General features: G+C 48.0%; 2 protein-coding genes across 5 annotated transcripts; both read right to left on the reverse strand.

Moving 5' to 3' along the window:
* Nucleotides 1-85819: 85819 nt before the first annotated feature.
* syne3 (spectrin repeat containing, nuclear envelope family member 3) lies at nt 85820-216592 on the reverse strand. 4 transcript variants are annotated; one of them, XM_038821528.1, is made up of 13 exons: nt 216514-216592; nt 211308-211460; nt 208057-208229; nt 203274-203583; nt 197729-197893; nt 192080-192406; nt 182473-182609; nt 168069-168243; nt 165326-165508; nt 159461-159610; nt 136619-136774; nt 115637-115672; nt 85820-87902 (listed from the first exon to the last, which is right to left on the reverse strand). In XM_038821528.1, the coding sequence occupies exons 2-13, from the start codon at nt 211443-211445 to the stop codon at nt 87705-87707; spliced, it is 2148 nt and encodes a 715-aa protein (XP_038677456.1). In that variant the 5' UTR covers nt 211446-211460; nt 216514-216592; the 3' UTR covers nt 85820-87704. The 4 variants fall into 4 exon arrangements, with proteins under 4 accessions (XP_038677456.1, XP_038677464.1, XP_038677473.1 ...); XM_038821536.1 differs by lacking the exon at nt 216514-216592 and adding an exon at nt 215176-215197; XM_038821545.1 differs by lacking the exon at nt 192080-192406.
* A 291-nt stretch (nt 216593-216883) lies between these two features.
* LOC119962481 (alpha carbonic anhydrase 8-like) lies at nt 216884-218012 on the reverse strand (the record flags this gene model as incomplete). Its single annotated transcript, XM_038790425.1, has 2 exons — nt 216884-216952; nt 217962-218012. Coding segments are annotated over 2 exons (120 nt in total), but the record flags the coding sequence as incomplete, so codon positions are not given.
* Nucleotides 218013-288358: the final 70346 nt, after the last annotated feature.

The raw sequence follows: 288358 nt of genomic DNA on the forward strand, positions 1-288358 counted from the left end.
GAATCCGACCACGTATTTTAGAAATAAGACAAATAGAAAGTAGGAAAAATAGACAGTGAGGAGCAAAGATTAGACTGTAGTTGTATTAAGAAGAAAATTGGTAATACCCAGGTTAGGGTCAGGGACTGGGTGCGAGTTACCCTTCCTTTCCGTACCCAAACAGGGACACAGCTAGTTTAGGGTAAGGGTTAGTATTTTTAGGAACCAGGAAGGGATTACCCTTCTTTTCCGTACCCAAACAGGGACACAGCTAGTTTAGGGTAAGAGTTAGGGTTAGGGACAAGGGGGGAATTACCCTTCCTTTCCGTACCCAAACAGGGACACAGCTAGTTTAGGGTAAGAGTTAGTATTAAGACCGGGTAGGGATTACCCTTCCTTTCCGTACCCAAACAGGGTCACAGCCAGTATAGGGTAAGAATAAGGGTTAGGGACCGGGTGGGAATAACCCTGCTTTTCCGTACCCAAACAGGGACACAGCTAGTTTAGGGTTAAGCTAGAGGACAGGGTGGGGATTACCAAAGCAAGAAATAAGACAAATAGAAAGTAGGAAAAATAGACAGTGAGGAGCAAAGATTAGTCTATAGTTGTATTAAGAAGAAAATTGGTAATACCCAGGATAGGGTTATGGACTGGGTGCGAGTTACCCTTCCTTTCTGTACCCAAACAGGGACACAGCTAGTTTAGGGTAAGGGTTAGTATTTTTAGGAACTGGGAAGGGATTACCCTTCTTTTCCGTACCCAAACAGGGACACAGCTAGTTTAGGGTAAGAGTTAGGGTTAGGGACAAGGGGGGGTTACCCTTCCTTTCCGTACCCAAACAGGGACACAGCTAGTTTAGGGTAAGAGTTAGTATTAAGGACCGGGTAGGGATTACCCTTCCTTTCTGTGACCCTGTTTGGGTACGGAAAGGAAGGGTAACCCCCCCCTTGTCCCTAACCCTAACTCTTACCCTAAACTAGCTGTGTCCCTGTTTGGGTACGGAAAAGAAGGGTAATCCCTTCCCAGTTCCTAAAAATACTAACCCTTATCCTAAACTAGCTGTGTCCCTGTTTGGGTACGGAAAGGAAGGGTAACTCGCACCCAGTCCCTAACCCTATCCTGGGTATTACCAATTTTCTTCTTAATACAGCTACAGTCTAATCTTTGCTCCTCACTGTCTATTTTTCCTACTTTCTATTTGTCTTATTTCTTGCTTTGGTAATCCCCACCCTGTCCTCTACCTTAACCCTAAACTAGCTGTGTCCCTGTTTGGGTACGGAAAAGCAGGGTTATTCCCACCCGGTCCCTAACCCTTACTCTTACACTATACTGGCTGTGACCCTGTTTGGGTACGGAAAGGAAGGGTAATCCCTACCCGGTCCTTAATACTAACTCTTACCCTAAACTAGCTGTGTCCCTGTTTGGGAACGGAAAGGAAGGGTAATTCCCCCCTTGTCCCTAACCCTAACTCTTACCCTAAACTAGCTGTGTCCCTGTTTGGGTACGGAAAAGCAGGGTTATTCCCACCCGGTCCCTAACCCTTACTCTTACCCTATACTGGCTGTGACCCTGTTTGGGTACGGAAAGGAAGGGTAATCCCTACCCGGTCCTTAATACTAACTCTTACCCTAAACTAGCTGTGTCCCTGTTTGGGTACGGAAAGGAAGGGTAATTCCCCCCTTGTCCCTAACCCTAACTCTTACCCTAAACTAGCTGTGTCCCTGTTTGGGTACGGAAAAGAAGGGTAATCCCTTCCCGGTTCCTAAAAATACTAACCCTTACCCTAAACTAGCTGTGTCCCTGTTTGGGTACGGAAAGGAAGGGTAACTCGCACCCAGTCCCTGACCCTATCCTGGGTATTACCAATTTTCTTCTTAATACAACTATAGTCTAATCTTTGCTCCTCACTGTCTATTTTTCCTACTTTCTATTTGTCTTATTTCTAAAATACGTGGTTGGATTCGAGAGAAAGAGAGATGACGCAAAATCTATGCGGAAAAGAATGTTGAACGTGCGCCAGCAAAGAGGCAGATGCTTCGGCGCTGTATCCCTTATTGGGTGCAGAAATACGGGTAACCCCCATCTGTCCACAACCTAACAACCTAACAACCTAACAACCTAACAACCTAACAACCTAACAACCTAACAACCTAACAACCTAACAACCTAACCCTAACCCTATTTTTCCTACTTGTCTTATTTCGAAAATACGTGGTCGGATTCGAGAGACAGAGAGATGACGCAAAGTCTATGCGGAAAAGAATGTTGAACGTGCGCCAGCAAAGAGGCAGACGCTTCGGCGCTGTATCCATTATTGGGTGCAGAAATACGGGTAACCCCCATCTGTCCAGAACCTAACAACCTAGCCCTAACTCTAACCCTAACCCTAACCCTAAAACAAACCCTAACCCTAACCCTAACCCTAAAACAAACCTTAACCCTAAAACAAACCCTAACAATTTGATGGAATGATGCAATTTTAAGCAATAATTGGCTCCTACAATGTGCAAATATTTTGCGGCACGCACGTCATGCGCAGATGTTGTGAGCCTACAGGCACGCAGCCTAGCAGCAGCAAGTCTTCTCTCTTTGGTGCAACGCCGCGACAATTTATTGACACTTTTTACCTAACCCTGACCCTAACCCTAACCCTAAACCCTAAAACCTAAACTTAAACCAAACCCTAACAATTTGATGGAATGATGCAATTTTAAGCAAATAATTGGCTCCAAAAATGTGCAAATATTTTGCAGCACGCACTTCATGCGCAGATGTTGCGAGCCTACAGGCTCGCCGCCTGGCGGCGGCAAGTCTTCTCAATTGCTGAATCTGCGTGACAACTTATTAACACTTTTTACATAACCTTAACCCTAAACCTAACCCTAACCATAAACCTTAAACCCTAAACCTAAACTAAACCCTAATAGTTTGATGGAACAATGCAATTTTAAGCAAACAATTGGCTCCTAAAATGTGCAAATATTTTGCGTTGCGCACTCCTTGCGCAGATGTTGCGAGCCTTCAGGCTCACAGCAGAAAGTCTTCTCCCTTTGCTGACACAGCGTGACAATTTATTGACACTTTTTACATAACCCTAATCCTAACTCTAATCCCTAAACCCTAAACCTAAACCAAACCCTAACAATTTGATGGAACGATGCAATTTTAAGCAAATAATTGGCTCCTAAAATGTGCAAATATTTTGCGGCACGCACTTCATGCACAAATGTTGCGAGCCTTCAGGCTCGCCGCCTAGCGGCAGCAAGAATTCTCTCTTTGCTGAAACGGCGCGACAATTTATTGACACTTTTTACATAACCCTAACCCTAACCCTAACCCTAACCCTAACCCTAACCCTAACCCTAATACAACTATATTCTAATCTTTGTTTCTTGCTTTGGTAATCCCCACCCTGTCCTCTACCCTAACCCTAAACTAGCTGTGTCCCTGTTTGGGTACAGAAAAGCAGGGCTACTCCCACCCGGTCCCTAACCCTTACTCTTACCCTAAACTGGCTGTGTCCCTGTTTGGGTACGGAAAGGAAGGGTAATCCCTACCCGGTCCTTAATACTAACTCTTACCCTAAACTAGCTGTGTCCCTGTTTGGGTACGGAAAGGAAGGGTAACCCCCCCTTGTCCCTAACCCTAACACTTACCCTAAACTAGCTGTGTCCCTGTTTGGGTCCGGAAAAGAAGGGTAATCCCTTCCTGGTTCCTAAAAATACTAACCCTTACCCTAAACTAGCTGTGTCCCTGTTTGGGTACGGAAAGGAAGGGTAACTCGCACCCAGTCCCTGACCCTAACCTGGGTATTACCAATTTTCTTCTTAATACAACTACAGTCTAATCTTTGCTCCTCACTGTCAATTTTTCCTACTTTCTATTTGTCTTATTTCTAAAATACGTGGTCGGATTCGCGAGACAGAGAGATGACGCAAAGTCTATGCGGAAAAGAATGTTGAACGTGCGCCAGCAAAGAGGCAGACGCTTCGGCGCTGTATCCCTTATTGGGTGCAGAAATACGGGTAACCCCCATCTGTCCAGAACCTAACAACCTAACAACCTAACCCTAACCCTAACCCTAACCCTAACCCTAACCCTAACCCTAAACCCTAACCCTAACCCTAACCCTAACCCTAACCCTAACCCTAACCCTAACCCTAACCCTACCCTAACCCTAACCCTAACCGTAACCCTAACCCTAACCCTAACCCTAATAAGCCTAATAACCCTAACCCTAACCCTAATAACCCTAACCCTAACCCTAACCCTAACCCTAAACCCTAACCCTAAACCCTAACCCTAACCCTAACTCTAACCCTAACCCTAACCCTAACCCTAACCCTAACCCTAACCCTAAACCCTAAACCCTAAACCTAACCCAAATCTAACCCTAACCCTAACTCTTACTCTAAACTAGCTGTGTCCCTGTTTGGGTACAGAAAAGAAGGGTAATACCATCCTTGTTCCTAAAAATACTAACCCTTACCCTAAACTAGCTGTGTCCCTGTTTGGGTACGGAAAGGAAGGGTAACTCGCACCCAGTCCCTGACCCTAACCTGGGTATTACCAATTTTCTTCTTAATACAACTACAGTCTAATCTTTGCTCCTCACTGCCTATTTTTCCTACTTTCTATTTGTCTTATTTCTAAAATACGTGGTCGGATTCGAGAGACAGAGAGATGACGCAAAGTCTATGCGGAAAAGAATGTTGAACATGCGCCAGCAAAGAGGCAGACGCTTCGGCGCTGTATCCCTTATTGGGTGCAGAAATACGGGTAACCCCCATCTGTCCACAACCTAACAACCTAACCCTAACCCTAACCCTAACCCTAACCCTAAACCCTAACCCTATCCCTAAACCCTAACCCCTAAACCCTAACCCTAACCCTAACCCTTATTGGGTGCAGAAATACGGGTAACCCCCATCTGTCCAGAACCTAACAACCTAGCCCTAACCCTAACCCTAACCCTAACCCGAACCCGAACCCGAACCCTAACCCTAACCCTAACCCTAACCCTAACCCGAACCCGAACCTGAACCCTAACCCTAACCCTAACCCTAACCCTAACCCTAACCGTAACCCTAACCCTAACCCTAATACTAACCCTTACCCTAAACTAGCTGTGTCCCTGTTTGGGTACGGAAAGGAAGGGTAACTCGCACCCAGTCCCTAACCCTATCCTGGGCATTACCAATTTTCTTCTTAATACAACTATAGTCTAAACTTTGCTCCTCACTGTCTATTTTTCCTACTTTCTATTTGTCTTATTTCTAAAATACGTGGTTGGATTCGAGAGAAAGAGAGATGACACAAAATCTATGCGGAAAAGAATGTTGAACGTGCGCCAGCAAAGAGGCAGACGCTTCGGCGCTGTATCCCTTATTGGGTGCAGAAATACGGGTAACCCCCATCTGTCCACAACCTAACAACCTAACCTTGACGAGTGCCACGTACAACATTAACTTGGTCCAAGTAGTGTCATAATACACGTATCTATGTTTCAAATCTTATACTTATTATACAGTTTCTCATATTTCCTTTTATTCATAATGTCCCTCTACATTATTCTTGTAGTATTTCTCTTTTACTTATTGAGGACTTGGTTCCTAGACTTATTTCATTCTTATATATATACTCTTGTCCCTTACCCTAAGCCCCTTGCCATAAGCCCGACCCTAACTACTAACCTAACCCTCACCCTCACCCATAACTCTTACTCTAAGCCTGACCCTAAGCCTGACCCTAAGCCTGACCCTAAGCCTGACCCTAAGCCTGACCCTAAGCCTGACCCTAAGCCTGACCCTAACCCTAACTCCCTCCCCCTAACCCCTTAACCCTAATTTAATTTTGTTTCTTCCCTTTCCTCTTTAAATATTTACATCATGGTAATATTTTCATTTACCCTATATTCTAATTAATATTTTAAAAATCCATATATAAAAGTTTTTTAAAAATACGATGTACAAGTATTAATTCACTGATTATCCTCTCAAATTTTGCTAAGGTCTGTAATTTAAATTTATAGCTTCATACTAGCCGTTCATGTTCGGCTGTTTTGTATGAATTAAAAGTTTTTGGCAGCCGGCCACATTCGGCCATTTTGTGGGATTCAAAATGACACAGTCGGCCATTTTGTAGTTTTTAAAAAATGAAATGGCAGCCGGCAGTTTAGACTTCCGTTAAGCACGGTTGGACAGTTTAAATTATACGTAAATCAATATTAATTTAAGCGATTTACACCCAAATTTAAATAATAGTCATCAGAATACACTAGACATGATAAGGTAAAAAAATAATTCCTTCTAAACGTTCCTAAATTTATAGCTCCTGATTGGAAGATACTAATTGTTGACGCCATAGATTGGGTTTAAAAAGTAACGGTTTTTTGCACCTGCTGCTGACTAGAGGTTTGTCAGAAGTTTCCAGACACTCTCTGGAGTCAGTCGCTGAACCAGATCCTCCACAATTTTCAAGTATTTCGTAGGACAACGATTATTCTGAGGTAAAACCATTTTTATGACTGAATTTTTTATATAAATGGAAGATTTTTTCACTACTTTGGATGTTGAATTTGGAAATTTGTGCTATACACTTAGTGAGAGGAAGATTCTTAGTGGACGAAAGACAGTCCCCTGATGAGCAGTAAGGACTGCGAAACATGTACATGTAGGGACCATTTTTTTACCACAAATTGGGTTTAGTAGCCCACAGAAAGGTCTGTTCTCCCTACTTTGATTAGCACAAAAATAATTTTTTTTCAAAAAGTTATATAATTTAATGGATATTTTAATTTATGGAATTTTTAAATTAGGATATTAGTTTAATCGTAATTTAAAACCCTTGTTAAATGATGTTTATAATTTTCAGAATACTATTACCAATTTTCTTCTTAATACAACTATATTCTAATCTTTGTTTCTTGCTTTGGTAATCCCCACCCTGTCCTCTACCCTAACCCTAAACTAGCTGTGTCCCTGTTTGGGTACAGAAAAGCAGGGCTACTCCCACCCGGTCCCTAACCCTTACTCTTACCCTAAACTGGCTGTGTCCCTGTTTGGGTACGGAAAGGAAGGGTAATCCCAACCCGGTCCTTAATACTAACTCTTACCCTAAACTAGCTGTGTCCCTGTTTGGGTACGGAAAGGAAGGGTAACCCCCCCCCTTGTCCCTAAACCTAACTCTTACCCTAAACTAGCTGTGTCCCTGTTTGGGTACGGAAAAGAAGGGTAATCCCTTCCCAGTTCCTAAAAATACTAACCCTTATCCTAAACTAGCTGTGTCCCTGTTTGGGTACGGAAAGGAAGGGTAACTCGCACCCAGTCCCTAACCCTATCCTGGGTATTACCAATTTTCTTCTTAATACAGCTACAGTCTAATCTTTGCTCCTCACTGTCTATTTTTCCTACTTTCTATTTGTCTTATTTCTTGCTTTGGTAATCCCCACCCTGTCCTCTACCCTAACCCTAAACTAGCTGTGTCCCTGTTTGGGTACGGAAAAGCAGGGTTATTCCCACCCGGTCCCTAACCCTTACTCTTACACTATACTGGCTGTGACCCTGTTTGGGTACGGAAAGGAAGGGTAATCCCTACCCGGTCCTTAATACTAACTCTTACCCTAAACTAGCTGTGTCCCTGTTTGGGAACGGAAAGGAAGGGTAATTCCCCCCTTGTCCCTAACCCTAACTCTTACCCTAAACTAGCTGTGTCCCTGTTTGGGTACGGAAAAGAAGGGTAATCCCTTCCCGGTTCCTAAAAATACTAACCCTTACCCTAAACTAGCTGTGTCCCTGTTTGGGTACGGAAAGGAAGGGTAACTCGCACCCAGTCCCTAACCCTATCCTGGGTATTACCAATTTTCTTCTTAATACAACTATAGTCTAATCTTTGCTCCTCACTGTCTATTTTTCCTACTTTCTATTTGTCTTATTTCTAAAATACGTGGTTGGATTCGAGAGAAAGAGAGATGACGCAAAATCTATGCGGAAAAGAATGTTGAACGTGCGCCAGCAAAGAGGCAGACGCTTCGGCGCTGTATCCCTTATTGGGTGCAGAAATACGGTAACCCCCATCTGTCCACAACCTAACAACCTAACAACCTAACAACCTAACAACCTAACAACCTAACAACCTAACAACCTAACCCTAACCCTATTTTTCCTACTTGTCTTATTTCTAAAATATGTGGTCGGATTCGAGAGACAGAGAGATGACGCAAAGTCTATGCGGAAAAGAATGTTGAACGTGCGCCAGCAAAGAGGCAGACGCTTCGGCGCTGTATCCATTATTGGGTGCAGAAATACGGGTAACCCCCATCTGTCCAGAACCTAACAACCTAGCCCTAATTCTAACCCTAACCCTAACCCTAAAACTAACCCTAGCCCTAACCCTAAAACAAACCCTAACCCTAAAACAAACCCTAACAATTTGATGGAATGATGCAATTTTAAGCAATAATTGGCTCCTACAATGTGCAAATATTTTGCGGCACGCACGTCATGCGCAGATGTTGTGAGCCTACAGGCACTCAGCCTAGCAGCAGCAAGTCTTCTCTCTTTGGTGCAACGCCGTGACAATTTATTGACACTTTGCTGAATCTGCGTGACAACTTATTAACACTTTTTACATAACCTTAACCCTAAACCTAACCCTAACCATAAACCTTAAACCCTAAACCTAAACTAAACCCTAATAGTTTGATGGAACAATGCAATTTTAAGCAAACAATTGGCTCCTAAAATGTGCAAATATTTTGCGTTGCGCACTCCTTGCGCAGATGTTGCGAGTCTTCAGGCTCACAGCAGAAAGTCTTCTCCCTTTGCTGACACAGCGTGACAATTTATTGACACTTTTTACATAACCCTAATCCTAACTCTAATCCCTAAACCCTAAACCTAAACCAAACCCTAACAATTTGATGGAACGATGCAATTTTAAGCAAATAATTGGCTCCTAAAATGTGCAAATATTTTGCGGCACGCACTTCATGCGCAAATGTTGCGAGCCTTCAGGCTCGCCGCCTAGCGGCAGCAAGAGTTCTCTCTTTGCTGAAACGGCGCGACAATTTATTGACACTTTTTACATAACCCTAACCCTAACCCTAAACCTAACCCTACCCCTAACCCTACCCCTAAACCAAACCCAAACCCTAACCCTAAAACCTAAACCCTAAACCTAAATCAAACCCTAACAATTTGATGGAACGATGCAATGTAAAGCAAATAATTGGCTCCTAAAATGTGCAAAAATTGTGCGGCACACACTTCATGTGCAGATGTTGCGGGCATTCAGGCTTGCCGCCTAGAGGCAGCAAGATTTCTCTCTTTGCTGAAACGGCGTGACAATTTATTGACACTTTTTACATAACCCTAACCCTAACCCTAACCCTAACCCTAACCCTAACCCTAACCCTAACCCTAACCCTAACCCTAACCCTAACCCTAACCCTAACCCTAACCCTAAACCCTAACCCTAAACCCTAAATCCTAAACCCTAAACATAAACCAAACCCTAACAATTTGATGGAACAATGCAATTTTAAGCACATAATTGGCTCCTAAAATGTGCAAATATTTTGCGGTGCACATTTCGTGCGCAGATGTTGCGAGCCTGCAGGCTAGCAGCCTCACGGCGGCAGCAACTCTTCTCTCTTTGCTGAAATGCCACGACAATTTATTGACACTTTTTACGTAACCCTAACCGTAACCCAATTTATTGACACTTTCTTTAAAATTTAGATTACCCAATTATTTTTTCCAATTAAGGGGCAATTTAGCGTGGCCAATCCACCTACTCTGCACATTTTTTTTGGGTTGTTGGGGCGAAATCCACGCAGATACGGGGAGAATGTGCAAACTCCACACGGACAGTGACCCAGAGCCGGGATCGAACCTGGGACCTCAGCGCCGTGAGGCGGTTGTGCTAACCACTAGGCCACCGTGCTGCCCTATTGACACTTTTTACATAACCCTAACCCTAAACTTAACCCAAACCCTAACCCTAAACCTAACCTAACCCTAAACCAAACCCTAACCTTAACCCTATACCCTAAACCCTAAACCTAAACCAAACCCTAACAATTTGATGGAACGATGCAATTTTAAGCAAATAATTGACTCCTCAAATGTGCAAATATTTTGCGGCATGCACTTCATGTGCAGATGTTGCGAGCCTTCAGGCTCGCCGCCTAGCGGCAGCAAGAATTCTCTCTTTGCTGCAACTCCGCGACAATTTATTGACACTTTTTACATAACCCTAACCCTAACCCAATTTATTGACACTTTTTACATAACCCTAACCCTAATTTCCAATCCGCCGGGACCACCCTAGAGTCTAGTGATTTTTGGTAAATTATCACTAGTGCATTTGCAATTCCCCTAGCCATCTCTTTTAGGACTCTGGGAAGCATTCCATCGGGGCCAGGAGACTTGTCTATCTTTAGCCCCATTAGCTTTCCCATCACTATTTCCTTAGTGATAACAATCCTCTCAAGGACCTCGCCTGTCATAGCCTCATTTCCATCAGTCACTGGCAGGTTATTTGTGTCTTCCACTGTGAAGACCGACCCAAAAAACATGTTCAGTTCCTCAGCCATTTCCTCATCTTCCATTATTAAATCTTCCTTCTCATCCTCTAAAGGACCAATATTTACCTTAGCCACTCTTTTTTGTTTCATATATTTGTAGAAACCTTTACGATCTGTTTTTATATTCTGAGCAAGTTTACTCTCAGAATGTATCTTACTCTTCTTTATAGCTTTTTTAGTAGCTTTCTGTTGCCCCCTAAAGATTTCCCAGTCCTCTGGTCTCCGACTAGTCTTTTTCCAGTTAAGGGGAACTTAGCGTAGCCAATCCACCCACCCTGCACATCTTTGGGTTGTGGGGGCAAAATCCATGGAAACAACGGGAGAATGTGCAAACTCCACACAGACAGTGACCCAGAGCCAGGATCTAACCTGGGTCCTCAGCGCCGTGAGGCATCAGTGCTAACTACTGCACCACCATGCTGCCCTCTCTTAAAACAGTGTCAAAGAACATCTCTGAAGCATGTATGCCTGCGAGTGCTAACTGTATTTAAAAGTGGATTGTGCCTTGAGATGGGTGGGTTTAGCTCAGTGGGCTAGACAGCTGGTTTGTGATGCAGAACAAGGCCAGCAGCGCAGGTTCAATTCCTGTACCAGCTGAGAACTCTGAATTCTCCCTCTGTGTACTCGAACAGGCATCAGATTGTGGCGACTTGGCGCTTTTCAATAACTTAATTGCAGTGTTAATGTAAGCCTACTTGTGATAATAAAAGATTATTTATTTATTTATTTATGTTAGTAAAGATAGCAGTTAAGGGTTATTGTGTCACTATTGTTTAAGGGGTAATCATAAGCTATTTTCTTGTGCGATGTTAAATATATTTTAATACTGTGCTCGCAATTAAGTTTGTTTTAATAAATCAGATCCCTATATTGTGTGAAATCACTCGTGCAGCGTGGAATCCTTTCCTCACAGTCGTGCAAAACTAAAATAAAGTATTGGGGTTTCTGTCCTGTATCCCAACCACTGTTGGGGTCTGGTCTGGGATTGTAATAAGAGAAAGGCCTGTTGGTTATTTTTCTTGGAAATAAAATATTCATCAAACAATGTCTTCAAACGTTGAGAAGGAGTCTTTGAGTTTGATATTGGTGTTACAACATTTGCCATTTATGTTGGGAATAATTCATCAGAAATAATTGTACATGCAAACCTGATCATTAAAGTTTTTGGAAATAGAACATAGAGCATAGAACAGTACAGCACAGAACAGGCACTTCGGCCCTCAATGTTGTGCCGAGCAATGATCACCCCACTCAAGCCAACGTATCCACCCTATACCAGTAAACCCCCCCCCCTATTTTTAGGACACTAAGGGCACTTTACCATGGCCAATCCACCTAACCCGCACATCTTTGGACTGGGGGAGGAAACCGGAGCACCCGGAGGAAACCCACGCACACACGGGGAAGACATGCAGACTCCGCACAGACAGTGACCCAGCCGGGAATCGAACTTGGGACCCTGGAGCTGTGAAGCATTTATGCTAACTACCGTGCTGCCAAATGTATAAGGATGAAATGCAAAACTGTTTAGATGGAGTTTTTTGCTACAAGCATTTTACTTAAAAAATATGAATTTAGCAGGAAGAGAAAATATGATTGCAGATGTTTATCACAACTTTGAGATGTAAGAAGACTGGAACATTTAAAGACAGAAACGAAAAACTGAACTGGGCTATCGTCATGTTTAAATTTGCATGCTTAAATGTAATGTGATATTTATCTTATGGAGTATGTACTAATGAGAAATGTTTAGAGTCGAACGGCTTTAGAATCTGAAACCATCATTTTGGTTTCATTCTTTTAAGGGAGGAGGTGTGATGAAGGTGGGAATTTCAGAGATATTGGGCGGGATTCTCCTTCCAGTGATGACGGTATCGCAAAGTGCGATTGGGAAGAGAATGGTGGCTGAAAATCGGGGCTGGTGCCAGGGACCCAGCGGAATCCCATTCTCCGGTGCCTCGACAGTGGAGTGAATGCATTCCACGTCGCACGTTGACGTTGGCATGCAAATTATACAGTAAACTCCGTTGCCATATCATTAATATCCAGTTGTTGTGGTCCACGTTGGGACAAACAACATAGGCAAGACTGGGAAAGCGGACTTGTTTGGAGATTATAAGGAACTAGAAACAAAATAAAATAACAGGTCCTCAAGGATTATAATCTCTGGATTGCTACCCGAGCCACGTGCAAATTGGCATATGTTATGGGAGCGGCGTTTTCAGAAACCCAAAATGTATCATGGAGTTCAACCAACATCCCCCTTTAATGTATTGTTGCTTTTGAAGCACACGGCTTGGTCTCCAGCTGTGTATTACAATTATGGACACGTGGGTTTTTAAACACAAAACAATGTTTATTCCATTATTTCAACTTAACCTTTTTAAATAAACATTGGATCGCTTAACACCCCTTACTTCAAAGATAACCCCGAAAATAATACAATACTAAACAATCCCTCAAAATGTTCCTTCAAACCTCCAAAAGACTTAACACCTTTAAACAGAAACACATCAGGTTAAAGACATTCGTATTATGAGTTTAAATCACCCAAATGATTCAGAGATAGTCTTTCCTGGCAGAGATCACAGCAGATCCAGCTCACTGCAAATACAGACACACCCAAGCTCTTTTTCTTCATGCAGCTCTCAGCAAACCAGCCAGGCACTTTTCAGCTGCTCTCTCAAACTGAAACTAAAAGCAGAAGTGAGCTCAACTCAGCTACCCCCACCCTCTGACAGCACTTCAGTAAAATTAGTTGCTCCATTTCTTAAAAGTACATTGCTTAAACATTAATTTCTTAAAGGTACTCTCACATGACACATAGGGATGAGAAAATTAGGGACGCCAACACGTGGGTAAAGGACTGACTAAAGGAGTGTTGCAGGAAACAGGGGTTTCACTTCCTGGTCCATTGGCATCATGGTTGGAACAGGGGGGATCTGTCCCGTTGGGACGGTCTCCATCTGAACCGATGTGGGACCAGTGTTCTCGCGAAAGGGATAAATCGAGTGGTCACAAGGATTTTAAACTAGCAAAAGGGCGGGAAGGGTAAAACTACAAGAAGTATATTGGTTAATATACTGTTTTAATTAATTCCAGGGATGTAGGCATCGCTGGTTAGTCCAGCATTTATTGACCATCCCTAGTCACCCTTCAGAAGGTGGTGGTCAGCCGCCTTCTTGAACCGCTGTAGTCCTTGAGGTGTAGGTACACCCACTGTGCTGTTCGGGGGTATTTTAGGATGTTGCCCCAGCGAAAGCGAAGGAACGGCCGATATATTTCCAAGTCAGGGTGGTGTGACTTGGAGGGGAACCTCCAGGTGGTGGGGTTCCCAGGTATCTGCTGCTCTTGTACATCTAGATGGTAGAGGTTATGTGTTTGGAAGGTGTCTAAGGAACTTTGGTGAGTTACTGCAGTGCATTTTGTAGATGGTACCCACAGTAGCCTTTGTTCGTCAGTGGTGGAGGGTTTGAATGTTTGTGGAAGGAGGAGCAATCAAGCGGGGCTGCTTTGTCCTGGATGGTGTCGAGCTTCTTGAGTGTTGTTGGAGCTGCACTCATCCAGGCAAGTGGAAAGTATTCCATTTCACTCCTGACTTGTGGCCTGCAGATGGTGGACAGGCTTTTTGGGGGGGGGGGGGGGGGTCAGGAGGTGAGTTACTCACCATAAGATTCCTAGCCTTTGACCTGTCCTGGGAGCCACAGTATTAATATGGCTGGGTCCAGTTCAGTTTCTGATCAATGGTAACCGCAGGATGTTGACTGTGGGGGATTCAGCGATGGTAATGCCATTGATTGTCATGGAATGATGGTTAGATCCTGTCTTGTAGGATGGTCATTGCCTGACACTTGTGTGGTGTGAATGTAACTTTCCAATTCTCAGCCCAAGCCTGGATATTGTCCAGGTCTTGCTGCATTTGGACATGGACTGCTTCATTATCTGAAGAGTCGCGAATGGTGCTGAACATTGTGCAGTCATCCGTAAACATCCCCACTTCTGACCTTATGATGGGAGGGAGGTCATTGCTGAAGCAGCTGAAGATGGTTGGGCTGAGGACACTATCCAGAGGAACTCCTGCAGTGATGTCCTGGAGCTCAGATGATTGACCTCCAACCATCACAACCAATGGTGCCAGGTATGACACCAACCAGCGGAAAGTTTTCCCCCTGATTTCCGTTGACTCCAATTTAGCTCGGGCCCCTTGATGCCATACTAGGTCAAATGCTGCCTTGATGTAAAGGGCAGTCACTGTCACCTCACCTCTGGCATTCAGCTCTTTTGTCCATGTTTGAACCAAGGCTGTAATGAAGTCAGGAGCTGAGTGGCCCTGGCAGAACCCAAACTGAGTGTCTCTGAGCAGGTTATTGCTGAGTAAGTGCCGCTCGATAGCACTGTTGATGACTCCTTCCATCACTTTGCTGATGATGGAGAGCAGACTGATAGGGCGGTAATTGGCTGGATTGGATTTGTCCTGTTTCTGTGTACAGGACACACCTGAGCAATTTCCACATTGCCGGGTAGATGCCAATGTTGTAGCTGTACTGGAACAGCTTGGCTAGGGGTGCAGCAAGTTCTGGAGCACAAATCTTCAGTACTATTGACAGGATATTGTCAGGGCCCATAGCATTGGCAGTATCCACTGTCTACAGCTGTTTCTTGATATCAATAGGAACCAAAGCAGCAGAAACTGCAGGTCAGCATGTGAGGAGAAGGTAGAGAGGGGATCTGATCGAGGTATATAAAATACTAAAAGGGATTAATAAAGTAAACATAGACCAAATGTTCCCCCTATATGCGCCAGGCTCTCCAGTGTCGATCCCGAAACCGAATCCAGAACGACAGGTCACAGGTTGAGAGGCGGTAGATTTTGAACTGAGATGAGGAGGAACTACTTCTCGCAGAGGGTGGTGAATTTGTGGAATTTGCTGCCCCATTGTGCGGTGGAATCTGAGTCATTAAATGGTTTCAAGAGGGAGATAGATATATTTCTGGTTTTAAAAAGGGGTTAAAGGGATGTGGGGAACAGGTGGGGAGGTGGGTTTGAGACCAGGAAGTGATCATCCATGATCTGATTGAATGGAGGAGCAGGCTCGAGGGGCTGAATTTCCTTCTTCTGTTCCTAATTCCTATGTTGAACAGGCACAACTAGCAATTTTGGGTGCCCCCCCCCCCCCCCCCCCCCGGTGATGCTCCGCCTTTGCTAGGAGGAATTACTGATATTTAAATTTGGGAAACAGGTCCCATGGCTGCTGAGGGAGAGGGAAGGGGGAGGAAAAGTGTCCCAAATCGCTATAGCGTGCTGACAGTTGTGCTGCTTGTACGGGGGGTGGGGGGGGGGTGCTTTTGCCTGGGCCGGCCGTGGGGTTGGGGTGGACAAGCACTGACCACCATTTCCACAGTATGTGAGGCAGCCATGCGGTTGGACAAGTCCCTGACTGCCCACTGTGAACTTAGCACCACTGATTGTAAGGGTGTCTCCGCAGGCCAGCCCTCGTGTTCCCTCTGGCGCCAGTCGACCCATCATAACCATCTCTTGGCTGGGATGAGGGTATTTGGGGATAGAGTGCCGATATGTAGCTCCTGCTTGTCAAGTTCTCCAGTGTCGATCCCAAACCCGGTGAATCGCAGCATTCGTTGGAATTGCACTAATTGTGGTGGTGCTGGCCCATTAGGACATCCTGAATCGCTGCAGGACTGCCGCCACTTTCAGGGCCATAAAATCCACATGATTCAATCCCGGCGTCAGTCTCTGGCCCATAATACCGTCAATATTCAGGTCCCAATCTCTGTCATCTGCAGCCATGTCCCTGGGTGGCCATCAGATTGTATATATTTATTTCTATTTGCACTATCAGCTCATCTGTTTTGATTTAAAAGAGAGACTTATTATTATTAAATTGTGTCCCCTAGTTCTAGACTGCCCCACAAGTAGAAACATCTTCCCTATATGGTCTGCACACGATCTTATATGTTTCGGCAAGATAATATTTCATTCTTCTAAACTCCAATGGGTATAGCCCCAGCCCACAAAATCTTTCTTCACAGTTTAAGCCCTTAATCCTGGGAATGAGCAGAGTGAACCTTCCATGAATGTCTTCTAATGCAATTATATCCTGTTTCAAATAAGGATCAGTTGACATTGATGGAAGGTGACGATCCGATGGCTGGTCAGGAATGAACTATAGGATTGAGCTTTCAGATGACACAGTTGTAGCTTTACTGAAGCCATTAACTAATGTAGAATATGATCAGGATTCACCCGAAGAAGGAGTTGTGCTCTGAAAGCTAGTGATTCGAAACAAACCTGTTGGACTTTAACCTGGTGTTGTCAGACTTCTAAATGTAGAATGAACAGGCAAACATCTGCAGTAAAATGGAGATGAAGGGAATGGCAATGGGACATGAATAATGTCCACCTCAAATCCCGCCTACATTGATTTCTAGGCTGGAATCCAGAAGATGATCTTTAACTGTCTCCATGTCAGACACTCAAACTTCACTGAACACTGCAGAAAAGAGTGAAATGAATGTACCTGTATCCCCGGGTTCAGCACGCGTTGCAAATAAATCAGAAACCTTCATTATTGAATCAACAGAAGTGAATATAGTCAATATAATTATGTGAAATCTATAAATGAAGTTGCTCATAATTATCTGTAAAAACACAGCTGCTGATATAATGTGTTTGTTCAAGTGAGTGTAACTAATAGCAATAATCTAGGGCATAACTGTGTCAGTGGGGATTTGTAATCTGTATATATGAAGGCCTATTGCAATGGATATGTTCAGAGTGCCTGCTGGAGCTCTGCGATTCAGATCAGCAAACGTCACGACGTTTCTCACAGAAATGGAATATCCAGTAATCCGCCGGATAGAACGTGTTTACTACCCTGTTCTTGCTGCTGTTGGGGTTCCTGGTAAGTTGCTTTCTCAGCTGCCAATGTTGTAATTCTGGGTGAAGTATGCTATTGCTCTGTGTATTCTTTTCTGTATTATTTTCTGCATTTAATGTATTGAAATTCAGTGCCTGGGATAAGAGCAAGAATCATGGGCTGGATTCTCCAGCTGGGCTGGGGAATCACCCACCCCGCCACCCTGACGCCGGCTGCCGGATTCTCTGGCGGGCCAGGAATCGCGTCGTGCCGGTCGGGGGCCATTGGCAGTGCCCCCCCCCCCCCCCCCGGCGATTCCCCGCTCAGTGATGAGCCGAGTGGCCTCCCATTTTCGGCCGGCCCTGCCAGCGTAAATCAAACCAGGTCCGTATCGGCGGTACCTGGCTCTGTGGGTGGCCTGCGGGGCTGGGGGGGAGTTGCGGGGGGGGGGGGGATCTGACCCCCACGGTGGCCTGGCCCACGATCGGGGCCCACCGATCCGCGGACGGGCCTGTGCCATGGGGGCACCCTTTCCCTCCCCGCTGGCTGCTGTCAACCTCCGCCATGACCGATGTGGAGAACCCCCCTGCGCATGCCCTGGGATGACGCCAGTACACGCTGGTGTAGATTTCCCACAACGTAATCCTTTCCAGTCTACCTTGGCAAGGTCCTGCCTTATTTTATTAAAACCCGCTCCTCCCAATCCTCAATGTTTTTTGCAATTTGTCCATTTATTTGTCCATTAGAAACTTAAACATTATCAGTTAACCACAGCACGAGAAATCGGGCTGGGTTCTCTGTCCCTGACTCTAAGTGCCGATGCCAAAGGAGGTGGAGCATCGTGGGTGGGCCAGCTGATGACTGGCTAATGGCATTGTGACTGGGTGTAGCGCGGGTCCTGATGACACCAATTTGGAGGGGTTGGAGCATCACGAACCGGCGCCTGCTCCAATTCTGGCATCGGGAGCCATTCTCCCCACGATTGCAGTTCCTGATTTCGGCATCAGGCTATGGTGAATCCCATGGCAGCACGGTGCACAATGGTTTAGCCCTGCTGCCTCACTGTGCCGAGGTCCCAGGTTCGATCCCGACTCTGGATCACTGTCCGTGTGGAGTTTGCACATTCTCCCCGTGTTTGCATGGGTTTCACCCCCACAGTCCAAAGATGTGCAGGGTAGGTGTATTGGCCACGCTAAATTGCCCCTTCATTGGAAACAAGCGAATGAATTGGGTACTCTAAATTTATTTTATAAAAGAGAATCCCGCCCATAGTCTCCCAAAAGGAAAATTTTTCCCTATATATTTTCTTAAATAAGGGGAACAAACTGCTTCCAGTTCTCCAGATGTGGCCTCACCAGCAGCTTGTACAGCTGCAGCGAGACTTCCCGACTCTTATACTCCAACCCCTTGAAATAAGGGCCAACGTTCCATTAGCTTCCTGATTACCTGCTGCTCCTGTGTGCTAGCTTCCTGCGTTTCATGCAGAGTATTCCCAAGTCCCTTTGTGTTGCAGGTTTCTGCAGTTTTTTTTCCATTTAAATATTACTATGTCCTTTTGTTCTCCCTTTCAAAATGCACAACTCCACATTTTTCCACATTATTCTTCATTTGCCAACTTTTTTCCCATATACGTAACCTATCAATATCTCCTGGCAAACCATTTGGCTCCCTCTGACAACTTGCCTTCCCCCTTATTTTTGAGTCATCTGCAAACTTGGCTCTAGTACATTTGCTTCTTTCCTCAAAGTCATCAGTATATATTGTAAACAGTGTCGGTTCCAGCACTCATCCCTGTAAAACCCACTGGTTACAGGTCACCAACCTGAAAAAGAACCCCTTATCCCCACTCGCTGTTTCCTGCCCATTAGCCCATTTTCTATCCAACCTCCACACCATGGGCTCTTATTTTATCATTGGATTGGATTTGTTTATTATCATGTGTACCGAGGTACAGTGAAAAGTGTTGTTCTGCGTACAGCTCAGACAGATCATTTAGCACATGAAGAGAAAATACATAATAGAGAAACATAAGGTACACAATGTAAATACACCAGCATCAGGTGAAGCATACAAGACTGTAGTATTAATCAGGTCAGTCCACAAGAGGACAGCATGGTGGCACAGTGGTTAGCACTGCTGCCACATGGCACCGAGGTCCCAGGTTCGATCCCGGCTCTGGGCCACTGTCCGTGTGGAGTTTGCACATTCTCCCCGTGTTTGCGTGGGTTTTGCCCCCACAACCCAAAGATGTGCAGGGTAGGTGGATTGGCCACGCTAAATTGCCCCTTAATTGGAAAAAATGAATTGGGTACTCTAAATTTTTTTTAAAGGTCAGTCCATAAGAGGGTCATTTACGAATCTGGTAACAGCGGAGAAGAGACTGTTTTTGATTCTGTTAGTGCATGCTCTCAGACTATTGTATCTCCGGCCTGATGGAAGAAATTGGAAGAGTGAGTAAGCCAGGTGGAGGGGTCTTTGATTATGCTGCCCGCTTTCCCAAGGCAGTGGGAGCTGTAGATAGAGTCACTGGATGGAAGTTGGGTTTGTGTGATGGACTGAGTGATGATCACGACTCTATAGTTTCTTGTGGTCTTGGGCCGAGCAGTTGCCTTACCAGGCTGTGATGCAGCCAGATAGGATGCTGTCGATGACTTAACCTTTTGTGAGGTACCTTGTTTAATGCGTTCTGGAAGTCCTTATCGACCAATAGTTAGCGCTTTTTTCTTCCCTTCTTTTTTGAAGGAGGGTGTCACATTGTCAGTTTTCCAATCCTCTGGTACATCCCCAGAATCTAAGGACTTTTACAACCAATGCATCCACACTCTCTACAGCTACTGGGATGTAAGTCATCAGGGCCAGGGGGAACTTGCCTGCCTTCGGCCCCATTAGTTTGTCTAATACTGCTTCTCCAGTGGTGGTGATATTTAATTACTCACCCGTATTCTTTAGTATTAATGGGATGTTTGAAGTATCTTCCATCATAAAGACTGGTGTAAAATATCTGTTTAACTCCTCTGCTATTTCCTTGTTCCCCAAAACAATCTCCCCAGATTCATTCTCTGAGGGACATATGTTCATTTTGACCTCTCTTTTCCTTTTTATATATTTAAAGGAGTCCTTATTGACAGTTTTTAATATTCTTCGCTAGTCTGCCCTCGTAGCGTACTTTCTCTCTATTATCTTCTTATTTCTCCTTTGTTGGATTCTGAATTTATCCCAGACTTTGAGGCTTTCACTGACTTTTGCCTCCTTATCTGCTGTTTCTTTCAACTTAATACGTTCCTTAACTTCCTTGATTAGCCATAGTTGGTTTATTCTTCTCTAGAATATTTCCTCCTTCGTGAGATATATTTTTTCTGAGCGTCATGAATTACCTCCTTAAATATCTGCCACTGCTGGTTTACTGTCTTTCCTGCTAATCTATCCGCCCAATACATTTTAGCTAACTTTGTCCTCATTTAATTGTAATTCCCTTTATTTAAGTTCAACACAGTTGTTTCTGACCCAAGTTTCTCACTCTCAAACTGAATATTGAATGCTATTATGTTATCATCACTACTTCTCAGCATATCTTTTACTCTAAGGTCCTTTATCAAGCCTGTCTTATTATTGATTACCAGACCCAAGTTAGCCTGTTCCCTGCTTATATCCTGTTGGCATCGTTCTGCATCACAAATCAGCCATGCAGCCAACTGAGCTACCAACCCCCTAACTTCAACAATGCCAAGTGCTATGACCAGTTTTAGCTGAGCACCTCAGAGGTAAACCTATATCTGATATATTTAGGATTATGGGTACCGGCACATGGTATATATTATCATAAGACTTTGTTTCCTCCTACTAATAACTAATCAGACCTGGTTCCTGTCTAAGGCAAGGTAGCAAAGTGCCGCATGGGTGTTGCTCGGAGTATGATGGATAGCACATCAACCCATACTTTCCTACTTTCAGCTATTGCTTTACTTTTCAATGTCCTGTTCATTATCTTTACCATTCCAGAACTCTGGGGATGATAGGGAATGTGGAACTTCTGTTTGACTCCGAACAACCAGCCTATCTCTTTCATTGCTTCGTTGGTAAAGTATGTTCCCCGATCACTGCCTATTTGCAAAGGCGTTCCTTATCTGGGTATCATGACTTCTGCCAGAATCCTGGCAATGGTGTTGGCATTACAGTCTCATTACAGTCTCTTGCTTGTTCGTTTTTTTAAACGCACTTTATTCAAACTTGTATCAATTAGGTTACAGCAAATAAACACCCCGGGAAACATTAGAACATAGAACATAGAACATAGAACGATACAGCGCAGTACAGGCCCTTCGGCCCACGATGTTGCACCGACATGGGAAGTCAAAAACTAAAGGCCATCTAACCTACACTATGCAGTTATCATCCATATGCTTATCCAATAAACTTTTCAATGCCCTCAATGTTAGCGAGTTCACTACTGTTGCAGGTAGGGCATTCCACGGCCTCACCACTCTTTGTGTAAAAAACCTACCTCTGACCTCTGTCCTATACCTATTACCCCTCAATTTAAGGCTATGTCCCCTCGTGCTAGCCACCTCCATCTGCGGGAGAAGGCTCTCACTGTCCACCCTATCTAACCCTCTGATAATTTTGTATGCCTCTATTAAGTCACCTCTTAACCTTCTTCTCTCTAACGAAAACAACCTCAAGTCCATCAGCCTTTCCTCATAAGATTTTCCCTCCATACCAGGCAACATCCTGGTAAATCTCCTCTGCACCCGTTCCAAAGCTTCCACGTCCTTCCTATAATGAGGCGACCAGAACTGTACACAATACTCCAAATGCGGCCGTACCAGAGTTTTGTACAGCTGCAACATGACCTCATGGCTCCGGAACTCAATCCCTCTACCAATAAAGGCCAACACACCATAGCCCTTCTTCACAACCCTATCAACCTGGGTGGCAACTTTCAGGGATCTATGTACATGGACACCGAGATCCCTCTGCTCATCCACACTGCCAAGAATTTTACCATTAGCCAAATATTCCGCATTCCTGTTATTCTTTCCAAAGTGAATCACCTCACACTTCTCTACATTAAACTCCATTTGCCACCTCTCAGCCCAGCTCTGCAGCTTATCTATGTCCCTCTGTAACCTGCAACATCCTTCCACACCGTCTACAACTCCACCGACTTTAGTGTCGTCTGCAAATTTACTCACCCAACCTTCTGCGCCCTCCTCTAGGTCATTTATAAAAATGACAAACAGCAACGGACCCAGAACAGATCCTTGTGGTACGCCACTCGTAACTGAACTCCATTCTGAACATTTGCCATCAACCACCGCCCTCTGTCTTCTTTCAACTAGCCAATTTCTGATCCACATCTCTAAATCACCCTCAATCCCCAGCCTCCGTATTTTCTGCAATAGCCGACCGTGGGGGACCTTATCAAACGCTTTAGTGAAATCCATATACACAACATCAGCTGCTCTACCCTTGTCTACCTGTTCAGTCACCTTCTCAAAGAACTCGATAAGGTTTGTGAGGCATGGCCTACCCTTCACAAAACCATGCTGACTATCCCTAATCATGTTATTCCTATCTAGATGATTATAAATCGTATCTCTTATAATCCTCTCCAAGACTTTACCCACAACAGACGTGAGGCTCACCGGCCTATAGTTACCGAGGTTATCTCTACTTCCCTTCGTGAACAAAGGGACCACATTTGCTATCCTCCAGTCCTCTGGCACTATTCCTGTAGCCAATGATGACATAAAAATCAAAGCCAAAGGCTCAGAAATCTCTTCCCTGGCTTCCCAGAGAATCCTAGGATAAATCCCATCAGGCCCCGGGGACTTATCTATTTTCACCTTGTCCAGAATTGCCAACACTTCTTCCCTACGCACCTCCATGCCATCTATTCTAATAGCCTGGGTCTCAGCATTCTCCTCCACAACATTATCTTTTTCCTGAGTGAATACTGACGAAAAGTATTCATTTAGTATCTCGCTTATCTCCTCAGCCTCCACACACAACTTCCCACCACTGTCCTTGACTGGCCCTACTCTTACCCTAGTCATTCTTTTATTCCTGACATACCTATAGAAAGCTTTTGGGTTTTCCTTGATCCTACCTGCCATTTTTCCCAACCATACATTCTCTTGTTGGGAACGCCTCTACCCACCATGTCAGTTGATTTCTTACCACAAGGCAGTGTACCTTTCCCTGATTATTTGATAAGTGTCCCATGAAATCTATCTCACCCCACTTAAGCCCATTCCTCCGCCCCATACCCGTAACCCAGTAACCCCACCCCAACACCATTAGTACTAAGAGCAATTGTGCATGGCCCATCCACCTAACATGCACATTTTCGGGACTTGTGGGAGGAAACTAGAGCACCCAGAGGACACCCACGCAGATACAGGGAGAACGTGCAGACTCCGCATAGAGTGTGACCGAAGCCGGGTATTGAACCCAGGACCCTGGAGCTGTGAAGCAACAGTCCTAACCACTATGCTTCGGTGCTGCCCCTGTTGGTTGCACTTTTGCATCAAAGGCTTCTCTGCCCACAGGTTTCCCTATTGTACTGGGGCAGTGATTTTATGCGAGCCTTGATGCTCATTACAGTTAACTCTGGTGCATTTACAAAGTTCCTAACTAACTCTTCATGCTGGATATGCAGTGAGCAGTAGTTGGTTATTAATGGAGAGCGAATTCCTTGGAACTACCAACATTCTGCACCAATGGTCCCCTACCAATGCAATGGCAAATATGAGTGGATTTTCAGTTCCCTCATATAAGGAGACGCTGCTATTTCTTGGAGGCAAGTTCAATTCTTTCCAGGATTTGCTCTGGGGTAGGGATGATTGCCAGGTCCTTAGGGCCAGAATCCTGTTTCCTGTGTTTTCTGAGTTCGGAACTTTTCCTTGCCCTTCTCTTCCTTCTTTTAAACACCTCAACCATGTCACAAACGTCTGTGTGGTTGTGACACAGGATGACTATTCACTTCATCGTGTCTTTTTTCTGCTGCGACCACTGGTCCGTGTGAGATTCCATCCATCATTCCTCATCTTACTTTCTGCTTACTTATGTTTATCTAGCAGCTATAGAATCAGTGACTTCAATAGACAATAAACATTACAGCGCAGTACAGGCCCTTCGGCCCTCGATGTTGTGCCGACCTGTGAAACCAATCTAAAGTCCATCTACACTATTCCATCATCATCTATATGTTTATCCAATGACCATTTAAATGCCTTTAATGCTGGCGTGTCCACTACTGTTGTAGGCAGGGCATTCCACTCCCAAACAACTCTCTGATTAAAGAACCTAAGATCTTCCTGGCAACACCCTGGTAAATCGCCTCTGCACCCTTCCTATAATGCGGCAATCAGAACTGCACGCAATATTTCAAATGCAGCCGCACCAGAGTTTTGTACAGCTGCAAAATGACCTCATGGCTCCGATACTCAATCCCACTACCAATAAAAGCTAACACACCGTACGCCTTCTTAACAACCCTATCAACCTGGGTGGCAACTTTCAAGGATCTATGTACATGGACACCGAGATCTCTCTGCTCATCCACACTACCAAGAATCTTACCATTAGCCCAGTACTCTGTATTCATGATACTCCTTCCTAAATGAACCACCTCACACTTTTCTGCATTGAATTCCATTTGCCACTGTCAGCCCAGCTCTGCAGCAGATGTATGTCCCTCTGTAACCTGCAACATCCTTCTGCACTGTCCACAGCTCCACCGACTATAATGCCATCCGCAAATTTACTGACTTCCTGACCCATTGGTCAGGGGTTCACTCACCTTGTCAGAAAACATTGTGCCATCAACCTCACTATTATTTCCATGGCAGAGCAGTGCTTTCTCTTGGAGGGAAGTATGACCTAACTATTCTCCCCATGCCTGTACGGTTTCCCCTCGGTGCTCCGGTTTCCTCCCACAGTCCAAATATGTGCAGGTTAGGTGGATTGGCCATGATAAATTGCTCCTTATGTCCAGGCACGTGCAGGATGAGTTATGGGGATAGGGCGGGGATGATGGGGGAGTGGACCTGGGTTCAGTGTTCTTTTGGAGAGTTGGTGCAGAATCGATGGGCGGAATGGTCACCTTCTATAGGGATTCTATGATAAACCAGTTCTGCAGTTGAGTTCCTAACCATGAGGTTTCCAGACTCCTAGTGACAGACATTCGCCAGTAAGTTCAGATACCTCACGGGACACAGGGTCTCTACCAGAAATAAGTAAATTAGTACTTATTTACCCTGATTGGTTCCTCCAGTGCCTGGGTATCATAGAACATAGAACGATACAGCGCAGTACAGGCCCTTCGGCCCACGATGTTGCACCGACATGGGAAGTCAAAAACTAAAGGCCATCTAACCTACACTATGCCATTATCATCCATATGCTTATCCAATAAACTTTTCAATGCCCTCAATGTTGGCGAGTGCACTACTGTTGCAGGTAGGGCATTCCACGGCCTCACCACTCTTTGCGTAAAAAACCTACCTCTGACCTCTGTCCTCTGTCCTATATCTATTACCCCTCAATTTAAGGCTATGTCCCCTCGTGCTAGTCACCTCCATCCGCGGGAGAAGGCTCTCACTGTCCACCCTATCTAACCCTCTGATAATTTTGTATGCCTCTATTAAGTCACCTCTTAACCTTCTTCTCTCTAACGAAAACAACCTCAAGTCCATCAGCCTTTCCTCATAAGATTTTCCCTCCATACCAGGCAACATCCTGGTAAATCTCCTCTGCACCCGTTCCAAAGCTTCCACGTCCTTCCTATAATGAGGCGACCAGAACTATACACAGTACTCCAAATGTGGCCGTACCAGAGTTTTGTACAGCTGCAACATGACCTCATGGCTCCGGAACTCAATCCCTCTACCAATAAAGGCCAACACACCATAGGCCTTCTTCACAACCCTATCAACCTGGGTGGCAACTTTCAGGGATCTATGTACATGGACACCGAGATCCCTCTGCTCATCCACACTACCAAGAATTTTACCATTAGCCAAATATTCCGCATTCCTGTTATTCTTTCCAAAGTGAATCACCTCACACTTCTCTACATTAAACTCTATTTGCCACCTCTCAGCCCAGATCTGCAGCTTATCTATGTCCCTCTGTAACCTGCAACATCCTTCCACACTGTCTACAACTCCACCGACTTTAGTGTCGTCTGCAAATTTACTCACCCAACCTTCTGTGCCCTCCTCTAGGTCATTTATAAAAATGACAAACAGCAACGGCCCCAGAACAGATCCTTGTGGTACGCCACTCGTAACTGAACTCCATTCTGAACATTTGCCATCAACTACCACCCTCTGTCTTCTTTCAACTAGCCAATTTCTGATCCACATCTCTAAATCACCCTCAATCCCCAGCCTCTGTATTTTCTGCAATAGCCGACCGTGGGGGACCTTATCAAACGCTTTACTGAAATCCATATACACCACATCAACTGCTCTACCCTCATCTACCTGTTCAGTCACCTTCTCAAAGAACTCAATAAGGTTTGTGAGGCATGACCTACCCTTCACAAAACCATGCTGACTATCCCTAATCATATTATTCCTATCTAGATGATTATAAATCGTATCTCTTATAATCCTCTCCAAGACTTTACCCACAACAGACGTGAGGCTCACCAGCCTATAGTTACCGGGGTTATCTCTACTCCCCTTCTTGAACAAAGGGACCACATTTGCTATTCTCCAGTCCTCTGGCACTATTCCTGTAGCCAATGATGACATAAAAATCAAAGCCAAAGGCTCAGCAATCTCTTCCCTGGCTTCCCAGAGAATCCCAGGATAAATCCCATCAGGCCCTGGGGACTTATCTATTTTCACCTTGTCCAGAATTGCCAACACTTCTTCCCTACGCACCTCAATGCCATCTATTCTAATAGCCTGGGTCTCAGCATTCTCCTCCACAACATTATCTTTTTCCTGAATGAATACTGACGAAAAGTATTCATTTAGTATCTCGCTTATCTCCTCAGCCTCCACACACAACTTCCCACCACTGTCCTTGACTGGCCCTACTCTTACCCTAGTCATTCTTTTATTCCTGACATACCTATAGAAAGCGTTTGGGTTTTCCTTGATCCTACCTGCCAAAGACTTCTCATGTCCCCTCCTTGCTCGTCTTAGCTTTCTCTTTAGATCCTTCCTCGCTTCCTTGTAACTATCAAGCGCCCCAACTGAGACTTCACTCCTCATCTTCACATAGGCCTCCTTCTTCCTCTTAACAAGATATTCCACTTCTTTGGTAAACCACGGTTCCCTCGCTCGACCCCTTCCTCCCTGCCTGACTGGTACGTACTTATCAAGAACACGCAATAGCTGTTCCTTGAACAAGCTCCACATATCCAGTGTGCCCAACCCTTGCAGCCGACTTCTCCAACCTACACATCCTAAGTCATGTCTAATGGCATCATAATTGCCCTTCCCCCAGCTATAACTCTTGCCCTGCGGGGTATACTTATCTCTTTCCAAGTATCCTGCCGACTACGTCAATTGTTGTGACCCTCCCTCCCTAACTGCAGTGGTTCAAAAAGGCAACTCACCATCGACTTCTCAAAGACAATTAGGCATGGCAATAAATGCTGGTCTAGCCAGCGATACCCACACCCCATAAATTTATTTTTAAAAAGTATATAATTCATCACAGTTCTATCTCTTTTCTGTTCTGTAGAAGGGTCAATGGACTCGAAACAGTAACTGTGTTTCTCTCTCCACAGATGCTGACAGACCTGCTGAGTTAATCCAGAATTTTCGGTTTTTATTTCATATTTCCAGCATCCGCAGTATGTTACTGTTATTTTTAAAATGCTACGTCTTTTAAAACCCCAGGATGTAGGCCATCAGGTCCTGTTTGAAAAGTTTAATTGGAGGAAACAGTGTACAGGTATGGTGACCACCTCAAAAAATTAAAATCCCTTTAGCAATTCTACTTTAATGAAACTCTTCTGTACAACCATAGTTGAGAGTGTTATCCTTTTTGAGTGTCTCACCTGGTACTGTTGTCTTATAAAATCAGACTCTTTATTGAACCAGGAGGAAGGGTATTTGATCAGCATATCTTTCTTGACAAAATCAGCTTTTGAAGAATTTTGACAAGATTATATGATGATACTTGCATTACCATTGTTGATTGATCTTCAGAGTTTAATACAATGCAACCATTCAAGGTTATTGAAAACATGAAAAACGTTGATGTTCATCCTACTTGGATCAGTGATTTCCTTCACAACAGGACCCAATCATCTCCTGTCTCAGTACTATTGTTGGGTGCATTCAGGGAAAAGGCTACAATTGATCAAATCCAGGAGAAATTGGTTCTGAACTGGTTTGTTCTTTTTTCAATAAGAAAGTGTAGAGCAGTTTGATGTATGGAGGATAATACGCACTCAGGGTGGGACACACTGAATTATTTTAATGTATTGTACAATTTTTAATACATATTTTAATTAAAGTTATTTCACTGTGAAAGGCTAACTTTGTTTCTTTCATTGTTGCTATTCATTGAGGTGTATTGTTCCCGAAATGAATGTCCAGAGATAATACAATCAAATTGAATTGTATTGAATATTTGGTCTATGAATCTGCCCTTTCTCATTCCCACGACAATCTATCTTGTCTCCTCTTCTCAGGGCAAAATGTTTGCTTTAGCTGCTCTTCTCCTTTTTATATGCAGGTAAAAACTCTACAGCGTGTATTATATTCAGGACAAGTTTATTCTCACATTCTATTTTTTAATGTAGCAACAGAGCTAAAAATATTACATCAGATCCTGAAAAACTGCTGCTTTGGCTTCACGTCTCATCAGTAATTTCTGTTTCCTTTTCTCTCTCTTACAGTTAACTTGGTGGCAATTATAATTCTGTCTCAAGGAAAGTGTGGTCTCTCCAAATGTATCACTTGGTACCTGGTGGCAATGGCAGTGGCCGATCTCCTGGTTGTTATTACTGATCCAATTTTGAAATGGACTGTTACAATGTATTTTCCAGATTCATTCATGGAAGTTACTCCTGTGTGTAGTCTCATTATCTTCCTGAGGTTTGCAACCACTGTAGTTTCCGTCTGGCTCACAGTTGCTTTCACCTTTGATCGATTTGTGGCCATTTGTTGTGAGAAATTGAAAACAAAATATTGCACAGAAAAAATGGCAGCTGTGGTTCTAGGAACAGTGAGTATTTTGGGCTGTTTAGTGCCTGTCCCCTGGTACTTTACATATGAACCACAATACATAATTGATAAGGTTCCCTGGGGTTGCATCTATAAACAGAGCTTTCTTACATCCCCTGCATGGGCTGCATATGAATTGTTTCACCTCATTCTAACCCCTTGTATCCCAGTAGTTTTAATGTTGTTGCTCAATTTTCTGACGGTCAGGCGCATTTTAGTTACCAGTAGAATCCGCAGGGGATTCCGGGTTCACAACAATGGAGAGAATCACCATGACCCAGAAATAGAGAATCGTAGGAAATCCATAATTTTACTCTTCAGTATATCAGGTAGTTTTATGCTGTTGTGGGTGACAAAAGTTTTGTATCGAATTTATGTGCGAATTACAGGTGTTCGGTATTATGACACTCGTACTGATCCTCGTTTCATCACACAACAGACTGCAGCAATGCTGCAACTCCTCAGTACCTGCACCAACACGGGTATCTATGCTGTGACTCAAACTAAATTCAGAGAGGAGTTGAAGAACATGGTGAAATACCCATTTAATCTCATTGTTAAATTAGTTAAATCATAGAAAGAGCTGAATGATTCTAAACACTGACACTAAATCTCATTTTATTCTTCATTTCACAGGACAGATTATACATTTGGGGAGGTGTTTGTGGTAATCATTGTCATGGGTGTGATTTTTGGTAGTTTTGCAGAATGTGTTTTACAGTTAACAAGAACAAAGAACATTTTTCAGGCGGTGGCAACCATTCCTAGACTTTCTAGCGGAGCGGTAGGTGATGGTTAGCAACAGCAGCAACCCGGGTGGGGATGGGGGGAGTTCGGGGTGGGTGGGGGGTTCATGAGGGTTTGTTTGTTTTTCTTGATTGGGTGTGTATATTTGCTTTCATACCGTTTATCTTTGTTAATTTATTCTTCGTGTATATGGGGGGGGGGTTCTTATTTCTTTGTGTTATTTTTTATTGTTGACAATTTGTGAAAACTTGAAGAAAATTTATTTGAGAACAAAGAACAAATAACAAAGAAAAGTACTAAACAGGAACAGGCCCTTATGCCCTCCAAGCCTGTGCTGAACATGATGCCCTATCTATAAAAAAAACCTTCTGCCCTTACTCAGTCCGCATCCCTCTATTTCCTCTCTATTTATGAACCCATCCACATGCCTCTTAAATGTTGCTAATGTGCTGCTTCCACCACATCCTCTGCCGCTTTCCAGGCCCCCAGCACTCTCTGTGTGAAAGGTTTAACCTGCACATCTCCCTTAAACTTTCCCCCTCTCACCTTAAACCTGTGCCCCTTGTAATTGACACCTCCATGCTTCGAAAAAGCCTCTGACTATCCATCCTGTCTATGCCTCTCATAATTCTGTAGACCTCTATCAGGTCTCCCCTCAGCCTCTGTGTTTCCAGTGAAAACAATCCTAGTTTATTCACCCTCTCCTCATAGCCAACACCCTCGAGACCAGGCAACATCCTGGTCACCCTTCCTTGCACTCTCTCCAAAGCTTCCACGTCCTTCTGATAATGTGGTGACTAGAACTGCAACACAATACTCCAAATGTATCCTAACCAAGGTTTTATATAGCTGCAACATGATTTCCCAACTCCTGTACCCAATGCCCCGGCTGATGAAGGCAAGCATGCCATATGCCTTCTTAATCACCTTGGCCACCTGCGTTGCCACTTTTAGAAAACTGAGGACCTGCACGCCCATATCCCTCTGTATGTTAATGTTCCTAAGGGTTCTGCCATTTACAGTATAATTCATACCTAGATTTGATCCTCCAAAATGCATTCCCTCTCATTTGTCCGGGTTGAACTCCATCTGTCAATTCTGTGCCCAAGTCTCCAATCTATCGATATCCTGTTGTATCCTCTGACAATCCTTGGCACTATCAGCAACTCCGCCAATCTTTGTGTCATCCGCAAACTTACTAATCAGACCACCCACATTTTCCTCCAGATCATTTATACACACTACAAACAACAGATATCCCAGCACTGATCCCTGCGGAACACCACTAGCTACAGATCTCCATTCTGAAAAACACCCTTCCACCGCTGCTCTCTGTCTTCTGTAACAAAGCCAGTTATGTATCCATCTAGCCAGCCCACCCTGAATCCCATGTGATTTTAGGTTTTGTACCAGTCTGCCACGTGGGACCTTGTCAAACGCCTTATTAAAGTCCATATAAATTACATCCACTGCCATTCCCTCATCAATTTGCTTTGTCACCTCTTCAAAAAAAACTCAATCAAGGCATGACCTTCCCCGTACACAACCATGCTGCCTGTCACTAACTAGTTCATTTCCCCCCAAATGTGCATATATCGTGTCCCTCAGTTTCTTTTCCAAGAGCTTCGCCACTATGTCAGGCTCACCGGCCTATAATTTGCTGGATTATCCCTGCTTCCTTTCTTAAACAAATGAATAACATTGGCTATGCTCCAGTCCTCTGGATCCTTGCCTGTGGTCAAAGAGGATGTGAAGATATCTATTAAGGCCCCAGCTATTTCTCCCCTTGCCTCCCCTTCCATGGTTGGATTGTCAACATATTGGATCAAAAAGCTCTCCTGGAAACACCTAACAAATTGCTCTCCATCCGAGCCCCTGGATGTAAGGGTTCCCAGTCAATATGGGGGAAGTTAAAGTCACCCATCACAACGGCCCTGCTTTTTTCACACCTTTTCAGTATCTGACTACCCAAATGCTCCTCTGTCTCCTGCAGGCTGTTGGGAAGTGTATAGTACACTCCCAACATTGTGATTTCACCCTTCTTATTCCTGAGCTCCACCCATAATGCGTCACTACAAGATCCCTCCAATGTGTCCTCCCTCAACACAGCTGTAATCTGCTCCCTAATCAGCAACCTAACTCCTCCACCTCTTTTGTTTCCCCTTCTGTCCCGTCTAAAACAACGATATCCCGGAATGTTAAGCTGCCAGTCCTGTCCCTCCTTTAACCATGGCTCTGTAATTGCAATTACATCATAGTTCCCTGCAGCAATCCGGGCTCTCAGTTCATCTGTCTTACCTGTTATACTTCTTGCATTGAAGCAAACCCACTCTGCCTGCTCTTACAGGGGTAACAGAAACAGCAATATCAGTACGTGCGATATGGAACTTTACAGAAAATAAATTTAATAGGGTGATTCTATTTTCCAAATCAGGATATCTATGCCAAAGCAATAGCAATAACAGAAGCCATGATTTTCCAGAAACAGTAACCTTTCAAAGGTTAAAAGTGTGGGCGCAGTTCATGAATTACAGAAATATTATGAATATGGTACTGATTTAACTTAAAGGGCGCTGGCTACTGAGACAGAATCATATAATTTATAGTGCAGAAGAAGGCCACTCGGCCCATTGAGTCTGCACCAGCCCCTGGAAAGAGTGTCCCACTTAAGCCCACCCTAACCCTGTAACCCAACCCAACCTATTTGGACACTAAAGGCAATTTATCATCGCCAACCCACCTACCCTGCACATCTTTAGACTGTGGGAGGTAACCGGAGCACCCGGAGGAAACCCACACGCACACAGGGAGAATGTGCAGACTCCTCACAGACAATGACCGAAACCTGGAATCGAACCTGGGACCCTGGAGCTGTGAAGCAACAGTGCTAACCACTGTGCTACCATGCTTTTGTAATAATCGATGGTAAACAGCATTTGTAAGTACTTAGCAGGGCACTGATATTTGTATGTTTAGAAATGTCACAATAAACTATTAAAACCAAGTGTTGTGGACATTGGCTATTTTCCCAACTCGGTTGGGTTCATAAAATCATAAGAAAAAACGTATCAGAAGCAAGAATAAGCCGTAAAGGAGCAGCAGACAGTCATTCTCCCCTTGACGAACCAGGAGAGGGAGAAGTCCTTGGTAGGAGTAATCTATAGGTCCCCAAATAGTAGTTCTGCTTTGGGGCATAGTATAAAGCAGGAAATAATGGGGGCTTGTAAGAAAGGTACAGCAATAGGTGATTTTAATATGCACATAGACTGGAGGAATCAAATTGCCAAGGGGGGCCTGGAGGCAGAGTTCATTGAATGTATTAGAGATTTTTCCTAGAGCAGTAAGTTGGGGAGCCAACCAGAGAGCAGCTACTCTGGATTTGGTATTGTGTAATGAGGAGGGATTAATTAATGACCTTTGTTGCTCGTTCTGGGTGAGTGTGCTTTACACTCAATTTGGCTCTGTTCCGTTCCTTAGCTCTAGAGTCGCCAGGTATCGTTAAGATACCGCCACAAGTTTCAAGTTCAGACCAATAACTCCATACACCAGTTAGTAAGTTCAAACAGACACGTTTATTATAATACAGTTATCTACTAATTACGCATATAAAACTACAAGACTAGGCTAATCCTACCACTACAGGCCAATACTTATCTGGAATAATGGAACTGCCGGATCAGGGAACAACGGCCTCTAGCTTTGTCCTGGATCCGCAGGCTTCCAGTTGGTGTGGACTAAAGGGATAAGGAGCGTCTACGCTCGTAGCGTGCGTTGTATGACACTTACTTGATGGTGGCTGCTGACCAAGCCTCATCTTCTCAAGGTCTTCTGCTGCAACGGTGGTCAAGGAGAGCGCTGGCTAAGAGGAGCTGATCAAGAGAGCGAGCTGGGGTCGGGGTCTCTGTCTTATACCTCTCCCAAGGTCTCGCGCCCACCTGGGCAGACCCTCTATACACTCACAATCGATTGGGTCTCTTCCCAATCGATTGATTTGAATTTCCCCAATAACGGGGCAGTCCCTCGATCACTGGGCGGTTCTTGGGGCTTATTGTTCTGGACTTCTCTTGGCGCCGAGAAGTCTGGCCTTCTATTCAATGTAGCGATTTGAGTTAACTTGTTTCCATTGTACCTGGGAATCACCGGGTATCGCCTCATTAGTATGCTAACTTGTTTTCTTTCACAGTGCTGTCTGGTTTCTGCAGCAGTCAGAATACACAAGCGCTTTTGCAAGCTGCTTGCTTTTGCAACATGTCAATTTTCCCTGCATTCTTTATAATCTTCCGTTTTGTGTTGGGCAGTGGCCACCCCAGGTGGCTACACTCCCTCCTTGTGATCCTCATGAGAAATCATGAAGGATCACCCAAGTTCTGTGTCATTGTGTTCCATGATCTCAGCGAGTCCCATGGCCTCTACACTTTCCTCAATTATGGCACAAACTTTTTATCTAACAGTCTCTGGTTGGCGCTATGTCAAAGGGGACATGCATTACTAGGGAACCTCTAACTATCCTTTGTAAACTACACTCCCTTACACATTTAAACATTCTAACTTCCTATCCTTAAAACACTATCATCATTACATTCCATTTCTGGCTCGGCAGTCGAGCTCAGAACATCATAATATGTCAGAAAAGGTCTTTATTTACAACAGCAACTCCAAAAATTAAATCATTCATTACATATCAAGGGGTTGGGGGGACTGGTAGAAGCCGAAAATAGGGGATTGTACTCTGTATATGATCGAGGCACGAGAGCGGGAGGCTCTCCTTCTCCATTTCCTTAACCTAAGTGTCTGTACTACGATGCAGAGAACTGCTATCGCCAAAAGTGATTCTACAACATATGATAGGGAGTACCAATTCATAATTTTTGTGCACCAGGTCGGGTCATCGCTGTTCGTTACTGGGCTTTGAGTAGTCGGTGTCTGGGAAACATTAACGGCCGGGGTCATAGGGGAAAAAGGGTTCGCGTTCACGCGCAAGAATACGATGGTAGCGAAGAAAAATACAGGCGTGGCGGTCATCTTTCTTCTCTCTTCTTTCTTGTTCTCTTCTGGCTTTTGTTCTTGCGGTGATCTCCTTGGCTTGTCCGAAGCTAGGGGATCAAGCATAGTATCTGTCAATAATCCGTTTAATACCTTTAATGCTAGTGTATCTGTCCTCTTATTCCAATTGTCCCTTAAATGAATGGCCAAGTCATTCCCTGTGACTCCCCTCATTTTTTTTCAAAAGCGAATTTAGGACCAGACATACACTTAACAACTGTGCTACTGCGAGCTGTCTCGCAGGTTTTGAGATTTACCATCCCAATGTTCCTGGATGTAAATAGCATAAGGAGTGGCAGCCGAAAGGCTACCTCAAACAAAACAAATGAAACCAAACTTTAGAAATAAGATATCCGAATGAGTTGTGTATGGGCCGCGACGGGTAAGATTTGGATGGAATCCCCGGGTAGGGCGTGCTGTGCTGTACCCGAGCTTAGCTGACCACAGGGGGGTCCTCAGACAGGGCGGGTCCTCAATGCCGTTTCTCCACTGCATGGGCGACCTGGAACGAACGGGCATGAATGTGGTCATCGTGGATTTGCAGCCTCTATTCCCAGAATAGAGGGGCATCAAAAAAGGGGGAGCCAAGATGCCCCTAGTGGGGTGAGTGGTGAAGCCTTAAGCTGGGCTCGACATTGCATCTGAGTCAAGTTCTCAGAGATATCGATGGACAAACTAACGTGCATGTGAGGTGGTCACACGCTTTTCAGCTGAAAGTCGTGTGGCCAATCTCCAAAAACAGACATTAACAAACAAACAAACATCGCCAAACATTCTTGCAGGTTCCATCAGAAAATACACCGTTTATCTCTCAAGCGGTTCCTCTTTTTACATCATCTGTACACATCAATTTGCTTCATTCTCTGCAAACAGGGTCGCAAAGCGGTTGCCGTGTCGGGAGTCAGACTCAAAGTCATCCTCTTCTCCCGGATCCCATACCCTTGTATGGATCAGGCATGCAATCATAGCGTTATGTGACCGGGGGTCACATTCGTAATTTCAGATAAGTCTACACGAATTGTCCCTGTGCCAAAGCATGGGGTCTAAATTTGTATGAACGTTGTCGGGGTCGTCATAGTTGGGCGGTGGGGCTGGGTGTGGGTCTGGTGTTTTAATATAAGTGATCTCCAAATCACTGTAGTCGGGGTCATAGTTGGTGTGTGTGGGGTCTGTTGTTTCAGCTGGCAAACGGCCTAGCAAAATTTTCCCGACCCGAATGTCTGGTATAATATGTGGACGACCTATTACTGCAGACAGACACAAAGGCAGAGCACATTACGCTTCTGGCCGAGCTCCTGGAACTTTTAACCTCAATTGGATGTAAAGTTAACCCCAGAAAGGCCCAGATATTGGAAAATAAAGTGATGTATTTGGGTACAGTCATCACGCATGGCAAACACGAGATCGAATTCAAAAGGATCGATTCGATTGTCAAATTGCCCCTTCCCCAGAATGTTTCAGCCCTCCGGTCGTTCTTAGGACTGGTTGGGTACTGTCGGAACCACATCGATGGATTCGCGACAAAGGCAGCCCCACTCTCAGACGTCCTTAAGAAAGGAGCCCCTTGGGAATGGCTTCCGCAGCATACAGAGGCTGTGGAAGAGTTAAAGAAAGCCGTTAGCGCAGCACCCGTGCTACAAGTCCCAGACCAACTCTCCCCCTATGCAATAGATCACAGATAGAGCACAGATCTGACCCTCTCAGCCGTGTTACTTCAGGAACGGCACGAGCAGCTAATACCAGTGGCTTATGCCTCCCGACTTTTAGACCCCGTAGAACAAGGATTCTCAGCCTGCGAGAGGCACCTCCTAGCAGTTTTCTGGGCAGTTCAATACTTTTCCTACATTACCGGACTCAACCCCATCACTATTTTGACCGAGCACACCCCCACACAGTTACTCCTAGACGGTCGACTGAAGGACGGTTCAGTTGGCCAGATTAGGGCAGCTAGGTGGACACTACTTTTACAAGGACGCGACATTACGGTCAAACGGACCCGGACACACACATTTTTAGCCGACAACCTCCAATATCCAGGACAGCCCCATGAATGTGAAATTGTAGCACCCCTACACAACACAGGACCCTTCATAGCGAAGACACCCCCCCCCAGGAAGATAGGGAACCCAAGACAAAGCCCCCAACACACAGACACGTGTGGCCCACTAAAGATATACGTGGACGGTTCATCCACGGTTTTAGATGGTGAGCGTATCACAGGATGCGGCATCTATGTCGAGGACGCACAGGGTCGCGCACTCGAAGAAATAGCACTAAAATTGGCAGGTCACTTAGGTGCGCAGGCAGCAGAGCTCGCGGCCATAGCTTACATAGTGGACCACCCCGATTCTTTATATGTCTGCAACAGTTTGACGGATTTTCTACCCCTGTGGAGGACACGAGGTTTTGTCTCCGCAGACGGGAAACCCCTTCCATCAGCCCCTTTACTCCGCCACATCCTAGACAAAGCGAAGGATAGGACCTTTGGCATTATAAAAGTTAGAAGCCACCATAGGTCATCCCCTCCTGGAAATGTAAAAGCCGACGCACTGGCTAAAGCAGGTTCCAGGCGAGGACACTTTTGGACACCCCCTGCTAGCGCACCAGCTAGCGCCCCTGTGAGTGCAGTTCAAGTCTCACAGACAGACATTAAGGATTTAGCAGAGGCACAGAAGCAAGATGAGGATCTCAGGAAGATTTTTAAAGGAAATTTTGTGCCTCAGTATGATAAGTTCCGACACGCTCTGACCACACATGAGGGTGTGATCATCAAGTACCAGCTTTATGTGGTCCCGCAGCAGGACAGAAACCAAATGATTGCCTTGTTCCATGACGGACACGGACATCAAGGGATCGACACGACCACGAGGCATCTCAGGCAACTCTGTTAGTGGCCTAACCTAAGGACCGATGTAACCCATTAAATTGAGAATTGCCTTATTTGCGCCCAGAATAACCCGGAGAGGTATTCCAAAAAGGCACAGCTTCGGCATACTCGACCAGTTAATGGCCCCTGGACAAACCTCCAGATCGACTTTATAGGACCATTGCCCCCTTGTAGGAATGGCTATAAATACGTACTGGTTGTAATTGATACCTTTACCAAATGGGTAGAGGCATTCCCCTCACGAACGAATACAGCTAAAACAGCTGCAAAGATCCTGACCCACCACATCTTCACGAGATGGGGTTTACCCAGAAGTATAGATTCGGACCAGGGATCTCACTTCACAGGACGTGTCATGAAGAACGTCCTGACCATATTCGGCATTAAACAAAATTTTCACATTGCGTATCACCCACAGTCCAGCGGGATTGTAGAGCGCATGAATCGGACCCTAAAATCGACCCTTAGAAAAATGGTTCAAAAAAACAATTCTACATGGGATTCAGTACTCCCATTTGCACTAATGTTTATCCAAATCACGGTTTCAACATCAACAGGATTCACCCCACACACACTCATGACCGGACGCCCTATGAAAGGTACATAATTCCTTTTAGGACTGGACATGACTAGCCCCGAAGTGATGGCCCTCACCCATGAGAAAGCTGTTAAAGACCGAGTTGAGACTGTGAGGTCTGCACAGATCGCAGCCGCAGTTCAACTAGGAAAACACCGCAGACAAAGCACAGCCTGCTTTAATAAGAACGTACACCCCACAGAATTCCAGGTTGGGCAACAGGTAATGCTATCTGTGTATAACCCCAGCAGTTTTTTTGCACCAAAATTTTCAGGCCCGTATTCAATTTCGGACAAAATTACCCCCTCAGTTTACGTGGTTCCATATTAACCAACTGAAGGCATATGGAACACAGTCTAACCATGCACACCATGTCCTGCTAGACGCAGCAGAACACCTCGCCCCGCCCACTAGAGACACGTTTCCACCATCCCCCTCACAGACCAGATCATCATCGGACTCGCCCATGACTCCGCCCACTGACCACAACAGACCACGCCCCGAAATGCCCACAAGCTGCCACAGCAGAGACAGTGATACTGACACTGACTTTGAGGACAGCCACAGCACACAACCCTACAGCCCACACTGCAGCGACTATGACCCCGACTCCAGTGACCCCATGGAAGTCACCTATATCAAATATCCAGACCCACCACCCGACCCCGACTACCCCGACAATGCCCATTTAAGTTTGGACCCAACACTATGGCACAGGGACAATTCATACAGACTTGTCTGTAACGACGAAAGTGACCCCCGGTCACATAATTCCAAAATTGCATGCCTGATCCACACAAGGGTGTGGGATCCGGGAGAGCAGGACGACACGGTGTCTGAATCCCGATACGGCAACCCCTTTGTGACCCTGTTCACAGAGGCAAGGGAAAAGTGAGGTGTCCAGATGATGTAAAATAGGAACCGCTTGAGGGAAGCGATATCCTTTCTGATGGAACCTGCACGTATGTTTTGTTTGTAAGTTATGTTTGTTTGTTTAAATGTTAATGGTTCAGTTGGAGGTTGGCCACCTTCTTTTCAGCTGAAAAGATTGTGACCACCTCGCACGCACTTTAAGTTTCTCCGCTGAAACCTTTGAGAACTTCAGTTCCCAATCCAATGGTTTGATTGTGACCACCTCACATGCACACTAGTTTATCTGCAGATACCTTTGAGAACTTCAGTTGTATCCTCTGGTGAACCGACACGGTTCACGACTTGTTCCCTGTTTTTAGATGGTGGAGCATCTTGGCTCCTCCCTTGTTTTTAGGTGCCCCTCTATTCGGTGAATAGAGGCTGCAAACCCACGGTAAACACATTCTTGCCCGTTCATTCCAGGTTACTCAGGCAGTGGACAAACGGCACTGAGGACCCGCCCTGTCTGAGAACCCACTTTGGTCAGCCAAGCTCGGGTACGGCACAGCGCGCCTTACCCGGGGATCCCATCCAACTCGTACCCGTAGCGGCCCATACGCAACCCATTCGACCTTTTGTTTCAAAATTTGTTTTCATTTTTCGTTAGGCAGCCCTTAGGCCGCCATCCCACATGCTATTTACATCCAGGAACATTCGGATGGTAAATTTGCAAGACCTGCGAGACGGCTCGCAGGAGGAAAGTTGTTAGGTGTATTCTGTTCCTAAAATTCGCTTTTGAAAAAAAAATGAGGGGAGTCACAGGGTGTGACTTGGCCAGTCATTTAATGGGTCAATTGGAATGAGAGGACAGATACACTAGCAAGTACGGATATTAAACTGTGTATTGACAGATACTGTGCTTGATCCCATAGCTTTCGAAGGACGAAAGAAGGTTCACGGCAAGGATCGGCCATACAGAGAACAAAGAGAATGAAGAGAAGACCATGGTGGAAGCCTACCTATTACTGTTAAATGTTGTATTTGTATATGAGGAAGCAAGTCACGTTTCCCCCACAACCCCCGCCGTCAATGTTTCCCTCACACCAACTCCCCCGTGCTCAGCTCTGATCAGCGAAGTTCAGACCTGGTGCACAAAATTTATGACATGGTATTCAATGTCGTACGTGATTGAATCACTGTTGGTGATTGCAATCCTCTGCGTAATTGTACAAACCCTCAGGTTGAGGAAGTGGAAAAGGAGAGCCTCCCGTTCCTGCCCCTCAACCGTGCACGGAGTTCGATCCCCTATTTTTCGGTTTCATCAATCCCCCTTGCCCCTTGATGAATAAAGCAATATGTTAATAAAGGATACCAATGTATTATATTGTTCTGAACTCGACTGCCGAGTCAGAAAGTGATATGTAATGTGGTGTGAATGGATAAGGTTTTTAGACTGTAATAAAATGTTTAAAGTAAGATAAGGATAGTACTTGTGATAGGTAGAGGTTCCCGGTTATTGGTAATGCATGTCCCCTTTGACATAGCGCCAAGTAGAAATGTCAGATAAAATTTTTCTTCCCATAGTTAAAGACAGAGTAGACGCCCAGGAACTTGCTAAGGTCAGGGAACCCAAAGAGGCACCCAAAGGCACTCGAAGAAACGTGCATAGGTGATCCTTCACAATTTCTTGTGAGGATCACAAGCAGGGAATGTAGCCACCTAAGATGGACACTGGGCTACAAAATGGAGAACTGCTAAGGCTGCAGGGAAAAACAGTCTTAGCAAGGACAAGCAGTTTGCAGAAGACTAATTAGCATTCTGCACTCACAGAAACCAGTTTGTGGCCAGGTGCAGAGTCCCAGCCAAAGGTGTAAATGGCAACAAGATCTACATAGTAATGAGGTAATCAGATCCAGACCCCACACAATAGAAACATTTAAGTATGAATGGATACTTTTGAGTAGACGCCCAGACAGAACGGCACCACTGTATCCAACACAAAGAACCATAGGGACAGCCCACCCATCGAGAAACGACCCTCAGATTGGGGGGTTTGGAAGATATCGATTGGGAAAGGCCCAATCGATACATGGCAGGTAAAAGACCCGCTCCGAAGGGGCACGGACTTCTAGGGACTATAAGAATAGACCCCGCACATGGTTCGGTCTGTTTTGCTCCGGCTCTGACTGCTGCTTTGCTCTGGCTCAAGTCTGTTGCTTCCAGACTCCGGCCCAGACTTGTTACATCGCATCCTGACTCCAGTTTCAGCACCGGCCGTTGAGCATCAGCCATCGAACTGTAAGTGTCACTACAATGATCGCTACGTGATCCAGACTTTGCTAGACCCTGACAACTTTAAGTACCTTAGAGTTGCAGACCAAGAACGGGACGAAGGCCTTGCTCCCTGACCTTGACTGTTCCTGTCTAGATAAGTATTTTAGTTGTTTAGTATTAGAAGTAAGTTAGTCTCTTTAGCGTATGCATGTGTATTTATTATATTTGTCATAATAAATATCAATCGTTTGGACTTACTAATCGGTGTACAGATTTATTACTTTAAACCTGACCTTGATATACTTGTGAGGTGTCTAAATACGGCACGTGGTGACTCCTGAGCAAAATTACATACACAGAGCCATAGCAGTGTTAAGCACACGGCCTTTAAATGGAGGCGTGTTAATGCACTCCAGTAAAACGAGCAACAGAACATGAAACCATAACCCACATCGTCCGAAAATGAGAGAAAAAACAAAAACAAACAGAATAACCCGCTACAGCATAAACAATGATACATGAATAGAATAGAAAAACTCCCACAGCCCCCAATCACTAGTTCAAGTCCAGCTTTTCAGCCTGCACAAAGGCCCAGGCTTCCTCCGGGGACTCAAAGTAGTGATGCCGATCCTTGTAGGTGACCCACAGGCGCCCAGGCGGCAACATGCCGAACTTCACCTGCTTTCCATGGAGCACCACCTTCGTCCGGTTAAACCCAGCTCTCCGCATGGCCACCTCCGCACTCCAGTCCTGGTAGATACGCACTACCGAATTCTCCCACTTACTGTTCCTCACCTTCTTGGCCCATCGGAGAACACACTCCCGGTCACTGAACCGATGGAACCGCACCAGCACCGCCCTCGGGGGTTCATTCGCCTTAGGCCGCCTGGCCAGCACTCTATGGGGCCCCTCCAGCTCCAGGGGCAGATGGAAGGATCCCTGCCCCCACCAGCGAGTTCAACATCACGGCCACATAGGCCAGCAGGTCCGACCCCTCCAGCCCCTCCTCGAGGCCCAGGATCCGCAGGTTCTTCCTCCGTGACCGAAGCTACATCTCCTCAAACCGCTCTTGCCACTTTTTATGAAGTGCCTCGTGTATCTCCACCTTCCCCACGAGGGCTGAAACCTCATCCTCGCGCTCAGAGGCCTGCTGCTGCAACTCGAGTATCGCTGCACCCTGGGTTGTCTGGGTCTCCAGCAGCTTACTCGTCGTCACCTTCAGGGATTACAACAACTCCCCTTTCAGCTCCGTGAAATAGCGCAGAAGGGCCGTCTGCTGCTCCTCAGCCCACTGCCTCCACTCCTCAGGGGGCTCCACCGGCCGCCATTTTGTCCACCTTCCCCCGCTTTTCCAGGGAAGCTGCTCTATTTTTCTCTTTTTTCTCTTCGCCCCACTTCGAGTCCGAACCATAAATCCCGGGGGGTTTTGCTCCAGACCCCTTCATCCACCGGGAATCGTCGAATCAGCGCCGTTTGGGGCCCTTAAAAGAGCCCACAAGTCCTTTTAAAGCGGGAGCTGCCGAACGTGCGGCTTAGCTCCACATAGCCGCAACCGGAAGTCCTCCTGTATTCCCATCCAAATCATGTATTTGTCAAGATGCCCATTAAATGTCACTATTGTCCCTGCATCCACCACCTCCTCCGGCAGCGAGTTCCAGGCACACACTACCCTTTGTGTAAAAAAACTTGCCTCGTACATCTCCTCTAAAACTTGACACTCGCACCTTAAACCTATGCCCCCTAGTAATTGGCCCCTCTACCCTGGGAAAAAAGCCTCTGCCTATCCAATGTAAGGATTCAGAACAGGGGAATCAAGAACAAGAGAAAAAGACAGCAAGGGGAATAAGAAAAGTGATAGGCAGAGAAATCAAGGGCCAGAATCAGATAATGACACTGTAAAAAACATTGTAGGGTTGGGACAAGGAACGTTAAAAGGACTAGCCTTAAGTTTTGTACCTGAACGTGTGGACATTCAAAATAAAATGGATGAATTGGTTGCGCAGATATATGTATTACGGGGACATGGCTCCAAGGTGACCACGGATGGGAATTAAACATTGAGGCTATTCAGCTTTTAGGAAGGACAGACAGAAAGGAAAAGGTGGTGGAGTTGCATTGTTGAGTAATGAAGATATTGATACAATATTGAGGAAAGATATTAGCACAGACGAAGTGGAATCAGCCTGGGTGGAGTTAAGAAGCACCAACGGGGAAAATCATTCATTGGGGTAACCACCAAACTGTAGTGGCAATGTTGGGAATCGCTTTTATCAGGAAATCAGAGATGCATGTGATAAAGGACTCAGTGACGATGGGCGACTTTAATCTGCATATAGATGACTAAACCAGGGCTGGTTAAGCACAGGGCTAAATCGCTGGCTTTGAAAGCAGACCAAGGCAGGCCAGCAGCACGATTCATTTCCCGTACCAGCCTCCTCGAACAGGCGCCGGAATGTGGCGATGAGGGGCTTTTCACAGTAACTTCATTTGAAGCCTACTTGTGACAATAAGCAATTTCCATTTCATTTCATTTCCAGTGAGAAAAGCCCTAGCTCCCTCAACCTTTCTTCATAAGACCTGCCCTCCAGGTCGCTGTTCTGAAGACTGGGTAGTTTGCTGTGACCACGACACCACACGACCCTGCCATGCCAATCTCTGCAAGGCGTGCCAGATCATCGACTTGGATACCACCATTACACGTGAGAACACCACCCACCAGGTACATACTCATGCGACTCGGACAACGTTGTCTACCTCATATGCTGCAGGAAAGGATGTCCTGCATGAATATGGTGGAATTTAAAATACAGATGGAGGGTGAGAAGGTAAAATCAAATACTAGTGTTTTGTGTTTAAACAAACGAGATTACAATGGGATGAGAGAAGAACTAAGGGAGATCTAATAGAAACTTACAAGATAATGAATGGCTTGGATAGGATGGACGTAGGGAAGTTGTTTCCATTAGCAGGGGAGACTAGGACGCGGGGGCACAGCCTTAGAATAAAAGGGAGTCACTTTAGAACAGAGATGAGGAGAAATTTCTTCAGCCAGAGAGTGGTAGGTCTTTGGAATTCATTGCCACAGGGGGCAGTGGAGGCCGGGACGTTGAGTGTCTTTAAGACAGAAATTGATAAATTCTTGATTTCTTGAGGAATTAAGGGCTATGGGGAGAGAGCGGGTAAATGGAGTTGAAATCATCCATGATTGAATGGTGGAGTGGACTCGATGGGCCGAATGGCCTTACTTCCGCTCCTATGTCTTATGGTCTCTTATGGTCTTAACTAGCTAAGATAGACTGGGAGCAAAGACTTTATGGTGGAACAGTTGAGGAACAGTGGAGAACCTTCCAAGCGATTTTTCACAGTGCTCTGCAAAGGTTTATACCCATAAAAAGGAAGGACGGAAGAAAGAGGGAAAATCGACCGTGGATATCTAAGGAAATAAGAGAGAGTGTCAAATTGAAGGAAAGAGCATACAAAGTGGCAAAGATTGCTGGGAGACTAGAGGACTGGGAAATATTTAAGGGGCAACAGAAAGCTACTAAAAAAGCTATAAAGAAGAGCAAGATAAAGCATGAGAGTAACTTTGCTCAGAATATAAAAGCAGACAGCAAAAGTTTTTACAAATATATAAAGCTAAAAAGAGCGGCTAAGGTAAATATTGGTCCTTTACAGGATGAGAAGGGAGTTTTAATAATGGGAGATAAGGAAATGGCTGAGGAACTGAACAGGTTTTTTGGGTCGGTCTTCACAGTGGAAGACACAAATAACATGCCAGTGACTGATAGAAATGAGGTTATGACAGGTGATGACCTTGAGAGGATTGTTACCACTAAGGAGGTAGTGATGGGCAAGCTAATGGGGATAAAGGTCGACAAGTCTCCTGGCCCTGATGGAATGCATCCCAGAGTGCTAAAAGAGATGGCTAGGGAAATAGCAGATGCACTAGTGATGATTTACCAAAATGCACTAGACTCTGGGGTGGTCCCGGTGGATTGGAAATTAGCAAACGTGACACGACTGTTTAAAAAAGGAGATAGGCAGAGAGCAGGAAATTATAGGCCAGTGAGCTTAACATCGGTAGTAGGGAAGATGCTGGAATCTATCATCAAGGATGAAATAGCAAGGCATCAGGATAGAAATTGTCCCATTGGGCAGATGCAGCATGGGTTCATAAAGGGCAGGTCGTGCCTAACTAATTTAGTGGAATTTTTTGAGGACATTACCAGTGCAGTGGATAACTGGGAGCCAATGGATGTGGTATATCTGGATTTCCAGAAAGCTTTTGACAAGGTGCCACACAAAAGGCTGCTGCATAAGATAAAGATGCATGGCATTAAGGGTAAAGTAGTAGCATGGATAGAGGATTGGTTAATTAATAGAAAGCAAAGAGTGGGGATTAATGGGTGTTTCTCTGGTTGGCAATCAGTAGCAAGTGGTGTCCCTCAGGGATCCGTGTTGGGCCCACAATTATTCACAATCTACATAGATGATTTGGAGTTGGGGACCAAGGGCAATGTGTCCAAGTTTGCAGATGACACTAAGATGAGTGGTAAAGCGAAAAGTGCAGAGGATACTGGAAGTCTGCAGAGGGATTTGGATAGGTTAAGTGAATGGGCTAGGGTCTGGCAAATGGAATACAATGTTGACAAATGTAAGGTTATCCATTTTGGTAGGAATAACAGCAAACGGGATTATTAGTTAAACAATAAAATATTAAAGCATGCTGCTGTGCTAGTGGATGAATCACAAAACGTTGGTTTCCAGATGCAACAGGTGATTAAGAAGGCAAATGGAATTTTGTCCTTCATTGCTAGAGGGATGGAGTTTAAGACTAGGGAGGTTATGCTGCAATTGTATAAGGTGTGAGTGAGGCCACACCTGGAGTATTGTACTCAGTTTTGGCCTCCTTACTTGAGAAAGGACGTACTGGCACTGGAGGGTGTGCAGAGGAGATTCACGAGGTTAATCCCAGAGCTGAAGGGGTTGGATTACGAGGAGAGGTTGAGTAGACTGGGACTGTACTCGTTGGAATTTGGAAGGATGAGGGGGGATCTTATCGAAACATTTAAAATTATGAAGGGAATAGATAGGATAGATGCGGGCAGGTTGTTTCTACTGGCGGGTGAAAGCATAACGAGGGGGCATAGCCTCAAAATAAGGGGAAGTAGATTTAGGACTGAGTTTAGGAGGAACTTCTTCACCCAAAGGGTTGAGAATATATGGAATTCCTTGCCCAGTGAAGCAGTTGAGGCTCCTTCATTAAATGTTTTCAAGATAATGATAGTTTTTTGAAGAATAAAGGGATTAAGGGTTATGGTGTTCGGGCCGGAAAGTGGAGCTGAGTCCACAAAAGTTCAGCCATGATCTAATTGAATGGCGGAGCAGGCTCGAGGGGCCAGATGGCCTACTCCTGCTCCTAGTTCTTATGTTCTTATGTTCTTATGTCCCGAAGCGTGTTACATAGGCGAGACCATGCAGAAACTGCGACAACGAATGAACGGACATCGCGCGACAATCACCAGGCAGGAATGTTCCCTTTCAGTCGGGGAACACTTCAGCAGTCAGGGGCATTCAGCCTCTGATCTCCGGGTAAGCATTCTCCAAGGCGACCTTCAGGACGAGTGACAACGCAGAATCGCTGAGCAGAAACTTATAGCCAAGTTCCACACACGTCCTCAACCGGGACCTGGGATTCATGTCGCTTTACATTCACCCCCCACCATCTGACCTGGGCTTGCGAAATCCTACCAACTGTCCTGTCTGGAGACAATTCACACCTCTTTAACCTGGGGTTACCCCTGTCTCTGGATCTGTAAAGACTTAATTACCTGCAAATTCTCGCATTCTAAGCATTGTCTGGCATCTTTGAATCTGTCTGTATATATGTTTCTGGAACAAACCTCTTCATTCACCTGAGGAAGGAGCAGTGCTCCGAAAGCTCGTGTTTGAAACAAACCTGTTAGACTTTAACCTGGTGTTGTAAGACTTCTTACTGTGCTCACCCCAGTCCAACGCCGGCATCTCCACGTCATATTTATCAAGGTTGAACTCCATCTACCACTTCTCAGCCCAGCTCTGCATCCTATCAATATCATGTTGTAACCTGCAACAACCCTCAACACTATCTACAACTCCACCAACCTCTGTGTCATCAGCAAACTTACTAACGCACCCTTCCACTTCCTCATCCAAGTCATTTATAGAAACCACAAAGAGCAGAGGTCCCAGAACAGGTCCTTGCGGGACACCACTGGTCACCGACCTCCAGGTGGAATATTTTCCATCCACTACCACTCGCTGTCTTCTTTTGGCCAGCCAATTCTGTATCCAGACAGCCAAATTTCCTTGCCTCCCATGCCCCCTAACTTTCTGAATGCGCCTACCATGGGGAACCTTATCAAATACCTTACTGAAATCCATACACAACACATCCACTGCCCGACCTTCATCAATGTGTCTCGTCACATCCTCAAAGAATTCAATGAGGCTTGTGAGGCATGACTTGCCCCTCACAAAGCCATGCTGACTATATTTAATCAAACTATATTTTTCTAAATAATCATAAATCCTATCTCTCAGAATCCTTTCCAATATTTTGCTCACCACAGACGTAAGACTGATGGGTCTGTAATTCCCAGGGATTTCCCTATTCCCTTTCTTGAACAGGGGAACAACATTCGCCTCCCTCCAATCATCCAGTACTACTCCAGTGGACATGATGTGGAGATGCCGGCATTGGACTGGGGTGAGCACAGTAAGAAGTCTTACAACACCAGGTTAAAGTCCAACAGGTTTGTTTCAAACACGAGCTTTCGGAGTGCAGCTCCTTCCTCACCTGCGCTCCGAAAGCTCGTGTTTGAAACAAACCTGTTGGACTTTAACCTGGTGTTGTAAGACTTCTTACTGTACTCCAGTGGAGAGTGAGGACGCAAAGATCATCGCCAACGTCGCAGCAATCTCCTCCCTCGCTTCCCGTAGTAACCTTGGGTATATCCCGTCAGGCCCAGGGGACTTATCTATCCTGATGCTTTTCAAAATGTCCAGCACATCCTCCTTCTTAATATCAACCTGTTCCAATCTATTAACCTGGTTCACACTGTGATGAACAACAAGGTCCCTCTCTCTAGTGAATACTGAAGCAAAGTATTCATTTAGTGCCTCCCCCATCTCCTCAGACTCTAGGCACAAGTTCCCTCCACTATCCCTGATCGGCCCTACTCTCACTCTGATCATCCTCTTATTTCTCACATAAGTGTAGAACCCCTTGGCGTTTTCCCTGATCCATCCCGCCAGGGCTTTTTCATGCCTCCTTCTAGCTCTCCTCAGTCCATTTTTGAGTTCCTTCCTGGCTACCTTATAACCCTCTAGAGCCGAGTCAGATCCTTGTTTCCTCAACCTTGCATGAGCTTCCTTCTTGCTCTTGACTAGAAGCTCTACTTCATTTGTCATCCAAGAGTCATTCACCTTACCATTCCTTCCTCGTCTCAGTGGGTCAAACTATCCAGCACTCGCAGAAAGTACTCCTTAAACAATCCCCACATTACTGTTGTGCTCCCCCCCCCCCCCCCCGCCCAAGAACAATTATTCCCACTTTATGCTCCTCAGCTCCTGTCTAATTGCAGTATAATTTCACCTCCCCCAATTAATTGGGGCTGGTTTAGCTCACTGGGCTAAATCGCTGGCTTTTAAAGCAGACCAAGCAGGCCAGCAGCACGGTTCGATTCACGTACCAGCCTCCCTGGACAGGCGCCGGAATGTGGCGACTAGGGGCTTTTCACAGTAACTTCATTGAAGCCTACTCGTGACAATAAGCAATTTTCATTTTCATTTCATAATTACCTTCCCATACTGTCTGTTCCTATCCCTCTCCATGACTATGGTAAAGGTCAAGGAGTTATGGTCACTGTCACCGAAATGATCTCCCACCGAGACATCTGACATCTGGCCTAGTTCGTTGCCGAGCACCAAGTCCAATATGGCCTCCCCCCTAGTCAGCCTATCTACATATTGAGTCAGGAATCTTTCCTGTACACATCTGGCAAAATCTTCTCCATCCAAACCATTTACACTAAGGAGGTTCCAGTCAATATTAGGGAAGTTGAAGTCACCCATTACTTCTGCATTTTTCCAAGATCTGATGCCCAATCTGTTCCTCTATCACTCTGCTGCTATTGGGGGGTTTATATAAAACTCCCAAGAAAGTGACTGCCCCTTTCTTGTTTCTGATTTCCACCCATACTGACTCAGCAGACAAACCTTCCTCAACTACCTCCTTTTCTGCAGCTGTGGTTCACTCCCTAATTAACAGTGCCACTCCCCCTCCTCTTTTACCTCCCTCCCTATTCTTCTTAAAACATCTAAACCTCGGAACATGTAACAACCATTCCTGCCCCTGTGAAATCCATGTCTCCGTAATGGCCACAACATCGTAGTTCCAAGTACTGATCCATGCTCTACGTTCGTCTCCCTTATTCCTGACACTCCTTGCATTGAAACAGACACACTTTAAACCATTCCACTGAGTGCAGCTTTGTCCTACCAACTGTCTATCCTTCCTCACAGACTTGCTGCAAACTATTTCTGCCTGTTCAACAGCTACCCTATCCTCTGATCCATAGCTCTGGTTCTCAGCCCCCTGCCAAACTAGTTTAAACCCTCCCGAAGAGCACTAACAAACCTCCCACCCAGGATATTGGTGCCCCTCCAGTTTAGGTGCAATCCGTCCTTCAGGTACAGGTTCCACCTTCCCCAGAATATATCCCAATGATCCACATATCTGAAGCCTTCCCTCCTGCACCAGCCCTGTAGCCACGTGTTCAGCTGTACACACTCTCTGTGCCTTGCCTCACTTGGACGAGGCTCTGGTAGCAATTCTGAGATCACTACTCTGTGTGTCCTGCTCTTTAGCTTCCAACCTAACTCCCTAAAATCACTTTTTAGATCCTCATCCCTTTTCTTAGCTATGTCGTTGGTGCCTATGTGCACCACGACTTCTGGTTGCTCCCCCTCCCCCTTAAGAAACCTGCAGACTCGATCCGAGACATCCCTGACCCTGACCCTCGATCTGAGACATCGCTGGCCCTGGCACCCGGGAGGCAACATACCTTCCGGGAGCCTCGCTCATGACCACAGAATCTCCAATCTATTCCCTTAACCATTGAGTCTCCTATTATTATTACCTTTCTATTCTCCCCCCTTCACTTCTGAGCCACAGAGCCAGACTCAGTGCCAGAGACCTGGCCGCTGGGGCCTTCCCCCGGTAGGTCATCCCACCCAACAGCATCCAAAACTGAATACTTGCTTTGAAGGAGAACGGCCATGAGGGATCCCTTCACTGTCTGCCTGTTCGTTTTCCTTCCCCCGACTGTAACCCAGCTACTCTTGTCCTATACCTAGGGTGTGGCTACCTCCCTGTAACTCTTCTCTATTACCCCCTCTACCTCCTGGATGATCCGAAGTTCATCCAGCTCCAGTTCCCTAATACGGTCTCTGAGGAGCTGGAGTTGGGTGCACTTCCCGCAGGTATAGTCAGCAGGGACACCGGTGGTATCCCTCACCACCCATATCCTACAAGAGGAGTATGCAACTGCCCTAGCCTCCATGCCCTCTTACCTTACAGAATATAGCTGCCCTGTGGACCAGCTGGACTTCCGCCCTCCGACTCTGCTCCCAATCAGCTGCACTCTCTGTAAATTCCCAGCTCCCTTCGCGGTCTTTGAGGAAATGTAGGAAATGAAATGAAAGGAGCACTTTACTCCCTCCTCACCTAACTCCCTCAGTCACCAAACTCTCACTATAGCACTCAAATGCACCCAAATTCAGCACTCCCTCAGTCACCAAACTCTCACTATAACACTCAAATGCACCCAAATTCAGCACTCAGTGCAAATAAAGTCTGCACTGTAACTAGCTCACCTATATACTGTGACTCTCGCCTCTGAAAACTGGCCTAATCCAATTAACTAATTAACAAGCTCCAGCTGCAAGTAGCTACAAGTAGAACCTTTGTTTAAAGCTGATTGAAAATTCACCTCCTTCGAAACTAAGCAGCAACTTTTAAGTTAATTAACTAAATAAAAGAAAGACTAGACTTTAGATAAAAAGAAAAAATGATGTAGTTTATTTAGACTTTTAGAAGCTTTTTGACAAGGCCTCAAATAGCAAATTCCTATGTAAAGTTAAAGTGCATGGGATTGCGGGTAGTGTCTTGAGATGGAGAAAAAAGCTGGTTAGTAGACAGGAAGCAAAAAGTTGGAATAAATGGGTCTTTTTTGATTGGCTGGTAGTGACTAGTGGGGTACCGCAGGGTCTGTGCTGGAAACCCAACTGTTCGAATCATATATTAATCATTTTAATGAGGGAACTAAATGAAGTATTTCCAAGTTTGCAGATGAAACAAAGTTGGGTGGGATGGTGAACTATGAGGAGGATGGAGAGATTCTTCAGTGGGCGGCACAGTTATACAATGGTTAGCACTGTTGCTTCACATCGGCAGTGTCCCAGGTTTGATTCCCGGCTTGGGTCATTATCTGTGTGGCGTCTGCACGTTCTCCCCGTGTCTGCGTGGGTTTCCTCCGGATGCTCCGGTTTCCTCCCACAGTCCAAAGATTTGCAGGTTAGGTGGATTGGCCATGATCAACTGTCCTTTGTGTCCAAAAAGGTTAGGTGGGGTTACTAGGTTACGGGGATAGGGTGGAGGCGTGGGTTTAAGTGGGTTGTTCTTTCCAAGGGCCGGTGCAGACCCGATGGGCCGAATTGCCTCCTTCTGCACTGTAAATTCTATGATTCTATGATTTGGACAGGCTGAGTGGGCAAATGCATGGCTGATGCAATGTAACGTGGATAAATGTGAGGTCATCCACTTTGGTAGCAAAAATAGGAAGGCAGATTATTATTTGAATGGCTGTACATTGAGAGAGGTGGATACTCAGCGAGACCTTGGTGTCCTCGTACATCAGTCGCTGAAAGTAAGCGCGCAGGTACAACAGGCCGTAAAGAAGGTAAATGGTATGTTGGCCTTCATAGCGAGAGGATTTGTGTACACAAAGAGATATTTTACTGCAATTGTATAGGGCATTGGTGAGGCCACACCTGGAGCATTGTGTGCAGTTTTGGTGTCTTTATCTGAGGAAGGATGTTGTTGCTATGGAGGGAGTGCAGGGAAGGTTTACTAGGCTGATTCCTGAGATGGTGGGGCTGTCATATGAGGAGAGACTAAGTCAGTTAGGACTATATTGATTGGAGTTTAGCAGAGTAAGAGGGGATCTCATATAAATTTATAAAATTTGAACAGGATTAGACAGGGTAGATTCAGAAAGAAAGTTCCCGATGGTGGGGGGAATCCAGAACTAGGGGTCATAGTTTGAGGATAAGGGGTAAACCTTTTAGGACTGAGGTGAGGAGAAATTTCTTCACCCAGAGAGTGGTGAATCTGTGAAATTCACTACCACAGAAAGTAGTTGAGGCCAAAATGTTGTGTAATTTCAATATGGAATTAGATATTTCTCTCGGCCTTAGCATGTGCTCATTATTAGTATTGCCTCTCCTTGTCCTTCCCACCAAAACATACCATTCCACACTTTTCAGCATTAAAATTAATCTGCCCTGTGCCTGCTGTCACAAACTATGTTGATGTTATCTCCAAGGGTATCCCAACTTGGAACACCGGTTCCTGGGGGGTGTAACTTTGTTTTTGGAATGATGTGAGGAGTCAAGTGAAACCCCAGTGAGAATAAGCAGGTCAGTCATTGTGTAACAATTATTAAAGACTATTTCTACATTAAAGACAGATACACATGATCAGGACTATACTATGTCAAGAAAATTAAGTATATGAATTACTACACACACACACAGTTTATGTAAAATGTACCCTTGTTCCAAAATATATCTACCATCCTTGAACTCCGTAAGACTTCCCAATTTCCCCAAACAAATCTAGATTAAATAAATCCATAAATTAAAACCAATTTATAGTGACCAAGATATTTAAACTGCCATAATGAAGGTTTTCTGCACTACCTTGGCTCTAAGGCTGGGTGATGCAAACTTGGGCCCCAGGCCACTAGTTGGAAACTGGCTTGTCTGCTTCTGAGGCTGGGAGAACTTTCTTCTGGGGGGCCTGGCAATTATACCTTTGTTGCCCTTTGATTGCGCCTTCTGTGTATTTGGCTGTCTGCCCCACTTAAATTCCTTGACTCTAGATATTACCTTGTGTATAGATCATTTATAGAGTCATTGAGTCCAACCGCACAGAAAAGGCCCATTATCTCTGCGCTGGCCAAAAACAATCACCTAACTATTCTAATCCCATTTTCCAGCACATCTAAATACTTTTTAAATGTTATGAGAGCCTCTGCCTCCACCACGCTTTCAGGCAACAATTTCCAAACTCACACACCCTCTGGGTGAAAATGTTTGATGTACCGTCAATTACCAGGAGATGAGAATGGTGAAACAATCGAGGCTTTATTGCACAAGATGTTGTGCCTCTTGCAGCTGGAACCAGAATGGGAGTAGCGCAGGAGAGCATACACTTTTATACATCGCCTGCTGGGAGGAGCCAGCAGGCTGGGATTTACAGTAATACAGTGGCAGTACCATAATACATGCAATGTGTTACTAGTGGTGTTTACCACATTCACCCCCTGTTTAAAAAAAGAGTGCGGCGTGGGTGAAGAAAACATTACAGATTGAGTATGTCGGGGACTCTGACATAAGAACTAGGAGCAGGAGTAGGCCATCTGGCCCCTCGAGCCTGCTCCGCCATTCAATGAGATCATGGCTGATCTTTTGTGGACCCTCGGCTGTGATCGCCTCAGTCCTGGTGGTGCTGTGGGCACCAACGTGGTCACCTGCAACTCCGGGAGCATGTTGTCATCTACTTCGTCACCCTTAGTGGATCCAGTAGGGGATGGATCCTGCTGGGGTGGAGGCTGCGGTGAGGTTCGCTGGTGGGTGGGTGGTGGGTGAATGAAGCAACCGGGGGGGGGGGGGGGAGAGTGGTATCAGGTCGGGGATTGAGGGTGGGGACCCAGCGGATGCCAGGTTGCAGAGTGAGACTGTGTCCTGTCGCTGTCGGGGTTTGCCACATAGGCATACTGCGGGTTTGAACGGAGGAGCCAGACTTTCTCAACCAAGGGATCCGATTTATGGCTCCGCACATGCTTCTGCAGGAGGACGGGTCCAGGAACTGTCAGCCATGTTGGGAGTGAGATCCCGGAGGTGGACTTCCTGGGGAAGGCAAACACACGTTCGTGGGGGGTCTCATTAGTCGCGGTGCATAGGAGCGCGTCGGGGAGGACCTCATGCCAGCGGGAGACCGGGAGATTTCTAGACCGAAGGGCCAGCAGGACAGCCTTCCAGATCGTCCCATTCTCCCTCTCCACCTGCCCGTTTCCCCGGCGGTTGTAGCTGGTCTTCCTGCTCGAGGCGATGCCTTTGCTGAGCAGGAACTGACGCAGCTCATCACTCATGAAGGAGGATCCCCTATTGCTGTGGATGTAGGTGGGGAAACCGAACAGAGTGAAGATGTTGTGCAGGCCTTTGATGACCGTGGCAGAAGTCATGTCGCGGCAGGGGATGATGAAAGGGAACTGGGAGTACTCATCAATTACGTTGAGGAAGTACAAGTTGCGGTCGGTGGAGGGGAGGGGCCCTTTGAAGTCCATGCTGAGGCGCTCAAAGGGGCAGGAGGCCTTCACAGGTGTGCATTATCTGGCCGGGAAAAGGACGGCTTGCACTCTGTTACGGTCCTGACCTCCTCAATGGAGTAGGGCAGGTTGCGGGCCTTGGCAGAATGAAAGAACCAGGTGTCCCCTGGGTGGCAGAGGTCATAGTGGAGTGCCCGGAGTTGGCCCACTTGTGCGCTGACACATGTACCGCGGGATAGGGCATCAGGGGGCTCATTGAGCTTCCCCGGGCGATACAAGATCTCATAGTTATAGGGGGAGAGCTCGATCCTCCACCTCAATATGTTGTCATTTTTGATCTTGCCCCGCTGCATATTGTTAAGCATGAAGGCAACCGACCATTGGCCAGTAAGGAGAGTGAATCTCCTGTCGGCCAGGTAATGTCAGTGTAGCCACCGAAGTTGGCCATTCCCTAAATACAAAATGGAGGAACGCAAAGCTTACAGGTTAAAATGGACAATGTTTGCAGCACCAGCAGGCTGCACCGAGCAAATGTGGATTCTGTCTGCTAAGAGAGCAGGCACCGAAACAAACATTCCGCATACTAATGAGGCAATCTCCAGGATACTTAACATAGCAATGGAACGATCCCAGGGACAATGGACACAAATGGGGAAGTGATCGCAACAGTGTATGAGAAACCAGACACCCCGGCACCAGCGGGGTCCGAAAACAAAGCACCTGAAAGCTCCCCCAGTAGCCAAGGAACAGCCTCAGTATTGGGGGGATTCAAACATATCGATTGGGAAGAGACCCAATCGATTCAGAGCAGGTAAAGGGTCTGCCCAAAGGGGCGCAGATCCCTGGGACCTATAAAAGACAGGTCCCACGCTTAGTTCGTTCTTCTGAACCAGCCCTCCTCTCCTTAACCAGCCCTCCTCTCTGGACCAGCATTTCGACCAGCTTTGCCAAGAACGAGAGAGAGGAGAGGTTTGGGACAGTAGCCGCCAGCAAGTAAGTCTCACAACGATCGCTACCAGAGATAGACACTCCTGACCCCTTTTTAACCCGTACCAACCTGAAGTCTGAAAAACCAGAGCAGAGCAAGAGGCCTTGTCCCCTGATCCGGCAGTTCCCTTTGAGATAAGTATTGGTTTATTTAGCGGTAGGAATAGTTCAATCCTCTTAGCGTGTGCATGGGTAGTATTATAATTGTATTATAATAAACTCAGTTGTTTGAACTTACTAATTGGTGTATGGTTGTATTGCTCTGAACTTAACCTTGAAACTTGCGGCGGTATCTTAACGATACCTGGCAACTGCAGAGCTAAGTAACGAAACAGAGCCAAATTGAGTGTTAAGCACACTCACCCAGAATGAACAACGTTTAGTGGCGACTCCGCCGGGACTCGATTAGAAGTGCCCCCCACCCCCACTACGAGAGAACCCAGAAATTTGAATCAGAAATCAAATTGGGAAAAGGAAAAACCCCAAGTAGTCAAGGAGTTCAAATCAGTAGTCATAATTCGGAAGTGTGTTTTTGCATGCGTAACTAACAGGGTTGAAAGGTTAAACCGAGAGATTTTTGTTGCGACAAACTGTCGGGAGTTTTATAAGTCGGAACATAGCGAAAGCCGTACCCGTATTTTAAAAGCATTACCTTATTATCCCCGTTCCAAATTAAAGAGAGCATAAGAGAAAATGCCATGCAGGCAATGGAACGCCTCATGAACCCAGAGCAGTTCGTGGTCGCAGCGACCAGCAGTAGCAGAGCAGGCCAGTGTTCCGTATGGGAGCTGGAACTCAGGAAATACCTCAAAGGGAAAGGATGGCCCCTTTTGAGTGAGTTTTGTTTGAATGAGGGGACAGGTTCTGGGAGTATAGGACATACTTGGTGGGAGAACCTGTCTGAAATTCATAAGAAAAGTTTAAGTAAAGCACGTAAGCCGATGGCAATTGTGTCCTGCTTGGCACAATTGCAAGGCACAGAGGAGGTCGTTTGGACGCTCCGCAAAGAATTAGAAGAGAGGAATAGGATGAGTAAAGTGGATGTCAGGGACATCGAAAAGGAAAACCTAGGTTTGAGACAACGACTGGCAGAGAAGGATAGAGAGGTGGATGATGCCAAGAGGGCATATCAGTCTTGTCTAGCCCATCTGAGCAGTTCCCAAACCCAGTATGAGAAAGCCTATCAGGATGTGCAGCACGCAGTTCTGATCAGGGAAAATTCAGAGAAGCAGGTAGAGGCACAGCAAATGCAATGCTCTAACCTAAAGGCAGCTTTAAGAGCACTCCAGGCTGCCACCACTGAGCAAAGGCAAAGCACAGTGGATCATGCAAAATGTAGGAAGCAGATTGCGCAGCTGCAATCTCTGCTTTCTGTACAGAATGGATTCCAAGAGACATTTGGAACCCAATTAGATGAGGAAAATGCCCCAGATTGGCAGGAATTAAGCGAAACCGCGCAGCGCTATGTTCAGGGAACATGTGCGCCAGCAGCGCAACAGAAAAGGAAAGCGCCCCAACCCCCCACAGATCAGATAGCACCCACACCTATGAACCCAGTCACAACCCAAAGAATGGCAACCACAGAAGGCGCACCCGAGGTCACCTACACTACCCCCTTAACTGTAACACAACTAAGGGACACATGTGAGAAAATCAACCCGTTCCTCCCCACTGCAGACCCCCACCAATTTTTCGCAAGAGTGAAACAGCAGGCGACCATGTACGCCTGGATGAGCGAGAGCAGGTAAAGCTCACAGTGTTGAGTTTAGACTCATTGGTTGTAGCAGCCCTCCCCGACCCACAGACGTTGGAGGAGGCACCCTAAAAGAGATGCTATTTTAATCTATTTTAGACGCGATAGGGTACAACAGAGGAGACATAGAACATAGAACGATACAGCGCAGTACAGGCCCTTCGGCCCTCGATGTTGCACCGACATGGAAAAAAACTAAAGGCCATCTAACCTACACTATGCCCTTATCATCCATATGCTTATCCAATAAATTTTTTAATGCCCTCAATGTTGGCGAGTTCACTACTGTTGCAGGTAGGGCATTCCACGGCCTCACCACTCTTTGCATAAAAAACCCACCTCTGACCTCTGTCCTATATCTATTACCCCTCAATTTAAGGCTATGTCCCCTCGTGCTAGCCACCTCCATCCGCGGGAGAAGGCTCTCGCTGTCCACCCTATCTAACCCTCTGATCACTTTGTATGCCTCTATTAAGTCACCTCTTAACCTTCTTCTCTCTAATGAAAACAACCTCAAGTCCATCAGCCTTTCCTCATAAGATTTTCCCTCCATACCAGGCAACATCCTGGTAAATCTCCTCTGCACCCGTTCCAAAGCTTCCACGTCCTTCCTATAATGAGGCGACCAGAACTGTACGCAATACTCCAAATGCGGCCGTACTAGAGTTTTGTACAACTGCAACATGACCTCATGGCTCCGGAACTCAATCCCTCTACCAATAAATCCCTCTACCTCTACCAACTTTCAGGGATCTATGTACATGGACACCGAGATCCCTCTGCTCATCCACACTACCAAGAATTTTACCATTAGCCAAATATTCCGCATTCCTGTTATTCTTTCCAAAGTGAATCACCTCACACTTCTCCACATTAAACTCCATTTGCCACCTCTCAGCCCAGCTCTGCAGCTTATCTATGTCCCTCTGTAACCTGCAACATCCTTCCGCACTGTCTACAACTCCACCGACTTTAGTGTCGTCTGCAAATTTAATCACCCATCCTTCTGCGCCCTCCTCTAGGTCATTTATAAAAATGACAAACAGCAACGGCCCCAGAACAGATCCTTGTGGTACGCCACTCGTAACTGAACTCCATTCTGAACATTTCCCATCAACTACCACTCTCTGTCTTCTTTCAACTAGCCAATTTCTGATCCACATCTCTAAATCACCCTCAATCCCCAGCCTCCGTATTTTCTGCAATAGCCGACCATGGGGAACCTTATCAAACGCTTTACTGAAATCCATATACACATCAACTGCTCTACCCTCGTCTACCTGTTCAGTCACCTTCTCAAAGAACTCGATAAGGTTTGTGAGGCATGACCTACCCTTCACAAAACCATGCTGACTATCCCTAATCATATTATTCCTATCTAGATGATTATAAATCGTATCTTTTACAATCCTCTCCAAGACTTTACCCACCACAGACATTAGGCTCACCGGCCTATAGTAACCGGGGTTATCTCTACTCCCCTTCTTGAACAAAGGGACCACATTTGCTATCCTCCAGTCCTCTGGCACTATTCCTGTAGCCAATGATGACCTAAAAATCAAAGCCAAAGGCTCAGCAATCTCTTCCCTGGCTTCCCAGAGAATCCCAGGATAAATCCCACCCGGCCCCAGGGACTTATCTATTTTCACCTTGTCCAGAATTGCCAACACTTCTTCCCTACGCACCTCAATGCCATCTATTCTAATAGCCTGGGTCTCAGCATTCTCCTCCACAATATTATCTTTTTCTTGAGTGAATACTGACGAAAAGTATTCATTTAGTATCTCGCTTATCTCCTCAGCCTCCACACATAACTTCCCACCACTGTCCTTGACTGGCCCTACTCTTACCCTAGTCATTCTTTTATTCCTGACATACCTCTAGAAAGCTTTTGGGTTTTCCTTGATCCTACCTGCCAAAGACTTCTCATGTCCCCTCCTTGCTCGTCTCAGCTCTCTCTTTAGATCCTTCCTCGCTTCTTTGTAACTATCAAGCGCCCCAACTGAAACTTCACGCCTCATCTTCACATAGGCCTCCTTCTTCCTCCTTACAAGAGATTCCACTTCTTTGGTAAACCACGGTTCCCTCGCTCAACCCCTTCCTCCCTGTCTGACTGGTACGTACTTATCAAGAACATGCAATAGCTGTTCCTTGAACAAGCTCCACATATCCAGTGTGCCCAACCCTTGCAGCCTACTTCTCCAACCAACACATCCTAAGTCATGTCTAATGGCATCATAATTGCCCTTCCCCCAGCTATAACTCTTGCCCTGCGGGGTATACTTATCCCTTTCCATCACTAATGTAAAGGTCACCGAATTGTGGTCACTGTTTCCAAAGTGCTCACCTACCTCCAGATCTAACACCTGGCCTGGTTCATAACCCAAAACCAAATCCAATGTGGCCTCGCCTCTTGTTGGCCTGTCAACATATTGTGTCAGGAAACCCTCCTGCACACATTGTACAAAGAATGACCCATCTAATGTACTCGAACTATATCTTTTCCAGTCATATTTGGAAAGTTAAAGTCTCCCATAACAACTACCCTGTTACTTTCGCTCTTTTCCAGAATCATCTTCGCCATCTTTTCCTCTACATCCCTAGAACTATTAGGTGGCCTATAGAAAACTCCCAACAGGGTGACCTCTCCTTTCCTGTTTCTAACCTCAGCCCATACTACCTCAGAAGAAGAGTCCCCATCTAGCATCCTTTCCGCCACCGTAATACTGTCCTTGACTAGCAGCGCCACACCTCCCCCTCTTTTGCCCCCTTCTCTGAGCTTACTAAAACACCTAAACCCCGGAACCTGCAACAACCATTCCTGTCCCTGCTCTATCCATGTCTCTGAAATGGCCACAACATCGAAGTCCCAGGTACCAACCCATGCTGCCAGTTCCCCTACCTTATTTCGTATACTCCTGGCATTGAAGTAGACACACTTCAAACCACCTAACTGAACACTGGCACCCTCCTGCGAAGTCAAATCTGTGCTCCTGAATTCTATACTCTCAATCTCCCGTACCCCAAAACTACAATCCAGGTTCCCATGCCCCTGCTGAATTACAGTAAGAAGTCTTACAACACCAGGTTAAAGTCCAACAGGTTTGTTTCAAACACGAGCTTTCGGAGCACGGCTCCTTCTTCAGGTGAATGGAAAGGCTTGTTCCAGAAATGTTTATATAGACACAGTCAGAGATGCCCCGGAATGCGAGCACCTGCAGGCAATCAAATCATCAAAGATGCAGAGAGAGAGGTAACTCCAGGTTAAAGAGGTGTGAATTGTCCCAAGCCAGTTCAGTCGGTAGGCCTCTGCAAGTCCAGGCTTCTTGGTGGGGGCCGAATGTAATTAGTTTAAACCCCCCCAAAGAGCACTAACAAATCTCCCCCCCCCCCAGGATATTGGTGCCCCTCAGGTTCAGATGTAGACCATCCTGTCTATAGAGGTCCCACCTTCCCCAGAAAGAGCCCCAGTTATCCAGAAATCTGAATCCCTCCCGCCTGCACCATCCCTGTAGCCACGTGTTTAATTGCTCTCTCTCCCTATTCCTCATCTCACTATCACGTGGCACGGGCAACAACCCAGAGATAACAACTCTGTTTGTTCTCGCTCTGAGTTTCCATCCTAGCTCCCTAAAGGCCTGCCTGACATCCTTGTCCCCTTTCCTACCTATGTCGTTAGTGCCAATGTGGACTACGACTTGGGGCTGCTCCCCCTCCCCCTTAAGGACCCGGAAAACACGATCCGAGACATCACATACCCTTGCACCTGGGAGGCAACATACCAAACGTGAGTCTCTCTCGCTCCCACAAAATCTCCTATCTGTGCCCCTGACTATTGAGTCCCCAATTACTAATGTTCTACTCCTTTCCCCCCTTCCCTTCTGAGCAACAGGGACACACTCCGTGCCAGAGGCCCGTACCCCATGGCTTACCCCTGGTAAGTCGTCCCCCCCCACAAGTATCCAAAACGGTATACTTGTTACTCAGGGGAACGACCGCAGGGGGTCCCTGTACTGACTGCTTCTTCCCAGTCCCTCTTACAGTTACCCATCTATCTCCAGTCTTTGGTGTAACTACTTCCCTGAAGCTCCTATCTATGACCCCCTCTGCCTCCTGAATGATCCGAAGTTCATCCAGCTCAAGCTCCAGGTCCCTAACACGGTTTTTGAGGAGCTGGAGTTGGGTGCACTTCCCACAGATGAAATCAGCAGGGACACTGACGGCGTCCCTCACCTCAAACATTCTGCAGGAGGAGCATTGTACTGCCTTCCCTGACATCACCTCTAGATTTAAAAAAAAAACAAGAAAAAGAAAAAGAAAGGAAGAGCTTACCTGATATTACCTCAAACCCTGCTCCCGCTGAAAGGTAAGCAAATTTAAAGGCACTCACTCACCTTCACGACAGGCCCCTGCTCCCGCTTCCCAACCACCGTGGGGTGGGGGGGTTGGTTAGAGGAGGAGGTAGGGTGGGAAACACTCACGAAGTGAGACCCAGTCGAAGGCCTAAATAAGTGTAGGCAGAAGAGGACAGAGCACCCCACAGCTTTCGCAGGAAGGCTGTGGATTCATTTCGCTGCCGTTTTTGGCGATTTAGACCGAGCACATTTAACCCGTGATAATATGGTTAAATGGACCCGCACAATAATCTCCCACGCCACAGATGCAGGACAGAATGTCTGCAGCAGTTATGACCCCTCAGAAGAGGCCCATAATGAAAAAGTGGGTTTTGAAAAGATTGTCCCGTGCTTGGGAACAATCCGTCCAAGGCAAGGTTAAAGTAAAGAACCCAGAAGAAGCTCAGGCTGCAGCAGATATACAGGCAGTAAGAGCGCACCAAAACCCCGCATGGGTAAATGAGGGAAAGAACAGCCCCCCACAGAAATCGCAGGAATGTTACAACTGCGGACGGTTAGGGCATTTTGCTAGGGAATGCAACGGCCCACAGAGATCTCAGAGAGGCCAGCAGACAGGCACTCTGACCAGGAACAAAGCAAAGCCAATCCACAGTATAGGGACGCAGTCAGGACAGACCAATGTGGACGGAACGGACTGACGGTGTTCGGGCTCCCCCACTTGGGTCTGTGACACCCTCTGGGACGAATCCAGAAGACCGGTGGTCACAGCAATAATTAGAGGGAAGCCCATAGAATTACTTTGGGACACAGGAGGGTCCCGCACTACCATTAATTCCTCCACTACACCACAGGCAGACACGTGGCCCACTACAGCTTCAATTACACTCAGCGGATTTACAGGTCACTCACAGCAGGGACACATTACAGCCCCTGTATCAATCCAGCTAGGGAACATCTCCACCAGACACCCCGTTGTTTTAGTTAATCTGCCCCGCACAGCAGAACACAGACTGGGCATTGACTTTATGAATGCCCACAGCCTGTCGTTCGATCCAGTAAATCAGTGTGTCTGGCGAATGGCGAAATCAGACAGAGCACCCGCAACGCTCACAGTAGGAGAGTATGCAAACAGGATTAGCGCAGTAGGCGACTATTGTTTTGACCCAACCACGCTTAGCATGGACAAACAGGTTAGGGCAGTTTTGAACAGACACAGGACAGCATTTGCCAGTCACTGGCACGACTGCGGCAGAATGACTGGACAAGTTCAAGTTACTGGACCTGACCCGAGACCACAGAGACAGTACCGATTTCCCCTAGAAGCAGAGGGAGAAATTGGAAAGGTTATAGAGAGCTTATTAGAGCAGGGTGTACTTAGGACAGTAGCCTCAACTAATAATGCACCAATTTGGCCAGTGAAGCAGCCCGACGGATCATGGCGTCTGACCATAGATTATTGGGAACTCAACAAAGTAAACCCAGCAGTAGCCCCCATGGTAGCAACAAGTCCCGAGACCATGCTAAAACAGCGACTCCACTCCAAATATTTCACGGTATTGGACATTAGCAACGGCTTCTGGTCAATCCCAGTGGCAAAGGCGTGCCAGTACAAATTTGCCTTCACATTTAAAGGACAGCAGCATACGTGGACATGCCTCCCACAAGGATTCCACAATCCCTCCTCCATTTTCCACTGACAGCTGGCAAATGGACTAGCAAAATTTTCCCGACCCGAATGTCTGGTACAGTATGTGGACGACCTATTACTGCAGACAGACACCAAGGCAGAGCACATCACGCTTCTGTCCGAACTCCTGGAACTATTACAAAACATTGGATGTAAAGTTAACCCCAGAAAGGCCCAAATATTGGAGAATCAAGTGATGTATTTGGGTACAGTCATCACGCACGGCAAACGCGAGATCGAGTTCAAAAGAATTGAATCAATCGTCAAATTGCCCCTTCCCCAGAATGTTTCTGCCCTCCGGTCGTTTTTAGGACTGGTTGGGTATTGTCGGAACCATATCGATGGTTTTGCGACCAAGGCAGCCCCACTTTCAGACCTCCTTAAGAAAGGAGCCCCTTGGGAATGGCTTCCGCAGCATACAGAGGCTGTGGAAGAGTTAAAGAAAGCCCTTAGCGCAGCACCCGCGCTACAAGTCCCAGACCAGCTCTCCCCCTATGCAATAGAGGTAGCTAGCACCGATCTAACCCTCTCGGCCGTGCTCCTTCAGGAACAGCACGAGCAGCTACGACCAGTGGCTTATGCCTCCAGACTTTTAGACCCCGTAGAACAAGGATTTTCAGCCTGCGAGAGGCACCTACTAGCAGTATTTTGGGCAGTTCAGTACTTTTCGTACATTACCGGACTCAATCCCATCACCATTTTGACCGAGCACACCCCCACACAGTTACTTTTAGACGAACGACTGAAGGACGGTTCAGTGAGCCAGATAAGAGCAGCTAGGTGGACACTTCTGTTACAGGGACGGGACATAACTGTTAAACGGACCAAGACACACATTTTTAGCGGACAACCTACAGTATCCAGGACAACCCCATGATTGCAAGATAGTAGTACCCCTACACAACACAGGACCATTCATTGCCAAGACGTCCCTCAGGAGGATAGGGAATTCAAGCCAGAGCCCCCAGCACACAGACACGTGTGCCCCATTGAAGATATATGTGGACGGTTCATCCACAGTTTTAGATGGAGAACGCATCACTGGGTGCGGGATTTATGTGGAAGATGCGCAGGGATGCGCTTTAGAGGTGATATCTCTAAAATTATCAGGCGCGCAGGCAGCAGAGCTCGCGGCCATTGCATATATAGTGGACTACCCAGATTCGTTCCCCAGCCCAGCCCAGCGGACAGTTTATATGTCTGTAACAGCCTCACAGACTTTCTACCCCTGTGGAGGACAAGAGGTTTTGTCTCCGCTGACGGGAAGCCCCTTCCATCAGCCCCATTACTCCGCCATATCCTAGAGAAGGCAAAGGATAGGACGTATGGCATCAATAAAGTTAGAAGCCACCATAGGTCATCCCCCCTGGAAATGTGAAAACCGATGCATTGGCAAAAGCAGGTTCCAGGCGAGGTCACTTTTGGACACCCCCAGCTAGCGCACCAGCTAGCGCCCCTGTGAGTGCAGTTCAGGTCTCACAGATAGAAATAGAAGATTTAGTACAGGTGCAGAAGCAGGACGAAAATCTCCGGGAGATTTTAAAAGGACACTTTGTGGCCCAGTACGACAGATTCAAACATGCTTTGACCACACATGAGGGTATGATCATAAAAGACAAATTGTATGTGGTTCCTGAACAGGACAGGAATCAAATGATTGCCTTATTCCATGAGTCATGGTCACCAAGGGATCGACCCTACCACAACATACCTTAGACAACTCTGTTGGTGGCCCAACTTAAGACAAGATGTTATCCACTATATAGAGAACTGTTTCATTTGTGCACAGAATAACCCGGAGAGGTATTTAAAGAAGGCACAACTCAGCCACACTAGCCCCGTTAATGGCCCCTGGACAAACCTCCAGATCGATTTTATAGGTCCATTGCCCCCTTGCAGGAATGGCTATAAATATGTTCTGGTGGTCATAGATACCTTTACCAAATGGGTAGAGGCATTCCCTTCACGCACCAACACAGCAAAGACAACTGCAAAGATCCTGACCCACCACATCTTTCCGAGCTGGGGATTCCCCAGAAGTACAGAATCAGATCAGGAATCTCATTTTACAGGACGGGTCATGAAGAACGTCCTGACCATATTTGGAATCAAACAGAATTTTCACATTGCGTATCACCCACCAGTCAAGCGGGATAGTGCAACGCATGAATTGGACTCTAAAATCGACCCTCAGAAAGATGGTACAGGAGAACAATTGGACTTGGGATTCAGTGCTCCCATTCGTTCCTATGTTCATAAGAAATTCTGTTTCATCATCTACAGGTTTCACCCCACACACACTCATGACCGGACGCCCTATGAAAGGAACAGAATTCTTTTTAGGACTCGACATGACCAGCCCAGAAGTGATGGCCCTCACACACGAGAAAGCAGTTAAACAATTAGTTGAGACTGTAAGGTCTGCACAGTTAGCAGCCGCAGTAAAATTGGGTAAAAGGAGAAAACAGAGCAAGGCCTGTTTCAACAAAAATGTCCACCCCACAGAGTTTCAGGTTGGGCAACAGGTTATGCTATCTGTTTATAACCCCAGCACGTTTTTGGCACAAAACTTTTCCAGCCCGTACTCAATTTCAGACAAAATCAGCACCTCGGTATATAGGATAAAGTACCCCAATGGTAAGACTGCGTGGTTCCACATTAGCTAGATAAAGGCTTATGGAACACAGTCAAATCACTCGCACCATGTCCTGCTAGACGCAGCAGAACACCTCGCTCCGCCCAGAAGAGACACATTTCCACCCTCCCCCTCACAGACCAGTTCCTCATCGGACTCGACCTCAACTCTGCCCACCGACTTTAGGACACGCCCTGGAACGCCCACAAGCTGCCACAGCAGAGACAGTGACAGTGACTGTGAGACTGAGGACAGCCACAGCACTCCACCCTACAGCCCCCACTTCAGCGACTTCGACCCCGACTCCAGTGACCCCATGGAGATCACTTATATTAAAAATCCAGACCCACACCCAAACCCACCATCCAACACTGACGACCCCGACAACGCTCCTTCAATTTTAGACCCCACGATTTGGCACAGGGACTTGTCCGCAACGATGAGAGTCACACAATGCGAAAATTGCATGCCTGATCCATACAAGGGTATGGGATCCGGGAGAAGAGGATCACTTGATGTCTGACACCCGACACGGCAACCCCTTTGCGACCCTGTTCGCAGACAACGATGAGAAGTGAGGTTTGCAGATGATGTAAAAAGAGGAACCGCTTGAGGGAAGCGCTGTCCTTTCTGATGGAACCTGCACGTATGTTTGTTTGTATGTTTGTTAAATGTTTGATATCGAGGTTGGCCACTCGGTTTTCAGCCGAAAAGCTTGTGACCACCTCACATGCACGTTAGTTTATCCGCCGATATTTCTGAGAACTTGACTCAGCTGAAATGTCTGGAGCCCAGCTCAACTTTTCACCAGGAGCATCTTGGCTCCTCCCCTTTTTTTAGGTGCCCCTCTATTCTGGGAATAGAGGCTGCAATTCCACAATGATTACATTCTTGCCCGTTCATTTCAGTTTGCTCAGGCAGTGGAGAAACGGCATTGAGGACCCACCCTGTCTGAGGATCCCCCTTTGGTCAGCTAAGCTCGGGTACAGCACAGCACGCCCTACCCGGGGATCCCATTCAACTCTTCCCCGTCACGACCCATACGCAACTCATTCGACCTTTTTCATTTCTAAAGCTTGGTTTCATTTTTGTTTAAGGTAGCCATTCGGCCGCCACTCCATATGCTATTTACATCCAGGAACATTTTGGGATGGTAAATTGCAATACTCTGCGAGACAGCTCGCACTGGTTTAGTAGATAAGTATATGTCTGCTCCTAAATCCGTTTTTGAAAAAAAAAATGGAGGAGTCACATGGAGGTGACCATCATAAAGGGAAAATTGGAACAAGAGGACAGATATACTTAAAGTCAAGAAATTAAGCTGAACACTAACAGATAATATGCTTGATCCCTTAGCTTTCGGACGTTCGCAAGAGGAACCGAAGCAACAGCACAGCAAGACCCCACAAAGGAAGAGAAGAGAAGAGAAGAGACAGAGAAGATGAAGAGCACTCCGATTGCTCTGTTTTTAGCTATTGTGGCACCTGTGTGGTTGCGCGTGGACACGGACTCCTTTTCCCACAGTACAACGTTTGCTAACTTCTCCCAAACCCAGACCACCCCCAGCCCAGTCAATGGTAACAGTACCCCGACCTGGTGTACCAGATTTCTGACATGGTACTCCTTGTCGTATATAATAGAATCACTTTTGGTGACTGCAGTTCTATGTATTATAGTCCAAACCCTCAGGATGAGGAAATGGAAAAGGAGAGCCCACCACTTTCGTGCCTCAATAGTGTACAGAGTACAATCCCCCATTTTCGGATTCCACCAATCCCCCCAATCCCTTGATGTGTAATAAAGGATTTAATTTTGATACGATCTGTGAATAAAGACTATTGCAGATGTATTATAATGTTCTGTGCTTGACTGCCGAGTCAGAAAATGAAATGTAAAGATGTTGTTGGATGAATGAGTAAGGGTTTAGAATGTTGTAGAATGTTTAAATATGAGATGAGAGTAGTTTATTGAGATAGTTAGAGGTTCCCGATTGCAATTGGTAATGCATGTCCCCTTTGACATAGCGCCAATCAGAAATTGTTAGTTAAAATGTTTTTGCCATAGTTGAGGAAAGGATAGAAGCCATGGAACTCGCTGAGGTCAGGGGACCCAAAGACACTGTAATCCTTCATGATTTCTCATGAGGATCACAAGGAGGGAGTGTAGCCACCGAAGTTGGCCATTCCCTAAATACAAAATGGAGGAACGCAAAGCTTACAGGTTAAAATGGACAATGTTTGCAGCACCAGCAGGCTGCACCAAACAAATGTGGATTCTGTCTGCTAAGAGAGCAGACAGCACCGAAACAAACATTCTGCATACTAATAAGGTAATCTCCGGGATATTTAACATAGCAATGGAATGATCCCAGGGACAATGGACACAAATGGGGAAGTGATCGCAACAGTGTATGAGAAACCAGACACCCCGGCACCAGCGGGGTCCGAAAACAAAGCACCTGAAAGCTCCCCCAGTAGCCAAGGAACAGCCTCAGTATTGGGGGGATTCAAACATATCGATTGGGAAGAGACCCAATCGATTCCGAGCAGGTAAAGGAGTCCACCCAAAGGGGCGCGGATCCCTGGGACCTATAAAAGACAGGTCCCACACTTAGTTCGTTCTTCTGAACCAGTCCTCCTCTCCTTAACCAGCCCTCCTCTCTGGACCAGCATTTCGACCAGCTTTGCCAAGAAGACCTTGAACGAGAAAGAGGAGAGGTTTGGGACATCAGCCGCCAGCAAGTAAGTCTCACAATGATCGCTACCAGAGATAGACACAACTGACCCCTTTTTAACCCGTACCAACCTGAAGTCTGCAGACCAGAGCAGAGCAAGAGGCCTTGTCCCCTGATCCGGCAGTTCCCTTTGAGATAAGTATTGGTTTATTTAGCGGTAGGAATAGTTCAATCCTCTTAGCGTGTGCACGGGTAGTATTATAATTATATTATAATAAACTCAGTTGTTTGGACTTACTAATTGGTGTATGGTTTTATTGCTTTGAACTTGACCTTGAAACTTGTGGCGGTATCTTAACGATACCTGGCGACTCCAGAGCTAAGTAACGAAATGGAGCCAAATTGAGTGTTAAGCACACTCACCCAGAACGAGCAACATCACCAATGTCGCACAGCTTCCACAATGGCTTGGGTCTCCTTTTCGACAGAGGAGTGCCGAATTTCGGAGGTATGGAGGGTGCAGGAAAAGAAAGCCATGGGTCTGCCCGCCTGGTTGAGGGTGGCGGCCAGAGCTATGCCTGAAGCATCACACTCCACCTGAAAGGAGAGGGTCTTGTCGACTGTGTGCAGGGTGGCCTTGGCAATGTCTGCCTTGATGTGGTTGAAGGCCTGGTGGGCCTCAGACGTCAGGGGAAAAACTGTGGACGTGATGAGTGGGCGGGCCTTGTCCGCACAATTAGGGACCCACTGGGCGTAATAGGAGAAAAACCCCCAGGCATCGTTTCAGGGCCTTGGGGCAGTGGGGTAGAGGGAGTTCCAGGAGGGGGCACATGCGGTCGGGGTCGGGCCCTAGAACTCCATTTTCCACTACGTAGACAAGGATGGCTAAGCGGTTGGTGTGGAACACACATTTCTCCTTATTGTAGGTGAGGTTAAGGAGTTTGGCGGTATGGAGGAATTTTTGAAGGTTTGCGTCGTGGTCCTGCTGATCATGGCTGCAGATGGTGACATTATCCAAGTACGGGAAGGTGGCCCGCAGCCCATAGTGGTCAAGCATTCGGTCCATCTCTCGCTGGAAGACCGAGACACCATTGGTAAGGCCGATGGGAACTCTTAAGGAAATGATGGAGGCGGCCAGTTGCTTCGAAGGTAGTTTATTGGCTGTCCTCCAGGCGGATGGGAAGCTGGTGGTAGGCGTACTTCAAGTCTACTGTGGAAAAGACTCGATACTGCGTAATCTGATTGACCATGTCAGATATGCGTGGGAGGGGGTACGCGTGAGCTGCGTGTACCGGTTGATGGTCTGACTGTAGTCAATGACCATCCTGTGCTTCTCCCCAGTCTTCACTACCACTACCAGGCTTGCGGTGAGCTTGAGTCGGCAGCTGGTGGGGCCAACGATACCCATGAGGGTGCCGCGCGGTCGAGGTGTAGGCCTCCAGATTACGGGAGGCCACTTCTAGTGAATTAGCAAGATGCCTAGTCTCTGCAAGATCGAGCGTACCCCCTTCCAATAGTCTCTGGCGAATGTACGTAGACTTCATGCCCATGACATAAGCATCTCTGATTAATAGTTTGATGTGTTGGACTGCCTAAACTGCCTGGCAGCCACAGTTCCTACCGAGAATCTGTAGAGCCTGCAAGAAATCGTCCAGAGTCTCCCGCGGGAGTTGCCATCTCGTGGCCAGGAGGTGCCTGGCATACACTTCATTCACCGACTTAACATAACGTCCCTTTAGTAGCATCATTGCTTCTGAGTAGGTGGGCGCATCCCGAATGAGGGGGAAAATTTCAGGGCTCACCCGTGAGTAGAGGACTTGGAGCTTCTGTGGGTCTGACAGTTCTTCAGTGGCTGCTCTGAAGTAGCCTTCGAAGCAGGCTAGCCAGTGGTCAAACGTGGACGTGGCATTGGCTGAGTGAGGTGCTCCAGGCGATCATTCTTGATTAGGAAGTCCATCTTTTAAAACCTTGTGCAATAAATTGATGTACCGTCAATTACCACGAGACGAGAATGGTGAAACAATCGAGGCTTTATTGCACAAGATGTTGTGCCTCCTGCAGCTGGAACCAGAATGGGAGCAATGCAGGAGAGCATACACTTTTATACACCGCCTGCTGGGAGGAGGCAGCAGGCTGGGATTTACCATGGTACCTCTAATACATGGTACCATAATACATGCAATGTGTTACTAGTGGTGTTTACAACAATGTTTTTTCCTCACATCCCCTCTAAACCTCCTGTCCCTTACCTTAAATCTCTTCCCCCTGGTCATTAATCCCTCCACCAAGGGGAAAAGTTTCTTCCTGTCTACTCTATCTATGCCCCTCATAATTTCATACAACTCAATCACGTCCCTCATCAGTCTCCTCTGCTCCAAGGAAAACAACCAGTCCAAAGATGTGCGGGTTAGGTGGATTGGCCATGCTAAATTGCCCATAGTGTCCTAAAAAGTAAGGTTAGGGGGGGGGGGGGGTTGTTGGGTTACGGGTATAGGGTGGATACGTGGGTTTGAGTCGGGTGATCATTGCTCGGCACAACATCGAGGGCCGAAGGGCCTGTTCTGTTCTATGTTCTAACCCCAGTCTATCCAATCTCTCTTCATAGCTAAAACTCTCCAGCCCAGGCAACATCATGGTAAATCTCCTCTGCACCCTTTCCAGTGCTATCACATACCTCCGTTAATGTGGATTCCAGAACTGCACACAATACACTCGCTGTGTCCTAACCATCGTTTTTTACAGTTCCAGCATAACTTCCCTGCTCTTAAACTTTATACTTTGGCTAATAAAGACAAATATACCATATTCCTTCCTAACTACTGTATCTACCATCTCTGCTACCTTAAGGGACGGGTGTACATGTACACCAAGGTCCCTCTGATCCTCGGTTCTTCCAGGATCCTGCCCTTTATCATGTATTCCTTTGCCTTGTTTGTCCTGCCCAAGTGCATCACCTCACACTTATCCAGATTGAATTCCATTTGCCACTGATCAGCCCATCTGACCAGCCCGTCTATATCCTCCTGTAATCGAAGGCTATCCTCCTCACTATTTACCACCCCACCAATTTCTGTATCATCCACAAACTTACTGATCACCCCTCCTACATTCATGTATCATTCATATAAACCACAAACAGCAAGGGCCCCAGCACTGAACCCTGTGGGACCCCACTGGACACAGGCTAACAGTCAGAAAAACACCCCTCGACCATCACCCTCTGCTTCCTGCCACTCAGCCTATTTTAGATCCAATTTGCCAATTTTCCTTTTATCCCATGGGTTCTTACCTTCGCTATCAGGCTCCCACGTGGAACCTTATCAAAAGTCTTGCTGAAATCCAAGGAGATTACATCAAATGTATTTCCCTCATCTACCCACCTGGTCACCGCTTCGAAAAATGTAATCAAGTTGGTCAGACATGATTGCCTTTAATAAGGACATGGGGAGTCCACAACGAGTAAAAATAAGAATATAATTTTATTTACAAACAAAATATATGCACTTCTCAATACACCCCTACCGGGTTCCTGCTTGGTCAGTGCTTTACTGGCCGACCTTATATACACTGGGTAATTGAGATACCCTGCCCCTAGCGGCAGTGCTCATACTCTGTAATGACCATGGGAAAGACAAGCATTCCCACCCCGCAGGACCCATGCGGGATATTAAACACCCCTTTAAAAAACCATTCCGACTGTTCTTTTTCAAAAGAATTTTCCAATTAAGGAGCAATCTATCGTGGCCAATCTACCTACCCTGTACATCTTTGAGTTGTGTGGGTGAGACCCACCAGACACAGGGAGAATGTTCAAATTCCACATGGACAGTGACCCAGGTGCCGGGATCGAACTCGGATCCATGACGCCGTCAGGTAGCAGTGCTAACCACTGTGCCAGCGTGCCACCCTTGTGCTGAATGTACTTGATTAATCTGTCTCCCCAAATGCAGATTCAGTCTCTCAGAATTGCTCCCAATAGTTTCCCTACCATTGAAGTTAGTCCGACTGGCTTGTAGTTTATGCTTTATTTCTTCTTGAATAATGGTACCACATTGGCTATCCAATGTGGCGCCTCTCCAGTAGCCAGAGAGGAATTGAAAATTATTGCTAGCACCCCTATTTCCTCCCTTGCTTTACTCAGCAGCCTGGGATATATTTCATCTGGCCCTGGATATTTATCTACCTTTAAGCCTGCCAGACCATTCAGAATCTCTTCTGTCTAAATTAATCTCTTTAATTTTATTACAGTCCCTCTTCTTGATTTCTATACCCATACCGTTCCTCTCACGAGTGAACACCAGCAAAGTGTTCATTTAAAATCCTACCTACAACCTCCGGCTCCACACACACATTGCCACTGTGGTCCTTACTGGGCCAGACTCTTTCCCTAGTTATCTTTTACCCTGAACGTACTTGTAAAACAATTTAGGATTTTCCTTTATTTTACCTGCCAGCATCCTTTCATGTCTCCTTTTTGTTCTCCTAATTTCCTTTTGAGTGGTAAAGCGAAAAGTACTGGAAGTCTGCAGAGGGATTTGGATAGGTTAAGTGAATGGGCTAGGGTCTGGCAGATGGAATACAATGTTGACAAATGTGAGGTTATCCATTTTGGTAGGAATAACAGCAAACAGGATTATTATTTAAATGATAAAATATTAAAGCATGCTGCTGTGCAGAGAGACCTGGGTGTGCTAGTGCATGAGTCACAGAAAGTTGGTTTACAGGTGCAACAGGTGATTAAGAAGGCGAATGAAATTTTGTCCTTCATTGCTAGAGGGATGGAGTTTAAGACTAGGGAGGTTATGTTGCAATTGTATAAGGTGTGAGTGAGGCCACACCTGGAGTATTGTGTTCAGTTTTGGTCTCCTTACTTGAGAAAGGACGTACTGGCACTGGAGGGTGTGCAGAGGACATTCACTAGGTTAATCCCAGAGCTGAAGGGGTTGGATTATGTGGAGAGGTTGAGTAGACTGGGACTGTACTCATTAGAATTTAGAAGGATGAGGAGGGATCTTATAGAAACATATAAAATGATGAAGGGAATAGATTGTTTCCACTGGTGGGTGAAAGCAGAACTGGGGGCATAGCCTCAAAATAAGGGGAAGTAGATTTAAGACTGAGTTTAGGAGGAACGTCTTCACCCAAAGGGTTGTGAATCTATGGAATTCCTTGCCCAGTGAAGCAGTAGAGGCTCCTTCATTAAATGTTTTTAAGGTAAAGATAGATAGTTTTTTGAAGAATAAAGGGATCAAGGGTTATGGCGTTCGAGCTGGAAAGTGGAGCTGAGTCCACAAAAGATCAGCCATGATCTCATTGAATGGTGGAGCAGGCTCGAGGGGCCAGATGGCCTACTCCTGCTCCTAGTTCTTATGTGTTCCCTTTTGCATATTCTATACACCTCTCGGTCTTCTGCTGATTTGAGACCTCAATATCTGCCATAAGCCTCCCTTTTTCTCATGATGCAATGCTGTATATCCCTCGATATCCAGGGTTCACTGGATTTGCTGGTCCCACACTTTTTCTTCATTGAAACATGTTGTCCCTGTATGTAGAAAAACACATAGGAAATAGGAGCAGGCGGAGGCCATTCGGCCCTTCGAGCCTGCTCCACCACTCATTATGATCATGGCTGATCATCAAGTTCAATATCCTGATCCCACCTTCCCTCCTACCCCTTGATCCCTTTAGCCCCAAAAGCTGTATCTAGTTCCTTCTTGAAATTACACAACGTTTTGGCCTCAACTACTTTCTGTGGTAGCGAATTTCACAGGTTCACCGCTCTCTGGGTGAAGACATTTCTCCTCACCTCAGTCCTAAAAGGTTTACCCCCTTTTCTTCAAACTATGACCCTATACTCAAATCCTCTCGCTATGAAGGCCAACATACAATTTTCCTTCTTTACTGCCTGCTGTACCTGCATGCTTACTTTCGGCGACTGATGCACGAGGACACCAAGGTCTCGCTGAGTATCCACCTTTCTCAATTTACACCCATTTAAATAAGAATCTGCCGTCCTATTTTTGCAACCAAAGCAGATAACCTCACATTTATCCACATTATACTGCATCTGTCATGCATGTGCCCACTCACTCAGCCTGTCCAAATCCCACTGAAGCATCTCTGCATCCTCCTCACAGCTCACCCTCCCACCCAACTTTGTATCATCTGCAAATTTGGAGATAATACATTTAGTTCCATTGTCCAAATCATTAATACACAATGTGAACAGTTGGGGTACCCCACTAGTCCCTGCCTGCCAATCGAAAAAAGACCCATTTATTCCAACTTTTAGCTTCCTGTTCGCTAACCAGTTTTCTACCCATCTCAATACACTAGGACTCACAAAATAATAGTGCGAGAAAGCCCTTCAGCTCATTGAGTCCACACCGCCGCATGAAAGGCACCTGATATGCCAATATTAATCCCATTTGCCAGCACTTGGCCCATAGCCTTGAATGCTGTGACGTGCCAAGTGCTCATCCAGGTACTTTTTAAAGGATGTGAGGCAACCCGCCTCTACCACCCTCCCAGGCAGTGCCTTCTACCCACAATCCAATGCGCTTTAACTTTACTTAGTCATTTGTCAACCACCAGTTATCCCTGGTCAACTCTACTAGTTGCATCTTCAAAGAATTCTCGTAGATTTGTTCAGCATGATTTTCGTTTTGTAAACCCATGCTGATTTTGTCTGATTACACCACAGCTTTCCAAATGCTGTGCTATGAAATCCTTGATAATGGAGTCTGCCAATTTCCCTACTACCGACGTTAGGCTCACTGGTCTATAGTCTCCTGTTTTCTCTCTACCACTCTTTTTGAATAGCGGGGTTACATTCACTACCCTCAAATCTGCAAAAACCATTCCAGAGTCCAAAAAATTTGGAGAATGACCACCAATGGATCTACTATTTCTAGGGCCACTTCCTCATTACTCTGGGATGGAGATTATCAGACCCTGGACACTTATCCACCTTCATTCCCATTAACGCTAGCACAGTGGTTAGCACAGTTGCTTCACAGCTCCAGGCCACTGGGTTTGATTCCCAGCTTGGGTCACTATCTGTGAAGTCTGCACGTTCTCCACGTGTCTGCGTGGGTTTCCTCTGGGTGCTCCAGTTTCCTCCCATAAGTCCTGAAAGACGTGCTGTTAGGTAATTTGGACACTCTTGAATTCTCCCTCAGTGTGCCCGAACAGGTGCCAGAATGTCCAGCTCGCATGCAGTGGTCACCCTTGTGGACAGTGGAAAGCACTACCGTGGGCAGGAGTCAGACATTGTCAGGCGATGTGGAGCACCAAAGCTCATCACAGAGCGGGTTGTCATCGTCCTCCATCCCACGGACCAGACCTGCTGTTACTGCCAACCCAGGGCCTGCACCCTGTAGTGCAGCAGGTATGTATTACTGAGGGAGTTGCAGGCGGGGGATGGCCAGATGAGGGGGTGGGATGCAGTGTCTATGCCCAGGGTGAGTTTCCTCACAGTTGGTGAACCCAGGAAGGCAATCAGAGCATCCCATGCACGTTGGCTCTGGCGCACATGTCGTGAGCCCTCCCGTACCCGCCTGAACCCCATGTCTTGCCCATCCTCCTCCTCCCAAGTGTTCTCCTATTCAGACGTGGTTTGGCATTCCTCTGCCTCAAGCACATAGCCTCTGCTGTGCAATGTTGTGGAGGACACAGGATGCCACCACAATGGGGGCACACTTTCTGCATCATACTCCCCCACCCCACCCAGTATCCGAGTCAACGCCCAGCTAAGCCTCTGTGTCCGACCTCCTCTCTCTCCCTCATCAGCAATGACGCCGGTTTCACGATGTTTAAAAGCACAAGTGAACCTCGCCGTCGCAAACTCGGCGCATCAGAGGCAGAGATTCACGGAGGCCCCGCACAATACCGGGTTAGGCCTGCTAATGATATGCAAACGGTGTTTACTGTATGTGCATTCCGGAACGCATTGATGTCGCTGTCGAGGTGATGGGAGAACTGAGATTTGGTGCCAAATCGGCACCCGCCTTGATTTCACCGTCGGATCTGATTCTCCACCCAATCACGTTTCCCAATTCCAGCATCGGCCAACAGAGAATTCTGCCCCTCTTGTTCCAGGTGAAATGCTCAAGGCAGGAACCTCCACTCATTCTGTCCTGTCATTCAATTAGATTATGGCTGATCTGTATTTGAATTTCAATTATCCACCTTGTTTCAATTTCAGAGCACCTTTCACAGAATCACGAATTGTTACTCTGTGGAGGGAGGCTATTCAGCTTCTCAATTCTGCAAGTTCTTTGAATGAGCATCGCCACCCTGCCTTTCCTCTGCACCTCGTTTCTATTCAAATAGTCATCTGATGTCCTCTTGAATGCTTCAATTCAATCTGCCTCCACCAAACGTCCAGGCAGTCCTTTCCAGACCCGAGTCACTCGCAGTGTGAAAAGGTTCTTCTCACATCATATTTGCTTCTTTTGCAACTTACTTTGAATCTGCCCCGAAGGTTCGCAATCCTTTTACGAGCAGGAACAGTTTTCCCCTATCTAATCCATCCAGCCCCCTCAGCATTTTGAACATCTTTATCAAATCTCCCCTTTGCCTCCACTACAAAAGAGCAGGATCCAATCTCCCCTCATAAATAAAGTTTCTCATTCCTGGAACCATTCTTGTAAATCTCCTCTACACTTTCTCCAATGCACTAACAACCTTCCTTTATACTCCTATTAATGAAGCATAGGATACTGTATGCTTTATTCACTGCTCTCTTCACTGATCCTGTCACCTTTAATGACTTATGCGTATATATACCCAGGTCCTTCTGCTCCTCAACACATTTTAGATTTGTACCTCTAATTTTATATTGTCTCTTCATGTTCTTCTAACCAAATTTAATCACTTCGCACTTCTCCGTATTGAACTTCAACTGTCATCCATCTGTCTACTCTATCAAATTGGCCGTGTCCTCTGGGGTTCAACACTGTCCTCTTCACAGTTTACAATGCTTCCAAGTTTTATATCATCCACAAACTTTGATGCTATCCCCTGCAAAGATCTAGGTTATTTATACATAGGGAAGAGCAATAGTTCCTATACCAAGCTCTGGGAACAACTTAAAAACCTTTCCCCAGTCTAAGAAATATCCATGAATCATTACTCTGTTTATTACTCACAAACGTTGTCACTGTTCACCGAGCAAAAAACTCGGTTTTGACTATTTGTCTTGACCAAACGGCTTTAGCAGAGGGGGGGAGAATTCCAGATTTCTCTTTGTGTGAAAGTGTTTTCTGACATCACCCCTGACGTTCCTAACTTTAAATTTAAGGTAATACATCGACCCCCCCCCCCCCCCCCTCTTTCTAACCACCTTGTCAAATTGGGCAGCACGGTAGCATGGCGGTTAGCACAGTTGCTTCACAGCTCCAGGGTCCCAGGTTAGATTCCCGTCTGTGCGGAGTCTGCACGTTCTCCCCGTATCTGCGTGCGTTTCCTCCGGGTGCCCTAGTTTCCTCCCAGTCCAAAGATGTGCAGGTTAGGTGGATTGGCCATGCTAAATTGCCCTTCAATTAGGTGGGGATAGGGTGGAGGTGCGGGATTAAGTGGGGTGCTCTTTCCAAGAGCCGTGCAGACTCGATGGGCCGAATAACCTCCTTCTGCACTGTAAATTCTACGAAATCCTTGAGCATAAACAACTCAATTCGATCATTTTATGATTTTCTATATTCAAGGTAATATAAGCTTAGTTTAACACCTTTAGCTCAAGTATCATTCTGCTGACCCTAACCCTAACCCTTCAGCCCTTTCCTCCCCTCAGGAATAACAATATTGTGGTACACCATTTACTGTGCAACTTGATACCAGTTTGAATGCATTGCGCTCGATTCCTTTATCCAATTCATTGATGACATTAAGTCCAGACTTTGGGAAAAAGGTCAAGATCTTAAAGTAAAAACTTTAATAAAGATATTCAGACACAAATGTAATTAATCAGGTTATCATGAAATATATATCATTTAACCTTTTTAATTAATTCAAACTTTACATTGGACTTTCAAAATGGCATCAACATCCAAAATATTTTGGGTGGAACTTTCAATTCAGAACTAAATGCCATGGCGGGGAGAGGACAGGGAGAGTTTCTGCCACCGATGCTGACGGTAATTTGCAATCCCAGCCTCATCCATGATGCAGTCGGGGCTTCCCAATGTTTCGTCAGTGGGGAGCCTGGACGGTGCACATCCTGCGAACATATCCGGGCCTTTGGTAGGAAAACAACTTTTCAACTCCTGCCGCATTGTTCATCCACACCCCAACCCTATCAAACCGGCTTGGGGGGGGGGGGGGGGGGGGGGGGGGGGGAATTCCACCCTTTGAGTGACTCAATTGGTTTTCCAATAAAGCAGAACAGCAAAATGTTCACAAAGGGGTTTCCACTTTAACTGTTCATGTGTGGGTGTTTTTAAATAAATTTAGAGTACCCAATTCTTTTTTGTCCTATTAAGGGACAATTTAGAGTGGCCAATCCACCAAGCCTGCACATCTTTGGGCTGTGGGGGCGAAACCCACGCAGACATGGGTGAATGTGCAAACTCCACATGGACAGTGACCCAGAGCCGGGATCGAGCCCGGGTCCTCAGCACTGTGAGGCAGCAGTGCTAACCACTGCCCCACCATGCCGCCCGAGTCCTCAGCATTGTGAGGCAGCAGTGCTAACCACTGTGCACCAGTGCCACCCAGGTCCTCAGCACCGTCAGGCAGCAGTGCTAACCACTGCATCACCACGTCACCCCTATGTGTGGGTTGTAATAGAAATGTTTACCAAGTCGGATTTTAAGAACCAACAAAGAACGACTAAAAATTAAAGAGGGAGAAAGTAGAATATGAGAGAAAGCAAGCTAGTAACATAAAATCCCAGAGTTTCTGTAAGGATTTAAAGAGGAACAAAGTAACTAAATCTAGTTCTGTAGGGTCATATGGAGCTGAAACGTTAATTCTGTTTTCCCCTCCACAGATCCTGCCAGACCCGAGTTAATCCAGCAGCTTCTGTTTTTATAAATAAAGCCAGTGTTGGTCCTTTGGAGTCTGCAGAATTGATCATGGAAACCAGGGAAAGACAGCGGAATTAAACAGATACTTTGTGCATGTCTTCATTATAGAAAACTTGTGAAACTTCCCAAAGATTCACGAAAATTAAGAGGTGAATGGTCGCAAGGAACTTAAAACAATCACCACCCCAGGGAAAAGGTACTGGGAAAATTACAGGCCTAAATAGCTGATGCATTGGTTATAACCTTCAAAAATTCTTCAGATTCTGGAAGGGTCCTTGTGGATTTCAAATAATTAATGTAACAACTTTATTCAAGAAAAGAGAGAGATAGAAATCCTATCAGCTGAACATCCATCGTAGGGAAATTGTACTGCTTAGCATTGCTGTCTCACAATGTCAGGGATCCAGATTCGATTCTAGTCTTGGGTGACTGTGTGGAGTTTACACGTTCTCGTCGTGTCTGCATGGGTTCTATCCGGGCCTTCCGGTTTCTTCCCACAGTCCAAAAGTCTGCAGGTTAGATGGACTGGCCATGCTAAAATTACCCATTAGTGTCCAAAGATGTGCAGATTAGGTGGAGTTACGGGGATAAAGCACAGTAAGAAGTCTTACAACACCAGGTTAAAGTCCAACAGGTTTGTTTCAAACACGAGCTTTCGGAGCGCAGCTCCTTCCTCAGGTGAATGGAGAGGTATGTTCCAGAAACATTTATATAGACAAAGTCAGAGATGCTGGACAATGCTTGGAATGCGAGCATTTGGAGGTAATCAAATCATTACAGATGCAGGGAGAGGGATAATCACAGGTTAAAGAGGTGTAAATTGTCTCAAGCCAGAACAGTTGGTAGGATTTTGCAAGTCCAGGCTAGATGGTGGGGGGTGGATGTAATGTGACATGAATCCAAGATCCCGGTTGAGGCCGCACTCATGCATGTGGAACTTAGCTATAAGTTTTTGCCCGGCAATTCTGCATTGTCGCGTGTCCTGAAGACGCCTTGGAGAACACTTACCCGGAGATCAGAGACTGAATGCCCTTGACTGCTGAAGTGTTCCCCGACTGGAAGGGAACATTCCTGCCTGGTGATTGTCGCACGATGCCCGTTCATTCGTTGTCGCAGTGTCTGCATGGTCTCGCCAATGTACCACGCTTCGGGACATCCTTTGCTGCAGCATAAGAGGTAGACTACATTGGTCGAGTCGCACGAGTATGTGCCGCGTACCTGGTGGGTGGTGTTACCACATGTAATGGTGGTATCCAAGTCGATGATCTGGCATGTCTTGCAGAGATTGCCCTGGCAGGGTTGTGTGGTGTCGTGGTCGCTGTTCTGAAGGCTGGGTAATTTGCTGCAAACAATGGTTTGTTTGAGGTTGCGCGGTTGTTTGAAGGCCAGTAGTGGGGGTGTGGGGATGACCTTGGCAAGATGTTCATCTCCATTGATGATGTGTTGAAGGCTGCGAAGAAGATGTCATAGTTTCTCCGCCCCAGGAAAGTACTGGACGACGAAGTTTACTCTGTCAGTGGTGTCCCGTGTTTGTCTTCTGAGGAGGTCAGTGCGGTTTTTTGCTGTGGCGCATTGGAACTGTCGGTCGATGAGTCGAGCCCCATATCCCATTCGTACAAGAGCATCTTTCAGCATCTGTAGGTGTCTGTTACGCTCCTCCTCGTCTGAGCAGATCCTGTGTATACGGAGGGCTTGTCCATAGGGGATGGCTTCTTTAATGTGTTTCGGGTGAGAGCTGGAGAAGTGGAGCATCGTGAGGTTGTCTGTGGGCTTGCGGTAAAGCAAAGTGCTAAGGTGACCATCCTTGATGGAGATGGAGATGAGTGTGCCCAAGAATGCAACAGAATTTGGAGAATAGTCCCTGGTGAGTCTGATGGTGGGATGGAATTTATTGATCTCATCGTGAAGTCGTTTCAGTGATTCTTCGCTGTGGGTCCAAAGGAAAAAAAGTCATCGATGTATCTGGTGTATAACATCGGTTGCAGCTCCTGTGTGGTGAGGAAGTCGTGTTCAAACTTGTGCGTGAAGATGTTGGCATATTGAGGTGCAAATTTGGTCCCCGTGGCTGTTCCATGCATCTGGATGAAGAATTTGTTGTCGAAGGTGAAGACGTTGTGATCTAGAATGAAGCGGATGAGTTGCAGAATTACGTCTGGAGATTGGCAGTTGTCAGTGTTGAGGACTGAGGCTGTTGCAACAATGCCGTCGTCATGGGGGATGCTGGTGTAGAGTGCCGAGACATCCATTGTGACGAGGAATGTTCCTGGTTCAACTGGTCTATGGGTGCTGAGTTTCTGTAGGTAGTCCATCGTGTCGCGACAGAAGCTGGGTGTACCTTGTACGATGGGTTTCAAGAAGCCCTCGATGTGGCCAGAGAGATTCTCACACAGGGTCCCATTGCCTGAAATGGGCGGCCTGTTGTGTTGGCCTTGTGTATTTTTGGGAGGCAGTGGAGATCTCCAATGCGGGGATTATGTGGGATGAGAGCACGGAGGGTGCTCTGAAGGTCTGGATCCAAGGTCTTGATCAGTCTGTTGAGTTGGCGGATGTGTTCCTTGGTTGGATCTGCGGGTAACTGTCTGTAGTGTTCCTGGTTGTTGAGTTGTCGGTATACTTCTTTGCAGTAGTCCGTTCTATTCAGTATGACGGTGGCCCCTCCCTTGTCTGCTGGTTTGATGACGATGTTGCGGTTGGGTTTGAGAGCGCGGATGGCGTTGCGTTGTGCTTGGGTGACGTTCGGGGCTGCCTTGTGAATGCGACTGATGAATCTGGCATTGACACGACTTCTGATGGCTTCAGCATACATGTCGATTCTAGGGTAGCCCCATTCCGGAGGGGTCCAATTCGACTCTTTCCTTTTTGTTTGCTGCTCCGCAGATCTCGCGGTCTGCTGTTCCGGTTCATTGGTCGTCTCCTTGGGTTCGCTGTCGGCCTCTTGGTGTCTGTGGAAGAATTCCCAGAGCCTCATTCGCCTGATGAATTCCTCCGTGTCTGCCGCGAGACTGATGGGGTCCATTTTGGTGGTTGTGCAGAAATTGAGCCCTCTGCTGAGGGCTTCGATTTCATCTGGTTGAAGGGTGTAGTCTGACAAGTTGACAATAGATTTCCCTGTATTGTTTTCGACTGTGGTACTGGGGAGGCTTGGTTGCTGCTGGTGGTGATGCCGAGTTTCTCAAGCTTCCTGTTCTTGGTGTGCATATAGGTGGCATAGTATCGTTGGCGGTGTTACGCAGCTGGTCTGCTGTGTCCTGAGCGCAATTTGAGAATATGGCCTCCAGGGCAATCTCTGCAAGACATGCCAGATCATCGACTTGGATACCACCATTACACATGGTAACATCACCCACCAGGTACGCGGCACATACTCGTGCGACTCAACCAATGTAGTCTACCTCTTACGCTGCAGGAAAGGATGTCCCGAAGCGTGGTACATTGGCGAGACCATGCAGACACTGCGACAACGAATGAACGGGCATCGTGCGACAATCACCAGGCAGGAATGTTCCCTTCCAGTCGGGGAACACTTCAGCAGTCAAGGGCATTCAATCTCTGATCTCCGGGTAAGCATTCTCCAAGGCGGCCTTCAGGACACGCGACAACGCAGAATTGCCGAGCAAAAACTTATAGCTAAGTTCCGCACGCATGAGTGCGGCCTCAACCGGGATCTTGGATTCATGTCACATTACATCCACCACCCCACCATCTGGCCTGGACTTGCAAAATCCTACCAACTGTTCTGGCTTGAGACAATTCATACCTCTTTAACCTGTGATTATCCCTCTCCCTGGATCTGTAATGATTTGATTACCTGCAAATGCTCGCATTCCAAGCATTGTCCAGCATCTCTGACTTTGTCTATATAAACGTTTCTGGAACATACCTCTCCATTCACCTGAGGCAGGAGCTGCCCTCCGAAAGCTCGTGTTTGAAACAAACCTGTTGGACTTTAACCTGGTGTTGTAAGACTTCTTACTGTGTTCACCCCAGTCCAATGCCGGCATCTCTACATCGGGAATAAAGCAGGGATTGGGCCTAGGTAGGGGGCTGTTTCAGAGGGCCAGTGCAGACCTGATGGGCCAAATGTCCTCCTTCTGCACTGTAGGGTTTCTATTATATGATTCTAAAGTGTATGTATATGGATTTCCATTATAAATATTGTTACATGGATTTTCAATGTTAAATGCTGACTCAAAATCATAGCACAAGAATTAGACAGGAAGTGAATATATATGTATATGTAATGTGTACATTTTGAGTATGCACCCTCCAAACTGGTTCAGGGATTTCTTTTAACATTGCTCAATATACGTGTCAAAAGAACATTTTACATTATTAATAGTTAGCTAATTAAATACCATTTTTATTACTTGAAAATAATGATGTTGCATCAAAAGCACCCAGCAGTGCTTAAAAAAAAACAAGAACTGGCTTAAAACTGCACTCACAATGGAAGCTTGCAAAATAGGATCCATCTTCAGAGCGAGATAAAACAGAATGACAAGGGCTCAGAATAAAATCTGCTTCTGCACTGTAATAGGTGCCATGACCAGATTATGAAACTGAAAGAGCAGTCTTAGTGTGGATATGAAATTGGTTAAGTGGCAGAGAGCAGAAAGCCGTGATAAACAGTTACTTTTTAGACTGGAGGAAACTATATAGTGGTGTCCCCAGAGGTCACTATTAGGATTGCTGTTCTTTTTTGCTTTTATTAATAATTTCAATGCAGATGACACAAAACTAGGAAATGTAATAAGCAGGGAGAATGATAGTAACAGACTTCATGGCAGATGACATTTAAACACACAAGCAGTAAGTGATGCATTATGGGAGGAGAGGCAATACAAATGAAATAATGCAATTTTAAAGGGATACAGGAGTAGAGACTGTGGATATGCATACAATAGACTGCAGCGGTTGAAATAGGTAAGTCACCACCCTTTCTCAAGGGCAATTAAAGATGGGCAATACACGCTGGCCCAGCCAGCGATGCCTATAATAATAATATTAATAAAAAATACAAATCATTGGAAGTGAAGACAACTTATATTTAATGCAGTAAATCGTCCCAAGATGCTTCACAAAAGCATTAACAAAGAAAGTTTGACATTGGGCCACATAAGATATTGGAACATATGATCAAAAGCTTGGTCAAAGATTATAAAGAGCATCTTAAAGGTGGGGAACAAAGTAGTTCAGGAGAGATATTTAGGGAGGAGGAAATTCCAAAGCTTAAGGCCAAAGCAGCTGAATGTACAGCTGTCAATGGAAAAGTGATTAAAATCACATTTGGAGTTGCACAAAGATCTTGAAGGATTATAGGAATGGAAGAGAAAAAGGCCTGGAGGGATTTTAAATCAATGGCAATCAATGAAAATTAAGGACTTGGTGGATTGGGAAACAATATAGGTCAGCGAGTACAGGAGTGAGAAGTGAACAGGGTGAGGTACAGTCTAACTAGACAATTTAGAATATGGTCAGTAGAATTTTGGATGGCCTCTAATTTATGTAGATAGGAGGCTGGCAGGCACTGCGTTGGAATAGTCAACAGGCTGGTTTAGCTCACTCGGCTAAATCGCTGGCTTTTAAAGCAGGCCAGCAGCATGGTTCGATTCCCGTACCAGCCTCCCCGGACAGGCGCCGGAATGTGGCGACTAGGGGCTTTTCACAGTAACTTCATTGAAGCCTACTCGTGACAATAAGCGATTTTCATTTCAGGCAGGACAAGCTTTGAGAAGCTCGTTAAAAAGCATTCACAAAAACAACAAAACTATGGTAAATCTTTATAACTGCTTAGATCCCAGCTGGACTATGCTGTCCAATTCTGGGCTTCAGGATGGGTATGAAAACATGGGAGAGAATGCTGAAGAGATTTACTAAAACTGTCCCAGGAATGAGGACCTTCATTTATGAGGAGGGTTTGGGGAAGCTAGGAAGCCCTTCTTAGAGCAGGAAAGGTTACAGTGGAGATTTAACGGAGGTGTTAAAGATCATAAAGAGGTTTTGATAGAGTAAATTAGGAACTTTTTCCACCGGCAGGAGAATTAATAACTAGAGGACACCGATTAGAGGTAATTGTCAGAAGAACTGGAAGTGGGGGTGGGGGCGAGAGATGAGGAGAATGTTTTTTTGCCCTGCATTTTTGTTGGGCTGCCTGAAAATATGGTGGAATCAGATTCAATCGTAACTTTCAAAAAGGGAACTGGAAATATACTTGAAAAGGGGATATAACTAACTGCAAGCTGAGGAAAGAGCAGGGAATAAGGCAAACTGTATAATTCTTTCAAATGCTGAATAGGCACAATGTAGCAAATGATCCTGCTGATATGATTGAACTTGTGTCCTAAATACCAAAGTCTCTGGGAATAACGGCAAGAAGATAGTTAAATGTCAATAGCACAATTTCCTGCAATATAACATCAGTTATATTTTTAAAATAATACTGATTTGTAGATTAGAAAATTCCTTCATGTACAAACTGAATGATTAATTTCTGGTAACTTTGGCTCGCCAGAGATATAAAGTTATAAAAATATAAAGTAAATTCTCACCGTGGCCAGTCTCAGAAGTTAAATCACCAATCAAAATCAGGTTTAAAAGTGATCATTGCCCAATGCAAGGTGAGGGCTGGAATTTCAAGCTTTAGCCAGGAACTGATATAAAAATGGTTCATTATGGAGTATTATCCTCCAGCAGATATGTGTTAATGTCACAATGCTATATACAGTAGGCTTCCATACCAACACCTCCAAATTAATCAAGCAACTTCTGCCGGAGTCTGTCAGGAAGTGAAATGTCAGTGTGAATACTGACATCAATACAGCTAATAGAAGAAGGGAGTGAGTTGTGTTCTCCAGCATCACTGGTGAAATGACTATAATTTAGTGCACAGACTGAACTCAAGGTGCCTGGCTATGTTGGAGGGGGACCCTGATATCTCAGAGACAGGTAGAAAGAGCGTGCAAAGTTGTTGACCACGCTGCAGCTATCCTGCTCCTCAATCAGTGGCAGTAGAAAGGCAAGGAGCAGTAAGAGGAGGAGGAGTAGCTGGAGAGGGAGAGCTGCACAACAAGCTCGGGATAGGTAGTGGTAAATCCCTCCTGAAGTCTTCTGGAAAACAAAAGCAGAAAATGAAAACGATTAAAAGGCAGTGTTAGATTTCAGAGTAAATTCAAGCATAGAAACACTAACTTATCATAACCAACATTTTAACCTCAAAATGTAATATTTCATTGAATCCCTCGAACAGAAGGAGGCCATTCCACCCATTGAGTTTGTACTGACCCTCTGAGAGAGGACCCTATCTAGACAATTGCCCCATCCTATGCCCATAACTCAGTAACCCCACCTAACCATTGGACACTAAGGGGCAATTTAACATGGCCAAGCCACCTAACCTGCACATCTTTGGACTGTGAAACCAGAATACCTGGAGGATGTTAGCTATGAGGAGAGGCTGAATAAACTCAGATTGTTTTTGTTGGAAAGACAGAGGCTGAGGGGAGACCTGATTGAGGTGTTCAAAATTACAAGAGGTATAGACAAGGTGAATAGTCAGAAGTTTTTTCTCAGGGTGGAAGACACATTTGCAAGGGGCAGAGGCTCAAGGTGAGAGGGGAAAAGTTTAGGGGAGATATGCGGGGTGAGTTTTTTATGCAGAGGGTGGTGGGTGCCTAGAACTGGCTGCCGGTGGAGGTGGTGGAGGCAGGCACAATAGTAACGTTTAAGACGTATTTAGGTCTAAATAAGGAATCTGGATCAGCACAGGCTTGGTGGGCTGAAGGGCCCGTTCCTGTGCTGTAATGTTCTTTGTCTTTGAAACCCACGCAGACACGGGTATAAAGTGCAAACTCCACACAGGCAGTCACCCAAGGCTGGAATTGAACCCGGGTCCCTGCCACTGTGAGGCAGAAGTGCTAACCACTGTGCCAGCTAAAACGTAGAAAACATTGAACTTTTATTTAATCAAGTCCTCCTTGTTGAGTTTAGTTACCATTAAACAAGATTATCTGACTATTTATTTGATTGTTTTTGAGGGAGAAATAAAATTTAGCTGCCAAATGCTCCACATCACAACAGTGATTGTAACACAAGTGCTTTGGAACATCCTGAAGTTGTGAAAGGCTTTATATTACAGCGCAATATAAATATAAATCTCTCTTCAATACACCAGCACATCTATAACACCAAAATTATAATTCACCATTCCTCAATTGACTGCGGCAATGTTGAGATCATCTCCCAGTAACATTTAAAAAGGGATAGGATTTGGGTGGTTTAATGCTGTTCGAGTGGAAGGAGACAAGTTATAGAAAAGAAACAGTATCTGTTTGGTGAGAAGAGTCACCTGAATAGAAGAATAAGAAACACATTTTGAAAAATGAATCAGGAAGATGGAGACAGATACTTTCACACTCAGCAAGTTCCAGGGCATTATCTCTCTGTCACATTGACAATGTATTCTTTCTGGAAATCAATCATAATCCTTACACCTCAGTCAAATTTTCCCTCAAGTCTACTTTGCTTCAAGTGTCTAACTCCAGCTCCTCCAAACTAACCTTGTAACTAAAACCCCTCGAGCGGGATTCTTCGTCCAGCGACGGCGGGATCGCGAAACGTGATTGGGCGGAGAATCACAAGGAAGCCGAAAATTGTGGCTGGCACTGGGTGGCGACAGAATACAGTGCGGCGGCACCCGGGCAGCGGGGTTAATGCATTCTACTCCGTACATACAGTAACCGGCTTATCATTAACGAGCTTGAACCATATTCTCCGGGGCTCCCGTGATGCTCCGCCTCTGCAAAGAGGAATTACTGATGACCAGTTTCACTTGTGGTTTTAAAAATTGGGAAACAGGCACCATGGCTGCCGATGGAGACAGAGGAGGTGGTCATATTCCCAGAGACATGACCGTGGGCTGCTAGTCCAGCCTCTGACAGGGCAGGTTTGGGGGGGGGGGGGGTCTTCCAGGGGTGCTGGGGGAGTAGCGGGGACAACTAGGGGATGGGCCATGGTACGGGGTGACCCCCCTCGAATGGTGTCTAGGTTCAGACCACAATTGCCGCAGCCTGCAGTGCAGCTATCTTGCTGCGCACCCCATTGACCACCCACTGTAGCTCGTAGTTGCGCAGGGTGAAGCTGACTGTGTGGGTGCATCCATCCCCCCCCCAAATCCCCAACCCCTTCCTCCACCTCACCTCCATCACGTGGCCCACCCAAAGTGGACGCCCACAGCAGCCCCTACCAGAGGGCGGCAGAGAGGGGTCGCAGAGCGTACTGCTGGCTTAGGTAGCGCCAGCCACCGGTACCCCTGCTGGTAGGGTCGGGTGCCAGGGGCCCCAATGGTGTTCGGCACCGATGGCGCCAGGGGTGCAGTGCAGAGCGTCAGGGGAACGGCTGGGGGAGGGGATGGGTGCAGAGGGCAGAGCGTCAGGGGAAGGCTGGGGGGGGGGGATGGGTGCAGAGGGCAGAGCATCTGGGGAACGGCTGAGGGTGCAGTGCAGAGTGTCAGAGGAACGGCTGGGGGGTGGGGATGGGTGCAGAGGGCAGAGCGTCAGGGGAACGGCTGGGGGAGGGGGGGAGGGGATGGGTGCAGAGGGCAGAGCGTCAGGGAAGGCTGGGGGGGGATGGGTGCAGAGGGCAGAGCATCTGGGGAACGGCTGAGGGTGCAGTGCAGAGTGTCAGAGGAACGGCTGGGGGGTGGGGATGGGTGCAGAGGGCAGAGCATCAGGGGAATGGCTGGGGGGGTGAGGATGGGTGCAGAGGGCAGAGCGTCAGGGGAACGGCTGGGGTGGGGGGGTAGGGATGGGGCGGGGAGGACATGCGGGGCAAGGGCTGCAGTACAGGCCTGGACCACCGTGTAGCCCGGTGGACCTGGTCAAACATGGGGGTACACACCATGCCTTTCACCCCTACAGACAATGGACTTTGGAATCCAACCAGGAATGGTGGCCTTCATCTTGGCCGCCGCAGCCCTGGGGATGCACTGAGGCTGTACGAGCAGGTGATGCTCAGAGAGGGCCCTGCAGCGGCAGAGCCTGTCCCACAGCATCAGGAGCCAGCTGGTGAGGATGGAGAAGCAGCCTCCCAACAGGCGGAGGAGGTGGTGGGCAGGAGGCGCGACATGAGGTTTCCTGTGTATCGGCAACGCTCATCATTCAAGGACCTGTGAGACTGGGCAGGCCAAAGACCCCTGCTGAGCAGGGGACAGTGCGAAAAATGTCGCACCTGGGCGGGAATTATGGGAGTGAGCACCCGCTCTCTGTGACCGTCCTGTGATGGTCGCCCTGAACTTTTACGCCACAGGGCCCTTCCAGGCCCAAAGCCCGGGCAGTGTGCATAATGCCTTCAGCCTGGCACGGTTCCTGACACTTTCGAGCCCCCCCATGACACCCATACAGCAACCAGGAGTGGTGCTTCGGGCTCCTGAAGGTGCAGTTCAGGTGCCTGGACTACTCTGGAGGGGCCCGACAGAATAGAACTTGGAGGTTCTCCCACACCGTGGTAGCATGGTGCCAGTAAGGGGGAAATGTGTGTGCTGGGGGGGGGGGGGGGGGGGGGGGGGGGGTCCTCAGGGACCGAGCCACCTCCCTCCAGGACTAGTGCAGGTCAGCCTGCGCCCGGGCAATGCCAACATAACGCGTTATGACTGGGCCAAGCTCTGGAACGCTGCTGCAGTGTCCGTTGGCCCTGGTATATAGCTGCCTGCGACAGGGCAGCCCTGTCTTGTGCCTCACCCATAGAGAGTACCCAGGCCTGGGATATCCAGACCCATGGCCAATACCTTCGCCCCCAAGGCCTCGTTCGGTGTTGGCCTGGTTGACGTCAACAAGTAGTTTCTGAAAGAGTCTCTCACTCCTCATCTCTGGAACTATCCTTGCAAATTTCCTATGACGCTTTTCCCAGGGTGGAAACGTCAATTACTGGGAGACATAAGTTTAAGATGCAAGGGGGAAAGTTTAGAGGTGTGCATGATAAATTTTATATAGAGTGTGGTGAGTGCCTAGAACCCGCCGCCAGGGGAGGTGCTGGAAACGGTTGCAACTTTTTAAGAGGCATCTTAACAAATACATGAATAGGATGGGAACAGAGGGATTGGGACGCTGGAAGTGCAACGGTTTTTGTTAAAGAGAGGCATCACAATCGGCACAGACCTGGAGGTGCCGATGGGCTTGTTCCTGTGCTGTATTTTTCTTTGTAAAACTCAAGGGCATTGTTCTGAGAGCTGGATACAATATTCAGGTTGTGACCTAACCAGAGCTTTATACAAGTTCACCAAAACATGCCTGCTATTGTACCCAATATCTCTGCAGATGAAGTCCAAGGTCCCATACGCTTTGCAAACTACTCCCTCAAAATTTTGTTATCTTCACAGACTTATGTACATGAACTCCCAGGGCCGTCTGTCCTTGCACATTCTATAGAAATCTCATATTAAGTACATTATCAAAGGAAGAACAAGATTAGATCCATCATTGTCTAATAATGCAATAACATTGTTAGCCCCAGCATTAATGCTGTGACTAATAGCATTCACCACGGTGTCTAATTCTCTAATCAATGGCTCGCTACCACTTTCCCAAGACAATTAGTGATCCTGATCTCGTCAGTGATGCTCACGTCTCAGGAACAAATAAAAAAAAACACAATATTTGAGCATTTCAGAACATCCCATATCTGTGTCCATTTCCCATAATGAGGCTTGAATTCTTCCAATCATGTTTCTGTCCGGTCACATATATAACCATTATCTGAAATATCCATAAGCAGAGAGATGTGCGACTGATGAGATTGTTCCTCAGACAATCAGTAATGCCTCAATGGGGGCCGCTGGTTTGTTTCTGTGCCATAATGACTCAACAGCAAATATGAGTCTCAATGTCGGTGGCCATGTGCATATTCCTTCCTTGATCTGTTTCAGGTATGGTCACTCACACTGACATCTTACCTACCCGGTAAACTTCAGCTAAACTAACAGTCTGCTGCCTGAATCAACCTGGTGTAAAGTCCCATTAACCTATTACTGCTGTCCTCTCTGACAGAGTCCGACACTGCTGGACGTGTCATCTTTTGAATGAAATGTTGAACCAACACTCCATCTAACCACTAACGTGGACACAAAACATTTTTATTTCTTTCTGTGAGGCAGCTTAGTATATGTCGCTTTGAAAAATGTGCGGGTCCAGAGGGACGAAGGTGGTGTGTCACCGTCAACCGTGAGGAAAGTGGTCCTCCTGAAGCGGCTGGAGCACTTTGACCAGCCCAACATTGTGAGGTTGTTTGATATTTGCGCAACAGTGAGGGCGGACAGAGAAATCAAAATCATTCTGGTGTTTGAGCATGTTGGCCAGGACCTGAAACCTATCTGGAGAAGGCACTAGCGGAGACTGTAAAGGACTTGATGAACCAGTTGCTGAAAGGCCTGGCATTTCTTCCCACAGTGTGGGTGGACCGGGAAAAAATCCTGGTGTCCAGCCGGAGTCAGGTGAAGCTGGCTGACTTTGGTTCGCACCGTGGTTAGCACTGTTGCTTCACAGCACTATGGACCCAGGTTCAATTCCCGGCTTGGGTCACTGTCTGTGCGGAGTTTGCACGTTCTCGTGTCTGCGTGGGTTTCCTCCCGGTGCTCCAGTTTCCAAAAGACATGCTTGTTAGGTAATTTGGACATTCTGAATTCCACGTGTACCCAACAGGCGCTGGAATGTGGTGACGAGGAACTTTTCACAGTAACTTCATTGCAGTGTAAATGTAAGCCGACTTATGGCATTAATAAATATTATATTATAATTTTCTAAATGCACCATATTAACATAATTTTTTGTTCCTGTTGATGATATCTACTCACCCAGAAATATCCATCACTGTCTTCAGTCACATGCTGGAGGATTATCTTGCCAATCGTCCTCCTGTCCAACTCAACCCTCCCACTGCTCACTCTGTAGACTTGCCCAGATCAACTCTCACTGGCCCTCTGTGCATTTCCATATCAACCATAAGACATGAGGCTGGTTTAGCACAGTGGGCTAAACAGCTGGCTTGTAATGCAGAACAATGCCAGCAGCATGGGTTCAATTCCTGTACCGGCCTCCCCGAACAGGTGCCGGAATGTGGCGACTAGGGGCTTTTCACAGTAAGTTCATTGAAGCCTACTCGTGACAGTAAGCGATTATTATTATTATTTTACATAGGAGCAGAATTAGGCCACTCGGCCCACCAATTCAATCATGGTTGATATTTTCTCATCTCCATTCTCCTGCTTTCTCCCCGTAACCCCTGATCCCCTTATTAATAAATATCCAACTACTTGTGAAGGTGGTTTCTCACCATCCATGAGCTTGTCATGAATTACTGATTCAACATGATAGCCTTAATGGCACGCTGTGATGAATGTGGGAATTTCAGATTTATTGTATTATATAGTTAGCGTAGGAAGGGTTAAAAGCCTGGGTTAGAGTGTGACTGCTGCTGTCGCAGTTTTTAAAATCCTGGTTTGAAAGGTGTAAGTGTCCTCCTGATGATTCTCTTATTTTCCCTTTCTTTATTTTTGCTGTTATCATTTTTGATCCATGGATGCTTAATGGACAGCTACCTTTCCAACAAGCAGCAGCGTGAATTAGAAATTCAAGAAGTTGCAACATAGTATATGGTGCTAGCATTGGACAACTGAACTCAGACATTGTGGCACCCGAGAGATGGGGTGGGATTCGGTTGGATTTGTTGGCTGGTGGCCAATGAATTGGCCAAAAGGCTGTATTCTGCCCGGTAATAGGTGTTGATTGGGCCTTACTCAAGTGGAATAATTTTCAGAGGCCCAATGCTGAGAGACAAGGAGCTGCTCTCTCTCTCTGGAAAGGCTGCAAGCTGCTGTATTTCTAAAACTGCAACAAAATGAATCTCCAGCGAAAACCATGACAGACTAGAAAGCAGAAATCTCAGCCTGAAAACCTGGTTTGAAGGGCAGTGTGCTAGAAACAAACATCTGAAACAAAGACTCTTCTCTTTTACTTATCATTTTTTTACACCCTTCTCCTCCCATGTTTGTCTGTGTATGCGTGTGTGTGTTTGTATGTTTGTGTATATTTAGGGCAGCATGGTGGCATAGTGGTTAGCACAGTTGCTTCACAGCTCCAGGGTCCCAGGTTTGATTCCCGGCTTGGGTCACTGTCTCTGCGGAATCTGCACGTTCTCCCCGTGTGTGCGTGGGTTTCCTCCGGGTGTTCCGGTTTCCTCCCACAGTCCAAAGATTTGCAGGTCAGCTGGATTGGCCACGATAAATTGCCCTTCGTGTCCAAAATTGCCCTTAGTGTTGGGTGGGGTTACTGGGTTATGGGGATAGGGTGGGGGTGTAGGCTTGGGTAGGGTGCTCTTTCCAAGAGCTGGTGCAGACTCGATGGGCCAAACAGCCTCCTTCTGCACTGTAAATTCTATGAAAAAAAATATAGAAGGTGAGGGAAAGTTCATAAAGGGCAGGTCATGCCTAACTAATTTAGTGGAATTTTTTGAGGACATTACCAGTGCAGTAGATAACGGGGAGCCAATGGATGTGGTATATCTGGATTTCCAGAAAGCCTTTGACAAGGTGCCACACAAAAGGTTGCTGCATAAGATAAAGATGCATGGTATTAAGGGTAAAGTAGTAGCATGGACAGAGGATTGGTTAATTAATAGAAAGCAAAGAGTGGGGATTAATGGGTGTTTCTCTGGTTGGCAATCAGTAGCTAGTGGTGTCCCTCAGGGATCCGTGTTGGGCCCACAATTGTTCACAATTTACATAGATGATTTGGAGTTGGGGACCAAGGGCAATGTGTCCAAGTTTGCAGATGACACTAAGATGAGTGGCAAAGCGAAAAGTGCAGAGGATACTGGAAGTCTGCAGAGGGATTTGGATAGGTTAAGTGAATGGGCTAGAGTCTGGCAGATGGAATACAATGTTGACAAATGTGAGGTTATCCATTTTGGTAGGAATAACAGCAAACGGGATTATTATTTAAACGATAAAATATTAAAGCATGTCGCTGTGCAGAGAGACTTGGGTGTGCTAGTGCATGAGTCACAGAAGGTTGGTGTAGAAGCCAAGTTTCTTCAGTTGGTTTACAGATGCAACAGGTGATTAAGAAGGCAACTGGAATTTTGTCCTTCATTGCTAGAGGGATGGAGTTTAAGACTAGGGAGGTTATGTTGCAATTGTATAAGGTGTTAGTGAGGCCACACCTGGAGTATTGTGTTCAGTTTTGGTCTCCTTACCCAAGAAAGGACGTACTGGCACTGGAGGGTGTGCAGAGGAGATTCACTAGGTTAATCCCAGAGCTGAAGGGGTTGGATTATGAGGAGAGGTTGAGTAGACTGGGACTGTACTCGTTGGAATTTAGAAGGATGAGGGGGGATCTTATAGAAACATTTAAAATTATGAAGGGAATAGATAGGATAGATGCGGGCAGGTTGTTTCCACTGGCGGGTGAAAGCAGAACTTGGGGACATAGCCTCAAAATAAGGGGAATTTAGGACTGAGTTTAGGAGGAACTTCTCCGCCCAAAGGGTTGTGAATCTATGGAATTCCTTGCCCAGCGAAGCAGTTGAGGCTCCTTCATTACATGTTTTTAAGGTAAAGATAGATCGTTTTTTGAAGAATAAAGGGATTAAGGGTTATGGTGTTCGGGCCAGAAAGTGGAGCTGAGTCCACAAAAGATCAGCCATGATCTCATTGAATGGCGGAGCAGGCTCGAGGGGCCAGATGGCCTATTCCTGCTCCTAGTTCTTATGTTCTTATGTTAAAGTAGGGGTTTAGGAATTAGATCATTATTAACAAGTTGTATTTGCTGCATATTTCATTATAGTTCTTGTTATTAATAAATTAGATAATTGTGTTTAAATTTACAAATCTGGTGACTGTAATTATCAGGCAGCCAAGGGCCAAAGACTTCTTGTTTATTTTTTTTTTTTTAAATTTAGATTACTCAATTATTTTTTCCAATTAAGGGGCAATTTAGCGTGGCCAATCCACCTACTCTGCACATTTTTGGGTTGTGGGGGCGAAACCCACGCAGACACGGGGAGACTGTGCAAACTCCACACGGACAGTGACCCAGAGCCGGTATCGAACCTGGGACCTCAGCGCCGTGAGGCGGTTGTGCTAACCACTAGGCCACCGTGCTGCCCTCGGCCAAAGACTTCTTGATTTGATTTGATTTATTATTGTCACATGTATTAGTATGCAGTGAAAAGTATTGTTTTTTGCATGCTGTACAGACAATGCATACCGTACATAGGGAAGGGAGGAGAGACTGCAGAATATAATGTTACAGTTATAGCAAGGTGTAGAGAAAAGATCAACTGAATACGAGGTAGGTCCATTCAAAAGTCTGATGGCAGTAGGGAAGAAGCTGTTCTTGAGTCGGTTGGTATGTGACCTCAAACTTTGGTATCTTTTTCCTGACGGAAGAAGGTGGAAGAGAGTATGTCCGGGTGCGTGGGGTCCTTAATTATGCTGGTTGTCTTTCCGAGGCAGCGGGAATTATAGACAGAGTCAATGGATGGGAGGCTGGCTTGCGTGATGGACTGGGCTACATTTACATTGTAGTTTCCTGCTGTCTTGGGCAGAGCAGGATCCATACCCAGCTGTGATACAACCAGAAAGAATGCTTTCTATGGTGCATCTGTAGAAGTTGGTGAGTGTCATAGCTGACATGTCAAATTTCCTTAGTCTTCTGAGAAAGTAGAGTCGCTGGTGGGCTTTCTTAACTATAGTGTCGGCATGGTGGGGACCAGGACAGGCTGTTGGTGATCTGGACATCTAAAAATTTTAAGCTCTCGACCCTTTCAACTTCGTTCCCATTGATGTAGACAAGGACATGTTCTCCACTACGCTTCCTGAAGTTGATGACATTCTCCTTAGTTTTGTTGACATTGAGGGAGAGATTATTGTCTTTGCACCAGTTCACCAGATTCTCTATCTCATTCCTGTACTCTGTCTCATCCTTGTTTGAGATCCAACCCACTATGGTGGTATCATCAGCAAATTTGAAAATCGAGCTGGAGGGGAATTTGGCCACAGTCATAGGTGTATAAGGAGTATAGTAGGGGGCTGAGGACACAGCCTTGTGGGCACCGGTGTTGAGGATGATCGTGGAGGAGGTGTTGTTGCCTATCCTTACTGACTGTGGCCTGTGGGCTAGAAAGTTCAGAATCCAGTCGCAGAGGGAGGAGCTGAGATGAGTTTGGAGGTGAGTTTCGTAGGAATCATGATATTTTAGTAAGAATTATTGGTTAATTCAATTGTGTTGTGACTCTGGGTCATGGTGGATGGATTTGAATGCACCCAAGCCCAGGGTATTGTAATAAAGCCCAGGGTATTGTAATAAAGCCCAGGGTCATGTAATAAAGCCCAGGGTATTGTAATAAAGCCCAGGATATTGTAATAAAGCCCAGGATATTGTAATAAAGCCCAGGATATTGTAATAAAGCCCAGGGTATTGTAATAAAGCCCAGGATATTGTAATAAAGCCCAGGGTCATGTAATAAAGCCCAGGGTATTGTAATAAAGCCCAGGGTATTGTAATAAAGCCCAGGGTATTGTAATAAAGCCCAGGGTATTGTAATAAAGCCCAGGGTATTGTAATAAAGGCAGCTGGGCTTTTTGCAGATAGAGATGAAATTAAAGCATCACAAAAATAAGGTCGTAATTCACTGTTGCTGAAATTGGACTAGTGGAATTTTGTTTATATTAAGAGGGTTCCCTGGGAGTAGATGTTTTGTGTTCAGCTTAGTGAGATGATGTAGTTAATGGTCAGGGCTAAGGGCTGAAGCAGTCAGCTGTTGGGTTCCGGAGTTTCAGACTGAAGACAGACCAGACAAGCAGCTGCTCTCAATACAGTGAGTTTAGATCTATCTGAGGACAGACTAGCAGTTTCATTCCAAACAGTGAGTTAAAGATTTGCCTGTGAACAGGACAGGAGCAATTTTGCAGGCTGGGTCCTGAAAGATATTGTTTTCTTAAAGTGGGATATCCAAGACATCTCTATTAAGCAAATATGCCTGTATTTGCTAACTGTATTTAGAAGTGAATTTTGACTTGAGATGGGTTTTGTTTAAGTGGAGAAAAAAGATAACAGTTCGGAGCATTTCATTTTCCTTGGAGCAGAGGAGACTGAGGTGGGGGGGGGGGGGCATGATTGAGATGCATACAATTCTGAGGGGCATATGTAGACAGGAACACAAGTTTCCCCTTAGGTGGAGAGGTCAATGACCAGGGGGCATAGATTTAAGGTGAGGGGCAGGAGGTTTAGAGGGGATGGGAGGAAAAACCTTTTCACCCAGAGGATGGTGGGAGTCTGGAACTCGCTGCCTGAAAGGGTGGTGGGGGCAGAGACCCCCAGAACATTTAATGTGAAGTATTTAGATGTCCACTTGCAATCCCAGGGCAGACAAGGCCAAGTGCTGGGAAATGGGATTAGAAGAGTCAGGTGTTTGTGTTTGACCAGCGCAGACACGATGGGCCTTTTCTATACTACATGATACTATGCCTCTACTTTATTGTTAAGCATTCTCTAACTGGCAGTTGCAAGCTATTTTTCCTTTGATTGGATTGGATTGGATTTGTTTATTGTCATGTGTACCGAGGTACAGTGAAAAGTATTTTTCTGCAAGCAGCTCAACAGATCATTCAGTACATGGAAGGAAAGGGAATTAAACAAAATTCAAGAAAATACATGAGAATACATAATAGGGCAACACAAGATATGCAATGTAACTATATAAGCATTGGCATCGGTTGAAGCATACAGGGTGTAGTGTTAATGAGGTCAGTCAATAAGAGGGTCATTTAGGAGTCTGGTGACAGTGGGGAAGAAGCTGTTTTTGAGTCTGTTCGTGCGTGTTCTCAGACTTCTGTATCTCCTGCCCGATGGAAGAAGTTGGAAAAGTGAGTAAGCCGGGTGGGAAGGATCCTTGATTATGCTGCCCGCTTTCCCCCGGCAGCGGGAGGTGTAGATGGAGTCCATGGATGGGAGGCAGGTTCGTGTGATGGACTGGGCGGTATTCACGACTCTCTGAAGTTCCTTGCTGTCCTGGGCCAAGCAGTTGCCATACCAGGCTGTGATGCAGCCCAATAGGATGCTTTCTACAGTGCATCTATAAAAGTTGGTAAGGGTTAATGTGGACATGCCAAATTTCCTTAGTTTCCTGAGGAAGTATAGGCGTTGTTGTGCTTTCTTGGTGATAGCGTCGACGTGAGTGGACCAGGACAGATTTTTGGTGATGTGCACCCTTAGGAAATTGAAACTGCTAACCATCTCCACCTCGGCCCCGTTGATGCTGACAGGGGTGTGTACAGTACTTTGCTTCCTGAAGTCAATGTCCAGCTCTTTAGTTTTGCTGGCATTAAGGGAGAGATTATTGTCGCTGCACCACTCCACTAGGTTCTCTATCTCCCTCCTGTATTCGGACTCGTCGTTATTCGAGATCCGGCCCACTATGGTCGTATCGTCAGCAAACTTGTCAATGGAGTTGGAACCAAGTTTTGCCACGCAGTCGTGTGTGTACAGGGAGTAGAGTAGGGGGCTAAGTACGCAGCCTTGCGGGGCACCGGCATTGAGGACTATTGTGGAGGAGGTGTTGGTGTTCATTCTTACTGATTGTGGTCTGTTGGTCAGAAAGTCAAGGATCCAGTTGCAGAGTGGAGAGCCAAGTCCTAGGTTTTGGAGCTTTGATGTGAGCTTGGCTGGGATTATGGTGTTGAAGGCGGAGCTGTAGTCAATAAATAGGAGTCTGATGTAGGAGTCCTTGTTTTCGAGATGCTCTAGGGATGAGTGCAGGGCCAGGGAAATGGCGCCTGATGTGGACCGGTTGCGACGGTATGCGAATTGAAGTGGGTCAAGGCGTTCCGGGAGTATGGAGGTGATGCGCTTCATGATCAGCCTCTCAAAGCACTTCATTACAACTGACGTCAGGGCCACCGGGCGGTAGTCATTGAGGCATGTTGCCTGGTTCTTCTTTGGTACCGGTATGATGGTGGTCTTCCTGAAGCAGGTGGGGACCTCGGAGTGGAGTAGGGATAGGTTAAAGATGTCTGTGAATACCTCTGCCAGTTGGTATGCGCAGGCTCTGAGTGCACGACCAGGGATCCCGTCCGGGCCCATCGCCTTCCGTGGGTTCACTTTCAGGAAGGCCGATCTGACTTTGGAAACTGTGATGGTGGGTATGGGTGAATTATGGGCTGCTGGGGCCTCGACAGCAGATTGTTGGTTACCTGCTCAAACCGAGCAAAGAATGTATTAAGTTCATCGGGGAGGGGTGCGCTGCTGCCAGTGAGGTTAAAGTTAGTAATAAAGTTTGTTTTAATGTATCGTACTGTGTACGTTCCCTCGGCCGCAGAAAAATACTTTTCACTGTACTTCGGTAGATCTGACAAGAAATATCAATAAATCAAATCCCTATTTGTGAATGAAATCACTGCTGGAGCCAAGATCCTTTCCTCACAGTCCTAAAAATTAAATAAAATATTCAGGTTTCTGTCCAGTATCCTAGCAATTGTTGGGATCTGGTCTGGGATTGGAATACCATCGAATGTATCCTCCCCACATGGCCATATCCTTCTCACAATATTTGATGGTGTAGCTCTCATCACCAAATCACAGCATTAGCATCTAGAAAGCTATCAACCTGGGGCATTGGGACCGGTTCTGGGGGAGGTGGGACCAGAACAAACCGGACGGTCTGCACTTGGGCAGGACTGGAACCGATGTCCTAGGGGGGGTGTTTTCTAGAGCTGTTGGGGAGGGTTTAAACTAATGTGGCAGGGGGATGGGAACCAATGCTGGAAGTTGGAAGGTAGTAAAACAGGGACAGAAACAAAAGGAAGTAAGGGGAAAAGTGCAAGGCAGAGAAGACATAGTCAGAAATCCATAAGGGCGACAGTACAAGGTACAGTGACTGAGGGGAGCACAGTGAATAGACCCAGTAATAACAAAAGGAATAAAACTGGAGATGTTAAGATTCAAAACAGAGGTAAAAAAACCAACATAAGTGTACTTTACCTGACTGCTCGTAGTATTCGGAATAAAGTAAATGAGTTGGTGGCACAAATCATCGTGAAGGACTATGATTTAGTGGCCATTACTGAAACATGGTTAAAGGATGGTCACGACTGGGAGTTAAATATCCGAGGGTATCAAACTATTCGGAAGGACAGAGTGGATGGTAAGGGAGGTGGTGTTGCTCTGTTATTTAAGGATGACATCCGGGCAATAGTAAGGGATGACATCGGTGCTATGGAGGATAAGGTTGAATCCATTTGGGTGGAAATCAGGAATAGTAAGGCGAAAAAGTCACTGATAGGAGTAGTCTATCGGCCACCAAATAGTAACGAGGTGGTGGGGCAGGCAATAAACAAAGAAATAACTGATGCATGTAGAAATGGTACAGCAGTTATCATGGGGGATTTTAATCTACATGTCGATTGGTTTAACCAGGTCGGTCAAGGCAACCGTGAGGAGGAGTTTATAGAATGTATCCGCGATAGTTTCCTAGAACAGTATGTAATGGAACCTACGAGGGAACAAGCGGTCCTAGATCTTGTCCTGTGTAATGAGACAGGATTGATTCATGATCTCATAGTTAGGGATCCTCTCGGAAGGAGCGATCACAATATGGTGGAATTTAAATACAGATGGAGGGTGAGAAAGTAAAATCAAATACTAGTGTTTTGTGTTTAAACAAAGGAGATTACAAGGGGATGAGAGAAGAACTAGCTAAGGTAGACTGGGAGCTAAGACTTTATGGTGGAACAGTTGAGGAACAGTGGAGAACCTTCCAAGCGATTTTTCACAGTGCTCAGCAAAGGTTTATACCAACAAAAGGAAGGACGGAAGAAAGAGGGAAAATCGACCGTGGATATCTAAGGAAATAAGGGAGAGTATCAAATTGAAGGAAAAAGCATATAAAGTGGCAAAGATTGCTGGGAGATTAGAGGACTGGGAAATCTTTAGGGGGCAACAGAAAGCTACTAAAAAAGCTATAAAGAAGAGTAAGATAGAGTATGAGAGTAAACTTGCTCAGAATATAAAAACAGACAGTAAAAGTTTTTACAAATATATAAGACAAAAAAGAGTGGCTAAGGTAAATATTGGTCCTTTAGAGGATGAGAAGGGAGTTTTAATAATGGGAAATGAGGAAATGGCTGAGGAACTGAACAGGTTTTTTGGGTCGGTCTTCACAGTGGAAGACACAAATAACATGCCAGTGACTGATAGAAATAAGGCTATGACAGGTGAGGACCTTGAGACGATTGTTATCACTAAGAAGGGAGTGATGGGCAAGCTAATGGGGCTAAAGGTAGACAAGTCTCCTGGCCCTGATGGAATGCATCCCAGAGTGCTAAAAGAGATGGCTAGGGAAATTGCAGATGCACTAGTGATAATTTACCGAAATTCACTAGACTCTGGGGTGGTCCCGGTGGATTGGAAATTAGCAAACGTGACGCCACTGTTTAAAAAAGGAGGTAGGCAGAAAGCAGGAAATTATAGGCCAGTGAGTTTAACTTCGGTAATAGGGAAGATGCTGGAATCTATCATCAAGGAAGAAATTGCGAGGCATCTGGATAGAAATTGTCCCATTGGGCAGACGCAGCATGGGTTCGTAAAAGGCAGGTCGTGCCTAACTAATTTAGTGGAATTTTTTGAGGACATTACCAGTGCAGTAGATAACGGGGAGCCAATGGATGTGGTATATCTGGATTTCCAGAAAGCCTTTGACAAGGTGCCACACAAAAGGTTGCTGCATAAGATAAAGATGCATGGCATTAAGGGTAAAGTAGTAGCATGGATAGAGGATTGGTTAATTAATAGAAAGCAAAGAGTTGGGATAAATGGGTGCTTCTCTGGTTGGCAATCAGTAGCTAGTGGTGTCCCTCAGGGATCCGTGTTGGGCCCACAATTGTTCACAATTTACATTGATGATTTGGAGTTGGGGACCAAGGGCAATGTGTCCAAGTTTGCAGATGACACTAAGATGAGTGGTAAAGCGAAAAGTGCAGAGGATACTGGAAGTCTGCAGAGGGATTTGGATAGGTTAAGTGAATGGGCTCGGGTCTGGCAGATGGAATACAATGTTGACAAATGTGAGGTTATCCATTTTGGTAGGAATAACAGCAAACGGGATTATTATTTAAACGATAAAATATTAAAGCATGCCGCTGTTCAGAGAGACTTGGGTGTGCTAGTGCATGAGTCACAGAAGGTTGGTTTACAAGTGCAACAGGTGATTAAGACGGCAAATGGAATTTTGTCCTTCATTGCTAGAGGGATGGAGTTTAAGAGTAGGGAGGTTATGTTGCAATTGTATAAGGTGTTAGTGCGGCCACACCTGGAGTATTGTGTTCAGTTTTGGTCTCCTTACTTGAGAAAGGACGTACTGGCGCTGGAGGGTGTGCAGAGGAGATTCACTAGGTTAATCCCAGAGCTGAAGGGGTTGGATTATGAGGAGAGGTTGAGTAGACTGGGACTGTACTCGTTGGAATTTAGAAGGATGAGGGGGGATCTTATAGAAACATTTAAAATTATGAAGGGAATAGATAGGATAGATGCGGGCAGGTTGTTTCCACTGGCGGGTGACAGCAGAACTAGGGGGCATAGCCTCAAAATAAGGGGAAGTAGATTTAGAACTGAGTTTAGGAGGAACTTCTTCACCCAAAGGGTTGTGAATCTATGGAATTCCTTGCCCAGTGAAGCAGTTGAGGCTCCTTCATTACATGTTTTTAAGGTAAAGATAGATAGTTTTTTGAAGAATAAAGGGATTAAGGGTTATGGTGTTCGGGCCGGAAAGTGGAGCTGAGTCCACAAAAGATCAGCCATGATCTCATTGAATGGCGGAGCAGGCTCGAGGGGCCAGATGGCCTACTCCTGCTCCTAGTTCTTATGTTCTTATAACCTCTGATTTGAACACACTTAATGACCGAGCCTTCACAGACCTCTGGAGTAGAGAAATCCAAAGACTCTCTGACTGAATAAATTCCGAGTCTGAGTCCGAAATAGCCTATCTCTGATTCCCCCCCAACCAAGGAAAACATCCTTCCTTTATCTACCCTGTTAAGCTCTGTAAGAAGTTGAGACACTTTAATAACATCACCTTTCATCCTTCTATAGTCTAGAGAATGCAGCCCCGGTCTCCTCAATCTTTCCTCAATGGACAATCCTACCATAGAACATAGAACAGTACAGCACAGAACAGGCCCTTCAGCCCTCAATGTTGTGCCGAGCCATGATCACCCTACTCAAACACACGTATCCACCCTATACCCGTAACCCAACAACCCCCCCTTAACGTTACTTTTATTAGGACACTACGGGCAATTTAGCATGGCCAATCCACCTAACCCGCACATCTTTGGACTGTGGGAGGAAACCGGAGCACCCGGAGGAAACCCACGCACACAGGGGGAGGACGTGCAGACTCCACACAGACAGTGACCCAGCCGGGAATCGAACCTGGGACCCTGGAGCTGTGAAGCATTTATGCTAACCACCATGCTACCCTGTTACCATCCCAGGGATTAGTCTGGGGAATTTTTGTTGCCCTCCCTCTACGATCAGCATAGCCTTCCTTCGGAAAGGAAAACAAAATTGTACACAATACTCCAGGTGTGGTCTCTAAAGGCTGCAGCAAGACATCGTTACTCATAGAATTAGAATTTCCAGTACAGAAGGAGGGCCATTCAGCCCATCGAGTCTGCACCAGCCCCTGGAAAGAGCACCCTACTTAAGCCCACACCTCCATCCTTCCCCGTAACCCAGTAACCCAACCTAATCTTTTGGACACTAAGGGCAATGTAGAATATAGAACATAGAACATAGAACACTACAGCGCAGTACGGGCCCTTCGGCCCTCGATGTTGCGCCGACCTGTGAAACCATCTGAAGCCTATCTGACCTACATTATTCCATTTTCATCCATATGTCTATCCAGTGACCACTTAAATGCCCTTAAAGTTGGCGAGTCTACTACTGTTGCAGGCAGGGCGTTCCACACCCCTACTACTCTCTGAGTAAAGAAACTGCCTCTGACATCTGTCCTATATCTATCACCCCTCAATTTAAAGCTATGTCCCCTCGTGTTGGTCATCACCATCCGAGGAAAAAGACTCTCACTGTCCACCCTATCTAACCCTCTGACTATCTTATATGTCTCTATTAAGTCACCTCTCAGCCTTCTCCTCTCTAACAAAAACAACCTCAATTCCCTGAGCCTTTCCTCGTAAGACCTTCCCTCCATACCAGGCAACATCCTAGTAAATCTCCTCTGAACCCTTTCCAAAGCTTCCACATCCTTCCTATAATGTGGTGACCAGAACTGCACGCAGTACTCCAGGTGCGGCCGCACCAGAGTTATGTACAGCTGCAGCATGACCTTGTGGTTCCAAAACTCAATCCCCCTGCTTATAAAGGCTAGCACACCATATGCCTTCTTAACAGCCCTATTAACCTGGGTGGCAACTTTCAGGGATTTATGTACCTGGATGCCGAGATCTCTCTGTTCATCTACACTACCAAGAATCTTGCCATTAGCCCAGTACTCTGCATTCCTGTTACTCCTTCCAAAGTGAACCACCTCACACTTTTCCGCATTAAACTCCATCTGCCACCTCTCAGCCCAGCTCTGCAGCTTATCTATGTCCCTCTGTATCCTATAACATCCTTCAGCACTATCCACAACTCCACTGACCTTCGTGTCATCTGCAAATTTACTAACCCATCCTTCTACACCCTCTTCCAGGTCATTTATAAAAATGACAAACAGCAGTGGCCCCAAAACAGATCCTTGCGGTACACCACTAGCAACTGAACTCCAGGATGAACATTTGTCATCAACCACCACCCTCTGTCTTCTTTCAGCTAGCCAATTACTGATCCAAACCGCTAAATCACCTTCAATTCCATACTTCCTTATTTTCTGCAATAGCCTACCGTGGGGAACCTTATCAAACGCCTTACTGAAATCCATATACACCACATCAACAGCTTTACCCTGATCCACCTGTTTAGTCACCTTCTCAAAAAACTCAATAAGGTTTGTGAGGCATGACCTACCCTTCACAAAACCATGTTGACTATCGCTAATCAACTTGTTCTTTTCAAGATGATTACAAACCCTATCTCTTATAACCTTTTCCAACATTTTACCCACAACCGAAGTAAGGCTCACAGGTCTATAATTACCAGGGTTGTCTCTACTCCCCTTCTTGAACAAGGGGACAACATTTGCTATCCTCCAGTCTTCCAGCACTATTCCTTTCGACAAAGACGACATAAAGATCAAGGACAAAGGCTCTGCAATCTCCTCCCTGGCTTCCCAGAGAATCCTAGGATAAATCCCATCTGGCCCAGGGGACTTATCTATTTTGACATTTTCCAAAATTGCTAACACCTCCTCCTTTTGAACCTCAATTCCATCTAGCCTGGTCGACTGAACCCGAGTGTTCTCCTCGACAACATTGTCTTTCTCCAGTGTAAACACTGACGAAAAATATCCATTTAACGCTTCCCCTATCCCCTCTGATTCCACACGCAACTTTCCACTACTATCCTTGATTGGCCCTAATCTTACTCTAGTCATTCTTTTGTTCCTGATATACCTATAGAAAGCCTTAGCGTTTTCCTTGATCCTATCCGCCAACGTCTTTTCGTGTCCTCTCCTCGCTCTTCTTAACTCTCCCTTTAGGTCCTTCCTGGCTAACATGTAACTCTCAAGTGCCCTAACTGAGCCTTCATGTCTCATCCTAACATAAGCCTTCTTCCTCTTGACAAGTGCTTCAACTTCCTTAGTAAACCACGGTTCCCTTGCTCGACAACTTCCTCCCTGCCTGACAGGTACATACTTATCAAGGACACGCAGTAGCTGTTCCTTGAAAAAGCTCCACATTTCGATTGTACCCATCCCCTGCAGTTTCCTTCCCCATCCTATACATCCTAAATCTTGCCGAATAGCATCATAATTGCCTTTCCCCCAGCTATAATTCTTGCCTTGCGGTATATACCTATCCCTGCCCATTGCTAAAGTAAACATAACCGAGTTGTGATCACTATCACCAAAGTGCTCACCTACATCTAAATCTAACACCTGGCCGGGTTCATTACCCAGTACCAAATCCAATGTGGCCTCGCCCCTTGTTAGCCTGTCTACATACTGTGTCAGAAAACCCTCCTGCACACACTGCACAAAAACTGACCCATCTATAGTACTCGAACTATAGTATTTCCAGTAAATATTTGGAAAGTTAAAGTCCCCCATAACAACTACCCTGTTACTCTCGCTCCTGTCGAGAATCATCTTTGCAATCCTTTCCTCTACATCCCTGGAACTATTCGGAGGTCTATAGACAACTCCCAACAGGGTAACCTCTCCTCTACTGTTCCTAACCTCGACCCATACTACCTCAGTAGACGAGTCCTCAAGCGTCCTTTCTACCGCCGTAATACTTTCCTTGATTAACAATGCCACACCCCCCCCTCTTTTACCATCTTCTCTGTTCTTACAGAAACATCTAAATCCTGGAACCTGCAACAACCATTCCTGTCCCTGCTCTACCCATGTCTCCGAAATCGCCACAACATCGAGATCCCAGGTACCAACCCATGCTGCAAGCTCACCCACCTTATTCCGGATGCTCCTGGCGTTGAAGTAGACACACTTCAAACCAGCGTCCTGCTTGCCGGTGCCCTCTTTCGAACTTTTAACCCTATCCCTGACCTCACTACTCTCAACATCCTGTACACTGGGACTACAATTTAGGTTCCCATCCCCCTGCTGAATGTAGCACTACTAACCCACCTAACCTGCACATCTTTGGAATGTGGGAGGAAACTGGAGCACCCGGAGGAAACCCACGCAGACATAGGGAGAATGTGCAGACTCCGCACAGTCACCCTAGGCTGGAATCGAACCTGGGGCCCTGGAGCTGTGAGGCAGCAGTGCTAACCACTGTGCTGCCCGATACTGATACTCAAATCCTCTTGCAATAGCAGCCAACGTACTATTGCCTTCCGAATTGCTTGCAACTGTATATTAGCTTTCAGTGACTCATAATCAAGAATATCCAGGTCTCTTTGGCCATGAACACTTCACAATCTTTCCCCGTTTCAGAAATACTCTGGCTGTGATTGAACCACCGCATTGCACCCGGTGCATATCTGGACGCAGCAGTTAAATAGTGGCAAAAGCCAAAATTGAGATTCGCTCCTGGCGTGAATCATTTTGCTATCTAACCACCCCACTCCCAATGGTGAGTTAGGGATCCCGCCCAAATATGGCGAGTACGAGCATATCATTAACCTTCATTTGCATTAATTTCCATCTCATCAGCGAGATTGAAACTAACAATTATTTTTTCAGGGAGTAACTAGCTTAATCTAGAGGGACATCATGGAAGGAAATCTCAGACCCGTGATTTGCTCCTCCTGCACAATGTGGGAAATGAGATGCTTCCAGCATCCCTGGTGACCATGTGTGCAGAAGGTGTGTCCAAATACAGCTTCTAGCTAACAGGTTTGGAGCTGGAGCTTTGGATAGACTCACTGTGGAGCATCCGTGATGCTGAGGAAGTCATGGATAGCACGTTTAGCGAGGTGGTCACACTGCAACTGAGGATTGCACAGGCAGAACAGGAATGGGTGACCATCAGGAACGGTAAAAGACTCAGGATGGTAGTGCAGGAGCCCCCTGGGTCATCCCTCCTCACAGATATACTGCTTTAGATACTGTTGGGGGAATGGCCTCTCGAGGAAAGCAGCAACATCGAAATCCACGGCACCGTGGGTGGCTCTGCTGCTCCGACGGGTGGGAGAAAAATGAGTGTCAGGGCTCTAGTGATAGGGATTCAATAGTAAGGGGCACAGACAGAGACTTCTGTGGCCACAAACGTAAATCAAGGATGGTATGTTGCCTCCCTGGTGCCAGGGTCTGGGATGGCACAGAGCGCCTGCAGGGCATTCTGGGGAGGAAAGGTGAACAGCCAGTGGTCGTGGTTCACATTGGTACCAACAACATCGGTAAAGTAAGGGATGAGGACCTGCAATCTGAGAACAGGAACTTAGGAGATAAACTAAAATGCAGAACATCAAATGTAGTAATCTCAGGATTACTCCCAGCTCCACATGCTAGAGAGAGCAGGAATAGGAGGATAGAGCAGATGAATGCATGGCTGGAGAGATGGTGTAGCTGGGAGGATTCAGATTCTTGAGGCACTGGAACCGGTTCTGGGGAAGATGAGATCTGTACAATCCGGACAGGTTGTATCCAGGCAGTGCTGGGACCAATGTCCTAGTGTGGGCGTTCGCTAGTTCTGTTAGGGAGTGTGGCAGGGTGATGGGGGAGTATTTAAACTAGTGTGGCAGGGGGATGGGATCCCAGGAGTAGAAGATGTGGCTTGGAATTCCAGGAGAAGCAAGGGTTAAAAAATCTCCAGCTAGGGAAAATGGTGGGGTTAAACTGTTTATACTTCAATTGAAGGCCTATTACAAACAAGGTAGATGAGTTAAGGGCACAGGTATACACACGGCAGCAGGATATCATTGCTATAGCGGAAACCTAGCTGAAGGAGGGGCACAATTGGCAGCTCAATATCCCTGAATACAGAGTTTTCAGGCAGGCTAGAGAGGGAGATCAAAAAAGAAGGGGCACTAACGGTTAAAGAATCAATTCCAGGGGCAGCACGGTGGCACAGTGGTTAGCTCTGCTAACTCACAGCGCCGAGGTCCCAGGTTCAATTCCGGCTCTGGGTCACTGTCTGTGTGGAGTTTCCCCATTCTCCCCGTGTCTGCGTGGGTTTCGCCCCCACAACCCAAAGACTTGCAGTGCAGGTGGATTGGCCACGTTAAATTGTCCCTTAATTGGAAAAATTAATTCTATCAGTACTCTAAATTTATTTTTTAAAAGAATCAATTCCAGTTATGAGAAGGTGATTGAACTAAGTTTTGATACTCGCTGGATTTGTTGAAAGGCTGCAATCAAGAATGATGTTTTAACAGGAAAGCTGCAGTTACCTTAGTAAAGGAATGCTGACTGCAAGAACAAAGTCTCAGTAAGTTTCTGAACTGGGGAAATGCAGTCTTCAAAACTGAGAAGTGTGTATTGAGTCTGATTTGATCTTACAAAGGTATGCACCCGATACTAGAATGCCATTCATAGTCACAGAAACAGCCATAGCAGGAAGACCCTGCTAGACAGAGTCAAGTTTCAATCTCCTCAGACAAAACCATTAAAGAGATTAAGTTCCAATACCTTAAAAGGTGCACACACAGAGGTACAAACTTGACTAAAATGAGCTCATACTGCCGCAAATTCCATCCAATCTATTCTGATAACCTCATCAGCTAATCGATGGACATCTAGCTGGGCAAAGGGGCAGTCACACTAATGGGAGTGTACTACAGACCCCCAAATAGTGAAAGGGAGATTGGAGAGCAAATATGGAGGCAAATCTCCACCTGTAAGAACAAGTTTGTTTCGAATCACTAGCTTTCAGAGCACTGCTCCTTCCTCAGGTGATTCACCTGAGGAAGGAGCAGTGCTCCAAAAGCTAGTGATTCGAAGCAAACCTGTTGGATTTTAACCTGGTGTTGTAAGACTTCTTACTGTGCCTACTCCAGTCCAACAGCGGCATCTCCACAACATGTAATAACAAGAGGGCAATAACAGTCGGGGACTTTAACTATTCCAATATCAAACAATATAACAGGAACTGAGGGAAACAAATTCATGCAGTGTGTCCGGAAAAATGTTTTCAACCAATTAGTGACAAACCCAACGAGAGGAGATGCAATTCTAGACCTAGTCTTGGGAACGAAGAAGGGAAAGTGGGTGAAGTGACATTGGTGACAATATCGGAGATAGTGATCGCAATTCAGTTAGATTCAGCATCACCATGGAAACGATCAGAGATAAAGCAGGTGGAAAAATTTTTGGGGGGGGGGCAAATTTTGCCAAAAGAGGATAGAGCTAGAGAATAAATCAGTGGAAAACTAGTGGGAAGCACTAAAAGGAGAGATCCTAAATGTACAAAGTAGACATGTCCCCACCAAAAATAATAGTGGTACTGCCAAATCTAGATCCCCTGGCTATCTAGAGGAATACAGGGTAAGATCAAACAGAAAAATAAGTTATACGGAGGCACAAAGTACAAAACCATTGCAGATAGCCCAGACGTGTATAGGTAGCTCAGGGACAAAGTCAAAAGGGAAATAAAGAATCAAAGAGAGGGCATGAAAAAAGATCAGCAAATAAAGTTAAAGAAAACCCAAAGATGTTTACCAATATCTTAACGGTAAAAGGTTAGTTAAGAAAAAAGTGGGACTTATCAGAGATAAAGAGGGGAACTTGCATGTAGATGCAGGGGCTGTGGGAAGGATTTTAAATATTTTGTCTTGGTGTTTACAAAGGAAATGGATGATGCAGATATAGTCATCCAGGAGGAACACTGTGAGATATTAGATGGGATAATCATAGAGCGAGAGGAAGTACTTGAAATCCGAGAAAGTTCATACGTCGCCATGGCCAGATGGATTGTTTCCAAGGCTACTGGAGGAGGTCAGGGAGGAGATAGCAGATGCTCTAAGGATGATTTTCCAATCCTCACTAGATACATGGGAGGTACCGGAGGACTGGAGAAATGCAAACATGGTCCCATTGTTTAAAAAGGGTTTGAAGGAAATGCCAAACAATGATGGGCCGGTTAGTCTTACATCAGTGGTTGGCAAATTTGTAGAATCAATCCTCAGAGATAGAATTAACTGTCACACAAAAAGGCATGGACTAGTCAGGGATAGTCAGCCTGGATTTGTTAAAGGAAGGTCTTGCCTCACAGATTTGATTGAATTCTTTGAGGAAAGGATAAGAAGGGTTGATGAAGGTAGTGTAGTGGATGTTGTGGATATGGATTTTAGGGAGGCGTGTGACAAAGTCCCACATGGCAGATTGGCCAAGAAAGCGAAAGCTCATGGGATACAGGGGAATGTGGCAAACTGGATACTCCTTCCGAACTACTGCACACTGTGTTGTTCCTCTTCTGCTGGAATAATGTTTTTTTGCCCACTTTAATATACCCCACTGGCTTATCTTGTTTCAATGAGTTTGTCTTCCCAGCACTTTTCTTAAGCCACCAACAGTACGACTTCATGTGCAACTTTATTACAATGAAAACATTCACGTTTTCTTATCTCGCCTCCTCTATCATAAGTTTCCTTTTTAACCTGAGACAAACTCTCTTCATATCTCTAACTAGACCTCCTTTGAACTAATTCAAAATCATCTGACATTTCTGCTACCAGGCTCAAAATTTCAAATGTTCTCTTTTTCCTTGTCCCTTTATAACGTTCCCAATCTTTCCATCACTCCCTTAAGCTTCCCCCTTTCCATTTCCTTTTGAAAAGCCCTCCCTTTTCCTTTACTACCCTCTCTCTTTCCTTTCCTTCTGCCATTACCAATCTTTCCTTTCCTTTTACCAAAATGAAAATGTTGGAAAATCTCTGGCAGCTTCTGTAGGGAGAGAAAACAGCTAACGTTTTGAGTCCAGATGACCCTTTGTCAAAGTCTACTGCAGGTGCATCTGGACCAGATCTGGACTCAAAGGTCATCTGAACTCGAAACGTTAGCTCTTTTCTCTCCCTACAGATGCTGCCAGACCTGGAGAGATTTTCCAGCATTTTCTCTTTGGTTTCAGATTCCAGCATCCGCTGTAATTTGCTTTTTATCTTTCCTTTTTCATGCATCTATAATTGTTTCATTTGTAATTGAATTCTAGCAAATTTTAATGATCCTTTGAACTACACACGGACTGTGCGGTAATCACTCCTGTCAATACTGTCACGATCAGATGTGCGGTAACCACTCCTGTCAATACTGTCACGATCAGATGTGCGGTAATCACTCCTGTCGATACTGTCACGATCAGATGTGCGGTAACCACTCCTGTCGATACTGTCACGATCAGATGTGCGGTAATCACTCCTGTCGATACTGTCACGATCAGATGTGCGGTAACCACTCCTGTCGATACTGTCACGATCAGATGTGCGATAATCACTCCTGTCAATACTGTCACGATCAGATGTGCGATAATCACTCCTGTCGATACTGTCACGATCAGATGTGCCTGCAGCAGGACGGTTGGTGAGGATGAGATATTTTTCCCCCTTGTTGGTTACGTTGTTTAGGTTGTTTAGCGTGCAAGCAGGCCGGTGTTGTAGCTTCACCAGGTTGACACCTCATTTTTCGGTATGCCTGCCGCTGCTCCTGGCTTGCACTTTTCCTTGAACCAGGGTTGATCCCGTGGCTTGGTAGTAATGGTAGAGTGCGGGACATGCCGGTTACAGATTGCGGCTGAGTACAATTTTACTGCTGCTAAAGGCAGCCCTTCATGGATGCCTAGTCCGAGTTGCTAGATCTGTTCTGAATCTATCCCATTTGGTACGATGGTAGTGCCACACAATACGATGGAGGCTACCCTCAATGAGAAGATGGGACTTCATCCCCATAAGGAATGTGCAGTGGTCACCCCTCCGCTATGGTCATGGACAGATGCACCTGTGGCAGGCAGGTTAGTGAGGATATGTTTCGCTCTTGTTCCCTCACCACCAGCCGCAGTCCCAGTCTAGCAGCTATGACTTTTAGGACCTGTCCAGCTGTGGTAGTCCTACCGAGCCATTCTGGTGATGGACATTGAAGTTCCCCCCCCCCAGAGTAAATCCTGCTTCCTCCAAATGGTGTTCCAACATGGAGGAGTACTGATTCCTCGACGCAGGTTGTGGTAATCAGCAGGAAATTTCCTTGCCCATGTTTGACCTGGTGCCATGGGGTCCAGAGTCAATGTTGAGAACTCCAATCCCTCCCGACTGTATCACTGTCCCACCATCTCTGTTGATTCTATCCTGCCAGTAGATCAGGAAGAGTGATGATGGTGCATGATTCAGTGAGTATGACTACTTTATGCTATTGCTGGTCTGTTAGACAGCCCCCCCCCCAATTTTGGCACTAAGGACGATTTTTCAGTGTTGGACAGGGCTGGGTTTGTCGTTTCCGATGCCTAGGTCAATGCTGGGTGGTCCTTCGGGTTTCATTCTGTTTTATTCTATTTGTAGCGGTTGAATACAACCGAGTGGCTTGCCCGACCATTTCAGAGGGCATTTAAGGGTCGACTACATTGTTGTGGGTCTGGTGTCACACACGGCCAGACCAGGTAAGGTTGGCAGATTTCCTTCCCTAGAGGACATTAAGTGAACCAGATGGGTTTTTAACGACAATTGATAATGGTCTCATGGTCATCATTTGACTTTAACTCCATGTTATCCAGTTTAAATTGCACCAATTGCTGTGGTGGGATTCGAACCCGGGTCCCCAGAGCATTACCCTGGATCTCTGGATTACTAGACAAGCGACAATAACACTGCGTCACTGCCTCTCCAGTTTAGTGTAGCAACAATATTGCCAAGACTAACATTTAAATTTGTTTTTGCTGGGTAGGGTGCTCCAGTATTTTTAATGCCGATTTAGAGAACCCTATTCAGTATTACCCTAAAAATTGCAAACTAGTTCCCTTCGTACTGCCGTAGAACCAGGCCCAGAGGCTACAGAGTATGGATCCTGCAGCAAATACCCAATATGAGTGTTCCAATGCTTGAAGGATGCGTTGAAGTGAAAACCAATTATTACACGGCAGCAACAGAAAGTTGGTGAAAGACTTCCCTCCACCTGCCTTTTCAGGGAGATCCCAGTAATGAGATGGCGTACCATAACTTGACACAAGTGGTAGGAAAGGAAAAAACTAAATTAAACACATGAAGGAAGATGTAAGAAAATTAAATTACCTTCCTGAGTTCATCAACCTCATCTTGGCCTTGAATCTGAGGAAAGAAACATGAAAGTATAACACTGAGGAAAGCACAATACTAGAGCAATGGAGAAGTTACAGGCAATGCAATGCAGGCAATGCAATGCAGGCAATGCAATGCACTCCACGCAATGCACTCCACGCAATGGGCATCATATTGTAAGGGCACCAAATGCAGACACTATTTTGCACAGTGAATAAATCAAGTCAAGATACTTTTACTTTGCCTTATTGAATTCTATAAGACCATAGGTATAGGAGCAGATGTAGACTATTCAGCCCATCCAGTCTGCTCCTCAGTTCCATGAAATCATGACTGGTCCGACATGATTATCCTCAGATCCACTACCCTGCCTTATCCCCATAACCCTTGATTCCCTCACCTGATTAACAATCTGTCACTCTCAGACTTGAACAGACTTAACGACCCAGCCTCTAGAGCTCTCTGCGGTAAAGAATTCCACAGATTCACTCCCGTCAGAGAAGAAATTCCTCATCTTGGTCTGAAATGGGCGACCCCTTACTCTGAGATGATGCCCTCTGGTCCTAGACTCTCCCACAAGGGGAAACAACCTCTCAGCTTCGATCCTGTCAGCCCCCTGAGAATCCGATATGTCTTAATAAGATCACCTCTCATTCTTCTAAACTCCAATGAGTACAGGTCCGACCTACTCAACCTCGCCTTTTACAGAAATCCCTCCATAGCCGGGATCGACCTAGTAAACCTTCCCTGGACTGCCTCTAATGTCAGTATATCGTTCCTTAGATAAGGGAACCAAAACTGTTCACAGTATTCCAGGTATAATAATAATCTTTATTGTCACAAGTAGGCTTACATTAACACTGCAATGAAGTTGCTGTGAAAAGCCCCCAGTCGCCACATTCCGGCGCCTGTTCAGGTATACATAGCGAGAATTCAGAATGTCCAAACCACCTAATAGCACATCTTTCGGGACTTGTTGGAGGTGTCATGGCAATGTCACTTTAAGAAATGTTTGTCTTCTCAAGTGGCTGCAGTGATGTCAGTGTGTGGGTGGAGCTGAGCTCTGGCTCTGCGTTTTACTTTCGTTTTGAGCTGGAAGATGTTTTTGGCTCTGAGTTTTAGTTTAGTTTTCAGTTGGAGAGCTGCATTCAACCAAGGAAGTGTATTTTGGTCTCTCTCTCTGCCTGCTAAAGAACGTTTCCAGATCACTTGATGATTTCAAAGTAATACCTGTTTCTGTAAGGAATGCAAACCTCTTTGTTAAAAAAGGGTCTTTGACTTATGGATGGTGTTAGGAAAGTTACTAAGGATTACTTATAGAGTACTGTATCTTTGGGGGGGTATCAGTGTTGGTAGTTGATAAGATGTTTACTGTGTATTTATAAAATGTTAACTGGATTTATAGAATAAACATTGTTTTGTTTTAAAAATACTTTAGATCTCCGTTGCATCACACCTTTAAAGTGGGCCCTTGTGCTCCTCATAACCAAAATCTATTAAAGGTTGTGGGTCAGGTGAACTCCATGATATACTTTGGTGTTCTCTATACCCTGGCCCATAATAGAGCAAACTCGGACAGTGACCCAAGGTGGGAATCGAACCCGGGATCCTGGAGCTGCAAAGCCATAGTCCTATCCACTGTGCTACCGTGCTGCTAGGTATGGTCTAACTAGTGCTGGGTACAGTTTTAGCAAGACTCCTCTATTTTTATACTCCATTCCCTTTGAAATAAAGGTTAACAATCAATTTGCATTTCTAATTACATGCTATCTTGCATTTTATCTTTTTGTGATTTAAGCGTTTTCTGAAGTCTTTCTCCATTTAAATATTATTCAGTTCCTTTGTTCTTCCTACCAAACTGGATAACTTCACCTTTTCTTACAATTAAATTCTATCTGCCAAGTTTTGCCATTGTCAACCCTTGTTCAAAAAATTTAAATCAAGTTTGTTAAACGCAATTTTCCTTTAAGAAATCCACACTGGCTAATTAACACACATTTGTCCATCTATTAAATTTGTCCCAAATTATTGTTTCGAGACACTTTCCCCAAATTGACTGGCCTGTAGTTCCTGGACTTTTCTTTGCACCCTTCTTTGAACAAGAGTGCAATGTTTGAAATTCTCCAGTCGTCTAGCACCAACCCTAATTCTAAGGAATACTGAAAGATTATGGCCATTGTCTCTGCAATTTCCACTCTCATTCCTCTCGGTATCCTTGGATGTACCTCATCTGGTCCTTGTGTCCTACCACAAGTACAGACTGCCTCTACAGTATTGCTTTCTTAACAATTACAAACCTTTTAAAGGTCTGAATTACCTCCTCATTCACTATGGCCTCGATAGCATCTTCTTCCTCATTAAAGACAGATGTCAATATTCACCAATTACCTCAGCCATGTCCTCTGCTTCCATACTAAATCATGCTCCCTAATTAGCCCCACCCACTCCTCCTTTTACTATTTATTTGCCTATAGAATACTTTGTTATCCTTTTTATGCTGGCTGCCAGTTTCTTCATACTCCCTCTACTTTTTTACCCCACTCGGAACCTTCTAGATTTACCTTGGTTCTCAACTGTCTTTACCTCAGTTTTCTCTGTTCTGATCCAGGAAACTCTGGATTTGTTTTCCTTATCTTTCCCCTTCAAGGGAATATACCTTGACTGTGCTTGAACACTCTCTTCTTTGACTGTCCAGCCACCATTTCTCCAGCCAACCTGGCTCCAATTTATTTGGCCGAGATCTGTTCTTATCATTTAAGTTGGTTTTCCCCAGTTAATTAATTTTACTCTGGATTGCTCTTTTCTTTTCCACATATCAACCTAAATGTGTTGACATAGTGATCACTGTTCCCTAAATGTTTCCCTCCTGACACTTGACCCCCTCATTCCCAAGAACCAGGGCCTGCATAGCAGTGCCGCCTTTTTCATTGGACTGGAAAGATTTTCCTGAACATGCTTTAGGAATTCTGTCCTCCACATTATTACTATCCCAGTATATATTCGGATAAATTCCACCATTATAACTGCTCCTCTATAATTTCCTTGCAAATTCGCTCGTCTACATTCTCCTCATTTGTAGGTGTTATTGCACCTTTTTTATTCCTCACCTTAACCAATATCTCCACCCCTTGCCTTTTTTCTCCTTTCCTATCTTTTCTATACACTTTGCATCAACGAAAATTTTAATACCCAGTATTGCTAATCTTTGATCCAGATCTCTGAATAGCCATTACATCTTATTTTCTTTCACATGACAATCTGCATCCTCAATTCACCAATCTTACTGACCACACTCTGTACATTCACAAATGTGCACAGTATCCCTGATTTAGACTTTAATACTTTCCCCCTCGGTCCCTGTCATTCCTTATTCTAGTGCTATATATCTCAGTATTCTGTGCACCACAATAATCCTCTCTGATATTTTATCCTGGTTCCCATGTTATAAATGTTGTGACAATTGAATGCATGTTCCATTTGTGAAGAAGAACAGCTGATACTAATTATGGAAAGGTTCGGGCATATACCTTGGAACCATGTGTTGGCGACCATGTGGAAGGGAAAGGTAGTTTGCCTGTATGTCATACTGGGTTGTGACTACACCAATGTTGAAGACAGATTGGCTCCAGCTTCTTCCTTTGCGACATGGATATTCAACGAGCTAACACCCACACCACTGACAAGTTAGTTTAAAGCCTGCACAATAGCACTAGCAAACCACCCTCCAAGGAACTCATTCCCATCCCTATTTAGGTGCAAGCCCTCTGGCCTGTACATGTCTCAGCTCTCCCAAAGACAGTTCAGCCACAGATTAATTTGCTTTATCCTCCTATTTCTAAATTCAATTGTGCATGGTACTGGGATTAACCTACAGATACTACTTTTGAGGTCCTGCGGACGAACCCTAAATTCTGACCACATTAATTTTTCTGTCTATGTTATTTGAACCAATGTGGACCACAACAAATGGCTGTTCACCCTTGCTGCTCAGGGTCTTCTGCAGCCATTCACTAACATCCTTGTCCTTGACACCAGGGATCTAATCACAGTATCGGGGCCTCACGGTAGCATGGTGGTTAGCATCAATGCTTCACAGCTCCAGGGTCCCAGGTTCGATTTCCGGCTGGGTCACTGTCTGTGTGGAGTCTGCACGTCCTCCCTGTGTGTGCGTGGGTTTCCTCCGGGTGCTCCGGTTTCCTCGCACAGTCCAAAGATGTGCGGGTTAGGTGGATTGGCCATGCTAAATTGCCCGTAGTGTAAGGTTAATGGGGAGATTGTTGGGTTACGGGTATACGGGTTACGTGGGTTTAAGTAGGGTGATCATTGCTCGGCACAACATCGAGGGCCGAAGGGCCTGTTCTGTGCTGTACTGTTCTATGTTCTAGTATTTTGGACTCACGTCTGCAGCTGCAGAAATGCCTATCTATTCCCCCATTGCTTTTCCAGTCTTCCTTGCACCCTCCTGGACAGCTCAGCCATTCACGGCGCCATAGACTTGACTCTGGCTGTACTCCCCAGATGAACCATCATTCTCATTTGTATTCAGAGCTGAATACGGGTTGGAGAGTGGGTTGTATTGAGGGAACCCCTGCATTACCTGCCTGTTTCCTTTGAACTGCTTGATGGTCATTCATTCACACTCTCCCTGGATACTCTAAAGCTGCAGAGTGACCATATTTATAAATGTTCTAGGCACAAAGCTCAATATCACTGGTGTAATAATAATAATAATATTTTTATTGTCACAAGTATGAAGTTACTGTGAAAAGCCCCTAGTCGTCACATACAACAGTGACTCCAGCTGCTGCCCAAGTTCAGAAACCTCGAGTCTGTGCTGCTGCACTGACAACACTTCCAACACAATTTCATGTTATCTACAACACAGGAAATATCCTGGAGTTTTAAAACAAATTGTTGATGGGATTGAGATGTAGCTGGCTAGGCCAGCATTTATTTCCCACCCCTAATTACTCCCAAGAAGGTGATGGGGAGCTGTTCCTCAAACTGATGCAGTCCACGTGTTGTAGGAACAGCTACAGTGCTGTGAGGAAGGGGTTTTTCAGGATTTTGACACATCTTGTAGCTGGTACATGTTGCTGCCACTGTGCGTCAGTGGTGAGGACGTAAATATTGAAGGTGGTGGATGGGGTACAAATCAAGCGGGTTGCTTTGTCCTGGATGATGTGGAGCTTCTTGAGTGTTGTTGGAGCTGCACTCATCCAGGCAAGTGGAGAGTATTTCATTACTCTCCTGACTTGTGTCTTGTAGATGGTGGGCAGGATTTGAGGAGTCAGGAGGCAAGTTACTCACTGCAGAATGCCCAGCCTCTGACCTGCTCTGGTAGTAGTTGGCTGGTCCAGTTCAGTTAATCATAGAATCATACAATTCCGACAGTGCAGAAGGGTAGCTGCCAGGATGTTGACAGTGGGGAATTCAGCAACGATAATGCCATTGAATGAGATGGTTAGATTCTCTCTTGTTGGTCACTGCCTGGCCCTCATGTGGCGTGAATGTTATTTTCCACTCAGCAGCCCAAGGCTGAATATTATCCAGGTCTTGCTGAGAATGTACACGGACTGATTCAGTGTATGAGGAGTCATAAATGGTGCTAAACATTATGCAATCGTCCCCAAACATTCCCACTTTTGAATCGATGATGATGGGATAAAACTGATACAATAGCTAAGATGGTTGTCCCACAACCCTGAGGAACTCCTGCAGTAATCCACTGGGACTGACCTGATTGACCTCCAACAACCACAACACCTTCCTTTGTGCTACACATGATTCCAGCCAGTGGAAAACTTTCACTTGATTCCCACTAACTTAAACCTTTCTCTGGCTCCTTGATGCCATACTCAGTCAAATGTTGCTTTGATGTCAAAGGCAGCCATTCTCACCACACCTCTGGAATTAAGCTCTTTGTCCAGGTTTGGATCAAGTCTGTAATAAGACAAGGAGCTGAGTGGCCCTGGCAGAACCTAAAAAAGGCGGCACAGTAGTCACAGTGCCTGGGACCCAGATTAGCATTGCTGCTTAACAACGCCAGGGTCCCAGGTTCGATTCCCGGCTTGGGTCACTGTCTGTGTGGAGTCTGCACGTTCTCCCCGTGTCTGGGTGGGTTTCCTCCGGGTGCTCCAGTTTCCTTCCACAAGCCAAAGACCTGCTTGTTGGGTGAATTGGACAACCTGAATTCTCCCTCTGTTTACCCGAACTGGCGCCGGAGTGTGGCGACTGGGGGATTTTCACAGTAACTTCATTGCAGTGTTAATGTAAGCCCACTTGCAACAATAATGAAGATTTGGATTTTGTTTATTGTCATATGTACCGAGGTACAGTGAAAAGTATTTTTCTGCGAGCAGCTCAACAGATCATTAAATACATGAAAAGAAAAGGAAATAAAAGAAAAAAAATCTTTGTAAGATTATTAGAAACTGAGCAGGTTATTGCTGAGTAAATGCCGTTTGACAGCACACTGACTTTTCACAGCAACTTCATTGAAGCCTACTCGTGACAATAAAGCTATTTTCATTTCATTTCAATCGATTTCAATTCCCAACATTTTGCAGAGGATCGAGACTAGACTGATGGGGTTGTATTCACCAAAATGGATATGTCCTCACCTTTGTGGGCAGGACAACTGGAGCGTGTCCAGCGGAGATTCACACGGATGATCCCTGGAATGGCGGGTCTAGCATATGAGGAACGGCTGGCGTTCCTGGGATTGTATTCATTGGAGTTCAGAAGGTTAAGGGGAGATCTAATAGAAACTTACAAGATTATACATGGCTTAGAAAGGATGGACGCAAAGAAACTGTTTCCGTTAGGCGAGGAGTCGAGGACCCGTGGGCACAGCCTTAGAATTAGAGGGGGTAAATTCAAAACAGAAATGCGGAGACATTTCTTCAGCCAGAGAGTGGTGGGCCTGTGGAATTCATTGCCGCAGAGTGCAGTGGAGGCCGGGACGCTAAATGGCTTCAAGGCAGAGATAGATAAATTCTTGATGTCGCGAGGAATTAAGGGCTATGGGGAGAATGCTGGGAGGTGGAGTTGAAATGCCCATCAGCCATGATTGAATGGCGGAGTGGACTCGATGGGCCGAATGGCCTTACTTCCACTCCTATGTCTTATGGTCTTATGGTCTTATGGTCTTATGGACATATCTGGGCATAACTGCGTAGATACTAATGTAGCTGTACTGGTCCAGCTTAGATAGGGGCCTGGCTAATAATAATAATAAAAACAGAAAAATGTTCAAAAAAACCCAGGACTGGCAGCAGGTTAAAGTTAACCGTTTCTCTCTCCACAGATGCTGCCAGTCCTGCTGAGTTTTTCAAGCATTTTTCTGTTTTAATTTCAGTTTTCCAGCGTGACGGTATTTTGCTTTTATATTAGGGGCACAGTTAGTTCTGGAGTCCAAGTTTTCAGGACTATTACAGAATGTTGTCAGGGCCATGGCCGTTGCAGTATTCAGTGTGTCAGGGACTTCCGGTGGCGGCCATGGAGTGAAAGCTCTCACATTTGGCAGCTCCCGCTCTTGGTGGTCTTTTTGTGGTTAAGCAGGAATTTTTCAAAAATAAAGGTGTAAAAGCGAGAAGAGGAGGAGGTGACTCCTAGTTTATGGAGTTGCGCCCAAGGAAAAATCGAAAAAGGAGGAATCAAAAGTGGGTTGGAGGTGAGGACCAGAGTTTGAAGGAGGCAATGGCAGGGACGTAGGGTCTAACTTCGCCAGCTCAATGGTCAATGGACCAGTTGGTGGACATCTTGACTGAGAAGTTCAGTCAATATCGCAAGGAGTGTGTGGAGGACCTGGCCCGGGTGGTGGACTCGATCAGGGCGGTGGTCGACTGTGTAGAGGAAAGATCGACGACCAAGGGACAGGCGATCCAGAGGCTGGAGGAGCTGGCGGTGGAACGAGAGGAGCATTCCACTGCAATGGCAGCGGAGATCGGGATGTTACAGGACCAACAGAAACTGGCTACTGGAGAAGGTGGAGGACTTGGAGAACTGCTCTCGGAGCCAGAATATCCGGATGGTTGGTCTGCCAGAGGGGAAGGAAGGATCGGATGCAGGTGTGTATGCGGGGAAGATGCTGGAGAAGCTGAAAGGGGAGGGTGCGTTCTCAAAGCCATTGGAGGTGGACCGGGCCCATTTGGGGGGGGGGGGGGGGGGGGGGGGGGCAGCAGGTGATATACGATGCTAGGCATCGAGAGCGGGAGCTGCCAGGCTAGCTGGGAGGGCCAGTTCACGGAAGCAAAGTGGGGGGGGGGTGAGCTGAAGATTAACGTGGAGGGGTGGGGGTGGGGACTTTTAGGGTGCTGGAGGAGGAGAGTGGATGGCGGTAGTTGCCGAAGGGCGGGCCAAGTGAGGTGCAGGGCATGGGCCAAGGGCTGGTCTAGGAAAGGTTATGGCGTCATGAAAGGTGTCAGCAATGGCAAAAGAGCTGCGGGGCTTCATGGAGCGCTGGGGGGTGGGGGGGGGGGGGGGGGCGTGGAGATCCGGGAGGCCAAGAAGCAAGGAGTATTCATTCTGCTCCCATGGGCACGAGGTGTATTCCAGAATAGACTTTTTTGTACTTGACAAAACGCTGTTAGTGGGGGTGGAGGACACTGAGTTTTCAGCAATTGTGGTGTCGGATTCGCCCCACACTGGATAGACCTACGGGTGAGCACAGGAAAGACCCAGCATCCGAGTGGAGGGCGAGGTCTGTGAGCAGGTGAGGTCAGCAATTCTGGGGTATAGAAAGAGCAACAAACATGGGTGAGACCGCGGCAGGGGTGGTTTGGGAAGCGCCGAAGGCAGTTATCAAAGGGGAATTTATTTTGATTCGGGCCCACACCGAGAGGGCTGAACAGGCGGAGTTGGACAGGCTGGAAGGTGAAATCTTACAGGTGGACAGGAGATATGCGGAGTCTCCGGATAAGGAGCTTCTGAAGGAGCGTCAGAGACTTCAAATGGAATTTGGGCTCCTGTCCACAGGTAAGGCAGAGGGGCAGTTGAGGAGGGTAAAAGGGGCGATATACGAGTATGGTGAGAAACCTAGTAGAAGGTTAGCACATCAGCTTTGGAAGCAGGAGGCAGCGAGAGAAATTGGGAAAGTAAAGGATATGAGGGGGAAGGTGGTGGTGGACCCGGGGACGGTAAATCATGTGTTTTGCAAATTCTATTGTCGACTTTAAAAATGGGAACCCCCTATCCGGGGAGGAGGGTATGAAGCAATTTGTGGGGGGGCTAGAGTTCCCGAAGTTGGATGAGGAGCTGGTGGAAGGCCTGGGGTGCCCGATTGGGCTCGGGGAGGTGATAGACGAATTGGGACGATGCAATTGAGTAAGGCCCCAGGACCGGATGGATACCCAGTGGAGTTTTATAAAAGGTTTTCTACGTTACTGGGGCCGCTCCTGGTTAAGGCCTTTAATATGTCCAAGGAACTGGGAGTGCTTCCCCCCAACGCTATCACAGGCATCGATCTCTCTCATCTTGAAGCGGGACAAAGACCCGGAGAGCTGTGGATCGTACAGGCCAATCTCCCTTTTGAACATAGACGCTAAATGACTGGCAATGATCTTGGCCACATGTATAGAGGATTGTGTCCCAGAGGTAATCGGGGAGGACCAGACGTGATTTGTGAAGGGCAGGCACCTGACGTCCAACATTAGACAGCTCTTAAATGTTATAATGATGCCAACTGAGGGCCGCGAGGTTGAGGTGGTAGTAGCAATGGATGCAGAAAAGGCCTTTGACCGGGTGGAGTGGAAAGGCCTGTGGGATATTCTAGCCAGGTTCGGGCTTGGGCAGGGATTTGTGGATTGGGTCTGGTTGCGAATGTAAGAACCAACCGGGTCCAGTCAGAATATTTTAGTCTTTGTAGGGGGACAAGTCAGGGGTGCCCGCTCTCCCCACTACTGTTTGCCCTGGCCATACAGCCCTTGGCAATGGCCCTCAGGGCATCGAATGTCTGGTGGGGGGATAGTTGGGAGGGGGGTGTGGAGCATAGGGTCTCGCTCTACGTGGACGATTTACTTTATCATATTACAGATCCGTTGGGGGGTTGGCTGAAATCATGGAGACACTGGAAGAATTTGGGCAGTTTTCAAGCTACAAACTAAATATAGGAAAGAGCGAGGTGTTTGTGATTCAGGCACGGGGGCAGGAAAGGAGACTTGATTGATTTAATTTACTGTCACATGTACCGAAGCACAGTGAAAAGTATTTTTCTCCGGCCGAGGGAATGTACACAGTACGTACATAGTAGACAAAAGAATAATCAACAGAGAACATTGACAAATGGTACATCGACAAATAGTGATTGGTTACAGTGTGGAACAAGGGGCCAAACAAAGCAAATACATCAGCAAGAGCAGCATAGGGCATTGTGAAGTGTTCTTACATGGAATAGATCAGTCCGAGGGGGAGCTGTTGAGGAGTCTAGTAGCTGTGGGGAGAAGCTGTTCCTATGTCTGGATGTGCAAGTCTTCAGACTTCTGTCCTTCTGCCTGATGGAAGGGTCTGGAAGAAGGCAATGCCTGGATGGGAGGGGTCTCTGATAACGCTGTCCATCTTCCTGAGGCAGCGAGAGGTGTAGACAGAATCAATGTGGGGGGCAGCAAGTTCACCACACTCTGCAGTTTCTTGCGATCTTGGACTGAGCAGTTGCCATACCAGGCTGTGATGCAGCTGGATAGGATGCTCTCTATCGCACATCTGTAGAGGTTTGTGAGAGTCGATGCAGACATGCCAAATTTCTTTAGCTTCCGTAGGAAGTAGAGACGTTGTTGGGCTTTCTTGACTGTTGCATCAACGTGAGTGGACCAGGACAGACTGTTGGTGATGGTGACCCCCAGGAACTTAAAGCTATCGACCACCTCACTGTCAACAGGGGTGGTACCAGGGGATTGGAGAGTGGCGAATGTCATACCCCTGTTCAAAAAAGGTATTAGGGATAACCCTGGGAATTACAGGTCAGTTAGGCTTACTTGGGTGGTAGGCAAAGTAATGGAAAGGGTACTGAGGTATAGGATTTCTGAGCATCTGGAAAGGCACTGCTTGATTAGGGATAGTCAGCACGGATTTGTGAGGGGTAGGTCTTGCCTCACAAGTCTCATTGAATTCTTTGAGGAGGTGACCAAGCATGTGGATGAAGGTAAAGCAGTGGATGTGGTGTTCATGGATTTTAGTACGGCATTTGATAAGGTTCCCCATGGTAGGCTTATGCAGAAAGTAAGGAGGCATGGGATAGTGGGAAATTTGGCCAGTTGGATAACGAACTGGCTAACCAATAGAAGTCAGAGTGGTGGTGGATGGCAAATATTCAGCCTGGAGCCCAGTTATCAGTGGCGTACCGCAGGGATCAGTTCTAGGCCCTCTGCTGTTTGTGATTTTCATTAATGACTTGGATGAGGGTGTTGAAGGGTAGGTCAGTAAATTTGCAGACGATATGAAGATTGGTGGAGTTGTGGATAGTGAGGAGGGCTGTTGTCGGCTGCAAAGAGACATAGATAGGATGCAGAGCTGGGCTGAGAAGTGGCAGATGGGAGTTTAACCCTGAAAAGTGTGAGGTTGTCCATTTTGGAAGGACAAATATGAATGCGGAATTCAGGGTTAATGGTAGGGTTCTTGGCAATGTGGAGGAGCAGAGAGATCTTGGGGTCTATGTTCATAGAACTTTGAAAGTTGCCACTCAAGTGAATAGAGCTGTGAAGAAGGCCTATGGTATGCTGGTGTTCATTAGCAGAGGGATTGAATTTAAGAGCCATGAGGTGATGATGCAGCTGTACAAAACCTTGGTAAGGCCACATTTGGAATACTGTGTGCAGTTCTGGTCACCTTATTTTAGGAAGGATGTGGAAGCTTTGGAAAAAGTGCAAAGGAGCTTTACCAGGATGTTGCCTGGAATGGAGAGTAGGTCTTACAAGGAAAGGTTGAGGGTGCTTGGCCTTTTCTCATCAGAATGGAGAAGGATGAGGGGCGACTTGATAAGAGGTTTATAAGATGATCAGGGGAATAGATAGAGTAGACAGTCAGAGGCTTTTTCCCCGGGTGGAACAAACCATTACAAGGGGACATAAATTTAAGATGAATGGTGGAAGATATAGGGAGGATGTCAGAGGTAGGTTCTTTACCCAGAGAGTAGTGGGGGCATGGAATACACTGCCTGTGGAAGTAGTTGAGTCAGAAACATTAGGGACCTTCAAGCGGCTATTGGACAGGTACATGGATTACGGTAGAATGATAGGGTGTAGATTAATTTGTTCTTAATCTAGGATAAAAGTTTGGCACAACACCGTGGGCCGAAGGGCCTGTTCTGTGCTGTATTTTTCCATGTTCTATGTTCTATCTCCACTTCGGAGCCACTAATGCAGACGGGAGTGTGTACTATGCTACGCTTCCTGAAGTCGATGATCAGTTCCTTGGTCTTTCCAATATTTAGAGAGATGGTGTTGTTTTTGTACACCACGCAACCAAGTGATTTATCTCCCTCCTGTAGTCTGATTCTTCATTGTTTGAGATGCAGTCCACCACAGTCGTATCATCCATAAACTATAGATTGAGTTGGAGTTAAATCTTGCCACACAGTCGTGTGTGTATATGGAGTACAGTAGAGGACTGAGCACATATCCTTGCAGGGCCCCGGTGTTGAGGATTATTGTGGAGGAGGTGCTGTTGCCGATCCTGACAGATTGCGGTCTGTTGGTGAGGAAGTTGAGGATCCAGCTGCACAGGGAGGGGTCAAGTCCAAGATTTCAGAATGTGGTTATTAGTCTTGTCGGGGTAATGGTGCTGAAGGCGGAGCTGTAGTTTATGAACAGCAGTCTTACATAGGTGTCCTTGTTGTCGAGGTCTTCGAATGTTGATTGTAGAGCCAGGGAGATAGCGTCTGCTGTGACTGGTTGCGGTGACAGGCAAACTGCAGTGGATCGAGACCGGCTGCGAGACTAGCAGTGATCCGTCTCATGACTAGCTGATTCATGATAACATTCATGATAACAGACATCAGGGCCACAGGTTGGTAGTCGTTGAGGCAGGCTACCTTGTTATTCTTTCGTACTGGTATTATGGTGGCCTTTTTGAAGGAGATGGGGACCTCAGAGCGGAGGAGTGAGGTGGTGAAGATATCTGCGAATACACTCGCCAGTTGGTCTGCACAGGCTCTGAGTGCTCGTCCAGGGACTCCATTGGGGCCCATCGCTTTCCGCAGATTCACTTTCAAATGAGACTGGGGGCGTTACCTTTTAAGGTGGTGAGGAACAGCTTCAGGTATCTGGGGATTCAGGTGGCTAAGGATTGGGGGCAGCTCCACAAGTTAAATTTGGGTAACGGGGTCGATCAGATGAAAAGGGATTTCTGCCGGTGGGACACGCTCCCGCTGACACTAGCGGAGAGGATACCAAGGTGACAGCCCACCCGAGGCTGCTGTTCTTTTATCAATGTCTCCTGATTTTTGTCCCGAAGACCTTTTTTTAGGAAAATGAATAATAATAATCGCTTATTGTCACAAGTAGGCTTCAATGAAGTTACTGTGAAAAGCCCCTAGTCGCCACATTCCGGCGTCTGTTCGGGGAGGCTGGTACAGGAATTGAACCCGCGCTGCTGGCATCGTTCTGCATTCCAAGCCAGCTGATTAGCTCACTGTGCTAAACCAGCCCCTGAATGCGGTAATCTTGGGTTTTGTGTGGGCTGGTAAAACCCTGAGGGAGAAGAAGGCACTCCTGGAACGAGGTCGCGAGGAGGGGGGGGCTTTCCCTTCCCGGGTTTTATTCATTCTTACTGGGCGGCCAACATATCGGTAGTGGGGGAGGGGTCGGTTTGGATACTAGTAGAGGTGGCATCCTGTGAGGGTACGAGCTTGGAGGCTTCATTAACGGGCCCCCTGCCATTCTTACTCCACAAGCCCAGTGGTGGTGGCAGCCCTGAGGGATGGGGGCAATGGAGGCAGCACATAGGATTAGTGAGGGAGTTAGTGTAGTCACCGATCTGTGATAATCACTTCTTTGTTCCAGGGGGGGCTGGATGGGGCTTTAGGAGGTGGCAGCGGGCAGGGATTGAGAGATTTGGGGATCTCTTCATTCAGGAGGGTTTCCCAAGCCTGGCGGCATTAGAGGAGGAGTTTGAGTTGCCGGGTGAGAACGGATTTCAATACCTACAGGTACGGGATTTTGTCCAGACGCAGGTTCCAAGCTTTCCTCGCCTCCCCCTGAGGGGCCTACAGAATAAGATAATGTCAAAAACGGGGGTTGGGGAGGGGAGGATCTCGGAGATATACAAGGAATAGATGGAGTGGGAAGGGGTCGCAATTGGGGATGAAGAGGAAGTGGGAGGAAGAATTGGGAGGGGAGTTAGAAGACGGACTATGGGAAAAGGCCTTGAGGAGAATCGATTCATCCTCGTCAGGCTCAGCCTGTTCCAGTTCAAGGTGGTCCATAGGGCTCATATGACTGTGGCCCGGATGAGTAGGTTTTTTTGAGGAAGTGGAGGATAGGTGCAGACGCTGTGGAGGAAGCCCGACGAATCATGTACACATGTTCTGGGCAAGTCCGAAGTTGAGGGGATTCTGGCAGGGATTTGCGGACGTCACGTCAGAGGTCCTGGAATGGAGGGTGACTCAGAGTCCAGAACGTGAAATATTTGGGGTATCGGAAGATCTGGGGTATCGGAAGATCCGGGGGCCCGGGGGGGGGGGGGGGGGGGGAGGCCGATGTCCTGGCCTTCTCCTCCCTGGTGGCCTGGAGATGGATTTTGCTAGGATGGAGGGACTCGGAGCCTCCAAAGTCAGGAGTGTGGGTTAGCGACAAGGCAGGGTTTCCCAGGCTGGAAAAGATTAAGTTTGCCTTGTGAGGTTCAATTCAGGGGTTTGCCTGGAGGTGGCAGCCATTCATCAACATCTTTAAAGAAAATTAAACGTCAGCAGCAAGGGGGGGGGGTGGAAAATGGGAGGCATGGCAGTGTAAGATAAGGACATGGAACTTTGTGTACGGGTAATTAGGAAGCAGGGTGGGGGTAGTAAGGGATGTTATTTTGTTTTTTGCGTGTGTCGGTCCGCTCAGTTGTTTAAGAAATGTTAAAGTGTTAAAACTGTGGAAATTACAAATGCTTCAATAAAATATTTTCTAAAAAAAGTATTCAGTGCTGTCAACTGTTTCTTGATATACATGGAGTGAATTGAATTGGCTAAAGACTGGTATCATGCTGGGAACTTCAGGAGGAGGTCAAGATGGACCATGCACTCAGCAGTTCTGGTTGAAGATGACTGCAAAAGCCTAGTTTTTTGCATTGATGCAAAATTTTACATTGTTCCCTCATCAAGAATGGAAATATTTCTGGATCCTCCTCCTGCAAGCCAATTGTTTATTGTTGCCAACACCATTCAAGATTGGATACGGCAGGAGTGCAGAGATTTTATCAGATCTATTGGTTGTGGGATCATTTGCCTCTTTTGTTTGACACACAATTAATCCTGGGCTGTGGTTTCACTGGGTTAATTTTTGGGATATGAGTGGTGCTGTTCCTGGCACTGACCCACGGTGATCCCTCAGCTTGACTGTAATGGTAAAATTAGGGCCATGAGTGTGGTGATCACAAGTTAACTAGATGCAACACAACTGAGCAAACACTAGAGGGGGCACGGGAGAGCCATATAAATAGACGGGGACAGGAAGTGAGGACACACTTCACTGAGGGCAGAACTTGGAGCAACACAGATACACAACACACACGCCAGCTAGGAACACTGAAGGTAACCTTAGGAAACAGCTCTGAAGAGAGAACGAACTCACAATAAAGCATCTTCTCCACATTTGAGACTACGAGCTTTATTAAGACACGAGTAACAACACATGGTACCCAGGAGTGGCTTCAGACACTTACTACAGGACAACTCAGTGGCAGATACAGAAAGCTCAAAATGGCATGGAAATCTCCTACTGGACATTTGACTTGGGAAGACATCGCTAATTCGAGGATGTGGATTGGATACCCAGAGCAGCTAGACCTGACTGGCAATGTAACAGGTGTCTGGAAAAGGTTTAAACAAATGTTTGATTTTGATCTCGTAGCTAATGATGTACAAGACGCCTCCGACAACATTAAAATAGCAATTCTCACCGCAGGGCCTGTAAATAGGAAAGTGTATAATGGATTTAAATACTCAAAAGATGAAGACAGAAACAGCTTACAAACGTTACTAAACAAATTTGAAGAGTACTGTGAGAAATTTGAACAGCAAGACATACTCAGAGTCCAAACTGCACAGAGACTGAGTGATGCAAAACTTAAAAAATCACGAAAAGAGCAAGAAATCGCGAATGAAAAGTACAGATCAAAAAGAAGAAATAAAAAGAATTTCTCACAAAGCCAAAACGCTGAAACCGTGTCCAAATCGGGAAGAGAAGATAACTTACGAATTTTGGAAGACCGGTCCTGGTGGGACAGAAAAATCGCTGAAATCCGCGAAAAACGGCAAAAAATGGCGTTGGAGCACATTTTGCAGTCTCCGGTAAGCAAAGAACTACAAATTGCATCTGCGCATGCGCCGGAACCGGAAGCCGCGCATGCGCAGTTTAAAAAAGATCGCGGTGCCGATCGTGATGCGCATGCGCAAGTCGCACATGCGCAGTCAAAAGAAGTTTTGGTCGCGGATCGTAATGCGCATGCGCACGCCGCGCATGCGCAATGGAAACAAAACCGCACAGTGAAGGAGGAAGGCCGATTTGCGCATGCGCAATGCATTCCTGCGCGTGACGTCATGACGTCTGAGCATCCCGACCACGCCCACTTAAAAGGGAAATGCCCGAAAATTGAAAATAAGACACTTAAAGTGGTAAACACAAATTTTCTTGCCTCAGAACACAGAAAAACGCCTGAACTTACACCAACAGTTAAAAACAACTTGCACAACACCCTGAAAAAAGCAGTCTGCACCACCCAAAGTGAAGAGAACAAAAAGAATTCCGAAACAACAAAAGATGATTTGTTTTTCGAAGAATACTACTCAGACACAGCTGAGTCAGTCGGATATGCTACTCACAGCATCAGCGACACGGTCGCAAAGTTCAACACGAATCAACTCGTGGTAGAAGAATCCAACCAGGATGATTTGTTTTTCGAAGAATACTACTCAGACACAGCTGAGTCAGTCGGATATGCTTCTCACAGCATCAGCGACACGGTCGCAAAGTTCAACACGAATCAACTCGTGGTAGAAGAAGCCAACGAAGATGAAATGGGTATCAAAGAATACTACTCAGACATGGAGGAGTTATTTGGACATGCTGATCACAGCATCAGCGACACCGTTGCAAAGCTCAACACGACTCTACTCATGGTAGATGAATCCAACACCATGAGGCCATGGCAGCTCGTCGATACATTGGATGACAGCAATACCCAAGACGAAGACGACGCCACACAGAGAGCACAGGAAGACTCCACAGAGCGAGCGATGACAGGCTCCACAGTGCGAGTAATGAAAGACTCCAAAAGGGATGCAAGCAAACACTCCCTGGCGAACACCATGCATGAACAAGACCATGCAGGTAAACCCGCAGTATCTGAGCAACCGCAAGCAGACTATGACAGTCTACCAAGCTCACAGGAACAAGAAGAAGACAACGTACATCTCACCACTGACACCATGCATGCACAAGACCATGAAGGTCAACCTGCCGTCTCTGAGCAACCACAAGCAGACTATGAAAGTCTAACAAGCTCACATGAACAAGAAGAAGACAATGCACCTCTACCCACTGCATGCGAAGACAGTGACAAGATGATCACACTCAACGTACAGGATCACAGCGAGACTGACAGTTCTCAGCTTGTCTGTACCGACGCACAGAGCGAGAACAGTAACAAGGTGATCGCACTCGACGTACAGGATCACAGCGAGACTGACAGTTCTCAGCTTGTCTGTACAGAAGCACAGAGTCGGGCCAGCCAACAGTCCAGAGCGACGATGCCGAAAGAAAACATGCAGTTTTTGACTCCAGAAGAGGAGCACCTGGAGTCCAGAGAGACCAAGCCAAAAGAAAACATGCAGATTTTGACTCCAGAAGAGGAGCACCTGGAGTCCAGTGAGACAACATCAACGGAAATCATGAAGATTTCAACTCCAGAAGCGGAGCACCAAGAGTCCGGAGACACCACGTCAACTGAAATCATGCAGATTTGGACTCCAGAAGAGGAGCGCCAGGAGTCCACAGACATCACGTCAATTTTAATCATGGAGGTTTTGACTCCAGAAGAGGAGCGCCAAGAATCCAGAGACACCGCGTCAAATGAAATCGAGAAGAATTTGACTCCGGAAGAGGAGCACCAAGAAAGCAAAGATGAGGAATCCAATTCTCCACAAATGATTGATGTCACCTGCACCGATGCAACATCAGATCATTCGCACCACTCTCGAGACGAAATGCTCAATGACTCAAATTATCCACTCGGGACACGAATAGAGTATAACAAGAAAAACAAAAGTCAAAAGAAGCACAGCAGAAACGGGACAAACAACAGCAAGAACAAAAGCAACATGAAGCGCGACAAGACAAACAACAAAGTCAGGCACAAAGATAGCGACAACGACAGAGACAGAAACAACAAGAACGGCAACGAAAACAACAAAGTCAGGAACAACGACAGTGCCAACACCAAAGACAGAAACGACAAAAACAGCAACAAGTACGGCAATGAAAACAACGAAAACAGGAACGACAGAAACAACAGCAATGAAACAACGACTTGTACACAATGACTCAGATTGTGGTCAAATACACTTCTGCTCCTATAGCTGATAGTCCACAGCACCTGATGGATACTCAGTGTTTAGATGCCAGATCTGTTCAGCATCTAGCTCATTTGGCACAGGAGTAGCACCACACAGCACGATGGAGGGTATCCTCAACATGAAGATAGGACTTTGCCTTGACTGTGTAGAGATCACTCTTATCAATACTCTCATGTACAGATGCATCCGTAACATATAGATTGGGGAGGGCTAGGTCAAGAGATTTTCCCCTCTTGTTGGTTCTCTCACCACCTGTCACAGACCCAGCTATGCCTTTAATACTCAGCCAACTGGGTCAGTAGTGATACGACCAAACCACTCTTGGTGATAGACATTGAAGTCCTCCATTCAGAGTATATTCTGTGCCCTTGTCACCCTCAGTACTTTCTCCAAGTATTGCTCACCTGGGAGGTGGTAACCAGCAGGTTTCATTGCCCATGTGTGACCTGATGCCATGTGAATTCGTCCAGAGCTGATGTTGAGGAACCCGGGTAAACTCCCTCCTGACTGTATACCTTTGAGATGCCACCTCTGGTGAGTATGTCCTGTCAGTGGGACAGGACATACAGTGGTGATGATGGTAATATCTGGGACACTGGCTGTAAGTTACGATTCAAAGTATGAGCACGAGTATGATTATGTAAAGTTGTAGCTAAGTGGGACAAACCTCCCAATTTTGGCACAAGCACCTAGGCATTAGTAAGGAGGGTTCAGCAGTGGGACAGAAGATACCCAGGGATGGTGATAATGGTGTCTGTAAGGTATGATATTGTGAATATGCCAGGCTGTTGCTCGAGTAGTCTGTGGGTCAGCTCTTCCAATTTCATCAATAGCCTGGACGTAAAATCGACCGGACACTGGGCCTGCCATTTAAACACTGGCTGTAACAGCACTTCCGAACTTATGATGGAGGGAAAGTCATTGATAAAGCCAAAGGGTCTAGGGCCTGGCAAACCTTTGCCGCAATGACCTGTGCCAGAGATGATTAACCTCCAAGAACCACAACCATCAGAGTCTTGACATTCTGCAGCAAGTAACTCACCTCCTGATTCCCCAAAGCCTGTTCACTCTCCAGAAATCAGGAGTGTGATGGGATATTTTCCACTTGCTTGGATGAGTATAACCCCAACAACCCTCAGAAACTAAATAAATCCAAGATAAAGCAGCTGGCTTGATTGGTGCCCCATCCCCACCCTAAACATTCACTCCTTCCATAACCAGCACATTGTGCAGCAGTGTGTCCAATGTATAAAATACAAAGCAATAGCTAACCCAAGGTTCCTTAAAAAACAGCTTCCAAACCCACAATCTCTACCACCAAGAAGGACAAGGACAGCAGATATGCATGGGACACACCAAGCTGCAAGTTCCCCTCCAATTCTCATACTGTCCTGATGGAAATAAATCACTGTTCCTTCACTAACACCGGATCAAAAACCTGGAACTCCCTCCCTAACAGCACTCTGGGTGTACCTACAGCACGTGGACTGCAGTAATTCAAGAAAGCTGCTCACCACCACATGTGGGATCAGTAATAAATGTTGGCCCTGACAGTGATGCTCATATCCAATGAATTAATATATGAAAAAACTCTACTGCCAATCCTCCATCCACTCCAAGACATAATCCCAAACTCCAAAGCCCTTATCCTGTTTATTCGCCTTTCATGTGGCACATTATTATCCAACAATATTACATACACTGGCTCTTCATCTTCGCTCCCAGTTACATCCTCAAAAACTGACAAATTTGTCAAACACGATTTTCATTTTGTAAAACATTTGACTCGGTCTGATTGTACAATAATCTTCTCAGACCACTGTTAAGATTCCTTCTTCCAGCATTTTCCAAATAGTGGACATCAGGGAAACTGTTCTGTAGCTCCTCTGTGTTCTTTCTCCTCCTTACTTGACAGAGATAGTACAGGCAGATCTGAGTGTTGTCAGTGTACATATGGAACCTGACCCTCTGGAATAAATCATGACTGATTAGTTAAAGCTGTCCCATACCACCTCCTACATTGGGGCTTCAGAGTCTGATTTATGTTACCTGCATTAAATGGCCACTCTTGTACACAGAGACACCAAAATCCATGCAATGTTTTGTGAACTGAATCGTATAATTAATGAAGGACTGCTGCAAAATTAAAAACTAGCATCATTCAGAGAAATAGAGCTTCTGTAAATCCACATCATTGTACTCACCGAGAGCTCTTCAACCTCCTTCAGTTTTGTTTTATACACTAGCCATCGGTACCGCAGATCTTCCAGTTTTTTCTCTTCTTCATTCATACTGGTAAACTCAGCACTGATGAGCTTTTCAAACATTTTCTGGCCGTGAGGGACACGAGATTCCAGCACCTGGAAACAATGTCAAACTCTTCAGAAAAGTTAAAAACCTCCACTACTTTCTGCACATAACTCGAGCTAGCTTCTATTGAACAGACAGAAACTGAATCTCCCAACTGGCATTCAGTGGGCAAAATGTGATGACACCAAGTGTTTGCTCCGAGCGATCAGAATGGTACCTACATCTCTGCTAAACATTTGATCATTCGGTCATATAGCCTTCTGGGTATATTTGACAGAAGTATTTTGACTAGTTTACAACTTGAATTTCTTCTTGCTGATAGGGGTTAAAATGAGTCTCTGTTAACACATTCTACAGGATTGTAAAAGTGTGCATTTCACATCACAGACAAGGACCATAGTCTCAGTAGGTAGGTTGATCGTTGCCATGGTGATATATCTCTCAGATCACGTCGACTCTAAACATCCCAGATTATCCCATTTAATCCCACGTACATGTATGTGTTTATAAGCCTCAATGTCTGGCTATTAAATAAAGAATGTTACAGCACAAAAGGAGGCCATTTGGCCCATCATGTCTGCACCGGCTTCCGAAAGAGCTACCGAGCTAGTTCCATTCCCCAGCCCTTTCTCCACAACCTTCTAAATTCATCGCTTTCAAATATATATCCAGCTCTTTTTTGAAACCTCCTATGGAATCCACCTCCACCACTCCCTTAGGCAGCACATTCCAAACCCCAACAACTCTCTGAGTAAAGAAGTTTCTCCTCATCTCACTCCGAGCTCTCTTACTGACCATCTTCAAATTGTGATAGTTACAAACAGACAGTTTTAATGGTAAATGGCTGATATATTTTGAAAGAAATGGCTCAATGACTTTAGGGAAAGTACAGCCACATCATAATGGAGGCATGTTTAATGGTTGCTTTGAAGTTGAGAATACCCCTGTCAGCATCAATGAGGCCAAGGTGGGGATGGTTACCAGTTTCAAATTCCTCGGGGTACACATCTCCAAAAAGCTGTCCTGGTCCGCCCACGTCGACTCTACCACCAAGAGAGCACAACAGCCCTATACTGCCTCAGGAAACTAAGGAAATTTGGCGTGTCCACATTAACTCTTACAACCATTTACAGATGCACCATAGAAAGCATCCTATCCGGCTGCATCACAGCCTGGTATGGCAACTGCTCGACCCAGAACCGCAAGGAACTTCAGAGAATCGTGTCCATCGCACGAACCTGCCTCCCATCCATTGACTCCATTGACACCTCCCGCTGCCTGGGGAAAGCGGGAAGCATAATCAAAGACTTCTCCCACCCGGCTTACTCACTCTTCCAACTTCTTCCATCAGGCAGGAGATACAGAAGCCTGAGAACATGCACGAACAGACTCAAAAACAGTTTCTTCCCCACTGCTACCAGACTCCTAAACGATCCTCTTATGGACTGACCTCATTAACACTACACCCCTTAATGCTGCATCCGATGCCGGTGTTGTGTAGTTACATTGTGTACCTTGTGTTACCCTATTATGTATTTTCTTTTATTTCCTTTTCTTTTCATGTACTTAATGATCTGTTGAGCTGCTCGCAGAAAAATACTTTTCACTGTACCTTGGTACACGTGACAATAAACAAATCCAATTCACTCCAATAAGCATAGGATTGTGATGTTCTTGATGTTGTAATTATTGTAAAAATACTATGAATACTGCGTATAAGAGTCAAGAAATGTGCCTGGCAGATTATGGTTTGTGCATCAATACTTTCTATTCCCAGCTCCACCTACTAAAGTAACACATTTAAGAAACGGGCAAATACAGCAACAGGGTCTCTCACAAAGTGAGCTTTGAACATGAGCAGTGGGAGAGAGCAGATCCTGAGGGGGAGACAGCCCAGGTGAGTGTGGAATTCAAGTATTTGGAGCACAATGGGAATTTGGTGCAGAGGGGATAGTGTTGCATTTTGCATTTTTTAAACTTTGTTTTCTAACTTTTTAAATCTTCAGAAACTGGTCTTGCCCTGCTGCAGCAGTAGAGACTCGGGAGAGAGCTGGTTGGTAAGTAGTGGGTACTGTTGGGTAAGTATTTATTATTTTTACCGCTTATAGATTGTAAGGTCTTTTTGTGGTTAATAGTTTATTATCGCTATATCCTATACTAATGAGGACCATGAAAGAAGGGCCCTAGAATTACTGAACAACATGCCAAAAATGTTGGGGAACAAAGAAATGGCTGAACAACTAAACACATACTTTGGTTCTGTCTTCACCAAGGAACATAAATTTAAATACCAGAAATGTTAGGGAATACGGGGTGGAACTGAAGGAAATCAATATGAGTAAAGAGATTGTGTTGGGAAAATTGATGGAATTGAAGGCCGATAGATTCTCAGGGCCTGTTAATCTACATCCGAGAGTACTTAAGGAAGTGGCTCCAGAAATAGTGGATGCATTTGTGGCCATCTTCCAAGGTTCTATAGACTCTGGAACAGGCCTTGCAGATTGCACTGTCTGTGCGGAGTCTGCACATCCTCCCCGTGTGTGCGTGGGTTTCCTCCGGGTGCTCCGGTTTCCTCCCACAGTCCAAAGATGTGCAGGTTAGGTGGATTGGCCATGATAAATTGCCCTTAGTGTCCAAAATTGCCCTTAGTGTTGGGTGGGGTTACTGGGTTATGGGGATAGGGTGGAGGTGTTGACCTTGGGTAGGGTGCTCTTTCCAGGAGCCGGTGCAGACTCGATGGGCCGAATGGCCTCCTTCTGCACTGTAAATTCTATGATCTAATGTAACGCCACTATTTAAATCGGGAGGTAAAGAGATAACAGGGAATTATAGACAAGTCAACCCAATGTCGGTAGTGGGGAGAATTCTAGAGTTTGTTATCAAAGGTTCATAGCAGAGCAATTGCAAAATAGTGCTAGAATCAGTCAGAGGCAGCATGGATTTATGACAAATTTACGGGAATTCTTTGTGGATGTAACTAGTAGAGTTGATGAGGGGGAGCAAATGGATGTGGTTTATATGGATTTTCTGATGACAAAGTGCCCCATGAAAGATTAGCGTGTAAAATTAAAGCGTATGGGACTGGGATAGCATGGGACTGGGGTCGTGTATTGAGATTGTTACAACCTGTGGACTGTGGTGTGCAGTCAGCAACACATTTGAAATTAATAAATATTTCTTAGAAAAACACCCAAAGTCTTTGGGCCTGAGAAGCCCAATAACTACAGAAACCAGTTTGTACATTTCAAGAAAATTAAACTATTAAAAACATTAACTATCAATTATGCAGCAAATACAACAGTTAACTATTATCTAATTCCGAAACACCCCACTGAAACTCGCCCCACCCTTTATAGACATACATACACACACCACATACATAGAACATAGAAAAATACAGCACAGAACAGGCCCTTCGGCCGAACTTTTGTCCTAGATTAAGAGCAAATTAATCTACACTTCATTATTCTACCCTAATCCATGTACCTATCCAATAGCCGCTTGAAGGTCCCTAATGTTTCCGACTCAACTACTTCCACAGGCAGTGCATTCCATGCCCCCACTACTCTCTGGGTAAAGAACCTACCTCTGACATCCCTCTATATCTTCCACCATTCACCTTAAATTTATGTCCCCTCGTAATGGTTTGTTCCACCCGGGGAAAAAGCCTCTGACTGTCTACTCTATCTATTCCCCTGATCATCTTATAAACCTCTATCAAGTCGCCCCTCATCCTTCTCCACTCTAATGAGAAAACCTTTCCACGTAAGACGACTCTCCAATCCAGGCAACATCCTGGTAAATCTCCTTTGCACCTTTTCCAAAGCTTCCACATCCTTCCTAAAATGAGGCGACCAGAACTGCACACAGTATTCCAAATGTGGCCTTACCAAGGTTTTGTACAGTTGCATCATCACCTCTCAACTCTTAAATTCAATCCCTTTGCTAATGAACGCCAGCACACCATAGGCCTTCTTCACAGCTCTATCCACTTGAGTGGCAACTTTCAAAGATCTATGAACATAGACCCCAATATCTCTCTGCTGCTCCACATTGCCAAGACCCCTACCATTAACCCTGTATTCCGCATTCATATTTGTCCTTCCAAAATGGACAACCTCACACTTTTCAGGGTTAAACTCCATCTGCCACCTCTCAGCCCAGCTCTGTATCCTATCTATGTCTCTTTGCAGCCGACAACAGCCCTCCTCACTATCCACAACTCCACCAATCTTCGTATCGTCTGCAAATTTACTGACCTACCCTTCAACACCCTCATCCAAATCATTAATGAAAATCACAAACAGCAGAGGGCCCAGAACTGATCCCTGCGCGCAGTCCGCCACTGATAACTGGGCTCCAGGCTGAATATTTGCCATCCACCACCACTCTCTGACTTCTATCGGTTAGCCAGTTCGTTATCCAACTGGCCAAATTTCCCACTATCCCATTACTCCTTACTTTCTGCATAAGCCTACCATGGGGAACCTAAAAAATGCCTTACTAAAATCCACAAACACCACATCCACTGCTTTACCTTCATCCACCTGCTTGGTCACCTCCTCAAAGAATTCAATAAGACTTGTGAGGCAAGACCTACCCCTCACAAATCCATGCTGACTATCCCTAATCAAGCAGTGTCTTTTGAGATGCTCAGAAATCCTATCCCTCAGTACCCTTTCCATTACTTTGCCTACCACCGAAGTAAGACTAACTGGCCTGTAATTCCCAGGGTTATCCCTATTCCCTTTTTTGAACAGGGGCACAACATTCGCCACTCTCCAAAACCCTGGTACCACCCCTGTTGACAGCGAGGACAGAATGATCATTGCCAACGGCTCTGCAATTTGAAAATGAAATGAAATGAAAATCGCTTATTGTCACGAGTAGGCTTCAATGAAGTTACTGTGAAAAGCCCCTAGTCGCCACATTCCGGCGCCTGTCCGGGGCGGCTGGTACGGGAATCGAACCGTGCTGCTGGCCTGCTTGGTCTGCTTTAAAAGCCAGCGATTTAGCCCAGTGAGCTAAACCAGCCCCTATTTCATCTCTTGCTTCCCATAGAATCCTTGGATATATCCCGTCAGGCCCGGGGGACTTGTCTATCCTCAAGTTTTTCAAAATGCCCAACACGTCTTCCTAACAAGTATCTCCTCGAGCTCACCAGTCTGTTTCACACTCTCCAACAATATGGCCCCTCTCATTCGTAAATACTGAAGAAAAGAACTCGTTCAAGACCTCTCCTATCTCTTCGGACTCAATACACAATCGCCCGCTACTGTCCTTGATCGGACCTACCCTCGCTCTAGTCATTCTCATATTTCTCACATATGTGTAAAAGGCCTTGGGGTTTCCCTTGATTCTACCCGACAAAGATTTTTCATGCCCTCTCTTAGCTCTCCTAATCCCTTTCTTCAGTACCCTCCTGGCTATCTTGTATCCCTCCAGCGCTCTGTCTGAACCTTGTTTCTTCAGCCTTACATAAGTCTCTTTCTTCCTCTTAACAAGACATTCAACCTCTCTTGTCAACCATGGTTCCCTCACTCGACCATCTCTTCCCTGCCTGACAGGGACATACATATCAAAAACACGCAGTACCTGTTCCTTGAACAAGTTCCACATCTCACTTGTGTCCTTCCCTGACAGCCTATGTTCCCAACTTATGCACTTCAGTTCTTGCCTGACAGCATCGTATTTACCCTTCTCCCAATTGTAAACCTTGCCCTGTTGCACGCACCTATCCCTCTGCATTACTAAAGTGAAAGTCATAGAATTGTGGTCACTATCTCCAAAATGCTCCCCCACTAACAAATCTATCACCTGCCCTGGTTCATTACCAAGTACCAAATCCAATATGGCCTCCTCTCTGGTCGGACAATCTACAGACTGTGTTAGAAAAGCTTCCTGGACACACTGCACAAACACCACCCCATCCAAACTATTTGATCTAAAGAGTTTCCACTCAGTATTTGGGAAGTTGAACATTGGACATTACAGCGCAGTACAGGCCCTTCGGCCCTCGATGTTGCGCCGACCTGTGAAACCACCCTAAAGCCCATCTACACTATTCCTTTATCATCCATATGTCTATCCAATGACCATTTAATGCCCTTAGTGTTGGCAAGTCCACTACTGTTGCAGGCAGGTCATTCCACGCCCTTACTACTCTCTGAGTAAAGAACCTACCTCTGTCAGCTGTCATAGAACATTGCATCACCCATGACTACTACCCTGTGACTTCCGCACCTTTCCAAAATCTGTTTCCCCAATCTGTTCCTCCACATCTCTGCTGCTATTGGGGGGCCTATAGAAAACTCCCAACAAGGTGACTGCTCCTTTCCTATTTCTGACTTCAACCCATACTACCTCAGTAGGCAGATCCTCCTTGAACTGCCTTTCTGCAGCTGTTATACTATCTCTAATTAATAATGCAATTCCCCCCCACCTATTTTACCACCCTCCCTAATCTTACTGAAACAGCTATAACCAGGAACCTCCAACAACCATTTCTGCCCCTCTTCTATCCAGATTTCCATGATGGCCACCACATTGTAGTCCCAAGTACCGATCCATGCCTTAAGTTCACCCACCTTATTCCTGATGCTTCTTGCGTTGAAGTATACACACTTCAACCCATCTCCGTGCCTGCAAGTACTCTCCTTTGTCAGTGTTACCTTCCCCACTGCATCACTACATGCTTTGACGTCCTGAACATCGGCTACCTTAGTTGCTGGACTACAAGTCCGGTTCCCATTCCCCTGCCAAATTAGTTTAAACCCTCCCGAAGAGTACTAGAAAACCTCCCTCCCAGGATATTGGTGCCCCTCTGGTTCAGATGCAACCCGTCCTGCTTGCACAGGTCCCACCTTCCCCAGAATGCGCTCCAATTATCCAAATACCTGAAGCCCTCCCTCCTACACCATTCCTGCGGCCACGTGTTCAACTACACTCTCTCCCTATTCCTAGCCTCGCTATCACGTGGCACCTGCAACAAACCAGAGATAACAACTCTGTCCTGGCTTTTAACTTCCAGCCTAACTCCCTAAACTCGTTTATTACATCCACACCCCGTGGATGTAATAAAAGTCGTTGGTACCAATGTGCACCACGACTTCTGGCTGCTCATCCTCCCCCTTCAGGATCCTGAAGACACGATCAGACACATCCCTGGCCCTGGCACCCGGGAGGCAACATACCTTCCGGGAGCCTCACTCGCGACCACAGAATCTCCGATCTATTCCCCTAACCATTGAGTCGCCTATCATTATTGCTTTTCTATTCTCCCCCCTTCCCTTCTGAGCTCCACAGCCAGACTCAGTGCCAGAGACATGGCCGCTAGGGCCTTCCCCCGGTAGGTCATCCCCCCCCAACAGCATCTAAAACGGTACACTTGTTTTGAAGGGGAACGGCCACGAGGGATCCCTGCACTGTCTGCCCGTTCATTTTCTTTCCCGACTGTAACCCAGCTACTCTTGTCCTGTACCTTGGGTGTGACTACCTCCCTGTAACTCTTCTCTATTACCCCCTTTGCCTCCCGCATGATCCGAAGTTCACCCAACTCCAGCTCCAGTTCCCTAACACGGTCCCTGAGGAGCTGGAGTTGGGTGCACTTCCTGCAGGTATAGTCAGCGGGGACACCGGTGGTATCCCTCACCACCCACATCCTACAAGGTGGAGCATGCAACTGCCCTAGCCTCCATCCCCTCTTACCTTACAGAATATAGCTGCTCTGTGGACTAACTGGAACTCCGCCCTCCGACTCTGCTTCCAGTCAGCTGCACTCTATGTAAATTCCTGGCTCCCTTCACCCTCTTTGAGGAAATGTAGGAAATGAAATGAAAAGGAGCACCTTACTCCCTCCTCACCTAACTCCCACAGTCACCAAACTCTCACTATAGCACCCAAATTTAGCACTCCCTCAGTCACCAAACTCTCACTATAGCACCCAAATTTAGCACTCCCTCAGTCACCAAACTCTCACTATAGCACCCAAATTCAGCACTCAGTGCAAACAAAGTCTGCACTGTAACTAGCTCAGATTTATACTGACTCTAGCTTCTGAAAACTGGCCTAATCCAATTAACTAACTAACAAGATCCAGCTGCAAGTAGTTACAAGTAGAACCTTTGCTTAAAGCTGACTGAAAATTCACCTTCTTCTCAACTAAACAGCAACTTTTAAGTTAATTAACTAAATAAAAGAAAGACTAGACTTTATACAAACAAAAAATAAATCTTTAATATCCCTCAATCACCAAACTCTCACTGTAGCACTTAAATGCACCCAAATTCAGCACTCAGTGCATACATACACACACCACATACATACACACACCACAGACAAACAGAGGAGAGAAGAGGGATATAAAATAATGAGTAAATAGAGTCTTTGTTTCACATGGTTGTTCTAGCATGCTTTCCATTAAGGCTTTCAGTTCAAGGTTTCAGTTTCCAGTCTGTAATGGTCTTCATTGTAGATTTGTTTCAGGTCTCCGCAGTTTCAGAAATACAGCAACTTTTCTGGACAATACACCATAGAGCGACGGGCAGGTCCTTTTTTCCAAGTGCCATGGTCTCCAACTGACTTTTCCCTGGTTCTCTGAAAAATCATCCTTCTCAGGCAGCATCCAATCATTGTCTGTGACCGGGCAGAATACAGCCTTTGGGCCAATTCGTTGGCAACCAGCCAACTAATTGAACAGAGTTTCACAGATCTCTCGGTTGCCAAAAAGTCAGAAATTTTCTGTCCGAAGACGGCACATAATAACTTTTAAGTTCCCCATTTCCCCTGCTCGATTTAAAGATAAGCATCCATGGATCAAAATGATAACAGCAAAAATAAATAAAGAAGAAAAAAGAGAATCAACAGGAAAGGTCCTCACAAGATGGATAGAAAACTGGTTGGCAGACTGGAAACAAAGTGGGAATAAACAGATCTTTTTGCGAATGGCAGGCAGTGAACATAGAACATACAGTGCAGAAGGAGGCCATTCGGCCCATCCGGTCTGCACCGACCCACTTAAGCCCTCACTTCCACCCTATCCCCAAAACAGAATAATCCCTCCTCACCTTTTTGGTCACTAAGGGCAATTTAGCATGGCCAATCCACCTAACCTGCATGTCTTTGGACTGTGGGAGGAAACCGGAGCACCCGGAGGAAACCCACGCAGACACGGGGAGAACGTGCAGACTCCGCACAGACAGTGACCCAGCGGGGAATCGAACCTGTGACCCTGGCGCTATGAAGCCACAGTGCTATCCACTTGTGCTATCGTGCTGCCCAGGCAGTGACTAGTGGGGTACCACAGGGATTGGTCCCAGGACCCCAGCACACAATTTATATCAACGATTTAGATGAGGGAACTAAATGTAATATCTTCAAATTTGCAGATGACAACAAGCTCGGAGGGAGGGTGAGCTCTGAGGAGGATGCAGAGATCCTTCAGTGTGATTTAGACAAGCTAAGTGAGTGGTCACATGAATGGCAGATTCAGTACGATGTGTAAAAACAGGAAGACAGATTGTCAGTCAGCTTTTATTCTGAGATTATGAACACAATTCAGCAACGACCTTGTGCCTGGCACAGATCCAGGCGCAACTAGTGAATGGCATGAGACTCCGCATCAAGCGGTGGGCTGATCACAATCACCCGACTTGCTGTCCAGTGTGATCTGGATCCTACCCTCACTGGGATCTGCATATTTAATTATCTGGACGGCAGATTCACCTGATGCCTGGGACTCAACGGCCGCGCCTGATGCACCTTGTTGGGGTGCCGTTTATTACTGGTCCATTCAAAAGTCAACCAGGCATAACGGCACCTTGGGGGGGGGGGGGTCTCGCAGGCCATTGCAGACCCCTGGGTTGTCGGAGTCCTCCTAGTGAGCCAGAGAAGACACAGCCAGAGTGAGACACAGCTAAGAATGAGTTTGGCAATTTGAAGCTAGGCGGGAATTCGAAGCTTGGGGGGAGGACGTGCTTTTCATCCCTGGTAAGTAGTTTTTCCTTTTTCTTTTTTCTTTTTATTTTCATTGGTATATTTCTTTTTTCTTCGTTTGTTTTTGAACTGTAGTTGTATACTGGCACTCGACGGTGTGCAGAGGAGATTCACTAGGTTAATCCCAGACCTGAAGGGGTTGGATTATGAGGAGAGGTTGAGTAGACTGGGACTGTACTCATTGGAATTTAGAAGGATGAGGGGGGATCTTATAGAAACATTTAAAATTACGAAGGGAATAGATAGGATAGATGCGGGCAGGTTGTTTCCACTGGCGGGTGAAAGCAGAACTAGGGGACATAGCCTCAAAATAAGGGGAAGTAGATTTAGGACTGAGTTTAGGAGGAACCTCAAAATAAGGGGAAGTAGATTTAGGACTGAGTTTAGGAGGAACTTCTTCATCCAAAGGGTTGTGAATCTATGGAATTCCTTGCCCAGTGAAGCAGTTGAGGCTTCTTCATTAAATGTTTTTAAGGTAAAGATAGATAGTTTTTTGAAGAATAAAGGGATTAAGGGTTATGATCTCATTGAATGGTGGAGCAGGCTCGAGGGGCTTATGTTCTAAATGGTAAGCAATGTGGCAGGTTGTTACATGAAGATTTGGGCTCAATGACAAGGAAAATTAGGAGAAAAGTTAAGAGGAAATATAACTTAGGAGAGGTTACTGATCGAGGTGTTAAGATTCAAAACAGAGGTATAAAAGCCAACATAAGTGTACTTTACCTGAACGCTCGTAGTATTCGGAATAAGGTAAATGAGTTGGTGGCGCAAATCATCGTGAATTACTATGATTTAGTGGCCATTACTGAAACATGGTTAAAGGATGGTCACGACTGGGAGTTAAATATCCGAGGGTATCAAACTATTCGGAAGGACAGAGTGGATGGTAAGGGAGGTGGTGTTGCTCTGTTATTTAAGGATGACACCCGGGCAATAGTAAGGGATGACATCGGTGCTATGGAGGATAAGGTGGAATCCATTTGGGTGGAAATCAGGAATAGTAAGGCGAAAAAGTCACTGATAGGAGTGGTCTATTCGCCACCAAATAGTAACATTATGGTGGGGCAGGCAATAAACGAAGAAATAACTGATGCATGTAGAAATGGTACAGCAGTTATCATGGGGGATTTTAATCTACATGTCGATTGGTTTAACCAGGTCGGTCAAGGCAGCCTTGAGGAGGAGTTTATAGAATGTATCTGCGATAGTTTCCCAGAACAGTATGTAATGGAACCTACGAGGGAACAAGCGGACCTAGATCTGGTCCTGTGTAATGAGACAGGATTGATTAATGATCTCATAGTTAGGGATCCTCTCGGAAGGAGCAATCACAATATGGTGGAATTTAAAATACAGATGGAGGGTGAGAAGGTAAAATCAAACACTAGTGTTTAGTGCTTAAACAAAGGAGATTACAATGGGATGAGAGTAGAGCTAGCTAAGGTCGACTGGGAGCAAAGACTTTATGGTGAAACAGTTGAGGAATCCAAACGATTTTTCACAGTGCTCAGCAAAGGTTTATACCAACAAAAAGGAAGGACGGTAGAAAGAGTGAAAATCGACCATGGATATATAAGGAAATAAGGGAGAGTATCAAATTGAAGGAAAAAGCAAACAAAGTAGCAAAGATTAGTGGGAGACTAGAGGACTGGGAAATCTTTAGGGGACAACAGAAAGCTACTAAAAAAGCTATAGCATTGGAGAGGGTACAGAGGAGATTTACAAGGATGTTGCCTGGTATGGAGGGAAGGTCTTATGAGGAAAGGCTGAGGGACTTGAGGCTGTTTTCGTTAGAGAGAAGGTTAAGAGGGGACTTAATTAAGGCATACAAGATGATCAGAGGATTAGATAGGGTGGACATTGAGAGCCTTTTTCCTCGGATGGTGATGTCCAGCACGAGGGGACATAGCTTTAAATTGAGGGGAGATAGATATAGGACAGGTGTCAGAGGTAGGTTCTTTACTCAGAGAGTAGTAAAGGCGTGGAATGCCCTGCCTGCAACAGTCGTGGACTCGCCAACACTAAACGCATTCAAATGGTCATTGGATAGGCATATGGACTATAAGGGAATAGTGTAGAGGGACTTCAGAGGAGTTTCACAGGACGGCGCAACATAGAGGGCCGAAGGGCCTGTACTGCGCTGTAATGTTCTATGTTCTATAAAGAGTAAGATAGAGTATGAGAGTAAACTTGCTCAGAATATAAAAAGAGATAGTAAAAGTTTCCACAAATATATAAAACAAAAAAGAGTGGCTAAGGTAAATATTGGTCCTTTAGGGGATGAGAAGGGAGATTTAATAATGGGAGATGAGGAAATGGCTGAGGAACTGAACAGGTTTTTTGGGTCGGTCTTCACAGTGGAAGACACAAATAATATGCCAGTGACTGATAGAAATGAGGCTATGACAGGTGAGGATCTTGAGATGTTTGCTATCACTAAGGAGGTAGTGATGGGCAAGCTAATGGGGCTAAAGGTAGACAAGTCTCCTGGCCCTGAAGGAATGCATCCGAGAGTGCTGAAAGAGATGGCGAGGGAAATTGCACGAAAATTCACTAGACTCTGGGGTGGTCCCGGCGGATTGGAAATTGGCAAACGTGACACCACTGTTTAAAAAAGGAGGTAGGCAGAAAGTGGGTAATTATAGGCCAGTGAGCTTAACTTCGGTAGTAGGGAAGATGCTGGAATCTATCATCAAGGAAGAAATAGCAAGGCATCTGGATGGAAATTGTCCCATTGGGCAGACGCAGCATGGGTTCATAAAGGGCAGGTCGTGCCTAACTAATTTAGTGGAATTTTTTGAGGACATTACCAGCGCGGTAGATAATGGGGAGCCAATGGATGTGGTATAGCTGGATTTCCAGAAAGCCTTTGACATAAGTTTGCTGCATAAGATAAAGATGCATGGCATTAAGGGTAAAGTAGTAGCATGGATAGAGGATTGGCTAATTAATAGAAAGTAAAGAGTGGGGATTAATGGATATTTCTCTGGTTGGCAATCAGTAGCTAGTGGTGTCCCTCAGGGATCCGTGTTGGGCCCACAATTGTTCACAATTTACATAGATGATTTGGAGCTGGGGACCAAGGGCAATGTGTCCATGTTTGCAGACGACACTAAGATGAGTGGTAAAGCAAAAAGTACAGAGGATACTGGAAGTCTGCAGAGGGATTTGGATAGGTTAAACGAATGGGCTAGGGTCTGGCAGATGGAATACAATGTTGACAAATGTGAGGTTATCCATTTTGGTCGGAATAACAGCAAAAGGGATTGTTATTTAAATGATAAAATATTAAAACATGCTGCTGGCAGAGAGACCTGGGTGTGCTAGTGCAATGAGTCGCAAAAATTTGGTTTACAGGTGCAACAGGTGATTAAGAAGGCAAATGGAATTTTGTCCTTCATTGCTAGAAGGATGGAGTTTAAGACTAGGGAGGTTATGCTGCAATTGTATACGGTGTTAGTGAGGCCACACCTGGAGTATTGTGTTCAGTTTTGGTCCCATTACCCGAGAAAGGACGTACTGGCGCTGGAGGGTGTGCAGAGGAGATTCACTAGGTTAATCCCAGAGTTGAAGGGATTGGATTACAAGGAGAGGTTGAGTAGACTGGGACTGTACTCGTTGCAATTTAGAAGGATGAGGGGGGATCTTATAGAAACATATAAAATTATGAAGGGAATAGATAGGATAGATGCGGGCAGGTTGTTTCAACTGGCGGGTGAAAGCAGAACTAGAGGACATAGCCACAAAATAAGGGGAAGTAGATTTAGGACTGAGTTTAGGAGGAACTTCTTCACCCAAAGGGTTGTGAATCTATGGAATTCCTTGCCCAGTGAAGCAGTTGAAGCTCTTTCATTAAATGTTTTTAAGATAGAGATGGATCGTTTTTTGAAGAATAAAGGGATTAAGGGTTATGGTGTTCGGGCCAGAAAGTGGAGCTGAGTCCACAAAAGATCAGCCATGATCTCATTGAATGGCGGAGCAGGCTCAAGTGGCCAGATGGCCTACTCCTGCTCCTAGTTCTTATGTACCCTGGCTCTTGCCCGAGTGCCTGGGTGGCATGCCAGGATGCCAAGGCACTGCTAGTGGCAGGGAGCCCAGATGTCAGGTTGGCACTGCCAGCGATCAGACTGGGCCTCATCAATTGGAGTGGCGGGTTCCCAGGGTTCTCGACAAGGTTGGGGGGCGTGGCGGTGGGGTTGATAAAATGGGGTGTCTGAAAAGAGGGCGGTGTGGGGAGGAGATCAGAGGTGATCAAAATGGCGCCCTTATCTCCGAACAGCCACTATTACTGTCAAAATCAACTCTTAAGTGCTGCCTTAGCGGGAGAAACTCCCCGTGGCCAAAATAAACTTCTCCCATATTGACTGGGAATCCCTTACAGCCAGGGGCTCGGATAGAGAGCAATTTGTTAATGTGTCCAGGAGGTCCAGGATCCAGTATGTTGACAATCCAACCAGGGTGGGGGCCATACTAGACTCAGTATTGGGGAATGAGCCTGGCCAGGAGATTGATGTTTCAATGGGGGCGCATTTTGGGCTTCGCAACCACAATTTCATAAGATTCTGAATAATCATGGATAAGGACAAGAGTGGCCCGTGGGCGAGGGTGTTTAATTGGGGTGAGGGGGGTGTGAGGGGGAGTGTGGGGGTGTGTGAGGGGGAGTGTGGGGGTGTGTGAGGGGTGAGGGGGTGTGCGAGGGGTGAGGGGGTGTGCGAGGGGTGAGGGGGGTGTGCGAGGGGTGAGGGGGTGTGCGAGGGGGTGTGCGAGGGGGTGTGCGAGGGGGTGTGCGAGGGGGTGTGCGAGGGGGTGTGCGAGGGGGTGTGCGAGGGGGTGTGCGAGGGGGTGTGCGAGGGGTGTGCGAGGGGGTGTGTGAGGGGGTGTGTGAGGGGGGTGGTGTGTGAGGGGGGGTGGTGTGTGAGGGGGGTGGTGTGTGAGGGGGGTGGTGTGTGAGGGGGGTGGTGTGTGAGGGGGGTGGTGTGTGAGGGGGGTGGTGTGTGAGGGGGGTGGTGTGTGAGGGGGGTGGTGTGTGAGGGGGTGGTGTGTGAGGGGGTGTGTGAGGGGGTGTGTGAGGGGGTGTGTGAGGGGGTGTGTGAGGGGTGTGTGAGGGGGTGTGTGAGGGGGTGTGTGAGGGGGTGTGTGAGGGGGTGTGTGAGGGGGTGTGTGAGGGGGTGTGTGAGGGGGTGTGTGAGGGGGTGTGTGAGGGGGTGTGTGAGGGGGTGTGTGAGGGGGTGTGTGAGGGGGTGTGTGAGGGGGTGTGTGAGGGGGGGTGTGAGGGGGGGTGAGGGGGTGTGTGAGGGGGTGTGTGAGGGGGTGTGTGAGGGGGTGTGTGAGGGGGTGTGTGAGGGGGTGTGTGAGGGGGTGTGTGAGGGGGTGTGTGAGGGGGGGTGTGAGGGGGGGGTGAGGGGGTGTGTGAGGGGGTGTGTGAGGGGGTGTGTGAGGGGGTGTGTGAGGGGGTGTGTGAGGGGGTGTGTGAGGGGGTGTGTGAGGGGGTGTGTGAGGGGGTGTGTGAGGGGGTGTGTGAGGGGGTGTGTGAGGGGGTGTGTGAGGGGTGTGTGAGGGGTGTGTGAGGGGTGTGTGAGGGGTGTGTGAGGGGTGTGTGAGGGGTGTGTGAGGGGTGTGTGAGGGTGTGTGAGGGGTGTGTGAGGGGTGTGTGAGAGGGTGTGTGAGAGGGTGTGTGAGAGGGGTGTGTGCGAGGGGGTGTGAGGGGGGTGTGAGGGGGTGTGCGAGGGGGTGTGCGAGGGGGTGTGCGAGGGGTGTGGCGAGGGAGGGGTGTGCGAGGGGTGGGCGAGGGGGTGGGCGAGGGGGGTGGGCGAGGGGGTGGGCGAGGGGTGGGCGAGGGGGCGAGGGGGCTGGGCGAGGGGGCGAGGGGGTGGGCGAGGGGTGAGGGGGTGCGCGAGGGGTGAGGGGTGCGCGAGGGGTGAGGGGTGTGCGCGAGGGGTGAGGGGGTGCGCGAGGGGTGAGGGGGTGCGCGAGGGGTGAGGGGGTGCGCGAGGGGTGAGGGGGTGCGCGAGGGGTGAGGGGGTGCGCGAGGGGTGAGGGGGTGCGCGAGGGGTGAGGGGGGTGCGCGAGGGGTGAGGGTGTTGCGCGAGGGGTGAGGGGTAGTGCGCGAGGGGTGAGGGGGTGCGCGAGGGGTGAGGGGTGTGCGCGAGGGGTGAGGGGTGTGCGCGAGGGTGAGGGGGTGCGCGAGGGGTGAGGGGGTGCGCGAGGGGGGTGCGCGAGGGGGTGCGCGAGGGGGTGCGCGAGGGGGTGCGCGAGGGGGTGCGCGAGGGGGTGCGCGAGGGGGTGCGCGAGGGGGTGTGCGAGGGGGTGTGCGAGGGGGTGTGCGAGGGGGTGTGCGAGGGGGTGTGCGAGGGTGGTGTGCGAGGGGGTGTGCGAGGGGGTGTGTGCGAGGGGGTGTGTGTGCGAGGGGGTGTGCGAGGGGTGAGGGGGTGTGAGGGGTGAGGGTGTGAGGGGTGAGGGGTGAGGGTGTGTGAGGGGGTGTGAGGGGTGAGGGTGTGAGGGTGTGAGGAGTGAGGGGGGTGAGGGTGTGAGGGGTGAGGGTGTGAGGGGTGAGGGGGGTGAGGGTGTGAGGGGTGAGGGTGTGAGGGTGTGAGGGGTGAGGGGGGTGAGGGTGTGAGGGGTGAGGGTGTGAGGGGTGAGGTGTGAGGGGGTGTGTGAGGGGGTGTGTGAGGGGGTGTGTGAGGGTGTGTGTGAGGGTGTGTGTGAGGGTGTGTGTGAGGGTGTGTGAGAGGGTGTGTGAGAGGGGGTGTGTGAGGGGGTGTGTGAGGGGGTGTGTGAGGGGGTGTGTGAGGGGGTGTGTGAGGGGGTGTGTGAGGGGGTGTGTGAGGGGGTGTGTGAGGGGGTGTGTGAGGGGGTGTGTGAGGGGGTGTGTGAGGGGGTGTGTGAGGGGTGAGGGGGTGTGTGAGAGGGTGTGTGAGGGGGTGTGCGAGGGGTGAGGGGGTGTGCGAGGGGTGAGGGTGTGTGTGAGGGGGTGTGTGAGAGGGTGTGTGAGAGGGTGTGCGAGGGGTGAGGGGGTGCGCGAGGGGTGAGGGGGTGTGCGAGGGTGTGAGGGGGTGTGCGAGGGGTGAGGGGGTGTGCGAGGGGTGAGGGGGTGTGCGAGGGGTGAGGGGGGTGTGAGGGTGAGGGTGTGTGTGAGGGGCGAGGGTGTGTGTGAGGGGTGAGGGTGTGAGGGTGTGAGGGGTGACGGTGTGTGTGAGGGGGTGTGTGAGGGTGTGTGTGAAGGGGTGTGTGAGGGTGTGTGTGAGCGGCAGAAGATTTTGGGGGGTTTGAGGAAATACTTTTACCCAGAGGGTGGTGACAGTCTGGGATGTTCTGTTGGGGAGGGTGGTAGAAGGGTGAGGGTGTGTGTGAGGGGGTGTGTGAGGGTGTGTGTTGGGGAGGGTGGTAGAAGGTTGCTTCACATCCTTTAAAAATATTTAAATGAGCCCTTGGCATGTCTTAACATTCGAGCTATGGGCCAAGTGCTGGTAAATAGGATTAGGTAGGGATGTCAGGTGTTTTTCACGTGTCACAGAAACATGGAAAATAGGAGCACGAGGAAGCCATTTGGCCCTTCGAACCCGCTCCGTCGATCGTTATGATCATGGATGATCTCCCAACTCAATAGCTTAATCACGCTTACCCCCATATTCTTTGACTCACTTTGCAATGTTTTGGTCTCAATTACTTCCTGTGGTAACGAATTCCACATGCCGACCACTCTCTGGGTATCTTCAAACTGTGACCCCTGGTTCTGGATAACACCATCGGGAACATTCTTCCTGCATCTAGCCTGTCCAGTCCTAATAGAATTTAATAGCTTTCTGTCACATCCCCCTCATTCTTCTGAACTCCAGTGAATATGATCGTCATCGATTCAATCTCTCCTTGCATGTCAGTCCTGCCATCCCAGGAATCAGTCTGGTAAACCTTCCCTGCACTCCCTCGTGAGTAAGAACATTCTTCCTCCGATAAGGAGACCAAACTGCCACAATACTCCAGGTGCGGCCTCACCAAGGCTCCTGTATAATTGCAGCAAGACATCCCTGCTCCTGTACTCGCATCCTCTCGCTAGGAAGGCCAACATACCATTAGCCTTCTTTACCGCCTGCTGTACCTGCATGTTTACCTTCAGTAACTGGTGTACGAGGACACCCAGATCTCGTTGCAGGTTCCACTCTCCTAATCTATGGCCATTCAGATAATAATCTGCCTTCTCGTTTTTGCTACCAAAATGGACAACCTTGCATTTCTCCAAATTATACTGCATCTACCATTCATTTGCCCACTCACTCAACTTATCCAAATCACACTGAAGGATCTCTGCATCCTCCTCACAGCTCACCCTCCCACACAACTTGGTGTCATCTGCAAACTTGCAGACAATACATTTAGTTCCCTTGTTATAACCTGCTCGATGCTATTGCCTGGGGATAATTGGTTACCCCCCCCCTCCCCCCCGATTTATTTTAGGGTCCAATCAAAAAACAAAAGGAAATTAACTGAGGGACAAATTAAAAGGGACACATCGTACTCAGGAAACTGCCCAAAGTAACAAAGAACAATGGAAAATTATCAACGACAAATAATAATGTGAAAGGAGCGGGTTGATAAAGTAATCCAACCCCTGCGGTGCCCACCAAGCACGGAAGGCCTAGAGTGTGCCCGTGGACACCGCATGCTCCCGTTCCAGGAACACCTGGCCGCGTATGAGGACGTGGAAGAGGGGCAGACAGTCTGGCTGGACGACCCCTCAGTCACCTGCTACCTGGACATATTTAGGTCACGTTTCGCCACGCCGAGGAGCGGGTTCACGAGGTCTTCCGCCTTCCCCGTCCCTCTCCGCACCAGGTGCCCGTAGATCAGGAGCGTGGGGTTGAAGTGCAAAGAAAACTTCAACAACAACGTTGTCAAAAACTGAAAAGGGAGTGCAGCCTGGGACATTCAACATCGACATGGCTTACGGACTCCACAAGACCGCAAAAATGGCAGGGCTCTTGGGGCGTACGTGACCCGATGCAAATGGTGGTTGCTCGTATTGCTGCCTGCATCACCTTCCACCCCAGGTCCCCAAGATTTAATAATAATAATCTTTATTGTCACAATTAGGTTAACATGAACACTGCAATGAAGTTACTGTGAAAATTCCCTAGTCGCCACATTCCGGCGCCTGTTCGGGTACACAGAGGGAGAATTCAGAATGTCCAAATTACCTAACAGCACATCTTTCAGGACTTGTGGGAGGAAACCGGAGCACCCGGATGAAACCCACGCATACACGGGGAGAACGTGCAGAAGCCGCACAGACAGTGACCCAAGCCAGAAGTCCATTTAGGGGGAGGATACCTCTGTTGAGGGACCTCCAGTGGGGACCACCTCTGCTGGACGGCAGCGAGGTACGCCACGCGTGTCTAGACAGTGGGCGAGGGCAAGGAAGTGGAAGGTGTGCAGCAGCAGCCCATACAGGAAACCCCACTGCGTATTTCCGCGAGGCGGCTAGGATTGTGGGACACCAGCCTCCAAGGGAGGTTTCGGCGCTTGTGGCCAATGTGGTTTGGATTGGATTGGATTTGTTTACTGTCACGTGTACAGAGGTACAATGAAAAGTATTGTTCTGCGTGCAGCTCAAACAGATCATTTTGTCCATCAAAAGAAAATACATAATAGGGCATTTATGAAATACACAATGTAAATACAGAGACAGACATCAGGTGAAGCATACGGAGTTCAGTACTACCCAGTAGAGATATGTGAAGAGATCAGATAAGTCCATAAGAGGGTCGTTTGGGAGTCTGGTAACAGTGGGGAAGAAGCTGTTTTTGAATCTGTTTGTGCGTATTCTCAGACTTTTGTATCTCCTGCCTCTCTGTAGTTTCTTGCGGTCTTGGGCCGAGCAGTTGCCATACCAGCTGTAATACAGCCCGATAGGATGCTTTCTATGGTGCATCTGTAAAAGTTGGTAAGAGTCAATGTGAACATGCAGAATTTCCTTCGTTTCCTGAGGTGCTGTTGTGTTTTTTTGGTCGTAGCGTCGACGTGGGTGGACCAGGAAATTGAAGCTGTCAATCATCTCCTCCTCAGCCCTGATGGGGTGTATACAGTACTTTGCTTCCCGAAGTTAATGACCAGCTCTTTAGTTTTGCTGGCATTGAGGGAGAGATTGTTGTCGTTACACCACTCCAAGAGGTTCTCTATCTCCCTCCTGTACTCTGACTCATTGTTCGAGATCCGACTCACTATAGTCATGTCGTCAGCAAACCTGTAGATGGAGTTGGATGTGGAATTCCGTCCGAGCAGAGGTTTGCTTAGATAGAATGCCACCGCACATCTGCGCCGCCTTGAGAGATAGAGTGCCATCAGGCCTGAGCCACTTTGAGGCCTTGGGTGGCATCAGCCACGAGCCGGATGGACACCACTGCGTGCTCGGCAAGCTCGTAGGGCGTCATCCAGCCCATTCCTCTGCCACCAAGCACGTCCCCAATTCTGGACACCCCAGCAGACACAACCTTCCACTTCGCCAGCCACCTAAATAGATATTGCGGAGGTGCGGATTCCACAGCACCGGCTCACTTTCGACAGCCACTGCTCCTGCGGCACGTAGCAACCATGCCTACGGACTTTGAGAAGGTCCAGGTACAAGATGGACAGCGCCTGCAAGTATTTGCGAACCGCGCTGGTCTACGAACAGGAGTTTCATGTCGTAGTTCGGGCCGTGCAGACCTCGTGGAAGAAATACGTTGCCAGGGGCACATCATCGTGGAGGAGGCTCGACGTAGAGACATCGCTGCAAAGCCTGAACACAAAGTCCCCATCCGGGTGCGAAGGCACACCAACGCCTGACTGCCCTCCTCAAGCGGAAGACTCAAGAACTCCGCAGCGACCCAGTGCAACTCAGAAGAACTGGTTAAGATTTCTCTGGATGCCTGTGACAAAGTCAGGCGGTGGATTCAAAGTGACCAGCCGGTACCACAACATGGAGGCTATTAGCTGGTTTACGTCGAGAACCCGACCCCTGCAGGACAGCACTCGGAGCAGTCCACAAACTCACAAAGTTCCACAGTGTGCAGAATCCCGGAAGATGACCACCATTGCATCCACTATCTCTAGAGCCACTTCCTCAAGTATCCTAGGATGTAGATGATCAGGCCCTGGGGATTTATCCACCTTCAACCCCATCAATTGCCCCAACACCATTTCTCTACTGACATTGATCTCCTTAAGTTCTTCCTTCTCACTAAACCCTGCGTTCCCCAACATTTCTGGTATCTGATTTGTGTCCTCATTTGTGAAGACAGAACCAAAGTATGTGTTTAGTTGCTCAGTCATTTCTTTGTCCCCTATTATAAATTCCCCTGTGTCTGACTGTAAGGGACCTACATTTGTCTTCACCAATCATTTTCTTCACATTCCTCTAGAAACCTTTAGTCAGTTTTTATGTCCCTGCAAGCTTCCTCTCGTACTCTCTTTTCTCCTTTTAATCAATCCCTTAATGTTTCTGTGCTGAATTCTAAAGTGCTCCCAATAATAGAATCCCTACAGTGCACATGACCATTCAGCCCATCGAGTCTGCACTGACCCTCTGAAAGAGTACTTCACTCAAGCTCAATCCCCCGCCCTATCCCATTAACCTAACCTACACATCTTTGTGGACACGAAGGGGTAATTGATCATGGCCAATCCACCTAACCTGCACATCTTTGGACTGTGGGAGGAAACTGGAACACCCGGAGGAAACCCACGCACACACGAAGAGAAAGTGCAAACTCCACAGAGTCAGACACCGGAGGTCGGAATTGACCCAGGTCCCTGGCGCTGTGAGGCAGCAGTGCTAATCCTCCCTGATAGCACAATGCAGCCGTGCCGTTTAGGAATACGATGTGGTGATGCCGGCGTTGAACTGGGGTGAGCTCAGTAAGAAGTCTTACAACACCAGGTTAAAGTCCAACACCAGGTTAAAGGCAAATGGAATTTTGTCGTTCATTGCTAGAGGGATGGAGTTTAAGACTAGGGAGTTTATGTTGCAATTGTATAAGGTGTTAGTGCGGCCACACCTGGAGTATTGTGTTCAGTTTTGGTCTCCTTACTTGAGAAAGGACGTACTGGCGCTGGAGTGTGTGCAGAGGAGATTCACTAGGTTAATCCCAGAGCTGAAGGGGTTGGATTATGAGGCGAGGTTGAGTAGACTGGGACTGTACTCGTTGGAATTTAGAAGGATGAGAGGGGATCTTATAGAAACATTTAAAATTATGAAGGGAATAGATAGGATAGATGCGGGCAGATTGTTTCCACTGGCGGGTGAAAGCAGAACTAGGGGACATAGCCTCAAAATAAGGGGAAGTAGATTTAGGACTGAGTTTAGGAGGAACTTCTTCACCCAAAGGGTTGTGAATCTATGGAATTCCTTGCCCAGTGAAGCAGTTGAGGCTCCTTCATTACATGTTTTTAAGGTAAAGATAGATAGTTTTTTGAAGAATAAAGGGATTAAGGGTTATGGTGTTCGGGCCGGAAAGTGGAGCTGAGTCCACAAAAGATCAGCCATGATCTAATTGAATGGCGGAGCAGGCTCGAGGGGCCAGGTGGCCTACTCCTGCTCCTAGTTCTTATGTTTGTTTCAAACACTAGCTTTCGGAGCACTGCTGCTTCCTCAGTGCTCCGAAAGCTAGTGTTTGAAATGAACATGTTGGACTTTAACCAGGTTTAGTAATACAGTCACAAATATTCCAGGTTAATAAATTACCAATTTCAGGGGTGCAAATCTCTCTGACCTTTAGACCTTGTTTTCTATTTTTTCGCCCTCCGCTGCTCCTGGGACCTTCAGCAGCTAAAATATTTGCCAGCTTCCTATCTTCATTTTTTAGCCACTCTTCAAATTTCTTCAACAAGAGCTTGTGATCAGTCGGATCTTGACAATTCACCTGTCAAGGACAAATTGGATTTTGACAAATACGATTTATAGAAGACAAACAGAATACTGCTAGAAATCTGAAATCAAAACTGAAAACATTGGAAATGCTCGGTAACCCGTTTTACCAATTCTGATGAAATTACTAATCTTTACCAATTCTGATGAAAAGCCATCAACCTGAAAGGTTAACTCTTTCACTCTCCACAGATGCTGCCAGTCCTGCTGAGCAGCTCCAACACTTTTGGCTTTGATTGGTATGAAAATCAGCATCGCTGGCATAATTATCAAAATATGGAAGTGAATCTTGAGTGGGCACAAGAGAAGCAAGCTCTGCCGTTAAGACTATTACAACAGGTACATGTGACTACACACCTTCTGCATTGCTACTCAGATGATTTTTAAAAATTCATTCAAGAGATCTGAGCTTCACTAGAAAGGCCAAACTGTTCCAGTACAGCTACAACACTGGCTCTACCTGGCGATGTGAAAATTGCCCAGATCTGTCCTGTACACAAGAAACAGGACAAATCCAACCCAGCCAATTACCGCCCTATCAGTCTGCTCTCCATCATCAGCAAAGTGATGGAAGGAGTCATCAACAGTGCAATCAAGCGGCACTTACTCAGCAATAACCTGCTCACGGAAGCTCAGTTTGGGTTCCGCCAGGGTCACTCAGTTCCTGACCTCATTACAGCCTTGGCTCAAACATGGACAAAAGAGCTGAATGCCAGAGGTGAGGTGTGAGCAACTGCCCTTGACATCAAGGCAGCATTTGACCGAGTATGGCATTAACGAGCCCTAGCTAAACTAGAGTCAATGGGAATCAGGGGGAAACATTGACATTGCTGCCCTGAGCGAGACAGCTGGCAGGTGACAGCCAGCTTAAAGAACAAGGTGGTGGATACACGTTCTTCTGGAAAAGCGAACCAGAAGAACGTCATCTCTACAGGATCGACTTCGCCGTTAAAAAATTAGTTGGTCGGACGTCTCAACGAGCCCCCCTGCAGGGTGAGCGAACTCCTCATGACCCTACAGCTCTCCCTGGCCCAGAAACAGCACATCACAGCCGTCAGTGCCCACGGCCCAACCTTAAATACAGCAGACAAAAAAAAAAGAGACATTCTACTCCAGCCTCGACCAATCGCTGCCCCGCATCCCAAAGGGAGACAAGCTGATTCTCGGCGGTGACTTCAATGCTGGAGTCGGGAAGGATGCAGACGGGAAGGGCGGCACGGTGGTACAGTGGTTAGCACTGCTGCCTCACAGAGTCAGGGAGCTGGGTTCAATAATAGCCTTGCGTGACTGTCTGTATATAGTTTGCACTTCCTCCCTGATTTCCTCCGGGTGCTCCAGTTTCCTCCCACAGTCCAAAGATGGGCAGGTTAGGTGTTTTGGCCATGATACATTGCCTCTTAGTGTCCAACAAGGTTAGGTGGGGTCACTGGGTTACAGGGGTGGGATAGGGGCTAAGATAGGGTGCTCTTTCGGAGGGTGGGTGCAGACTCGATGGGCCGAATGGCCTCCTTCTGCACTGTAGGGTTTCTATGAAACCTTTGGAAAGGCGTGTTAGACAGGGAAGGCAAACAAACACCAATAGAATCCTCCTCCTGACAAAATGTTTAGAACATGACCTGGTCATGAACACCCTAGGTGGGATTCTCCGACCCCCCGCCGGGTGGGAGAATCGCCGGGGGTCGGCGTGAATCCCGCACCCGCCATCCTGCCAATTCACCCACCGCCCCAAAAATCGCCGTGAGTCGCACCCCCCGCCTCGGAGAATGGCGGGGTTCGGCGCGACTCAATGGGCCCCGGGGCTGTCCGGATTCTCCGGCCGGTGATGGGCCGAAGTCCCGCCCATTCGATGGCGGTCCCGCCGGCGTAAATTAGAGTTGGTCCCTTACCGACGGGACCTGGCAGCCTGGGCGGGCTCCGGGATTCTTGGGGGGGTCGCGGGGGGATCTGGCCCCAGGAGGTGCCCCCATAGTGGCCTGGCCCGCAGACGGGGCCCACTGATCCTCGGGCGGGCATATGCTGTGGGGGCACTCTATTCCTTCCGCACCGGAGGCCATGGTCATCCATCGTTCCCGGTGCAGAAGTGATTCCTTGTGCGCATGCGCAGGGATGACGCCAGCACGCGCTGGCGCTCCTGCGCCGACCAGCGAAGGCCCTTCGGCGCCGGTTGATATAGCGCCAGGCCCCTATCCCACCGGCCGACGGGGCGCCAACCACTCCGGGGTGGGCCGAGCCCCTGAAGATGCGGAGGATTCCGCGCCTTTGGGACGGCCTGACGCTGGAGTGGTTCACGCCACTCCGTCCCGCCAGCACCCCCCCGCCCCGCCGGGTACGGGAGAAACCCGTCCCCTGTTCCACCAGAGGGACAAGCACCGGCACCGAATAGCCTTCATCATCATCTGAGCAAGGGACCACAAAGATGTCCGCATCAGCCCCACCTCGACCGGAGCCAACAACCATTGGACTGACCACAGACTAATCCGCTCGACCACCTCCATCATCCTGGCCCCAGCCCACACAGGCTGAAGGAGCTCTGTTGCAGGAGACTCAATATCGCTGGACTCAGAGACTCAGAGAAGAAAGAGCTGCTCAGTCGGTGCCTAACAACTAGCCTGGCGGTAACCAGCAAGCCGGAGCCACAGAAGGTCCACAGCGCCTGCTCAGTCTTAAAAGCCGCCATAGTCAGAACCTGTCAGGAGACTCTCGGGCTCTCAACCAGGAAACACCAAGACTGGTTCGACGGGAACGGTCAGGAGATCCAGCGCAAGGTGTTCCTAAACTGGCAGCTCCACCAAAACGAGTGAGAGGAAACAAACCGACAAGACAACTGAAGGCAGAGGAGTAACAAAGAACCCATGACCTAAAGAACAGATGGTGGGTGGAAAGGGCGCAGGAGACTCAGCAACTCGCCGACAATCACGATGTGAACAGCTTCTTTAGCACAATCAAAACCATCTACGATCCGAGTACTCAGGGTCCCAGGAGAGCGAGAAACGGAGAGGTGCTCATCAAAGACAGAGAGACAGTCAACGCCTGAGCCCGCTGGAGGGAGCACTTCGACAACCTCCTCAACCGTGACACAGCCTTCGACACAAGCGTTCTCGACACCATCCCGCAACACGCTACCCGCCATCATCTCAGCACAACCCCAGCTCGCCGTGAGGTCGACAAAGCCATCCAACAGCTAAAGAACAAGAAGGCCTCGGCACAGATGGAATCCCTGCAGAAGTCCTAAAATGCGACGGAGATTCACTCTTGATAAGAATTCACTGCCTCATCGCACTTGCCTGGAAGAGCATGCTGGATTATCTCAGAGATGTCTTAATTGGGACCATCTTCAAGAAAGGTAACAGTTCCGACTGCGGAAATTAGAGGGGTTTCCCTGCCCTCTGCCAAGGTCATCGTAAGAATGCTCCTCAACCGCCTCCTCCCATGGCTGAAGAGTTTCTCCCTGAGTCTCAGTGCGTTTTCCGCCCATCAGGAGACTCAATCGACAGGATCTTCAGCGCGCAACAAATCCAGGAAAAATGCGGGGAGCAACATCAATCTTTGTACATGGCCTTCTTCGATCACGCAAAGGCCTTCGACTCTGTCAGCCATCAGGGATTGTGGAGCATCCTCCTCACACAGTTCTGCTGCTCGCATGGTAGCACAGTGGTTAGCACAGTTGCTCCACAGCACCAGGGTCCCAGGTTCGATTCCCGCTTGGGTCACTGTCTGTGCGGAGTCTGCACGTTCTCCCCATGTCTGCGTGGGTTTCCTCCGGGTGCTCCGGTTTCTTCCCACAGTCCAAAGTTGTGCAGGTCAGGTGGTTTGGCCATTGTAAATTGCCCTTAGTGAACTTCCAATGGCGGCTATGAGGGAGTAGGCCACACATTTGGTGGCTCCCGTTTCAGTCGGACTTTTGGACCTTTTCCCCTGACGTTTTTGCGCTTTTCAGCACAGAACTGGAAAGCAATAGTACTCAGGCACAGGACCCATACAGAATTGTATGGACCTAAGAAGCCGGAGGGACCATAAACATCAGAAGAAGTGGTCGAGTAAGGGCACAGTGGAGGCTGTGAGAGAGACCAGCATGGCTGGTATTCACAGCAATGAGCCGACAGCCCAGCCCACAATGCAGCAGCTGCTGCAGACTATGCAGGAGGGCCTTTTGGCTTTGAAGCGTGACAACTTGGAGCCGCTTCAGAAGTCGATTGATCAGATGGGAAAAAGGCTGGATGAACTTCGAAATCCGGCATCAACTCCAATGCACCATTGCAGTCTTTGATCGCATGAGCAACCGAGTATTTGAAGACTGAGACCTCAAGTCCAGCACCAAGTTCATGGTGTACAGAGCATCCGGGGTCAACGCCCTCCTGTATGCACCAGAAACATGGACAATGTACAGCAGACACCCCAAATCCCTAGAGATATCACCAACGTTGCCTCCACAAAATCCTGAAAATCCACTGGCAGGACCGGCGTACCAACATGAGCGTCCTCTCCCAGGCCAATATTCCCAGTATCGAGGCACTGGTTACTCTCGACCAGCTGTGATGGGTGAGTAACATTGCCCACATGCCCAACACAAGACTCCCAAAACAAGTGCTCTACTCCGAGCTCCGCAATGGCAAGCGATCACTAGGAGGGCAGGGGAAACGTTACAAGGACACTCTGAAAGCCTCCCGAATGAATAAAACATCCCAGTCAACACATGGGAATCGCTTGCCTTAGAACACATAAATGGAAGAAGCATCCACAAAGGCGGCAATCACCTCGAACGTCACAGGGTGGAGCACGCGGGGGCCAAGCATAAACAGCAGAAAGAGAGTGTCTCACCCACCTCATCAAACACCATCTGCCCAGCCTGTGGCAGAATCTGTGGATCCCAGATCGGACTATTCAGCCCCCGCAGAACCCACCTCCCCAGAGAGGTAGCAAGTCATCCTCAACACTGAGGGACTGCCCAAGAGAGAAGTGATAGATTTTTGATAGACATGGGAGTCAACGGTTATGGGGCAGAAAGGAAAGTGGAGTTGAGACCACAATTTGCAAATGGAGTGCAGTTTCTTTTTTTTTTTAATTTAGTATACCCAATTAATTTTTTCTAATACAGGGGTAATTTAGCGTGGCCAATCCACCTACCCTGCACATCTTTGGGTTGTGGGGGTGAAGCCCACTCAAACACAGGGAGAATGGGCAAACTCCACACGGACAGTGACCCAGAGCCGGGATCGAACCTGGGACCTCGGCGCCATGAGGCTGCAGGGCTAACCTACTGCTCCACCGTGCGGCCCTGGAGTGCAAGTTCTAAGCAGTCAACAGAGTCGTGCTGCACCCAAATCCTATTTCCGATGTATTACCCATCAGCTGCACCCTGTTGCTGACTCTGAATAAGCAGCACAGATCATGCAATCTCCCTCACCGAGTATGGGCTTGTGGTTATTCATTAATATTGACAGCAGCGGGCAGCACGGTGGCCTAGTGGTTAGCACAACCGCCTCACGGCGCTGAGGTCCCAGGTTCGATCCCGGCTCTGGGTCACTGTCCGTGTGGAGTTTGCACATTCTCCCCGTGTCTGCGTGGGTTTCGCCCCCACAACCCAAAAATGTGCAGAGTAGGTGTATTGGCCATGCTAAATTGCCCCTTAATTGGAAAAAATAATTGGATAATCTAAATTTATTTAAAAAAAATAAAAAAAAAATATTGACAGCAGCAATTGTGTAAATACCTGCAACTCCCTCCTTCTCTGTAACAGGCCATCAGTCAGGAATGTCCGTTGCTGAACCGCCTCCTTCAGCTCAGACTCAAAGGCTGCAGCTTGTTCTTCGCCATAGATACTGCGTAACATTCCCTCGAGTCTCTTAAATCTGTCAAGCTGGACTTCCAGCTGGTTACTCCGAACAAGATGGTCCTGAGAGAAAGAAGCAGAGATGAGCTTCCCATCATGTCACACTTTTCTGCCATTATCTTCAGCAACATAGACATAGAACATAGAACGATACAGCGCAGTACAGGCCCTTCGACCATCGATGTTGCACCGACATGGGAAGTCAAAAACTAAAGGCCATCTAACCTACACTATGCCCTTATCATCCATATGCTTATCCAATAAACTTTTAAATGCCCTCAATGTTGGCGAGTTCACTACTGTTGCAGGTAGGGCATTCCACGGCCTCACCACTCTTTGCGTAAAAAACCCACCTCTGACCTCTGTCCTATATCTATTACCCCTCAATTTAAGGCTATGTCCCCTCGTGCTAGTCACCTCCATCCGCGGGAAAAGGCTCTCACTGTCCACCCTATCTAACCCTCTGATCATTTTGTATGCCTCTATTAAGTCACCTCTTAACCTTCTTCTCTCTAACGAAAACAACCTCAAGTCCATCAGCCTTTCCTCATAAGATTTTCCCTCCATACCAGGCAACATCCTGGTAAATCTCCTCTGCACCCGTTCCAAAGCTTCCACGTCCTTCCTATAATGAGGCGACCAGAACTGTACGCAATACTCCAAATGCGGCCGTACTAGAGTTTTGTACAACTGCAACATGACCTCATGGCTCCGGAACTCAATCCCTCTACCAATAAAGGCCAATACACCACAGGCCTTCTTCACAACCCTATCAACCTGGGTGGCAACTTTCAGGGATCTATGTACATGGACACCGAGATCCCTCTGCTCATCCACACTACCAAGAATTTTACCATTAGCCAAATATTCCGCATTCCTGTTATTCTTTCCAAAGTGAATCACCTCACACTTCTCCACATTAAACTCCATTTGCCACCTCTCAGCCCAGCTCTGCAGCTTATCTATGTCCCTCTGTAACCTGCAACATCCTTCCGCACTGCCTACAACTCCACCGACTTTAGTGTCGTCTGCAAATTTACTCACCCATCCTTCTGCGCCCTCCTCTAGGTCATTTATAAAAATGACAAACAGCAACGGCCCCAGAACAGATCCTTGTGGTACGCCACTCGTAACTGAACTCCATTCTGAACATTTCCCATCAACTATCGCTCCCTGTCTTCTTTCAACTAGCCAATTTCTGATCCACATCTCTAAATCACCCTCAATCCCCAGCCTCTGTATTTTCTGCAATAGCCGACCGTGGGGAACCTTATCAAACGCTTTACTGAAATCCATATACACCACGTCAACTGCTCTACCCTCGTCTACCTGTTCAGTCACCTTCTCAAAGAACTCAATAAGGTTTGTGAGGCATGACCTACCCTTCACAAAACCGTGCTGACTATCCCTAATCATATTATTCCTATCTAGATGATTATAAATCGTATATTTTATAATCCTCTCCAAGACTTTACCCACAACAGACGTGAGGCTCACCGGCCTATAGTTACCGGGGTTATCTCTACTCCCCTTCTTGAACAAAGGGACCACATTTGCTATCCTCCAGTCCTCTGGTACTATTCCTGTAGCCAATGATGACATAAAAATCAAAGCCAAAGGCTCAGCAATCTCTTCCCTTGCTTCCCATAGAATCCTAGGATAAATCCCATCAGGCCCCGGGGACTTATCTATTTTCACCTTGTCCAGAATTGCCAACACTTCTTCCCTACGCACCTCAATGCCATCTTAATAGAAATAGAACAGTACAGCACAGAACAGGCCCTTCGGCCCTCGATGTTGTGCCGAGCAATGATCACCCTACTTAAACCCACGTAACCCATATACCCGTAACCCAACAATCCCCCCATTAACCTGACACTACGGGCAATTTAGCATGGCCAATCCACCTAACCCGCACATCTTTGGACTGTGGGAGGAAACCGGAGCACCCGGAGGAAACCCACGCACACACAGGGAGGACGTGCAGACTCCACACAGACAGTGACCCAGCCGGGAATCGAACCTGGGATCCTGGAGCTGTGAAGCATTGATGCTAACCACCATGCTACCGTGAGGCCCTAATTCTAATAGCCTGGGTCTCAGCATTCTCCTCCACAACATTATCTTTTTCCTGAGTGAATACTGACGAAAAGTATTCATTTAGTATCTCGCTTATCTCCTCAGCCTCCACACACAACTTCCCACCACTGTCCTTGACTGGCCCTACTCTTACCCTAGTCATTCTTTTATTCCTGACATACCTATAGAAAGCTTTTGGCTTTTCCTTGATCCTACCTGCCAAAGACTTCTCATGTCCCCTCCTTGCTCGTCTTAGCTCTCTCTTTAGATCCTTCCTCGCTTCCTTGTAACTATCAAGTGCCCCAACTGAAACTTCACTCCTCATCTTCACAAAAGAGCAACGTTTGCTCTTGCCTCGTAATTTCCTCGGAGTTGCAATCAGTGTTAGGTTGGGGGGGTGGGGTCCATCTCCCCCACAAACCCAGCCATCTGGTCAGTCTCCCCAGCACACACCACCCCTCCCCTCACATCCCCCCCCCCACCCCACTTCACCCAGCCATCTGATCAGCCTCTCCCAGATCCGTCAAATCACAATGTCATCTACCTTAATGTTGTGTAGGTGAGTCCTGACCAGCGCTCCATCCTTGGTATCAAGGGATAAGTGTAGTAGGTTTCGAGTGCTGCTCCTCCATTGCTGAAACACTCGTAGCGCCTCCTGAAAGCTGCAGTGCAGACTCACACCAAGCTGGCTGCATCTCTTCCCAATCTGTCCTTTTAATCTGAAACACACAAACTCACGTTTTGTGCCATTAACTCTTTAACAATCACAGTGGGGTAAAGAGAGAGAGGGAGCGAGAAATAAAACTGCTGTAAAGTATTTGCATCTATGCAGTTTTGAGAAAAAGCTATTGGCTATGTGAATGCATCCGCCTGACTGAGAAACTCAATTGATCAACCGCGCTGTCATCGGCACTGAGCATGAGATACAACTAAACGCTGATCTGATATTGCCCTGAGAGCAACATTTGGGCCATCTTTAGCTGATCCAGTGAATTTATTTTTATTTTTTTTAATTTAGTGTCCAATTCATTTTTTTCAATTAAGGGGCAATTTGGCGCGGCCAATCAACCTACCCCACACATCTTTGGGTTGTGGGGCGAAACCCACGCAGACACTGACAGTGACCCAGAGCCGGGTTTGAACCCGGGACCTCGGCGCCGTGAGGCAACCATGCTAACCACTGTGCCACCGTGCTGCCCACTGATCCAGTGAATTGTGCATCAGATGATGTTGGCAGCTTGAGTCAAAACATCACCAGTAAATGTCACAACACGTTGGGTCTGACCAGAGCCTTATGCAGCCTCAGAGATACATCCCTGCTCTTGTATTCCAGCCCTCTCAAGCTGAATGCTGTGATGTGGAGATGCCTCCGTTGGACTGGGGTGGGCACAGTAAAAAGTCTGTGACAACAGATGAACGGACATCGCACGACAACCGCCAGGCGGAAATGTTCCCTTCCAGTCGGGTAACACAAGCAGTCCAGGGCACTCAGCCTCTGATCTTCGGGTAGTGTTCTCCAAGGCGGCCTTCAGGACGTGCGACAACACAGAATCACCGAGCAGAAACTGATAGCCAAGTTCCGCACACATGAGTACGGCCTCAACCGGGACCTAGGATTCATGTTGCATTACATTCACCCCCCACTATCTGACCTGGGCTTGCGAAATCCTACCAACTGTCCTGACTTGAGACAATTCATACCTCTTTAACCTGTGATTATCCCTCTCTCCAGTCGCACAGTCTGGACCTGTAAAGACTCAATTACCTGAAAAGACTCACATTCAAAGTATCGTCTTGCATCATTGACTTTGTCTATTTATGTGTTTCTGGAACCCACCTCTTCATTCACCTGAGGAAGAAGCTGCGCTCCAAAAGCTAGTGAAACAAACCTGTTGGACTTTAACCTGGTGTTGTAAGACTTCTTAACATGAATGATTCATTTTGGAAAGTTGAATTTGAATGCTGAATACAGGGTTAAAGGCAGGATTCTTGGAAGTGTGGGGATACAGAGGGATCTTGGTGTCCACGTACATAGATCCCTCAAAGTTGCCGCCCAGGTTGATGGGTTGTTAAGAAGGCGTATAGTGTGTTGGCTTTAATTCACAGGGGGATTGAGTTTAAGAGCCGCGAGGTTTTGCTGCAGCTTTATAAAACCCTAGTTAGACCACACTTGGAATATTGTGTCCAGTTCTGGTCGCCTCATTATAGGAAGAATGTGGATGCTTTGGAGAGGGTACAAAGGAGATTTACCAGGATGCTGCCTGGACTGGAGGGCATGTCTTATGAAGAAAGGTTGAGGGAGCTAGGGCTTTTCTCACTGGAACGAAGAATGCAGAGAGGTGACTTGATAGAGGTGTACAAGGTGATGAGAGGCATGGATAGAGTGGATAGCCAGACTTTTCCCCAGGGCGGAAATGGCTGTCACGAGGGGAAATAATTTTAAGGTGATTGGAGGAAGGTATAGGGGAGATGTCAGAGGTTGGTTCTTTACACAGAGAGTGGTGGGTGTGTGGAATGCTCTGCCAGCAGAGGTGGTGGAGTCAGAGTCATTAGAGACATTTTAGCGACTCTTGGACAGGCACACGGACAGCAGTAAATTGAAGGGGTGTAGGTTAGATTGATCTTAGATTAGGATAAATGGTCGGCACAACATCGTGGGCCAAAGGGCCTGTACTGTGCTGTATTATTTTATGGTAAGAAGTCTTACAACACCAGGTTAAAGTCCAACAGGTTTGATTCAAACAAGAGCTTTCGGAGCGCAGCTCCTTCCTCAGGTATTATTTTATGTTCTATGAATGCCAACACTGCATTGCCTTCCCTAGCTGCCAACTGAAACTGCAAGTTAACGTTAATAGAATCTTGAACAAGGACTTGCAAGGCCCTTTGTGCTTCAGATTTCTAAGCATTTCCCCATTTAGAAAATGGTCTATGCCTCTATTCCTCCTTCCAAAATGCATAACCTCCCACTTTTCCACATTGTATTCCAACTACCACTTTCTTGCCCACTCTCCTCGCCTGTCCAAGTCCTTCTGCAGCATGCTTGCTTCCTCAATACTACCTGTACCTAGACAGATCTTTGCATCCTTTGCAAACTTAGTAACAGTTCCTTCAGTTCCTTCTTCCAAATCATTAATGTATATTGTGAAAAGTTGTGGACCCAGCACAGATCCCTGAGGCACACCACTAGTCACCGGCTGCCATCCTGAAAAAGGCCCCTTTATCCCCACTCTCTGCCTTCTGCCAGTCAGCCACTCCTCTATCCATGCCAGGATCTTACCCTTAACACCATGAGCTCTAAACGTATTTAACAGTCTCCTTTGCGGCACCTTGTCAAAGGCCTTCTGGAAATCTAAATAAATCACATCCACTGGTTCTCCTTTGTCTAACTTCCGTGTTACCTCCTCAAAGAATTCTAACAGATTTGTCAGACACGACCTCCCCTTGACGAAGCCGTGCTGACTCAGTCCTATTTTACCATGCACTTCCAAGTACTCTGCGATCTTATCTTTAATAATAGACTCTAAGATCTTACCAATGACCAAAGTCAGGCTAACCGGCCTATAATTTCCCGTCTTCTGCCTCCCTCCCTTCGTAAACAGTGGTGTTACATTAGCCACTTTCCAGTCCTCTGGGATCCTTCCTGCCTCCAGTGATTCCTGAAAGATCATCACCAATGCCTCCACAATCTCCTCAGCTATCTCTTTTAGAAACCTGGGGTGTAGTTCATCCAGTCCGGGTGATTTATCCACCTTCAGTTTCCCCAGAGCCTTCTCCTCAGTAATGGTCATTGCACTCCCTTCTGCCCCCTGGTTCTGCTGGAGCTCTGACATCCCACTAGTGTCTCCCACTGTGAAGACTGATGCAAATTAACTGTTCAGTTCCTCTGCCATTTCTTTGTTTCCTATTGTTACTTCTCCAGCCACATTTTCCAGTGGTCCAATGTCTATTTTTGCCTCTCTCTTACCTTTTATATATTGAAATGTGCTACTGCACCACCTCCTCCTCAGCAGTTCTTCCCCCGTTGCAGCACCAGTTTCTGTAGAGTGCAGCAAGCGACCATGATGTAGGAAACCCTCTGCAGATTGGATTTGAGGCTCCACCAGAACATCACCGGAACCTCATTGGCAGCATCCCTACGGTCTGCTCCACCAAAGTGAGAGTTACAGCATGAGCCTTACAGCTCGTCTCAGCTGCACTCTGCGGTCTCTGCACAGGTGTCATCAGCCACCTTCTCAGTGGGTATCACTGGTCCCGGAGTGGCTAACCCTACATCTGCTGTGGACCCTGAAACATGTCAGGGAACGGTGACCGACTCCCTGGAATTGTGTACACACTTCAAGGGTATTTGGCGCAGTCACGGACCAGCTGCACATTCAGCAAGTGGAAGCCCTTGTGATTCACATGGTTCACTGCTTGGTACCCCGGAGATCTGAGTGCTACATAAATATCATCAATGGCACCCTGTACCTGCGGAAAGCCAGGGGTTTACACAAAGCCCATCCATCTTGCATTATAGCTTGCTTGATCCCAGTCAAAATGGATAAAGTTGTGTGCCCTCGCAAAGATTACGACTGTCACCTCCTCTATACTCCAGTGTGTGGGGCTTACAAAATTCGAGAGGTCACCTATGGAGCCTTAGAAGGAGCCACTGTAAGTTTCAGTGATACTGGCAATGGATGCCCTCCAATTCCCCATGGCACCAAATCCTGCAGAAAGTAGCAGATATAACCAAACAGTTTCATGGACATGCGTAGTCTTCGACGACACCGACTCTCAAGACAACCGCAAGTATGTCAGACGCCATCTGTAGACCTTAGGCCCATCCTCTGCATGTCGAGCAGGACCTGTCACCCCTTCAGGTCCTGTTCCTGCCTTTGGCTTCCCATTGAAGTTGTCTTCTTCTCTCCTATCTGTGAGCGTGAAGAATGACAGGAAGTTCAGCAGGCTCCATGTTTCGTATGATCCCCAAACTGCAGCATCACAGACAGGGTCTTGACTGTTAGCATCACTCCGGGTCCATTCATTGTCTGAAGCTGCCCCTCAAAACCCACTGACCCATGTTCTGGCCCCACATTGATGCCCAGTGGGGAAATTCTAGAGTCCATTATCAAAGATTTTGTAGCAGAGCACTGGGCACGTGGTTGAATTGGACAGAGTCAGCATGGATTTATGAAGGGGAAGTCATGATTGACAAATTTACTATTCTTCGAGGATGTAACTAGTAGAGTTGATGAAAGGGGAGCCATTGGATGTGGTATATTTGGACTTTCAGAAGGCTTTTGACAAAGTCCCACATGAGATTAGTGTGTAAAATTAAAGTGCATGGGATTGGGGGTAGTGTCTTGAAATGGATGGAAAACTGGTTGGCAGACAGGAAACCGAGAGTAGGAATTAACAGGTCTTTTTTTCGAATGGCAGTGAATAGTGCTGTGCCGCAGGGATCGGTGCTAGGACCCCAACTATTCACAATTTATATCAATGTTTTAGATGAGCGAACTAAATGTAATATCTTCAAATTTGCAGATGACACCAAGTTGTGTGGGAGGGTGAGCTGTGAGGAGGATGCAGAGATCCTTCAGTGTGATTTGGACAAGTTGAGTGAGTGGGCAAATGAGTGGCAGATGCAGTATAATTTGGAGAAATGTGAGGTTATCCACTTTGGTAGCAAAAACAGGAAGGGAAATTATCTGAATGACTATAAATTAAGAGGGGAATGTTCAGCGAGACCTGGGTATCCTCGTACACTAGTCACTGAAGGTAAGCATGAAGGTGCAGCAGGCGGTAAAGAAGGCAAATGGTCTGCTGGCCTTCATAGCGAGAGGATTCGAGTACAGGAGTAGGGATGCCTTGCTGCAAATATACAGGGCTACATCTGGAATATTGTGGCAGTTTTGGTCTCCTTATCTGAGAAAGAATGTTCTTGCTTTCGAGGAAGTGCAGAGAAGGTTTACCAGACTGATTCTAGGGATGGCGGGACTGACGTATGAGGAGAGATTGAGTTGGTTAGGATTGTATTTGCTGGAGTTAAGAATAGGTAGATGCAGGAAGGATGTTCCCAATGGTGGTTATAGTCTGAGGATACAGAGTAAACCTTTTTGAATGGAAATATTTTCACCCAGACAGTGGAAAGCCTGTGGAATTTGCTACCACAGGAAGCAGTCGAGCCAAAACATTGTACGTTTTCATGGAGGAGCTAGATATAGCTCTTGTGGCGGAGGAGATGAAAGGATATTGTGGGGGGGGGGGGGGGGGGGGGCAGGGACGGGATCAGGCTATTGAATTGGATGATCAGCCATGATTATAAAATTAACGGCAGAGCAGACCTTAAGGGAATAATGGCTACTCGTGCTCAGATTTTCTATGCTTCACTCGCATGCTGATTGGGCAAGACCCCACATCAACCTTGCCCTACACCACATGGGCAGCACAGTAGCATAGTGGAGGCAGCATGGTAGCATAGTAGATAGCACTATGGCTTCACAACGCCAGTGTCCCAGGTTCGATTCCCACTTGGCCACCGTGTGTGCGGATTCTGCACGTTCTCCCCGTGTCTGCGTGGATTTCCTCCGGTTGCTCCTGTTTCCTGCCACAGTCCAAAGATGTGCAGGTTAGGTGGTGTAGCCATGCCAAATTGCCCTTAGGTTAGATGGGCTGCAGGGTTACAGGGATAGGGTGGAGATGTGGGGTTAAATAGGGTGCTCTTTCCAAGAGCTGGTACAGACTCAATGGGCCAAATGGCCTCCTTCTGCACTGTAAATTCTATGATTCTGTGAACAAGTGGCTAAACTTTGGCCACTCGACTCTGTCCCGAGCTCTCATCTCAGATGCAGGCATTGTCCCAAGCTTCACTCCAAGGACTTGCGCTCAACCTAGTCTCTGGAGACACTGGTCAATATGCATCTCAGCACACAGCCAATGGCTAGGAGCACTCAAATCGGGCAGTGTGCTAGTGCCAACTGTCTAAGGGAATATATTTACTTTGCAGGCACACCAAGGTGGTGATTTTGGAAGTCAGTGTGTCGTGGGTTAACTGCTGAGTAGCAATCAGTGGCACTCACACATAAAAGTGGTGCTTGAGTGGGCATAATTGTATTTGCAGTGGGACTCCAGGCATGTTAATGGTCTCAGCTGCAACAGGGTACTGACTGCTGTCTTTCCATTAACTTTGTCCTCATCAACATTCCGCATTCAGAATTTGAGTGGAATTGTCATTACGTGATGACTGCCCTTGCACCCATAGCACTGCCCCAGGCTTCCCTTCGCTATGTGATATCCGTCCAAATAGCCCGTGGACCAGAAGCAGAAGGCAACCTCAGGAACGGCGCTTTTCACACTTGACAGTCTTCATCTCAGTCTTCCCAGAGGCAACCATCCAATCTCCTCCGAGTCAAGCTCTAGTCACCCCTGAGTCAAGTCACTCACCTCCCTTGAGTCAACATCCTGATCTTCCCAGACTTCCCCTGTATCCCCCAATCCGGCCCCCGGTGCCCTGGAGCCTTCCACCCTCATACCCATGATGTGGAGGTGCCGGCGTTGGACTGGGGTGAGCACAGTAAGCAGTCTTACAACACCAGGTTAAAGTCCAACAGGTTTATGTCAAACACTAGCTTTCGGAGCACGGCTCCTTCCTCAGGTGAATGAAGAGGTATGTTCCAGAAACCAATATATAGACAAATTCAAAGTCTGGCATCTTTGAATTTGTCTATATATATGTTTCTGGAACATCCTCTTCATTCACCTGAGGAAGGAGCAGTGCTCCGAAAGCTAGTGTTTGAAACAAACCTGTTGGACTTTAACCTGGTGTTGTAAGACTTCTTACTACCCTCATACCGGGCAGTCAACCCCTTGTTCTGCCCCAAATAGGTCCCAGTACCCTGGAGGATTTCCCCCCACTACCTTCCAGTCAACCCCCAACCCAGAGCCTCCCGTGACTAGGCCCCCTGTAACCTTCCCGTGTTTCCGTCTCTCCTGATACTCTCTGACTCACCCCCAGTACCTTGCCAATGTAACCCCAGTCTCTGGCAGCATCCTCCGACAAGGTTCTTGATACCTTCACAGTATTACCCAAGCAATCCCCAAGTCACAGATCGTCTGCTCCAGTCAGAGCTGGTATCCCAGAGTAAAAGGTTGATCACCCCAGTCAGAACCGGTTCTCCCAAGTGAGGCCCCGTAATTAGCGGAGCTGTTCTGCAATCTTTGAGTTCACCCGAGAGCTCCCCTTGGAGGGGTGCCCGCCCAAGCATGTCTTTTGGAACCAGACATGATTCTCACCATTTTGAATTAAGCCACCCATGGATGGATTATTTGACGGCGGGGTACGGTTCCTGCGTATGGACCCGAAAATGAGACGCAAATATATTCAAACGAGGTCCCCAACATTGAACAGCGGGAAATGTGGCCCAACACTGACGAGGGGAGGGGATGATTGCAGAAAGTTTCCCGCCAGTGTAAACACGACTTTTGCCTTCTGGCGATGTTCTCCATCCCCATCGCTAAACCGCCTGACCGGAGCAAATGGGAGCAGAAAATCCAGACTGGAGTATGTTTGGATTTCAAAAAAATATTTGATAAAAGTGCCACAATAAAGATTAATATGCAAGTTAAGTGCTCAAGTAGTTAGAGGCAATGTACTGTCATGGATACTGGATTCTTTAACCGATAGAAAGCAGAGAGTCTGGACAAACGGTGCATTTCCAGGTTGCCATGCTATAACTAGCGGAGTTGTGTGAGGCCTGATATTTACAATCTACAGTAGTGCCTTAGATCAAGAGTAATGTGTTCACGTTTTCTGATGCTAAGTGGGAATGTTTGCGACTCCTCAGGTACTGAAGCACTCCATGTCCAAATGCAGCAAAACCTGGACAATAGCTAAACTTTGGCTGACAAGTAACATTCATACCACACAAGTGCCGGGCAATGGACATCTCTATGAAGGGAGGATCTAACCATCTCGCCCTGACATTCAATGGCACTGGTAGCACTGAATCTTCCACCATCAACATCATGGTGGTTAGCACTGAGCAGAAACTGAACTGGACTGGCCATGTAAATACTGTAGCTACCAGAGCAGGTCAGAGGCTGGGTATCCTGCAGTGCCTAACTCACATTTTGGGAGGACTAACATGGCAAGGGAATACAGAATAAACGGTCGGAAGCATAAAGTACAGAGGACATGAGGGACCTTGGGTGCACATCCACTGATTCCTAAAGGCAGCAGGCCAGGTAGATAAGGCATACGGGATACATACCTTTATTGGCAATGGCATATAAGGGAAGGGAGCTTCTGGTGGAGCTGTATAAAACACCCATTAGGCCACAGCTAGAGTACTGTGCACAGTTCCAGTCACCACATATCAGGGAGGGGGAGAGGTACCTGGACACTGTGTTGCAGGAAGCAGTCACACCCCTTAAATTAACTACCTTGACTTCAGTCAATGGTCAAGGACAGGAAGGTGTGACTACAAGTGAGGTAGGTAGAGGGATCCAATAGGTAGCACTGCAGGAGCCTTCGACCCTGCCCTTGTCCAACAGGTTTGTGATTCTTGCCCCCTATGTGGACAAGAGCTGGGACTGAAGGGAGGATGAACAAACTGAGCACACACCGTGGTGCAGCGAACCATTCAAGTGACGGGGGTGGGGGGGGCAGAATAGAGAAATGTAGTCGTAGCCGAGTAAAGTATAGTTAGGGAAATAGACACTGTTCTCTGTAGCCAAGATCGAAAGTCCCAAAGATTGTGGTGCCTGCCTGGTGCCAGGGTTTGGGATATCTGCTCCGGGCTGGAGGGGAACTTGCAGTGGGAGGGAGAGCATCCCGATGTTGTGATCCATCTAGGCACCAACGACAGAAGTAGAATGATGAAAAAGGTTCTGCATAGAGATGGTGAATAGTAATTAAAAGTGATGTTCGGTAAGTTTTTGATCTCTAAGAGAATCAAGGCATATTGATGGGCCAGCAGATCAATGGAGTTGAGCTTCAAGATCAGCCACGATCATATGAAATGATGAAGCAAGGTTCGAGGTGGCACTGTTCCTGCTCCTACTCCCTTTATTCTGATGGGACTCAGTGCAGAGAAACAGGAGGCAACATTTGAAAGAAAAAATGATGAGCCACACACTAAATCAGTCAGGGCATTGAGTACAGATGTTGGGAGGTTATATTGCAGCTGTACAGGACGTTGGTGAGGCTGCACCTGGAGTAGTGTGTTCAGTTTTGGTTGCCTTGCTATCGGAAATATGTCATTAAACTGGAGTGTGTGTAGAAGAGAATTACAAGGATTTTGCCAGGACTCAAGCGACTGAGTTACAGGGAGAAATTGGGCAGGCTGGGACTTTTTCCTTTGGAGCGTAGCAGACTGAGGGGTGATCTTATAGAGGTGGATAAGATCATGAGATGCATGGATAGGACGAGTGCACCAAGTCCTTTCCCCAGGGTTGGGGAATCGAGAACTAGACAGAATAGGTTTAAATTAAGAGGGGAAAGAATTAATGGGAACCTGAGGAGCAACTTTTTTTACACAGAGGGTGGTACGTATGTGAAATGAAAGAATGAAAATTGCTTGTCACAAGTAGGCTTCAAATGAAGTTACTGTGAAAAGCCCCTAGTCGCCACATTCCAGCACCTGTTCGGGGAGGCTGGTACGGGAATTGAACCGTGCTGCTGGCCTGCCTTGGTCTGCTTTCAAAGCCAGCGATTTAGCTGTGTGCTAAACCAGCTCCATGTGGAATGAGCTGCCGGAGGAAGAGGGTGAGGCAGGGACATTTACAACATTTAAAAGGCGTTTAAGCAGATATATGGATATAGAGAGAAATACAGCAGCACAGAACAGGCCCTTCGGCCCACAATGTTGTGCCGAACTTTTGTCCTAGGTTAATCATAGAATTTTGGACACTAAGGGCAATTTATCATGGCCAATCCACCCAACTGCAAATATTTGGACTGTGGGAGGAAACAGGAGCACCCGGAGGAAACCCACGCACACACGGGGAGGATGTGCAGACTCCACACAGACAGTGACCCAAGTCGAAATCGAACTTGGGACCCTGGAGCTGTGAAGCAATTGTGCTATCCATAATGCTACCGTGCTGCCCTTAAGAAGAAATTAATCTACACTCCATTATTCTACCCTAATCCATGTACCTATCCAATAGCCGCTTGAAAGTCCCTAACGTGTCCGACTCAACTACTTGTTGCCCAAGCGACAGTGAAAGAACATAGAGAAATACAGCTCGGAGCAGGCCCTTCGGCCCACGATGTTGTGCTGAACTTTTGTCCCAGATTAAGAACAAATTAATCGACACCCAATCATTCTACCGTAATCCATGTACCTATCCAATAGCTGCTTGAAGGTCCCGAATGTTTCCAACTCAACTACTTCCACAGGCAGTGCATTCCATGTCCCCACTACTCTCTGGGTAAAGAACCTACCTCTGACATTCCCCCTATATCTTCCACCACTCACCTTAAATTTATGTCCCCTTGTAATGGTTTGTTCCACCCGGGGAAAAGATTTCTGACTGTCTACTCTATCTATTCCCCTGATCATCTTATAACCCTCTGTCAAGTCGCCCCTCATCCTTAGCCGTTCTAATGAGAAAAGGCCGAGCACCCTCAACCTTTCCTCGTAAGGCCTACTCTCCATTCCAGGCAACATCCTGGTAATTCTCCTTTGCACCTTTTCCAAAGCTTCCACATCCTTCCTAAAATGAGGTGACCAGAACTGTACACAGTACTCCAAATGTGGCCTTACCAAGGTTTTGTACAGCTGCATCATCACCTCACGGCTCTTAAATTCAATCCCTCTGCTAATGAACGCTAGCACACCATAGGCCTTCTTCAAAGCTCTATCCACTTGGGTGGCAACTTTCAAAGATCTATGAACATAGACCCCAAGATCTCTCTGCTGCTCCACATTAGAACTCTACCATCCGCATTCATATTTGTCCTTCCAAAATGGACGACCTCACACTTTTCAGGGTTAAACTCCATCTGCCGCTTCTCAGCCCAGCTTTGCATCTTATCTATGTCTCTTTGAAGCCGACAACAGCCCTCCTCACTATCCACAACTCCACCAATCTTCGTATCATCTGTAAATTTACTGACCCACCCTTCAACTCCCTCATCCAAGTCGTTAATGAAAATCACAAACAGCAGAGGACCCAGAACTGATCCCTGCGGTACGCCACTGGTTACTGGGCTCCAGGCTGAATATTTGCCATCCACCACCACTCTCTGTCTTCTATTGGTTAGCCAGTTCGTTATCCAACTGGCCAAATTTCCCACTATCCCATGCCTCCTTACTTTCTGCATAAGCCTACCATGGGGAACCTTATCAAATGCCTTACTAAAATCCATGTACACTACATCCACTGCTTTACCTTCATCCACATGCTTGGTCACCTCCTCAAAGAAGTCAATAAGACTTGTAAGGCAAGACCTACCCCTCACAAATCCGTGCTGACTATCCCTAATCAAGCAGTGTCTTTCCAGATGCTCAGAAATCCTATCCCTCAGTACCCTTTCCATTACTTTGCCTACCACCGAAGTAAGACTAACTGGCCTGTAATTCTCAGGGTTATCCCGATTCCCTTTTTTGAACAGGGGCACGACATTCGTCACTCTCTAATCCTCTGGTACCACCCCTGTTGACAGCGAGGACGAAAAGATCATTGCCAACGGCTCTGCAATTTCATTTCTTGCTTCCCATAGAATCCTTGGATATATCCCGTCAGACCCGGGTGACTTGTCCATCCTCAAGTTTTTCAAAATGCCCAACACATCGTCCTTCCTGACAAGTATCTCCTCGAGCTTACCAGTCTGTTTCACACTGTCCTCTCCAACAATATGGCCCCTCTCGTTTGTAAATACTGAAGAAAAGTACTTGTTCAAGACCTCTCCTATCTCTTCAGACTCAATACACAATCTCCCGCTACTGTCCTTGGTCGGACCTACCCTCGCTCTAGTCATTCCCATATTTCTCACATATGTGTAAAAGGCCTTGGGGTTTTCCTTGATCCTACCCGCCAAAGATTTTTCATGCCCTCTCTTAGCTCTCCTAATCCCTTTCTTCAGTTCCCTCCTGGCTGTCTTGTATCCCCCCAGCGCCCTGTCTGAATCTTGTTTCCTCAGCCTTACATAAGTCTCCTTCTTCCTCTTAACAAGACATTCAACCTCTCTTGTCAACCATGGTTCCCTCACTCGACCATCTCTTCCCTGCCTGACAGGGACATACAAATCAAAGACACGCAGTACCTGTTCCTTGAACAAGTTCCACATTTCACTTGTGTCCTTCCCTGACAGCCTATGTTCCCAACTTATGCACTTCAATTCTTGCCTGACAGCATTGTATTTACCCTTCCCCCAATTGTAAACCTTACCCTGTTGCACGCACCTATCCTTCTCCATTACTAAAGTGAAAGTCACAGAATTGTGGTCACTGTCTGTCTACTCTATCTATTCCCCTGATCATCTTATAACCCTCTGTCAAGTCGCTCCCCCACTAACAAATCTATCACCTGCCCTGGTTCATTACCAAGTACCAAATCCAATATGGCCTCCCCTCTGGTCGGACAATCTACATACTGTGTTAGAAAAGCTTCCTGGACACACTGCACAAACACTACCCCATCCAAACTATTTGATCTAAAGAGTTCCCACTCAATGTTTGGGAAGCTGAAGTCACCCATGCCTACTACCCTGTGACTTCTGCACCTTTCCAAAATCTGTTTCCCAATCTGTTCCTCCACATCTCTGCTGCAATTGGGGGGCCTATAGAAAACTCCCAACAAGGTGACTGCTCCTTTCCTATTTCTGACTTCAACCCATATTACCTCAGTAGGCAGATCCCCCTCGAACTGCCTTTCTGCAGCTGTTATACTATCTCTGATTAACAATGCCACCCCCCCACCTCTTTTACCATCCTCCCTAATCTTGTTGAAACATCTATAACCAGGGACCTTCAACAACCATTTCTGCCCCTCTTCTATCCAAGTTTCCGTGATGGCCATCATGGATAGGAAAGGTTTAGAGGGTTATGGGCCAAATGCAGGCAAATGGGGTTAATTTAGATGGGCTTTGTGGTTGGCATGGACCAGTTTGGGCCTGTCTCCGTGCTGTAGATTCTATGATTATAAATGGCAATAGTAGCGAGCTTTAAGTGTTCAACTATACAAATCTTTAAACATGAGAAGTGGGTAACATTCTGAAATGAAAGTTGCATAGGATGAAAAATTTCACAAATTGGGGCATAGGATACAGTGAAGGACTAGCACTAAGCTCAAACAAATAATTAGTTAGGTGACTACAGGAATCAAATGTTCAGTTTGGAAGTTTACTTTAGGTGGGAAGTTAAGGCCATGGAGATTTTCAGATATAGTCCCGACACAAGCATCTTTAGTTACAAGTACAGACTTATTGTGAAGGATTTTTACAACATAGAAATAGCCAACAAATGGATGTCACTGTTGGGAAAGTTAGTATCATCATACAGAATAAAGCAACAGCTGAGAAAAATGTACTTAAGACTGGTGGACATTAAAACAAGATATTGAATACCTTCGCCCCACCCCAGGAACAGTGGGGGAAAAGCAAATTACTGCAGGTGCTGGAATCTGAAACCAAAAGAGAAAATGCTGGAAAATCTCAGCAGGTCTGGCAGCATCGGTCAGGAGAGAAAAGAGCTAACGTTTTGAGTCCAGGTGACCCTTTGTCAAAGCGGACTACGGCCTTTTAGCCCCAACAAACAGCGGGAAAAACTGTACCCAGCTGAGCGTTTGTTTAAGAAAGAAAGTGACTAAATATATGAAGAAAAAATAGAAAGGATTTTGTGAAAAGGGTAGGGAAATTAAACAAAGTGACAAACTCCTTCAAAGAGACACAAATACTCATTGAATATTCATCATAAAGCAGTGAATTTACATGATGAACAATTAGGACCAATGTGTGCAGTTACCTTTTATACTCTTGGATGACAGTCAGCACTTTGGCAGAGAGGCGTTCGTCATTCTGTTGGAATCTGCAAAGTTCTTTCAGCTGAAGCTGAAACCCTTCCACTCTTGGCTCCTCTGCTAAAATTGAAGACCTGGCGATCTGGAACATAAAAGGAAACAAAATCTTCAGCAAAAAGTGTTGCTGAGGACTTCCGGTGGTGACCCTGGAGTGAGTGGTGGCACATTTGGTGGCTCCCGCTCGTGGCAGTTTCTTCGAACCTTTTCGAGGAGATGGCAGAGGGGCAGGGTGCGGCCCTGCAGGCTCAGTGATCGACGGAGCATCTGGTAAGCTTCTTCAATAAGGAGATTTACCAGGATGCTGCCTGGACTGGAGGGCATGGATTATGAGAAAGATTGAGGGAGCTAGGGCTTTTCTCACTGGAGCAAAGAAGGAAGAGAGGTGACTTGATAAAGGTGTACAAGGTGATGAGAGGCATGGATAGAGTGGATAGTGAGAGACTTTTCCCCAGGATGGAAATGGCTGTCACGAGGGGGCATAGTTTTAAGGTTTGGAGTCTGAGTCATTAGAGACATTTAAGCGACTCTTGGACAGGCACATGGACAGCATTAAATTGAAGGGCTGTAGGTTAGGTTGACCTTAGAATAGGATAAATGGTCGGCACAACATCGTGGGCCGAAGGGCCTGTACTGTGCTGTACTATTCGATGTTCTATGTTCTATGTTCAAAGACGTGGCTGGAGAAGTAATAATAGGAAACAAAGAAATGGCAGAGGAACTGAATAGTTACTTTACATCAGTCTTCACGATGGAAGACACCAGTGGTATACCAGAGCTCCAGGAGAACCAGGGGGCAGAGGTGAGTGTCGTGACCATTTCTAAGGAAAAGGTTCTGGGGAAACTGAAAAGGTCTGAAGGTGGATAAACCACCTGGACCGGATGGACTACACCCCAGGGTTCTAAAAGAGATAGCTGAGGAGATTGTGGAGGCATTGGTGATGATTTTTCAGGAATCACTGGAGGCAGGAACGGTCCCAGAGGACTGGAAAGTGGCTAATGTAACACCCTTGTTTAAGAAGGGAGGGAGGCAGAAGACGGGAAATTATAGGCCGGTTAGCCTGACTTTGGTCATTGGTAAGATCTTAGAGTCTATTATTAAAGATGAGATCGCAGAGTGCTTGGAAGTGCAAAAACAGGACTCAGTCAGCACGGCTTTGTCAAAGGGAGGTCATGTCTGGTAACTCTGTTAGAGTTCTTTGCGGAAGTAACAAGAAAGTTAGACAAAGGAGAACCAAGTGATTTATTTAGATTTCCAGAAGGTTTTTGACAAGGTGCCGCAAAGGAGACTGCTAAATAAGTTAAGAGCCCATGGTGTTAAGGGTAAGATACTGGCACGGATAGAGGATTGGCTGACTGGCAGAAGGCAGAGAATGGGGATAAAGGGGCCTTTTTCAGGATGGCAGCCGGTGACTAGTGGTGTGCCTCAGGGGTCTGTGCTGGGACCACAACTTTTCACAATATACATTAATGATCTGGAGGGAGGGACTGAAGGCACTGTTGCTAAGTTTGCAGATGATACAGAGATCTGTAGAGGGGTCGATAGTATTGAGGAAGCAAGGGGGCTGCAGAAGGACTTGGACAGGCTAGGAGAGTGGGCAATGGAGTGGCAGATGGAATACAATGTGGAAAAGTGTGAGGTTATGCACTTTGGAAGGAGGAATTTAAGCATAGACTATTTTCTAAATGGGAAGATGCTCAGGAAATCAGAAGCACAAAGGAACTTGGGAGTCCTTGTGCACAATTGTCTTAAGGTTAACGTGCAGGTTCAGCCAGCAGTTAGGAAAGCAAATGCAATGTTGGCATTCATGTCAAGAGGGCTAGAATACAAGACCAGAGATGCACTTCTGAGGCTGTATAAGGCTCTGGTCAGACCCCATTGGAGTATTGTGATCAGTTTTGGGCTCCGTATCTAAGGAAGGATGTGCTGGCCTTGAAAAGGGTCCAGAGGAGATTCACAAGACTGATCCCTGGAATGAAGAGCTTGTCGTATGAGGAACGGTTGAGGATTCTGGGTCTGTACCTGTTGGAGTTTAGAAAGATGAGGGGGGATCTTATTGAAACGTACAGGATACTGCGAGGCCTGGATAGAGTGGACGCAGAGAGGATGTTTCCACTTGTCGGAAAAACTAGAAGTAGAGGACACAATCTCAGACTAAAGGGATGATACTTTAAAACAGAGATGAGGAGGAATTTATTCAGCCAGAGGGCGGTGAATCTGTGGAACTCTTTGCTGCAGAAGACTGTGGAGGCCAAATGAGAGTGTCTTTCAGACAGAGTTAGATAGGTTCTTGATTAATAAGTGGATCAGGGGTAATGGGGAGAAGGCAGGAAAATAGGGAATGAGAAAGCTATCAGCCATGATTGAATGGCGGAGCAGATTCGATGGGCTGAGTGGTACTCCATGGACCCAACCATGGAACATAAGAACTAGGAGCAGGAGTAGGCCATTTGGCCCCTCGAGCCTGCTCCGCCATTCAATGAGATCATGGCTGATCTTTTGTGAACTCAGCTCCACTTTCCGGCCCAAACACCATAACCCTTTATTCTTCAAAAAACTATCTATCTTTATCTTTAAAAATTTAATGAAGGAGCCTCAACTGCTTCACTGCGCAAGGAAGTCCATAGATTCACAACCCTTTGGGTGAAGAAGTTCCTCCTAAACTCAGTCCTAAATCTACTTCCCCTTACTTTGAGGCTATGTCCCCTAGTTCTGCTTTAACCCGCCAGTGGAAACAACCTGTCCGCATCTATCCGATCTACTCCCTTCATAATTTTATGTTTCTATAAGATCCCTCCTCATCTTTCTAAATTCCAACGAGTACAGTCCCAGTCTACTCAACCTCTCCTCGTAATCTAACCCCTTCAGCTCTGGGATCAACCTAGTGAATCTCCTCTGCACACCCTCCAGTGCCAGTATGTCCTTTCTCAAGTAAGACCAAAACTGAACACAATACTCCAGGTGTGGCCTCACTGACACCTGATACAATTGCAGCATAACCTCCCTAGTCTTAAACTCCATCCCTCTAGCAAACAAGGACAAAATTCCATTTGCCTTCTTAATCACCTGTTGCACCTGGAAACCAACTTTTTGTAACTCATGCACTAGCACACCCAGGTCTCTCTGCACAGCAGCATGTTTTATAATATTTTATCATTTAAATAATAATCCCGTTTGCTGTTATTCCTACCAAAATGGATAACCTCACATTTGTAAACATTGTATTGCATCTGCCATATCCTAGCCCATTCACTTAACCTATCCAAATCCCTCTGCAGACTTCCAGTATCCTCTGCACTTTTCGCTTTACCACTCATCTTAGTGTCATCTGCAAACTTGGACACATTGCCCTTGGTCCCAAACTCCAAATCATCTATGTAAATTGTGAACAATTGTGGGCCCAACACTGATCCCTGAGGGACACCACTAGCTACTGATTGCCAACCAGAGAAACACCCATTAATCCCCACTCTTTGCTTTCTATTAATTAATCAATCCTCTATCCATGCTACTACTTTACCCTTAATGCCACGCATCTTTATCTTATGCAGCAACCTTTTGTGTGGCACCTTATCTGGAAATCCAGATATACCACATCCATTGGCTTCCCGTTATCTACCACACTGGTAATGTCCTCAAAAAATTCCACTAAATTAGTTAGGCACGACCTGCCCTTTATGAACCCATACTGCGTCTGCCCAATGGGACAATTTCTATCCAGATGCCTCGCTATTTCTTCCTTGATGATAGATTCCAGCATCTTCCCTACTACCGAAGTTAAGCTCACTGGCCTATAATTACCCGCTCTCTGCCTACCTCCTTTTTTAAACCAATGTGTCACGTTTGCTAGTGAATTTTGGTAAATTATCACTGTGCATTTGCAATTTCCCTAGCCATCTCTTTTAGCACTCTGGGATGCATTCCATCAGGGCCAGGAGGCTTGTCTACCCTTAGCCCTATTAGCTTGCCCATCACTACCTCCTTAGTGATAACAATCCTCTCAAGGTCCTCACCTGTCATAGCCTCATTTCTATCAGTCGCTGGCATGTTATTTGCGTCTTCCACTGTGAAGACCGACCCAAAAAACCTGTTCAGTTCCTCAGCCATTCCCTCATCTCCCACTATTAAAACTCCCTTCTCATCCTCTGAAGGACCAATATTTACCTTAGCCACTCTTTTGTATTTTATATATTTGCAGAAACTTTTACTATCTGTTTTTATATTCTGAGCAAGTTTACTCTCATAATCTAGCAGTGGAGCTGTTGACAGAGAGGAAAAAGCTACAATGGAATTTGATCTGCTTTCCACAAGGAACAGTAAGAAGTCTGACAACACCAGGTTAAAGTCCAACAGGTTTGTTTCGAATCACTAGCTTTCGGAGCACTGCTCCTTCCCGAGGTGAAAATGCTGTACTCTGAAAGCGAGTGATTTGAAACAAACCTGTTGGACTTTAACCTGGTGTTGTAAGACTTCTTACTGTGCTCACCCCAGTCCAACGCCAGCACCTCCACATCATGGCTTCCACAAGGCAGCCCACCAGCTTAGCCAGGCACGGCACATGCTGACACACCAGTTGAGAAAACAGGCAGCCGCGAACGAGATAGCGCAAGTTAGTGACAGAAATGGTTGGATGGTAACTGACCTAAACGTTTTAACCCTGCCTTTGCAAACTTCTACCGAAGGCTATACACTTCCAAACCCCTGAAGGGGGAATCGGTGATGGAACAGTTCCTCGACAGACTGGATATACCGGTGGTGGGGGAGGACAGGAAACAAAAGCTGGAAGCACTGCTGGGGCTGAGCGTAATTGTGGAACGCATCAATTCCATGCAGTCAGGCAAAGCGCCAGGACCGGATGGGTTCCCGGTACTTTTAACAAGAATTTGCAGCAGTGTTGGCCCCGCACTCACTGTCCAAGGGGGCTCTGCCGCCCACGCTGGCACAAGCCTCAATCTCACTGATCCCCAAAAAGGACAAAGACCCAACAGAGTGTGGAGCACACAGACATATCTTTCTCTTAAACACTGGTGCAAACGTCCGAGCGAAAGTACGAGAGCTGTCTGTCAGAAGCGATCGCGGAAGATCAGACCGGGTTTGTCAAGGGCAGACAGCGAACAGCCAACATTAGACACCTGCTGAGTTTAATAATGGCTCCATCTGGAGAGAAGACAGCAGAGGTCATTGTCTTCCTGGACAACGAGAAAGCCTTTGATCATATAGAATGGCGGTACTTGAACCGTTTGGGTCTGGAACAGGGTTTACTGCGTGGGTGAAGCTCCTGTACGGCGCTCCTACGACGAACGCCACCAGCTGGGTGTATTTCAGGCTGTACAGGGCAGTGGTGCCCACTATCCCCGCTCCTGTTCGCACTGGCAATCAAGCCATTGGCCATCGCCCTGAGATGGGCGGAGTAGTGGACGGGCATTCGAAGAGAAGGCAGAGAGCATAGAGTCTCGCTCTATGCGGTTGACCTGCTCCTCTGTGTGGCGAACCCATTAGCCAACATGGGAAAGATAACAGGACTCCTCAGGGAGTTTCACACCTTCTCAGGTTTCAAACTCAATCTGGGAAAGATCAAAAACCGCCAATAAACCGCCGAGAGGGAGGAGTGGACCTAGAAGAACTACCGTTTAAAGTGACCCAAACCAAGTTCAGGAGCCTGGGGATCCAAGTGGCCCACACCTGGATGAGGCTCCACAAATGGACCTCCGCAGCCTGGTAGAGGAGGTGAAGAGGGACCTGCAAAGATAGGACTCACTCCCTCTTTCACTAAACGGAAGGGTGCAGACGATCAAAACAAATGTGCTGCTCAAGTTCCTTTTCATATTCAGATCACTCCCGATCTTCATCCCCAAATCCTTCTTCAGCGCCGGCAAGTTAATCATGGCCTTTGTCTGGGGGCAAAGAGTGTCCCTCGGATACACATCTAACAGCGAGGGCAAAACATGGGAGGCTTGGCAAAACCGAACCTCCTATTCTACCACTGAGTGTCAAACACAGAGAGGGTGACGGGGTGGCTGAGGGAACCAGAGGCAGACTGGGTCTGAACGGAGGAGGCCTCCGCTCCACACACCAACCCCACCCCACCCCACACACACACACTAAGGACATGGAACCAGTTCAGGCGCCATTTCAAGCTTGGCGGGATGTCTATAGAGGCCCCAATCAGCAACAACGACAAGCGAGGATAGACACTACATTTGGGACATGGAGGGGGGCATGTATGTGAACGATAGCCTGGCAACTCTGGGCGAACTCTCGGAGGGGTCCCAACTACCGAAAGAAAATAAGCTCAGAGACCTGCAGCTGCGAGACTTTCTCCACAAGGAGACAAAACTGATCCCACAGAGTCCTGGACACACAGGACACAATAACAGAGTTGGACTAGTTAGGGGACAACAAATATGGCGACATCTACAGACCACTCATGGAAAAAGTCAGCACCCCACTGGACGAGACCAGACAAAAATAGGAGGGGGAGCTGGGCATGGAGATAGGAAGAGGACCCTGGATCGAGGCACTGTACAGGATCAACTCCACCTCCTCCTGTGCCAGGCTAAGCCTGATGCAGCTCAAGGTGATGCACTGAGCACACCTCACTGAGACACCTTTCGGTGGAAGATGAGTGCGAGCAGTATCAGGGGGACCCAGCCATCCACACCCACGTGTTCTGGTTATGCCCAGATTCAAGAGCTCTGGACGGCTTTTCTCGAGGCCATGTCCATGGTGGCGGGTGTCAAGATGGAGTCGTGCCCATCTGTGGCAGTCTTCGGGATGTCAGAGCATGCAGAGCTCTGTACAGGGAAAGGGGCAGACACCCTGGCCTTCACCTCACTGATCACTCGGGGAGGGTGGAAGTCAGCAGCGCCACCCAGGGCCTCGAAGTGGCTCTCAGACCGGGCTGAATTCCTGCAACTACAAACAACAAAATTCACTATGAGGGGATCATAGAATTTACAGTGCAGAAGGCGGCCATTCGGTCTGTACCAGCCTTTCAAAAGAGCATCCTACTTAAGCTCACACCTCCACCCTATCCCCATAATCCCTCCTAACATTCTTTTGGATACTAAAGGCCAATTTATCATGGTCAATACGACAAACCTGCAGATCTTTGGACTGTGAGAGGAAACCGGAGCACTCGGAGGAAATCCACGCAGACAGGGGGAGAAAGTGCTAACTCCACACAATCATGGCATTGAGGATGGCATTGAACCCGGGGCCCTGGCGCTGTGAGGCAGCAGTGCTAACCACTGTACCACCGTGCCGCCCCCTAATGTGACAAGGAAGTATTCAATGACTGACACTGGGAGGTTCCAAATAACAAAGGGATACTACTACTACCCCTCATCGCCACATTCCGGCGCCTGTTTGGGGATGCTGGTTCGGGAAGTGAACCCGCGCTGCTGCCTTGTTCTGGTTCACAAACCAGCTGTTTAGTCCACTGTGCTAACCAGCCCCTTGGGCCAAGTGCTGGCAAATGGGATGAGGTGGACAGGTCAGGTATTTTTCATGCGTCAGTGCAGACTCGATGGGCACAAGTGTCTCTTCTGCACTGTATCATTCTGTGATTCTGAATCAAGTAGAGTGACAATCTTGGGGGCATTGGTGACGCTGCCACTTCTGTTGGCACCAGCAAGGTACTCAGCGAACCCAGTGGTGATGTCCACTTTAGAAATATGGAGGTAACTCCACCAGCATTTTAATTTAGGGGAAGTCTCAAGGCTGCTCCCATTTGTGCTGTGATGTGGAGATGCCGGCGTTGGACTGGGGTGAGCACAGTAAGTCTTACAACACCAGGTTAAAGTCCAACATGTTTGTTTCAAACACTAGCTTTCGGAGCACTGCTCCTTCCTCAGGTAAATGAAGAGGGATGTTCCAGAAACATATATGTCCATTTGTGCTGACCGCCTGTTTGAGCCGCACAGCTGGACATCACATTTGGGGAATGGAAAGAGAATGGGTTGGAGAGAGCGAGCGATTTATTTCTGGAGGGGCCGTCTGCCAGCCTGGAGAAATTGTAGGGGAAATGTGGGTTGTCCGGCTCGGACACGTTTAGCTACCTCCAGGTGGTGCCACCATAATCCTTATTGGAGAGGATTCTCTCCTGTTCGGGGTCGAGGGGGGGCGGGGCTAACATCCGGTATTTATACGAACGGATCATGGGGGAAAGAGTGGATGTCGGAGAAAGGGGTAAAGGCTAAAAGGGTGGAGGAATTGCAACCGATACTGGAGGAGGAGGTATGGAGTAAGGCGCTGCAGAGGATGAACGCCACGTTGTTGTGTGCGAGACTGAGCCTGATCCAGCTGAAGGCACTGTTTCGAGTGCACCTCACTAAGGCTAGGGTGAGTCAGTTTTCTGAGGAGGTGAAGGATGCGAGTGCTATTCGATCGGGTCCGCACAAGTTGGTGGGTTTTTGGAGGTCCCTTTTTAGCACCATGTTGGCGATCCTGAATATTGAGCTGGAGTCCTGTCCTTCGGCATTTCGGATGTGCCACAGCTGCGGACCGCTGCGTGGACTGATCTCCTTGCCCTATCGCTGCTTGTATCGCTAGTGGCTTGGAGGCGGATCCTGTTGGAGGCTAGTAACGCCACCCAGTGCTTCTGCATGGCTAGGGGATTAAAGACATTTTTGCACCTCAAGAAGGTCAAATACATCATGAGAAGGGTCGATTGAAGGGTTCTACCAGAGATGGCGGGCATTTATATTTCAGACAATTGGTCACTGTTAGCTGTTATAGAGGGTGGGGGGAGGTATAAAACAGGGGAGGGGGACATTGAGTATGGGGGGGTTCTTGTTTCTTGGATTGAAGGGTAATTTTTGAGGTTGGCGTTTGGTTTAAGGGTTGTTGTTTGTATTGGCTTGGATTAGATTTGTTTATTGTCACAGAGGTACAGTGAAATGTATTGTTCTGCGCACAGCTCAGACAGATCATTCCGTACATGAAAAGAAAAAACATAATAGGGCAAACATAAAACACACAATGCAAATATGTTAAAACTTGAATAAAAATAATAAAAGAAAGAATTTGGAATGCACTGCCTGATGGGAAGCTTCATTTAGTCGCTTTCAAAAATGGAAATGAATAGTTGAAGGAAAAGTAATTGCAGAGATTTGGGGAAAGAATGGGGAAGTGGGACTAACTGGATTGCTCTTCGAAACAGCCAGCACAGACTTGATGGGCCTTGCGTCGCTTTCTGTGCTGTATTGTTCTGTGATTTTATTTGAATGATTTTACACATGTCCGCAGTCAGAAACCCCATTCACCACGACTGTCTGCCTCCTGTCTTTTAGCCAATCAGATACTCAAGTTATCACCAGCCCTTACATAAACTAAGCTCTATTTTCCAACAAGTCGCAGAAGCAGGGTGAATTGTAGCTTGAAAAATAAACTGAGTAATTGTCTGAAGAGAAATAATCTTGCAGGGCCTTGGAAAAAGGGTGGCTGAGCGAGATTGGCAGAGTAGCGCTAGCAAAGTGAGAAAATGGACATGACCAATCGAATAGCCTTTGTGACAGTAATTTTATGATTCTATGATTTAATTTCTAACTTACCAGACATTTACGCAATTCAGCTTCTGGCTCATTCTCATCTGAAGGCTGCACATCCAGGCTACGTAACCGGCGCTGTAAATCTGTAACTTCTCTCTCCAGCTGCTCAACCCTGGACTGCGATTCGAGTACAGAATGGAGCCCAATCTCCAGTGGCCTCTGATCCTGCTCACACCTCAGTCTTAGAGTATCCCAGTCTGCCCGCAAATCCTCCAGGTCTCTGGTGATGTGCTCAGCACCCTTGGGAGATGTGTTGTGTATTACAGCCTTCGCCTGAGCTTGCAGATTGTCCAGTTCTCCCTCCTTCTTGCTGAGTGCATCGCTCAGCTCCTGTAATGGAGGAATGAAGATTAGTCCAGGTTAATCAAAGCACCTGAAGGGTAAAGTCATAGAGTTTGGAGGCTGCAGCTCATAACTTCACTCCAGAGTAGGAACAGGAGGCAGCTAGTTAGCTCATTGAGCATATTCCACCATTCAACTAGATCACGGCTGGCTTGCTTCCGAACTCCACATACCTGCCTTTGACGCATACCTTTATCAATTCAGGGCATGCAGGCGTCACTGGATAGACCAGCATCTGTTGTTCTCGCGAAGGTGGTGGTGAGCTGCCTTTTTAAACTGCTGTAGTCCACATGGTGTAAGTACACCCACAGTGCTGGTTCGGGAAAGCGTTCCAAGATTTTCACTGGGTGACAGTGCAGGAATGTCGATATATTTCCAAGTGAGGATGGTGAGTGGCTTGGGAATGGAACTTCCAGGTGGTGGGGTTCCCATGTGTCTGCTGCTCTCGTCCTTCTAGATGATAACGGCCATGAATTGGAAGATGCTGTCTAAGGAGCTTTGATGATTTCCAACAGTGCATTTTGTAAATGGAACCATAAGAAATATGAAAAGGAGGTGCCATTCGGCCCCTCGAGCCTGCTCTGTGAATTCAATAGGATCATGGCTGATCCGGTATTCCTCAAGTCCATTTCCGACCCTTTCCCCGTAACCCTTGATTCCCTCACTGATCAAGAATCCATCTCAGCCTTAAATATATACAAGGACATTGCCTCCACATTTACATAATACTCTGCTCTTTTGTTCTCCCCTCCAAAGTGAACATCACATTTTCCCACTTACACTCCATTTGACAACTTTTTCCCCCACTTAGTGCTGTCTGCAAATTTGGCTTCAGTGCATTCTCTACCTTCCTCCAAGCCATTAATATATATTGTAAATAATTGCGATTCCAGCACTGATCCCTGTTGAACCCCACTGGTTTTATGTCGCCAACCTGAAAAAGACCCCCTTATCCTCACTCGCTGTTTACTGCCCATTCACCAATTCTCTATCCGTGCCAACATACTACCTTCAACACCATGGGCTTGTATCTTAGGACTTAACCTTTTGTGTGGTACCTTGTCGAATGCGTTCTGCTAGTCCAAATATAATACATCGACTGGTTCCCCTTTATCCACTCTAGTTGAGACTGCTTCAAAAAACTAATAAATTAGTCAGACACGATGTCCCTTTCATGAAGCCACGCTGACTCTGCTGGATTGGATTATGATTTTCCAAATGTGCTGCTATTACTTCCTGCATAATTGATTCCAACATTTTTCCAACAGTAGATGTTAGGCTTATCGGCCAATAGTTACTCGCTTTATGCCTCCCTCCCTTTTTGAGCAGGGGAGTCACATTGGCAGTTTTCCAATCCTCCGGTACTTCCCCAGAATCCAAGGATTTTTGGAAAATTACAATCAATGCATCCAATTATCTCTGCAGCTACATTTTTCAGGATCCAAGCTATCAGGGACAGGGGACTAATCTGCTTTTAGTCCCATTGGATTGTCTAATACGACTTCTCCAGTGATACTGATGTTATTTAATTGCTTCCCCCATTCTTTACCATTAATGGGATATTTGAAGTATCATCCATCGTAAAGACTGATTTAAAATATCTGTTTAACTCCTCTGCCATTTCCTTGTTCCCCATAAATCCCCAGATTCATTTTCTATAGAGGCTTTGGGGAGTCAAGATGATAAGTTACTCACCACAGGACTCCTAGCCTCTGACCTGCATCAATATTTTCTGAACCTATTCACAAGATTTTAATGATCCATACCCTTCCCCCGCCTCCGCCTCCCCCCCCCCCCCCCCCCCCCCATCCCTCAATCCCTTTAGCCCCAAGAGCTATATCGAATTCCTTCTTGAAATTACACAACGTTTTGGCCTCAACTACTTTCTGTGGTAGTGAATTCCACAGATTCACCACTCACTGGGTGAAGAAATTTCTCCTCACCTCAGTCCTAAAAGACTTACCCCTTATCCTCAAAATGTGACCCGTAGTTTTGGATTCCCCCACCATCGGGAACATTCTTTCTGAATCTACCCTGTCTAATCCTGGTTAGAATTTTGTAGGTTTCTATGAGATCCCCTCTCACTCTTCTAAACTCCAATCAATATAATCCTAACTGACAAGGGGAGGCAGTGGCGTAGTGCTATCGTCACTAGACTCAGTCTAAGAGACCCAGGGTAATGCTCTGGGAACCCGCGCTTCGAATTCCAGGGCAGATGGTGGAATTTGAACTGCATAAAATATCTGGAATTAAAAGTCTAATGCTGACCATAAAGCCATTGTTGATTGTTCTAAAAACCCATCTGGTTCACTATAATCCTAATGAACGAATAAAGAAACAAAAAAAGCTTGTCTCTCCTCATTTGACAAACCTGCCATCCCAGGAATCAGCCTGGTAAACCTTCCTTGCACTCCCTCCATCGCAAGAACATACTTCCTCAGATAAGGACACCAAAACTGCCCACAATGCTCCAGGTGTGGCCCCACTAATGTCCTATACAATTGCAGTAACCCATCCCTATTCCTATATTCAAACCCACTCGCTGTGAAGGCCAACATACCATTTGCCTTATTTCAGAAACTGATGCACGAAGATAGCAAGGTCTCGCTGAGTATCCACTTCTCTCATGTCTGACAAATCTGTTAGAATTCTTTGAGGAGGTAACAAGAAGTTAGACAAAGGAAAGCCAGTGGACGTGATCAATTTAAATTTCCAGAAGGCCTTTGACAAGGTGCCACATCGGAGGCTATGGTGTTACGGTTAAGATGCTGGCATGGATAGAGGATTGGCACACTGGCAGAAGGCAGAGAGTGGGGATAAAGGGGTCTTTTTCAGAATGGAAGCCAGTGACTAGTGGTGTGCCTCAGGGGTCGGTGCTGGGACCTCAACTTTTCACAATATCCATTAAAGATCTGGAAGAAGGAACTGAAGGCACTGTTACTAAGTTTGCAGATGATACAAAGATCTGTAGAGGGGCAGGTAGTACTGAGGAAGTGGGCAGGCTCCAGAAGGACTTGGACAGGCTAGGAGAGTGGGCAAAGAAGCGGCAGATGGTATACAATGTGGAAAAGTGTGAGGTTATGCACTTTGGAAGGAAGAATAGAGGTATAGACTATTTTCTAAATGGGGAAATGCTGAGGAAATCAGAGACACAAAGGAACTTGGGAGTCCTTGTTCACGATTCTCTTAAGGTTAATGTGCAGGTTCAGTCAGCAGTTAGGAAGACAAGAGCACGGATGTACTGTTGAGGCTGTATAAGGCTCTGGTCAGACCCCATTTGGAGTATTGTGAGCAGTTTTGGGCCCCATACCTAAGGAAGGATGTGCTGGCCTTGGAAAGGGTTCAGAGAAGATTCACAAGGCTGATCCCTGGAATGAAGAACTTGTCATATGAGGAACGGCTGAGGACTCTGGGAGTTTAGAAGGATGAGAGGGGATCTTATTGAAACTTACAGGATGCTGAGAGGCCTGGACAGAGTGGACATGGAGAGGATGTTTCTACTTGTCGGAAAAACTAGAACCAGAGAGCACACTGAAGGATTGATTCTTTAAAGTAGAGATGAGGAGGACATTCTTCAGCCAGAGGGTGGTGAATTTGTGGAACTCTTTGCCGCAGAAAGCTGTGGAGACCAAATCACAGTGCTTTTAAGACAGAGATAGATAGGTTCTTGATTAATAAGGGGATCAGGGATTATGGGAAGAAGGCAGGAGAATGGGGATGAGAAAAATATAAGCCATGATTAAATGCCGGACCAGACTCGATGGGCCGAGTGGCTTAATTCTGTTCCTATGTCTTATGGTCTTGATTTACACCCATTCAAATAATAATCTGCCTTCCTATTTTTGCTGCTGAAGCAGATAACTTCACATTATCCACATTATACTGCATCTGCCATGCATGTGCCCACTCACTCAGCCTGTCCAAATCCCACTGAAACATCTCTGCATCCTCCTCACAGCTCACCCTCCCACCCAACTTTGTATCATCTGCAAATTTGGAGATAATACATTTTGTTCCCTCATCCAAATCATGAATATATAATGTGAACAGTTGGGGTCCAAGCACAGATCTCTGTGGTATCCCACTAGTCCCTGCCTGCCAATGGGAAAAAGACCCATTTATTCCAACTCTTTGCTTCCTGCCTGCTAACCAGCTTTCTATCCATCTCAAGACACCTACCCGCAATCACAAGTTCTTTAACTTTACATAGTAACCTGCTCTGTGAGACCTTGTTGAAAGCCTTCAGAAAATCTAAATAAACCACATCCACCGGTTCTCCCTGATCAACTACGCTATTTACACCTTCAAAGAATTCCAATTGATTTTTCAAGCATGATTTCCCTTTTGTAAATCCATGCTGACTTTGTCTGATTACACCACTGCTTTCCAAATGCTGTGCTGTGAAATCCTTGATAATGGACTCCAGCAACTTCCCTACTACCAACGCCAGGCTCACTGGTCTATAGTTCCGTTTTCTCTCCACCTCTCTTTTTGAATAGTGGGGTTACATTTGCTAACCTCCAATCTGTAGGAACCATTCCAAAGTATTTTGTAAAATGAACACCAATGAAATGAAATGAATGAAAATCACTTATTGTCACAAGTAGGCTTCAAATGAAGTTACTGTGAAAAGCCCCTAGTGGCCACATTCCGGCGCCTGTTCGGGGAGGCTGGTACGGGAATTGAACTCGCACTGCTGGCCTGCCTTGGTCTGCTTTAAAAGCCAGCTATTTAGCCCTGCGTTAAACCAGCCCCTTTGGAGCTACTATTTCTCGGGCCACTTCCTTAATTACTCTGGGATGAAGATTCTTAGGCCCTGGAGATTTATCTGTCTTCAATCCCATTAATTTGCCTAAAACCATTTCTCTACTAATGAAGATACCGTATTGACAACCCAACTGCCCACCAAACCCCACCCCCCCACCTCACCCTATCACCTGGGGCCAGAATCTGCCTCCTGCCACCCCCTCTTGGTGCTGCCGTTTCCATGTAAAGTGGTGAAAGCTATTTTTCCTATTTGTGATGAAGTTGACTCTCGACAGTAACAGTTCCAGAGGAAGAAAATGCTTTAGATATTTCATCCAAGTACTCAATCTTCCAGGTGTGATGTATCAGCAGCATTTACAATCACAGGGTATGATCCTGTACTGACTAGTGAGGAAAATAAAGGTTGGGTTGGTAGCGTGACTCGATGCCCAGCAGTTTAAAAAAAAAAGGAAAACTGATTGGGCTGAACTTCAATCCAGGGTGTGTGGGAAGAAAAGTTGACTTTTGATGCTAATGTGTTTGGAAGATAGAAGGATCATTTACCCTCAGTTCTCTAAGCGATCCCTCTATGTGATCCTTGCTGGCTTTCCCTGCTTTGCAGTTGTTATATTTTTCCTTCATAGAGTGCAACCAGTTTTGGAATTTCTCCCGATTGTCTGCGTATTGCTGATGCACTTGGACCATTGCTTCCACATTCAGCACCTTTTTCTGAAACAGAAAAAAACAGATCTGAAATCGAGCAGCAATTCATTCACCATCAGTTCATTCCTTTTCCAGCTGTCTGCCTCTGGGGCCAAAGCCAGAGACTCTCCCAGGACCAGCGAATGCCCCCAACCCGACCATGCTGGCAAATGCCCTCTCAAACTCTCCCAGGAAATTCCCCTCCCACTCTGTAGGGAGTATACTCCCCTCACCCACAATTTCTCCGAGGGCAGCAAATGCCCACATCCCCCATCTCCCAAACTGACAAATACCCCTCCCATCGTCTGCCCACGTCACCCTCCAACCTCAACCCATCTCCTGGGACCAGCATCCACCTCCTGCCACCCCCTCTTGGAGCTGACCTTTTTGATATGCCTTCCTTTTTCTCAACCAATTATTATTTTCCCACCAACAGGGTATTTGACCGTGTCAGCTCTATTTCCTATATTTCTGCTGTCATCCTTTCCCTTCCCTCCCAGAATCACGGTGGGTCCTCACCTTCCACTCTATCAACCTGCTTATTCAACAGATCATTCTTCACCATTTCTACCACTTCCAGCATGATGCCAATAAAAACATCTTCTCTCTCCCTTCCCAGCAGTCCGAAGCGACAATTCCATCTGTAACACCATGGTCCACTCCTCTCTCTCAACCCCACCATCTCCTCCCGGCCCCATGGCACCTTCCCTTGCAAAGTCATGAGGTGAAACCTTTTGCCTCCTCCCTTCACACTGTCATCGGCCCCAAACATTTTATCCAGGTGAAACAGCGATTTACTATATTCATTGTTGCACATGGTGTGCCCGACATTAGAGTGAGCAACACCGACTAGGGCACTGCTTTGCAGAACACCATTTCAAACACTTGTCTTCTTAATTCTTCACCTAGTTTTCACGTTGACTTCTCTGTACTCTGCATCCTGCAGTGTTGCAAGAAAAATGGAAGGAAACAGCACCTCACCTTTTGATCAGCACTCTACAGCTTCCCAGACTCAACAAGGAGTTCAACAATTTCCAATTGTAACACCTCCCCCTTTTTATTTGGACAGCTGTTTTTAATGATATCTTCCTCACCACACCAGTTATGCTTTACTAGCCCCAGTACCATTCCCTTCGACAGCCTTCCTGAGCCAAACCCCGCCCAGTAACCTCACTCTAAGGAGCAATTTAGCATGTCCAATCCACCGAAACTGCACATTTTTGGACTGTGGGAGGAAACCGGAGGACCCGGAGGAAACCCACGCAGACACGGGGAGAATGTGCAGACACAGCACAGACAGTCACCCAAGGTAGGAATCGAACCTGGGACCCTGGCTTGAGGCAGTAATGTTAACCCGAGTCGCTATAACTGTGAGACAGCAGTGTTAACCCGGGTCCCTGGCACTGTGAAACAGCAGTGTTAACCCGGGTCCCTGGCACTGTGAGACAGCAGTGCTAACCCGGGTCCCTGGCGCTGTGAGACAGCAGTGTTAACCCGGGTCCCTGGCGCTGTGAGACAGCAGTGTTAACCAGAGTCTCTGGCACTGTGAGACAGCAGTGTTAACCCGGGTCCATGGCACTGTGAGACAGCAGTTTTAACCCGGGTCCCTGGCACTGTGAGACAGCAGTGTTAACCCGGGTCCATGGCACTGTGAGACAGCAGTTTTAACCCGGGTCCCTGGCACTGTGAGACAGCAGTGCTAACCCGGGACCCTGGCACTGTGAGGCAGCAGTGTTAACCCGGGTCCCTGGCACTGTGAGACAGCAGTGCTAACCCGGGTCCCTGGCACTGTGAGGCAGCAGTGTTAACCCGGGTCTCTGGCACTGTGAAACAGCAGTTTTAACCCGGGTCCCTGGCACTGTGAGACAGCAGTGCTAACCCGGGTCTCTGGCACTGTGAAACAGCAGTGTTACCCCGGGTCTCTGGCACTGTGAGGCAGCAGTACTAACCCGGGTCCCTGGCACTGAGAGACAGCAGTGTTAACCCGGGTCCCTGGCACTGTGAGCCAGCAGTGTTAACCCGGGTCCCTGGCACTGTGAGGCAGCAGTGTTAACCCGGGTCCCTGGCACTGTGATACAGCAGTGTTAACCCGGGTCCCTGGCACTGTGAGGCAGCAGTGTTAACCCGGGTCCCTGGCACTGTGATACAGCAGTGTTAACCCGGGTCCCTGGCACTGTGAGACAGCAGTGTTAACCCGGGTCCCTGGCGCTGTGAGACAGCAGTTCTACCCAGAGTCCCCGGCACTGAGACAGCAGTGTTAACCCGGGTCCCTGGCACTGTGAGACAGCAGTGGTAACCCGGGTCCCTGGCACTGTGAGACAGCAGTGTTAACCCGGGTCCCTGGCACTGTGAGACAGCAGTGTTAACCCGGGTCCCTGGCACTGTGAGACAGCAGTGTTAACCTGGGTCCCTGGCACTGAGAGGCAGCAGTGTTAACCCGGGTCCCTGGCGCTGTGAGACAGCAGTTCTACCCAGAGTCCCCGGCACTGAGACAGCAGTGTTAACCCGGGTCCCTGGCACTGTGAGACAGCAGTGTTAACCCGGGTCCCTGGCACTGTGAGACAACAGTGTTAACCCGAGTCCCTGGCACTGTGAGACAGCAGTGCTAACACGGGTCCCTGGCACTGTGACACAGCAGTGTTAACCCGAGTCCCTGGCACTGTGAGACAGCAGTGTTAACCCGGGTCCCTGGCACTGATGCAGCAGTGTTAACCCGGGTCCCTGGCACTGTGAGACAGCAGTGTTAACCCGGGACACTGGCACTGTGAGGCAGCAGTGTTAACCCGGGTCTCTGGCACTGTGAAACAGCAACGTTAACCCGGGTCCCTGGCACTGTGAGGCAGCAGTGTTAACCCGGGTCTCTGGCACTGTGAAACAGCAACGTTAACCCGGGTCCCTGACACTGTGAGACAGCAACGTTAACCCGGGTCCCTGGCTCTGTGAGACAACAATGTTAACCCGGGTCCCTGGCGCTGTGAGACAACAATGTTAACCCGGGTCCCTAGCGCTGTGAGATAGCAGTGTTAACCCATGTCCCTGGCACTGTGAGGCAGCAGTGTTAATCCGGGTCCCTGGCGCTGTGAGACAACAATGTTAACCCGAGTCCCTGGCACTGTGAGGCAGCAGTGTTAACCCGGGTCCCTGGCACTGTGAGGCAGCAGTGTTAATCCGGGTCCCTGGCGCTGTGAGACAGCAGTGTTACCCCTGGTCCCTGGCACTGTGAGACAGCAGTGCTACCCCGGGTCCCTGGCACTGTGAGATAGCAGTGTTAAGCCAGGTGCCTGGCACTGTGAGACAGCACAGCTAACCATGATACCACCGTGCTGCCCCTTTTATAATTTAATCACTCCTGTCCCTTCACTTTTGTTGTTTTCTACCCACTCCCTTGCCTTAGTTCAATTTAAGAACTGTTACATTTCTAAATACTTCCAGTTCTGATGGAAAGGTCATCAACTTGTAATCTTAACCGTTTCTCTCTCCACAGATGCTGCCTGATCTTGGTATTATCCTGTTTTATACAAAGAATATACACAGCTGTCTCCAAGACCTTGACATCCTTCCTAATGTATGGAGTCCAGATCAGAACACAATATTCTAACCAAAAAGGGGGAGGGACAGAGCTGGAGGGGCTCCCGTTAAAAACGGCCCAGAACAGATTCCACTCCCTGGGGATCCAAATAGCCAGAGACTGGAGACAGATCCACAAGTGGAACCTGACCAGTCTGGTGGAGGAAATAAGAAAAGACCTTCAATGGTGGGGCTCACTCCCACTCTTCATCCCCAAGGCCTTTTTCCAAAACATAGACAGGCTAATCATGGTGTTTTTGTGTGTGTGTCTGTGTGTGTCTGTGTGTGTCTGTGTGTGTCTGTGTGTGTCTGTGTGTGTCTGTGTGTGTCTGTCTGTGTCTGTGTGTGTGGGGGGGGGGCAAAAACCCGAGAATTCCCAAACCGACATTGCCACGAAGAAAATCAGAGGGGGCCAAGCTCTACCGAACCTACAATACTACCACTGGGCAGCAACAGCAGAAATTGTGAGGGGATGGGTACAAGAACCCAACACAGATTAGGTACAAATGGAGGAGGCATCCTGTAAAGGAACAACCCTCCGGGCTCTGGCCATAGCAGCACTCCCATCCTCCTCAACAAGGTACACCATGACCATGCTAAATTGCCCCTTAATTGGAAAGCATTAATTGGGTGCTCTAAATTTTAAAACAAAACAAGGTACACAACGAGCCCAGTGGTAGCGGCCTTGCTGAGAACGTGGACCCAATTCAGACAGCACTTCGGGATAACCAAAATGTCCCTTATGGCCCCCATCTGCGGCAATCACAGATTCCCCCCAGCCATGCTAGATACCACCTTCAAAAGATGGAGGCGGGACGGGGCCATACTGACGGTCTGGGACTTATACGTAGGGCGCAGACTGGCGACACTGGACGAACTGACTAGGAAGTGGAAACCAGCAAGAGGACAGGAATTGAGACACCTCCAAATAAAGCACTTCCTCCGCAAAGAGACAGTAGGGTACCCCGGGGCCCCAGAAAGCACACTCCTAGAGGACCTGATAGGCACCAGCAACGAGAAGGGGGGCTATGTGGGAAAATATACGGACAGCTACTGGACAGAGCCCAAACACCACTGGACAGGATCAGTCAAAAATGGGAGAACGAACTGGGGACAGAGATAAGATGGGGACGAAGCACTGAGCAGGGTGAGCTCCACCTCCTCCTGTGCAAGGCTAAGCCTAATGCAGCTCAAAGTGGTGCACAGAGCGCACCTGACCAGAACCCGAATGAACAGGTTCTTCCCGGAGGTGGAGGACAAATGTGAACGGTGCCAGAGGGGCCCGGCCAACCATGTCCACATGTTTTGGGCTTGCTCCAAGCTTGCTGGGTTCTGGACAGCCTTCTCCGAGACAATGTCCAAGGTTGTGGGGGTGAGGATGAAGCCATGCCCAATAGTGGCAATCTTCGGGGTATCGGAGCAGCCAGAGTTACACATGGGAAAGGAGGCCAACGCCCTTGCTTTCGCTTCCCTAATCGCATGCCGGAGAATCCTGCTCGGCTGGTGATCAGCAGCACCACCCAAAGCTGCAGACTGGCTCGCTGACCTCTCGGAATTTCTCCACCTGGAGAAGATTAAGTGCGCCAGCCGAGGGTCAGAGGAAGGCGTCCTGGATACTTGGGGGCAGTTCGTCGGACTGTTCCAAAACCTGTTTGAGGCCAGCAACGAGGAGTAAGCCAGGGAAAAAAAAAGATGAGGAACCAAAGCTTCCTATGCTGATTTTCCAAATGTACAAAGAATTAAACAGAAATTTACAGCACGCAACAGGCTATTCGGCCAAATACAGCTGAGAGGCCCACAGAAAACTTTCAATTACAGAGAAGAGAGGAGCATGTTCAACCTTTGCTAGCATTTCAAGTTCTTCATGATCAGCTATTAGTTTCTGCTGTACGGCCTCATTGAAGCTCTCATCTTCAGTCTTTGCGAATAAGGACCCGGATTCCTGGATGAGTCGCTCCAGAAGGGCTGCCTGGTTCAAGATGTTACTGAGCAGGATTGTGTGATGGCTTAACTGCAACTTCTTCTCCTTTAGGTCCAGCTGGGATTCAAGATCAGACCCCAACTTCTGCTTCATATTCATCAGCCAAAAAAAATAGTCTTCCCTCGCTTTCAAATACTCAGACCAATGCAGCAAAATCCATTCAATCCGACTGAAAAGATCAATAAAATCAGGATTAATTCAAATCAGGCACATTCTTTCCATTCATGCAAATGATATCTCATATTATGAATAGTTAGCATGTATTATATATTAATTATTTGTACAAGGGAACGAAATGTATTATCTCCAAATTTTCAGATGATACAAAGTTGGATGGGAGGGTGAGCTGTGAGGACGATGCAGAAATGCTTCAGTGGGATTTGGACAGGCTGAGTGAGTGGGCACATGCATGGCAGATGCAGTATTAGAATTAGAATTAGAACAGTACAGCACAGAACAGGCCCTTCGGCCCTCGATGTTGTGCCGAGCAATGATCACCCTACTCAAACTCACATATCCACCCTATACCCGTAACCCAACAACTCCCCCTTAACTTTACTTTTTTAGGACACTATGGGCAATTTAGCATGGCCAATCCACCTATCCTGCACATCTTTGGACTGTGGGAGGAAACCGGAGCACCCGGAGGAAACCCACGCACACACGGGGAGGATGTGTAGACTCCACACAGACAGTGACCCAGCCGGGAACCGAACCTGGGACCCTGGAGCTGTGAAGCATTGATGCTAACCGCTAACCAGTATGATGTGGATAAATGTGAGGTTATCCACTTCGGTAGCAAAAATAGGAAAGCAGATTATTATTTGAATGGGTGAAAATTAGAGAGGTAGATACTCAGCGAGACCTTGGTGTCCTTGTGCATCAGTCACTGAAAGTAAGCGCGCAGGTACATCAGGCAGTAAAGAAGGCAAATGGTATGTTGGCCTTCATAGCGAGATGGTGAGTATAGGAATATATAGGAATAGTTTTGCTGTAATTGTATAGGGCATTGGTGAGACAACACCTAGAGTATTGTGAGCAGTCTTGGTCTCCTTATCTGAGGAAGGATGTTCGTGCTCTCGAGGGAGTGCAGCGAAGGTTTGCCAGTCTGATTCCAGGGATGAAGTGAAATGAAATGAAATGAAAATCGCTTATTGTCACAAGTAGGCTTCAAATGAAGTTACTGTGAAAAGTCCCTAGTCGCCACATTTCGGCGCCTGTTCAAGGAGGCTGGTACGGGAATTGAACCGTGCTGCTGGCCTGCCTTTGTCTGCTTTAAAAGCCAGCGATTTAGCCCTGTGCTAAATCAGCCCCTGGCGGGATTGTCATTCAAAGGATATCGGTGAGGATTACATTCATTAGGCTGGTACGGTGGCGCAGTGGTTAGCATTGCCACTTCATGGCACTGAGGATCCGGGTTTGATCCCGGTCCTAGGTCACTGTGTGTGGAGTTTGCACATTCTCCCGTGTGGGTTTGACCCCCACAATCTAAAGATGTGCAGGGTAGGGGGATTGACTATGCTAAATTTCCCCTGAATTGGAAAAAAAATAATTGGGTACTCTAAATTTATTTGAAAAAAGGATTATATTGATTGGAGTTTAAAAGAGTGAGAGGGGATCTCACAGAAACCTACAAAATTCTAACAGGATTAGACAGGATTCAGAAAGAATGTTCCCAATGGTGGGGGAGTCCAGAACTAGGGGTCATAGTTTGAGGATAAGGGGTAAGTCTTTTAGGACTGAGGTGAGGAGAAATTTCTTCACCCAGTGAGTGGTGAATCTGTGGAATTCGCTACCACAGAAAGTAGTTGAGGCCAAAACGTTGTGTAATTTCAAGAAGGAATTAGATCATTTTTGTCATATTGACTGGAAATTCCTTAGGGCTAGGGGTCTGGATGGTGAGGAATTTGTTAAGTGTGTCCAGGAAGGTTTTTGGAACGATATGTGGATAGTCTGACTAGAGAGGGGGCTAAAATTGGACCTAGTACGCGGGAACGAGCCCATCAAAGTTACAGTGGGGAAACGTGGCGAACAGTGACCACAATTCCGTAAGCTTTCGAATACTCACGGAAAAGACCGAGTCTTGCCCAAGAGTTAAGGTGCTAAATTGAGGGAAGGCTAACTACAACGAGGTTAGACAGGATTTGGAGGCTGGTGTTTGGGAAAGGCTATTTGAGGGTAAATCCACATTTGGCATGTGGGAGTCTTTTAAGGAGCAGTTGATGGGAGTGCAGGACAGGGATGTGCCAATGAAAAGGAAAGGCAGGATTCAGGAACCGTGGAAATTGTAAGTCTAGTTAAAAAGAAAAAGATGCATACGTGAGGACTAGGCAACTAAAAACAGATGAAGCACGTGAAGAATGAGGGAAGTATAAAAGAGCACAAGCAGGGAGTTAAGAGGGCAAAAAAAGGGGTCACGAAATGTCCTTGGCAAACGGGATTAAGGAGAATCCCAAGGCATTTTGTACGTATATTAGGAACCAGAGGATAGCTAGAGGAAGAGTTGGTCCACTGAAGGACAAAGGAGGGAAATTATGTATAGAACCAGAGGAAGTAGGCAAGGTCCTTAATGAGTATTTTGCATCGGTAGTCACAAAGGAAAGGGACACGTTGATTGGTGGTGTCTCAGAGGGATGTGTAAATACTTTAGAACAGTGCGTTATTACAAGGGAGGAAATGTTAGGTGTGTTAAAAAGCATTAAGGTAGACAAATCCCCAAGGTAGATGGCATCTATCCTAGATTTCTGAGGGAGACAAGAGATGAAATTGCTGGGCCTCTAACAGAAATCTTTGTTTCCTCGTTGGCCACAGGTGAGATTGCAGAGGATTGGAGGATAGCCAATGTTGTACCGTTATTTAAGAAGGGTTGCAAGGATAATCCGGGTAATTATAGGCCAGTGAGCTTTTCGTAGATGATCGTGAAATTGTGAGAAAAGATTCTCAGGGATAGGATCTATGCACATTTGGAAGTGAATGGTCTTATTAGCGACAGACAGCATGGTTTTGTACGAGGGAGGTCATGTCTCACTAATTTAATTGAGTTTTTTGAAGAGGTGACAAAAATGGTTGACGAGGGAAGGGCTGTGGATGTTGTCTACATGGACTTTAGTAAAGCATTTGACAAGGTCCCTCATGGCAGGCTGGTGCAAAAGATTAAATCTCACAGAGTCAGGGGTGAACTAGCTAGGCGGATTGAGAACTGGCTTGGCCATAGAAGACAGAGGGTAGCAGTGGAAGGGTGTTTTTGCAAATGGAGGTCTGTAGCTAGTGGTGTTCCAAAGGGATCAGAACTGGGACTTCTGCTGTTTGTAATATATATATATAAATGACTTGGAAGAAAACGTAGCTGATTAACAAGTTTGTGGATGATACTAAGATTGAAGGAGCTGCGGATAGTGATGAAGATTGTCAGAGAATACAGCAGGATATAGATAGGCTCCCGTACCAGCCTCCCCGGACAGGCGCCGGAATGTGGCGACTAGGGGCTTTTCACAGTAACTTCATTGAAGCCTACTCGTGACAATAAGCGATTTTCATTTTTCATTTTCATTTTCAGGCTGCAAAAGTGGGCAGAGAAATGGCAGATGGAATTTAATCAGGAAAAATGTGAGGTGATGCATTTTGGTCGATCCAATTCAGGTGGGAGCTGTAAAATTAAAAGCAGGACCATCAGGTGCAGAGAGGCACAGAGAGATCTGGATGTGCAGGTCCTTAAAAGATCCTTAAAAGTGGCAGCATAGGTGGAAATGGTGGGAAAGAAAACATATGGCATGCTTGCCTTCATAGGATGGGGTATCGAGTATAAAAGCTCGCAAATTATGTTTGTTATATAGAACTTTGGCTAGGCCGCATTTGGAATACTGCTCCAATTCTGGTCACACACTACCAGAAGGACGTGGAGGCTTTGGAGAGAGTACAGAAAAGGTTTACCAGGATGATGCCTGGTTATGGAGGGTGTTAGCTATAGAACATAGAACGATACAGCGCAGTACAGGCGCTGTATGAGGAGAGATTGAATAAACTAGGATTATTCCCCATAGAGAGACAAACGCTGAGGGACGACCTGATAGAAGTTTATAAAATTATCAGGGTATAGAACAATTGGAGACTTTTTCTAAGGGCGGAAATGACAATTAAAGGGGGCACAGGTTCAAGGTGGGGGGGGGGGGGTGGGGGGTTCAGTGGACATGTGCGGTGAAAGTTTTTTTACACAGAGGGTGGTGGTGGCCTGGAATGCACTGCCAAATGAGATGGTTGAGGCAGATACGTTGGCGACCTTTAAGACTTATCTGGACAGGCACATGAACAGACGGGGTATAGAAGGATATAGGCGGTTGGTCTAGATAGGAAACATGATAGGAAACATGATTGGCACAGGCCTGGAGGGCAGAAGGGTCTGTTCCTGTGCTGTATTGTTCTTTGGGCTAAAGGGATTTGGGGGGTAGGCAGGATCATATTGAACTTGATGATCAGCCATGATCAGAATGAATGGCGGAGCAGGCTCGAAGGGCCGAATGGCCTCCTCCTGCTTTCATTTTCTATGTTTCCATGTTAGGTGGAGGGTGACCTTGCGAACAAACTCAGGATTCTGACCCTGACCAACAGGCAGTGATAATATTCCCTTAATCTGAAACGGTGCTACCTGTGACAATGGACCATGTTGATCTGCGTATCCTCCCACATGGTTTTGATCCGTTTCAATGATTTCAGAATTTCATGCTTCTCATCATCACTGCTGTCCTGCAAAAGAATTTCTGCCTTCACCAGCACCTTGTCCAGCTGGAGTTTTCCTTCAGGCTCCTCGGTCAAGATAATCTGTTCACCGAGAAAATCCACATGGACAGTGCTCAATGCATTTAACATTACCAATCTATGATAATCAATGGTCACTGAAGACAAACAAATTAATAGATCAACAATGAAAATCACCAACAATATAGTTAGTCTCAGGTATGGACGAACATAGGATTTCCCGTAACAGCCTTCCCGAACAGTCGCCGGAATGTGGCGACTAGGGGCTTTTCACAGTAACTTCATTTGAAGCCAACTCGTGACAATAAGCGATTTTCATTTTTCATTCATTTCATTTACAACCTGCAATCTCAAATGCTACAAATGAACAGAGGCGCTGCACACTGCACACTGGCCCCTGCCCGGGCACACACTGCACACTGGCCCCTGCCCGGGCACACACTGCACACTGGCCCCTGCCCGGGCACACACTGCACACTAACCCCTGCCCGGGCACATACTGCACACTGGCCCCAGCCCGGGCACACACTGTACACTGGCCCCTGCCCGGGCACACACTGCAACACTGACCCCTGCCCGGGCACACACTGCACACTGGCCCCTGCCCGGGCACACACTGCACACTGGCCCCTGCCCGGGCACACACTGCACACTGGCCCCAGCCCGGGCACACACTGCACACTGGCCCCTGCCCGGGCACACACTGCACACTAACCCCTGCCCGGGCACACACTGCACACTGGCCCCTGCCCGGGCACATACTGCACACTGGCCCCAGCCCGGGCACACACTGCACACTGGCCCCTGCCCGGGCACACACAGCACACTGGCCCCTGCCCGGGCACACACAGCACACCGACCCCTGCCCGGGCACACGCTGCTCACCGGCCCCTGCCCGGGCACACAGCAACACCGGCCCCTGCCCGGGCACACACTGCTCACCGGCCCCTGCCCGGGCACACAGCAACACCGGCCCGTGCCCGGGCACACACTGCACACTGGCCCCTGCCCGGGCACACACTGCACACCGACCCCTGCACGGGCACACACTGCACACTGGCCCCTGCCCGGGCACACACTGCACACAGCAACACCGGCCCCTGCCCGGGCACACACTGCACACTGACCCCTGCCCGGGCACACACTGCACACTGACCCCTGCCCGGGCACACACTGCACACTGACCCCTGCCCGGGCACACACTGCACACTGACCCCTGCCCGGGCACACACTACATTATGGCCCATGCCCGGGCACACACTGCACACTGACCCCTGCCTGGGCACACACTGCACACTGGCCCCTGCCCGGGCACACACAGCACACTGGCCCCTGCCCGGGCACACACAGCACACCGACCCCTGCCCGGGCACACACTGCTCACCGGCCCCTGCCCGGGCACACACAGCACACTGGCCCCTGCCCGGGCACACACAGCACACCAACCCCTGCCCGGGCACACGCTGCTCACCGGCCCCTGCCCGGGCACACAGCAACACCGGCCCGTGCCCGGGCACACACGGCACACTGGCCCCTGCCCGGGATCACACTGCACACTGACCCCTGCCCGGGCACACAGCAACACCGGCTGAGCAACTACCCTAAGAAGGGTAGCAAGGATAATCCAGGGAATTATAGACCTGTGAGCTTGACGTCAGTGATAGGCAAACTGTTGGAGAAGATACTGAGGGATAGGATCTATTCACATTTGGAAGAAAATAGACTTATCAGTGATAGGCAACATGGTTTTGTGCAGGGAAGGTCATGCCTTACCAACTTAATAGAATTCTTTGAGGAAGTGACAAAGTTGATTGATGAGGGAAGGACTGTAGTTGTCATATACATGGACTTCAGTAAGGCATTTGATAAGGTTCCCCATGGTAGGCTGCTGGAGAAAATGAAGTCGTATGGGGTCCAGGGTGTACTAGCTCGATGGATAATGAACTGGCTGGGCAACAGGAGACAGAGAGTAGTAGTGGAAGGGAGTTACTCAAAATGGAGAACTGTGACCAGTGGTGTTCCACAGGGATCCGTGCTGGGACCACAGTTGTTTGTGATATACATAAATGATCTGGAGGAAGGTATAGGTGGTCTGATTTGCAAGTTTGCAGATGACATTAAGATAGGTGGAGTAGCAGATAGTGAAGGGGACTGTCAGAGAATACAGCAAAATATAGATAGATTGGAGAGTTGGGCGGAGAAATGGCAGATGGAGTTCAATCTGGGCAAATGCGAGGTGATGCATTTTGGAAGATCCAATTCAAGAGCGAACTATACGGTAAATGGAAAAGCCCTGGGGAAAATTGATGTACAGAGAGATCTGGATGTTCAGGTCCATTGTACCCTGAAGGTGGCTGCGCAGGTCGATAGTGGTCAAGAAGGCATACGGCATGCTTTCCTTCATCGGAAGGTGTATTGAGTACAAGAGTTGGCAGGTCATGTTACAGTTGTATAAGACTTTGGTTCGGCCACATTTGGAATACTGCATACAGTTCCGGCCGCCACATTACCAAAAAGATATGGATGCTTTGGAGAAGGTGCAGAAGAGGTTCACCAGGATGTTGCCTGGTATGGAGGGCGCTAGCTATGAAGAGAGGTTGAGTAGATTAGGATTATTTTCATTAGAAAGACGGAGGTTGAAGGGGGACCTCATTGAGGTCTACAAAATCATGAGAGGTATAAACAGGGTGGATAGGAAGAAGCTTTTTCCCAGAGTGGGGGACTCAATTACTAGGGGTCACAAGTTCAAGGTGAGAGGGGGAAAGTTTAAGGGAGATATGCATGGAATGTTCTTTACGCAGAGGGTGGTGGGTGCCTGAAACGCATTGCCGTCGGAGGTGGTAGAGGCGGGCACAATAGCGTAATTTAAGATGTATCTAGACAGATACATGAATGGGCAGGGAGCAGAGGGATACAGATCCTTAGAAAATAGGCGGCAGTTTTAGATAGAGGGCCGAAGGGCCTGTTCCTGTGCTGTAATTTTTCTTTGTTCTCCACACGGTAACATTGATCCCACAGCAACACCCATCCTCCCCACCTGTTTCAAATGCATATTCTACAAACCAACACTGATTCCAGTCTGATACGTCAAGGCAATGATTGTAGAAGGGCCGGTGTTCCTTTCTCCAGTTCTCTCCTCACCTCTGTCTCCTTCAGCCTGTCTTCCAAGGCTGATTTTGGTCCTTGTACATTGTCACTCGCTTGTAAGCGTTCCTGGATCATTCGCATCCAGCCCTCCGCATTTGCTAAGCAACTTCTAAAATCCTCCTCTGGACTCATCTTTCGCAACTGGAGCTGCAGAGATAGAACATTTCAGGACCCAGACACTAAGACTGTTGGTGGTTTCAAAATCACTAGTTTTAATGTGCCTATCACTTTATAGTTTGAATTAATATGTTCTTAAGCATTTTCTACTAAAATTAATGCAAGTCATTTTAATGAAAGCTAAACCAGTATTATTGGAAACCAGACAGATTAATTAAGTAGACAGCCTCCATCATGAGACAATTAAATAATAAGTAATTCATTAATAGATATGTTAGAAAGGCTGGAAATGTAATTTGGAACAGAAAGGTTTATAATTATAAAAGTTAACACTTAATTATTAAATCGACTCTAAAATGCAGTGGGAATAAGGATTCTGTGTACGTCTCAGATCACATAGTAGGAGATAATATGAATGGTTAACGTTGACTATTAACCTCGGAGGATGGAACAGGCCCTTGTTTAACAGGCATCAACTCTGAATGACAGACAACTGTGTTAACCAATGATCGGTGACACTCAGCCAATCTCAAGATAAGAGAGAAAGGTCGGAATTCTCAGGCTCTTAGGATTATCCTTTCTCACCGGCAGTGCACCTCTGCCCACCGGTTTCCCAGCAGAGTGGCTTGATTTTTATTAAAAATAAATTTAGAGTACCCAATTTTTTTTTTCCAATTAAGGAGCAATTAGAGCGTGGCCAATCCATATAACCTGCACATCTTTTTGTGTTGTGGGGGTGAGACTCACGCAGACACAGAGAGAACGTGCAAACGCCACAGAGACAGTAACCCGGGGCTGGATCAAACTGGGTCCTCACCACCATGAGGCCGCAGTGCTAACCACTGCGCCACTGTGTCACCCAGGTTTTCGGCACCGTGAAGCAGTAGTGCTAACCACTGCGCCACTGTTCCGACCCAGAAATCCCATCGATAAGCAGCGGGAAGAGAGAATCCTGCCTGCCACAAAGCGAATGGCACGCTGCCAAGAAACTGTGGCAAGGGACCAGAGAATTTCCCCATGGTTTGAGAAGAAGCATTGCCTTAAATCTGAGGCAATATGCGTAATAAGCTAAAAAATCAATGGGCTAATTCTTATTTATTACTAACATGTTATAGACCAATTAGCTCTGTTTCCAATAATTTGCTACGGTGGGCTTTCAACATTTAAAAGTATAAGTAAGGGGTCTCAGAAAGCCATTCTGCGGGACAGAGGAAGAGAAGTGGGGTGGGAGAGAGATGTTTACAGAGAAGTGCTTTTGGTGGTTTTCAGATTCATCACTTCATGACTTGGTCTGAGAGGGGTGGTGAGAAATCTGTTCAATTGTTATTGCTTTGAATTGCTTTCTCCTCTGACTGTTAATCACTGTTAATTGACGCTGTTTTTCATTTTTCTGACTTGTTACCGTTTTAATGGTTAATAAACTTTCTAAATTCATCATTTAAAAAGTGTTCTTTCTTTCCACATGGTTAAATCTCTAGGACTTGATGTGATTTGCAATTGGGATGTTGCTGCAACAAGTGAACCCATGAAGCTTAGTTCAGATAAATCAAAAAAATCTTATGAGCCAGATTCTATACATGAGCAGGCACACACCCAGCCCTGACAGGCCAATGTTCAAAAGCTCCAGGCCTAATTTGTTGGCAGAGCCATAGATCCCTGGCAGGCCATGCCCCAGGTTCGAAGCCCCGCCCAGGCCCCAGGTTCGAAGCCCCGCCCAGTCCCCAGGTTCGAAGCCCCGCCCAGGCCCCAGGTTCGAAGCCCCGCCCAGGCCCCAGGTTCGAAGCCCCGCCCAGGCCCCAGGTTCGAAGCCCCGCCCAGGCCCCAGGTTCGAAGCCCCGCCCAGGCCCCAGGTTCGAACCCCGCCCAGGCCCCAGGTTCGAAGCCCCGCCCAGGCCCCAGGTTCGAAGCCCCGCCCAGGCCCCAGGTTCGAAGCCCCGCCCAGACGCCAGGTTCGAAGCCCCGCCCAGGCCCCAGGTTCGAAGCCCCGCCCAGGCCCCAGGTTCGAAGCCCCGCCCTGGCCCCAGGTTCGAAGCCCCGCCCAGTCCCCAGGTTCGAAGCCCCGCCCAGTCCCCAGGTTCGAAGCCCCGCCCAGGCCCCAGGTTCGAAGCCCCGCCCAGGCCCCAGGTTCGAAGCCCCGCCCAGGCCCCAGGTTCGAAGCCCCGCCCAGGCCCCAGGTTCGAAGCCCCGCCCAGGCGCCAGGTTCGAAGCCCCGCCCTGGCCCCAGGTTCGAAGCCCCGCCCAGTCCCCAGGTTCGAAGCCCCGCCCAGTCCCCAGGTTCGAAGCCCCGCCCAGTCCCCAGGTTCAAAGCCCCGCCCAGGCCCCAGGTTCAAAGCCCCGCCCAGGCCCCAGGTTCAAAGCCCCGCCCAGGCCCCAGGTTCAAAGCCCCGCCCAGGCCCCAGGTTCAAAGCCCCGCCCAGGCCCCAGGGTCAAAGCCCCGCCCAGGCCCCAGGGTCAAAGCCCCGCCCAGGCCCCAGGGTCAAAGCCCCGCCCAGGCCCCAGGGTCAAAGCCCCGCCCAGGCCCCAGGGTCAAAGCCCCGCCCAGGCCCCAGGGTCAAAGCCCCGCCCAGGCCCCAGGGTCAAAGCCCCGCCCAGGCCCCAGGGTCAAAGCCCCGCCCAGGCCCCAGGGTCAAAGCCCCGCCCAGGCCCCAGGTTCAAAGCCCCGCCCAGGCCCCAGGTTCAAAGCCCCGCCCAGGCCCCAGGGTCGAATCCCCGCCCAGGCCCCAGGGTCGAAGCCCCGCCCAGGCCCCAGGTTCGAACCCCCGCCCAAGCCCCAGGTTCGAAGCCCCGCCCAGGCGCCAGGTTCGAACCCCCGCCCAGGCGCCAGGTTCGAACCCCCGCCCAGGCCCCAGGCTCGAACCCCCGCCCAGGCCCCAGGTTCGAACCCCCGCCCAGGCCCCAGGTTCGAACCCCCGCCCAGGCCCCAGGTTCGAACCCCCGCCCAGGCCCCAGGTTCGAACCCCCGCCCAGGCCCCAGGCTCGAACCCCCGCCCAGGCCCCAGGCTCGAACCCCCGCCCAGGCCCCAGGCTCGAACCCCCGCCCAGGCCCCAGGCTCGAACCCCCGCCCAGGCCCCCGGCTCGAACCCCCGCCCAGGCCCCAGGCTCGAGGCCCCAGGCTCGAACCCCCGCCCAGGCCCCAGGTTCAAACCCACGCCCAGGCCCCAAGTTCAAACCCACGCCCAGGCCCCAGGTTCAAACCCCCAGCCAGGCACCAGGTCAAAATTCCACCCAGGCTCCAGGTGGAAAATTCCACTCAGGCTCCAGGCCTGAACTGGACCACGCCCCAGGCTTGAACCCCGCCCAGGTCCCAGGCTCGAACACAAGAAATAGGAATAGAAGATGACATGGCCGATCGAGCCTGCTGCAGCATTCAAATATGATCATGGCTGCTCTTTGGCTTTAACACTACTTTCCCGTCAGTTTTCCATATCCCTGGATTTCCCTAACGCAGCCTTAACGATGGAGTGTGTGCACCCTTCTGAGATGGAGAATTTCTAAATGATTGATTCCTTATCCTGAGAATGTGCCCCTGGTGTTTCAAATTACCTGAGCAACAAAAACAATCTCTCTACATCCACGCTGCCAAGGCCTCTCAGAATTCTCTATGTTTCAATGAGATTGCATGTAATTCTTCTAAACTCCACAGAATAATATTTTTCAATGTACCTCAGTACATGTGACAATAAATCTAAATCCAGAAAATATGGACCCAATTCCGTCAGCCTCTTATTATTGGCTAACATGTACCTCATCCTCCGATCAATCTAGTGAAACTTTGTTGTCCTGCCTCCAATACAAGTATATCCTTTCTTAAACGTGGTGAATAAAGCTGCACATAGTACTGAAACCCCGTACAACCGCAGCAAGATTTCCAGGTCTGCAGGCCCAGGCTCACGCCCTGACTGAGATAGAAAGCCAGGCAGTACAACACCCCAGAAACTCGACCTATTCAGGACAAAGCAGCCCGCCTGCTAACACCCCATCCATCTTCAGTATCCATCCATCCATTGCTGCTGAAAAGTGAGTGTAATAGAACAGGCAGTGCAAAAGGCCATTCGGCCCATCGAGTCTACACCAACCCACCTAAACCTGCATTCCCACCCTATCCCCGTAACCCCACCTAACCCAAGGGCAATTTAGCATAGCCAATCCACCTAACCTGCACGTCTTTGGACTGTGGGAGGAAACCGGAGCACCCGGAGGAATCCCACGCACACACGGGGAGGACATGCAGACTCCACACAGACAGTGACCCAAGCCGGGAACTGAACCTGGGACCCTGGCTCTGTGAAGCCACAGTGCTAACCACTGTGCTGACCCAGACCCTGGCTCTGACCCGGACCCCCCGGGACCCCACCCCGGCTCTGACCCGGGACCCCACCCCGGCTCTGACCCGGGACCCCACCCCGGCTCTGACCCGGGACCCCACCCCGGCTCTGACCCGGGACCCCAACCCGGCTCTGACCCGGGACCCCACCCCGGCTCTGACCCGGGACCCCACCCCGGCTCTGACCCGGACCCCCCAGGACCCGGACCCCCCGGGACCCCAACCCGGCTCTGACCCGGGACCCCACCCCGGCTCTGACCCGGGACCCCAACCCGGCTCTGACCCGGGACCCCACCCCGGCTCTGACCCGGGACCCCAACCCGGCTCTGACCCGGGACCCCACCCCGGCTCTGACCCGGACCCCCCGGGACCCCACCCCGGCTCTGACCCGGGACCCCACCCCGGCTCTGACCCCGGACCCCAACCCGGCTCTGACCCGGACCCCACCCCGGACCCCCCGGGACCCCACCCCGGCTCGGACCCGGACCCCCCGGGACCCCACCCCGGCTCTGACCCGGGACCCCACCCCGGCTCTGACCCGGGACCCCACCCCGGCTCTGACCCGGGACCCCCGCCGCCCTCTCCCCGCCTCCGGCAGGCGCCTCAGCCGCTACGGGCCGGGGTGGAGATTGTCCCCGGCTCCAGGCCCCGGCCAGCGGCGGCCCTCAGCAGCGGCCCCGACTCCGGGACCATCCCCACCGGCAGTGCTGCCGCCCCGGGCTGTGAACCCGCCGCTAGGCCGCAGCCTCGGCACCAACCTGACCGCGCAGCCCGGCCCCGATCCACCGCCGCCCGGACACCGACCCGGCGCTGGCCCCGCCTCTCAGCCGCCCGTTAGCGGGGGCGGGGCAGGGAGAGGGGGAGGGGCCGGGAGGGGGCGGGGCCGGGAGAGGGAGAGGGCGGGGCCCGGAGAGGGCGGGGCCCGGAGAGGGCGGGGCCGGGAGGGGGCGGGGGCGGGGGCGGGGCCGGGAGGGGGCGGGGGCGGGGCCGGGAGGGGGCGGGGGCGGGGCCGGGAGGGGGAGGGGGCGGGACCGGGAGGGGGAGGGGGCGGGACCGGGAGGGGGAGGGGGCGGGGCCGGGAGGGGGAGGGGGCGGGACCGGGAGGGGGAGGGGGCGGGACCGGGAGGGGGAGGGGGCGGGGCCGGGAGAGGGAGGGGGCGGGACCGGGAGGGGGAGGGGGCGGGGCCGGGAGAGGGAGGGGGCGGGGGCGGGGGCGGGGCCGGGAGAGGGAGGGGCGGGGCCGGGAGAGGGAGGGGGCGGGGCCGGGAGAGGGAGGGGGCGGGGCCGGGAAGGGGAAGGGGGGCGGGGCCGGAGGAGGGGGGAGGGGCCGGGAGAGGGAGGGGGGAGGGGCCGGGAGAGGGAGGGGGAGGGGCCGGGAGAGGGAGGGGGAGGGGCCGGGAGAGGGAGGGGGGAGGGGCCGGGAGAGGGAGGGGGAGGGGCCGGGTGAGGGAGGGCGGAGGGGCCGGGAGAGGGAGGGCGGAGGGGCCGGGTGAGGGAGGGGCCGGGAGAGGGAGGGCGGAGGGGCCGGGAGAGGGAGGGCGGAGGGGCCGGGAGAGGGAGGGCGGAGGGGCCGGGAGAGGGAGGGGGGAGGGGCCGGGAGAGGGGAGGGGGGAGGGGCCGGGAGAGGGAGGGGAGGGGCCGGGATGGGGGGAGGGGCCGGGAGAGGGAGGGCGGAGGGGCCGGGAGAGGGAGGGAGGAGGGCAGGAGAGGGGAGGGCGGAGGGGCCGGGAGAGGGAGGGCGGAGGGGCCGGGAGAGGGAGGGCGGAGGGGCCGGGAGAGGGAGGGCGGAGGGGCCGGGAGAGGGAGGGCGGAGGGGCCGGGAGAGGGAGGGCGGAGGGGCGGGAGAGGGAGGGCGGAGGGGGCCGGTGAGGGAGGGCGGAGGGGCCGGGTGAGGGAGGGCGGAGGGCCGGGTGAGAGGAGGTGAGGGCTGGGGGAGGGCTGGAGGGGACTGGGGGAGGGGGGGGGGGGGGGGAGGGGCCGGGAGAGGAGGGCGGAGGGGCCGGGAGGGAGGGCGGAGGGGCCGGGAGAGGGAGGGCGGAGGGGCCGGGTGAGGGAGGGGCCGGGAGAGGGAGGGCGGAGGGGCCGGGTGAGGGAGGGGCCGGGAGAGGGAGGGCGGAGGGGCCGGGTGAGGGAGGGGCGAGGGGCTGGGGGAGGGAGGGAGGGGGTTGGGGGAGGGAGGGAGGGGTTGAGGGAGGGAGGGGTTGGGGGAGGGAGGGAGGGGCCGGGGGGGCCGGGAGAGGGGGAGGGGCCGGGAGGGGGGCGGAGCCGGGAGAGGGAGGGGCCGGGAGAGGGAGGGGGGAGGGGCCGGGAGAGGGAGGGGCCGGGGGGGAGGGGCCGGGAGAGGGAGGGGGGAGGGGCCGGGAGAGGGAGGGGGGAGGGGCCGGGTGAGGGAGGGGGGGAGGGGCCGGGTGAGGGAGGGGGGGGAGGGGCCGGGTGAGGGAGGGGGAGGGGCCGGGAAGGGGAGGGGGGAGGGGCCGGGAAGGGGAGGGGCAGGGGGGAGGGAGGGGCCGGGAGAGGGGGGAGGGGCCTGGAGAGGGCTAAAAGGAAAGGGAGACAGCAGCATTGGAACTCTCCCCTCCCCCCCCATGCCCGTCCCCCTCCCCCCCAATGCCCCTTTGCCCCCCTTGTCCTCACCCCCATATCCCTCTTCCCTATGTCCCTTCCCCCCCGTGTCCCTCACCCCCCGTGTCCCTCACCCCCCGTGTCCCTCACCCCCCGTGTCCCTCACCCCCCATGTCCCTCTTCCCTATGTCCCTTCCCCCCCGTGTCCCTCACCCCCCGTGTCCCTCACCCCCATGTCCCTCACCCCCCCTGTCCCTCTTCCCTATGTCCCTTCCCCCCGTGTCCCTCACCCCCCATGTCCCTCTTCCCTATGTCCCTTCCCCCCGTGTCCCTCACCCCCCATGTCCCTCTTCCCTATGTCCCCCTTCCATCCCCGCCCCTTTCCACCCTGTCCCTCACCTGTACCTCCCCCCTGCCCCCCCTGTTCTCCCCGTACCCCCTCCACATCCTCCCTCTCCCTCCCCGCCCCACCTCCCCTCCCTTCCTCTCCCACCTCCCCCCTCCTCTCCCCCCTCATTCCCCTTCCTGTCTACCCCTCTACCCACCCCCCCCCCCCCCACTCAAAGATATCTCTAATCCTCTCAATCTTGACCGATTTTAAGAACTCCACCATTAGTAGTCAGGCCTTCATTTGCCTGGGCCCAATGTTCGGATGTTCTCACCCTCAACCTCTCTCACACTCTGCCTCACTTTCCCTTTTCAGAACATAGAACATTACAGCGCAGTACAGGCCCTTCGGCCCTCGATTTTGCGCTGACCTGTGAAACCACTCTAAAGCCCATCTACACTATTCCCTTATCATCTATATGTTTATCTAATGACCATTTAAATGTCATTAATGTTGGCGAGTCCACTACTGTTGCAGGCAGGGCATTCCACGCCCTGACTACTCTCTGAGTAAAGAACCTATCTCTGACATCTGTCCTATATCTATCTCCCCTCAATTTAAAGCTATGTCTCCTCGTGCTAGCCATCACCATCCGAGGAAAAAGGCTCACACTGTCCACCCTATCTAATCCTCTGATCATCTTGTATGCCTCAATTAAGTCACCTCTTAACCTTCTTCTCTCTAACGAAAACAGCCTTAAGTCCCTCAACCATTCCTCATAAGATCTTCCCTCCATACCAGGCAACATCCTGGTAAATCTCCACTGCACCCTTTCCAATGCTTCCACATTCTTCCTATAATGCGGCGACCAGAACTGCACGCAATACTCCAAATGCGGCAGCACCAGAGATTTGTACAGCTGCAACATGACCTCATGGCTCCGAAACTCAATCCCTCTACTGTGAATTGCGCTTTCACGTATCTGATCGTCAGTCCAGAAGTAAAACACTCGAACACGTCAGTAACGAATATTCGTTTATTTACGGCCGGGACAAATCTCTAAGCAGTCGGGTAACCACCTTCGAGAAGTGCCAAAGTCCAAAATATGGACTGTCTCTTTATACAATCACAGCTTAGAGGTGGTCCCTTTAAATTCCTAGATACACCTATGATTTTGCAAGGATCCAGAACATGTACATATATGGAATTATTCTTCGAGGTCGGGAGGTTATTTTTGACATAATCATTAGCACAAGTCACTATCAATATTAATACAAAGGTTTTTGTATCCCATGGCCATATGGCTCAACTCACTCCAAAGACAGTCCCCCTTACATTTCAATGTTTAATTGTTCCAACTGGTCAAACGAGCTTAATTATGTTTATCTCTGCAATAAAGTAACGGTTCCCATTCATTCCATTCTTCGCCTTTTTGACCTCTCTGCTTTTACAGATACGGGTCAGAACATTAATTAGTACCAATGCCACACTCCCTATATTCCATCCCATAACCTTCTGACATCTTTGCTTTTACAGATACGGTCAGACACACTCCCTTTATTTCATCCCTTGACCTGTTGACATCTCTTTCACAGAGCTTTTCAGAACTGTTATATTAACCCTATCAGCGAAGTTCCAAATGAAATCCACTTCTACATTCCCCCCTTTGATCATTCCTTGATCACATAACACTCAGGATACTTTAGATGGAAATGAGAGCGAGGCGGAGGTACTCCTCCTCTACTAGGCTCCGGCAGGATGCCACTTCCTCATATAGGTCAGGGGTAGGTGGAACCAGTTTTTCTCTTTCGTCTAGGGCGGATCTCTGAAGCATCTGTGGTAATGCAGCGGCACCCAAACGGTTGCATAGGCATTTCACACCAGTAGCTATGATACAGAGCAACAAACAGATGGTAACGAAGATAATGAGCCCATGGAACAGGTAAGTGGCCCAAGAATTGGACCACATCCAGCTCCACCAGTCAGCCTGACCGGCGAGTCGCAAGCGCTGTACTCCATCTCTGATATGGGTTACCAGACGCGTGATATTCTCTGAACTGTCTGGAATATAACCCATGCAGCCGTCTGTTCGATCGAGAAAGGAACAGATATCAAGGGAATGCCTCCATGGGCATGGGTCGGGACCTGTGTACATACCCAGCAAGAGGAGACACCCACTTTCTTAGCATAGACATAGGACATAAACAGAAAAGAATTTGCCGTTACATGGTGCGTTGCCCGCTTCCTTCTGGAAGGCGAGTAGGGGTGAGTAGTCCTTGATGGTAAAATTTGTACCCTGTCCTTATCAATGCACCGGTGGTTCCACCGGCATGTGCGGCGATCGTAGATCAGAACCATGTACGTAGTCCGGAATCGGGGCTTCTGGTCGTCGGGATGAACGGTGGTTGGGCAGGTTTTGATAGCCGTGGTGATCCATCGGAGATCTGTCGTTGTTCCACATCGTGGGGTTCCTTCTCGGCACAGGGGTGGACGTCGGCTTCCATACGGGCATCTCCTTCTTCCGGATGCAGCGAGAGAGAGCAGGGTGGCGAGTATTGTGACGGTGAAGAGGGACTTCATCCTGGTACTCGTGTTCCTAGGACTTAAAGGAAAAGTTTAGAACATCATGGATACTTAATTAACTTACAATGGTGCATATGTACCCATGCGTTCCGGCCCTCCACTTTTACTGCAGTGGGGGTAGTGAGTAGAACCTGTAGGGGACCCTCCCATCGAGGTTCCAAACCCTTACGTGTCCAATTTCGAATTAGGACATAATCCCCAGGGTTGATGGAGACGTCATGAGTAATGGAGGGGACTTCTTCCTGGGTGGCACGAACTCGGGAGTGTAATCCTTTCAAAATTCTAGTTAGTGTTAATATATAATTAGCCATCTCGGTAGTCATGTAATGGAATTGAACATTCCGTGGAACACTGCTGTCCCAAGGCGTTCGAAAGGGTCTGCCATATAGTATTTCCGCTGGGCTTAGGCGAGTTTTTCCTGCGGGAGTGGCACGTAGCTGGAAGAGTGCTAAAGGCAGGAGTTTGAGCCAAGTGGCCCCAGTGTCTGCTTGTAGTTTAGCGAGTTTAGTCTTTAGAGTCTGATTAGCCCTTTCCACCACTCCAGCGGCTTGTGGTCTGTAGGCACAATGAAACTGTTGCTTTATTCCTAGCAGAGCACAGAATTCCTTATTGATTTGACCTATGAAGTGGGGACCATTGTCAGAGCTCAGCCGGGCTGGAATTCCAAATCGCGGAACAATTTCTCGCATTAACACCTTAACTACTGTCGAGGCCTTGTTATCCGTAGTCGGGTAGGCCTCGATCCATTTGCTAAAAGTGTCCACAATGACTAACACATGTTTATAGCATTGACATCTTTCCAACTCAATGTAATCCATTTGCAGGGTCTCAAATGGACCCTCAGGTAAGGGGGTTGTGCCAGGATCACAGGGGACGGCCTTACCGGGGTTGTGCTGTTGACAGATTAGGCACCGACTGCTAATTTGTTGGGCCATTTCTTGCAGTCGTGGGTGCCACCAGCTTTTTAACAATATGTCCCCTGTGGCACGAGCTCCACAGTGAGTTGCAAAGTGTACACATTCGGTCACCCAGGCTGCTAATGCATCGGTCATACATGTTTGTCCTACCGGGGTGACCCACAGCTTATTTTCGATATCATATATACATCCTAAGTTTTTCCACATATTTACAGCAGTTGCAGGAGCGTCCTCCTGCATTTGGATTATGTCAGCAATGGTTGGCATAGGTTTTTCAGAGGGGGACTTTCCCGAGGGGGTTTTAGTCTGCCTCATCATTCTAGGCACCATTAGTTTGCCAGATTTAGAAATTTCTTTTGCCTTCTCGTCCGCTCTCCTGTTGCCCGTTTCCACCAGTCCTGTGCCTTTTGTATGCGCTGCGCATTTTATCACCGCTATCTTGTCTGGGAGCATAAGGGCCTGCAATAACTGGGTTACTAACTGCTGGTGTGAGATGGGTGTACCAGTGGAGGTTAGAAATCCTCTGTTTTTCCATCACCGTCTTGATCGATGATTGCATAGCCAGATTGTCTATCCCCCCTTTCGCCGACGGAAGAACTTCCATCGGTGAAAAAGGAACAATCTGCACTCGGGATGGGTATATCGGAGAGGTCGTCTCGAACCGAGGAGACTTCCTGCAACAGTTGCAGACAGTCATGAGTTGGGTCGAGCATGTCTGTGGGAGGATGCGTCAAAAAGTCAGCAGGGTTGATAGTGGTGCAGTGGGCAAACTGGACTTTCGGGTTATTAAGGAGAGCAATCTCATATTTGTTCTGACGAGCCATCGTGAGATGCTGAGTCTGTAGCTGTCCCAAAAGGGCCGTAACAGAATGGGAACTATAGACAGTGATATCTTGTTGGAGGGTAATATTAGCAGCCGATTGCAGGCTGTGTGGTTCTGCTAGTGACTGTTTGTGATCAGCGGGCACTAGGACCCTGCGGAGCCATGCAGTGTCAATTTCAACGCAGCAGTTTCGAAACTGCCCAGCACAAATCCTTTATCTGTTTATTCTGAGACCAATGTAGTTCTGAACATACTGAGTTACTCATAATACTGATCACATTCCAGGGGCGGTGGCGGAGGTGGCTGTGGGGGCTGTGGAGGCTTCTGACGTCCCCCGCAATTGAACAGATGTTCCTCATCCCCATCGTCCCCCTCCTCCCAACCTTGCTTCGCATTGCTGACCGGCGCCAGGTTTCTTATATTGTTTACATTCCCTTTTTAAGACCTCTACTGTTTTAGCAATTCCCCCTTCAGTGAGGCCAATACCCAATTTTGAGGCATTTGCCTGCCAGCTAGCCAGTATAGATGCATCTTTCATTAACTGACAGTATTCCCTCCACAAGGCAATTAATTTCTTTGCGGTGGGTTCTTGATAATACAGAAAAATGTGTCATTTGAAACATGAAAGTCTGGCAATATCTGGTTTGAGAGGGTACAGGGAAAGATCCCACAAAAGGTTAATAGCAGCTGCAAAGAGCAGGGTTATAAAATGCAGATTCTTGCTCACAATCAGGCCTCAGCAGACACACAGGCTTCATGTGGTAAGCTAAAACAATGGCTCACACCTTCATGGAATGTAACTATCTCAGAAAGCATCTGAAAAAGCATGGATGAGAGTTTCAATTGCATTAAGTGACGAATGTTTAAAACAGGCAAGTCTTTCAAGTCACAACCAAGTTAAATTTTAGCATACAGCTAAGAGCAAAGTTTCACACCTTAATTGAAATAAACTCTCTTAGTAAACAGCTGGAAAGAATGGAAGATGCTCAGTCGAATTTAGTGTCAATTTAAGGGGTAAAATTCTACAAACATCAAGTTAATTAAAAGAAAATTGGAGATGACCTGGCTACGAGAAACAACATTTAAGTCAAAATCAAAGGCAAAGTTATGAACTGGGGACAATTGGAAAATTAAACGATTTGAAATCACAGAAATAAAAGTTAACTATTGAAACAAAAGCATTGTTTAAATCAAATCTGAGAGGAGACGATATGCCTGAAATGAATAACGAGTTGTAGTAAGATGTTTACATCAAAGATACTTTTAAACTATCAAAGTGAAACAAGCCCATATACAATACAGTCGTTAAAACTTAATAACTCTTCGAAAGAGAATATAAACCCAGGGAGCAGAAGCAGCAGCACTCTGTCACAGCAACAGGAGAGAGAGAGAGAGAGAGAGAGAGGGAGAGAGAGAGACGCAGCCTGCTGGAGAAAGACAAGGAAATCTGTAACTGACTTTGTAAGCAAATATCAACGATAACCCACTAGGATAGACAAGGAAAGCAGCCGAATTTAAACAGCTAATACAACTCAAGAAGACCAGATTTTAAGTGGTTATTAGCTTACTTCACTTCCTTAATAACACAGGACCCAGGACACCAATGCTATTAAGGGGTAAGTAGGTAAAATTCTTCGGTGAAGGTATGGGTTATACCGGGTGATAGGCTCCGAGAACCCCGCCCGTAACTTCCAGAGAACGCTGCCTGGAATCACGGCGGCAGTCCCGTCCGGAGCCCACAGCCCGCTAACCGTCCCCTAGCAATCCTGAGAACCCCGCCCGTAACTCCAGCGAACGCTGCCTGGAATCACAGCAGCTCCTCAGGCTGCCTCTAGCAGTCCTGGCAACCCCGCCCGTAACTCCAGCGAACGCTGCCTGGAATCACGGCGGCAGTCCCAGGCTGCCCACAGCCCGTTTACCGTCCCCTAGCAATCCTGAGAACCCCGCCCGTAACTCCAGCGAACGCTGCCTGGAATCACGGCGGCTCCTCAGGCTGCCCCCCAGCAGTCCTGGCAACCCCGCCCGTAACTCCAGCGAACGCTGCCTGGAATCACGGCGGCAGTCCCAGGCTGCCCCTAGAGACGATAACCACAGGGTTCACTCACTTACCCTCTTTAAAACGGGTTCGCTGGACTGACCTGGATCTCGCAGAGGCTTCTCGACAAACCAACGGCAAGGCTGAGCAACGATCAAACTAGTAGTAGGCGAATACCAAGGTGGAAAAGAAATTTTTACTCACGTTGAGGGCCAAATTCGTCCTCTACTTTGAACGAGCTCAGTCAATTACGCCGGTTAGTTGCGCAGACCCCTCTGGAGATCCCCGTACGGGCCACCAAATGTGAATTGCGCTTTCACGTATCTGATCGTCAGTCCAGAAGTAAAACACTCGAACACGTCAGTAACGAATATTCGTTTATTTACGGCCGGGACAAATCTCTAAGCAGTCGGGTAACCACCTTCGAGAAGTGCCAAAGTCCAAAATATGGACTGTCTCTTTATACAATCACAGCTTAGAGGTGGTCCCTTTAAATTCCTAGATACACCTATGATTTTGCAAGGATCCAGAACATGTACATATATGGAATTATTCTTCGAGGTCGGGAGGTTATTTTTGACATAATCATTAGCACAAGTCACTATCAATATTAATACAAAGGTTTTTGTATCCCATGGCCATATGGCTCAACTCACTCCAAAGACAGTCCCCCTTACATTTCAATGTTTAATTGTTCCAACTGGTCAAACGAGCTTAATTATGTTTATCTCTGCAATAAAGTAACGGTTCCCATTCATTCCATTCTTCGCCTTTTTGACCTCTCTGCTTTTACAGATACGGGTCAGAACATTAATTAGTACCAATGCCACACTCCCTATATTCCATCCCATAACCTTCTGACATCTTTGCTTTTACAGATACGGTCAGACACACTCCCTTTATTTCATCCCTTGACCTGTTGACATCTCTTTCACAGAGCTTTTCAGAACTGTTATATTAACCCTATCAGCGAAGTTCCAAATGAAATCCACTTCTACACTACCAATAAAAGCTAACACACCGAACGCCTTCTTAACAACCCCATCAATCTGGGTGGCAACTTTCAGGGATCTATGTACATGGACACCGAGATCTCTCTGCTCATCCACACGACCAAGAATCTTACCATTAGCCCAGTACTCTGTCTTCCTGTTACCCCTTCCAAAATGAATCACCTCACACTTTTCTGCATTAAACTCCATTTGCCACCTCTCAGCACAGCTCTGCAGCTTATCTATGTCCCTCTGTAACCTGCAACATCCTTCCACAGTGTCCGCAACTCCACCGACTTTAGTGTCATCTGCAAATTTACTAACCCATCCTTCTGCGCCCTCCTCCAGGTCATTTATAAAAATGACAAACAACAGTGGCCCCAAAACAGATCCTTGTGGTACACCACTATAACTGAACTCCAGGCTGAACATTTCCCATCAACCACCACCCTCTGTCTTCTATCAGCTAGCCAATTTCTGATCCAAACTGCTAAATCACCCTGAATCCCATGCCTCCGTATTTTCTGCAATAGCCTACCATGGGGAACCTTATCAAACGCTTTACTGAAATCCATATACACCACATCAACTGCATTACCGTCGTCCACCTGTTTGGTCACCTTCTCGAAGAACTCAATTAGGTTTGTGAGGCACGACCTACCCTTCACAAAACCGTGTTGGCTATCTCTAATCAAATTATTCCTTTCTAGATGATTATAAATCGTATCTCTTATAAACCTTTCCAAGACTTTGCTCATAGCAGAAGTAAGGCTCACTGGTCTATAGTTACCGGGGTTGTCTCTACTCCCCTTCTTGAACAAGGGGACAACATTTGCTATCCTCCAGTCTTCTGGCACTATTCCTGTAGACAATGGCGACATAAAGATCAAAGCCAAAGGCTCAGCAATCTCCTCCCTGGCTTCCCAGAGAATCCCATCCGGCCCAGGGGACTTATATATTTTCACACTTTCCAGAATTGCTAACACCACCTCCTTATGAACCTCAAGCCCTTCTAAACTAGTAGACTGTAACTTCGTATTCTCCTCGACAACATTGTCTTTTTCCTGCGTGAAAACTGGCGGAAAAATATTAATTTAGCACCTCTCCTATCTCCTCAGACACCACGCACAACTTCCCACTACTGTCCTTGACTGGCCCTACTCTTACCCTAGTCATTGTTTGAGGTGAGGGATGCCGTAAGTTTCCCTGCTGATTTCACTTGTGGGAAGTGCACCCATCTCCAGCTCCTCAGAAACCGCGTCAGGGAACTGGAGCTGGATGAACTTCGGATAATTCGGGAGGCAGAGGTGGTCATAGATAGTAGCTTCAGGGGTGTAGTTACTCCGAAGAATCAAGATAGATGGGTGACGGTGAGAGGGGCTGGGAGGAAGGAGTCAGTGCAGGGATCGTCTGTGGTTGTTCCCCTCAGTAACAAGTATACCGTTTTGGATAGTGTTGAGGGGGAAGACCTACCAGGGGCAAGCCATGGTGAATGGATCTCCAGCACTGAGTCCGTCCCTGTGGCTCAGAAGGGAAGGAGGAAGAGCAGGAGAGCAATAGTTATTGGGGACTCGTTAGAGGGACAGATAGACGGTTCTGTGGCAGCGAAAGAGACTCACAGATGGTATGTTGCCTCCCGGGTGCCAGGGTCTGTGACGTCTCAGACCGTGTTTTCAGAATCCTTAAGGGGGAGGGGGAACAGTCACAAGTCGTGGTACACATCGGTACCACCGACATAGGGAAGAGCAGGGACGGGGATTTAAAACAGGAATTTAGGGAGCTAGGGTGGAAGCTGAGAGCCAGGACAAACCACGTTGTCATCTCTGGTTTGTTGCCGGTGCCACGTGCTAGTGAGGTGAGGAACAGGGAGAGAGTGCAGATAAACATGTGGCTGCAGGGATGGTGTAGGAGGGAGGGTTTCAGTTATGTGGATAATTGGAGCACATTCTGGGGAAGGTGGGACCTGGACAGACAGGACGGTTTGCACCTGAACCAGAGGGGCACCAATATCCTGGGAGGGAAATTTGCTCTGGCTCTTCGGGGGGGGTGGTTTAAACTAATTTTTCAGGGGGCTGGGAAAACGAGCTGTAGTCCAGAAGCCAGTGTTGAGAGTAGTGAGGTACTGAGGAGGATATCAAGGTCGCAGGAGTGTACCGGCAGACAGAAAGGTGGGTTGAAGTGTGTCTATTTCAATGCAAGGAGCATCCGGAATAAGGTAGGTGAACTTGGAGAGTGGATTGGTACTTGGGACTACGATATTGTGGCCATCACGGAGACTTGTTTAGAACAGGGACAGGAATGGTTGTTGGAAGTTCCGGGGTATAGATGTTTCAGTAAGAGTAGGGAAGGTGGTAAAAGAGGTGGAGGAGTAGCTTTGTTAATCAAGGATAGTTTAACAGCTGCAGAAAGTCAGTTCGAAGGGGATCTGCCTACTGAGGTAATATGGGCCGAAGTTAGAAATAGGAAATGAGCGGTCACATTGTTAGGAGTTTTCTATAGGCCCCCAAATAGTAATAGAGATGTGGAGAAAGAAATTGCAAAACAGATTATGGATAGGTGTGGAGGTCTCAGGGTAGTTGTCATGGGTGACTTTAACTTTCCAAATATTGATTGGAACCTCTATAGGTCGAACAGTTCAGATGGGGCAGTTTTTGTACAGTGTGTGCAGGAGGGTTTCCTGACACAATATGTGGATAGGCCGACAAGAGGGGGGGGTCACATTGGATTTGGTACTGGGTCATGAACCGGGCCAAGTGTTAGATTTGTTTGTGGGAGAGCACTTTGGAGATAGTGACCACAATTCGGTGTCTTTCACTATTGCAATGGAGAGGGATAGGGCCATATGGCAGGGCAAGGTTTATAATTGGGGGAGGGGTAATTATGATGCGATTTGGCAAGAATTAGGGAGCATAAGATGGGAACAGAAACTGTCAGGGAAAGGCTATCCGTCATGACTATCCTGGATTAAGCTGCATCTTTCCAAATGGTCATAAATCCTATCCTTCAGGACCTTTTCCATTAACTTACCGAAGTAAGACTAACTGGCCTATAATTACCAGGGTCATTCCTATTCCCTTTCTTGAACAGAGGAACAACATTTGCCACTCTCCAGTCCTCTGGCACTATCCCCGTGGACAGTGAGGACCCAAAGATCAAAGCCAAAGGTTCTGCAATCTCATCCCTTGCCTCCCAAAGAATCCTTGGATATATTCCATCTGGCCCAGGGGACTTGTCGACCCTCAGGTTTTTCAAAATTGCTAATACATCCTTCCTCAGAACATCTACCTCCTCCAGCTTACCCGCCTTTATCACACTTGCATCCTCAAAAACATGGCCCCTCTCCTTGGTGAACACTGAAGAAAAGTATTCATTCAACGCCTCTCCTATTTCTTCTGACTCCATGCACAAGTTCCCACTACTGTCCTTGACCGGCCCTACCCTCACCCTGGTCATTCTTTTATTTCTCACATAAGAGTAAAAAGCCTTGGTGTTTTCCTTGATCCGACCCGCCAAGGACTTCTCATGCCCCCTCCTAAGCCTTTTTTTTTAGCTCATTCCTTGCTCCCTTGTGACCCAACTGACTCTTGTTTTCTCGTCCTTACATACTCTTCCTTTTTCCTCTTGACAAGACATTCAACCTCTTTTGTGAACCATGGTTCCCTCACACGGCCATTTCCTTCCTGCCTGACAGGGACATACCCATCAAGGACACGCAGTATTTTTTCCTTCAACAAGTTCCACTTTTCATTTGTGCCTTTCCCTGACAGTTTCTGTTCCCATCTTATGCTCCCTAATTCTTGCCCAATTGCATCATAATTACCCCTCCCCCAATTATAAACCTTGCCCTGCCATATGGCCCCTATCCCTCTCCATTGCAATAGTGAAAAACACCGAATTGTGGTCACTATCTCCAAAGTGCTCTCCACAAACAAATCTAACACTTGGCCCGGTTCATTACCCAGTACCAAATCCAATGTGGCCCCACCCCCCCCTCTTGTCGACCGATCCACATATTGTGTCAGGAAACCCTCCTGCACACACTGTACAAAAACTGCCCCATCCGAACTTTTCGACCTATAGAGGTTCCAATCAATATTTGGAAAGTTAAAGTCACTCATGACAACTACCCTGAGACCTCCACACCTATCCATAATCTATTTTGCAATTGCTTACTCCACATCTCTATTACTATTTGGGGGCCTATAGAAAACTCCTAACAATGTGACTGCTCCTTTTCTATTTCTAACTTCGGCCCATATTACCTCAGTAGGCAGATCCCCTTCGAACTGCCTTTCTGCAGCCGTTAAACTATCCTTGATTAACAATGCTACTCCTCCACCTCTTTTACCACCTTCCCTATTCTTACTGAAACATCTATACCCCGGAAGTTCCAACAACCATTCCTGTCCCTGTTCTAACCAAGTCTCCGTGATGGCCACAACATCGTAGTCCCAAGTACCAATCCACTCTCCAAGTTCACCTACCTTATTCCGGATGCTCCTTGCATTGAAATAGACACACTTCAATCCACCTTTCTGTCTGCCGGTACACTCCTGCGACCTTGATACCCTCCTCAGTACCTCACTACTCTCAACACTGGCTTCTGGACTACAGCTCGTTTTCCCAGCCCCCTGACAAATTAGTTTAAAACCCCCCCCCCTAAGAGCCAGAGCAAATTTCCCTCCCAGGATATTGGTGCCCCTCTGGTTCAGGTGCAAACCGTCCTGTCTGTCCAGGTCCCACCTTCCCCAGAATGTGCTCCAATTATCCACGTACCTGAAACCCTCCCTCCTACACCATCCCTGCAGCCACATGTTTATCTGCACTCTCTCCCTGTTCCTCACCTCACTAGCATGTGTCACCCGGCAACAAACCAGAGATGACAACATGGTTTGTCCTGGCTCTCAGCTTCCACCCTAGCTCCCTAAATTCCTGTTTTAAATCCCCGTCCCTTCTCTTACCTATGTCGTTGGTACCGATGTGTACCACGACTTGTGACTGTTCCCCCTCCCCCTTAAGGATTCTGAAAACACGGTCTGAGACGTCACAGACCCTGGCACCCGGGAGGCAACATACCATCTGTGAGTCTCTTTCGCTGCCACAGAACCGTCTATCTGTCCCTCTAACTGTCGAGTCCCCAATAACTATTGCTCTCATGCTCTCCCTCCTTCCCTTCTGAGCCACAGGGACGGACTCGGTGCTGGAGATCCGTTCACCGTGGCTTACCCCTGGTAGGTCGTTTCCCTCAACAGTATCTAAAACGGTATACTTGTTACCGTGGGGAACGACCACAGAGGATCCCTGCACTGACTCCTTCCTCCCAGCCCCTCTCACCGTCACCCATCTATCTTGATTCTTCGGAGTAACTACATCCCAGAAGCTACTATCTATGACCATCTCTGCCTCCCGAATGATCCGAAGTTCATCCAGCTCCAGCTCCAGTTCCCTAACGTGGTTTCTGAGGAGCTGGAGATGGGTGCACTTCCCACAAGTGAAATCAGCAGGGAAACTGACAGCGTCCCTCACCTCAAACAATGACGAGGGTAAGAGTAGGGCCAGTCAAGGACAGTAATGGGAAGTTGTGCGTGGTGTCTGAGGAAATAGGAGAGGTGCTAAATTAATATTTTTCCGCCAGTTTTCACGCAGGAAAAAGACAATGTTGTCGGGAATACGGAGTTACAGTCTACTAGACTAGAAGGGCTTGAGGTTCATAAGGAGGGGGTGTTAGCAATTCTGGAAAGTGTGAAAATAGATAAGTCCCCTGGGCCGGATGGGATTTATCCTAGGATTCTCTGGGAAGCTAGGGAGGAGATTGCTGAGCCTTTGGCTTTGATCTTTATGTCGCCATTGTCTACAGGAATAGCGCCAGAAGACTGGAGGATAGCAAATGTTGTCCCCTTGTTCAAGAAGGGGAGTAGAGACAACCCCGGTAACTATAGACCAGTGAGCCTTACTTCTGCTATGGGCAAAGTCTTGGAAAGGTTTATAAGAGATACGATTTATAATCATCTAGAAAGGAATAATTTGATTAGAGATAGCCAACACGGTTTTGTGAAGGGTAGGTCGTGCCTCACAAACCTAATTGAGTTCTTCGAGAAGGTGACCAAACAGGTGGACGACGGTAATGCAGTTGATGTGGTGTATATGGATTTCAGTAAAGCGTTTGATAAGGTTCCCCATGGTAGGCTATTGCAGAAAATACGGAGGCATGGGATTCAGGGTGATTTAGCGGTTTGGATCAGAAATTGGCTCGCTGATAGAAGACAGAGGGTGGTGGTTGATGGGAAATGTTCAGCCTGGAGTTCAGTAATAGTGGTGTACCACAAGGATCTGTTTTGGGGCCACTGCTGTTTGTCATTTTTATAAATGACCTGGAGGAGGGCGCAGAAGGATCGGTTAGTAAATTTGCAGATGACACTAAAGTCGGTGGAGTTGCGGACACTGTCGAAGGATATTGCAGGTTACAGAGGGACATAGATATCCCATCTTGCCTCACAAATTTGATTGAATTCTTTGAGGAGGTAACTAAGTGTGTAGATGAAGGTAGAGCAGTAAGGTTCCTCATGGTCGGCTCATGAAGAAAGTAAGGAGGTGTGGGATAGAGGGAAATTTGGCTAATTGGATAAGTAACTGGCTGTCACATAGAAGACAGAGGGTGGTGCTGGATAGAAAATTTTCAGACTGGAGACCAGTTACCAACGGTGTACCACAGGGATCAGTGCTGGGTCCTCTGCTATTTGTGATTTTTATCAATGACTTGGAGGAGGGGCTCAAGGGTGGGTCAGTAAATTTGCTGATGACACCAAGATTGGTGGAGTAGTGGATGAGGTGGAGGGCTGTTGTAGGCTGCAAAGTGACATTGATAGGATGCAGAGCTGGGCCGAAAAATGGCGGATGGAGTTTAACCCTGATAAGTGTGAGGTGATTCATTTTGGTAGAAAAAATTTGAATGCGGATTACAGGGTCAACGGCAGGGTTCTGAGGAATGTGGAGGAACAGCGAGATCTTCATGTCCACAGATCTCTGAAGGTTGCCACTCAAGTGGATAGAGCCGTGAAGAAGGCTTATAGTGTGTTAGCGTTTATTAACAGGGGGCTTGAGTTTAAGAGCCGTGGGGTTATGCTGCAACTATACATGACCCTGGTGAGACCACATTTGGAGTATTGTGTGCAGTTCTGGTCACCTCACTATAGGAAGGATGTGGAAGCATTGGAAAGGGTGCAAAGGAGATTTACCAGGATGCTGCCTGGTTTGCAGGATAGGTCTTATGAGGAAAGGTTGAGAGAGCTAGGGCTTTTCTCTTTGGAGTGGAGGAAGATGAGAGGCGACTTAATAGAGGTTTATAAGATGATGAGGGGGATAGATAGAGTGGACGTTCAGAGACTATTTCCTCGGGTGGATGTAGCTGTTACAAGGGGCATAACTATAAGATTCAGGGTGGGAGATATAGGAGGTATGTCCAAGGTAGGTTCTTCACTCAGAGAGTGGTTAGGGTGTGGAATGGACTGCCTGCTGTGATAGTGGAGTCGGACACTTTAGGAACTTTCAAGCGGTTATTGGATAGGCACATGGAGCACACCAGAATGACAGGGAGTGGGATAGCTTGATCTTGGTTTCAGACAATGCTCGGCACAACATCGAGGGCCGAAGGGCCTGTTCTGTGCTGTACTGTTCTATGTTCCGTATTCTATTCTTTTATTCCTGACATACCTAAAGAAAGCTTTAGGGTTATCCTTGATCCTACCTGCCATGGACCTCTCATGTCCCCTTGTGGCTCTTCTTAGCTCTCTCTTTAGATCCTTCCTGGCTAACTTGTAACTCTCGAGCGCCCTAACTGATCCTTCACGTCTCATCTTTACATAAACCTTCTTATTCCTCTTAACAACTGATTCAACTACTTTACTAAACCACGGTTCCCTCGCTCGACCACTTCCTCCCTGCCTGACAGGCACATACTTATCAAGGACACGCAGTAGCTGTTCCTTGAATGAGCTCCCCATTTCAATTGTACCCATCCCCTGCAGTTTCCTTCCCCATCCTATGCATCCTACATCTTGCCTCATCGCATCATAATTGCCTTTCCCCCAGATATAACTCTTGCCCTGCGGTGTATACCTATCCCTTTCCATCGCTAAAGTAAACGTAACTGAATTGTGGTCACTATCACCAAAGTGCTCACCTACCTCCAAATCTTGCACCTGTCCTGGTTAATTACCCAGTACCAAATCCAATCTGGCCTCGCCTCTCGTTGCCCTATCTACATACTGTGTCAGGAAACCCTCCTGCACACATTGGACAAAAACGGACCCATCTAAAGTACTCAATCTATAGCGTTTCCAGTCAATATTTGGAAAGTTAAAGTCTCCCATAACAACTACCCTGTTACTTTCGCTCCTACCCAGAATCATCTTTGCAATCCTTTCCTCTACATCTCTGGAACTTTTCATAGGCTTATAGAAAACTCCCAACAGAGTGACCTCTCCTTTCCTGTTTCTAACCTCAGCCCATACTACCTCAGTAGACGAGTCATCAAACGTCCTTTCTGCCACCGTAATACGGTCCTTGACTAACAGTGCCACCCCTCCCCCTCTCTTACCACCTTCCCTGAGCTTACTGAAATATCTAAACCCCGGAACCTGCAACAACCATTCCTCTCCCTGCTCTATCCATGTCTCCGAAATCGCCACAACATCGAGATCCCAGGTACCAACCCATGCTGCAAATTCACCCACCTTATTCCGGATGCTCCTGGCGTTGAAGTAGACACACTTTAAACCACCTTCCTGCCTGCCGGTTGATGCACGATCAATTGTACAAAGACTAAGGTTGGATACAACTGTGGCTTTATTGCAGTCAGATGTGTGGCCTCACACAGCAGCTGGCGAAATGGCTGCTGAATAGAGGACACGCATATTTATAGCAGGCAGGGGCTACCTGTAGTACAGGTTCGCCGGTAGCCCCTGCCTGCTATAAATATGCGAGTCCTCTATTCAGCAGCCATTTTGCCAGCTGCAGCAGGACGCCACACATCTGACTGCAATAAAGCCACAGTTGTATCCAACCTTAGTCTCTGTACAATTGATCGTGCATCAATTTATTGCAGTAAGATTTTCTAAAAGATGGGCCTCCGAATCAAACCACATCGTCTGCAGCTGGATCCGCAATCAAGCAACGCCAAAAAGGACTTTAATCACTGGCTAGCTTGCTTCGAGGCCGATATCAGTTCAGCGACCAGCCCTCCGACGGAGACTGAGAAGATACAGATCCTGTACTCAAGGTTGAGCTCCAGCGTGTTTCCGCAGATCAAGGACGTCCCGACCTACGCCGAAGCCATGGCATTCCTCAAAGAAAACTACGCACAGAAAACAAACACACTCTTCGCCAGGCACGTACTGGGCACTCACTCTCAACTCCCTGGTGAGTCCATAGAAGACTTCTGGCGGGCCCTAATCCCACTCGTCCAGGACTGTGATTGTCAGGCCATTATGGCCACCGAACATTCCAACCTTCTTATGCGCGATGCGTTTGTAACGGGGATTGGGTCGGACCTCATACCCCAAAGATTGCTAGAAGGGGCCACGCTTGACCTAGCTGAGACTAAAAAGCTAGCACTTTCTATGACGGTCGCCTCACGTAATGCTCAGGCCTACCCCTCCGGCCGCGCGGCCCACCCCTCCTATCCCTCGCCAACCCCACAGACGGCCGCCCCAGCCGGGGCTTTACCCAGCCAGTATACCTGCGCCACACGCCAACCCCACGTGGGTCCCTGATGTTACTTCTGCAGCCAGCAGAAGCACCGCCGCCAACGCTGCCTGGCCACACGCGGCCAGTGGGCGCCACCATCTCCCCCCCCCTCAGTCCACGTGCGGCCCATGGGTGCCGCCATCTTGTCACCCGCAGGATCTTCAGGTGCCGCCATCTTGTCTTCCCCACGGGGCATGAAGGCCGACAACATTCTACGACCTGGGCCCCCCAGGCTCTCCATCTTCTGACGCCAGCGACGACCGACCGCAGCTCGTCTCAGTGACGATCGACCAGTCACGTCCGCACAACCTGGCTACCGCTTCGACCAGTGTGAAAATCAACGGCCACGTAACCTCTTGCCTGCTGGACTCCGGGAGCACCGAAAGCTTCATCCACTTGGATACGGTAAGGCGCTGCTCCCTCGCGGTCCACCCCGCCAATCAAAGAATCTCCCTGGCCTCCGGATCCCATTCCGTCGCAATCCGGGGTTCTGCACGGTCACTCTCATGGTCCAGGGCGTAGAATTCAGCGGCTTCTGCCTCTACGTCCTTCCTAATCTCTGTGCTGCATTACTACTAGGCCTGGACTTCCAGTGCAATCTCCAGAGCCTTGTCCTCAAATTCGGCAGTTCCCCTACCACCCCTCACTGTGTGCGGCCTTGAGTGTACAGATCCTACCTTACATCACCTAATACAGGTGTAACAGTGGTTTACCACACCGGTACACTCCTGCAACCTTGAAACCTTACTCATGACCTCACTACTCTCAACCTCCTGTATATTGGAGCTCAATTCAGGTTCCCAACCCCCTGCAGAATTAGTTTAAACCTTCCCAAAGAGCATTAGCAAATTTCCCCCCCCAGGATATTGGTACCCCTCTGGTCCAGGTGGAGACCATCCCGTTGGTAGAGGTCCCACCTACCCCAGAAAGAGGCCCAATTATCCAGGTATCTGAAACCCTCCCTCCTGCACCATCCCTGTAGCCACGTGTTCAACTGTTCTCTCTCCCTATTCCTCGTCTCGCTAGCACGTGGCACGGGTAACAACCCAGAGATAATAACTCTGTTTGTTCTAGCTCTAAGTTTCCACCCTAGCTCCCTGAATTCCTGTCTTGCATCCCTATAATTTTTCCTAACCGCCCAACTTATATACAGGTACTACACACCTTCCCAGAAATCCCCACGACCGACTTCCGGTTTCCTACTGCTCTGAAACAAAAAAAACAACTCCGAAAGAAAAAGTTAGTTAGAACATAGAACATAGAACATTACAGCGCAGTAATGTAGTTAAAAAACAAAGGCCGCTTCTCCTGTAAGGTTACTTTTTAAAACGGGAAACTTACCTTCCCGACAGCCTCCTGGTTACTGCTCTCGCTGCTACCGCTGAACAACTCAGGTGTTGTGAGAAGTGTGTATGGCTGTTCTCACAAACATGTTCTGAATCTTGTTTAGTTTAACAGCAGGGTTTGACGCCGGCCCCAGGTCAGTGTCTGTGTGGAGTTTGCACATTCTCCCTGTGTCTGCGTGGGCCTCACCCCCACAACCCAAAGATGTGCAGGGTAGGTGGATTGGCCATGCTAAATTGCGGACTGTGCCATACAACCTGACGGCATCTCAATACACCAAGTGGACTGAACTGCATCATCGGGCAAAGCGGAAGGTGGGGGGGGGTTTGCCTCCTCATCAACTCCTCCTAGTGCTTGGATGTAGTGACACTGGCAAACTACTGCTCCCTGGACTTGGAATAACTGCCTGTGAAGTGCCGCCTGTATCACGCGGTCTACATCCCACCCCAGGCGGAAGTGAAGAAGGCACTGGACAAATTGTTCACCACTATAAATAACAACAAAACAGAACCCGGAGGCCTTGTTCATCGTGGCCGGGGACTTCAACAAGACCAACCTCTAGAGTGTTTTGCCGAAATTCCACCAGCACATCTCCTGTCCCTCCAGGGGCAATAACACTCTCGACCAGAGCTAAACAAATATCAAGGGCACTACCGATCCATCGCCCGACCGCACTTCAGAAAATTGGGTCATATAAAATGCATACAAGCTAAAGATCGTGCAGTGCTGGTCCAAGGCAACAGAAGAGCTCCTACGTGATTACTTAGAGACAGTGGACCGGTCCATATTTAAGAACTCAGCGACCAACCTAAACGAGTATACCACCACCGTCACAAACTTTATCAGCAAATGTGTGGACAACTGCGTGCCAAAGAAAGCAGTACGTACTTTCCACAACCGTGGTCCAATTGTTAGATTAACTCCCTACTGAAGGACAGGTCTGATGCGGTCAAGTCAGGTGACTCTGACCTATACAAGAAATCCGTGTATGACCTCTGCAAAGTCATCAGGGATGCAAAGAGACAATACCAGACCAACCTAGAGTTACAGACTAACCACACGTACTCTCATTGATTGAGGCAAGGTTTAAACAACATAATGTACTACAAAGCGAAGCCGAGCAGCATCTCTGGCAGCAGCGCACCCCACCCCAATGAACTCAATACATTCTATGCTCGGTTCGAGCAGGAAACCATCAAACCGCTGTCAACTGCTCCAGCAGTCTCAGACACACCCATACCCACCATCACAGCTTCCAAAGTCAGATCTGTTTCCCTGAAAGTGAACCCTCGGAAAGTGACTGGTCCTGACATGCTCAGAGCCTACGTGAACCAACTGGCAGATGTGTTCGCGGACATCTTGAACCTCTCCCTACTCCGTTCCGAGGTCCTCATCTGCTTCAAGAAGACCACCATCATACCGGTGCCAAAGAAGAACCAGACAACGTGCCTCAATGACTATCGTCCGGTGGCCTTGACATCAATCATAATGAAGTGCTTTGAGAGGTTGGTCATGAGGTCTATCAATGCCATACTTCCAGATTGCCTAGATCCAACGCAATTCGCATACCGCCACAACCGATTCACAGCAGACGCCATCTCCCTGGCCCTACACTCATTCCTGGAGCAACTTGACAACAAGGACTCCTATGTCAGACTCCTAATCCCAGCCAAGCTCATATCAAAGCTCCAAAACCGAGGACTTCACTCCTCCCTCTGCAACTGGATCCTCGACTTTCTGACCCATAGACCACAATCAGTAAGAATAAACAATAACACCTCCTCCACGATAGTCTTCAGTACCGGGGCCCCGCAACAAGTTTGCTGACGATATGACCATAGTGGGTCGGATCTCAAACAACGATGAGTCAAGAGTACTGCAGGGAGATAGATAACCTAGTGGAGTGGTGCAACGACAACGATCTCCCCCTCAATGTCAACAAAAGCTGGTCATTGACTTCAGGAAGTAAAGTACTGTACCCCCCCCCCCCCCCCCCCCCCCCCCCGTCAGCATCAATAGTGCCAAAGTGGAGATGGTTGACAGCTTCAAATTCCTAGGTGTTGACATCACCAACAATCTGTCCTGGTTCACCCACGTCAACGCTATGACTTAGAAAGCACAACAGCGCCTATACTTCCTCAGGAAACTAAGGAAATTCGGCATGTCCACATTCACTCTTACCAACTTATACAGATGCACCAGAGGGGCTGGTTTAGCTCACTCAGCTAAATCGCTGGCTTTTAAAGCAGACCAAGCAGGCCAGCAGCGCGGTTCGATTCCCGTACCAGCCTCCCCGGACAGGCGCCGGAATGTGGCGACTAGGGGCTTTTCACAGTAACTTCATTGAAGCCTACTCGTGACAATAAGCGATTTTCATTTTCATTTCATAGAAAGCATCCTATCTGGCTGCACCACAGCCTGGTATGGCAACTGCTCGGCCCAAGACCGCAAGAAACGTCAGAGAGTCGTGAACACAGCCCAGTGCATCATACAAACCTGCCTCCCATCCATTGACTATATCTACACCTCCCGCTGTCTTAGGAAAGCAGGCAGCATAATCAAAGACCCCTCCCACTCTGGTTATTCCCTCTTCCAATTTCTTCCAACGGGCAGGAGATACAAAAGTTTGCGAACACACACTAACAGACTCAAAAACAGTTTCTTCTCCGCTGTTACCAGGCTCCTAAACGACCCTATGGACTGATCTGATCACTTCTCACACATCTTCACTGCTGAGTAGTACTACACTCCGTATGCTTCACCTGATGCCTGTGTCTACGTATTTAAATTGTGTATTTATGTTTGCCCTATGTATTTTTCTCATGTATGGAATGATCTGTACCCAGAACAATACTTTTCACTTTACCTTGGTACACATGACAATAAACAAATCCAATCACTTAGTTGAAAAAAATTAATTGGGTACTTTAAATTTAGATTTTAAAAAAGTTTAACAGCAAGTGTTCATTAACACTTGGGGGTCAGTTTAGCTCAGTGAGCTGGACAGCTGATTCATAATGCAGAGCAAGGCCAGCAGTGTGGGTTCAATTCCCGTACTGGCTGAAGTTATTCATAAAGGCCCCGCCTTCTCAACTTTGCCCCTTGCCTGAGGTGTGGCAATGCTCAGGATAAATCACTGCCAGTCAGCTCCAAAGTAGCCTATGGTCACCTAGGACTATGGTAATTTTACTTGTACCTATTAACTATTGTAACTTTCTGTAGTATAAGGTCTTCATGCTTATTTCTACACACATCTCTGTCCAGTTCCAGATTTCCCTCCAGGCTCGTGTCATGTGTCTCTTTATAGGGGCTGGTTTAGCTCACCAGGCTAAATCGCTGGCTTTTAAAGCAGACCAAGCAGGCCAGCAGCACGGTTCAATTCCCGTATCAGCCTCCCCGGACAGGCGCCGGAATGTGGTGACTAGGGGCTTTTCACAGTAACTTCATTGAAGCCTACTCGTGACAATAAGCGATTTTCATTTCATTTTACATTTCATATCACATTGTGGGTGGTACTGTAACCAGGCCCATGTTTAACTCTTTCTGTGCCAGACTCTTATACTACACATGACACTCTTAAACCTACCTCTTTGATCATATTTTTGATCACCTGATCTAGAATCTCCTCATATGGTTCACTGGCATATTTTGATTTATAATGCCTCTATGAAGCACCTTGGAACATGTTGTTATGAGATTGTTGTTTGTAAATAGGGGCATTTAATACAATTGTTTAGACTGAAAGCACAGATTAGAAACATGGATGCCATGCTAAATCTTTACAAAAGCTACTTAGACCTTAGCTGGAGTACTGTATACAATTCTAGGTACCTTTAGGAAGGATGTTGGGTCCACTGTTATTTGTGATTTATATAAATGATTTGGATGAGAATGTAGGAGGAATGGTTTGTAAGTTTGCAGATGACACCAAGATTGGTGGGATAGTGGACAGTGAAAAAGGTTATATAAGATTGCAACAGGATCTTGACCAATTGGGCCAGTGGGTCGGTGAGTGGCAGACGGAGTTTAATTTGGATAAATGTCAGGTGATGCAGTTTGGTCGATCAAATCATGGCTAGACCTATTCAGTTAATGGTAGGGAGTTGGGAGTTACAGAACAAAGAGATCTAGGGGTACAGGTTCATAGCTCCTTGAAGTGTTGCTCGTTTTACTGGAGTGTATTAACACGCCTCCGTTTAAAGGCCGTGTGCTTAACACTACTATGGCTCTGTGTATGTAATTATGCTCAGGAGTCGCCAGGTGCCATATTTAGACACCTCACAAGTATATCAAGGTCAGGTTCAAAGTAATAAATCTGTACACCGATTAGTAAGTCCAAACGATTGATATTTATTATGACAAATATAATAAATACACATGCATACGCTAAAGAGACTAACTTACTTCTAATACTAAACAACTAAAATACTTATCTAGACAGGAACAGGCAAGGTCAGGGAGCAAGGCCTTCGTCCCGTTCTTGGTCTGCAACTCTCAGGTACTTAAAGTTGTCAGGATCTAGCAAGGTCTGGATCACGTAGCGATCGTTGTATTGGCACTTACAGTTCGATGGCTGATGGCTCAACGGCTGGTGATGGAACTGGAGTCAGGATGCGATGTATCAGCAAAGCAGAGCCGGAGCAACAAAACAGCAGTCAGAGCCGGAGCCAAAGCAGCAGTCAGAGCCGGAGCCAAAGCAGACCGAACCATGTGCGGGGTCTACTTTTATAGGTCTTAGAAGTCCGTGCCCCCTTCGGGGCGGGCCTTTTACCTGCCATGTATCGATTGGGCCTTTCCCAATCGATATCTTCTAAACCCCCCAATCTGAGGGTCATCCCTCGATGGGTGGGCTGTCCCTATGGTTCTTTGTGTTGGATACTGTGGTGCCGTTCTGTCTGGGCGTCTACTCAAAAGTATCCATTGATATTTAAATATTTCTATTGTGCGGGGTCTGGATCTGGATCATCTCATTACTATGTAGATCTTTTGCCATTTACACCTTTGGCTGAAACTCTGCACCTGGCCACAAACTGGTTTCTGTGCGTGCAGAATGCTAATTAGTCTTCTGCAAACTGCTTGTCCTTGCTAAGACTGTTTTTCCCTGCAGCCTTAGCAGTTCTCCATTTTGTAGCCCAGTGTCCATCTTAGATGGCTACAGAAGGTGGAGTGGCAGGTGGATAGGGTAGTGAAGAAGGCATTCAGCTTGCTAGGTTTTATTGGTCAGAATATTGAATACAGGAGTTGGGGCGTCTTGTTGAAGTTGTACAAGACATTGGTAAGATCACACATGGAATTCTGTGTTCAGTTCTGGGCACCCTATTATAGGAAGGATATTGTTAAACTAGAAAGAGTGTGGAAGAGATTTACGAGGATGCTACCAGGACTTGATGGTCTGAATTATAAGGAGACGCTGGATAGACTGGGACCTTTTTCCCTGGAGCGTAGGAGGCTTAGGGGTGATCTTATAGAGGTCTATAAAATAATGAGGAGCATAGATAAGGTAGATAGTCAACATCTTTTCCCAAAGGTAGAGGAGTCTAGAACTAGAGGGCAGAGGTTTAAGATTTAAGGTGAAAGATACAAAAGAGGCCAGAGTGGAGATTTCTTCACACAGAGGGTGGTGAGCATCTGGAACGGGCTGCCAGAGGCAGTGGTAGATACAGGTACAATTTTGTCTTTTAAAAAGCATTTGAACAGTTGCATGGGCAGGGTGGGTTTAGAGGGATATGAGCCAAATGTGGGCAAGTGGGACTAGCTTAGTGATAGAAACTGGGCGGCATGGACAAGCTGGGCCGAAGGGCCTGTTTCCATGCTGTAAACATCTAAGACTCCATGTTAAGTATTTGGACCAGGCACAGAGGAGCAATAAAACCTTTGGATTCAATGACAGTTCACCTTTCAACCCCAGGGGATGTATTGACAATGAAGGATTCATGACAATGAAAGTTGAGCTTTAAATCTAAAGGATCCAGTGGAAATGATACTCCAGCTATAAATGCCAGATAAGCCCGTAACCCAGCTTTAAATGTGAGGGGATTCTTTGCTTGGAGTTTTAAATCCCAGGAAATCCTAATAAAGTGCAGTCTGAAATCTTGGAGATCCAGTGACAGTGTTGATTCAGCTTTGAATGTAAGTAAGTTCAGTTAGAGTGCAGCTTTAACTTGCTGCGTAATAAAGGTTTTTCTCATGTTGCTGTTGTTTTTTGCCAAACACCTAAAATCTGTGTCCTCTAGTTCCCGATCCTTCTGACGATGGGGACAGTTTTTCTCCATCTACTCTGCCTTGATTCTGAACAGCTCTATCAAAACTCCTATAAGCCTCTTTTCTCTTAAGAAATCAACCCTAACTTCTTCAATCTTTTCATGCAACTTAAGTATCACTAGAGATACATTTTCTGCATCCTGTCTAAAGCTCTCTTGTTTCTAAAGTGCAGTGCCCAAAATTAGACACAATACTCCATTTGAGGCCAAATAGTGTTTTCGTCAGGTTCACCAAATCTTCCTTATTTTTAAAGTCTGTGCATCTATTTATAAATCTCAGGGTCCCAATTGTTTTGTTTTATCTTAAGCTGAACTATCACCTTTAGTGATTTACGTACTCATGTTCCCAGGTCCTATTTTGCACATTTAGAGTCCAAATCATGACCAAAGCCATCCACAGCTTGAAATCAGTGGCACTAAGTTCCACTGCACTTGAGGTATTAAGGCAGCACCTATCTGGACTGACTCCTGCTTGGATGCAATTTTGCATTGGCCCCTTGTCTCGGAATCTCCCTCAGGAACCGTAAGCCCCCAATTTGGTCTGCACTGCACTACTGCTCTCTGTGCATGAGAGTGCTTAAGTTAGAGGTTTGTGGGTGTGAGTTTTTAGGGTTAATTCCTATCCAAAGTTTCGGGTTTTGTTTCATTCAGCTATTAACTAAAAGTTGCTCTTTGTATTAGGCAAAGTTAAGTTTTATTCCAGTTTTAAAACAGGGGAATACCGGCTCTGCTTGGAGCTGCAGCCAGTTTATTGGGTAACTGGGTTCAATTAGTTTTCAGAAGCTTGAATCAGGGAGCATAAAAACGGACCTTTGTCAGTGCTTCCTTCACTTCAGTGCTGTTTTGTGTACATTTGAGTGCTAAATTGCAACTTGCTGAAGAGGGAAGGAGGTGATCCTTTAATTTTCTACTTTCCCTCAGCTTCCAGCAGCTGGCTGGAGTTTAACGTATGGCAGTGCAGTTTGGCCATGTGGAATGTGCATCCTGTGGGAAGTGGGAAATCATGCAGACACAAAGTATCCTCAATGAGTACATCTACAGGAAATGTCACCAGCTGGAGAAATTTGAACTTTGGGTTCCAGAACTCAAGCGCTGGCTTGAGTCACTGTGGTGCATAGCAAGTTTGAGGATTGCATGGATAGCACGTTTCGAGTGGTAATCAGACCAAAGCTAAGACGTACACAGGCAGAGAGAGAATAGTTGCCCACCAGGCAGGAAATATCCCCCAGGGACATCTCATTCTCTAAACGCTTTTCCACATTGGCTATTGGTGAGCAAAGTGGTTCCTTGGAGGACTGTAGCAAGGGCCAAGACCATGGGTGTCTCAGCTCTACAGGAGGGGAATAGGACAAATGCAAGTGCTGTAGTGGTAGGGGATTTCATATTTCGGGGAACAGATAACAGTTTCTGCTGGAGGTGACTCCAGGGTAGTGTGTTGCCTCCCTGGTGCCAGGATCAAGGATGTCACAGAGCGGCTGCAGCACATTCTTTTGTGGGAGGGTGAACAGCCAGAGGTCGTGGTTCACATAAGGATCAATGACATCGGCAGGAAAAGGGATGAGGTCCTGAAAGCAGATTTTTGGGAGTTAGGAAGGAAATTAAAAAGCAGGACCTCAAGAGCAGTATTCTCAGCAATACTGCCAACATGCTTGTAAGCAAAGGACTAGGAAGATTGAGCAGTTCAGCATGTGGCTGGAGAAATATAGTATGAGGGAAGAGTTTCAAATCCCTGAGGCATTGGGACCAGTTCTGGGAAAGGTGGGCCCTGTACAAGACGGATGGGTCACACTTTAACAGTACTGGGGCTAATATCGTCACGGGCAAGTTTGTCTTTGCTGTTTGTTTAAATTCGGTTGTCAGGAGGTGTGAACCTGAAGGGAAATTCAGAGTTGAGAGGAGAAAAACCATAGTGGGAACTAGAGAAGTGCTAACTAATAAGGAGAATATATCAGGGAGTAGAATCAAGGTAACTCAAACACTGGGCGTGTTTAATAGAATTAGACTCATGTCACGACACCCTGGGCAAGCGGGCGGGCAGTTCCAGCACCCCCCCCTTGACCCTGGTGGGTTCCAGCCTCCCCCTCCTCGACCCGGGTGGGTTCCAGCCCCCCCTCCTCGATCCAGGTGGGTTCCAGCCCCCCCCCCCTGACCCAGGTGGGTTCCAGCCCCCCCCCTTGACCCGGGTGGGTTCCAGCCCCCCCTCTTGACCCGGGTGGGTTCCAGCCCCCCCCCCCTCAACCTGGGTGGGTTCCAGCCCCCCCTTGACCCGGGTGGGTTCCAGCCCCACCTCTCGACCTTGGTGGGTGCCAGCCCCTCCCCGCCTCTCGACCCAGGTGAGTTCCAGCCCCCCCTCTCGACCTGGGTGGGTTCCAGCCCCCCCCCCCCTCTCGACCTGGGTGGGTTCCAGCCCCCCCTCTTGACCCGGGTGGGTTCCAGCCCCCCCTCTCGACCTGGTTGGGTTCCAGCCCCCCCCCTCTCGACCTGGGTGGGTTCCAGCCCCTCCCCCCCTCTCGACCCGGGTAGGTTCCAGCCCCCCCCCCCTCTCGACCCAGGTGAGTTCCAGCCCCCCCCTCTCGATCCAGGTGAGTTCCAGACTCCCCCCCTCGATCCAGGTGAGTTCCAGCCCCCCCCTCGCGACCCGGGTGGGTTCCAGCCTCCCTCCCCCCCTCGTAACATAAGTGAATTAACCAACAATTCTGATTAATTTATTGAGATTCTGGCCCTAGACTGCTGCAATGAGATGCAGACGCCGGATTTATCAGTAAAAACTTTAACAAACGATTTATTAATAATAAGAGGAAGAAATGAATAAATGAAGTAATAACAGAACAATGATCTAACAATCTACCTAATCTCAAAATCCACCCTCTACCCAGACATACATGAGACAGACACACACAGCGGGAATGGAGGAGAAAGGTTTGAACTGAAATGGGGATTAATAGTTATGAGATTATTCTTTGCTGCCGTGGTTGCTCTTTGTCGCCAGCGATCTCCTAATCGTATATCCAATCAGAAACTAGGTTGTAGAAAACTCTCTAAATCCGCAGGCAGAGAGAGGGAGATTTAAAAGCTGTTTCGTGTCTGGATCTCTTCATAGCTCACACCTAAAATAATATAGCACGCTTCACAAGATCCGCCCTCCTTCAGGTACTTTTTGTCTAGCCTCACCAATCACAGGCCTCAATAATAACTTGTACATTTCGGATTGGCTGCTTGCAAAGTCTATAAAATCTCATCACCGGTTCTACCACAGAACCTAAAGACGATGTCTTGGCTCGATCCATCACAACAGGCAGTGGCGGACTGGCCAGGGTGTCAGCTTGCCCGATGGCAAGTGGGCCCCTGATGAAGTGGGCCCCCTATATCAAATAAAATGCAATAAAGAAACAAACACAGACAACTGTTTTAGTAATAAAAAGGAATAAGAAAAAAAGAGAACAGGACACAAATAAGCAGTGCATGAAAAGGAACGAAGCAGGAGAGGTAGTGGAAGGATGTGGAATAGGGAGGCCCGGGTCGGGCATAATTAAGGAAATTCCATGTTTTCAGCAAGAGTGTGTGAATTTGAAGATAAAGTTACAATTCGTGATTTGAGATGGTCGGCAACTTCAAAGGATATCAAGCAGTAGTCTTGGTTCAGCCGGTACATTGGTCCGGGGCCCGGAGAGCCAAGAAGGGGCCCGTGAATCTCTGAAGGGCCCTTAAAAATTATAATTAATTAGATAAATAAATCTCCAACTTCTTTCCTGAGATTTGTATTCTAACTTAATAAAATATAATTGTTTTTAAAAAGAGCAATACCAAATAAAAATGCAATAAAGAAACAAACAAATAATCACTCAGTGTATGAAGGAATGAAGCAGTGTTAAACGGATGTGAAAAGGAGTGGGGGGGGGGGGGGGGTGGTTCACCCGGGTCGTACATAGTTGGAAATCCACATTTTCAGCAAGAGTGTGTGAAATTAAAGATAAAGTTACAGTTAGTGATTTGAGATGGTCAGCAACTTGAAAGGATATCAAGCAGTACATAGGGTCGTGAGGTCACCGAAAAGGAGAAGCGGTACCTTTGACCGTGAATCATGAAGTCAAAGATATTGAAGTGATAAGCCATGATCGGTAAACTCAAAGGGTTGCGACTTGTAACACTACACTGGTATCAAACTGGACATGTTAACTTTGGTCGTGGGACCATTCTTAATGTCTTACTATAGTCGGACCAAACTTCTAAGTTTCAACAGTTGTCTCAGTTGCTTGCTGGTGTGAACACTGGACAGTGGATTGTCTCCTCTTCTGAAGCTGCATAGGCCACAGTAGTATTGACTAATGAACATAGCCTATTGAAGTGTAAGTAAGTTATTTTATATTTTTTATCAAGTAGGGGTTTATCTGGCGTTCCTTCAAGTTATTCTTGCAATCATCAATATTCATTTTTCCCAATGTGGGCTATATTTAATTAAGTTTTTATTTCAGGAATATTACCCCTACCAGCATGGAAAAGAAAAAGCACAAATCGGGGTCACTAAAACGCAAAAAACAAAAAGAAGCAGAAAGGAAGGAATCAGCCAAGCGATGCAGGCCTATTACAGAGTTTATAATACCACAAGCACAATCCACATCAATATCCAGTTCTGCAACAAATAATCAAGAAGCAAGAAACAATGCACATGGTGATGGTGCAATGACATGTGAGTTACAAGAACAGAGACGAGCTACTTTGAATGTAGAGACAAATACAAGTGCATCCATTACTAATCAACCCAGGCCCAATATTTCTTCTGGCTTCCTTGTTCCGGTATCTGTACTGCCTGTAGTTGCAACATCTGAACACATAGCTTCAACTAGTGACAGGGAATCAGATATTCCTTCAAGCATAAATGACTTGGTTTCTGAAGCACATCCTGTAAATGAACCTACGCAAGAAAATGAAAGATCAATTACTGGAATCTTCCAATATCCATCACGAGCAAAGCTTAAACAGTTTTTTGCTGAACATCCACTTCAGCCACTTGATGATCTGCCATTTGATGCTCATTTGTATGAGAGGAAAATTATGAATGACTCAGTCCCAAGAAAATGGCTAACATATAACAAAGAAAATAGATGCTTATATTGTTCATACTGCTTAGCCTTTGAGTTTCCCAACACTTGTAATCCATCACCCTTTGTATGTGGCTTTAGTGACTACAGGCGTATTAGCCAGAGCTTGACTTTACATGAATCGACAACAACACAAGTCAGAAATGCTCAGCAATATATCAGCGTGGTTAATCGCCTTAGATAAATTTTTTGCAGCATCACTAATTAAAAGGAAAGAAGAAGTATTGAAGCAGAGAAGTATTGTCATGATGATTATAGACATCATAAAGATGTTAGGCAAGCAAGCACTTCCTTTTCGAGGTCACAGAAATGAATCGGCCTACACTCTAGATAATGAGGTTCTGAATCATGGCAATTTTTTAGCTACAGTGCAGGTGATGGCAAAATATGACCCCATTATGGCAGCTCACGTTTCTGCAGTGCAAAACAAGTCTAAACAAAGAATCAAACAATTAGAGCAACAAGGAAAGGCTCAAAGTAAAGGCTGTGGTGGACTTGTTACATACCTGAGTAAAACAACTATAAACATGTTAATCAAAATTATGAAGAATATGATACAAGAAAGAATTAGTCATGAAGTTTCTCAAGCAAAATATTATTCTATGCAGGTTGATTCAACACAAGCTAATTCATCCATCGATCAGTTTAGCATTATTATTCGGTATGCATTATTACTCGGTATGTGCTTAAAGGTATTATCTGTGAGCGACTACTTTCAGTTGTGCCAAGTAATGATGGTACAGGACAGGGACTTTTTGATCTATTGATTGAAATATTACAGCATCTTAAAATTGACCCCAAAAATGTTTATCTGATAGCACAGATGGCGCTGCAAGCTACCATGGCCAGTATAATGGTTTACAAAGTAAAATTGCTGATGTGGCTGATCAACATGTTCATATATGGTGCTATGCCCATGTCTTGAATTTGGTGATAACTGAAAAAACAAAATGTTGTGTGCCTGCAGTTTCTTTTTTCAATTTGCTCCAGAATATAGCAACTTTTGTGAAAGCATCATACAAGAGAATGGCTGTATGGATAGAAGTTGTTGGAAAACATCTAGGACAAGAAAAAATGAAATGATTAAAGCTAATTGGTGAGACCAGATGGTCAGGAAAATCCAATGCAGCAACAACTATATTTGGACGTTTTGATGATGCCGCTGCCAGTACTTTTGTAAATCTATTGACATGCTTATCAATGATACAAGATTCAGAAAAGTTTGATGCAAAAACAAAACATGAAGCAAATGTTTTACTTCAAAGTCTTCTAAAGTTTGAAACCATATTGACAGCATTTATTTACTTGTATATATTTGAAACTACAACCCCGCTATCAAGTTATCTACAGACAAGTGGTTTAGATATGTTTACTGCATGGAGTTTGGTAGATTCAGCTACAACAAAGTTGAAGGAACAGACAAGAACATTTGATAACGTTCACAGCAAGGTTTTGGATTTTGTAAATAAATGTAATGACGGGATTTCACAGATGAATATGGAGGAAAATCAAACATTGGAAATTGATGCGTTGGAAACAGCATTGCCAGTTAAGAGGCAGAGGAAGAAGAAAAGAATGGCAGATGAGCTTATTAATGATGAAAGAAATTCCTCAGATTCTCTAGCTGATTTTCGAGTAAATGTGTTTAACCTAATAATGGATCGCATTGTCCAGTCACTAGAATCACGCTTTGTACAACACAAACAGTTGTATAAAGATTTTTCCTGCTTGGACCCAGCAAAGTTTAAAACTATTGCAGAGAAGGGCCTTGAATATGAAGCATTGGAAGGTATTATTAAGCTGTTTCCACAAATCAGCAAAGATCAAGTAATATTGGAATTGTTTTCTTTTGCTTCAAACTTTGATGTATTAAAGCTATTGCTTAATGATGGTGAGAATATGGATTCCAGTTGCAACAATTGTAAAATTTGCAGCACTTGCCCATCGTGTGTACTAAAAATTCTGGCATCCAACAGACTTCATGACAAGGCATATGATAACCTTTATGAACTTTATAAAGTCATCTGCACACTATCAGTTACTCAAGTCCAATGTGAGAGGACATTTTCAAAGCTAAAGATCATAAAGACAAGGTTAAGAAATTCGCTGTCTGAGGAGAATTTGGAATCATACATGTTGCTATCCATTGAAAAGGAATTGTTAGATGAATTGGATGCAGAAGCAATTATTGGCAGATTCGCACAATCATCTAGCGAACACAAACGATTGCTCTTAATATAGTGGACTGCATGCAATGCTCTCTTGTGCTTTTGAACTATCTGTTAATGTGTAAATTGTGCAGTAAACTATTTAAAAATATCAACCAATTACTTTAAAAAAAATTAAAAATTCAATTATAACATTCTGTATTTACATTTGGTATCTACTGCCAGTAATATGTACAGTACATGTACACTGTAATTACTAAGAAATACACATTTTTTTCCACAAAAATTTTAATTGTACCCTTTTTTCCATATGTATTTTTTGAAAATTTTATTTATTCGTTATGAAAATTAAATGATAGTATTGTAGTTGTGGGTGGGCACCCTTTGTCTCCTGGCAACCAATATTTTTAGACCCAGTCCGCCACTGACAACAGGGGTTCCAACTCTGCCTAAAGTCTGTCATTCAAACAGAAATCTCACATAGTGTAACAACGGTGTAGCAGTTTAACCAGAAAACAGGCAGCGGGGAGGGATTATAAAGGAGAACACAGGACAGACAAAAAGGGTTTTACAACAGTATCTTCTACTAGACTGTTGTAAGTCATCAGGTATGGTTAGAGTAAAGGTGGAAAGTAAAGGAGCTAATTCAGATGTAATAAGCATGTATGTGACACACAGAGTGTGGTTAATAAGATTGGTGAACTACAAACACAGGCTGCCAATTGAAATTATGATATTATGTAAACAGAGACCTGTTTAAAAGACGGGCAAGACTTTGTGTTAAATATTCCAGGGTATAAGGTGTTTAGCAGAGTCAGGAAAGAAAGAAAAGTGGAGGAGAATGACAGTATTGATTAAAGATAGCGTTACAGTGTGGCAGGGGGGTGGGAACTGGAACAGCAAGCCAGTAAATGTAGAGACTGGGGAAAAAGTGAGACTGAGATAAACATAGTGCAGAGTAAGAGCAGACAGAGGGAAGCCACAGGGCTCAGTGGGACTGTAGGTCTGGAGTGCGTTTGCTTCAAGGCAAGAAGTACAACAGAAGTAAGACAGATGAACTGAGAGTCTGGATCACACCAAGGAACTAATAACAATAATCTTTATTGTCAAAAGTAAGCTTACATTAACACTGCAATGAAGTTAGTGTGAAAAGCCCCTAGTCGCCACATTCCGGCGCCTGTTCGGGTACACAGAGGGAGAATTCATGATGTCCAATTCACCTAACAGCATGTCTTTCGGGACTTGTGGAAGGAAACTGGAGCACCCGGAGGAAACCCACGCAGACGGGGAGAACATGCAGACTCTGCACAGACAGTGACCCAAGCTGGGAATCGAACCTGGGACTCAGATGCTGTTAAGCAACAGTGCTAACCACTGTGCTACCGTGCCGCCTTATGAGGCAGCACGGTAGCACAAGTGGATAGCAGTGCATCCCAGACTGTCACCATTCTCTGGGTAAAAAAGTTTTCCTCAAATCCTTCCTGAACTTCCTGCCCCTCACCTTGAACTTGTGTCCCCTCGTAACTGACCTTTCAACTAAGGGGAACAGCTGCTCCCTATCCACCCTGTCCATGCCCCTCATAATCTTGTCCACCTCGATCAGGTCACCCCTCAGTCTTCTCTGCTCCAGAGAAAACAACCCAAGCCTATCAAACCTCTCTTCAAAACTTAAACGTTCCTTCCCAGGCAACATCCTGGTGAATTTCCTCTGCACCCCCTCCAGTACAATCAAATCCTTCCTATAATCTGGCGACCAGAACTTCACTCAGTACTCCAGCTGTGGCTTCACCAAAGTTCTCCAACTCCAACATGACTTCCCTGTGTTTGTAATCTGTGCCTCGATTGATAAAGGCAAGTGTACTATTTGCCTTTTTCACCACCCTATTAACCTGTCTATCTGCCTTCAGAGATCTGTTTACAAACACACCAAGGTCTCTTTGTTCCTCAGGACTTCCCAGTGTGATGCCATTCATTGAATATTTCTTTGTCAAATTGCTCCTTCCGAAGTGTACCTCCTCACACTTTTCAGGATTAAATTCCATCTGCTACTTATCCGCCCATTTGACCATCCCGTCGATATCTTCCTGTAACCCAAGTCTCTCAGCCTGTTAACCATCCGGCCAATTTTTTTGTCACCCTCAAATTTACTGATCCTACCCCGCACATAGTCATCTGAATCATTTATATAAATTATGAATAATAGGGGGCCCAGCACAGCTCCCTGTGGTATCCCACTGGACACTGGCTACTAAAGCAGCCATCTGTCATCACCCTCTGTCTCCTACAGCTCAGCCAGCTTTGAATCCACCTATCGACTTCCCCTGTATCTCATGTGCATTTGCCTTCTTTATAAGTCTCCCATCCCATGTGGGACCTTGTCAAAGGCTTTGCTGAAATCGGGTGAGTTGGAGTCAAATGTGGCAGAAAAGATGGTGAACAATGGATCACCTTCAAAGATAAAGTATTGCAGGCAAGGTGTATTCCTTTTTCTAGGAAAGGAAAGACAAATAAATCCAGAGCGCCCTGGATGAAGAGAGGGATAACGGTGAAGATGAAAAGGAATAAGTGTGCATGTGATAGATGTCAGGTAAAAAATACTATGGAGAATCAAGCTGAATATAGAAGGACCAGAGGGGAAGTGAAAAATAAATTTATAAAGGAGAGAGCATGAAGCGATTAACATTAAAGTGTATCCCATGGTTTTCTATAAGCATATACACAATAAAGGGGTGGTAAAAGAAAGAGTAGGGCCAATTTGGAATAAACAAGGGACTTGCACGCTGAGGTAGGAGAAATAGCGGAGATATTGAACAAGTACTTTGCAGCTGTCTTGACAAAGAAAAAAGATGTCACCCAGGCTGAAGTTAGAGAGCAGGTAACCGATACACTCAAAGAATTTACAATTGAGAAGGAGGAGGTATTGGAAAGGCTATCTTTACTTTTAATAGTTAAGATACAAGAACTGGAAGAAATGAATCCAAGGATACCGAGAGAACTGAGTGGAAATTGCAGTGGCAGCAGTGATAATCTTCCAGTCTTTCTTTGATACAGGGGTGGTGCCAGAGGAGTGGAGCATTGAGTATGTTACACCCTTCTTAAAACATGGATGCAAGGATAGAGCTGGCAACTACTGACAAGTCAGTTTGACTTAATTGGTGGGAAACTTCTGGAAATTATCATTTGGTAAAAAATCAGTCGTCACTTGGACAAATGCAGGATAATTAAGGAAAGCCAGCGTAGAATCATTAAGGTTAACTAACTTGCTGGAGAGTTTTGAGGAGGTACTAGAGAAAGTAAATAAGGGCAATGCTGTTGATGGAGATTTTCAAACAACAGACTTGTGAGCAAAATTCTGGCTCATGGAATAAAAGGGAAAGCAGGCACTGAGATAAGAAATTAGCACCTCTGCCGTTCTCGCCGGCTCGGTACTCTACAAGCCCTGTGGTGGTGGCAGCCCTGAGAGTGTGGGGGCAATGGAGGCAGCACATGAGATTGGAGGGGGCATCAGTGTGGCCACCGATTTGTGACAACCACCAGTTTGCCCCAGGGGGTGCTGGAAGGAGGCTTTAGGAGGTGGCAGCGGGCAGGGATTGAGAGATTTGGGGATCTCTTCATTCAGGAGGGTTTCCCAAGCCTGGCGGCATTAGAGGAGGAGTTTGAGTTGCCGGGTGGGAACGGGTTTCGGTACCTATAGATACGGGACTTTGTTCGGAGGCAGGTTCCAATCTTCCCTCGCCGTCCCCTGAGGGGTCTACAGGATAAGGTGATGTCAAAAACGGGGTTTAGGGAGGGGAGGGTTTTCGGAGATATACAAGGAGTTGATGGAGTGGGAGGGGGCCCCTATTAGAGAGGTGAAGAGAAGTGGGAAGAGGAGCTAGGAGGGGAGCTGGAAACTGGACTGTGGGAAAAAGCCTTGAAAAAAGTAAATGCACCCTCATCCTGTGCTAGACTCTGCTTGATCCAGTTCAAGGTGGTCCACAGGGCCCACATGTTGGCAGCCCTGATGAGCAGGTTCTTTGAGGAGGTGGAGGACAGATGTGGGCGGTGTGGGGGTAGCCCAGCAAACCATGTACATATGTTTTGGGCATGTCCAAAATTGAGGGGGTTCTGGCAGGGATTCACGGATGTTATGTCAGAAGTCCTGGAAGGGAGGGTGACTCCGAGTCCAGAATAGGCAATATTTGGGGTTTCGGATGATCCAGGAGCCAGGGTGAGGAGGGAGGCCGATGTCCTGGCCTTCTCCTCCCTGGTGGCCTGGAGACGGATTTTGCTCAGAGCCCCCGAAGATAGGAGTGTGGGTCAGTGATATGGCAGGGTTTCTCAATCTGGAAAAAATGAAGTTCGCCTTGAGAGAATTAACTCAGGGGTTCTCCCTGAGATGGCAGCCGTTCATCGATTTCTTCAAGGAAAATTGAACGTCAGCAGTAAGGGGTGGGGGGGGGGGGGGGAACAGGAGGTATGGCAATGTTAGATAAGGGCAGGGAACTTAGTATACGGGTAATTAAGGAATAGGGCGAGGATAATAGGAATGTTGTTTTCTGTTTTTTGTTTGTTTAGGTGATTTGCATGTGTCAGCCTGTACGGTTGTTTAAGAAATGTTAATGTGTTAAACTGTGAAAATTACAAATGCTTCAATAAAATATTTTCTGAAAAAAAATGGTAAGAAATTAGCGAAGTGACAGGAAACAGAGAGTGGTGATAAATGGTTGTTTTTCAGGTTGGAGGAGGGTTTGTAGTGGAGTTCCCCAGGGTCTACTGATCTCCCCTCCTGACTTGGAGGTTAGGGTAGTTTACAGAAAAGCGCACCCTTGTTACGGGGCTACTTCTACCATTCTGTCTCCACAGACTTACATCATTCACTAAGAACTAGTTTATTATGGATTCCATTCTAACTTATATCCTTCGTTTCTCCAGGATATGGATTTTATACAAACTCATGTCCCTTGCTAAGAAACAGTATATCATGGATTCCACAAAGTGTAACCAATGGCAGCTCATCACGGAACGCGTGGTTCAATTGGAGCAGTGGTTAGATGCACTTAGGAGCATGCAGGTGGCGGAAAGCATCATGGATAGAAGTTATAGAGACATGATCCCACCCAAGGTGTGCTGGTAGGTGGAGTTGAAATGCCCATCAGCCATGATTGAATGGCGGAGTGGACTCGATGGGCCGAATGGCCTTACTTCCACTCCTATGTCTTATGGTCTTATGGTCTAAGGTGCAGGCAGATAGATGGGTGACCGCTAGAAAGGGCAGGCAGTCAGTGTAGGAATCTCCTGTGGTTGTCCCCCTCTCGAACAGATATACCGTTTTGGATACAGTTGGGGGGGATAGCCTATCAGAGGAAAACAACAGCAGCCAGAACAGTGGCACAACTAGCTCGGTTGCTCAGCAGGGGAGGGCAAAGTGCAGGAGAACGATAGTCATAGGGGACTCTATAGTGAAGGGCACAGATAGGCGCTTCTGTGGACGTGAAAGAGACTCCAGGGTGGTATGTTGCCTCCCTGGTGCCAGGGTCAAGGATGTCTCTGAACGAACACAGGACTTTCTGAAGGGGGAGGGTGAACAGCCCGAGATCGTCGTACACATAGGTACTAACAACATAGGCAGGCAGAGTGATGAGGTCCTGCAGAAGGAATTCAGGGAATTAGGCAGTGAGCAAAAAGCAGGACCTCTGGGGTTGTAATCTCAGTACTGCTCCCAATGAGGCTAGAAATAGGAGGATAATGCAGCTGAACACGTGGCTAAACTCGTGGTGTAGGAGGGAGGGTTTCAGATTTCTGGACCATTGGGATCTCTTCCGGGGCAGGTGTGACTTGTACAAGAAGGACGGGTTGCATCTAAACTGGAGAGGCATCAATATCCTGGCTGGGAGGTTTGCTAGTGTCACACGGGAGGGTTTAAACTAGCAGGGGGTTGGGAACCAGAGCATTTGCTTAGAAGGTATAATAACTGAAGGGTAAATAGAGAACAAAAATAAGAAGGGTAAATAGAGAACACCCTGTCTGCTCAAACGCAGTGGTCTGAAGTGTATTTGATTCAATGCCAGAAGTCCATGTGGGGGCATGGCAGCATAGTGGTTAGCGCAATTGCTTCACAGCTGCAGGGTCCCAGGTTCGATTCCCAGCTTGGGTCACTGTCTGTGCGGAGTCTGCACATTCTCCCCGTATCAGCGTGGGTTGCCTCCGGGTGCTCCGGTTTTCTCCCACAGTCCAAAGACGTGCAGGTTACGTTGATTGGCCATGATAAATTGCCCCTGAGTGTCCAAAAGGTTAGGTGGAGTTACTGGGTTTTGGGGATAGGGTGGAGATGTGGGCTTAGGTAGGGTGCTCTGTAAAAGGGCCGATGCAGACTCAATGGGCCGAATGGTCTCCTTTTGCACTGTAAATTCTATGATCTATGATCTATGAAGTGTAGCAGATAGGGCAGATGGAGCATTTATTAGTACTTGGCACTATGATATTGTGGCTATCACAGAAACATGGTTAAAGGAAGGGCAGGATTGGCAGCTGAAAGTTGGAGGATATAGATGCTTCAGGAGAGATAGAGGAGTTGTAAAAGGGGTGGGGGAGTAGCATTACTGGTTAGGGCTTGGAGGGCTCATACAATGAGACAATCTGGGTAGAGCTCAGGAACAGGAAGGGGGCAAATCATAATGTTGGGGGTTTATTACAGGCCTCCCAACTGTCAGCGAGCGATAGAGGAGCAGATACGTAGAGAGATTTTAGATAGATGCAAAAGTAACAGGGTTGTTGTGGTAGGGGATTTTAACTTCCCCAATATTGACTGGGACTCACTTAGTGCTAGCGGCTTGGTTGGGGCAGAGTTTGTAAGGAGCATCCAGGAAAGCTTCTTGATGCAATATGTAGATAGTCCAACTAGGGAAGGGGCAGTACCCAGCTTGGGTTACTGTCTGTGCGGAGTCTCAGCGTGGGTTGCCTCCAAGTGCTCCGGTTTCCTCCCACAGTCCAAAGATGTGCAGATTAGGTGGATTGGCCATGATAAATTGCCCTTAGTGTTCAAAATTGCTTTTAGTGTTGGGTGGGGTTACTGGGTTATGGGGATGGGGTGGAGGTGTTGACCTTGGGTAGGGTGCTCTTTCCAGGAGCCGGTGTAGACGTGATGGGCCGAATGGCCTCCTTCTGCACTGTAAATTCTATGAACATCATGGTACCAGTGAGTTATACTCGAGTTTGACGGACCTACTTTGAGATAATCTGCCTTTGACCAGCGATCAGCCATCCGGTAACATGGACAGCGTCCGCCCTCCCCCCGCAGCTCCGCATCGCCGGCAACCTCGGTGCCAACTGGAAGATTTTCAAACAGAAGTTCCAGATATATCGTGAAGCCACCGACCTCGAGGCCGCAGTGGATGCCAGGAAGATCGCTCTCTTTCTCTCTACAGCCGGGGACCAAGCTACCCACATCTTCAACTCCCTCACCTTTGCTGAAGGTGAGGACAAGACAAAGTTTAAAACAGTCCTGCTGAAGTTTGACAGCCACTGTGACATAGAAGTCAACGAGAGCTTTGAACGCTCTGTGTTCCAGCAGAGGCTTCAGAGTAAGGATGAACCTTTTCAGTCCTTTTTTTTTAATAAACAATTTTATTGAGGTAGTTTTTGGCTTTATAAACAGTTACAGACATCATCCGAAAGAAAGCAAAAAAGGCAAAAATGTGCCAACATCCACGTACTTTCAATACTTCCACCGTAACATATTGCACAAGCCCGCTCCCCTCCCACCGGTACTACCCGCCATATTTTCCCTCCTACTCTACTCTACCCCCCCCTCCCCCCTGCTGACGCTCACTCTCCCGCAAAGAAGTCAATAAATGGTTGCCACCTCCGGGTGAACCCCTGCACAGAACCCCTCAAGGCGAACTTGATTTTTTCCATCCCCAGGAAACTCGACATGTCCGCAAGCCACCACTCAGTCTTCGGGGGCTTTGAGTCCCTCCACGCCAATAATATTCGTCGCCAGGCTATCAGGGAAGCAAAGGCCAACACATCGGCCTCTTTCTCCCCCTGGACGCCCGGGTCTTCCGAAACCCCAAAAATTGCCACCCCTGGACTCATCACCACCCTTGTTTTTTAGCACCTGGGACATGACCCCCGCAAATCCCTCCCAGTGCCCCCTCAGCTCAGGGCATGCCCAAAACATGTGAACATGGTTTGCTGGTCCTCCCGCGCACCTAGCGCATTTGTCCTCTATCCCGAAAAATTTGCTCATCCGAGCCACCGTCATATGGGCCCGGTGAACGACCTTAAATTGGATCAGCCCGAGCCTAGCACATGTTGCGGTCGAATTTACCCTACTCAGGGCCTCTGCCCACAGCCCGTCCTCCATTTCCCCGCCTAGCTCCTCCTCCCATTTAAGTTTCAGTTCCTCTGTCTGGGACCCTTCCTCCCTCATGAGCACCTTATATATACCCAAGACTCTGCCCTCCCCTTCTTCCCTCCTAGAGACTATTCTGTCGAGGATCCCCATTGGCGGGAGGCGTGGGAAAGATGGGACCTGTCTACGAACAAAGTCCCGCAACTGTAGGTACCTAAAATCATTTCCCCTTACCACCCCAAATTTCTCCTCCAAGCTCCTCAAACTCGCGAAGCTCCCTTCCAGGAACATATCACCCACCCTTCCCGCTCTGCTCGCCGCCATACTCGGACAGTAGTACGCCGCCCAGACAGACGCCCCCATCTCCCCCACATGCCTCCTCCACTGGCCCCATATCCGCAGGGTCGCCACCACCACCGGGCTGGTGGTGTACTTGGCCGGCGGCAGCGGTAGAGGAGCCGTGACCAGGGCTTCCAAGCTGGAGCTCCTGCACGAAGCCGCCTCCACCCGCTCCCAAATAGACCCCATACCCATCATCCACTTCCTTATCATAGCGATGTTGGCCGCCCAGTAATAATTGATCAGACTCTGCAAAGCCAGCCCTCCCTCGCTGCGGTTCCTCTCCAACATCGCCTTCTTTACCCGCGGGGATTTTCCCGCCCAGACAAAGCTCATTATCATCCTGTTAACTCTTTTGAAGAAGGACTGTGGGATAAAGATCGGGAGGCACTGAAAAATAAACAAAAATCGAGGGAGGATTGTCATCTTTACAGTCTGCACCCTCCCTGCCAGCGACAGCGGGAGTGCATCCCATCTCCGAAACTCTCCCTTCATTTGCTCCACCACCCTGGCCAAATTTAACTTATGCAGCCTGCCCCAGTCTCGTGCCACCTGGATTCCCAAATACCGGAAATTTTCCTCAACCACCCTAAACAGTAGCCCTCTCAATCTGTTCTCCTGGCCCCTTGCCTGGACCACAAACATTTCACTCTTGACCGTATTTAATTTGTATCCTGAGAACTGGCCGAACTTCCTGAGCATTCCCAGTATAGTTCCCATCCCGGCCACTGGGTCCGACACGTACAGGAGCAGGTCGTCTGCATAAAGAGAAACCCTGTGTTCAACCCCGCCCCTCACCATCCCCTTCCAACCCTCTGCGGCTCTCAGCGCAATCGCCAGCGGCTCTATGGCCAGCGCAAACAGCAGCGGGGAGAGCGGGCAGCCCTGTCTGGTCCCTCGGTACAACCTAAAGTACTCCGACACTTCTCTGTTAATCCTGACGCTGGCCCTCGGGGCCTGATATAATAATTTGATCCAATCCACCAATCCCTCCCCGAACCCAAATCGTCCGAGCACCTCCCATAGATAGTCCCACTCCATCCGGTCAACGGCCTTCTCGGCGTCCATTGCCACCACTACCTCCACCTCTCTACCCGCCGGGGGCATCATTATCATATTGAGTAATCTCCTCAAATTGGCCGCCAGCTGCCTACCTTTCACGAACCCCGTTTGATCCTCCCAAATCACCTCCGGTACACAGTCCTCCATTCTACCCACCAGTACCTTTGCCAGGAGCTTGGCGTCTACATTAATCAGGGAGATTGGCCTGTAGGACCCGCACGCCTCCGGGTCTTTACCCCGCTTCAATATCAGAGATATGGTGGCTTGTGACATTGTCGGCGGCAGGGTCCCTCTGTCCCTTGCCTCATTGGAAACCCTCGCCAAGACCGGGCCCACCAGCTCAGAGAACTTCCTATAAAACTCTACTGGGTATCCATCCGGCCCCGGGGACTTCCCCGACTGCATGGCCTTTAGGCCCCCCAATACCTCCTCTACTCTAATCGGGGCCCCCAGCTCTTCCACTCGCCCCCCACCAACTGTTGGGAATGTTAACCCGTCCAGAAACCTTTCATCCCCTCCGGTTCTTCCGGCGGCTCCGAAGTGTACAGCTTACGATAGAAGTCCCGGAATACCTTATTCAATTCTACCGGGTCCTCCACTTTGCGCCCCCCCTCGTCCCTCACTCTACCTATTTCCCTGGCCGCCTCCCTCCTCCTGAGTTGCTGCGCTAACAGTCTGCTAGCCTTTTCCCCATGCTCGTACACCACTCCTCTCGCCTTCCTAAGCTGTTCCATGGCCCTGCTCGTGGATAGTGCCCCAGTTCCGCCTGTAGTCTCTGCCTCTCCCTGAGTAAAACCTCCCCCGGGGACTCCGCGTGCTCTTCATCTATCCGACCCATTTCCCTGACCAATCTATCCATCTCTGCCCGGTCTGCCTTGGGTCTGTGGGCCCCAATTGAAATCAGCTCCCCCCGCACTACTGCCTTTAGCGTCTCCCACACAGTCGCCGCTGAGACCTCCCCCGTGTCATTCACCTGCAGGTAATTTTTTATACATTTCCGAAGCCTCTCGCAGATCCCCTCCTCCGACAGCAGTCCCACATCTAGCCTCCATTGCGGGCGTTGATAGCTCGCTCCCCCGAACTGCAGGTCCACCCAATGCGGGGCATGGTCTGAAATGGTAATTGCTGAGTATTCCGTGTTCTTTACCTCCCCCATACAGTCCCTGCTTAGTACAAAGAAATCTATCCTGGAATATACTTTATGGACGTGCGAGTAAAACGAGTAGCCCCTTCCTGTTGGCTGTCTATCTCTCCAGGGGTCCACTGCCCCCATTTGCTCCATAACCCTTTCAGCTCCCTTGCCATTGCTGAGAGTCTACCCGTTCTGGGACACGACCGATCCAAAGTCGGGTCAAGGACCATGTTAAAGTCCCCTCCCATTATTAGCCTGCGAGAATCCAAGTCCGGGATCTTCCCCAGCACTCTTTTAATGAAGTCCACGTCATCCCAGTTCGGGGCATATATATTCACCAGCACCACTCTTCTCCCCTCCAGTCTGCCCCGTACCATCAGGTATCTGCCCCCCCCTGTCTGCGGATATGCCCTCTGTCTCAAATTGCACGCGCTTGTCGAACATGATTGCCACCCCTCTGGACTTCGAGTCCAAGTCCGAGTGGAAGACCTGGCTAATCCAGCCCTTCCTTAGCCTGGTCTGGTCCGACACTCTCAGATGTGTCTCCTGCAACATAATTACGTCCGCCCTACGGGCCCGCAAGTGCGCGAACACCCGAGCCCTCTTAACCGGCCCATTCAGTCCCTTGACGTTCCAGGTGATCAGCCTGGTCGGGGGGCACATCCCCCCCCCCCCCCCCCCCCCCCCCACCCTGCCGGTCAGCCATAGACTTCTCGGGCCGGCCCCGGCCCGTGCGTCGCGTCATTCCTGGCCCGCCCTTTGGCTGCCTCCACCCTCGACCTCCTTTCCAGTGCCTATTTCAAGTCCCTCTCCCGTCAGCAGAACAACCCCCCCCCCCTCCTTTTCAGTCCTTTTTAACCCATCTCCGCATTCTCGTGCAGTCATGCAACTATGGCTTCACTTCCGATTCCATGATCCGAGGTCAGATCGGTTTCGGGATCCACTCCGATCCCAGAACAAAGAACAAAGAAAATTACAGCACAGGAACAGGCCCTTCGGCCCTCCCAGCCTGCGCCGATCCAGATCCTTTGTCTAAACCTGTTGCCTATTTTCCAAGGTCTACTTCCCTCTGTTCCCCGCCCGTTCATATATCTGTCCAGATGCATCTTAAATGATGCTATCAAACCCACCTCTACCACCTCCGCTGGCAAAGCGTTCCAGGCACCCACCACCCTCTGCGTAAAAACCCTTCCACGCACATCTCCCTTAGACTTTCCCCCTCTCACCTTGAAATCGTGACCCCTTGTAATTGACACCCCCACTCTTGGAAAAAGCGTGTTGCTATCCACCCTGTCCATACCTCTCATAATTTTGTAGACCTCAATCAGGTCTCCCCTCAACCTCCGTCTTTCCAATGAAAACAATCCTAATCTACTCAACCTTTCTTCATAGCTAGCACCCTCCATACCAGGCAACATCCTGGTGAACCTCCTCTGCACCCTCTCCAAGGCATCCACATCCATCTGCTAATGTGGCGACCAGAACTGCATGCAGTATTCCAAATGTGGCCTAACCAAAGTCCGATAAAACTGAAACATGACCTGCTGACTCTTGTACTCAATACCCCATCCGATGAAGGCAAGCATGCTGTATGCCTTCTTGACCACTCTATCAACCTGCGTTGCCACCTTCCGGGTACAATGGACCTGAACTCCCAGATCTCTCTGGACATCAATTTTCCCCAGGACTCTTCCATTGACCATATAGTCTGCTCTTGAGTTAGATCTTCCAAAATGCATCACCTCACATTTGCCTGGATTGAACTCCATCTGCCATTTCTCTGCCCAACTCTCCAAACTATCTATATTTTGCTGTATTCGCTGACAGTCCGCCTCGCTTTCTGCAACTCCACCAATCTTAGTATCATCTGCAAACTTGCTCATCAGACCACCTATACCTTCGTCCAGATCATTTATGTATATCACAAACAACAGTGGTCCGAGCACGGATCCCTGTGGAACACCACTAGTCACCTTTCTCCATTTTGAGACAATCCCTTCCACCACTACTCTCTGTTTCCTGTTGCCCAGCCAGTTCTTTATCCATCTAGCCAGTACACCCTGAACCCCATACGACTTCACTTTTTCCATCAACCTGCCATGGGAAACTTTATCAAATGCTTTACTGAAGTCCATGTATATGACATCTGCAGCCCTTCCCTCATCAATTAACTTTGTCACTTCCTCAAAGAATTCTATTAGGTTTGTAAGACATGACCTTCCCTGCACAAAACCATGCTGCCTATCACTGATAAGTCTATTTTCTTCCAAATGTGAATAGATCCTATCCCTCAGTATCTTCTCCAACAGTTTGCCTATCACTGACGTCAAGCTCACAGGTCTATAATTCCCTGGATTATCCTTGCTACCCTTCTTAAACAAAGGGACAACATTAGCAATTCTCCAGTCCTCCGGGACCTCACCCGTGCTCAAGGATGCTGCAAAGATATCTGTTAAGGCCCGAGCTATTTCGTCCCTCGCTTCCCTCAGTAACCTGGGATAGATCCCATCCGGTCCTGGGGACTTGTCCACCTTAATGCCTTTTAGAATACCCAAAACCTCCCCCTTCCTTATGCCAACATGACCTAGAGTATTTAAACATCCATCCCTAGCCTCAACATCCATCATGTCCCTCTCCTTGGTGAATACCGATGCAAAGTAATCATTAAGAAGCTCACTCATTTCCTCTGAGTCCACGCATAAATTCCCTCTTTTGTCTTTGAGTGGGCCAATCCTTTCTCTAGTTACCCTCTTGCTCCTTATATACGAATAAAAGGCTTTGGGATTTTCCTTAACCCTGTTAGCCAAAGATATTTCATGACCCCTTTTAGCCCTCTTTATTGCGCGTTTGAGATTTGTCCTACTTTCCCGATATTCCTCCAAAGCTTCATCAGTTTTGAGTCGCCTCGATCTTACATGTGCTTCCTTTTTCATCTTAGATAGTCTCACAATTCCACCCGTCATCCATGGTTCCCTAATCTTGCCATTTCTATCTTCATTTTCACAGGAACATGTCTGTCCTGCACTCTAATCAACCTTTCCTTAAAAGACTCCCACATTTCAAATGTAGATTTACCTTTAAACAGCTGCTCCCAGTCCACATTCCCGAGCTCTTGCCGAATTTTGTTATAGTTGGCCTTTCCTCAATTTAGCACTCTTCCTTTAGGACCACTCTCGTCTTTGTCCATGAGTATTCTAAACTTACAGAATTGTGATTGCTATTCCCAAAGTAATCGCCGACTGAAACGTCAACCACCTGGCCGGGATCATTCCCCAATACCAGGTCCAGTATGGCCCCTTCCCGAGTTGGACTATTTACATACTGCTCTAAAAAAACTCTCCTGAATGCTCCTTACAAATTCTGCTCCATCGACGCCTCCAACACTACATGAGTCCCATTCAATGTTGGGGAAGTTAAAATCTCCCATCACAACCACCCTATTGCTCCTACATTGTTCTATAATATATCTACATATTTGTACCTCTACGTCATGCTCACTTTTGGGAGGCTTATAGTAAAGTCCCAACAATGTTACTGCACCCTTCCTATTTCTTAGCTCTGTCCATATTGCCTCAGTGCTCGAATCCTCCATTGTGCCCTCCTTAATCACAGCTGTGATATCATCTCTGACCAGTACTGCAACTCCTCCACCCCTTTTACCTCCCTCTCTATCCCTCCTGAAGCATCTATACCCTGGGATATTTAGTTGCCAGTCTTGCCCATCCTTCAACCAAGTCTCAGTAATACCAATAACATCATATGATCACAACTCGGTTATGTTTACTTTAGCAATGGGCAGGGATAGGTATATACCGCAAGGCAAGAATTATAGCTGGGGGAAAGGCAATTATGATGCTATTCGGCAAGATTTAGGATGTATAGGAAGGGGAAGGAAACTGCAGGGGATGGGTACAATCGAAATGTGGAGCTTTTTCAAGGAACAGCTACTGCGTGTGCTTGATAAGTATGTACCTGTCAGGCAGGGAGGAAGTTGTCGAGCAAGGGAACCGTGGTTTACTAAGGAAGTGAAGCACTTGTCAAGAGGAAGAAGAAGGCTTATGTTAGGATGAGACATGAAGGCTCAGTTAGGGCACTTGAGAGTTACAAGTTAGCCAGGAAGGACCTAAAGGGAGAGTTAAGAAGAGCGAGGAGAGGACACGAAAAGTCGTTGGCGGATAGGATCAAGGAAAACCCTAAGGCTTTCTATAGGTATATCAGGAACAAAGAATGACTCGAGGAAAGATTAGGGCCAATCAGGATAGTAGTGGAAAGTTGTGTGTGGAATCAGAGGAGATAGGGGAAGCATTAAATGGATATTTTTCGTCAGTGTTACACTGGAGAAAGACAATGTTGTCGAGGAGAACACTCAGGTTCAGTCGACCAGGCTAGATGGAATTGAGGTTCAAAAGGAGGAGGTGTTAGCAATTTTGGAAAATGTCAAAATAGATAAGTCCCCTGGGCCAGATGGGATTTATCCAAGGATTCTCTGGGAAGCCAGGGAGGAGATTGCAGAGCCTTTGTCCTTGATCTTTATGTCGTCTTTGTCGACAGGAATAGTGCCGGAAGACTGGAGGATAGCAAATGTTGTCCCCTTGTTCAAGAAGGGGAGTAGAGACAACCCTGATAATTATAGACTTGTGAGCCTTACTTCGGTTGTGGGTAAAATGTTGGAAAAGGTTATAAGAGATAGGGTTATAATCATCTTGAAAAGAACAAGTTGATTAGCGATAGTCAACACGGTTTTGTGAAGGGTAGTTTATGCCTCACAAACCTTATTGAGTTTTTTGAGAAGGTGACCAACAGGTGGATCAGGGGTAAAGCGTTGATGTGGTGTATATGGATTTCAGTAAGGCGTTTGATAAGATTCCCCATGGTAGGCTATTGCAGAAAATAAGGAAGTATGGAATTGAAAGTGATTTAGCGGTTTGGATCAGTAATTGGCTAGCTGAAAGAAGACAGAGGGTGGTGGTTGATGGCAAATGTTCATCCTGGAGTTCAGTTACTAGTGGTGTACCGCAAGGATCTGTTTTGGGGCCACTGCTGTTTGTCATTTTTATAAATGACCTGGAAGAGGGTGTAGAAGGATGGGTTAGTAAATTTGCAGATGACACGAAGGTCGGTGGAGTTGTGGATAGTGCTGAAGGATGTTATAGGATACAGAGGGACATAGATAAGCTGCAGAGCTGGGCTGAGAGGTGGCAGATGGAGTTTAATGCGGAAAAGTGTGAGGTGGTTCACTTTGGAAGGAGTAACAGGAATGCAGAGTACTGGGCTAATGGCAAGATTCTTGGTAGTGTAGATGAACAGAGAGATCTCGGCATTCAGGTACATAAATCCCTGAAAGTTGCCACCCAGGTTAATAGGGCTGTTAAGAATGCATATGGTGTGCTAGCCTTTATAAGCAGGGGGATTGAGTTTCGGAACCACAAGGTCATGCTGCAGCTGTACATAACTCTGGTGCGGCCGCACCTGGAGTACTGCGTGCAGTTCTGTTCACCACATTATAGGAAGGATGTGGAAGCTTTGGAAAGGGTTCAGAGGAGATTTACTAGGATGTTGCCTGGTATGGAGGGAAGGTCTTACGAGGAAAGGCTCAGGGAATTGAGGTTGTTTTCGTTAGAGAGGAGAAGGCTGAGAGGTGACTTAATAGAGACATATAAGATAGTCAGAGGGTTAGATAGGGTGGACAGTGAGAGTCTTTTTCCTCGGATGGTGATGACCAACACGAGGGGACATAGCTTTAAATTGAGGGGTGATAGATATAGGACAGATATCAGAGGCAGTTTCTTTACTCAGAGAGTAGTAGGGGTGTGGAACGTCCTGCCTGCAACAGTAGTAGACTCGCCAATTTTAAGGGCATTTAAGTGGTCACTGGATAGACATATGGATGAAAATGGAATAGTGTAGGTCAGATAGGCTTCAGATGGTTTCACGGGTCGGCGCAACATCGAGGGCCGAAGGGCCCGTACTGCGCTGTAGTGTTCTATGTTCTATATTCCCAGGTACTAATCCAAGCCCTAAGTTCATCTGCTTTACCTGCTACACTTCTCAAATTAAAACAAATGCACCTCAGACCACCTGTCCCTTTGCGTTCATCATCTCTTCCCTGTCTACTCTTCCCCTTAGTCACATTGAGTTTATTATCCAGCTTTAGTTGCTGCTTCTTTACTGACCTCTAACTTCCTAATCTGGTTCCCATCCCCCTGCCACATTAGTTTAAAACCTCCCCAACAGTGTTAGCAAAAGCATCCCTTTCGCCAGCAGCTCCTAAAAGTTAAGCAGCTCACCCTTACCATCGCCATCGAGACCTGCGTCCTCCACGAGCACACCAACAACCGGTACTCCCATATCAAGGCGGCAGAAACGGCACGGCAAAACCCCCACGATGCAGAACGGGTGCAGGCCATCAAACAAATGCAGGGCCTGAGTCTGGATGAGAGCGGCCATTTCGCGCGCTTTTCCGGGGTCCTGCGCATGCGCGCCATGACCAGCGGGACGGCAAGGCCGACGACCGAACCGCGCAAGTGTGCATGTCGTTCGACTGCACTGTGATGCGCGGTGATGCACGGAACGTCCTGACGGCGGTGTCATGACGTGCTCCAACTGTGGCTCCGTCCATTTAAAGCGGCAATGTCCCGCAAAATCTTGACGCTGTCTCTAGTGTTGCAAGCTTGGCCACTACGCAGCCCTGTGCAGATCTGCTCCACTGCCCAACACACAGCGATCCCAGCCACAGCGCGGGAGCGTCCCGTCAGTACAGCAACCCGTCACAGACTCTGACCTCGATATTCTTCCAGATCCGACACTGAGGGCCTCACATCCCCATTCCGGATGGACATCATCACCCAGCATACGCTGCCTTTATCAATGATGGTGAAATAACTCCCAATAATGAGCATTGGTCCGGACGACGAGTGGTGTGCAAACCTTATGGTCAACAAGGCTCGCATACGCTTCAAGCTGGACACCGGCGCTTCAGCAAACCTCACTTCAAAGTCTGACCTTGACACCATCCGCATCAAACCGAGCATTCTTCCACCGGCCTGCCAGCTCCTCGACTACAATGGCAATGCCATTGCTGCCAGTGGCTCATGCCAGCTTGCGGTGTCCCATCATTCTTCAAAAGCAACACTGCATTTTGAAATTGTAGGAACCAACAGAGCTTCCCTGCTCGGTGCTCGGGCCTGACAGAGCTTCCCTGCTCGGTGCTCGGGCCTGACAGAGCTTCCCTGCTCGGGCCTGACAGAGCTTCCCTGCTCGGTGCTCGGGCCTGACAGAGCTTCCCTGCTCGGTGCTCGGGCCTGACAGAGCTTCCCTGCTTGGTGCTCGGGCCTGACAGAGCTTCCCTGCTCGGTGCTCGGGCCTGCAAACTCCTGAACCTTGTGCAGCGGGTTCACACCATGTCGTCCGCAGAGGCAACGGCCTCACCAGATGTTAACTTCCAAGCCCAACTCGATGACATCATAGCGCAATACCATAGCGTGTTCAAAGGTATGGGCACGCTCCCTTACCGTTACAAAATCCTGTTGAAGCCAAATGCCACCCCTGTGGTCCACGCACCGTGCTGGGTGCCGGCACCCCTTAAGGACCGCCTCAAGCAGCAGCTGCAAGACCTCCAGGACCAGGGCGTCATTTCTAAGGTCACGGAACCCACGGACTGGGTTAGCTCCATGGTTTGTGTCAAAAAGCCGTCAGGGGAACTTCGAATCTGTATCGACCCCAAAGATTTGAACCGTAACATCATGAGGGAACCCTACCCAAAACCTAAACGAGAAGAGCGAACCAGCGAGATGGCTCATGCCAAGTTCTTCACGAAGCTGGATGCCTCCAAGGGGTTTTGGCAAATACAGCTGGACGTGTCCAGTCGCAAGCTGTGCACAATCAATATCCTGTTTGGTCGCTACTGTTACAACCGAATGCCCTTTGGCATCATCTCCGTCTCATATGTGCCCCAACGCATGATGGAACAAATGATGGAGGGCATCGAGGGGCTGCGAATGTACGTCAATTATATCATTATCTGGTCCACAACTCCTCAGGAGCACATCGATCGCCTCAAGCGGGTGTTCCACAGGATCCACGAGCATGGCCTCCGGCTCAACAGAGCCAAATGCTCGTTCGGTCAATCAGAAATCAAATTCCTTGGTGACCACATTTCGCAGTTCGGTGTGCACAAGGTGTTGGCGATCAACGCCATGAAGACCCTGGAGGACATGAATGCGGTCCTCTGCTTCCGAGGGATGGTCAACTTCCTTGGGAAGTTTATCACCAACCTTGCATCACACACCACAGCTCTCCGCCATCTGGTTAAAAAAACTACGGACTTCCAGTGACTCCCCGCTCATGAGCAAGAGTGGCGTGAGCTCAGGGCGAAACTCACCAAGGCCCCGGTGCTGACGTTTTTCGACCCCGCCAAGGAGACGAAAATATCCACCGATGCGAGCCAGGCTGGCATTGGGGCAGTACTCCTCCTCCTGGGCCCCAGTTGCATATGCCTCTAGAGCCATGACACCCACTGAGCAACGATACGCTCAGATTGAAAAAGAATGCCTGGGCCTCCTCACAGGGATCGACAAGTTCCATGATTATGTGTATGGCCTCCCCAAATTCACGGTCGAGACGGACCACAGGCCATTGGTTCACATCATCCAGAAGGATCTCAATGACATGACGCCACAGTTACAATGTATCCTCCTCAAACTCCGCAGCTACGATTCCGACCCGGACAAAGAGCTCATTGTGGCCGATGCACTCTCCAGATTGATCACCACACCATGTGAGCAGACTGACTTTGTCTAATAGACGCGCAGGTGCAATTCTGTGCCTCCAACTTTCCGGCCACTGATGAAAGGGTCGTGTAAATTTGTCAGGAGACGGCCAGGGATCCTCTGCTCCAGCGGGTCATGCGACATCTCACGGGTGGTTGGCAGAAGGGGCAGTGCCCCCAGTATTATAATGTAAAGGACGATCTAGTGGTGGTAGACGGCATACTAATGAAGCTGGACAGAATTGTGATCCCACAGAGCTTGCGAGAGTTGGTCCTCGGCCAAATCCACGAGGGTCACCAGGGTGTCGAAAAGTGTCGCCATCGAGCCCGAGAGGCGGTATATTGACCAGGCATTAGCCAAGATATCGCCAACATGGTCCTCAATTGCCCAACGTGTCAAAGGTTCCAGCCACCTCAGCCTAAAGAGACTCTACAGCCGCATGAAATGGTGACCTCCCCATGGTCCACAGTTGGTGTTGACCTGTTCCATGCTAAGGGCCGAAACTATGTCCTCCTAGTGGACTACTTTTCCAACTACCCCGAGGTGGTCAAACTGACTGACTTCACCTCAGCAACAGTAATCAAGGCATGCGAGGAGACTTTTGCCCAGCATGGCATCCCACTCATAGTTATGAGTGACAATGGCCCCTGCTTCTTCAGCCAGGAGTGGACAGATTTTGCTGAGCTGTACAATTTTCGGCACGTCACATCAAGCCCTCACTACCCCCAGTGGAATGGCAAGGCTGAAAAAGGGGTCCACATCTTTAAAAGTCTGTTGTGCAAAGCTACTGACTCGGGTTCGGATTTCAACCTGCCGCTGTTAGCCTACAGGGCGACTCCTTTGTCCACTGGGCTGTCCCCAGCACAGCTCCTAATGAACCGCACACTGCGAACGATGGTGCCGGCTACCCACATTACGGACCTGGACAACTTCCCGGTCCTACAGAGGATGCAACAGTCTCGGGCCCAATGCAAGTTGCCGTACGATGCCCACACCACCGATCTCCCTGACCTGGTCCCTGCTGACCGAGTTCTTGTTCAGCTACCTGACGGTGGCTGGTATGCCACAGCTGTGGTGGTCAAGCAAGTGGCCCCGCGATTGTTCCTCATTCGCATGCCTGATGGCTCCTTTCTTTGGCGTAATAGGCGGGCGCTGCGTCGATTTCCACGCCTGCCACCTAACCGTGATGTTCCGCCTCGCACGCTGGTTCCTCAGGACGCGCCCTTCCACAAGGCCACCGATCTGCCAGTTATTCTACCGACCTCTGCATTGGCATTAGACCCTTGAGGCGGTCAACCAGAATTCGTCGCCCGCCACAGAGACTGAATTTATAGACTGAATGTTGCATTACCTTATCTCATCGTTTCCACATCTGTACATATTGTTTCTTTCTCCTCTGTTATCTGCCCTCTATCTGCACTAGGCACCTTCCCATGTAAATACGTTAGCATATTTTGTATATAGTCAGGCTCCTGTACACACACACTCACTATTTATTGACCTGAACACATTTTTTTAACATAAAAAACATTTTTTTAAAAAGGGGGAGATGTCATAATATACATCCAGGTATATGATGGTGTGCAGACAGGCAGTGACTGACACACAGGATGACCAGTGAACACAAAGAACACAGCAGCCAATCACCAGACAGGACATGATCACTATAAAGCCAGAGGGCACTAGTTTTCCCGCTCTCTCGGGATCCAGCCTCTGAGACAGTCAGAGCTTGTGAGCAGCAACTAGAACAAACACCATGTGGTAGCCTCATGTGGTGAATGTAACTTACTAATTCACACTGTATTTACCAATACCATTGTAAGCGCAGTAGCATTATCCGGCCACTAGGGGGAGTAGCTCTGGGAATGCTCAGGAGTTTGTACAGGGCTCCACCCTTGGCTCCGCCCACGACTCATCCCCCTAGACTGCTGTATAAATAACCGTGTCCAGAGCCAGCCTGCAGTTCATCGAGAGTTCAACGGGTAACAGGCTGGCTCTGTAGTAAGTAGATTAAAACCACTATTCATATCTTAAAGCACGTGTCTCGTGAATTGATGGTTCCATCAATTTAATCTACTTAAGAACAGTCAGGATCGATCATGGAATCAGCCCTCAAGCCTGGACGCCTGGAACTCGACCCACAGGATGCAGAGGCAAAATAAATCTTCTCCCACTGGCTGCGGTGCTTTAAGGCCTACCTGGCAGAAGCGAGCACAGCCGAAACAACAGAGGAACAGAAGTTAAGTCTACTGCACGCGAGGGTGAGCCACAGAATCTTTATGCAACTAAACTCGGCCGGTTCATATACTGCAGCGCTAGCGATACTCGATAAGATGTATGTAAGGCCCATTAATGAAGTTTCCGCACGCCATGTGTTCACGACTCGCCACCAGCGGCCTACAGAATCAGTCGCCGAATTTTTAAGAGAGCTCAATAATCTATTGAATGACTGTAACTATCAAGCGGTTACCGCAGCTGAACAGAGAGAACTTGCTGTACACAATGTTTTTGTAGCGGGCCTCAGGTCTAATTATGTGCGCCAACGACTGCTGGAAAAGGGGGCCCAAGACTTAGAAACAACTGCGGAAATTGCTACCACGATGGAGGTCTCCTTCCGCAGCCTCACCTCGTTCCCCGCGGACCCCGCGACCCAATCATGGGCCCGAGACCAGCGACTCCCCCAGGCCTGTGCCACGCGGCTGCACAGCCACCATGCTGCCCCAGCCAGCCACTATGCTGCTCCAGCCAGCCACTATGCTGCTCCAGCCAGCCACTATGCTGCTCCAGCCAGCCACTATGCTGCTCCAGCCAGCCACTATGCTGCCCCAGCCAGCCACCATGCTGCCCCAGCCAGCCACTATGCTGCTCCAGCCAGCCACTATGCTGCTCCAGCCAGCCACTATGCTGCTCCAGCCTGCCACTATGCTGCTCCAGCCAGCCACTATGCTGCCCCAGCCAGCCACTATGCTGCCCCAGCCAGCCACCATGCTGCCCCAGCCAGCCACCATGCCTCTCCAGCCAGCCACCATGCTGCTCCAGCCAGCCACCATGCTGCTCCAGCCAGCCACTATGCTGCTCCAGCCACTATGCTGCTCCAGCCAGCCACTATGCTGCTCCAGCCAGCCACTATGCTGCCCCAGCCAGCCACTATGCTGCTCCAGCCAGCCACTATGCTGCCCCAGCCACTATGCTGCCCCAGCCAGCCACCATGCTGCCCCAGCCAGCCACCATGCCTCTCCAGCCAGCCACCATGCTGCTCCAGCCAGCCACCATGCTGCTCCAGCCAGCCACTATGCTGCTCCAGCCTGCCACTATGCTGCTCCAGCCAGCCACTATGCTGCCCCAGCCAGCCACTATGCTGCTCCAGCCAGCCACTATGCTGCCCCAGCCACCATGCTGCTCCAGCCTGCCACTATGCTGCTCCAGCCAGCCACTATGCTGCTCCAGCTACTATGCTGCCCCAGCCAGCCACTATGCTGCTCCAGCCAGCCACTATGCTGCTCCAGCCTGCCACTATGCTGCCCCAGCCTGCCATTTCTGCGGCCAGAATCAGCACCCGCGGCAGCACTGCCCGGCCCGCAACGCGACCTGCAGCAGCTGCGGGCGGAAAGGCCATTACGCGAGAGTGCGCCTCGCAAAAAGGGCCCCAGCTTCCAACTCCCCAGCGGCACGAATTAATCGCTCCCCACACCCGCAGGCCCGCGGGGCCCGAAACGCTGCAGCCTATGCCCCGACCCCGCCTTCTTCCGCCACGTACGATCCATGGGGGCCGCCATTTTGGCAAACTTCCCCCACGCGGCCGGCCACGTGCGACTCGTGGGGGCCGTCATCTTCCTCGCCGCCCGCCACGTGCGATCCACAGGCCCAACCTGCATCTCCATGCTCGGACAAGTCATCGGAAGAGTACGACCTTCCCGGGTGCTCGTCACGCGGCCCGCAACTCGGCGCAGTCACCCTGGATCAATCACGCCCGCAGCATCTGCGAAATGCGATGGCGACGGTCCAAATCAACGGGTACAACACGCCGTGCCTTTCGGACTCCGGGAGCACTGAGAGCTTCATACACCCAGACCTGGTCAGATGCTGTTCGCTCCCCGTTTTCCCCGTGCGGCAAACTATCTCGCTCGCTTCAGGCTCCCATTCTGTCCAGATCCAGGGGCGCACCGCCGCGACACTCACAATCCGAGGCGCTAGCTACTCAAAATTTCAACTCTACGTTTTGCCCGACCTCTGCGTGCCACTCTTATTAGGCCTAGATTTTCAGTGTAATCTTAAGAGCCTCACCCTCAGCTTCGGCGGGCCCCTGCCCCCACTCACTATCTGCAGCCTCGCTACGCTGCGAATCCCCCCCCTCCTCTCTTCGCCAATCTCACAAAGGACTGTAAACCCGTAGCCACTCGTAGCAGGCGATACAGGCTGCAGGATAGGGTATTTATCAAATCAGAGGTCCGAAGGCTTCTCAGTGAGGGGATTATAGAGGCCAGAAATAGTCCATGGAGAGCTCAGGTGGTGGTCGTTAAGACCGGGGAAAAATTCCGCATGGTTGTCGACTATAGTCAGACCATAAATAGATTTACGCTCCTCGACGCGTATCCCCTCCCCAGGATTGCAAACATGGTGAATCAGATCGGCCAGTATCGGCTCTTTTCCACGGTGGATCTGAAGTCTGCATACCACCAGCTCCCAATCCGCCCGGAGGACCGCCACTACACGGCATTCGAGGCCGATGGCCGCCTCTTCCATTTCCTCCGGGTCCCCTTCGGCGTCACTAATGGAGTCTCGGTGTTCCAACGAGCAATGGACCAAATGGTGGACCAGTACGGGCTGCAGGCCACGTTTCCGTACTTGGACAATGTCACCATCTGCGGCTATGACCAGCAGGACCACGACGCCAACCTCCGCCGTTTCTTCCAGACGGCACAGAAATTAAACATCACCTACAACAAAGAGAAATGCGTTTTCCGCACAAACAGACTGGCCATCCTCGGCTACGTCGTGGAAAACGGAGTCCTGGGCCCAGACCCGGACCGTATGCGCCGCCTCTTAGAACTCCCTCTCCCCCATTGCCCCAAGGCCCTCAAACGGTGCTTGGACTTCTTCTCCTACCACGCCCAGTGGTTCCCTCAATATGCGGACAAAGCCCGCCCACTCTTTAAGGCCACACAATTTCCCCTGTCAGCTGAGACTCGCTAGGCCTTCAACTACATCAAGGAGGACATTGCCAAAGCAGCCCTGCGGGCGGTGGATTAATCCACTCCATTCCAGGTAGAGAGCGACGCCTCAGAGGTAGCTCTAGCAGCCACACTAAATCAGGCAGGGAGACCCGTCGCATTTTTCTCCCGTACCCTCTCCGCTTCAGAACTCCAACACTCCTCAGTCGAGAAAGAAGCACAAGCCATTGTGGAGGCTATTCGCTACTGGAGGCACTACCTCGCAGGTAGGAGGTTCACCCTCATCACTGACCAAAGATCGGTTGCTTTTATGTTTGGTAACTTGCAAAGGGGCAAAATAAAAAATGATAAAATTCTTCGGTGGAGGATCGAACTCTCCACCTATAATTACGATATTAAGTATTGACCCGGGAAGCTCAACGACTCTCCGGATGCCCTATCCCGCAGGACATGCGCCAGCGTGCAGATTGACCGACTGAAAGTCATCCACAACGACCTCTGCCACCCAGGGGTCACCCGGCTCGCCCACTACATCAGAGCCTGAAACCTGCCTTTCTCCAACGAGGAGGTAACAGCGGTCACCAGGGACTGCCCGATCTGTGTGGAGTGCAAACCGCACTTCTATAGACCAGACAGGGCCCACCTGGTCAAGGCTTCTAGGCCCTTTGAACGCCTTGCGATCGATTTCAAAGGGCCACTCCCCTCAACTAACAAGAACGTTTACTTTCTAAACGTCGTAGATGGGTTCTCCCATTTCCCATTTGCTATCCCGTGCCCCGACATGACCTCCCACACAGTCATAAGGGCCCTGCATAGTATCTTCACCCTGTTTGGTTTCCCCAGCTACGTACACAGCGACCGGGGTTCATCCTTCATGAGCGACGAGCTGCGTCAGTACCTGCTCGACAAGGGCATTGCCTCGAGCAGGACTACCAGCTACAACCCCAGGGGGAACGGGCAGGTGGAGAGGGAGAACGCGACGGTCTGGAAGACCGTCCTACTGACCCTCCGGTCTAGAAAGCTCCAAGTTGCCCAGTGGCAGGAAGTCCTCCCAGACGCGCTCCACGCTATTAGGTCCCTCTTATGCACAGCGACCAAGCAGACCCCTCACGAGAGGCTTTTCATTTTTTCCAGGGGCACTACCATGGGAGTCTCACTTCTGGCATGGCTGAGGACACCCGGTACTCCTGAGGAAACACGTCAGGGCGCACAAAACCGACCCCCTTGTTGAGAAGGTGCGCCTGCTCCACTCCAACCCCCAGTACGCCTTTGTCGAGTTCCCTGACGGCCGTCAGGACACAGTATCCCTCCGGGATCTGGCACCCGCCGGATCCAGCGCCCCCACTACCCCCACAGGACCCCTCACCCTACACCCCATGCTGCCGCCCCCCTCGCGCTCCCGAGCCCACGAGCTCGCTCCACCAGTTCCGTGCACCCGCGCCAGCCCCCAGCACCCCCAGTCCCCGGTCGAACCAGAAGAGTATGAAGCTCGGACACAACCCTCCCTGGAGTCCGCCACTGTACCCCAGCACACAACACCCATCCAGCCACCGCAAGAGGCTGCAACCCCGGTGCTCCGCAGATCACAGCGGACAGTTTAACTACCGGACAGACTTACTTTGTAGACCACCACCCCCGCTGGACTTGATTTTTTTGCAGGGGGTGAATGTGGTGAATGTAACTTAGTAATTCACACTGTATTTACCAATACCATAGTAAGCGCAGTAGCGTTATCTGACCACTAGGGGGAGTAGCTCTGGGAATGCTCAGGAGTTTGTACAGGGTTCCACCCTTGGCTCCGCCCATGACTCCTCCCCCAAGACTGCTGTATAAATAACCGTGTCCAGAGCCAGCCTGCAGTTCATCGAGAGTTCAATGGGTAACAGGCTGGCTCTGTAGTAAGTAGATTAAAACCACTGTTCATATCTTAAAGCACGTGTCTCATGAATTGATGGTTCCATTACCTCAGGTCTCCAGTCAAGTCAGCATAGTGTCAACCCACAGTTAAAGCATGTATTATAGTTAAGTGTTCAATAAAATCGAGTTGCATTTCTTCAAGTGTTGGAAGCCTGTCTCTCTCACCACTGCAGTAAACGCAGTCCTCGTAGACCCAGCTTACCCAACACATCAGGAAGGTACTTAAGTGGGAAATTAGGAGGGCTAGGAGGGGTCATGAAAAGTCCTTGGTAAGAAGGATTAAGGTGAATCGCAAAGCTTTTTATTCATATGTAAAAGGCAAGAGGATTGCCAGGGAAAGGATTTGACCACTTAAGGACAGTGGGGGGAATCTATGTATTGAGCCAGAGGAAATGGGCCAGGTACTTTGCATCAGTGTTCACCAAAGAAAAGGACATTGTGGAAGATGATTCTTGTGTAGGGTGCGAGGCTAGTCTGGGTCATGTTGACATCGATAAGGAAGAGATAGAACATAGAACATAGAACAGTACAGCACAGAACAGGCCCTTTGGCCCTCGATGTTGTGCCGAACAATGATCACCCTACTTAAACCAACGTAACCCGTATACCCATAACCCAACAATCCCCCCATTAACCTTACACTACGGGCAATTTAGCATGGCCAATCCACCTAACCCGCACATCTTTGGACTGTGGGAGGAAACCGGAGCACCCGGAGGAAACCCACGCACACACGGGGAGGACGTGCAGACTCCACACAGACAGTGACCCAGCCGGGAATCGAACCTGGGACCCTGGAGCTGTGAAGCATTGATGCTAACCACCATGCTACCGTGAGGCCCCTTTGGGTCTTTTGGGTCTTATTGGGTCTTTTAAAAGATATTAAGGTAGATCCTGGGCTGGATGGGATTTATCCCACAATACGGAGGGAAGCAAGGAAGGAAATTGCTGGGACTTGACTGACATCTTTGTATCCTCATTGGCTACAGGTGAGATCCCAGAGGACTAGAGAATAGATAATGTGGTACCGCTGTTGAGGAAAGGTAGGAGGGATAATCCTGGAAACTATAGTCCGGTGAGCCTCACGTCGGTTGTAGGTAAATTATTGGAGAGAATTCTCAGGGACAGGATTTATACCCATTTAGAAACAAATGGACTCATAAGCGATAGGCAACATGGTTTTGTGTAGGGGAGGTCATGCCTCACTAACTTGATTGAGTTTTTTGAGGAGGTGATAAATATGATTGATGAGGGGAGGGCAGTAGATGTTGTTTACATGGACTTCAGTGAAGCCTTTGACAAGGTGCCTTATGGCAGACTGGTACAAAAGGTGAAGTCACACGGGAACAGAGGTGAGGTGGTAAGATGGTCACAGAAGGCAAAGGGTAGCAGTAGAAGGGTGTTTTTCTGAATGGAAGGTTGTGACTAGTGTTGTTCCACAGGGATTGGTGCTGGGACCTCTGTTGTTTGTAGTGTACCTAAACGATTTGGAGGAAAGCAGCATGGTAGCATAGTGGTTAGCATCAATGCTTCACAGCTCCAGGGTCCCAGGTTCGGTTCCCGGCTGGGTCACTGTCTGTGCGGAGTCTGCACGTCCTCCCCGTGTGTGCGTGGGTTTCCTCCGGGTGCTCCGGTTTCCTCCCACAGTCCAAAGATGTGCGGGTTAGGTGGATTGGCCATGCTAAATTGCCCGTAGTGTCCTAAAAAGTAAGGTTAAGGGGGAGTTGTTGGGTTACGGGTATAGGGTGGATACGTGCGTTTGAGGAGGGTGATCATTACTCGGCACAACATCGAGGGCTGAAGGGCCTGTTCTGTGCTGTACTGTTCTAAAAAAAATTCTAAGAAAGTAGCCGGTCTGATTAGTAAGTTCGCAGATCACATCAAGGTTGGTGGAGTGGCAGATAGTGTTGAGGATTTTCAGAGCATACAGCAGGACATAGATAGGTTGGAGACTTGGGCAGAGAAATGGCAAATGGAGTTTAATCCAGACAAATGTGAGGTAATGCATTTTGGTAGGTATAACATAGAGAGGAAATATACCGTAAATGGCAATACTCTGAGGAATATAGAAAGTCAGAGAGATCTGGGCGTGCAGGTCCACAGATCCTTGAAGGTGGTAACACAAGTGGACAAGGTAGTCAGGAAAACATACAGAATGCTTGCCTTCATTGGACCGAGCAAGAAGTCTTACAACACCATGTTAAAATCCAATAGGATTGTTTTGAATCACTAGCTTTCAGAGCGCAGCTCCTTCCTTAGGTGAATGAAGAGGTGGGTTCCAGAAACACATATATAGACAGTCAATGATGCAAGATGATACTTTGAATGCGAGTCTTTGCAGGTAATTAAGTCTTTACAGGTCCAGAAGGTGTGACTGGAGAGAAGAATAATCACAGGTTAAAGAGGTGTGAATTGTCTCAAGCCAGGACAGTTGGTAGGATTTTGCAAGTCCAGGCCAGATGGTGGAGGTTGAATGTAATGCGACGTGAATTCAAGGCCCCGATTGAGGCCGCACTCATGTGTGCAGAACTTGGCTATCAGGTTCTGCTCGGCCATTCTGCCTTGTCGCCCCTCCTGAAGGCTGCCTTGGAGAACGCTTACCCGAAGATCAGAGGCTGAATACCCTTGACTGCTGAAGTGTTTCCCGACTGGAAGGGAACATTCCTGCCTGGCAATTGTTGAGCGGTGTCTGTTCATTCGTTGTCGCAGTGTCTGCATGGTCTCGCCAATGTACCACGCTTCGGGACATCCTTTCCTGCAGCGTATGAGGTAGACAATGTTGGCCGAGTTACATGAGTATGTACCACGTACCTGGTGGGTGGTGTTCTCACGTGTAATGGTGGTCTCCATGTCGATGATTTGGCATGTCTTGCAGAGGTTGCCATGGCAGGGTTGTGTGGAGTCATGGTCGCTGTTCTGAAGGCTGGGTAGTCTGCTGCAAACAATGGTTTGTTTGAGGTTGCGCGGTTGTTTGAAGGCAAGTAGTGGGGGTGTGGGGATGACCTTGGCAAGATGTTCGTCTTCATCGAGGACATGTTGAAGGCTGCGAAGAAGATGTCATAGTTTCTCCGCTCCAGGGAAGTACTGGACGGCGAAGGGTACTCTGTCGGTGTGTCCCACGTTCATCTTCTTATTTTAAAATAATTTTTATTCAAGTTTTTTAATAACAATAACAAATGTTCTCCCCGCAATTTAAAACAAGGTGTGTTCCCACACCAGAACAAAAGAACTCTCCCCCGCAAAATAAATAATAACAAATAGCAATACAAGAAAGAAGAAAATAACATAACAAACCCACCGCCACAAAAACAAACCCCCCAACCATCCCCAAACCCACCCCCCCTGCCCCCCTCCCCCCACCCCGGTTGCTTCCGAGACCGACCACTCTCTACCCCTTCGCCAGGAAATCGAGAAAGGGCTGCCACCGCCGAAAGAACCCCTGTACCGACCCCCTCGGGGCAAATTTCATCCTCTCCAACTTGATGAACCCAGACATGTTGTTGTCCCAGGTCTCCGAACTCGGGGGCCGCGTATCCCTCCACTGTAACGGAATCCTGCGCCGGGCTACTAGAGACGCAAAGGCCAGAATGCCGGCCTCTCTCGCCTCCTGCACTCCCGGCTCCGAAGCTACCCCAAAGATCGCGAGCCCCCAGCCCGGCCTGACCCTAGACCCAACCACGTCCGACAAAATCCCTGCCACCCCCTTCCAAAACCCCTCCAGAGCCGGACATGCCCAAAACATATGGATGTGGTTCGCCGGGCATCCCGAACACCTCCCACACCTGTCTTCCCCTCCGAAAAACCGGCTCATCCTTGCTCCCGTCATGTGAGCCCTGTGCAGCACCTTCAGCTGAATTAGGCTGAGCCATGCGCAAGAGGAGGAGGAATTCACCCTCTCCAGGGTGTCCGACCACGTCCCATCCTCAATCTCTTCCCCTAGCTCTTCCTCCCATTTCGCTTTGAGCTCATCTACTGAGGCCTCCTCCTCCATCAGTTGGTAAATAGCCGAGATCTTCCATTCCCCGACCCACATCACCGAAAGCACCCTGTCCAGCACCCCCCTTTGGCGGCAGCCGCGGAAACTCCTCCACCTGCCTCTTAACAAAGTCCCTGACCTGCATATACCTAAAAGCGTTCCCGGGGGGGGGGGGGGGGGGTTCCACTTCCCCACCAGCTCCTCCAGAGTCGCAAACTTTCCATCCAAGAAGAGGTCCCCAAACTGTCTGATGCCTGCCCTGTGCCAACTCCCAAATCCCCCACCCGTTCTCCCTGGCGCAAAACAGTGATTGCCCCGTATCGGGGCCCTGACTGAGGCCTTCACTTCCCCCCTATGCCGCCTCCACTGTCCCCAGATTTTGAGGGACGCAACCACCACCGGACTCGTGGAGTACTTTGCCGGGGGGAGTGGAAGTGGGGCCGTCACCAAAGCCTCCAGACTCGCACCCGCACAGGACGCTACCTCTAGTCTCTTCCATGTGTCACCCTCCCCTTCCGTCACCCACCTGCGAATCATCGCCACGTTCGCCGCCCAATAATATCCACACAGGTTGGGCAGCGCCAGGCCCCCTACCTCCCTTCTTCGCTCCAAAAACACCCTCCTTACTCTCGGAGTCTTTCGCGCCCACACAAACCCCAGAATCTACTTATTTACCCTTCTGAAAAAAGCCTTCGGGATCAATATGGGGAGGCACTGGAAAAGAAACAAAAACCTCGGGAGCACCGTCATTTTAACCGACTGGACCCTTCCCGCAAACGAGAGCGGCAGCGCATCCCACCTCCTGAACTCCTCCTCCATCTGCCCCACCAGCCTCGAAAAGTTAAGCCTATGCTTAGCCCCCCAGGTCCTAGCCACGTGGATCCCAAGATACCTAAAGCTCCTCTCAGCCCTCCTCAACGGGAGTTCCCCTATCTCCCTCTCCTGACCCCCGGGTGCAGGACAAACAGCTCGCTTTTCCACACATTGAGCTTATAGCCCGAAAAGTCCCCAAACTCCTCAAGTATCCTCAGCACCTCTGGCATCCCCTCAGCCGGGTCCGCGACATACAGCAGCAGATCATCTGCATTCAGTGACAACCGGTGCTCTCCTCCCCACCCCCCCCCCCCCCCCCCCCCCTTCCCGCACAACCCACACTGAAGGGGGTCCTTGTCCCGCTTCAGGAGCAAAGAGATAATTGCCCTGGACATCGTCGGGGGCAGAGCCCCCCCCCCCTCCCTGGCTTCATTCAGGGTCCTCACCAGCAGTGGGCCCAGCAAATCTGAAAATTTCTTGTAAAATTCCACCGGGAACCCGTCAGGCCCCGGCGCTTTCCCTGTCTGCATGCTTCCCAACGCCTCCACCAGCTACTCCAACTCGAATGGGGCCCCCAAACCCTCCACCCACTCGTCCCCTACTCTTGGGAACTCCAGCTTATCCAAAAAGCGGTCCATCCCGCCTGCTTCCCCGGGGGGGGTATCGCCCGGTACAGCCCCTCATAAAAGGATCTGAACACCCCATTAATGTCCTTTCCACCCCGCACTAAGTTCCCACCTGCGTCCGTGGCTCCCCCAATTTCTCTAGCTGCCTCCCGCTTCCGGAGCTGGTGAGCCAACATCCGACTTGCCTTCTCCCCGTACTCATACACCGCCCCCTGTGCCCTCCTCCACTGCACCTCCGCCTTACGGGTGGTTAAAATGTCAAACTCCGCCTGGAGACTGCGACGCTTCCTCAGAAGCCCCTCCTCCGGGGTGTCTGCATATCTCCTATCCACCCTGACCATCTCCTCCACCAGCCTCTCCCTCTCGACCCTCTCCCTGTACGCCCAAATAGATATCAGCTCCCCTCTAACTACTGCCTTTAGCGCTTCCCAAACCACCCCAACTTGCACCTCCCCGTTGTCATTGGTTTCCAGATACCCCTCTATACCCCTACGGATCCGCCCGCACACTTCCTCCTCTGCCAAAAGCCCCACATCCAACCTCCACAGCGAGCGCTGATCCTTCCCCTCCCCCAGCTCCAAGTCCATCAAATGCGGAGCATGGTCAGATATGGCTATTGCCGAATACTCCGCCCCCACCACTCTCGGGATCAGCGCCCTGCTAAGCATGAAAAAGTCAATCCGGGAGTACGCCTTATGAACATGGGAGAAAAAGGAGAACTCCCTACTCCCCGGCTTCAAAAACCTCCAAGGGTCCACCCCCCCCATCTGATCCATGAACCCCCTCAGCACCGAGGCCGTTGCCGGCCTCCTGCCCGTCCTAGACTTCGAGCAATCCAGAGCCGGATCCAGCACCGTGTTAAAGACCCCACCCAGGATCAATCCTCCTGTCTCCAGGTCCGGGATCAGGCCCAGCATACGCCGCATGAAGCCCGCATCATCCCAGTTGGGGGCATAAACATTAACCAAGACCACCCGCTCCCCCTGAAGTCTCCCACTCACCATCACATATCGACCTGCCCTATCCGCCACCACTTTGGACGCGACGAACGACAGGCTCTTACCCACCAAAATTGCCACCCCATGGTTCTATGTAGCAAGCCCCGAGTGAAACACCTGTCCCACCCAACTTTTTCTTAGCCTCACGTGATTCATAACCCTGAGGTGCATCTCCTGGAGCATAGCCACATCCGCTCCCAGCCCCCTCAAGTGAGCCAAGACACGGGATCGCTTCACCGGACCATTCAGCCCCCTCACGTTCCATGTGACCAACCGAACCCGAGGGGCCGTCCCCTTCCCTCTACGCCGATCAGCCATAGCCCTTCCTCAACCCACCACGTGCTCACAGTCCCTGCAGTAACAACCCGGCAGCCCCCCCCCCCCCCCCCCCCGCAAGCTAGGGCCCCCCTAGCTGCGTTACCCTCAACATTATGCTTCCGTGAGTCCCATGTTCATCTTCTGAGGACATCAGTGCGTTTTTTTCTGTGGCGCGTTGGAACTGTCGATTGATGAGTCGAGCGCCATATCGCGTTCGTACAAGAGCATCTTTCAGCATCTGTAGGTGTCTGTTACGCTCCTCTTCGTCTGAGCAGATCCTGTGTATACGGAGGGCTTGTCCATAGGAGGTGGCTTCTTTAATGTGTTTAGGGTGGAAGCTGGAGAAGTGGAGCATCGTGAGGTTGTCCGTGGGCTTGCGGTAAAGCGAAGTGCTGAGGTGACCATCCTTGATGGACATGAGTGTGTCCAAGAATGCAACCGATTCTGGAGAGTAGTCCATAGAACATAGAACATTACAGCGCAGTACAGGCCCTTCGGCCCTCGATGTTGCGCCGACCTGTGAAACCCCTCTAAAGCCCATCTACACTATTCCCTTATCATCCATATGTCTATCCAATGACCATTTGAATGCCCTTAGTGTTGGCGAGTCCACTACTGTTGCAGGCAGGGAATTCCACGCCCTTACTACTCTCTGAGTAAAGAACCTCCCTCTGACATCTGTCCTCTATCTATCTCCCCTCAATTTAAAGCTATGTCCCCTCGTGCGAGACATCACCATCCGAGGAAAAAGGCTCTCACTGTCCACCCTATCTAATCCTCTGATCATCTTGTATGCCTCAATTAAGTCACCTCTTAACCTTCTTCTCTCTAACGAAAACAGCCTTAAGTCCCTCAGCCTTTCCTCATAAGATCTTCCCTCCATACCAGGCAACATCTTGGTAAATCTCCTCTGCCCCCTTTCCAATGCTTCCACATCCTTCCTATAATGCGGCGACCAGAACTGCACGCAATACTCCAAATGCGGCTGCACCAGAGTTTTGTACAACTGCAACATGGCCTCATGGCTCTGAAACTCAATTCCTCTACCAATAAAAGCTAACACACTGTACACCTTCTTAAGAACCCTCTCAACCTGGGTGGCAACTTTCAGGGATCTATGTACATGGACACCGTCTCTCTGCTCATCCACACTACCAAGAATCTTACTATTAACCCCATATTCTGTCTTCCTGTTATTCCTTCCAGAATGAATCACCTCACACTTTTCTGCATTAATCTCGATTTGCCACCTCTCAGCCCAGCCTATCTATGTCCCTCTGTAACTTGTAACATCCTTCCGCACTGTCCACAACTCCACCGACTTTAGTGTCATCTGCAAATTTACTCACCCATCCTTCTACGCCCTCCTCCAGGTCATTTATAAAAATGACAAACAGCAGTGGCCCCAAAACAGATCCTTGTGGTACACCACTAGTAACTGGACACCAGTCAGAACATTTCCCATCAACCACTACCCTTTGTCTTCTTCCAGCTAGCCAATTTCTGATCCAAACTGCTAAATCACCCTGAATCCCATGCCTCTGTATTTTCTGCAATAGCCTACCGTGGGGAACCTTATCAAACGCTTTACTGAAATCCATATACACCACATCAACTGCTTTACCCTCGTCCACCTGTTTGGTCACCTTCTCAAAGAACTCAATCAGGTTTGTGAGGCACGACCTACCCTTCACAAAACCATGTTGACTATCTCTAATCAAATTATTCCTTTCCAGATGATTATACATCCTATCTCTTATAAACCTTTCCAATACTTTGCCCACAACAAAAGTAAGGCTCACTGGTCTATAGTTACCGGGGTTGTTTCTACTGCCCTTCTTGAACAAGGGGAAAACATTTGCTATCCTCCAGTCTTCTGGCACTATTCCTGTAGACAAAGATGACTTAAAGATCAAAGCCAAAGGCTCAGAAATCTCCTCCTTAGCTTCCCAGAGAATCCTAGGATAAATCCCATCTGGCCCAGGGGACTTATCTATTTTCACACTTTCCAGAATCGCTAACACCTCCTCCTTATGAACCTCAAGCCCTTCTAGTCTAGTAGCCTGTATCTCAGTATTCTCCTTGACAACATTGTCTTTTTCCTGTGTGAATACTGACGACAAATATTCATTTCGCACCTCTCCTATCTCCTCGGACTCCACGCACAACTTCCCACTACTGTCCTTGACTGGCCCTACTCTTACCCTAGTCCATGGTGAGTCTGATGGTGGGATGGAACTTATCTGTGCCATCGGGCAGTCATTTCAGTGATTCTTCGCTGTGAGGCATCGAGTATCATACTCGGGCAGCACGGTAGCACATGTGGCTAACAGTGGCTTCACAGCTCCAGGGTCCCAGGTTCGATTCCGGCCTTGGGTCACTGTCTGTGTGGAGTCTGCACATCCTCCCCGTGTGTGCGTGGGTTTCCTCCGGGTGCTCCGGTTTCCTCCCACAGTCCAAAGACGTGCAGGTTAGATGGATTGGCCATGATAAATTGCCCGTAGTGAACAAAATGTAAGGAAGGGTTATTGGGTTACGGTGATAGGGTGGAAGTGAGGGCTTAAGTGGGTCAGTGCAGACGCGATGCGCTGAATGGCCTCCTTCTGCACTGTATGTTCTATGTAACAGGCCAGTCAGGCTGCTAAGGGCACCTCGGCCGGGCCACACCGGGAGCCTCGGTCGGGCCGGACCAGGACCCTCGGCCGGGCCGGACCGGGAACCTCGGCCAGGCCGCACCGGGAACCTCGGCCAGGCCGCACCGGGAACCTCGGCCGGGCCGCACTGGGGACCTCGGCCGGGCCGGACCGCACCGGGAGCCTCGGCCGGGCCGGACCGGGAACCTCGGCCGGGCCGCACCGGGAACCTCGGCCGGACCGCACCGGGAGCCTCGGCCGGGCCGGACCGGGAACCTCGGCCGGGCCACACCGGGAGCCTCGGCCGGGCCGGACCGGGAACCTCGGCCAGGCCGCTCCGGGGACCTCGGCCGGGCCGGACCGGGAACCTCGGCCAGGCCGCACCGGGCACACCTGGTCCTGGGCCGGGCCGGGAACCTCGGCCGGGCCGGACCGGGAACCTCGGCCGGGCCGGACCGGGAACCTCGGCCGGGCCACACCGGGGACCTCGGCCGGGCCGGACCGGGAACCTCGGCCGGGCCGCACCGGGAACCTCGGCCGGGCCACACCGGGGACCTCGGCCGGGCCACACCGGGGACCTCGGCCGGGCCGCACCGGGACCTCGGCCGGGCCCACACCGGGGGACCTCGGCCGGAGCCGCTCCGGGGACCTCGGCCGGGCCGCACCGGGAACCTCGGCCGGGCCGCTCCGGGGACCTCGGCCGGGCCGCACCGGGAACCTCGGCCGGGCCGCTCCGGGGACCTCGGCCGGGCCACACCGGGGACCTCGGCCGGGCCACACCGGGAGCCTCGGCCGGGCCACACCGGGAGCCTCGGTCGGGCCGGACCGGGGACCTCGGTCGGGCCGGACCGGGGACCTCGGCCGGGCCACACCGGGAGCCTCGGCCGGGCCGGACCGGGAACCTCGGCCGGGCCGGACCGGGAACCTCGGCCAGGCCGCACCGGGCACACCTGGTCCTGGGCCGGGCCCGGACATATTGGCGCCATTCTGGTCACCACACTGATAGATAGTATGATAGAGAAATACAGCACAGAACAGGCCCTTCGGCCCACGATGTTGCGCCGAACTTTTGTCCTAGGTTAATCATAGAATTTTGGACAATTTGTCATGGCCAATCCACCCAACCTGCACATCTTTGGACTGTGGGAGGAAACCGGAGTACCCGGAGGAAACCCACGCAGTCACGGGGAGGATGTGCAGACTCCACACAGACAGTGACCCAAGTCGAAATCGAACTTGGGACCCTGGAGCTGTGAAGCAATTGTGCTATCCACAATGCTACCGTGCTGCCCTTAAGAAGTTAACCTACACTCCCTTATTCTACCCTAATCCAAGTACCTATCCAATAGCCGCTTGAAGGTCCATAAATTTTCCGACTCAACTACTACCACAGGCAGTGCATTCCATGCCCCCACTACTCTCTGGGTAAAGAACCTACCTCTGACATCCCCTCTATATCTTCCACCATTTATCTTATATTTATGTCCCCTTGTAATGGTGTGTTCCACCCGGGGAAAAAGTCTCTGACTATCTACTCTATCTATTCCCCTGATCATCTTATAAACCTCTATCAAGTCGCCCCTCATCCTTCTCCGTTCCAATGAGAAAAGGCCCAGCACCCTCAGTCTTTCCTCGTATGACCTACTCTCCATTCCAGGCA

The sequence above is a fragment of the Scyliorhinus canicula genome, chromosome 2, assembly GCF_902713615.1.
Source record: "Scyliorhinus canicula chromosome 2, sScyCan1.1, whole genome shotgun sequence".
Lineage (NCBI taxonomy): Eukaryota > Metazoa > Chordata > Chondrichthyes > Carcharhiniformes > Scyliorhinidae > Scyliorhinus > Scyliorhinus canicula.

Coding starts and splice junctions, on each gene's coding strand:
- syne3 (XM_038821528.1), bottom strand. CDS start 211,445: ATGAGTCCAGAGGAGGATTTTAGAAGTTGCTTAGCAAATGCGGAGGGC. Junction 168,244..182,472: donor GTCATCCAAGAGTATAAAAG/GTAACTGCACAC, acceptor TGTGTGTTTCAG/ATTAAAAGGACAGATTGGGA. Junction 115,673..136,618: donor AGGAGGTTGAAGAGCTCTCG/GTGAGTACAATG, acceptor TTCTTTCCTCAG/ATTCAAGGCCAAGATGAGGT.